A 288,358-nucleotide genomic window follows, 5' to 3' on the forward strand; every position below is an offset into this window, starting at 1 on the left:
TATGCAACAGGTTTCAAAGTACTGTCTGGGATTTTCTGATGCACAGTGGTCCATGTTCCGTGACTTCACATACGCTATGAGGCTGAACCTTGTATCATATGAAGAAATACAAAAACTGAAGATCCAAAAGAGACACTACCGCCAGAACTCAACACTTGAAAGGTCGTACGGACGCTTTAACTCACTGACATCAGTAACTTTGTAAGAATTCAGATACACGTCCTTTCTAACGATGTTCTCACACGTAGACTTCATTATTCCCACTTGCATAAATAAATGTCGTTGAGATTTCGTCGGATTTTGTGCCACCCATTCCTTCATTTGAGCAATGTTTTTTGGTGTTTTAACTTCTTTCCGATAGCTATGGTTTTTTTAGCAACATATTCCGTTTCGCGTTATTTTGCCACGAAGTTTTGTATTACTCAATTTTCTGGGGGTTTTCTCAGAAGACGTCCACTCTTCAGGACACAGGATACTTTTTCGGCTCCATTTTATGAGAAAATCAGCACTTGTTTCCTTGTTTCTCTAATGTACTACGTATTTTGTATAAGTGTCACAGTTCAGTTTGTGGCTTATAGCAATTAATGTGGGTTCAAATGGCTCTGAGCACTGTGGCACTTAACATCTGAGGTCATCAGTCGCCTAGAACTTAGAACTACTTAAACCTAACTAACCTAAGGACGGCACACACATCAATGCCCGAGGCAGGATTCTAACCTGCGACCGTAGCGGTCGCGCGGTTCCAAACTGAAGCGCCTAGAACAGCTCGGTCACAACGGCCGGCTAGTTAACGTGCGACTCTTATAAACAATCTGCAAGTATTTCGAATATGTTGGATGTATTGATGTTATTAAAAAAAATGAAAGAGTGAGGCTCACGATTTTCTATAATGTTTCTTCGAATTCAGGTACAATTGTACCGCAATAACCATGTGAAGGACATCGAATATTAACCATACATGTACGACATGGGGGCAGAGATTCTAGACTGTTTAATTACGCGTATTAAGGATATTAACCAGAAAAAATGCTACTTTAGATTATATTTAAATTCTTTGAATATTCTTCCTAATTAAAAATTTTATTACTCCATAATTTAAGTGATAGTGCAGTAATGTTTACATCAGGTAGGTAAGTATCAACAGTTGAAAATTACGAGAAAAAAGGATTTAAGAACGTAACGAGATATGCGATCACAAATTCCGAGAAATACAAGTTGCAGGTATAGCACGAGCTCTAGGTGTGCTATATTACGCCGATGTTGCTTTGCCTCTCTTTCTGCTTCAGGAAGTTAACAGTATATTTATTTCACCTACGTGTAATTTAAGGAAGTGGAGAATGACGGGTTTATTAAGAACAGTGACATTTAGAGAATCACTAACTGCTCGGTTTATTACCGAAGTTGTTAGCTTACTCTTCTCAAACACCTTTTATAGACACTCGGTTATAGTAATATTCTGCGTTCCACCACACGATATTGATCGTTTCACACTGAACCCTTAAAGTCAATACAACGCAACGCGAATAATTATTCCGAAAGTAAATAAGCAAGTATGTCCGAGCAATACCGGCATGCGTATCGCCTGAACTGCAATACTGACTGTCTATCACTGATGAATACAGCCGCTTTCTTCCAGGGGTGGTGATATTAATTTGACGGGCGGGGGGGGGGGGGGGGGGGGTAGGGGGAGGTGTGGGGGGGGAGGTGGGGAATGTTATAGGCCTCAAAATTTAGTGACACCATGATAAAAAAGTAGGAATAGTACTAATATTTCAGAATCTCCCTTCGTCTCTGATATTTAACTAAATATCTTGCTTAGGCATTGGTCAACAGCATGTTCGAATTATACGAAATACACAACATTGTGCTGTCTGCGACAATGTTATTTATTCTGCTACCGGTTTCGGATTTAAACCTTCATCAACGGCTGGTGTACAACATACAAAACTGGACACTGTGACAATACGAAACGAAATACGATTAAAACAGGAAAAACCGTTAAATCAATCGAAATACAAAAATTATTGCAGACGTATCGCCTGTAGTGTATGCTTTGACTTTGACATGAGTTGCCACCGAAAACAATAACTACCAATAACAAAGAAAAATTGTAGCAAGATTAAAATATAATGGCCCATTGACAAAAGGACTACATGTGATGTAGACCAACACAACTCAAAGGACTTCAAAGTCAAAGACGACAGTCGTGAACAAATCCAAAGAAGGTGCCATTAAATACTACTATGGTAATCAGATTACAAAACTGAATTATTAACAGTTCTACGGTTGACTGTTCGTTGTAGGTATTAAAATACATGGAGAAGAAATAAAAACTTTGAGGTTCGCCGATGACATTGTAATTCTGTCAGAGACACAAAAGGACTTGGAAGAGCAGTTGAACGGAATGGAGAGTCTCTTGAAAGGAGGGTATAAGATGAACATCAACAAAAGCAAAACGAGGATAATGGAATGTAGTCGAATTAAGTCAGGTGATGCTGAGGGAATTAGGTCAGGAAATCAGACACTTAAAGTAGTAAAGAAGTTTTGCTATTTGGGGAGCAAAATAACTGATGTTGGTCGAAGTAGAGGGGATATAAAATGTAGACTGGCAATGGCAAGGAAAGCGTTTCTGAAGAAGAAAAATTTGTTAACATCGAGTATAGATTTAAATGTCAGGAAGTCGTTTCTGAAAGTATTTGTATGGAGTGTAGCCATGTATGGAAGTGAAACGTGGACGATAAATAGCTTAGACAAGAAGAGAATAGAATCTTTCAAAATGTGGTGCTACAGAAGAATGCTGAAGATTAGATGGGTAGATCACATAACTAATGAGGAGGTATTGATTAGATTTGGGGAGAAGAGGAGTTTGTGGCATAACTTGACTAGAAGAAGGGATCGGTTGGTAGGGCATGTTCTGAGACATCGAGGGATCACCAATCTAGTATTGGAGGGCCTCATGGAGGGTAAAAATCGTAGAGGGAGACCAAGAGATGAATACACTAAGCAGATTCAGAAGGATGTAGGCTGCAGTAGGTACTGGGAGATGAAGAAGCTTGCACAGGATAGAGTAGCATGGAAAGCTGCATCAAACTAGTCTCAGGACTGAAGACCACAACAACAACAACATGGTATTCAGTTTTAACATATGTGAAGGACTGTATGACGTATGATACATCGATGATAATTTTTTTGAGTATTCCGATTGATTTAACTGTTTTTCCTGTTTTGATCTTATTTCATTTCGTATTGTCACACTGTCGACTTTTGTATGTTGTACAGCCGTTGATGAAGATTTAAACCAGAAATCAGTATCAGAATAAATAAAATTATCACAGACAGCAAATCATTATTAGTTTTGTAAAATTTTTAATTAAATTATGTACAATTACTAAGGGGGTGTAGTCTATATTAATTAATTATCTTGAAGGATGAAATGATTGGAATCAATAAAACGATATTACTGCTTGCAATAACTTACATTTACAACAAACTAATGTGCCTATGCTTTTTTTAGAACACATGTTTTGATAATATGTTTTGAGAAAGCAACTACCTGCCTGGGGGACATAGGAAAGTGCAGAGAAAGCCTTTGCAACGGAAACGTTGCTTATCCTGTTTGACGTATTCCCAATAAAAGATAGTCTGCATAATTTCTTTTCCAATTTGTCTGTGTTTTTCATTGGGGACGATAGGGACCTGGCTTGCTTCTTCATCTTTTTACCTCGAATTTTGTCAGTGATGTTGGGGTCTAATTCATTATTTGCAGCCACTGAAAAGAAATGGTGCAGATTACCTTTTATAGAGAAAACGTGAAAGAAAGTAAGTAACATTTTTAAGGCAAAGAGTTTCTCCCTGGTTTCCTATGTCCCTCAGACCATAGGTAGTTGCATTTAAATGCTTAAAAGAAATTATATCTGCCTAGCAATAGAGTTTTCCACTTAATTCACTATTATGTGTAAAGTTTCTAGGGGATTCTAACGTAGTTTCATAATCGAAAATCGAAGCAACATCTTTGATAAAGGAAATAGTGAAATGTAAATGGTATGATAGTGTAGCTTTTCTGGAACCAACTAAACAACAAAGTAGTAGAAACAGTTTAGTATCCGCTGCGAACAGTATCACTGTTGGGATAAAAATTTGAATCATCAGTGGGCGAGCCATGTGGGAGTTCTTACCTAAAGAACTGACATACAAATTGCTTTCAATAGTAAGGTCCACCATGTCTGTAAATTGGTAATCTCTAAAATTTCAGATTTTAAATGTCTTGATTTGTGGCGCTGTTAGTATTTATTGCACACTAATGAATATCTACACCCAGAAAAATGTTTATCACATGGGCAACAAACTTTGAATAGGACGTAAACAAACCATTTCAGCAAAGCAGAACAGAATAGCGGCAAAGACGATCACTTATAGATGCTAGAAAGCAGCAGCAGCATATACCCCAATTAGAGTCGCTAGAAACAAGGTTTCTCCTAGTTGAAATTAGGGGGTTATGGCAGCATACACGACCAAACTCCAAAATTTAGTATCTAGGGTTATTTTTCATCCTAAGCCCAGTAAGGTGCACATCAGTGTAATCAGGAAAGATTATAGAATTTAGTAAAGCTATAAAAACATATTTTCCATTATTCAGAAGTACCCTGTGTAGCCAAACTCTTTTTCGTAAACAGTCTCGCACACTCAAAGCGTGCTCCGCATAAGATTCGGCAATGGACAGCCACTGTTAAATCATGAATAATATTTGTGTTGCACTTAGCTGGTCACTAAATACGTCTGCTGCTCCCACTCACTGAAAAGTAATGACATAGCGTGAAGTGCTCAGAAAAGGGTATGCGGGAGAAGTACATGTGAACACATGTGGCAGCAACTGTCTGGTAAATCGAAATCAGACTTTCCTACAGTTTCTGTGACTGACAAACGTCAGTTCTGCTTCAGTCTTAGAAATGTTTTCCGTGCCAACTTTATTATCCCCACCATGAATGCACTTAAAAAATTCTCAAGGTGTGGGTGGAAACACCTCCATATTACACATCTGAGACACATACAGTTCTCATAGCTACTGCGGACTTCTGCTGCGAATATTTTCTTTCATCAATTATAAATTAAACTGCATAGAATTATGGTAGGAACTGGTCAAGGAAGAAACGGACGTTCATGAATTACTGGGCTTCACATGTGAATGCAATAACACACATTTCAAAGTCGAGTTTACTACATTTTCCGAAGCCCAATCGTTAGAGCTCGTGTCGCCTAATTTGGCCAACCACGAATCGACTCCAGCGCAAGTATCAAGATATTTTCCAGAACTATTTACGAAGCACTATATCGGAGACACAAGTCTAATGGCTTTCAGATAAATAACATGCTTCATAAAACGGAAAAGGAAGATGAAAAAATTATATGTTCTGCTAATTAGTTAATTCAACATTTACTTTATTTCCTCCTTAGAAGAATAGTAATTTAGTTTGTTTTACTTGAACCTTCGTTTACATTTTCAAATATCATTAAACCGAGGAAACTAAAAAAGAGAAACGATGATTTAGCGTCTCTTTTGTTATCCCTTCATTCAAATCAAATGAAAAACAGAAACACAGTCATCAAAAGAAGATGTCTTTAGATTCAGTTAAAATAAGAAAGGGATTACTGAAGTTTTTGCATTACAATATCACAAAAGGAAGGTCGCTAATATATATGAGCTGAAAGAGGAAAAAGGAATAGTGAATGCTGAAGCTGGTGGTAAGTGTGATACATATCGATATTTGACATACCGATGTAGTGTAATACGCGGTCACAGTAATGTGATCACCATCTATGTTCGACGCCAGCGTGCAAAAGCCACTAACATACGGAAGATGACCGCACTAGAGCTGAGGGTATATGAAGCGCGTCTCATGGACACCGAAAGCACTGCAGTCGTTGTAATAATGTGGAAATGGAGCTATTTATTTCATATCCAAAAGGGTATGATCATAGGCTTTCGAACCAAGAGTGGAAGCACTTCCGAAAGGGCTAAGTCTGTAAACTGTTCATGTGCCGTCGAGGTTAAATATACCGTACGTGGAAAAGTGACACTATCCAAAACTAGCACTGAGGCAACTGAGTGAACAAGGACTGTGGAGATGTGAAAGGGCGAAAAGTATTGCAAGTGTTGAGCAACTGATCGCCCAGACGGACCAAGGAGCTACCAAAAATGTCTACGTCACCCCTTATCAGAGAACGTTGCTGCGTATGGACCTCCGCAGCAGGCGCCTGTTTCATGCAGCCTGACTCACTGGTGTTCATCGGCGACGAAGGCTGGAATTTGGACTGGAGTACCGCAAATGGACTTCCACTGTGTGGCAACGATGGTCTTTTCATATGAATCATATTTCATGCTCTATCGGACAGATAGCCGTTGGCGTGTACGGCATAAAACGTGTGACAGCAAGTACCCTGAAACAATCCTCGGAGGGGTCCTGGACGGAGGAGGGAGCATAATGGTCTGGGGAATATTTCCATGGCGTTCCCTTAGTGATCTCATCGTTATGGAAGTAGTATTGGGTAGACAGAGGAGCGCATCTATCCTTGGGGACCATGTCCACCCCTACATAAAGTCTGTTTTTCCTCGGCACAATGGCTTCTAACAGTAGGACAATGCAAGCTGTCACACAGTTCCTATTGGACATGCGTGGTTCGAATGGCACCAGGACGAGTTTACTGTACTACCCTGGCCACCACACTAGCTGGATTTAAACCCGCTCGAGAAAGTGTGGGACCACCCAACCGAGAAACCTAGCGCAGCTGGCCATGGGTCTGGAGTCAGCTGGGTCCACATCCGAGTCTGTACCTTCCAGAACCTCACTGACTCTCTTCTTCCACGACTCACATAGGCCCTCGGTGAAAAAGGTGGTTATCCAGGCTTGTGACAGGTGGACACTAATGTGACTGGACAGTGCACCTTGTCGCCAGATGCTGAGGACAAAGGGGCTGCCCTTAAGCCATGTGTGATCATAGTGAGTCTTTCCCGAAAGGTACAGAGGACCGGCAGATACAGTTCAACTGACGTATTTGTTTCATATTGGAAACTGTCCCGTTTAAAGACTGGCTGACAGCAGTAGGACGGCGCTGGGCACCGAGTGCTTGAGGCACTTGAGCGAAGGCATTCCCGTTGCAAACAAATGTAACCGTAAGTACGCAGAGAAACACCTGGAGGACTTTTTAGCGGCTTCCACAACAAATTCCGGTGCGCAAGTCACTAGGCAACCAGCGGCCACGATTGGAGTGTCGAGACGTGGAACCTGCAATGTCACAAGCCAGCTGACCGCCAATGATTTTCGACTCGAAAGATCGGATTTTTTTGGAACCCTGCTCTGTAAGGAGTGGTTACCCAGTGTCGTTTATTTATTGGGTCACAACGCAAATCGAGCCCACCGATAATAATGGAGATATGACGGGGTCTTTAGCTGTGTGAATGACAGAGTTGTGGAAAATGAAGTAAGTAACCCGGGGATCAATCAGTTGAAGAATAAGGAATCAGTTGAACAGCGCTCGAGTTTAGTGAGCAGTCAGGTGAAAAGCAGTGGGGAAATGACGAGTGAGAGAGATATGGCAGTCAGATGAAACAGTTAGTGAGCTGCAGGAGTTGGATGATTCGACCAGTACGAGAATTAGGAGTTTCGCTGTGGGACTCAGAACAGTAGGCTATGAGGAGTTTATTCTTCTGTTACTCGACAGTTACACCAGAGACACTTCCTGGATAATCGTATCCATCATAAGTGATTTGCCTGTTGTTTCTCATAAAGCATTCCGATTTTCCTTCTGGGACCTTGTAGGCCTATTGTCAACACTGTTTGCAGACTTGGTTCTCTTCATTCATTACTGACGGGTCATCACTTTATGTAGTCCCTATTTCCCATTCCATGTCGGATTTGCAGCAGGATTTTGAAACATATACTGCGTCGGAACATTATGAATGACCTCGAAGAAAACGATTTATTGACAAATAGTCGGCACTGATTCATAAAATACCGTTCTTGTGAAATATAACTAGCTCTTTATTTACACGAAACAATGAGTCCTATCGATAAGGAATCTCAAACTAATTCCATATTTATAGATTTCCAGGAGACTTTTTACACAGATACTCACAAGAGACTTCTAAAGAAATAGGGTACCTATGGAGTATCGGCTTAGTTGTGCTACTGGATTCGTGGTTTCCTGTCAGAAAGGTCACAGTTATTGGTAATTTACTGAAAGTAATCGAGTAAAATAGAACTGATATCTGGTGTTCACTGAGGATGTGTTCTAGATCCTTTGCTGTTTCTGATATATATTAAGGATTTTGGAAACAGTCTGGGCAGCACTCTTAAACTGTTTGCGGGTGATGCTGACATTCAAGGTCTTGTGAAGACAAGGAAAAACTAAACCAATAGCGAAATGATTTAGATAGAATATCTGTATGGTGTGAAAAGTGGCAATTGACCCTGCATAATGAAAAGTGACAAATCATCCACTTGAGTGCTAAAAGGAATCCGCTAAATTTCTTTTATACAGTGAGTCACTCATATCAAAACGCTGTCAATTCAATTGAATAGTTACGGATTACAGTTACGAATAACTGAAATTGGAACGATCACACACAAAATATTGGGGAGACAGCTAACCAAAGACTGCGTTGTTTACACTTAGAAGACGCAGCTGGTCTACTAAAGAGACTGCCAACATGAAGCTTCTCCGTAATTTTCTGGAGTATTGCCGCAAGGTATGGGATCGGCTTCATATAGGACTGATGGAGACCGTCGAAAAAGTTTAAAGAGGAGTAGTTCGTTTTTTATTACTGCAACTTGAGTGTCATGGAAATGATAAGCGACTTGAGGTAACAATCAATAAAACAAAGGTGTTACTCGTTGTCGAAATTTCGATGAAAAAGTTTCTCATCCGAAAGTCAAAATATTACATTGCCGCCCAAATGCATAGAGAAAACTGTCGATTTTAATAAAACAACATAAATCAGAGTTCGCATGGAAAGATTTAAGTGTTCACTTTTCCGCCGCGCTATCCGAGAGTGGAACTGTAGAGAAATTGCTTGAAGATGGTTCGATGAAGCCTCTTCGAGGCATTTAATCCTAATTCACAGAGTAATCATGTAGATTAGATACAGATCAAAAGTCTTTCTCATGGTTCGATGATTGACTCATTAAGCAGCCTACCGCATTTCCTCGTCTAACCTCAGCTTCCATGTACCACGTTGACATCGCCTCTGTGGGCTTATCACTGCACACAATTGATGCCGGGAGCCCAGACAATTATATTGCATCAACTAGCGGCATTCGTTCTACCTGGAGAGCGTCTAGGCTGGGAGTGTAGAAGGAAGTAAGGTTTAACTGCGCAGTGTGTAGCCTCTAAACAGCATAACATGGAAATTAAAAGTGCTACACGACACTCCAACACACTCGGCGGGTATCGGCACCTTACGCCGATATCGTACCCGCCATCCATGCTTGTAAGAAACACTGAATCCATCCTGTGGTGAGAAAGTGGTTATTTCTCCCCCTCCTTAACTACATGCTCAATTGCTTATCGTATCTTTGTCCACTTAAATCAGCTCTGATTTTATTTTTGTACTGATAAGTTGTGAAACATTAAAATAAAAATCGTGAACTTTTTCTTTTCCTCTGTGACTTCTGAATTAATCTATTACATTTTGGTGCCCAAAAAGGGGTGACCTCACTTGCATTTCCACCAATTAGTTTCTTTCGTTACGTTGTCGGCAACCTGCGTGAGGCATATCAATCCACCAATGAATTTATTTCACTACTTCTAACGGGGATGATTTGCATTTCAGTTCCTCAGTTTTACTCAGAAAACTTCGGCGCCCAGTGTGTTTGCCATATCATAACCAGTTTCAATTCCTAAATTTATTTCATTACACTACCAATCGATTTATGTATTTTTTGATAATGCACTTTCAAACATCAATCAGGCAAACAGTAAATTACATGGAAGAACTAAATGGATTGGGGTTCAGATCATTCACCATTGTTTATTAAAACATATTTATTTTAGAGAAATAACGAAAATCAGATACAGCCAATTAAGAGGATTACAAGCAACACTCTGAAATTTGCAGATTTAAGAAATTACACACCTTAATCTAGCAACAATTTAAATAAACTGATAGTTAAAGACGACAAGCAATGTCTGAAAGGAGGTCTTAGATCTCAGACTCAAAATTTCTACCTCTATGAACAACTCAGAAAATGTTCAACAAATAAACAAATAATTAATATTTGGTAACAGATGGCTCTTTAAGATAACGTAGAAACATAATTCATCTCAAAAAGTTATAAACTTACAAGTAGCCATACAGGAAGGCAGAGTAACTTACAGCTGCCTCAAGACATCTAGGGAAAAAAATTCTTAAAATACACCTGCAAGGGCATCTAGGTTATCTAATGAAGTAAACAGGTGCACAAATTCATAGAGTTGCCTTCAGGCAGACAGAGCAAGTTTACTTAAATCTCACCCCAATGAGAAGTTAAGTAATTAAAAAGAGAACGAGTGTGGGCAGATTGATATAGATGCCTTCAAACAGACACTTGGAAATTCTCTTAAGAAATACCCCAGAAAACACTTAAGTGACTCAGTTCAAATGTGTTTAAATTCGTAAAGGCCCAAACTGCTTAGGTCATCGGTCTCTGGACTTACACACTACTTAAACGAGCTTAAACTAACCTATATCAAGAACAACACACACACCTATGCCCGAGGAAGGGCTCGAACCTCCGACGGAAGGGGCCGCGCAGTCCGTGATATGACGCCTCAAACCGCGCGGCCACTCCGCGCGCCAGTGACTCAGTAAGTGAACGTGTAAGCATAGCGGCTCAAAAACGCCATTTAAAAAGGAAGAGAACCAATAATTATCACTCGAAACAAACTTGCAGCAAAAGGTAAATAAATAAATAAAACGTGATAAAAGGCTACCCCACGAAAACATTTAAATAACAAATAGTTGAACAATTAGAAATCGAACAGAAGGGTATGAAAAGGTTATGGGTAAATTTGGAGATGGTATGGAGGCCAACAGGAACGGGAAACAAATCTTGGATTTCTGTGCCAGTATGGACTTAATAATCACAAACCCCTTTTTTAAACATAAGAACATTCACCGGTATACTTGGGAAGGCAGAGGAACCAGACCTGTCATTGACTATATAATAACAGATCAGGAATTTAGGGAGGCTGTGAGGGACACACGTGTATTCAGGGGATTCCTTGATAACACTGATCACTATTTAATCTGCAGTGAAATTGGTATTGTGAGGCTGAAAATACAGGAGGTCAGGTCCATATGTAGAAGGATAAGAGTGGAGAAACTTCAGGATAAGGAAATCAGGCACAAGAACGTAACAGTGATCTCGGAAAGGTACCAGTTAGTTGAATGTGGTCAATTACAGTCATTGGAAAAGGAATGGACAAGGTACAGGGACACAGTACTAGAAGTGGCTAAAGAATGTCTTGGAACAGTAGTGTATAAAGGTAGGATGAAGCAAACAGCTTGGTGGAATGACACAGCCAAGGCAGCCTGTAAAAGGGAAAAGAAGGCGTATCAAAATTGGCTACATACTAGAACTCAAGTAGACAGAGAAAGTTATGTTGAAGAAAGAAACAAAGCCAAACAGTTAATTGCAGCATCCAAGAAGAAATCTTGGGAAGACTTTGGAAACAGGTTGGAGACTTTGGGTCAAGCTGCTGGAAAACCATCCTGAAGTGTAATTAGCAGTCTTCGAAAGGGAGGTAAGAAGGAAATGACAAGTATTTTGGACAGGTCAGGAAAACTACTCGTGAATCCTGGTGATGCTTTGGGAAGATGGAGGGAATATTTTGAAGAGTTGCTCAATGTAGGTGAAAATACAATCAGTGAAGTTTCAGATTTCGATGTACAATGGGATAGGAATGACGATGGAAATAGGATCACATTTGAGGAAGTGGAGAAAATGGTCAATAGATTGCAGTGCAATAAAGCGGCTGGGGTGGATGAAATTAAGTCGGACCTCATCAAATACAGTGGAATGTCAGGTCTTAAATGGCTACACAGGATAATTGAAATGGCGTGGGAGTCGAGACAGGTTCCATCAGACTGAACGAAAGCAGTAATCACACCAGTCATTAAACATGGAAACAGAAAACATTGTAACTACTACAGAGGTATCTCTTTAATCAGCGTTGTGGGTAAAATATTCTCGGGTATTGTTGAAAGGAAAGTGCGAGTATTAGTTGAGGACAAATTGGATGAAAATCAGTGTGGGTTTAGGCCTCTTAGAGGTTGTCAGGACCAGATCTTTAGCTTACGGCAAATAATGGAGAAGTGTTACGAGTGGAACAGGGAATTGTATCTATGCTTTATAGATCTAGAAAAGGCATGTGACCGGGTTCCTAGGAGGAAGTTATTGTCTGCTCTACAAGATTATGGAATAGGAGGCAAACTTTTGGAAGCAATTAAAAGTCTTTACATAGATAGTCAGGCAGCAGTTAGAGTTGACGGTAAACTGAGTTCATGGTTCAGAGTAGTTTCAGGGGTAAGACAAGGCTGTAACCTGTCCCCACTGTTGTTCATATTATTTATGGATTATATGTTGCAAACAATAGACTGCCTGGGTGAGATTAAGGTATGTGAACACAGAATAAGCAGGCTTGCATATGCGGATGACTTAGTTGTGATGGCAGATTCGATTCGAAGATTGCAAAGTAATATTTCAGAGCTAGATCAGAAATGTAAGGACTATGGTATGAAGATTAGCATCTCCAAAACGAAAGTAATGCCAGTGGGAAAGAAATATAAACAGATTGAGTGCCAAATAGGAGGAACAAAGTTAGAACAGGTGGACGGTTTCTAGTACTTAGGATGCATATTCTCACAGGATGGCAACATAGTGAAAGAACTGGAAGCGAGGTGTAGCAAAGCTAATGCAGTGAGTGCTCAGCTATGATTTACTGTCTTCTGCAAGAAGGAAGTCAGTACCAAGGCTAAGTTATCTGTGCACCGTTCAATCTTTCAACCAACTTTGTTGTATGGGAACGAAAGCTGGGTGGATTCAGGTTACCTTATCAATAAGGTTGAGGTTACGGATATGTAAGGAGCTAGGATGATTGCAGGGAACAATGGCAGGAGGGTGTCCACAATGAGCAAATCAAAGAAAAACTGGGAATGGACTCTACATATGTAGCAGTCAGGGCGAACAGGCTAGATTCAGCATTAGAGTGTAGGAGGAGTCGGGGTAGACCAAGGAGAAGGTACCCGGATTCGGTTAAGAATGATTTTGAACTAATAGGCTTAACATCAGAAGAGGCACCAATGTTAGCACTGAATAGGGGATCATGGAGGAATTTTATAAGGGGGAATATGCTCCAGACTGAACGCTGAAAGGCACAGTCAGTCTAAAATGATGATGATAGTTGATCAATTAGATCTAGTAAATTGTAACTTGCCCTGAGACAGGGAATAAAGTTTTTTTTTTTTTTTTTTTTTTTTTGGCTCCTCAGCTCATACATGACTAGCGAATGAACAAATAAGTAAGCTTCAGAGGATAGCAACACTTAATAGTTTTATACCCCTTTCCTTTTTATAACCCATGAAACTCAAATGTGCCAGTTAGTTATTATATAATTCAAATGGCTCTGAGCACTATGGGACCTGGGACTTAACTTTTGAGGTCATCAGTCCCCTAGAACTTAGAACTACTTAAACCTAAATAACCTAAGGACATCACACACATCCATGCCCGAGGCAGGATTCGAGCCTGCGACCGTAGCGGTCGCGCGGTTCCAAACTGAAGCGCCTAGAACCGCTCGGCCACACCGGCCGGCAGTTAGTTATTATAAACGGATTACATTTTCGCTAGTCCAGATGACATCTCAACATGACATATGCGATTCACATACAACCGACCAACGTGTGGCCATCCTTACGGGGCTCGACACAATGTCCAACAAGAGCACTTGACTCAGAAAAGCCCCGAGTATCAAAATGTACATAATTTTAATAAAAAATTTCAGACATTAGTTCACATAACTTAAATGAAGGTACCCCAAGGGCAGCTGACGGCGGTGCATTCCATGAAGTCGATATACAGAGGCGACGTTAACCGCAACTATACGACGAACACAGGCTGCGTCCAGGTCCAAGACAGTCAAAGCGTGCCACAGCAGTAGAAAAACAACGGATACTTACGATGATCCTCTTCAAAAACTTGGTCTAAGGCTGTAACTTGGCTGCATTTACAACAATGCACAGCATTAGCAAATCGTCGAATCCACTGCTGAAACCGGGAAATTCAATTTTAATAACAAATGTTTCCGGTTGCTATACGTTACCCTAACTTTTTCAAAGGTAACGTCACAAGGGGTTAAGTTGCGCATCACGACTCAAATCAGGCAAGTTTGTCAAATCCGAAAGCTCCTTACATAACATGACTTCCACCGACAAGAGCCAAAAGCAAATTCAAATAACCAAGACCACACAAATGTTCCATGTTTGTATAACCCCCGTGGCCACAACCATTAAACAGTCAAAACGTTTAAAATGCTACCAATCACTCCATGGCACGTCAAGTTCGGCCGAACGGCACACATTGCCCAAGGGCCCCGCGCGGCTGTCCCTACGGTCCGGCTTCAAAACATCCGCTGCCTGCCCGATCCCCTGCCGGTGCTCGCCGCCCAGCGTGGATGCCACAAACCCTGGCGCCACAAGCTTGGAGCCACCGGGCAGGAATTCAAAGAGGGAGTCCGCCATGGTTCACACTTTGTTGTTCTCATCTGATGTGTGCACAAGAAATGAGTATTAATTGAGCAAATGATAGTCTCGTCAGTATGATGGACTGTGCAGTTAGCGTGAATTTCGTCTGGCGCTTGTGTTCTTGCTATGGCCACAGAAATGCCACAGTACAGTAATCTTAATAACAGCGCCACATTTCTTTTAAATATTTAATCGTATGTTGTGTGTTTAAATTTTAGGTAGATGAGCCAACAGTCAAACGCAAATTAAATTATTATACGGAGGGTGTCGAAAAGCAATGCGAAACTCTATTAGCAATATGAGTTGGTAAGAATTATGAGCAAGTTAATGGAAGACATAAGACAGTGGTTAGCCGTAAACCGCTGGACTACAAATTAAAATGTCTCGTGTTCGGCAAAGTATGTTTGTAACGCCGGAAATGCATATCCTCCTATTTCCATCTACTGTACTATAATTTTTTCCTTGTTTTGTTACCTCAAGATATGACATTTCTGTCTCTTTATATATTGTAATTGTTTTACTGTTTGTATATATATATATATATATATATATATATATATATATATATATATATATATATATTTATGCATTTATGTCGATGTATAATTGGTTGTTTTGTAAATATTATTTGTATTTTTACGCTGGGTCTTGCCTAGGGAAAACTATACTATCGAACGAATACGTCGATAGGTCGTGTGGAGAACCAGAGTGTTTAGGATCTTTGGTAGTGTTAACTCTGCCGCGTGGAGCGCGGGCTGAGCAGAGAGAGAGTCTGGCTGGAGTAGCGAGTGGAGCAGGTGTGTTGTGTGACGCTCCCGCGAGTTGCCGCGCTTTCAGGGTTTGGCAGCGTGTAATTGCGCTCGACTTGCGATGATACACTCCTGGAAATGGAAAAAAGAACACATTGACACCGGTGTGTCAGACCCACCATACTTGCTCCGGACACTGCGAGAGGGCTGTACAAGCAATGATCACACGCACGACACAGCGGACACACCAGGAACCGCGGTGTTGGCCGTCGAATGGCGCTAGCTGCGCAGCATTTGTGCACCGCCGCCGTCAGTGTCAGCCAGTTTGCCGTGGCATACGGAGCTCCATCGCAGTCTTTAACACTGTTAGCATGCCGCGACAGCGTGGACGTGAACCGTATGTGCAGTTGACGGACTTTGAGCGAGGGCGTATAGTGGGCATGCGGGAGGCCGGGTGGACGTACCGCCGAATTGCTCAACACGTTGGGCGTGAGGTCTCCACAGTACATCGATGTTGTCGCCAGTGGTCGGCGGAAGGTGCACGTGCCCGTCGACCTGGGACCGGACCGCAGCGACGCACGGATGCACGCCAAGACCGTAGGATCCTACGCAGTGCCGTAGGGGACCGCACCGCCACTTCCCAGCAAATTAGGGACACTGTTGCTCCTGGGGTATCGGCGAGGACCATTCGCAACCGTCTCCATGAAGCTGGGCTACGGTCCCGCACACCGTTAGGCCGTCTTCCGCTCACGCCCCAACATCGTGCAGCCCGCCTCCAGTGGTGTCGCGACAGGCGTGAATGGAGGGACGAATGGAGACGTGTCGTCTTCAGCGATGAGAGTCGCTTCTGCCTTGGTGCCAATGATGGTCGTATGCGTGTTTGGCGCCGTGCAGGTGAGCGCCACAATCAGGACTGCATACGACCGAGGCACACAGGGCCAACACCCGGCATCATGGTGTGGGGAGCGATCTCCTACACTGGCCGTACACCACTGGTGATCGTCGAGGGGACACTGAATAGTGCACGGTACATCCAAACCGTCAACGAACCCATCGTTCTACCATTCCTAGAGCGGCAAGGGAACTTGTTGTTCCAACAGGACAATGCACGTCCGCATGTATCCCGTGCCACCCAACGTGCTCTAGAAGGTGTAAGTCAACTACCCTGGCCAGCAAGATCTCCGGATCTGTCCCCCATTGAGCATGTTTGGGACTGGATGAAGCGTCGTCTCACGCGGTCTGCACGTCCAGCACGAACGCTGGTCCAACTGAGGCGCCAGGTGGAAATGGCATGGCAAGCCGTTCCACAGGACTACATCCAGCATCTCTACGATCGTCTCCATGGGAGAATAGGAGCCTGCATTGCTGCGAAAGGTGGATATACACTGTACTAGTGCCGACATTGTGCATGCTCTGTTGCCTGTGTCTATGTGCCTGTGGTTCTGTCAGTGTGATCATGTGATGTATCTGACCCCAGGAATGTGTCAATAAAGTTTCCCCTTCCTGGGAGAATGAATTCACGGTGTTCTTATTTCAATTTCCAGGAGTGTAGTTTCTGACATGGTGTCGCGGACGGGAAGCATTAGCTGGCGCATATCAAGAGCCCGTTTCGTCTGGTGACCGTGTCGAGAAGCAGGCGCGCCAACATCCAGCTTCTGCAACAGCGACGGCCGACAATGAGTGACTGTCGCCACCTCCTCGATCGGCGGATTCAAACCTTCAATCAACCAACAAGGAAGACTGGACGCACGTAAAGTTTTAGAAGTGTATGGCAGACCTCAGCTTTTAAAACTGTTCAAATCACAAAATTACAGCAACGTAGCATGAACCTTTGTTGCTCATTGTCCCAGTTGAATTACCAAGCAGGGTCCCTTCCTTTTCCGAAATGAACCCGAGTGTCGTTGAAATTCAAACGCCAGCATTAAAGTAATATAGCTAATTCTATTTCACTGCTTTAATTTCAAAGTTCAGTTAAAGTATTCATAGCTGGCTATAATATTCAGATTACACAAGCACAAATTAAGAGTGCGAGTTTTGTTACCATATTTTAGCTTACCTTTGACTGCAGCTCTGCTTGGTACGTACTAAATTTTACTATTGTTAATTGTTCAGAACCATTTAATTTAAGTTCAAAGTTAAATCTCTTATTTCTAAATTGTGTAGATTCAAGTAGCTTTTGAAATGATTGTTGTGGTAGTCCAAGACTAACCGTATTTTACTGAATTTCGATGTGCTTCAGAAAGAAAGCTCACTATTAACTTCAGTCACTAAACTAACTTTCGATTTTCCGGTTTTATTAATTCTTTTGCTAAATTAAGTCAGAGTGTAGCGAAATTTATTACTTCTGACAAACTTTCAGTTTTCACACTACACGTGTCAACCTTCAGTTGCCACGCTTCTAGTGCTAATTATATGTGTAATAACCTTTCTTTTTCAGTTAATATAGTAATTGTCCTTAGGACTGGCGACCGTAATTTCCCCCAAATCTCAAATATCTAATTACCATTAGTTAATTGTTAACGTAACAGCCGCACATTTACTTTATTTATTAACTTTACCGCTTTTTCAAAATTAATTTCCACCAGTTTCATTTGCATTTTTCCTTTCATTTAGATGTAACCCTTTCCTCCCTCTTTACCGACAAATTAACCTCGGTGACGATTGCTTTTCCCAAATTTCCATTAGGTACACGCGGTTTAATTTTTCACTGTCATTAAGGTCGATAAGTGAGGGGGAGGTTACATGTTAATGTAAGAAATCCGGAGTTTCTCCGTGGCCGGAAGTCTACGTTAAATTGTAAATCCCCTTCTATCAGGCTGGATAAGTCATTTTATAGATGAGAGCAAGACTAGGGTATACCATCTCCTGTAGGGCCACGTCCAAATAAAGCACTGTTGTGCTCATACCGAATCTTGATGGGAGCTTTATCTTTTAAGTCCCAGAGAAGCAAACTTTCTTGAATATGCAAATAGGACTTTTACACAAACGTATTAATTTTTCGAAAAAATATTTCGGTAATTAAGGATTTGTCAGAGGAGTGCAGTGCCATCAAGTTATTTGGAAATCGATTTTTGTTTTCATGTAGGAAAGGGATATACGGGCTGTCTCCCCTAACAAACGTCAGGAACATTTTCACTGATGATGTCTCGACAGGTACATGCTATTTCTTTTTATCAGTGTGTAGCATGAGGTACCCCAAACAAATACTGCTCATCACTTCTCTCATGTGACGCCCAGTGTTCACGGAAAGCGTCAGTTTGTTTCCTGTTACGAAAAAAATTATTTTTAAGCGGAATTTTGGGTGCTCATTCCACAGAACGGCCCAAATTAGTCTAGTGCGATATTGGTTTTGTCAATATGCATTAACAGGGGCAGTAAAACACGAAAAATAACCGGTACTCTAGCAGTGGCGGCAACGCCCTAATCCGCACTGACTGCTGTCGTCATGCAGCAGCCCGCTACTCAGTCGCTGCTGGAATACAGGTTATTCTTTGTGTTTTACCGTCCCCGTCAATTCATATCGACAAAAGCAATATCGCACTGGACTAACTCAGGCCGTTCTATGGCATGGGCACCGAAAATTCAGCTATAAAAGTAATTTGGCTTGTAAATGGAAATAAAATGTGCTTTTGGTCGACACTGAGCTCCGCGTGAAAGATATGATGAGCAGTATTTGTTTGCGTAATTACAGTTACACACATGCAAATATCTGCCGAAACACCAGAGAAAATGCATCTGACAACTCTTCGGAGAGACAACTTGTGCCTGAGTGAGAGGGGTGGTGGGGGGGGGGGGGGGAGAGGAGAGAGGAGGAGGAGAGAGAGAGGGAGAGAGAGATAGAGAAAGAGAAGGTGTGGAGGGGGGAAGGAAGGAGTTGATAATAATAGTAACAACGTTTAAGAAAATTAACACCGATACAGCAGTGATTTCGTCAATCAAAACTCGTTGTCGTTTTTAGATGTCTACATGAGTAAAATTGTGTTCTAAATGCAGTTGTACACGCATCAAAGGGAACTTTTCAGTTAGTGTTCTCATCATCACATCTCGTTCCAACAAAAAATAGATTGCATCTCGGAGACGAGATCGTGGAAAATGTTTCAGTTGTCCCAAAGAAAGATAACATAAAGCTGACTACTGCGTATAAACGCTCCCTTCAGCTATTCTGCCGTGATAATGTATTCAAAATGACGAAGTGGTTGCTAACAGTTAACAACCGTAGGGTGAAAATAGCTCTGGGGTCAGAGCAGTTCACCTTGGCTCTTTAATTCCAGGGAGCTAGCGAGGTGAGGAATCTCTCCCGTTCCGGAACTGCCTGAGACGCTTCGGGTTCCGGCGCTAATTACTCACGAGCAGTTAATTTAAGGCAGCTGATGGTTAGGGAACCGCGACCGTTCTCGCTGCTTCTATAACAAGATGACGGAAGAGGATGGGGGCAGTTACCAGGAATATCGCAGAATACCTCTGGGAGTCTCATGCAGTTATTTACAAATCGGTGGCAAGCAAAGAAATATTTGTAATATGTCAGTTTGTCAATAGAGAAAAGACAGAAAACTTTATTTTTTATTCTATCGACGTACCGCACTACGGAACGTAGAGTAGTTCAGACTTCAAACACATGTTCTTGGACGTCATCGTTCAAAACCCTGAACTGACACGTAGATTTATCCTTTGTCATTTTTGTAAATCACTCACGACAAATGCCAGGATGCGGCTGTAAGTAATAGACGGTCAGTTTCATTCACGTTACTTTGAGCTTGTACTCCGTCCTTAATTACCATGCAACTAATAGGATGTTAAACACACTTTTAGTTCCACATGTATTTACATCCTTAAATGCTTTTTCCTACTTATATTGGGGACATCTATCAGACTGGGAGGAGGAAGACTAGAAAAAAAGCAGAGAAGGAGCACGCTGACAGAGAGAACCAGAAGATAAACAGGAAAAAAAGTAATGAGTGTGGGAGATACCAGGACATGAAAATTTACTAATTTTTTCATATCGCCTAACAGTTTTATTTTAGTGCCACACATTTTAATAATTCGATGCATTGAAAGCATAACATCAGTGTTTCCAACATCTGTGATCGATTACCTCAACTATTCGACAGTCAGTATTTATATTACCGGAATCGTATCCTCAAACAACATATGAACAATATCTCCCTGTCAGTACATTTTAAGATAGTACCGTAATCCGACATAAATTTATTTTTTTCTTTTGCCTTCTTTCACATCTAAGATAGAATTGCAGTCGTTCACTTAGGTTTGCTGTCACGTTCTGGAAGTGCTGTCTTTGGCATTATTATTTTTTATTTTGTGCTGTTGTGTGCTTTCATATATAAGAATGTGTTAATTCTGAGCAAAATATTTCTGTGTGCATAAAAGTGTGTAACTGTGTGGAAATTTTAAAGGATTAGTGACAATATTATGAAATTGATAGATTGCTACTCACCACATAGAGGAGATATTGAACCGCAGACAGGCACAATAGAAAGAACGTATTCTTTTTGTTGTGTCCGTTTGCGAATGAAGATCTCCACCATATGGTGAGGTACAATCTACCGTTTTCATGATACTGTCACTATTGCAGCCTGGATTTTCCACTGTTTAAATTTAAGGGATAGTAATTTAAACAACATTTTGATAGAGCGACGAATTAATATTGATACCTCGCTTGCTGTGTGAAGCAGTGTGGATAGAGAAGCGGACACTTGTTGTCGGGATCAAGCATTCTAACCTCTTTGATCACGAGTGAGCTACTCATAGCGCGTGAATTGTAACCTTGCAAGAGAATGGATTACTGTTTACACGTGAAGAACAGAATGATAGGTTGACAATTAAATTTGTTTAAACTTTTATCGAGGCACCCGCGGTCTTGGGGTTGATGTCCAGAGACCCTCACTCTCTCACGGTGCAGGAGCGATGTAGGTCTGTATCATGCGCCTGACAAAGCGATAGCCCATTTCATTGGTTCTCACATGGCATTATGCCGTCGTTTCCAATGAGCCTTACCTGCCTATTGCTGAAGGCCCTTGAACCACACTCTCTCTTAGTACATATCCTGCTTTCGGATGTCCCGCAGCCCTTCTTTTACTTCCGTAACTTTTTCCTCGAACTGAGTTACGACCGTACTGTGATAATACCAGCGCATTTGACATCCCCGAAGTCGATCTATGGCTTTCTTCAGCAGCACAGGTCACCGAATGTGATTGAGAGGAATCATCCTCACGTCGACTGACAGGTCATTTGGAGATCTGTGTGCACTCCTTACTTCGACACTGACGTCCAGTCCGCATGGTGCCATACTTTCAATGGGAAAAAATATACCGTTCACGCCTTCAAGGGATTCACCTCACTGACACACCGGTCGTTTTGGACATATGTTTTCAACACATCGCCTGGTGTGCAGAACAACAAGAGGTGTCTGGCTATTGGTGCGAAAGATATTGTCCCTAATTACCCGTACGACTCATCATCAGATACCTACTCAACTGCGCGACTGCTACGGTCGCAGGTTCGAATCCTGCCTCGGGCATGGATGTGTGTGATGTCCTTAGGTTAGGTAGGTTTAAGTAGTTCTAAGTTCTAGGGGACTGATGACCGCAGATGTTAAGTGCCATAGTGCTCAGAGCCCTTTTTTTTTTTTTTTTTTTTTTTTTTTTTGCACGTACTCAACTGATCCTCTTTCTGGACGCGGTATACTTCCCGCGAGTGAAGACTAACTCTGTGAAGTGGATTTGTGGACACGCAAGTAACTATTTGTTTGCTGGTAGTGAGAAAAGGATTCTTGATTTCTGGCAGTTCCTTAGTAAACACCACTGTGCAGCTGTCCACAGTCCAAATTGAGACAATTTTTCTCCAATTCCTTTGCAGTGTCTTCCTTAACCCACCCCAGAACTGGGGTGTTCTTGTCATGAAAAGTTGACCCACGCGTCTTCCACACCGCGTTTCTTCCACACTTAGAACCGATATTATCTGTGGTCATTGGAATGTTCTCGGAAAAACTGTATGCCGATAGTCTTAGTGAGTCTGACTAGCTGCGCCCCCCTCCTTGCGACACCTGTTTTCTGCTATTCTCGGTAGTTTTAATATAAAAATGAATAAATAAATAAACCATTGACGTCCATTATTCCTCTACTCCACGTTCCCCGCTTTCCTTGGTTCCTCGAGGGTGGCCAAACCTCGGGTGAGACCCATGCCCAGTTTGATCCCATTCGTCCCTTTGGACGACAGGAAGGCTTCTATATATAAAAGAAAGATGTCACAGTGGTCAACGCATGTGCTTGGTAATTTTAAAAAGGTGGTAGCGTCTGTGATTAGTAATAAAAACGTTGTCGGCCCCTGGTTCGATACCCAACACCGCTTAAATTTTGATTAGTAATCACCACTGGTGGTCGAGGACTTCCAGCGTTCTACCAACGACCTTGTCAAAGAGGGCGGAGGTGCGGACAGAGATTCAGGGCACTCACTCGTACTTGGGGTGGAAAACTGCCCCTAAAGGTGGAAGTATTTGCAACGGTCAACAGGATGAGGATGCAGAAGCAACGGAAACCGCAGCATTAAAGGCATAACGTGTATCCAAAGGACATGTCGCCTGCAACTGAAAAGTGCCATGACGGTCTCACCGTTGGCTAAAGATTCCGGAGTAGTCCCCCAATCAGATCTCCAGGAGGTGACTGCCAAAGGGGAGGTGACCATGAGAAAATGATTGAACAATCAACGGAAGCATAACGTTCTACAAGCCGGTGCGCGACATGTCAGAAGCTTGAACGTAGTAGGGAAGCTAGAAAATCGGAAAAGGGGAATGCCAAGGCTCAGTCTAGATATAGCTGATGGTCAGTGAAGCGAGATGGAAGAAAGACCACGATTTCTGGTCAAATGAGTTCAGGGTAACATCAACAGCAGTAGAAAATGGAATAACGGGAGTAGAATTCGTTATAAATGGGAAGGTACGGCAGAGAATGTATTACTGTGTACGGATCGAAACACTGGTGTCTCATGATGAAATACAAAGCACGATAGATAAAAAAGAAAGGTCTACAACGCCTGGCAACATGATCCAAAGGATCAGTCCACGAAAAAATAAACTTATCTCCTTGTCAAAGCTGATGTTCAAAGGAAAACCAGAGCTCTAAAAAACAATGGTGGCAACGGCCGTGTCGCAGTGGATACAACAGTTCCCGTCAGATCACCGTCGTTAAGCGCTGTCCGGCAGGGCCAGCACTTGCATCGGTGATCATCCAGGACGCCATGCGCTCTTGCCATTTTTCGAGGTGCACTCAGCCTCGTGATGCCGATTGAGGAGCTACTCGACCGAACATTAGCGGCTCCGGTCAAAGGAAACCATCATAACGAGTTGGAGAGCGGTGTGCTGACCACACGCCACTCCTTTCCGCATCCTCAGCTAAGGATGACACAGCGGTCGGCTGGCCCCGTTGGGCCACTTGTGGCCTGAAGACGGAGTGCTTTTAAAAACCAATGGTGGACTATAAAATCAAGCGAAATGGAAAATTTAGCAGCAACCAACAGCTCCAGAGCCTTCTTCATTATTACATAAGCGCTCTATGGCCCCTCCAAAAAACGCCTAAACACCATTCAATCTAAAGATGGTACACTACTTTTTAATGACTCGGTATATATCGGCTCTCGGTGGAAGGAGCACTTAAGAACTTCTGAACAGAGATTCAGAGTTGCACAAGAATGTTTTTACAAAAATACTCCAAACACTCATTCAAGGCCATGTGAGTGATCCGCTTCCCTTCAAGAGGTTGAAGAAGTTACCCACCAATGAGGAATGGCTGGATGAAATCCCGGCTGAACTATTTAAAAATGGCGGCACCGAATTAATCTAAACCTTTCACATCCTTTTTACCAAGATATAGAACCCTGAGATCTACGTGACACTACTATCATCACTATATTCAAAAAAGGCGGTAAGACTCTCAACAGCTGGAAAAATCCTTCTTAGGATTCTCTCCAAACGAATACTTCATCTAGTTGAATAAACCCTACCTGAAATTCAGTGTGGCTTTAGACCTAAGCGACATGCGGTGGATATGATTTTCAGTGTAAGGCAAATCAAGAGAAATCCCAACAACAGAGCCAATCCCTTTACATGGTATTCATAGACATTGTCAGAGTTGATGGTCACGAAGTAGATGAAGGTAAGGAATTCTACTACCTAGGCAGCAAAATAACCAGTGACGGACGGATCAAGGAGGACATCAAAAACAGGCTACCATTGACAAGAAGGACATTCCTGGCCAAAAGAAGTCTACTAGTATCAAAAATAGACTTATATCTGAGGAAGAAATTTCTGAGAATGTACATTTGGAGAAATGACTGTCGGAAAACTGGAACAGAAGAGAAATGAAGCATTCGAGATGTGCTACAGAAGAATGTTGAAATTAGGTGGACCGATAAGGCAAGGAATGAGGAGGTTCTGCGCAGAATCGGAGAGGAAAGGAATATGTGGAAAATACTGAGAAAGAGGAGGACAAGATGATAGGTCATCTGTTAAGACATCGCGGAATGACTTCCATGGTACCAGAGGGAGCTGTAGCAGAGTACAGAGATTGGAATACATCGAGAAAATAATTGATGACGTAGGTTGTAATGTTACTCTGAGACGAAGACGTAGGCACAGGAGAGAAATTCGTGAAAAAAAAGGCATTTATCACATCCTCTTTATGCGGAAGATTACAGCCCCGTAGATCGCTTGAAGGTTTGCACGTATGTTGTACTCGAGTTACTATATAGCAAATTTCCACTGAACTGCTACACGGAATGCCACCTGCAGCCTAGAAGACGTTTCGGTGCAACGAGTCGTGAATGGGATGAAGAGGTAGGCACAGGAGATGAATTCGTGAAAAAAAGGCATTTATCACATCCTCTTTATGCGGAAGCTTAGAGCCCCGTTGATCGAAAAACTTCTTGAAGGTTTGCACGTATGTTGTACTCGAGTTACTATATAGCAAATATCCACTGAACTGCAACGTGGAATGTCACGTGCAGCCTAGAAGACGATTTGGTGCAAAGAGTCGTGAATGCGAGTCTTACAGGTATTCTGCGTATTGGTTTCTGTTAAAAGTCACAGTTGAATTAACGTGACCAGCTCCAGATACAGATTGAACTAAAAGACATTATACGGGTTGATACTTGTAGAGATAGATAACAGCAATCAGTCACTTTTTATAAAGCTGTTTATTTATACAAATAGTGCCGTTGTCGGTTTCGAACCGACAAGCTCATCATAGACGTCTTGTTCACGATAAGATAAATTCTTGGTACTTTACATGAGTTTTCACTTTTTATTGGGGTGGTGATGCCCAACAACCAAAACATTATGTGAGACAATGTCTATTTAACAATAACAGTGGCTAACAAAGATTTTAGACGATGTAAATAAATTATGAAATTGAAAATTTTTTGGTTACGGATGTCGAAAATTCTGCACAGTTACGTTCCAGTGCTGAGTGCTTGTATTCATGCTGTAGCGAAGACTATATGAAGCACTTTTTTATACATATGTACACATTGAAACACGTATGTAACATAGCAGCGATGGTGAGGCACGTTAAAATCTTTGACCAGAGAGCCTATTTTCGTAGTTAGTCTGCGCTTGACCGCGCGAGTGTTGCAAGCAGTTCAGTTGTACTCGTCATGTAGAGCAGTACAGTAGTAGCCGTCGTGCAGTACGCTAGTAGTCGTCATGCAGAGCAGTCGGTTAGTAGTAGCAGCCCAGTGTGGTTGTGTGATGTAGTCTGTCGGCAACACTGGTCAAGATGCTGAATGAGGTATATTATTAATTAAGGTAATCATCAGATAATGTAAAGTTTATTTATTGTAATTAATTTCCAACAAGTGCCCCAATAATAATTTTGATTTCAAAAGCAATTTTACAAAAAAATTTATTTAATTGAATTAACGATTTCATTCCACTTCCCTTAAAGAAAAGTTTCAGTTAAATTTAAAAAAAAAAAAAGGAATATTATTATTTGCAATGCAGTTCCTCCAAGCTGTGCGCAAGAATAAGAGCAGAAATTTGACTAGCAGGTACAATGAGGTAAGAATTTAATTCTGGTTTGCACAGGGCCAAAGACCGATATTTCGGTTTAATTTAATTATCATTATCACTGAGATTTCATTAGCACTGAATTGTTTTTCATTATTTTTGTGGGAGCTTACACCAGAGTCAGATAGCGAATTTCACATTTTTGTTGCCTTTGTCAGTATATTTCATTGCAGGGAGGTTATTCTTGGGTCCCATTTATTATTATATTTTTCTTTTAAAATTTTTCTGGGGAGGTTACACTTGGCGACCCTGCCAGGATCGTATTTCGTTGAGACTCTTTTGAACAACAGTCAGATATCTGCTCTTATTTACTTAGATATAATTAGGATTTGGCGCTACGCTTTTACTAATCTTGTGACTTTCTTTCTACAGGTCAATGGCAATTCGTTGCTCTGTTGTATTTGTGTGTTGTTTTTGCATTTGTGCTTATTTGTTTTGTGAATATTTGTGACTATTGTAAAAATGCCGCGAAAGACTGTGAATAGTGTATCGCGAGGTATTACGAACGAAATTACCGGCTCAAACGACTTTACCGATAGGACATGTGACACGCAGTGTAATGATGACAATCCTGCGTTCACTAACAATCAGTGCATTACAACCACTAATGATGACTTTTATCTAAAATGAGGAACAAACAAACTCAATTGTCTCGTCTGTTAATTTGACGACAGTTGATGACGCGGAGCGGTCTATAGTAATGAGTGCTGCCGAGCTTAACACACCCGATTTAGAAAATCCAAGTAATGTACAGACAAATTTTTCGAATGAAAATGGTCAGTGTAGTGAAAGTACGACGGATCTATTTAATTCCGAAATAGTGTCTGACAGTGTACATCCGACTGATAAACCTTTCTGTAAATTACAGAATGACCAAATGGTCACGCAAAACAAGACAATTTCAGATCCACCATTAAATAGCACGGAGAATAGAAATGCTAATTTTGTGTCGGATCCAATTATGGCATTGCTGCTACAAGTTCTTGAATCAAACAAACAACAGAGTGAGAAAACAGACAACAATTTCAGACAACAGAGTGAAGATTTCAGACAACTTAGGGAAGATAACAAACAAGATAATGAAAATCTCAAACAGCACTTAAATGAAAAACTTGACAATAATGACGAAAATTTCAAACAACTTAGTGAACAAATTAGAGCCGTTGCCGCGCAGTGCCATGACACTAAGGAACAGTTGCGCGTGGAAATTGAGGCTTGTTCACGAAAAAATAGCGAAGAAATTAAGTCTGTTGCGCAAGAATTAAGGAAAATGCAAACAGCCGCAACAGAAACACTCAGAGACGAAATTAGCGGAGTCGCTAAACAATGCTCTGAAAAAGCTACACAATTACGGGACGAGTTTAAAGCAATGACGGTAGAACTTTCGCGCACAATGGATTCAAAGATAGACGCGAAATTCGAACAGCAGAACACTCAGATTAACGAGCGCTTTAATCAGCACATACAGAACAGTGATACGCGTTTCCGTAAATTTATTCATGATCAAAATAAAGTCAAACGTCAAGTCATGGAAACAATCACGGCTCAGAGACAAGAAGACAAACGTAAAATGTTCGCGAAAGCGAAGACATACGTAGACAACAATATTGCCTCAGTGTCCGACGAAATTAATTCCATCAAACAGTCGAACACAGAATTACGTGACGAAATTTCCAATCTTAAATCAAAAACAGATACACACACAGTAGATATTCAGTGACAGACAGATTCGGACAATTAGAACTAACACAGGATTGCGATGTCATCAAAGCTGATGTTAAAAAACTGAGCGAAGCTACACGTAAGTTGCAAAAACAGATTAATGCGTCCGATTCTAAAACCGATGATCAGGCAAAAATACTGACTGAAAAATATGATGAATTAGCCAGTCGTATTGATGCTATTGAAAGTAATAATGATAATAAATCAGACGACACTGCACCGGTTTCATTTAACCAAACACCTGAATTTCAAAATTTGCAGCAGACAATTAATGAGATCGACTCGTCTAACAACACGTTGCGTAGAAAACTGTCAAGTTTACAGCAAGAAGTAACAGAGATGAAAAACATTTCAGTTAATAATAACATACAACAGACGCCACTTTGCGAACATCTGTCAGACTCACGCAGTGCATATAATTTGGGTAATCTACAAAGAGTACGCGATTTAAAATCTGAAAAGCTACGCAACTTGAAATCCGAACTGACACAGAAAAACAGATTCTCGCACAAACCTGAACGTGTTCACAAATTCAGAGACGATAACGTTGATTACGAGCAGTTTTTATCCGTAAGAAAAACTAAGGACTTTAATAATGACAGAGCACAGATACACGATTTGAACTGTATACGACGATTTATTTTTGTACTTTCACCGCTATTACCTGTAACGCAGAAACTAGCTTTGAACTGGATACGACAATTTGCTCTTGAATTTTTACCAACATTTCGTGTAATGCAAAAACTTGAATTAGTATGGATACAGCAATTTATTTCTGAATTTTTACCGCCATTGCGTCTAACGCAAAAGCTAAAATTTATTTGTAACGCGTAATAAACCTCAGGGGATTCATTACGCTTTAATGAATATGTGCCGTAGCGAGCATAGGGCCCCGAGCTGTAGTAGTGCTGTTTCATCTTCAGTTTTCTGCACTGCTGCCTTCTCTTCTACTATCCTTTATATCTATCAAAACCGCTCTTTAACTATTGCTCTATTTAGAATTAAGAATATGTAATGAAAACCCGATGTGACAAATTTTTACCGAAAGTGACAATTTTTATTAGGCACTCCAGAATTACCAGCGTAATTTTGACATCAGGGAAAATTTTAATCATCAGTACGTGTAAAATTATCAGTAACAGTAAACGCGTTTTGTAACAATAGACGTTTTCCACCGTAACAGCATGAAAGTCAGCCGCTTAGCATACCTAACCAACAATGCAGTCTACAAGGTCAACCAGGCTTTAATGTTCCGCCGCGTGCACGTATAGTTCAAGATCCAACAAATAGTAACGCACGGGAGCAAGGAAACAACTATGTACAAAGAAGACAGTATTTCAATTCCCATCGCAATACACCGTATAGGAATGACTATTACGACAGACGTAAAAATAATGAGAACAATTTTCAGCGTACATCTAACAACAGTCGGACATACCAACAGCAAAATTATCCGCAAGAACCTATTCTCATGAATGAACCGGACAGTAGGTATCATCCAGAGCGTAATACGTCTGGAAGAAGTAATAGAACTGTTCAAATAGTCGAAATACCACAACATCCTCCTAATAATAATAACACGTCAGATAGAATCTGACTAGATAATGTACAGATCGCATCTTCCAATAATACAAGCACTACGTTTGACACGCAAAATGTTGTTCACGAAAATGTAATTACTTTTGACGACATCAGAGACACACTCTTGCAGGAAAGACCATTTGTTCAGAAAACTTAGGTATCATCCAGAGCGTAATACGTCTGGAAGAAGTAATAGAACTGTTCAAATAGTCGAAATACCACAACATCCTCCTAATAATAATAACACGTCAGATAGAATCTGACTAGATAATGTACAGATCGCATCTTCCAATAATACAAGCACTACGTTTGACACGCAAAATGTTGTTCACGAAAATGTAATTACTTTTGACGACATCAGAGACACACTCTTGCAGGAAAGACCATTTGTTCAGAAAACTATTTCACATCCTGTCATCGAAATTAAAATTGGTTCATCGAAATTCTCAGCAGTAATTGATTCTGGATCACCTATATCAGTAATAAATGAGGAGACTTTTAACGAGTGCAACAAAGAGAATACTTATCCGACATTACCTTTAGGCAAAACAAAAGTGAAAGGAGCAGTATCGAGTAAAGGAGTAGACGTTAAATTGCAGACACATTTATCATTTTGTATTGGAGGTCATATTTTCCACTCTAATTTTTGGATTGTTCCTTTATTGACAACAGACGTAATTTTAGGTACGAATTTTCTGGTACAACACGATGCAGTCATTGACTTTCAGAATTCTTATTTAATGTTAAAGGATGAAAATGTACAATTGGCTTTAGAATTTCAGCACTCTTTATCTGCGGAAGAACAAACAATTAACCGCACAGAGGTCATTTCCGCAACACGTAACATAGACTGTAATCCCACATTGTTCACGAATACGTACGTACACAACGATAATACTCCAGACGAAGCTGACTACGACGTAATGCAAATGATTTCCGATAAAGTTAGACAAAGCAGTGCAACTACAGACGACGAACGAATGCAACTACACAAAATTCTTTTACAGCAAGCTCCAGTTTTTGACAACATTCCTGGTACTATGTCCGGATTTATGTATGAATTTCAAGTCAAACAGCACGATACATTTAAAGCTAAACATTATCCCATTCCGTATATCCACAGAAAACAAGTTAAGAAAGAATTGCAGGATATGCTTGATCAAGGAATTATAGAACCAGCAGTTAGTCCGTACATAAACCCGCTACATATTGTTAAGAAAAAAGATGGCTCACTTCGCCTCGTACTTGATTCACGTCACATTAATGACATTATTATTAATGAAACAGATCGACCACAGACACTAGAGGAACTTTTACAGAAATTTCATGGTACAGCTATTTATTCTACATTAGATTTGAAATCGGGATTTTGGCAAATTCAACTTCATCCAAATTGCAGAAAATATACAGCTTTTCTCTGTTTCGGCGACTGTTATCAATTTTGTAAATTACCATTCGGCTTAACTATTTCTTCTGCAGCTTTTATTCGCGGTTTGAACACAATACTTCCGACAGAACTTAAGGACAGAATTACGACGTATGTAGACGACATTCTTATTGCAGAAGCTAACTGGTCCGAACACAATCTGATTCTTGAACAACTGTTACAAACTTTCCATGCACAAGGACTCACAGTTAATCTTAGTAAATCGCACTTTGGCAAAACTTCTATAAAATTTCTTGGACACGTAATCTCAGCAGAAGGCATTGCACCTGATCCGGAAAAACTTCAAGCTCTACGTGACATTACGGTTCCTACGACAAAGAAACAATTACGCAGATTTTTGGGCTTAATTAACTTTTTTCGTAAATTTATTCATCACTCCGCTTTAGACACGCCTAGACTATGCCAATTAACAGGTAAAAACAGTATTTGGTCTTGGGATAAGCAAGCACATTCTGAATTTGTGAACCTGAGAGAAGCCTTGTTGAATGCTCCACTTTTATCGCACCCAGACCTTACTAGAAATTTTTCCATTGCCACCGACAGTTCTAACACCGTTTTAGGCGCACACATTTTCCAGGAAATTGAAGAAGATGGTTCAATAGTAATTAAAAACATCGCATTTGCAAGCCGCATTTTGTCACCTGCTGAACGAAATTACTCCGTTACAGAATTGGAAACATTATGTGTTGTATGGGCTTTTACAAGATTTCGGCACTTTCTTTATGGCAGACATACCACCGTGTACACAGACCACAGAGCGATACAATTTTTACTTTCGGCCAAATTCACTCACGACAGATTAAGCAGATGGAAACTTTATTTACAGGAATTTAATTTTACAATAGTTCACATTCCCGGTACGCAAAATGTTATAGCAGACGCACTATCGCGTTCTCTCGGCAACAATCAGCAAGACGTAGCAACCAACTTCTGCAAAACAAATTTCAGTGTCATGTACATTCAGCAAGTAGCATTTGAAAATTTTATTTCATCGTCATTACAGGACATAGCACAAGAACAAAATAAAGACAATGTGTGGAAAGAAATTAAACACCTTTGGCAAGATAGGAAAAATGTTACGATTAGGAACCACTACACTGTACGCAATGACATTCTGTTTCGCCGTTCTCATCCTGACAGCAACAATTGGTTATTATGCATCCCTGACGAACTTGTTAACAAATTAATCTGGTACACTCATTTAAGTTACGCACATTACGGAGCACGAAAATGTTTTCTTATACTGAGACAGAACTGTTATTTTAACAACATGGAGAAACGTATACGACGAGTTTTAGCGTCTTGTAAAATTTGCCTGAAAGCTAAATCAGACACCACTTTACATATTCCTCCTTTATATCCCATTGTACCTGTTAAATTAAGACATATGGCCGCAGTAGATATTTTTGGTCCGATTCCGAGAACTAACAGAGGTTTTTGCTACATCTTTGTCGCTGTTGAGCTCACTTCAAAATTTGTTACTTTCACTCCGTTACGCAAAGCTACTGCTAAAACTGTTTCGAAAGCATTTGTAAAACATTTCTATTTCATGTAGGGCATGTGATGAAAGTAATTTCTGACAATGGATCTCAATTTCGTAGTAGCATATGGATACGCATGTTACGAGCCAGAAACATTTCTCCGATCTATATATCCAAGTACCACGCTTCTTCGAACCCCTGTGAACGGTTAATGAAAGAAATTGGTAAGCTGTGCCGAATATACTGCCACAAAAGACATATTGATTGGGATACACACATACTCTCATTCCAAGATGTAATTAATTCCATTCCAAATGAATCCACTATGCTATCTCCGTCTGTTATACTGAAAAACGTTGAACCACCAAACAAAATTAAAGAATTTGTAAAATTTCCTACATCTCGTCGCTTACGACACCACGAAATAATTGACATTGCGCTGAACAACATCAAACGTGCCGCAGAGCGCCGGAGAAGACAGCAAAAACAGGTTTGTACACGCCGCGACTTTCACGTTGGACAGAAAATATTAGTACGTACACACTATTTATCCAGCAAATTTAAAGGTAAGTGCAGTAAATTTGAACTTCTATACGCAGGTCCATATCGGATTCGCAGCATCCCTCCCCCAATGTTGTACACGTCGAAACTTTGAGAACCAGAAAATCGAAAGGCAATCACCATATCTCAAACATTAAACCGTTTATTGAATGAAATCACTTTATGATGTAACATGCTATGATGCCATTTACTAATGCAATTATATTCACCTGACTAATTACTGATGATTATCGTATTTTTTCTTGGCAAGTGCCCGGCAAGGTAAGGTTAGCAGGTCGCTTTTCTTGTCGTTACACATCAGACCATGCACATTTTCCACTTTTTTATGTACGATTGTATTCCAGTTTTGTCTATATGCACTGTGAAATAGTTAAGATACAACACACACCAGTCGACTTTGACATTTTTTTTTTTGGCCTTATAACATCTCAACATCGTGACTTTTACATTTTTTGCTGCTGCATTGTGATATTCTCTGTACATTTTGGCTTTGAACACTGTCAATGTCTTTGACATATTACGTTGTCTGTAATGTTATGCTGTATGGTTAATTGTGTCACCATAAACCAGTCATTATTTAGTGGGTATATGATTTAAATGCAAGACGTTAATCTCTGTTCATCAATTTCAGAAAGAAATGATGCGTGTAAGAAATAAATTCAACAGAAATGGGTATTTCAACTACGGAATAAACGATAGAAGATGCAATAACTTTATGAGGAAGAGTAAATGGATCAGGATTAACAATCATTAACAAGAATATACTATACTCATCGTAGAATAGCAGTCTTAACTAATTTTTTCTTTCAGAATACAAGGTGATTGATGCAGGCTGTCGGACAGAACTACACATCTTAGTTTTAGTGATGAAATATGCTAGAGATAAGGAATAGTTGTATAATGAGTAATGAAGTGATATTTTTGCAGATGGAAATGGAAATGAGCGTTTGGCGTCATTGGCCGGGAGGCCCCTCGCGGGGCAGGTCCGGCCGCCTTGGCGCAGGTCTTATTACATTCGGCGCCACATTGGGCGACCTGCACGCCGGATGGGGATGAAATGATGATGAACACAACACAACACCCAGTCCCCGAGCGGAGAAAATCTCCGACCCAGCCGGGAATCGAACCCGGGCCCGGAGGACGGCAATCCGTCACGCTGACCACTCAGCTACTGGGGCGGACATTTTTGCAGATGATAATGAATAATGATGAAGAATATGCTATTATGAATAATGAAATTTTTCTTTACAGGTGATGATAATAATGAAGTTATGATAATATGGATAATGAAGTGATTGATAATGAAGTTTTTTCTTTACAGATGAGGATAATGTTGAAGTTATGTATTTATGCTACGTAGTTATTTAAGTATTTGTTGCAGTTTGTTTTGACAGCAGGTGTTATATTGCATAGTAGGATGTTGGAAAGTTTTGGAAAGGACAGCTATGGAACACATGTTTATACACATTTCACTACTTGTTAATTCGAAGTTCACTACTTTTCAGCATAGTGTACGTTTCTTCTTTCAGGTCAATAATCCATTTTGTATTTTTTTTTCCAGCAGAAGCTTTTCAAGATACTTACTAAACCTGTTACTTATTATACCTGTACTAGCACTTACATTTTTTACCCATTTGTGTCTATCATTTATAAATGTGATCACATTACTGCCTTGTTTCACAACCTTGCTACAGCTGACTCATGACGAATGACGTTACACATTTTTCATTTACAGGAACAACCCAGAACCAATTTTTTTTCTTTTTCTCTTCTTGCTTTCCCTTATAATAACTCCACTGTTTATTGTAATGAGACTACTTATAATGTGTATGATTATTAATGCTATGACTGTAATTAGCTGATTTTTAATAATGACTTCGTAATGATCTGAATGTCACTCAATGAATTGTTATTACTTCTTAATGATCTGAATAATACTGAATGAGGAACAATGTTTTATACTATTAGATACTTGATGGCCACTGAGTGCCAATAATTAATGTCACTCAATGAATTATGTTATTAATTATACCATTAATTAGCTCTTGTTTTCAATGTTGATACTTTGTAACTGGAAAAGAATATGATTCTTACTATATTGAAATGACAAATGATTAACTATGCTTTATAATTGGAAAAGAATGCGATTGCTTCATAATGCTTTGTAATTAGGAGAAGGGTAATGATTATTACTATTGGAATGACCAATGATTAATTAACTATGCCATACTTTGTAACTGGAAAAGAATTCGATTATTTAATAATGCTTTGTAACTAGAAAAAGAAGGTTACTGATTCTATGTAAAACAATTAATGAACATTTTTCTGTAATACTACATACTTGGTACAGAAATGTTCAATCACTGGGCTATGAATGCCGCAAACTACTAATGACGACTGTAATTGTCAATATTATGTGACTTAATGTCCTTCACCTCATGAGCTAACTACCCTGAATTACTGCAATATCCATTTGTCCTGTCTATCCTAGTGATCATGGAGCACTATCTTTAGTTTTGCACTAATTCTACGTTGGTGTGCCTTGTAAGAGCGTGGTGTTGACACGACATGCTGTCCACCACCGTGAGCGATGAAGACGTTATTATGGTCCCACTGTTTGGTGTACCTAGTGTACTGCCAAAATGAGAACATGGAACATTAGTACGACAGTTCAGTGTCTTGGCTACACTGGTAAATTCTGATGGGAAAAGAACTTCAAATTGTGTCACTTGGTGTTATACTTCTGTGGAAAGATATGGACTTTCAGAACAGCTGTGTGCAATCTAAAGTGCTACAACCATGATGCAATCCTTCCCTTTCCTATCCTAATTCTTGTCACATAGTGAAAATCATTTTTTTGCTAACATTATTTATGTTCATGGGTTATACATTTTTTTTGATTCGCTGAACTCCAGTGCGAGTACACTTATGTCACTTGTCGATATGATTTTTTGCCATTATGTTTATTTATTGCAAAAATGCCTAAGACATTTTTTCGATTTGTTCTCAAGTACAGTATATGCACTCTTGTCTTTTATATTGTATATACATTTTTTATTTATTATTTTATTTTAATGATATGTTCTGAACTACAGTGCATGTGCACTTATGTTGTGTGTTAAAATGTTTTCTACTGAACTTCAGTGCCTGTGCATTTTCAATATGATTTGTACTCATTCTGTATATTCAATACTTCAGTATGTATGCACTTATGTCATTTGTTACTAATTATATATATATACATTTCGTAAATTGCTAATATGTTATCAATTCCAGTGCGAGTACACTCATGTCACTTATCAACACGATTTTCTGCCATTGTGTTTATTTGTTCTGAAAATGCTAAAGAAATTTTTCAGTGCGTGTGCACTTTGCTATCTGTCAAATAATTTGTATATACAGTTTTCTGATTTACTACTATGTTTTGTACTCACATCCTGTCTTTGTCTGATATATTTTGTACTCGGTGCATGTGCACAACATTTAATTTATGTACTAAATTTGAATATTCTGTAAATTGTAAAAATTTCTTGCGATGGCAAGTCCAAATGACTCACCATCGCTGCCAAATTTTTGCCCCCCCAGTGGAGGGTTATGAAACACGTATGTAACATAGCAGCGATGGTGAGGCACGTTAAAATCTTTGACCAGAGAGCCTATTTTCGTAGTTAGTCTGCGCTTGACCGCGCGAGTGTTGCAAGCAGTTCAGTTGTTGTCGTCATGTAGAGCAGTACAGTAGTAGCCGTCGTGCAGTACGCTAGTAGTCGTCATGCAGAGCAGTCGGTTAGTAGTAGCAGCCCAGTGTGGTTGTGTGATGTAGTCTGTCGGCAACACTGGTCAAGATGCTGAATGAGGTATATTGTTAATTAAGGTAATCATCAGATAATGTAAAGTTTATTCATTGTAATTAATTTCCAACAAGTGCCCCAATAATAATTTTGATTTCAAAAGCAATTTTACAAAAAAAATTATTTAATTGAATTAACGATTTCATTCCACTTCCCTTAAAGAAAAGTTTCAGTTAAATTTCAAAAAAAAAAAAAGGAATATTATTATTTGCAATGCAGTTCCTCCAAGCTGTGCGCAAGAATAAGAGCAGAAATTTGACTAGCAGGTACAATGAGGTAAGAATTTAATTCTGATTTGCACAGGGCCAAAGACCGATATTTCGGTTTAATTTAATTATCATTATCACTGAGATTTCATTAGCACTGAATTGTTTTTCATTATTTTCGTGGGAGCTTACACCAGAGTCAGATAGCGAATTTCACATTTTTGTTGCCTTTGTCAGTATATTTCATTGCAGGGAGGTTATTCTTGGGTCCCATTTATTATTATATTTTTCTTTTAAAATTTTTCTGGGGAGGTTACAACATATAATCTAAACCACCACTCACATACCAAGAAAATTCGCCACATGGGAGTATGTATACGAAGATGGATGATATTACAACCATAACCACTGAAAGGACTTTCTCTCTCAGAGATATTCCAGTATATACATTGATGTAACGGTTGAAATTTACGAACTACAAATGTGTCTTTACTTATTATTTACATGAAAAGAGAATTGGTGAAAATTATGATAAACAAATAAAGCAGCCAGTCTGTTATAAAGTAAAATTATTTAAAAAGTCTTGATCGCAGCTGATGTTAACTTCTGACCGGTTTCGAACTTTTAATTACGGACCATCATCAGAGTTTGTACCATCTGGATGACGGCGATAGAGCCTGACCCTCTGTGGAGGCCTCAGTCATTGTAATTGTTGCTCAGTTACAGTGACTTAGGCCTCCACAGCTGACCTGGCGCCATCGCCGTCATCTAGATGGTGCAAATTCTGACGATGGCCTGTAATTAAAAGGCCAAAACCGGTCAGAAGTTAACATCGGCTGCGATCAAGACTTTTTTTAAATAATTTTATGACAATAAAGATCGCTGTTCTCCAACAAAGTTATATAAAATTGTTACAGCAGTGATACTGTATAAATATTATGGTGCGCATTAGACGCAAAGAGAATGATAAGGGATAAATGTATGTAATTAAATATTGCAACAGTAGACATTATATTCAAACATTTTGATAGCTAGTTGATGGTGTTGTATGAGTAAGGGAGCTGTTACATTTGATGCACTCTTTCATATTGGGCTAGTGTTTGCATGTTGTTATTGTTAGAGGGACGGTTCTAGGCGCTCAGTCCGGAACCGTGCGACAGCTACGGTCGCAGGTTCCAATCCTGCCTCGGGCATGGATGTGTGTGATGTCCTTAGGTTAGTTAGGTTTAAGTAGTTCTAAGTTGTAGGGAACTGATGACCACAGATGTTAAGCCCCGTAGTGCTCAGAGCCATTTTTTTTTTGTTAGAGGGAACAGTGTTTATTTTAACTGGAAGGCCGATGAATGAAGTTATAAAGAAAGGCTGCTTGCGTTCACTGCTGTGGAGTCGCCATTTTCACTTCATGCGACCATGCTGCACTCTGGCGACGATCCTTGGCACTTCTGACGCGGTAATATAAATTCTTTGAGATCCTATATAATGTAGTGTATTTTTCATTGTTGTGTCTACTGTGGTTTTTTTCCTGGGTCTTTGAAATCAGGGAGGTTTGACTGGGACACCCTGTACCATAGTTGCCATGACTTGCGGAATGACTCGTGTAATACTTTTGGATACAGATGTAAATAATACAAATGTATTAAATGCATGACTTGCTTACTATAGGTGCATTGTTTCTCGTTGTAAGAACGAAGTCATATATTGTTTGTTACATGATACTTTAAACCTCTTTCATTAAATTGAAACAAATGTTTGGTCGTGGAAATTAATTGTATATTTATATTCATTCTTATAGTAATGGTTAACGGCGAGAAGTGATTCAGTTTAGATCGCAATACCTTTCTTATCGCATTTTCGTTCTGGAAATTTCTTGCAGTATTCGCATAATATTCAGTTTCTCTACGTCTTTGTCTTTCCCCATGTTTCAATCCCTGTTTTGCATTATATCTTAGGGTTACTGTTCTATTTGTGTCTACATTCATACCTGTCAATCATTTGTTTTTCTGTACGTGAACTCTCAGTACAATACACGCGGCATATTGAGCATATTGAGTGCCCCTTTGGGGGCGTTGGTTTATGCAACTGGGTGCTTGTTGTGTTTACTACAGTAATACTGAATCAGGTTTCTTCGTCATTACGGCAGTTTACTATGCAAGTAAGTCCTCTTTTGCGTTACCTGGACGTCCATTTCAACAAAATTTTTAAGTACTTACGGTCATTTCCCTGTGGAAGTTACGGTAGTTAGTTAACCGTTTCGTCGCATATTCAGTAGATGATAACTATCTTTTTTTGTTCTCAGCGCAATCGTGTGAACTGTTTATGTTCAGAATCTTTAAAATTTTGTTTATTTCCCATCTGAATCTAAAAATACGCCAAGAATTAACTTGCAATCTCTGACTAATGAAGGAGTTAAGGAGTACTTCATGAATATGCGATTTGGTGTTAGCCCAATAAGGATGAAAATAACTTTTTTGTTAGGAGATGAAAACTTAACATTATTTTTGACTTAGCAGCTGTAACAATCCGAAAAATATTAAAAATAGTATTAATGGAAAAATGTACCTGGAAAGATGACGTTGATTTTTCACCCTATGACGGCGTATGCCACCTGGGGGACAATAGATGTACTGATAGTAGTTTAAATATCGACCGCAACACACAGCGTAGTGGTATTGCTACCAGAGTGCCATTTGTTTCTACCTTTTAAAAAGGAATTCTCGCAACCAGAAAGCTCATGATGGTGCAAATGTGTGAAGCCAGCTGGAACGTACCACGGAAACGGACTGGTACTTCCTGCAGCCGAGCGAGTTTGAAAGGGGTTCAAATTGTGGCCATCCGAGTGGCGGGATGGTTCATTTTGGAAAGTTGTCACATAAGCTGGACGTGCTGCGTCACTTATGCAACGATGCTGGTGTCAGTGGTCACGTGGACATTCTCACACCTTTAGAAGAGTTTCTGAATCTCCACGCAGCGCATACGCTCGTCAGGGTGGTCGGATAGTAAGAGCAGCTGTAGCGTATAATACAGATATCACAGTTTGATAAGGGGGCTTGTGAGCCCAAATGTGTCAATACGAACTGATGTGAAACGGTTATAGGCTCTGTGACTAGACTACGTATACCCCTAGCACATCCTCCACTCCTGCCACAGCATCGACGTGCATGGTTCCAGTGGTGCCGTCGGAAGATCACTTGGAAGATGGAATGGCGGACCGTAGTCGTCCGTTACGAAAGCAGATGCACGCCAGGGAGTGTCGTTAGCACGTGTGACGTAGACCTGGTGAACATTGCCTGGCAGAGTGCATTCGTCCGAGACACACTGGCCCTAGGCTTTATGGTGTGCGGCGCGCTAAGCAACAGCTCTCGTTCATCTTTGGTGTTTCTGGAGGGAACACAAAGCAGCGCTCGGTAAGTGCTGAATGTTGTTAGAGCCGTTCCTTTGCCTTTCTTGCAACAGGAAGGTGACATGTTGTTCCAGCAGGATGATGCTTGCCTACACGTTGCCCGTGAAACTCAACGTGCACCGCAAGACAGTGCAGCAACTACACTTGCCAGCGCCATCTCCAGAATTGTGTACGATCGAGCACGTGTGGGATATGATGCAACGAGAAGTGACTCGTGCCAGTTGTAAACCAACGACTCTTACAGAACTACGTGAACAGATCGAGCAGGCGTGGCATAACGTATCCCAGGACAAATGCTCGCCATCTGTATGATCGACTGGTGCCAGAATCAGCGATTGCAGTGGCGCCGGCAGAGGATACACCATGTACTAATGTGGATGTTGTAGCATCGGACGATACTTGGTACCTCAGAACAAGTTCTGCTTCTGATCTGTAAATGTAATCATTTCACGTACTCCGTACGCACTGGTGTAACAATAAATCAGGAGTCAATTGGAAACCTCTAAAGAGACGACTAATCTTTTTCAAGCAGCGTAGTTGACTCTAGTACATGATGTACGGGTGTACATGACGTACGACACATTCGTCCTTTGTAACTTCAAATTTCGAAATTAATCCAAATATTGTTGCCTAGCCTATGACACAAAAAAAAGAAAACGGAAATGTGAATCAGTGGCTCAGCATGAGTCTTTAATTATGCACTTTCATGGCACACAAAGTATCCGAACTGAAACTGATGCCTATAAAACAACGCTTTTTTAGTTTTTATGATCCCTTGTCGACAGTACCGTTGGTAATCACTGATCTTACACGAGTTTTGTGTTTACGGGGGGTGGGGGGGGGGATGTCTAAACCATTTCGCTATTGAAATGTTGCCATTCTCCTTCCATTCGTCTTATACATCAGCCAGACATTATTTATTGCTGCATACAAAAGCAACGTCAGTATTGGTTAGCACTATTTCTTTTCTATCGTAGAATAATGGTCGATATCTTGGTCCATTCCGTCCATCATAATATAGCAGGACTGATACCCTTAACGAGAAAACCTATTACATTTTGGTTCCCAGCACTGAAACGAGCAAAATATGAGAAACACGGACAGTTGGGAAGTGGGAAGTTCCTAAAAGTCAACAAACATGACATAAATGTGACGCCTTTTTTCACACCCGCACAGCAACGTGTAATGACGATACTATATTAAAAGTTATTTCCGAACTGACAACGGCTCGGAGAACAGTGTGCTGACTACATGCCCCTCCAACAATTCGCATCTAGTGACATCTGTGGGCTGTAGATGACACGGCTCTCGGTGGGTAGGTTAACGTTGAGCCTTCTGAGCTAGTTTGGACGCAGTTTGTTTTATCAAAATTATTATAATTAGCTTTATATTTATTCCCATTTAAGGTAACAATTAAACAGTGTAAAAAGTATTAATAACTTGTCAGTAACGATAGTCTATTGAATAGATTACGCATTTTTTAAACATCGCAAAAAATGTAGACACTGCTTTCAAGTAAGATATATGGCGCTGTAGTGAATAAGCACACCTTCCCGTTGTACAAAACAAACGATCTCCGGCGGTGCCTCGCTACGAGTACCGCCCTTCGATTTGTGTTTTCGTGCACTAATCGAAGCGTTAGGGTTGCAGGTGCCAGCCAGCCAGCCAGCCAGCCAGCAGCGGTCCAGCCAGCAGCAACAGCAGCAGCAGCATCAGCAGCAACAGTCCGACCAGCAGCAGCAGCATCAGCAGCAGCAGTCCGGCCAGCTGCAGCAGCGGTCCAGCCAGCCAGCAGCAGCAGCGACCGGCCAGCCAGCAGCGGTCCAGCCAGCAGCAGCGGCAGCAGCGACGGCGACCCCGCCCGCGGCGGCAGCAGCTGCGGTGTTCCTGCCAGCCGTCGCCAGCGCCAGCAGCGTGGGACTTCGGCGTCCGTCTTCTTCCGTCTCGTCCGTCTTCGTCAGTCGCCAGTTTTCCTCTCTCGTTTTCCGTCCTGTACCGTCTTAGTTTCTACCTGTCGTCATGTCAGCCCCCACCACCACTGCCACTACTACCACCACTGCCATAGTTTACACTTCACCCTCCGCCGCCACCACCACCATTACATGGTGTGCTCAGTCCCCCCCCCCTCTCTCCATCCCTCCTCTTCTAACTCTCCCTTCACCCTCGCTCTTTGTCGCCCCCTCCCCAGCTCCTTCCTCCCGCTCCACTACCTCTGATCCCTTCCCCCCACTCCCCCAGCGTGTCACTGCAGCTCCAGCTAGGGTGGTGGCGTCCACGCCAGGACCTGCCGCTTCCCGCCACCTCCCTGTAGCTCCTGTACCTCATATCACCACCCACCCTGCCGCCGCCCTTAAACGCCCTAGTGGCACCCCCACCTCCTCCGCTCCCAAGAAGGCACCTCCCTGTCCTCCTCCCCCCCTCCAGGATGCCATGGATGTCTCCCCACCTGGCCCTGCTCCCTCCGCCTCCTCCTCCTCCTCCCCCCCCTCTTTATACAAATACCTCCTCTCCCATCCCGATCCTTCCCTTCTCGAGGCCCGGGACCTCTCTCTCCGCCAACACTTCCCTGGTGCCCCCATCTCACTCATCACTCCCAGATGGGATTCAGTTCTCATCTCCTCCCCTAGCCCCACCCTCCATACTGTCATCCTCTCCCGCCTCCCCATCACCCGGTTTGGCCCCAACGCCTCCCTCACCCCTGCTCCTTCTCCATCTCCTACCCACCAACCCAAACCCCTGTGTCACCTGCCGAGCCTCACCACCGTGATCACTCGGCTTAGTCTGACGATCATGGAGGAGGAGGTGTTGGCGGAGCTCAAGGTGTATCCCTCGCTGGAGGTGCGGGTGGTCCGCCACATTTTTAACTCCACCAGCCCCACCCACCTTATGCAGGTTTTCTCCTAGGATGCCCCCTCCATTGACCGTCTCCTGAAGGAGGGTGCCCTCCTCTTCAACCAGCGATATAAGGTCGACCCCTCTCGTTCCCCTCCTTAATCCCTTCGCTGCCAGAGGTGTCTGCACGACAACGCACACCCAACAGCTGAGTGCCGCGAGGCCCCCAGCTGCCTGCATTGTAAGCAAGTGCACTTCCTCTGGCAGTGCCCTAACCTTCAGTCCCCTCCCTCCTGTAATACCTGCAATCTCCTCCATCCAACCTACTCCCAAAAATGTAAAGCCCGACTCTCTCTGGCCACTCCTGAACTCACCGTCCCTGTCCGCCCTCTGGACGCCCCCACCCCTCCTTGCAACTCCCTTCGTCCCCTCCCCCCCCCATCCGCTGGGGACATCATCAGGTTCCTCACCATTGTCCTGCAAAACGTCCACCCTTTCCAGCGCCCTCATACCCTCCAGCAGGTCTCCCTCGCCGCCCGTTCTGTCTTCCACCTAAAAATGTATGCCACCTACTCCCACAACCAGGCCCATTTCACCTTCTCCCGTCTCGACACCCTCAACTAAATCCCTGTCATGGGGCGACAGCACCGTATCCTGTTCAACAACATCCATTCCCGCCAACAAGAACCTCTTCATGCACACCCTTGCAACCCACCACGTGGATGCCTTCTTCCTCAATGAAACCTTCCTCCAACACCACCACACCATCCACACTTTGCCCTACCTTCTCCACCACTCCGATAATCCCCTCCTGATTGTGCGTGGCGGAGTTGCCATTGCTCACCACTGCCAGATCCCGGTTCAGCTCCAAGCTCTCCTTCCCGATCCCACCGAACACCTGATCCTTAGTCTCTTCTTCCCCGGCCTTACCGTCACCTGCGCCACGACCTATGTCCTCCCAAACGCCCCTATTCCTTTCCACTTCCTCTCCCTCACTGATCATACCTTCTCCTCCTACATGATCACCACCGACCTCAACATCAGTAGTCGTTCCACCACCCCATTACAGTGGTGGCATTGGTTCCTCTCCACCCTCCTAGGCGATCTCGTCCCCATTCCCCACCACACCCACCCCAAATCCAACTCCACCATCCTCCACACCTATAAATCTCTCATCCGCCCTATCCTGTTACGCCCATCCTGCCTGGATCTCCGCCCCCCTACCTTTTACAAATCCCTTCAGATCCTTTAACGCCATGCTCTCTGCCTCGCCTATCGCATCCGTCTCCCCTCCCCCACGTTGATCCTGTACGACCTCATTCCGTTCCCCCACCTCCTCCTATTTCTTGAAAGCATACGGATCCTCTACACTCCCGTAAACTCGATCCTCCTCACCCGCTTGTCTCCCCCATCCTCTCCCAACCTCACCCTCTGCCGCGCCTGTATTCCCACGTCCCACCTGCTCTCCATCTCTCAACCCTCATTACCCTTTCCCAAGGTGACTTCCGCCAGCTCCCCCTCCCTGATGATGACCTCCTTCCGTCCATCTACCCCTCCTACCAACTTTGATCCTCCCTCCCTCTTTCTGTGTTTGTTCCTTTGGGCACCCTCCCTCCCTTCTCTTCCCCTTCCCACCCTCCTCCATTTCTCCCCACTCCTCCCCCGGGCTTCCACTCCCCTGTCCCTCTACTCCTCCTCCCATCTCCTCTGCCATTGGCATCTTTGTTCTCCCCTTTCCCCCACCCCCTCCTCACCCTTCTTCCCCTCTTGGCAGGTCCCCGGACTACGTGGACATTCGCGCGCCGGAGATCATCGCCATCAGTGTCTGGTGTGTGCCGTCGTGTTTTATGTTCAGTGTTCACCGTCACACTCGATCAGTCACCTGTGCCATCGACATCTTCAGTGTTTGTGCGTCGTGTCAACAGTTTGTAGTGTGGATTATCGTCGAGTGTGAACGGCTCCATGTTTGTATTTATGTGTCTACTGTTTTATTACCCGCCATTATGTAACTTACGTGTATTCTTCTGTTTTTTCTCATCGTCTATTCTATGGCTGAAGAGCAGCGTAGAATGCTGCTGACAGCCTGCCTGTTGTACAGGTTTTAAAATAACAATAAAGAAAAAAAAATTGTACAAAAGAATAAGATTTCCAGTGACAACAGTGTCAATAAGGAGTTCAAGTCCGAATATACTTACGTTGACGGAACATTAATAGTCGGTGTGTCACATTACAAACAGCGTGTAACACTAGAGTGGAACTCATAATGTAAATATGCTACTGGTATTCTGATTGCGTTCTTCTCGCATCCTTAATATTGGATGGGACAAAATATTCCAAATTGGTTTTTGTTTCATACAAAACAGAAGCCGCTTTCGTTGCATGTTGTTCTGCGGACTTACGTGTATCAGTTATTTCTTACGAATCTGAGAGTGAACTGCGCTATATGACTCATTGTAAGTGTATTACCTGTATTCTACGTTATTTTTGCTATCATCCGTTTTCTGTAATTTCTCGCATTGAACGGAGAACACCATTTTAGTAGGTTTTGACAGTATAGGCATTCAAATTCATTATATCTTACCCCAGATCGAGTAAGCGATTCTGTTTTGAATGGTGTTGCTTTTTGCCACTGAGGGCCACTCGTTTCACAGCGTCTTGGAGAGTTTGAATGTAGATGTAGATGAGTAGGCCCTATGCTTTGTGGTCATGGTACCTATCACAGCCGGCCGTGGTGGCCGAGTGGTTCTAGGCGCTACAGTCTGGAACCGCGCGATCGCTATGGTAGAAGGTTCGAATCCTGCCTCGGGCATGGGTGTGTGTGATGTCTTTATGTTAGTTAGGTTTAAGTAGTTCTAAGTCTAGGGGACTGATGACCTCAGATGTTAAGTCCCATAGTGCTCAGAGCCATTTGAACCGTTGAACCTATCACAGTCTTCCTTCCAAATGCGACAGTAGTTACGCAGATGTTTTCACACGTTATTACAAGTGTTACAAACAGTACATTTTAGCGAAGTTAATGAAAATTGCGGTGTCCATTAAAAGCGAGAGTACGAAAAACGGATGGTTAAAAAAAAATAAAAAAAAACAACCTAGAATACGATCAATCTACTCACAGTACGTTTAAATCGAACAGTTCACACACTGATTCGTAAACAGTGAGGCCACAGAATACCACGTAAATAAACCAGTTTATGTTTCTTATGAAACAAAAATCAAATATGGAATCATGTTCCCCAGCCAATATTAATAATGAGAGCATAATATAAGCAACATACTTATGCTGCAGTTCAAAGAGTGCAATACACACAAGAAGGTTGTCGTCAGAAACATAATTTCCACTTGATAACAGACACACGGTCGAAATTACAATATCGGGTCTGGCAAATAAACACATTTTACCAAAACACTACCAGACCTGCCCAGAAAGTATGGATTAAAAATAATGTCGTGTAGTATTTGTATCTCGAAAAGTAATAGTACGAATTTTCGCGCCATTTTCTCGTATTCAGAATTCACTGCCACGCCACTTGGAGCGGTACTGTCGTTCTCTGTTTCCGTGGCATAACACGGGCCTTGCACTTCTGATATGTTGATGTTCTCTGGAGCGTAGTATCAGATTACATTCTTAGCAATTACGGTGTTTATAACGACGTTTCTAATTGTTTATTCGAACAAATGTCATCTCCATCGTTAGACTACTTACAATTCCCATCCATTGTTCAAAAGTTTCGTTACTTTTGGAGATTATCATGAAGCCTTTTTTTAAGTTTTCTGAGTTCATGTATAATGTACAACTTCTTTTAAGTGCCACATTTTGCAGACGTATTTCCATTAACAAGTAAAACCGATACGCTCAAATGTGTCGAAAATAGCACTGCCATTTGAAAAGAGGCAAATAACTCGAAATTGATGAAATAAGGAAAATGGGAGTAAATTGTTGTAGATTTCTTAAGTTTCATGCTGATTTACGCTTCTACACATAAAAGACAAATTAGTCTAAAGCTGAAATTATTTTTACCACAGGAGAAGAGCACAAAGTGCCACATACTTTTCAACAACACCCTGTCCATTTTGGCTCATTGTTGCATGTTGGATCACTGTATTGCAAATTAAAGAAACTTATTTTTCATAGCACTTACTACGACTTATTTTATATTTCTTTATCCTGTGGTAGGTTTCGAGCGTTTGGCTATTTAAAATGGTACAGTAAAGTTAGCGACAACCCGTATGATTACGTTATTTTACCACTGATAGATGCCAAACAGACGAAACTGATCAGAAAACAAGGGAGTGAATCAATAACTCCATAGTACTATCAAGATAATTATTTGCGCAATACATGGCGGCTGTGGAACGTGCCAATTGATTACGTATTTCTATTCAATTGATTCCGTATTTCTAAATTTCGTGAAGGCTTTTCACACTGTACCAGACATGCAGCTTGCAACGAAATTGCACGCTTATTGAAAATCGTCTCAGTTATGTGACTGGATTCATGATATCCTGCCAAAGAGGTCACAGTTCCTAGTAACTTACGGAAAATCATCCAGTAAAACAGAAGTGATTTCTGGCGCTCCCCAAGGTAGTGTTGTAGGCTCTTTGCTGTTCCTTATCTGCGTAAACGATTTAAGAGACAACCTGACCTGCCGTCTTAGGTTGTTCGCAGATGACACTGTCGTTTATCGACTAGTAAAGTCATCAGAAGATAAAAACAAACTGCAAAACGATATAGAAAAGATATCTGTATGGTGCCGAAATTGGAAATTGACCATAAATAATGAAAAGTGTGAGGTCATCCACAAGAGTGTTAAAAGGAATCCGTTAAACTTCGATTACACGATAAATCAGACGAATCTGAAGGCCGTAAATTCAACTACATACCTAGAATTACAATTGCGTAAAACTTAAATTATAAGGAACATATAGAAAATGTTGTGGGGAAGAATGTAACAGATCTACCAAAGAGACTACCTATACCACGCTGTCTCTCCTCTTTTAGAATACTGCTGCACGGTGTGCGATTCCTACTAGATAGGATTGACGGAGTGTATCGAGAAAGTTCAAAGATGGGAAGCACGTTTTGTGTTATCGCGAAATAGGGGAGAGAGCGTCACTGAAATGATACAGGATTTGGGGTGGACATAATTAAAACCATGGCGTTTTCCGTTGCGCGGAATCTTCTCACGAAATTTAAACCACCAGCTTTCTCCTCCGAATGCGAAAATATTCTTTTTGACGCCTACCTACATCGGAACAAACGGTCACCATAATAGAAATAGGTGTTCGCTTTTTCCGTGCGCTCTACGAGATTGGAATAATAGAGAATGATGGCGAAGGTGGTTCTATGAACCCTCTGCCAGGTACTTAAATTTAATTGGCAGAGTATCCATGTGGATGTAGATGTTGACAGGGAAACCATTACAGCATCACAGCAAACGCGTGCCTCCTTATATGGTCAATGAACATACTGACTTCGATTTACGGACAATAAGTGCACGGCATTGTTATTATCGAATTAATGTTTATCATGTCTACCAAGATGGAAGTAAAACTATGATACTGCTGCAAATCGCACAACGGAGATCGTTTACTTATGCCAGCCACCACGACAGTATCAGTCGACAAGTTGTTAAGAGCTTCAATAATCTTTGAATGGAAGACATCCTCCACTGCAGGTCTGGACTAAAGGCAGTTGCATTTACTGCTGCCAAACTCGAGTAGCCGCCGCCTCATCTCGGGAGTGAGGTGCTGCATACCTTGTCGCTGGGTCGTGTTGACCCTTCCGGACGACATTAACACGGAGTCCTTTGTCCGTTAATGCAGTCCCTGTAATAGACTGCTCTACGGCTAAATTGTCTCGGTGGGAACTCAAAGGCGCCATCTATCCAGTAAATGAACCTCCACTGTTTCGAAATTAATCCCACCAGGTAATCAACGGAATATGAGCGACTGCAAGGATCTTCACGACTTAGACCGATGAACCGAGCCACTATTTCAACGATTACTCTGCAACATTTGCGTAAAGAAGATCAGATGTTTGACGAGTTTTTATTCATGGCCCCATTCTGTGGAGTTCATCTTAGAAGACACAAATTTTTTGAAAAATGTTTAGTACATTGATGAGTCGGAATTGACACTTATTGGTTCCTTAAACCATTACAAATAAATAAATATAAATTTTGGGAATAACTGGAAGCTACCACTGCATAGAAGAAGTTTTATTCTCTATATTTATGAATGATGAACAAATGTATTCCGTGACTGTTTAATCGTTTTTTTATTACAAAGTCGTTATACTTTGCTGGATTGGCACAGCTAAACATGCTCGAGAATACAAACGAATTGTTTCTTTGTTTGTCACTGTGAAGCATAGCGCTGTTCAGAAGAAGGAAGGACGACATCGAGGGCATTAGAGACGGGACATACGCTCCGAATGATTCACACATGGGGAAGAAAATCGACCGTACCCTTTCAAAGCAAACATCTCAGCGTTTGCCTGAAGCGATTTAGGGAAATCACGGAAATATTAAATCACTATGGTCGAATACAGGTTTGAATCGACGTCTTCCAGAGTGCTAACAACTGGCTCACCTCACTCGGTCGCACAGTCGAACTCTATCCATTTGAGGTTGGGAAACGAAATCAGGGATGTACCTCGGTCTGTCAAAAATTGTATGGTGTGACAGAAACAGAACTTAGAACTACTTAAACCCAACTATCCTAAGGACATCACACACATCCATGCCCGAGGCAGGATTCGAACCTGCGACCGTAGCGGTCGCGCGGTTCCAGACTGAAGCGCCTAGAACCGGTTGGCCAACAAAGGCCGGCAAGACGACGAGTCTCTGGCGCAGTCGTTAGATAGCTTACTGCTGCTACAATTTAAGTGAGTTTGAACGTGGTGTTACAGTCGGCGCCCAAGCGATGGGACACAGCATCTCCGAGGTAGCGATGAAGTGGAGATTTTCCCGTACGACCATTTCACGAGTGTACCCTGAATATCAGGAATCCGGTAAAATGTCAAGTCTCCGACATCGCTGCGCTGGAGAAAGATCCTGCAAGAACAGGACCAACGACGACTGAAGAGAATCGTTCAAAGTGACAGAAGTGCAACCCTTCCGCAAACTGCTGTAGATTTCAATGCTGGGCCATCAACAACTAGTGTCAGCGTGCGAGCATGTCAACGGAACATCATCGATATGGGCGTTTGGAGCCGAAGGCCAACTCATGTATCCTTGATGACTGCACGACACAAAGCTTTACGCCTCGCCTGGGCCCGTCAACACTTACATTGGCCTGTTGATGGCTGGAAACATGTTAACTGGTCGGACGAGTCTCGTTTTAAGTTGTATCAAACGCATGGACGCGTACGAATATGGAGACAACCTCATGAATCCAGGGATTATCCAAGCTAGTGGAGGCTCTATAATGGTGTTGGGCGGTTGCGTGAGTCGTGCTTCGGTAGCTCAGATGGTAGAGCACTTGCCCGCGAAAGGCAAAGGTCCCGAGTTCGAGTCTTGGTCGGGCACACAGTTTTAATCTGCCAGGAAGTTTCACTTCCGCTAATCACCAAACTGCCCAGACATGAACATTACTGTGCGTTTCTGGGATGCCTTGCAACGTGCTATTCAGAAGAGATCTCCAACCCCTCGTACAGCCCTGCAGGATTCAAGGTCTCAGTTCCCTCCAGCACTACTTCAGACATCAGTCGAGTCTATGCCACGTAATATTGCGGCACTTGTGCGTGCTCGCCGGGGCCCTACACGATATTAGGCAGGTGTACCAGTTTCTTTGGCTCTTCAGTGTAGCTGGAAAATGATTACTACGGTGATTAGTATAATTATGTGAGTGTGCGACTTCGTTCCACCTTAGCCCTGGAATTTTAGCATGGTACCTATACCCTTAGCAATTTTAATGAATTGATGTGATATGACAACACTAGCAATATAACAGTTGAACTTCAAAATAACAGATATCGGAAACGAGTTATAAAATTTCTACTTCACTTCTGTGCTTGCACAATTGGTGTGAACATTGAGTGACGCCAGGGGGATACAAAATGACTAACAAGATTTTTAGTTGGTGTGTTGAATGACAGCTAGCTGTAAATGTAGAAACATGTAAATTAATGCGGATGAGTAGTAAAAACAACACACCATGTTCAAACACAGTGTTAATTGTGTGTTGGTTGACAAAATCACATCGATGAAATATCTAGGCGTTGTTAAAGGCGTTATACTGCAAATGGATATGAAGTGGGACGGCATTGAGGATTGTTAAGGGAAAGCGAATGGTCGACTTCGGTTTATCGGGAGGATTTTAGAAAATACGATTCAACTGTAAAGTTTGGAAGACATGCAGTTATTACGGAGATGCTTGAGAACCTCAAATGGTAATCCCTGAAGGGAAGCCGACGTTCTTTTGGAAGAACACTCTTGAGAAAATTTGTAGAACTGGCATCTGTAGCGGACTGTGAAACAATTCTACTGGCCACCAACGTACATTCCGTGCAGGGAGCACTAAGATAATGTAAGAGAAATACGGGCTGGTACGGAGGCGTATAGAGAGTCGTTTTCCGACACTCTGATAGCGGAACAGAATGGGATATTAGTAGTGGTAGTACAGGGTACCCTCCGCCACGCAACGTATGGTGGCTCGTAATGTATGTATGTAGATGCAGATGTAGAAGAGAAGTGGCGATTCGATTTTATCCATAACGGACAAGGGATCTTCGTTGTTAAAAGCAATGTTAATGTATACACTAAGCCACCTTTCACAATGCAAAAGCATTAAAACTGACGCGTTTAGGAGGAGCTACCTTCTAACATCAGAATTATTCCGCAGGCATCATATAAGATGGTAAAGATGAAAATAAAAATAATAAAAGTTCTTTGTCACTTCCCTTAGTAGCCGCGTCTTCTTCGAATGCCCTTCAACACCACTCGTCCTGTCGATAAAATGGAGTCCACGAGTGTCGGCAGCGGCACAGCAACAGCTATTCGTTTATAACGTCCTTGTAGCTCATCATAAGACACATTCGAAATGCAAACACATTAGCAACCGAGCACTTACTGTGCGCGAACAAGAAATCAAAGAGGCACTATAAAGGCACATTTGCATTCCGTGCGTGAGTTTCCTCGGAAACGCGAAATCTTAATTAAATAATTAATCTCTGCCAAATAAATAAAGCCTATGGCACAGAACTGCAGCGCTATGCCGCTGATAAAACAAAATACAATTACGACACTCTTCTGTTTCATTAAGAAGGAGGAGGTCTTGTAGAATAGCTGAGGCTGGAAGCACGTATATTTTATTAACTGGCACACCGCCATTTTTGATGTTATATAAGAACACTGCGAGTTGCAATCTTACTAGGCACTCGATTCTGTAAAGAATTTATATTTATGAAAGTATGTTGAATTATTTAACTGTAGGCTTATTCGTTGAATATATCTGATTTAACTAAGTGTGTAAACTTTTTTACATTTAGTAGACAGTCACCTCTGTACGACGTATTGACATGGCTGGCAAATTATTCTAATATTGAGATTTAGATTGTAAGTCCGCACCTACCGCAGCAGTCTTTGGAAATGATTTAAATACGAAGTCCGATTATTTGAGTCTTATTTCACGGTCAACTACGAATAACATTGCACTTACGAGAAAGCCATTGTCAAGCGTCTGATACCAAATAATTAAACGTCCACGTTCCAGATAAGCAAATATTAATCACAACCAATCACTATAATACATAATTAATATTTTATTTTATTTATTTATTTTATATTGGCGACTGCGTGTCGGACTTGTTATTTTGTCATTTGTTACATTGTTCTCTTTGTTTCATGTGAAAAATCAACTTTCTGGACCTGGACTTGAATATATGAGAAATAACAAAAATCTGAAGATATTTTCCAATTCCAAAATTTTGCATGAAGACGCAATGAAGCTTCCAACAAAATAAGGTAAGACGCAGCATCTGTGCATTGGTAGGCTTGACCAGACGCTTAATTCAGTGTATTAGCTCTTCAGTAGATTCTGTAGTATTTCTTTCGCGCGTAGCAGTTTTCAGTGATAAATTTCTTTCTCAGTGCTTTTCCTTAAACAATAACTTACAATACCTATACACGAGTGTACAATATGGCCGACTTCTGTACGATACGTTGTAACATGGCCAGCAGCTATTAACAATAATCCCATATTCAGTTTACATTTTTAAATTAACAAACAGCCATTGTTGCTACGAGCGATTCATGTTCAACTGCATTTTATTTTAAAACCAGTGTCAAACTTTATTTTCTCGAAACATATCTTACGTGTGGCATGGTCATAACTGGAAAACAATACGCAAAGATGGAACAGCAAAGACATACTATTCAGATGCAATCAAACTCGGACGAGAGACAAATGTTTGAAAATGACTTTACGACAGCAACCGATAGTGACGATTCTTCAAATATTGACGCAAGTGTTAACGGAAATTTTGACAATAGGCCGTCCACCACAAAAATTTCAAAGTCTCAGTCAGAGCCCATGTTAATACATGACGTCACGTCTAATGACGCGGCGGGGGCAGATACCTTGCAAACAGCAAACATTGCCAACATGTTACAAATGCTAATGAAACAAAACGCAGAAAATATGGCAACCTTAATGACACAAAATGAACAGTTAAAGACACAAAATGACGAAATTAAATCTGATCTCATAGGAATCAAGACAGGTAATGACTGACCAAGCAGATGATTGAACTCAGTACGAAATTTTCCAAGCTTAATACGATACAAGAAAAGACTACAAATGACGTAGCACTTTTACAGACACAAGTAAAAAACCTTAATGTCACGTGTGAAGCTCTTACTGAACAAATTCAAACATATCCTTCAGTACACAACCTTGAAAAACGAATTACTGACGTGCAGAATAAATTTGACGATGTTGAACAACACCTGACTGACATCTTACAATCTGATGCCACAGCTCATTTTCAAAATATTAATAAAGAATTTCATGATTGGGTAGAGAACAAAAATGGCTCTGAGCACTATGGGACTTAACATCTATGGTCATCAGTCCCCTAGAACTTAGAACTACTTAAACCTAACTAACCTAAGGACATCACACACATCCATGCCCGAGGCAGGATTCGAATCTGCGACCGCAGCAGTCGCGCGGCTCCGGACTGAGCGCCTAGAACCGCTAGACCACCGCAGCCGGCAGGGTAGAGGACAAAGACAAACATTTTGATAGATGCATACGAGAAAATTTACCAACAATTGTGCACGACTCCGTAGCGGAATACATCACTAATGACAAACAGCTGATTAGTGACGCAGTACAATTTGTCACTGCACCCATGAGACAATTAATTCACCGATCAACCACAGTCTGAATGTAACGAAAATATCAGTCAAAATATACATACGAGTATGACGCACACATACCGCACACGACAAACACACAAGAGCAAAACACACCACGACAACAACACATACCACGACGTGCAAACACAAACACAAGCTATTATCATGGTAAAACACAGCAACATTATCGTAATTACTCGCCATCTGAACATTACAGCAATTACAGTGGAACAAATCCACATCATAATGCAAAGGAAGAAGAAAGCTTAATAAAACACAGGCAATTTCAGACTTTTATCCCAGAAAAACGAACCATTCATCCGGTGATTTTTCTTAAATCTTTTAGTAACGCATTTCCACGCACTTGGAGTTGCCGGAAAAAGATTTCATATATTGTCGGTTACATCAAAGGCGATGCAGCTGTCTGGGCATACAGTCAAGCTGACGTATGTACCACGTACAGTGAGTTTGAGCGTGCCTTTCTGAACAAATTCTGGTCGCAATCCGTCTAGGAGCGACTCAGAAGACTAATTTTAGAACCTGAAACTTTTAACAGTAAAAATGGTAACATACGCAGATATTTTGAAAAATACTTGAACATGGGACATTTTTTGGACGAACCAGTCGCAACACGTGATATACTCCGTGCGTTGAAGGCCAAATTGCCTTTCAACATTAAAGAAAAACTGTTACATATTCCGGATGACGATCCAGATTATTTTTTAACAGCTTTAGATTTGGTTGACATGTTACTAGAAGATCAGCGCTTCGCGCGGGAAAACAACAACCACAATGTTTATATTAGTGGTATGCAAAACATGCAGGCTTGCCAACTCAATTCTGGCGCGCCGACAGTTGGATACGCGGTACAGCAAAAACAGCAAACTCACATGCCGTCTCAATACGGAAATCAAAATCAACACGCGTATTCCAATACAAACAACAGTTACAACAGTAATAACACTTCATGCGGCAATCCATACAAAAGGCACCGCGGTAATAACAACAACAACAACGGTAACAAAGGATACAAATATAGCAACAAAAACACAAACAGAAATAGAAATAATAATAACTACGAGCCAAGACAGCATCAAGGCTGGACTCGTAGCGCTCAATGCTTTCGTTCAAACACGGCTATACCACAGCAGCCACCAGGACAAAATTGGAGCATACCTTACGACCGACAGGTAAGTCATAATGCGCAACAGCAACAACAACCGCAAAAGTTTGGAGATCACAACAGGCAATATCCGAATGTGAATATAATAGAAGTGACACCTGATACACAACCTCAATCTGTGTCAGTACCTAATACAAATGCTAATCCAACAACTAGAAACAGTCACTTCTATGCCCCGGGTCGTGGCTGAAGAATGCTTGGGGGGCGACTTCAATGTTAATCAGTTATTTGACACCACCATTGAACAACAAAATATTGATATTCCTAATAAGTCTAAACAAAAACCACTTGTTTTATTTATAAGATACAACCACAATGAGAATACATCAGATGAACTTTTGCAAGACAGTACACATGTCGTTCAAACACAAATGACATTGTTTTAGCATCTACTACTGGTGTAGTAGGTAGGATTCCAACTACTATTATCTTAGATACAGGTGCAGCTGTGAGCGTTTTGTCTTTTAATTTCTATAAAAAGATGTGTGAATTGGAGCCTGTGCCTGAGTTTCCCACCCAAAACTGTAAAATAACTACTGCTCTAGGTAATAAGTCTTGTAGGGTTAAGAAGCAAGTTTTTGTAAACATTAAAATAGGTAATGGGACCGTACAATGGCCATTCCTGGTTGTACAAAACCTTGTGACAAATTGCATATTAGGATTAGATATTATGAGCGAGAAGGACTGCATTACAGATTTCTCCAAAGGTAAATGTATTTTAAATGATAAAGGCAGTGTAATTATTATTGATTTGGACAGGAGAACTCTAAAGCATGACAAACACTGTACAGGGTACAAGGTTCAGTTAGTACTTGACAATGACATTCAAGACACGCAAACACACTCATCTGACACAGAGCTAATGGACTTGAAAACATTGCTTGATCATAAGATAAATGAAGCTACAGTTCTCAGTGTACATGAACGTATAAAACTACAGGAAGTGTTATCCAAATATTTACAAGTTTTTACCAAACGATTAGGTGTTATCAACACGTATGTCTACAAGATTGAAGTTAAGCCTCACAAGATCTTCTACCACAAGACATATAACGTACCGTTATCTCAACGACCTGCTGTGTGGCAAGAACTAAAACAAACTACAACATAGATAATAAGTAGTATAGAAATTTTCATTTCAGCTGTACCAGTGACGCAGTTGAAGGCAGAAGAACTTTTCTTTCAACGCTGCGGCACTACCAAGAAGATTGAATATTAAGGTAAAATTCATGATTACGTAGCAGTGAATGACATATTAATTTTTCACGGAACATTTGTGACTGTAGGTACCACTGACTTGGTATGACACCTGACGAACCGACAGACGTCATCTGTGGAGGGACCTTTTACTTCGAGAAATGGATTAGACGCACATCTCTCAGCAAGAAAAGCATCTACCAGTAGCCAAGGCCACACAGACACTATACACACACGCACAAAATGCGAGGAATCTAACAGTTTTCCGTCTCTTATTATTTTGAATATTTATTGAGTAGTGAAAACGCCTGGTCTTGCCTACTGATGTAATGAATGTTGTGTCTAACCTATCTTAATTTCAGATGACATCACAAAAAATATCGATAAAATCCCAGTAAAACCGTTAAAGAGAAGGTAAATATCGGCAATTCATGTAATCAAATGTGACATAATGTAATAATTTATAGCCATGTAATGATGACGTATACATGTTTATGTGTAACTGTATTATGTTTATGCTAAGAAAATATGTGACGTGTATATGTATGATTACTTATGTTTTTTTTTAATGATGTATAATGTAACTGTTACTATGTGAAAATTTGAACGATAACGAGTGCCAAAATGTGAAAAACTTAAAAAAAAAATTGCATAGTGAACCACTGTTCACGGACATTAACGTACATTACTAAGTCTGCAACTACTCAGAAACCTATGTGAAAGAAACTGTTAATGACATTCATCATGCATCGTACCTTTGTAAACGCGATGAACGATTTCTTTAATAAGTAACTACGAACATTTAGGTGAGCTATATTTTAAAAGAAAACCTGAAAATGTGAAGTGCATAATTGTGCATCATTTAGTGACATTACTACAGTACCTAACTTCAAGATGTTAACTGGATTAAATGGTCACAACGTGCCTGTCCAGACAACAACACGACGAGTGGAAGAATTTTGGCGGGAACTTCAGGGAATGGAATGTTCTCGAAATGTGACGGACACACTTACCTGGTCTGTCCAAGGATCGATGCCAGCTATGTGCCGTCCGAGGTTCTGCAACCAAGCTTCCACGGAATATCGAAAACAAACTGCATATGGACCAATTACTCGATGGGTCACGTCCGATCTGTAATAAACAATGATTTTTGTCACGACGAACTGCATCACAACGACTATAATGTAAATAGGAAATGGACATGCTTATGTATCAATTACGTTGTTATACAGCGATGTTACTGAGGAAAAAAAAAACTTTACCACGACGACACTAACCTGTGAAACATTACTGTGCAGCAGATGAATATAAACTGTAATAACGACACGATGTGTATAGGTCAATGCACCTGAAACAAAAAGACATTTTTCTTTGAAGCATTTCAGTGCAATACTATGTCACTAAGAACATTCAACAATCTAAAGTTGTATTGTATTATAACAAATATTGTACTTTTAAAATTTAAGTTACCTGTCATAGAATGTACTCTTCATATGTAATCTTGGTGGAATATTTTCTTTGTTCAACGACTAAGGAACGCGCGCACACGAACAATATGAACTGTAATACTGTGCCGCGTGATGTAAATTTACGATATAACGGCAGTGCCGGAGTCACATAGACGCTTCTGCGCATGCGCGCACTCTATTTTGCCAACATAAGGACTTTTACGGTGCACGCGCGTCATTCAAATTTTGTATATAATATACTGTATAATGTATGTCATGTAAATAGTTGTAGATAACTTAGATTTTCTTGTGCCTTTAGGTGAATTGCTCGCCTGCAGGTGTGTCCTTTCGCCTCGCAATTCACGGGGCAATATAAAGGCACATTTACATGCCGTGCGTGAGTTTCCTCGGAAACGCGAAATCTTAGTTAAATAATTAATCTCTGCCAAATAAATAAAGCCTATGGCACAGAACTGCAGCGCTATGCCGCTGATAAAACAAAATACAATTATGACACTCTTATGTTTCATTAAGAAGGAGGAGGTCTTGTAGAATAGCTGAGGCTGGAAGCACGTATATTTTATTAACTGGCACACCGCCATTTTTGATGTTATATAAGAACACTGCGAGTTGCAATCTTACTAGGCACTCGATTCTGTAAAGAATTTATATTTATGAAAGTATGTTGAATTATTTAACTGTAGGCTTATTCGTTGAATATATCTGATTTAACTAACTGTGTAAACTTTTTTATGTTTAGTAGACAGTCACCTCTGTACGACGTATTGACATGGCTGGCAAATTATTCAAATATTAAGATTTAGATTTTGAGTCCTCACCTACCGCAGCAATCTTTGGAAATGATTTAAATACGAAGTCCGATTATTTGAGTCTTATTTCACGGTCAACTACGAATAACATTGCACTTACGAGAAAGCCATTGTCAAGCGTCTGATACCCAATAATTAAACGTCCACGTTCCAGATAAGCAAATATTAATTACAACCAATCACTATAATACATAATTAATAATTAAGATTTTATTTTATTTTATTTATTTTATAACGCCAATGATCAAAGATAATGCACCGCTAAGGGGATGCACCGGAGCTTGAATTTCGTCCCCCAGAGAATGTCAACAGAATTATGGTAATTAAAGTAGCTAACCAAACGCTGAAATTAAAACTGATCTACAACGTTTCTAAGAAACCTCTTTTCTTCTCCTGTAATCTGTGTAATGTATTTTCATTCTTCCCGATCTCTGTTGTAATCTCAAACTGTTCAAGTAGATCCACTATTATATATTTATCCCGTGTGTGTGAAACTGCGATGTTTTCTCGTTCATAAAAAAATGTACAGTTCCATGGATATGCATAGCTATGGGTGACTTTTCGAAATTAAGCCGGAAACTTTCCTATTCTCCTTGTGTCCGTGCTTGAAAAGCCTACTGGCGTAGCTGATGGAATTTGCATCACAACCGTTACGATGGATTTAGTATGTACCAGATTTATCGTATGTATCAGCTTTATGTTTTGAATTAGTCATTAATTTACATCGTAGTGTGTTGTTGGTTTTAAACAAGGCTTCATCATTTAAACGGTTTAAAACCGTTAGCTACTTTCTGGGATAAATGAGATAAATTACCAAATGTTTCAAATAGTATAGGAAGCCAACACCGGATATTATGCTACATAATAACTCTTTTCATTCAAGCCGCAAAAAGTTTCCGCCCTTCGCTGTTTAGTAGATAGAGTATTTGATGTCCGGATGAAGGATACAATGACGGAACTGAACATTATAAGACAACTAGGAGGATCTAACGAATATAACGAAAAATATAGTGAATAAAGTATCACATAAAAACAGCGCACAGAGGTCAATGGGAATACTTCGCAAAATGTAAAGGCAATCACGGTTCCGTATTTCGGCAATTTATCTCAGAAACTCACCACATCATTTAGTTGTTTAAAGCTAAAGCCGCATTATAAACAAACAACGCATTACGATTTAAATTGAGGTGTAATTTAAAGCAGGAAGTTGAGAAATATGATAAAACTGGTGTTCACAAAATTGAGCGTAAGAGTTGCATTGCTAACTACATGGATCACTCCGGTACATTCTTCAACTTGAGAGACAAGGAACGGAGGGACGCTTTAAGGACTTAATAATATCGAAAAGTCGACCTCAACTATGCGCATAAATTAATTCAGGCACACTTTATTAGAAATGAAGAAGCTCAAAATTTTGTACGTGATAGTAGAAAATTGAATCATTTGGAATACTTTGAGGTTTGTACAGAGCAAGAAAAATGGAAATGTAGTAAATGAACAGATTACAGCAGTGGTAAACAACTTTCTTAAAAGCTATGTAGTTTTATTACAATGTCAGTCTTTAGTTAGCTACCTCAATTATAGTAACACTGTTAACGGTCTGTGCGTTACGAAATTCGAGCTCCCGAGCATCTCCGTAGTGGTGCATTATCTTTGGTAATTGGTGTGTCTCTGATTTCTTGTGTATGGACACGAAGTGTGCGGTCGCACTAGCGCGCTTGTTCTGTGATTGTAGTTTGAGTGCGTCTTTCCTGGTGGTAAACGGACAACGACCAAAAATTGCTTAATCTGTGTCGCTGCTGATTCTCATGGAATACACAAGCCGTTTCATTTAGTCTACTTTATAGATTGGACGAAATGTGTTGAAACACCGTTCAGTAAGACGCGATTAAAAGGTAAGCGACAACGATTGTTTATTACTTTTCAAAATGGTTCAAATGGCTCTAACCACTATGGGACTTAACATCTGAGGTCATCAGTCCCCGAGACTTAGAACTACAGAAACCTAACTAACCTAATGACATCAAACACATCCATTCCCGAGACAGGATTCGAACCTGCGACCGTAGCAGCAGCGCGATTCCGGACTAAGCGCCTAGAACCGCTCGGCCACAGAGGCCGGCTATTACTTTTATTTATATCTTTATCACATTTATAAGATTCTTCTAGAATAATTCTGAGGGTGAACGCTTACTCTTTCCAAACCTGTCAGTTTTAAAGCTTTTGTATTGTGAAAGTGGGTTGAGCCTACATTTTAATATTGATTACCTTGTTCCTGGTCACTTCAAAGCGTTTTGAACATTGTTGTAACTACTAACTAATAATTTCGGGGATGTTGTTTCTTGGTCAGCAACACACATGATATTTTTTTCCATTTCAGTCCTTGGCAAATAGTTCTTTTAATGTGAGATTCTTCCCATTTACGGTCACTTCGTCAACGCTGTCCAAAAGAACGCTTTCAATCCTCCTGTTTGGCTCGGTTTTTATATGAGCAAGTATCATACCACTTGTCCAAAGCCGAGGTTGAGTTTCCATTCAGTTTTACAGCTTCTGAACATTGTTAATTAATGTGAAAAATAACAAGGATAATCACGTTTTCTTGTCTACAGTATACTATAAGTCCTGCAATAGTTGACTGGTTAGCTAAAAATGAGCGGAATATTTAGCTTCTAAATACAAAATCTATGAAGAAATTTACAATTGTCCCTTTTATTTTCCACCTTTCTTTAATGCTGTGCTGTCCGGTGTTCAGCCAAGATGATTCCATTTTGTGCTTATAATTTCGACGATTCATCTATTCATTATTATAAGTAAAAATTGTTTAAAAATATTTAATAACTTTAATTGTCACAGTTGTGTAATAGCAATTAGATAACTGGTTTATGTTAGAAAAATAAACATTTTAAGATCCAATTTGGCGAGAAATTTTCTAGTCCTATGTCAAACGGATAAAACACAGAGTGGGAAGAGCAGAAAGTATTCCCAACAAAAACAGATAAGACGAACATTTGTGTACTGAAGTGGCACATCATTAACGAAATATTTACATTACTCATCTTCGAGCCCAGTCTGGTAAGAAATTTATGTAACGTATGTGCTATGGTTAAAACACGGCATCAGAATACCAAGAAGTATTCCCATCAAAACTGACTTTCTCGTTCAGGAGATTCCATTGTTGTACGCATATGTTCATTTTATATATGTTTGACGAGAATAATATCCGCAATTTAAATGCTGTGTTTTGTACGTTTCACATTTGGGTACTCTAATGTCTCATTAAACTTGGCTTGAAGATGGCTGATTTTTTAAGCCGAAACTAGTTATTTAACTATTGTTATCTAATTGTGATGTAGACAGTTAAGAGTTTTGAAGTAATTAAAAAAAATTATGTATGAAAATATAGATTTTTAGATCGCTTTTCTCCATCCCGACAATGTCAAGTGATTATTCACCTTCTTCTGGAACTGCCAGCTGCCTGAACTCCGACCAAACGGAATAACAGCGCCGCTTGCAGCACCTGAAACAAACAACTAGGCCAGTGGTCCAAATATTATGCACAAAATGGAATCAACGACTCGATAGAATACCGGAAAGCACACCATTAAACAATCGGGCCAAGAAAACCTAACAGATCACTGTATATTTCTTTTTGACATAGCTAACCATCATTATTGTCCATATGGCTTTTGTCACTAGTATTTCTAAGACTCTATTAAATATTAGGCGTATTGTAACACGTGCATCGTAATGAATGTAATTATATACGAAGAATGCTAAGTTATACACAAGAGGAATTCTCAAGGAGAGATCAGCAATAAATACAGTAACGCTGTACTAGTAGAGGTCACTGAAAGCGATTATTATTTGTTCGTTGTGTAGAGCCTACATAAAATCTCTTAGATATCCTGCAAAAAACAACACAAAGAGCAGATTCCATTACAGCTCAATACTTTCCAATAAATCCGGAAAGTTTATAGTATAGGAAGGGAATAACATGTTATCCGAAAGTAGTCGTTAATTTCTGAACTTGTGCCACTGACTATTTAGAGGATCTGATCAAAACTTTCCGGACACCCCTGCGTAGATCGGATCTGACTACTATAAGTCGTGGGAGGAGGACCCGCCGTATAAAAGGAGCCGGGGAGGTTTCTTTTTTTTTCTCCAATAAAGAAGCAGTTACACCAGAAAGGGCCGGTTAGAAGAGCTCAGTGACCTCGAATGTGGACTAGTTATTGAAGTCACATGAGTAATAAATGTATCACCGACATTTCAGCCCTTCTAAAGCCGTCCAGATCTACTGTTGGTGATGTAACCGTGAAGTGAAAACGCGAAGGAACAAACACGGCTAACGTACTAGTGGACAGGGATCGTAGAGCATTGCAAAGGGTGGTCATAAAATATCGAATGATATTATCGCAATCAAATGGTCCAAATGGCTCCAAGTACTATGGGACTTAACATCTGAGGTCATCAGTCCCCTAGACTTAGAACAACTTAAACCTAACTGACCTAAGGACATCACACACACCCATGTGCAAGGCAGGATTCGAACCTGCGACCGTAGCAGCAGCGCGGTTCCGCCTACAACCGCTCCGACTGTGCTTGGTAAAACATTAAACATATAAAAGGATATGAACCCAGTTTACTCCATTGTGCACTACACTTAGTAAAGGAACATTTCGGAGATGATGATTGTTTTGTATCAACATGACGATACATACTGTCTTAAAGCGGCTTCTGTGTGGCAATAAGTTACTACGAAAACATTCCCGAAATCGACTGATCTTCCCAGAGTCCTGACGTGAACCGTAAGCAACTCCTCTGAGGTGAGTTAAAACGTCGACTTAACTCGAACACGGACGTTGAAATGCCGATCATGTGTTAAAACATAGAGAATGATTCACAAAGGGTTTTACTTTGTTTTAACTTTAGTAAATGGAACAAAAATAATAACTACTACACATTTTAATCATTTTGATCGTCTAGACTGGTGACTCTGTGCTGCTGAAGATGTTCAAAATGTCTTCCATCGGCAGCAATACATCGTCAGCAACGCTGCGGAACAGATCGACGCAGGTGTGTTATGATTGTCATTGGAATGGATTCACAGGGAGCCATAATGACCGCTCGTGTTATCCAATATACCCGACTTTGTGGCATAGACGGTTTTTCCCACAGAAAGAAGTCTCACGGAGTTAGATCGGGAGATCTGGGTGTTAACTCAACACTTCCTCATCGGGCTACATAACTCTCAAAAGATGTTTAGCCTTGTATTGCCACACATCACGAAGGTGATATGACTGTGTACCGCCTTGTTGGAAAAAAACATCATCGTCTCGGTACAGTTAGTAAACGGATGGTACAATTCGTTACTGCAACGTGGGGTAAGATACTTAACAACTGTTATTGTTGCTTCAAAAAAGAATGTCCCTACAATTCCTCATACAGACATGCCACACCACACTGATGATCCAGAAAGATAACAGCTCGTTCTTTCGTAACATTGGGATTACTTCTTGCCCAGTATACAGTTATGACAACTGACGGTTTCACTCAATTTATGCGTCATCTCAACAGGCTAGACAATAACATCAGTCAGCTGTTTACTATCGCAAATCCAAACACAAAATTCGAAGTTCCTACCCGGATCGTCGTCATTCATCGTATGAAGCAACATCGGAATGTGAGGTTTCCACCTTGCTTAATTTAAAATGTGATGAATACTTTATCTGCTTACGACTGATTCATGCACATATTGCCGTATGGACTTCTTTGGGGTTCTTGTGAAAGCCTATACAACTGCGTCCGTCACTCTTTTGTCCGCCACTGGTTCCTTCTTCCGTCCGTTCTTCAGAACACGCACAGTTACTTTACTCTCAAATTGTCACTTAAATTCGTCATTGTTACACGTGACCTTGGTACAATATCAAACTCCACCTGCCATTGTTTCAGCAGATCTTTCAGGTTTTCACATTGCAAATAAAACTTTAAAATCCACTTTTTTTGCTGCAAGGATAAGTTTCCAACCATCTTGTTATTTACGTGTATTTACTGGAGGTTGAAAATAAATAAAAGGAAAGCAGGTGAATGGTTACATACACTAGTCATAGGAGCATCATACAACCACAATTAGATCAGATAGTCATTAACACCTTCTCAGTTATTAGAGTCCAAACGGTGTAAACTATTTTGTGCGACACACTGTATTGCTACAAGCAAACTTTTCGATTTATTTTTTAAGTATCAATTCTTTTATGACTCATGTGATTTTGCTGATCATAAATTTCTGTTTTGTGATATTATTTCTTCAGAGATCTGTGACTGTGCATAGTTTTTAGATTCGCTGACTTTCACTGATAGTGCAAAAATGCGGAGTTTTACAGGTAAGGGCGATGGTAGGTGTCAGAACAGACAAATGCTAGTATGTTATAATAATTTTATTTGGTTTTAGTCACTTCGCAGCACGGTACGTTCGATGCTATAGACTTTCCACGTCAGGATCGATAACGGGCAAATCACAAGCATCAATAAATGCATTGCAACACTCGTTGCAGTCCGGAAAATATGGGTTGCGGTGCGATTGTGTCTAGTGAATAGATTTCTAGTGAGAATCTGTAAAGGAAGAATCGAATGTTTTTTATCTGCAGCTGACCCTGTACAAACGCATGTAACAGACAGTGTATTACAAAGGAACACATGTAGTCTGTAAAATTCAGCAGCTTTGTCAATAAGCACTCCATTCCTTACGTAACATGCTGTTAATCGAAGCCGGCCGGAGTGGCCGTGCGGTTCTGGGCGCTACAGTCTGGAACCGAGCGACCGCTGCGGTCGCAGGTTCGAATCCTGCCTCGGGCATAGATGTGTGTGATGTCCTTAGCTTAGTTAGGTTTAATTAGTTCTAAGTTCTAGGCGACTGATGACCTCAGAAGTTAAGTCGCATAGTGCTCAGAGCCATTTGAACCATTTGTTAGTCGAAAGTTAGTGACACAGATAGCCCATCAAAGACGGCTACAGTTACCGACCCTATAAAATCTCTCGAAATTATGTTTATTTATTTATTTTTGGAACCAGCGACGCATATCATGAGAATATCGTCGTAAGTTGACCACTGACCCAACATTTTGGAAATGTTAAGTGATTGGTAAAAAGTAGACGAGAACCAGAGTTCTTGAATTAACCTGTTTTGCAATTAATAACGCTTGTCTATGTGTGATACTGCTTCAGATTTACCAGACACCCAACTACAAGTACTGTGCAGCCCTACAGCATGTGAATTAGACCGAATTGGTGTGAAATACTCTCTGCAACAAACAACAAGTGAGCAGGTATCAGGTACAGCGTTGCTCCTAACCGGCAATAGTTAGTGGAAGAATTACACTTCTGGCTACGACATACATTTTAAAAGTCGAAAGCTATGAGCTCCTGAGGCATGCCCTAAGACTATGACGTTAAAAATGTAATGAAAATATTGGAATGAGAGCTTTTTCATTTCTCTTAACTTTTACTCTTGTAACTTTCTAGGTTATCCACTATATGTTGTTCGCAGATGCAATAGTGAAATCAATAATCGAATATTTTGAACTGATAATTTATCGTAATATTCATTACAGAAAATCCAGTGCTGTGATCATTTTCCTTGCTATACCGCCCTCATTTATATAGAGATTCACAAAAGCTTCAGTATTGTAGGAGACGCTCTTTGTGAGCCAATACGTCGTTATGGCACGCTGTGTGTGTCATACGTTTTCACTTTGCCATTACGTTTAACAATTTTTCGTTGTTTGTTTCTAGTTTGACAGAGACCTTCCCGATAGGACAAAATAAGTTGCAGTGTCTTCTACACGACGAAGTACCATGACCGTCCATTTTGTGTTTGACCTAACAGTCATCACCACTTACCCTTGGAATGCCCTTTGCCCCACCTGGATACGTCACAACCACCTTTCCCAATGGAGCATCTCCATTCCTACTCCACCCAAAAGCTACAACAATCGTCACACGATAAGTTACATAATCCTCAAATGCTCACCTCACAAGTCTCATCAAGTAACACCCCATGTTAATTCTCCAATTATACCCCATCTCCACTTTACTTCTCACATGCCCATTCCATGTCATTGTTTGCCATGAGCTAGTCCTTAAGCCACAGACAGCAACGTCCAGTAGAGCAACAGCAGCTCCAGATCAACGTACTCTGCAGCTTAATGACACCAGTGCCGTAAAAGTGCAGTCATTCACAGTGTTCTTTCTCCCAGCGTATTTTGTAATGAAATGGGAATGAGTTACGAATGTATATCCAAAATATACACTCATCGCTCAGAACATTATGACCACCTACGTAATGACCGGTGTGTTCACTTTTGGCAAGGATGACAGCGGTGACGCCTCTTGGCATGGAAGCAATGAGGCCTTGGTAGGTCGCTAGAGGGAGTTGGCACCACATCTGTACACACTAGTCACCTAATTCTCGTAATTTCCGGGAAGGGGGCGATGAGCTCTGACACCACTTTCAATCACATCACAGTTGTTTCCGATCGAGTTCAGATCTGGCGAACTGGGGGCCGGCACATCAACTGGAACTCGACACTGTGTTCCCCGAACCACTCCATCACTCTCCTGACCTTGTGATGATCTTGTGACGGGGCACATAATCTTGTTGAAAAGTGACACTGTCATCAGGAAACATGATCGTCGTGAAGCGGTGTACGTAGTCTGCAACCAGTATACTTCTTGGCCATCATGGTCGCTCGCCCGAGTTCCACTGGCCCATTGATGCCCATGTGGTGTTCCCAGAGCATAATGCAGCCTCCTCTGGCTTATCTCCGTCCTGCAGTACAGGGTCAAGGAGATGTTCCCCTGGAAGACGACGGATTCGCTCCCTCCCATCGCCATGATGAAGAAGGTACAGGTATTCATTAGGCCACGCAACGTTCTGCCACTGCTCCAACGTCCAGTGCTGATGTGCGCGTGCCCATTTCAATCGTAGTTGCCGATATCGTGGTGTTAACAATTTTCACACGCATGGGTCGTCGACTGCCCAGGCCCATCGTTAAGGGTGTGCTGTGCGCTGAATGTTCAGGCACACTTGTATTCTCACCAGCATTAGAGTCTGATGTTATTTGGGCCACAGTTCGCCGCCTGTCCTCTTTTACCAGTCTGCCCAACCTACGACGTCCGACATCTGTAACGAGGGGTGGCCGCCCAACCCCACGACGTCTGGACGTGGTTTCATCTACATCTACATCTACATCATACTACGCAAGCCACCTAATGGTGTGTGATGGAGGGTACTTTCGGCAACACTATCTGACCCCTCCAACCCTGTTCCACTCGCGAATAGTGCGTCGGAAGAATGATTGTCGGTAAGCCTCTGTATTGGCTCTAATTTCTCGAATTTTCTCCTCGTAGACAATACGCGAGATGTATGTGGGGAGAAGTAACATGTTGTCTGACTCCTCCTGAAAAGTCCTGTCCCGAAATTTCAGTAGTAAATCTCTCCGTGGTGCACAACTTGTAATGTCTGCCAGTGGCGTTTGTTTAGCATCTCCGTAATGCTCTCTCACCAGTCTTCGTTGAGTCTTCTCTATCCTCTCTATCAGTCCTACCTGATAGCGATCCAAGATAGATGAACAATACTCAAGAATCTGGTGAGCAGGCACCTTATAAGCCACTTCTTTCGTGGATGAGTTACATTTCCTTAGGATTCTTCCGATGAATCTGAGCCTTGTGTCTGCTTTCCCACTATCTGCTTTATATGGTCTTCCACTTAAGGTCGCTCTGGATAGTTACGCATAGATATTTTGTGGCAGTTGTTCGTCATCAATAGTGTAGTTGTACAGTAGCGGATTTCTTTTCCTATGTATGTGCAATATGTTACATTTATGTACATTCAGGGTCAACTGCTAAGGTCTGTACCATTCATCAATTCTCTGCAGGTCGTTCTGAAAATTCTTACTAACTTCTGGCGTTGCTACTTTGGTATAAACAACTGCATCATCTGCGAATAGCCTTAAAGATAATCGGACGCTTTCTGCCAGATCATTTACATATATTGTGAACAGCAACAGTCCTATCACACTTCCTTGTGATATTTCGGATATTACCGTTACAGCTGTCGATTTAGTTCGTTTAAGGGAGATGTGTTGAGTTCTATTTGCGAGAAAGTCTTGAATCCAATCACAGGTCTGCTCCGATACTCCGTAAGCTCTTATTTTTTTCAGTAAACGGCAACGCGGGACGGTGTCAAATGTTTTAACTGAAATGAAGGAACGCGGCTTCAGCCTGAGCGCCGTTGTCCACTGTGCTGTGGATCTCGTGGAGGAAGAGAGCGAACTGAGTTTCGCAGGATCTATGTTTGCGAAATCCATTTTGATTTTTATAGAGGAGCTGTTCATTTTCCAAGAACGTCATAATTCTTGAGCATAAAACATGTTCCATAATTCTACAACAGGTTGACGTCAACGACATAGGTCTATAATTGTGTGGATCTGTCTTACGGCCTTTCTTAAAAACGGGAACGACTTGCGCTTTCTGCAGGCGTTAGGTACCTTTCGTTGCTCAAGCGATCTACAATAAATTACTGCTAGAGGGGGAGCAAGTTCTTTCGCATAATCTTTATAGAATCTTATAGATATCTCATCTCATACTGAAGCCATTATACTACTAAGCGATTGTAGCTACTTTTCAGTTCCGCGATCCGTTATCTCAGTATCTGCCATTTCGACGATCGCACGACGATTGAAAGGAGGGACAGCGTTACGATCTTCCGCGGTGAAACAACTTAGGGAGACCGAATTCAGTATTTCTGCCTTCTCTCTGTCATCTTCCGTTTCGGTACCGGTGTGGTCGCTGAGAGAATGAACAGATGATTTTGACCCACTTACTGATTTTACATACAAACCAAGTCTCTTAGGGTTGTTACTGAGGTCGGTTGACAACGTCTTACTTCTCTCATTGCTCTCCTTGCGCTCATTTTCGCTTCGTTCAGCTTTTGTTTGTCCGTTAGTGTTTTACTTCTCTTGAATCTGAGATGAAGTGCTCTTTGTTTACGTAGTGCTTTTCTAACACGGATATTAAACCATGGCGGATCTTTCCCATCCCCTAAAGCCTTACTCGGAACATACTTGTCCAGGGCATATTGAACGATGCATTTGAATTTTTTCTATTTGTTCTCTACATCTTCATCCTCATCATCAAATATTTGATGCTAACAGCTGAGATATTCTTAAATTTGTATCCTGCCGCCCTTGCTAGCAAATATGTCTTCCTACCTTTCTTAACATTCCCTGTAGGGCCCGTCGTCGCCATGGTTTCGCCATTTGTTGAAGACACTCACATCAGCATTACTCGAACACCCGGCAAATCGTGCAGTTTCCGAAATGCTCGTGCTGGGTCTCGGGCCCCATCACAATCCGCCCTCGGTGAAACTCAGATATATCGCACGCCTTCCTCTTTCCACACACGAGCAGCACTCTCACTGATATTAGATGCACCGTGCTTGTGCCTGACTAGCAATCACTCCTTGCCCGGTGACCCTGCTATGGCCTGGACGGGTTTATATCGAAAGTATGTCGGTGGACGTAATGTTTTGGCTGATCAGTGATTAAATAAGATTCTAATGTTTTTCTTTGATATGTCACTCCATGGACATGGATTGTGGACAGTGACTTTTACTTGACGATGGAGGCGCGCTCTGAGAACAGTGTGATCAAACAGCGCAGGTTGGGAGATAATAATGATCGTCAGCAGAAGGCAGGAGCTATATGAAAGATAATTAATATTGGAAGTGGAAGTTCGGAGTTCACGCAGATCACCGATGTACTTAAGGTATTTTCACAAAGAACAAAGACTGGTGATGTTACTTATAATTGTGTGATCTAAGAACAGTACCGCGAAAGACGTCTACTTGATTCAGTGAAAATGATCTGTGATTAAAGTACGATAACACTGACCCTACGTCATCTAGCGACTACTGCGAGAATCCACAGAGCTGAGGAACTCCATAATGGTGTCGCCAAGTTACGTTAATATTGATTTCCTTAGCTATGATGGACAGATCCATTGGTTAACAGCTAGATCTGTTACGATTTTACCACGTTCGTGGCAGAGACTTGATAAAATCCATTTTAATTAATGAAATTTGAACTTTCATCGTCTGTTGTGTTTGTAATTTGGCATTACTATATCTAAAATCTGTATGACTGAAGAGGAGTTATTCTGTCGCTACTGGTCATACTCGACAGCGAAATGAATACCAATAAAAAACAAAACTGTGTTCCTGTACGCTATCTCTCTGCTGTCTGGAACACTTGATGTTGGTTGGTCATTATATACAGTTTGAAACCATCCGATAATTCGATACCTCATCCGTAGTAACAGTAACAGGTACCCTATTTATTTCTAAGGTGCTATAAGATACTCGCATTTACAGTACTCCTACAAACGATAACTACACAGTGACAAGTGTCATGGGATACCTCCTAATATCGTGTCGGACTTCATTTTGCGTGGTGTAATGCAGAAACTCTACCCGGTATGGTCTCAAAAAATCGTTGGAAGTCCCCTGCAGAAACACTACTGTCTTCACAACCGTCCATAACTGTGAAAGTGTTGTCATTGCATGATGTTACGTACGAATTGATCTCTCGATTATGTCTTATGAATTGTCGATAGGATTATTTTTGGGCGATCTGGACGGTCTGATTATTCGCTCAAATTGATCATTAATGCTCTTCAACCGAATCTCGAACAACTGTGGCCCGGTGACATGGAACCGTTGTTTGCGAACATGACGTCCATGAATCGCTACAAATAGTCTCCAAGTAGTCGAACATATCCGTTTCCAGTCAATGATCGGTTCAGTTGGATAAAAGAACCCAGTCCAATCCACGCAAACACCATTATGAAACCACCGCCAGCTTGTACAGTGTCTTGCTGAGAACTTGAGTCCAAGGCTTCGTGAGGTCTGCGCCACATTCGAACCCTACCATCAGCTCTTACCATCTGAAATAGGGACAACTTTTCCAGTTGCGTAGGGCCCAACCGATGTCGTCATGAGGCCAAGAGAGGCGTTGCAGGCGATGTAGTGCTGTTAGCAAAGGTACTCGCGTGGGTCGTCTGCTGCCATACCCCGTTAATGTCAAATTTTTGTGCAGTGTACTAACAGATATGTTCGTCGTACGTCCACATTGACTTCTGCACTTATTTCATGCAGTGTTCCTTGTCTGTTAATACTGACAACACTATGCAAACGCCATTATTATCGGTCGTTAAGTCAAGGCCGACGGCCACTGCGTTGCCCGTGGTGAGACGTAATGTCTAAAATTTGGTGTGCTCAGAACACTCTTAACACTCTGGATCTCGGAATATTGAATACCCTAACGATTTCCCAAATGGAATGTCCCATGCAAGTAGCTCCAACCACCATCCCGTGTTCAAAGTTCCCGCCCTAAGGCCATAATCATGTCGTATACATATGCACATGGATCACCTGAGTGCAAATGACACCTCCTCCAACGCAGTGCCCTTTTATACCTTGTGTACGCCGTAGTACCGCCATCTGCATATGTGCAGATCGCTATCCCATGACTTTTGTCATTGAAGCCTATTATGACTTTTGCAAATTTATCGATGGCTGAACTGCACATATAACGAAAATTAGTAATGTCCCTAGCAAGCGGGACGCTACAACAGCTATTTCGTTACGAATTATGAGTCCTCCTTCACTTTTCTCTTCTGTCAGAAATGCGCGTTTATGAAGTGTAATGACAGTTGTCACTACGCTACACTGTTACACTTAAAACACAGCACGACAACTCTTTACAAATCTAGAATACTCTGTTTGTGTGAATTACCAAATACCTTTACAAATTAACATACAATGCACAAAATATTAGCAATCACTCAAATGAGCAAACTGTTTGTGTCGTAGTGTGATATACGTTTCATTTCAAATGTTATGTGAATTTTTCTGAATTTCTGGATGGTTAAATTTGAAAAATTTATTCAGCTGAGTATAGCTCAATATTACAATACAGTATGTTACCTTCAGCTGACTATCCAAATGCGGTATAGTATATATAAAATGATCATAGTCATGCTTACAGAAATTATAACTGTAATTCGATAGTGAATACCTGTCATTGTGTACTGCTAGAGGTAGAGTGGGCAGTTCAGAGTCTGGCGTATTTTAGAGTCAGGATCTTTTCAGAAAAATATCAGGCTAGATGATAGCGGGGTAGAGTTATTCTGAATTGGTATAAATGGCACAAGATCGCCAGTTTCGGAATTTGTCTTACAACCAAGCGAAACCTCCCCAAAATCTTAGCTGGAGCTGGGGGGGGGGGGGGGGAATTACGATTGTTTTTAATTCATTTCTGGGCCTGACAATCAATTCACTTTCACATAGCATGATTATGTCATTTAACTGCAAAAAGGAGCAAATATGCTTGTAAATGAAAGTGAGTTTGAGGTACAAACGTTTTGACTCTAATGTCTGGTAACATGCTGCTTTACTGTTTCCGCTTATACTGATGTTAGTATTTCATTTTTGTTTTGTAGTCTGTAATTTTTGTCATTCCATTTCATTCTTCTGCCTTACGTATATTTGTTCATGTACTGTGATTTTTAGCTTCGGTTATGTACCGGATAGATATAAATAATGTGCAGCCATTCTCAGAGACGAAGTGCAGGCTGTTGTTATTGTATGACAGCGAATCTTGGTAGATACGCTAAGGCGTTGATACGGAACAGATTTACGATGGAACAAAATAGTTTCAGTTTTGGCCATCAGGTACAATTCTAGCACTGTAAATGCAAAGGAAATGTATAGAAATGTTTGCGTATGTAACGGATTAGGATCGGTGGTGGGCAGAAAAATCCAAACAAGTCACAAAGGCATAATGTTGATTTTATTACTAACAGTTATAGCTTGTCAAATGACAGCGTAGATGGCAGGCCGCGGTGGCCGAGTGGTTCTAGGCGCTTCAGTCCGGAACCGCTCGACTGCTACGGTCGCAGGTTCGAATCCTGCTTCGGGCATGGGTGTGTGTAATGTCCTTAGGTTAGATAGGTTTAAGTAGTTCTACGTTCTAGGGGACTGATGACCTCAGATGTTAAATCCCATAGTGCTCAGAGCTATTTGAACCATTTGAACAGCGTGGATGACATACCGTCATAAGAAAAGTGTACAGCACCAGATGTGCACTTGATGTCAAAAATTGGAACTAATATTTTTCCAGCGTAAATCGTTTCCGCATTAGCTTATCTAACAAGTTTCGCTGCCACACGATAATTACACCCCACAATGGGCCTCTGTCAGCAGATGCACTTTAATTATAATCATCCCGTACCAGCTGCGTACACGTGGCAAAGGCTACAAAGATTTGTTTTACTTTTGACTTGGGCGTAGCTGCTCTAAAGCCTGACTACTGCATTTTAGCAAAGTAATTTTACGACTTAGCAACAGTTCATACCGATGAAGACACCTCTAGTAGGTGTAGAAACCTAGATCAATGTACCTAACGTTTATGTGCAACCTGATTTTGATTTTTCCAGCACGTTTGTAGCAAGGAAATCCAACATCTGGTCTGGCGCCTATTCGTTCTAGCCCATTTAGCTGTATCCTGGGTGCAGATGTAGTATTCCACTACGGACGTTAGCTAGTTTATACATGATATGGCTCGTATGTGGATTAGAAACCTAGATATTGACATTTAGTCAGTTTTTTATGTAGTTCTGTATTTTCGTATTCCTATTATATATAGCATTACTAATGTTATATACATGTAACTTTAAAGTGCTTGTGAGCCATACGAGTAAATAAAATATTATGTGCAACCGGTTGGCTGTTTAATCTAATATTGACATTTCTGCAGTGTAAGTACTTCTCACTTTATATTTGCTTCTTGCGGGTGCGAAATTTTTCTTATTCTCTTCAGTTTTGTCACCAGTGTTGTACAGTTTTTGTTCTCACTTGGCATTATCGAATTTCCATTATTAGATAATGCGACTATTCACGCACATGCAAAGAATAGCCCCGTTAAAGCTCCTTCCACCACTCTTCCACTCTTTGGTCAAATAACATCACAAAAATCGCAAAATTGACAGTACGCTTATGGACATGACATATACTCGTTCATTTGAAACAGATTACGTAACGACTGACACGAAATACAAATATTTCAGTTACACTTGAGATACCACTAGCGTAAAAACTTAACATTGCTCGGTTATTTATTTTTCCAATTTTCTATTAGAAACCAAAGCAAAAAATTAACCGTTTTTGTAGTGAAGTAACAAAAAATATCATATTATGTATTTATAAAAACACATTTGGAGTTATGAAACATCCGTAGATAGAAACATCCACAATTTACAAATTTATACGTACAGTATTCAAATTAAGAAACATTATGCCGAACAGTTCCTGTACTCTTGGCGCAGCTGCTTCGCGTGTCTACCACACGATTTTGTAAACGCCTCTGTGGCTACACCTCCTCACAGTTGTCTGTCATTTACTCCTACAGTCGTTTGCGCTTCGTAGATGAAAGTTTTCAAAAACGCTGTCAGATGTCACTGAAGTACTGAAGTTGACTCGCTGTAGAAATGTCTTTGTAGCAAAGAATGAATATATTAAGACTTCGGGCATGATGCGGAATTTTTTCGCGTATCTCAGTGCTTGTGACATCTATTTTCTGAACTGTGATAGGTCGGTGGTTCTTACCCCCTACAACGATTGTTGCCAGACATTGAAGGACATGTGTACCATGTTAGGTTGAAATCGGTCCAGTGGTTTAAGAGAAGATGTGGAACATAAACACAAACACACACACACACACACACACACATTTTTATAATATATATGAATTTTGTACATACGTTTTGTTTCAGTCTGCACTACCTGATCGAAAATATCCGAACACCCATTAGCGGACCGTAATATGGGGTGTGCGTGCCGGCCGCGGTGGTCTTGCGGTTCTAGGCGCTGCAGTCCGGAACCGCGGGACTGCTACGGTCGCAGGTTCGAATCCTGCCTCGGGCATGGATGTGTGTGATGTCCTTAGGTTTAAGTAGTTCTAAGTTCTAGGGGTCTGATGATCTAAGATGTTAAGTCCCAAAGTGCTCAGAGCCATTTGAACCATTTGAATGTGGGGTGTGCCTAACCTTCACCCTTAAGGCGTCTTGAGAGCTGATGACGGCTTGATCATGCTTATTGGACTCACTGTAGAAAATTCGGAATCATATTGTCTTAAAAGCGTGAGGTACAGTTTCATGTCTCTTACTTCCACTGTCCATGCATCCTAATTCCGTGATTTGTCAAAAACACTTCAGGCAAATGCTGCTACAGTAATACGGCTAATTTCGGCAAATTTGTGACCTTCATTTGACTGCTCTTGTAGCACGAAGCGTATAAGTATTTCGTTGTAGATGTTTAACTATGATGTTAAAGCCCTTTTGACATAAATTCTGTCAAAATTGTTGAGGTGATTCTTTTAGATTGTTACCTAAAGATAGATGTGAAACTAGCGCTATTAAATCACAAGTATTTCTGTATTTATATCTATAATCCTTAAACCACTATGAAAGTGCATGATATGGGGAAAGTCCCATATAGAGCGCGGCAAGAATGATTGCTTAAACGCCCCTGAACATTCTATAATTAAACTAATCGTGCCTTCACGATCCGTACAGCAGACATATGTAGTATATTCCTCGATTGCTCACTAAAAGGAATGTTCATGAAAATTGGTATGTAGGTAATCGTGGGATAATTTATGTCTACCTTTAAGGATCTGCTAGTCCGCCGTCTTACAGCATCTTCGTTGAGCTCAAACAAACAAACCTTTGGCCATTCGTGGTCTATTGCTTTGCGTAATTTCAGCATCCCATATTAGCCCTATTAATTATGGTTGCACTTCAGAAATATTCCAGGATGTACTGCGAGAATTTCTGTTAAGCAATTTCCTTTTTAGGTCTATTTCGTTTTCCTAGTAGCCTACTAATTAGCAAAAAACTGCCACCTCTTTACCTACGACTGATCCTATATGATTATTCCATTATTGATTTATGTCAGTTTAGTAATCCCATTTGTGACTAATTAACATTGTACTAACAGGACACTATGTTTTTCGTTTAATAAAATGCACAGTTTTATACTTCTGAAACATTTAAAGCAAGTTGCTAGTCTTCGCACTACTTTAAAATCTTATCAGTGTGATTGAATATTTATGCAGAGCTTTTTAGGCAATAGTACGCTACAGACAACTACATTATTTGCGAAAAGTCTGTGCCTATTATTTATAGCCTGCAAGTCACATGATCAGTAAGGATTGCAACAAGCTTTTCTGTTATACGCCTGACGTTCCTTCAAAAACCTTTGGATGATCCTGCATCCTTGATAATGTGATGCACACAAGATAGCGTGCTACACTTCCCTTACGTGTTCAGCTGTCTGGCGAATTACGAAAAGAGAAAGCGCTTGGATCAACAGTGGCGTAACTTGGTAACACTTCTCTTTCCCTTATGGCCCTTAAGAAAAAAAATGTGCCTCATATTTTAAAGCTAACTGCCAGCGCTCCTCCACATAAAGTGGTTCCACGAAATTCTCGAGTAGCAGTCGCCAGGCGTCGCTGCCGAGTGGCAACCTCTCACGCCACGCAGTGTCGCTACTCTCCGTGTTTGCAGAGTCTTCTTCGGCGAGCCCATTAGCCCCGGTGTCTGATAACGAAACTTCCATCGCGGAGACGGCGTATAATGCCGTCCGTACGAAGCCAGACCCGCAACTGCTGGCCCACTTCGCTTGCAGACAACTACAGACAAGATGTTAATCTCCCGCTTTACTGTGCCTCACTGAGAGTGGTACGGAGTGTATGATTGGCTGCACAGAGATTTTTTTATACTGTACTAAAATCTCTGAACCAATGTTGACGACGGTTCTAAGTATTATTTCCGTCCACGATTAGTAGATGGTCATGATTTAGTATGTATTTTTACTTGTATTTCTGTATCATTTCCCACTAGACCTGCTTCAGTACTAGTCAGATGTGGAAAGGAGGGTAGAAGCACGGCGATGTTAGTCTCTTCTCGTGTACCCGCACTTCGTACCTCACAGTTTCGAAGGACTATATTTAGACTAGTGTGGAAACCCACCTAAAAGCATACACTCAAGATGATCAGTATTACGAGATCTACGAAGCTGACGTGGATTACATTTATGTTATGCTTCATAATGTAATAAATTAGTGTTGTCTCCAAAGTGGAAGACTGATTTTTTATGTGTGTGTGTGGGAGGGGGGGGGGGGTCATTAGGCGAAATCAATCAATTTTCCACACAGTTATTTAGCCAACCTTATTGTTACTAACTGCATGATCTCAAATACACTCTATCACGTGGTTCAATGAAACTTCATAACATAAAACTACAAGTGAAATAGTCATTTTGACTACGTCTATATCTACATCTACATTTATACTCCGCAAGCCATCCAACGGTGTGTGGCGGAGGGCACTTTATGTGCCACTGTCATTACCTCCCATTCCTGTTCCAGTCGCGTATGGTTCGCGGGAAGATCGACTGCCGGAAAGCCTCCGTGCGCGCTCGAATCTCTCTAATTTTACATTCGTGCTCTCCTCGTAAGGTATAAGTAGGGGGAAGCAATATACTCGATACCTCATCGAGAAACGCACAATCTCGAAACTTGGACAGCAAGCTACACCGCGATGCAGAGCGCCTCTCTTGCAGAGTCTGCCACTTGAGTTTGCTAAACATCTCTGCAACACTATCACGCTTGCCAAATAACCCTGTGACGAAACGCGCCGCTCTTCTTGGGATCTTCTCTATCTCCTCCGTCAACCCGACCAGGTACGGATCTCACACTGATGGGGAATACACAAGCATAGGTCGAACGAGTGTTTTGTAAGCCAACTCCTTTGTTGATGGACTACATTTTCTAAGGACTCTCCCAATGAATGTCAACCTAGTACCCACCTTACCAACATTTAATTTTATATCATCATTCCACGTCGAACTGTTCTGCACGCATACTCCCAGATATTTTACAGAAGTAACTGCTACCAGTGTTTGCGCCGCTATCATATAATCATACAATAAATAATCCTTATTTCTGCATATTCGCAATACATTACATTTGTCTATGTTAAGGATCAGTTGCCACTCCCAGCACCAAGTGCCTATCCGCTGCAGATCTTCCTGCATTTCGCTGCAATTTTGTAATACTGCAACTTCTCTGTATATTACAGCATCATCCGCGAAAATCCGCATCGAACATCCGGCACTATCTACCTACTATCTGCCTACTGTAAATAGATGATTCTATTCGGTTGCAAGAGACAGTATAGAGCAGTTGCATAGTAATGGCTATGGAAAGAAAAGATATGAAGCTGTTGACGAGGAAATGTAACGATTTTCTGAGAGTAAATAAATATAAATGTGTGACTATCGCCTCCCGTCGGGTAGACCGTTCGCCAGCTGCCAGTCTTTCGATTTGATGCCACTTCGGTTACTTGCACGTCGATAGGGATGAAATGATGATGATTAGGACAACATAATACCCAGTCCGTGAGTGGAGAAAGTCTCCGACCCAGGCCCTCAGGATTGACATTCTGTGCGCTGACCTCTCAGCTACCGGGGACGGACTTCCAGGTAGAAAAAAATATGTAACTTCTAAAACAACTGATAGAACGAGTCCTAATTTACACTAAGCGACTTCGTGATAAGTAATTTACATGTAGAGGCAGTAGTAATGAAAATAAGTTAATGGACGTAAGAGAAAGTGATTCAAAGCTAAAATGGACTAATAAAGGGGAATATGGCGTGAAACAGAGCGACATTGAAACTATGTGGGAGACTAACTGATTTTGATTACAGAGTATGGCCCACCATCGAAATGTATGTATGTAGTAACAAGAGTTGCTGCTTATTATAGTGCGAATTAATTTGAATAGCTAACGATATGCTCGAAGATCTTTAGTCTCTACTTCACATATAGCTGCATCTGCAAGATATATGAAAGGCATCGTATGTGAGATGAATCGAGAAAGGTGTCACTTGTGGAAATCATCAGCACTCCGGTGAAAGGAAACGGATGGGCTACGGTCGACGCGAGCGCGGTGTCAGCCCCCTCCACTTCACCACAATTCAGGCAGCGACCTCTCCAAATACGGAAGGTCTCTTTGCCGGACGTTGTATAATAACTATCGGATGTTCTATGGCTGAATCAGAGCGAACGGTGTGGATTATATATCACGAACGCTTTTACCACAGTGCCTGACGTGGGATGTTTCACAGTAGGAAAATATTTTGATAGTGTTGGGTATATCGGCACCTAATTAGCTCCTCCAGACTTTTAATAACGCACCATCCATGTTGGTAAACGCTTTGAATTTTGACTTTTATACATGGGGCTGAACGGCCGACAGTTGTGTATGCGTGGTTCGTGGCTACTCCCTGTGAGATTGTGTTCACTGACGACCATGACGCGCGTAAGGCTATTGGTGCAGTGGTACGCCCACGATCACGGCCAGACTTCTTGCGACTGGTCGAATATAGCCATATTTATATGGAAAGCGACCGAGCAACGCGCTCGCAGCCGAATGCAAACAGCCGCCTAGGCGGGCCAGTACAGTTTTTTGTCACGCCACCAGCCTCAGGCCAGTGAGCTGCTGCCGCCACAAACCTTCTGTACGCGGTTGCGTGGGAGGAGATAACTTTGATGTTCGGTGGCAGCGAATGTACAAACTCACAGCAACAAATCGCACTGTATAGTTCTTTTTACGTTAATTCATATTTCTTTATTAACACATCGTGTCATATAATTCAGCTAATTTAATCAGTCTGCCGTTCCCATTGAAGATCTCATTCATCTACAAAAGAATTGGTAAATACGTTTCTGTCGTATGAATTTGATCTCGAGTGAGTATTTTTAATGAAACATCCTCATGAACTTATGGATATTCATACAATGTGTAACACCTATGTCAAATATAGAGTGTATCAGTGACGACTCAGGGGCCTAAACTCTGGGGAGGCAAGCAAACATATTAGAAAATCACCTTTTCATCTCTTTTAATATAAGCATTAATAATGACAACCACCACCAGCACGAATAGACCAACAACAACAACAACAACTACTACTACTACTATTGCTACTTCTACTGCGTGTACGATGATGACGACAACCACTACTGCTAATAATAACAACAGTTGCACTCTTATTTATAAGCGAACTGGTAGATTGAACGTTTCAACGTTTTTACTTGTAAAACACGTAAATGTGGCGATCCCTCTGCTTCCCGCCATCGTTCGATGACGTCGTACCATGTGCCTCTGCTTTCAAATATTTGCAGTACAGCTCTTCTAGTTGAGATACAAACAAGAGCAGATACGCGATCGAGGGCCATACTGTTCCTCAAATACGTTTTTACACATTTAAGACAACAGAAAGTCCTGTAAACGGAAGCTGCTGCTGCAGAAATAGTAGTAATTAGATAAAATAGTGTGATATCTTCTAGACGAGTTTGGTCCGTTTCATTCCGTCATTATTTTGATTACTGCCCCAAACTGACACAGTGAAATAGTTTATTTTATTTGTTAATTTATTATTTTTATAAATCTTTCATTCAACCTCTGAGGGAAATGATGGGCTGTAAGAGAGCATAGCCCTTTTCGGACAGTAGTTATACTTCGTTCTGTCGTGACACTATTTATTTAGTGTAGTTGGGGCTTACTTAATTTTGTAGGACTTTTGATTGCATATAAACAGATAACTGAGAGGAATGTATTGTTATATAAGATTTCTTATTTCCAACTCTCGGCACGGCTGAGGGAAAAAACCTCTGTTGTTCTGGCTCATATACCTTCATATCTCACTCGTCATGAAACTGACATTCTGATCTTGGAATTTTATATGTGTAGAGAATTTATGTCTAACGCTGTAGAAGATGGAAAACTAGAAAATGAATCGAGGTAAAGATTTTTGTTCTCCTTCTGTAGGAACTAACTGAAGCACTATTGCTAAATAAGTTGTTCTTTCTAAATCACACTGCTGTAACATCCCAAATCCTTGCAGTGGTTCTTGGTCTGTTGGAAAACTCATTGATTTCTTCGTTTTCCAGAGTACTCTGTTGGGATGAATTTGATACTGCTTCAAGAACAAAATAAAGAGGAAATGACTATTAGAATTTCGGAAAATTGGACGTTGTTCGATCGTGTTGCAAGAGTGATTTTGTAAGTACGTCGTAACATAGTCTGTTGATTCCGAATCTAGTGATCTGTTCTTTGATTCTGTCTAGCATATTTTTGGCTTTAAGTGTTTCGTAAAGAGACTTTGTTGGGAAGCTATAGCGTAGACCTTCAGCTGTTAGAAGCATTCTCACGTCAGCAGACAGAATTTTTTTTCGTTTGGTTTGATGACTTAATCCATGCTTGAGATCTATAATCGAGAATGGATGGTTCAAATGGCTCTGAGCACTATGGGACTTCACATCTGAGGTCATAAGTCCCGTAGGACTTAGAACTACTTAAACCTAACCAACCTAAGGACATCACACACATCCACGCCCGAGGCAGGATTCGAACCTGAGATCGTAGCAGTCGCGCAGTTCCGGACTGAAGCGCGTAGAACCACTCGGCCACCGCGGCCGGCCTGAAAATGGAGAGGACAAATATTTTGTATGTAAGAAGGGCAACTAGTTGTTGCAACTACGTGTTCGATATTTCATGAGACGTCTTCAGTGAAGTCGGCTTTCAACTTGTTTAATCTTTTGAGATGTATTTTTCTGAGAATTTATGAGTTCATCAAGAGAGATTCCAAGGTATTTAACGTCATGCTGTGCATCAATTTCTTGTCTCCAAAGTAGAATGCTGAGTTTCTTGGGATCTATTGCTGACAGTTAGAAAGACTTCTATGTCTATAAATTAAGTTGAGTTTTAGTTGGATTCGGTCTAATCCTCCATTTATTTAGCCAGGCTTCAAGTTTGCCGATGTACGGTTAGCCTGTTCATTTACAGTCTAATCACTACTCCACCTAGCTCTTGGTATGTAATCAATATATATCGTGTGTAACAAGGGGAAGACCACGGCATCCTGAGGGACTGCTGCTTTGGGTGTGAAGTAAGATGACTCTTGATCACGAAGTCGTACTTTTCCATTTCCAATGTGGCTTGTTGTTAATTCTACTAGGTGAGTTGGGAAGTCCCAAATATCACACCTCATCAAAGACGCGTTCTACTCCATAAAAGAGGGCACCAGTCACATCAGCTAAGTTGCAGGCATCTGCCACTTTGCTAGTTAGTGTTAATAATGATGAGTGGAGCTGTCATTGTTTATGAAAACAACGTGCTGATCTGTTATAAGCTCGTTGTCTTCTGCAACTGTTGCAATCTCTTTTTAATTATTGCTTCAAATATTTAGCAAATTATTGGTAGTACACTACTGGCCATTAAAATTGCTACACCAAGAAGGAATGCAGATGATAAACGGATATTCAGTGGACAAATATATTATACTAGAACTGACATGTAATTACATTTTCACACAAGATCCTGAGAAATCAGTACCAAGAACAACCAACTCTGCCGGCCGAAGTGGCCGTGCGGTTAAAGGCGCTGCAGTCTGGAACCGCAAGACCGCTACGGTCGCAGGTTCGAATCCTGCCTCGGGCATGGATGTTTGTGATGTCCTTAGGTTAGTTAGGTTTAACTAGTTCTAAGTTCTAGGGGACTAATGACCTCAGCAGTTGAGTCCCATAGTGCTCAGAGCCATTTGAACCAACCAACTCTGGCCGTAATAACGGCCTTGATACGCCTGAGCATTGAGTGAAACAGAGCTTGGATATCGTGTACATGTACAGCTGCCCATGCAGCTTCAACACGATACCACAGTTCATCAAGAGTAGTGACTCGCGGATTGTGACGAACCAGTTGCTAGGCCTCCATTGACCAGAGGTTTTCAGTTGGTGAGAGATCTGGAGAATGTGCTGGCCAGGGCAGCAGTCGAACATGTTCTGTATCCAGAAAGGCCCGGACAGGATCTGCAACATGAGGTCGTGCATTATCCTGCTCAAATATAGGGTTTCGCAGGGATCTAATGAAGTGTAGAGCCACGGGTCGTAACACATCTGAAATGTAACGCCCACTGTTCAAAGTGCCGTCAATGCGAACAAGAGGTGACCGAGACGTGTAACCAATGGCACCCCATACCATCACGCCGGGTGATACGCCAGTATGGTGATGACGAATACACGCCTCAAATGTGCGTTCACCGCGATGTCCTCAAACACGGATGCGGCCATCATGATGCTGTAGACAGAACCTGGATTCATCCGATAATATGACGTTTTGCCGTTCGTGCACACCATCGCAAGCACTCCTGTCTGTGATGCAGCGTCAAGGGTAACCCAGCCATGGTCTCCGAGCTGATAGCTCATACTGCTGCAAACGTCTTCGAACTGTTCGTGCAGATGGTTGTTGTCTTGCAAACGGCCTCATATGTTGACTCAGGGACAGAGACGTGGCTGCACGATCCTTTATTGCCATTCAGATAAGATGCCTGTCATCTCGACTGCTAGTGATACGAGGACGTTGGGATCCAGCTCGGCGTTCCGTATTAGCCTCCTGAACCCACCGATTCCATATTCTGCTAACAGTCATTGGATCTCGACCAACGCGAGCAGCAATGTCGCGATACGATAAACCGCAATCGCGATAGGCTACAACCCGACCTTTATCAAAGTCGGAAACGTGATGGTACGCATTTCTCCTCCTTACACGAGGCATCACAACAACGTTTCACCAGGCAACGCAGGTCAACTGATGTTTGTGTATGAGAAATCGGTTGGAAACTTTCCTCATGTCAGCACGTTGTAGGCGTCGCTACCGGCGCCAACCTTGTGTGAATGCTCTGAAAAGCTAATCATTTGCATATCACAAAATCTTCTTCCTGTCGGTTAAATTTCACGTCTGTAGCACGTCATCATCGTGGTGTAATAATTTTAATGGCCAGTAGTGTAATATGATAAGCCTGCATGAGTTAGGGTCGTTTGGATTTTTCCGGTTTCAGTGTCATTATAATATGTGTATGTTGCCATTGTTATGGTACGTTAGGGTGTATGATAATTATGTATAATAATTAGGTGTTATTTAGGGGTGTTCAAAGGCGAAAAATATCTAAAGACTTATTATAGGTTAAGTGAACATATTAAAGACTATGACACGTTAAGCCAGAATATTCGGAAGCGGCAGCAGTCGAACAAGGAGAGTTGGCACGTGTGTCGACATTGACCATGTTTCTGCCCAACGTGAGAAGGCCGATGAACAGCAGAGTTTGCGCAGCAGCAGTGAGCACCTCGACAGATCAACGACCGTGCAGGCGGACAATGCTTCCAAGGATAACAACGACCAGCGCATTTCGCACATCAGCGGTCAGTGCTCCAGGAACTGCCAGCATACAGAGCTCGCGTGCGTGACGTATCTGGCGATGCGGAGGAAGACGACACGGGAATGCCTGACCACGCCAGCATAGAGGCAAAATAATGGAAAGCCGGAACGTGTGTCGACATTGGTCCCGTTTCTGCCCCACGTGAGAAGCATCGATCAACAACCGAGGAGTCCGTCGCCGGCCTACAAACTTCGAGACATTGGCGAAAACACCGAATAAATACCTCCGACTAATGGACATGAAGGGGTCCTTCGAAGGGAGAAAGAGGGCACGAAGAAACGTCGCCTGGACGGACGCAACGATGGTTAGTCAGCGGACGTCATATTTCACTACAATAACTTAGCCGCTACGCTGCTCGACAGACGCGCAAATAGTGAAACGCAAAAGATTCCACCCCAGATATTACCAAAATGAAGTTCGTGTGGTACTTATCTAGGTGTCTGGTGAGGACGAAGGGACTGCGGCTTCACCAAATGGGTCACCTGTGAACCTAGAGGTTGTTGTACTCCGCCAGAAGACGCCGAACCTGAGGGTCGATGGTTCGATTCCGGGACGGAGCACTCCACGCCATACCGTAGCGGCTTGTTAATAACGCAACAAGAGAATTCACAAGGATAACACCGCGCCGCGGTCAGAGTAAGGCACGGTACGATACTGAATGGAAGAATACGCCGCCGGTGCGCCGCTGTAACACGAGCCGGCGCCGTATCAGCTGTCACTGGAATCTGCACGCTACGATCCCGCCTCTCCGCAGCCCCGAGGAATTGAGCGAGTTGAAACATATTGTATTACTCTGTTTGTTTAAAGGGGTTTATGCCTCAATAAATGACTGTTAATGGAACCACCAATGTTTCACTCACACCTCACCCATTGAGCCAAGGAAAGTGCTCACTCCACCGCCCACAAAGTGTCGCTTTCCCTCCCGCGATCCCTGACAAAATAATGAACTTTGCTCCCCTCTGTCATTGATTCTCAATGTCTAGTGTCACCAAACCCCGACCCCCACCCTGTGACAGAAGTAGTTTGACATGAAGTCGTCCAATGCAGTCATTTCCAGGAGCTGTATATCCCATATTCTGTTATTTCTTTCAGTAGCGGATGGTCGGCTAGTGTGGTATTTTTATTTAGTAGTGGCTGAAATTCAGAAGTAATAATTTCCTCGTGATTGTCGTCAAATTTGGAGTCCTCTGGGCGACAGTGGATTTCCTTTTTTTTTTTTTTTTCGAGTAAATCGCCGAATATTTCAACTTTTTCCTTTTCATCTGACTGATGTGGTCATCGATTTGTAAATCCATTCTTCGGTGATTCATTTGCCCACGATTATCTTGAATCTATTCCAAATGAGAGGGTTTACGTGGCTGAAGTATTTGTGACTAACGTTCCCGTCTATAGTGACGGAAAAAAAACCGAAACACCAAAAACTAATTAATATAGAGTAACGAGATTCCGGGAATCCATTCGACTAGATAACATATTTAAGTGGTTAACACTGCAATACAGGATAATGTAAGTGCGAGACAAGCTATTGCAAATTTGAAATGCTGGTACATTAATAATCAGTGTAACCGCCAGAATGTAGCACGCAAGCTAGCAAACGTGCATGCATTCTGTTGTACAAGTACTGGATATCAGTTTGTAGGTCGGTTAATACAGGTACGGTTACTGCTGGTTGTCGATGACGCTGGAGTTGTCGTCCGATGATGTCCCACTTGAGCTCGACAGGAGACAGTACTGCTGATCGAGCAGGCCAAGGCAACATGTCGACATCCTGTGGAGCATGATGGGTGACAACAGCGGTATATGGGCGAGCGTTGCAAAACAGCCCTTGGAATGGTGCTCATCAGTGGGGGGCACTACAGGTCGAACCATCAGACTGACGAACAAGTTTGCAGTCAGCATGTGTCGTGTTAGGAATCTTCCCGATAAACATTACAATCATATATCGGGCCGCTTTGTACTGACTAAAGATGGGTAGACTAGAACAGGTCAGCATAATGACTGGTTCACCGCTGAACAATAAGCGGGACCTCAGAAAATGGAAAATCGACATATGGCAAGAGGAATGGGGCACAAGTGATAAGGGACGGAGAGTGTACACATTTTTTCCGAACATAACGGAAAGGTTAAGAATGAAACATACCGATCCTAGCCGCGGCATGGTGCATTTCTTGACTGGCCACGGACCTTATCCCGCGCACTTGAATCGCGTGAGTCTGAGAGACACGTCAACATGCACATGCGGAGGTACTGGAACCCCCGAACACACGATCCTATTCTGCGGGAAATACAGACAGCACAGGAACACACCTGGGATACAACATCTAGAGACAGAGAAACATGTATACGACGCAATTAGAACACCAGTACTGTGGGACGAATTAAATGTACTCACAGACAAAATTTCTGATGAATGCCATAAAGAATACAGAAGCGAAAGACCTTACAGACGACAAACCCATATGCAGCACCTAGACAGACGCCATAGTGTGGAGGATGTAAACTAAGTATTAATACAAGATGACAGATATGTACTAGACTCACATAAGTAGTGCTTCTGCAATGGACAGTACTGATTAGACTACTATACGAAAATAGATATAAATAGTGTCGGCGCACCGTCGCAGTTACCACCGGCTACCACGGCACTTTAAACCTGTACATAGCATAACTTCTTAGTAACATATCGAGAAATTACCTGTTAAAGATAGATTAGCATATAAATTCCTAGGTTAAGGTCCGGAGACTGAGGATCAGTGGCTTGAAGACCAATCCCAAGGCGCTCATCCTCAGTACCCCAATGTGGTGGGACTATCAACTCTTCCTTTCCTATCTTCTTTCCTCCTCTTCAGTCTAATCTGTTGCTTGTATTTTCTTCTTCCAACCTCAAATTTAATTTTGTAAAATTTTTGTTAAAATGGTTTGGGAAAGCTGCCAGAGAAAAGAAAGAAATGAGCAAAAATGACCCGCCTCCACGTGGAGGGACACGGGCGAAGGTGCGACCGGATGCGGGAACCGATGGGAGTTTCAGCTACATCAGCGCCCGTACATCGGTCGCAGCGGCCAAATGGTCAAGAAAGACCCACCTTAAGTAATTAGGTGGTGGGTCGTAAAATCATGGCGACAAGTGATTAATGGGCGGCAGGATTAATGGGATAACCACGAGAGTATTCCTGCTGTCATACGATCTCGCATTCAAGACCATAAATCCGGGTGTAGGTCCAACATAACTAGTATGCAAACAAGTTGTTTACGGTCGCTTACCTCGCCTCCTTCTAACCGACACAGGGTCATCACTGGCAATGAGGCAGAACCAGCTTAAATCACAACAGCTATCCAGCCCTCCAAAGAGCTCTCGTTTGACACCACTAAAGTCGCAAATGGCGATGGTTTGGGTTGGTGGATTGCTCCCTACAGAGCGTTTGGTTCAGAGCTGCCCTCAAAGTAACCTACTTGCAACAGTTTGGTGTGTCCTTGTGGCGCAAACTGCAGGTCAGACTGCTGCTGAAAATGTAGTACGATGCGCCAGAGGCATACGCCGAATACGCGGTCTTCTCTCTCGGTAGCAGCGCGTGACCGTCCGGAGCCCGGTCTTCTCGCGGCCGTACATTCTCGTGACCACAACTGCCAGCAATCATGTATAATGGCTACATTCGTGGAGAAGGAACGTCCGGCTTCTCGTAGGCCTATTACACGACCTCGTTCAAAATCAGTGAGGTGTTGCTAATGGCGTCGTTGTTACCTTGACGGTATTCTTGACTATCATCAACTCCCTACATTCAGTCTCGAAGGTAACTAACGGTCACGACCGTTGCAGCGTGTGTTTAAAGCAAACCTGATTTGCATCCTCATAGTGGCCCCACTAGCGCCACTGTTATGAAGCGGGAGCGAAATCTCAACAAACATCATCATTCAGATGTGTAAAAATCACTACAACTTTTGTTTATGTCGCACAACTCCTTCTTGGTATTGTGACTATTTTTCTCTCAGTGTATTTGCTCTGAATTGACGAATCTCAGATCTAACTTGATTGTTAAGAAGGTACCATTCCGTTTAGCCCTTTCATTAGGTTGTCGTTTGATTTGTCTATATAAATTTCTTTTTTATTTGATTAGGTGTAGGATATGCGTAGGAAGTCTATTTTGATGTTCTATAATGGTGTTTTTAGGAGCATTGTTAATGACAGCAGACTATAGCGTTTGCGCAATTAGCTAATTGTAGTTCTTGAAGTTTTCTTAACGACCATTGTAATGGGCTTTTCATCACAAATTATGTTTGTTTATATAAATGTTTTTGGAATCAATGAAAGTTTTTCTGTTGTAATTGTCGTCTTTAACCTGGATAATAGCCGTTGTTTCTTTATGATAGGGAGGTGATCTCTTGAGGTGCTATCACCTATTTCCACTTCGCCACAGCGCCTAGCAGTTTGGGGTGTGCAAATAGTGTCATCAGCTGTGGAGGTTCCAGTGTGATTGATGAAAGTAGGTGAGTTATTTTCTAAGTGGATCAGATTGTTGTTTAGAGCTGCAATAGGAAAATCGCCGTTTTTGTTGTTGTTGTTGTTGGTTTTATCACCAAAACCCTTGGATCTAGCATTAAAGTTCTTGAGTATTGCTCATCAGTATGGGACCCTTACCAGGTTGGATTAATAGAAGAGATAGACATGATCCAGCGAAAAGCAGCGCGATTCGTCATGGGGACATTTAGTCAGCGCGAGAGCGTTACGGAGAAGCTGAACAAGCTCCAGTGGCGGACACTTCAAGAAAGGCGTTACGCAATACGGAGAGGTTTCTTATCGAAATTACGAGAGAGCACATTCCGGGAAGAGATGGGCAACATATTACTACCGCCCACATATATCTCGCGTAATGATCACAACGAAAAGATCCGAGAAATTAGAGCAAATACGGAGACTTACAAGCAGTCGTTCTTCCCACGCACAATTCGTGAATGGAACAGGGAAGGGGGGATCAGATAGTGGTACAATAAGTACCCTCCGCCACACACCGTAAGGTGGCTCGCGGAGTATAGATGTAGATGTAGATGAAGAAGATTGGTTTCCTATACCTTCCCATTATGTTTAGGATAATAGCTTGTGGGTGTGAGGTATCTCTGATAAATCGAGTCTTATAGCGGCTAGTTGTTTCGTATGAAAGGTGGCGACTCTTCCATGTCAACATCTTTCTCCTCCTGGTTTGGGTTTGTCTAGTCTGTGGCATACATAATCGAGAACACTTATGGCTTCTCCGAACTAACAGATTTCGACATTCCAATAAACGTAATGTTTTGTTCTCTAACCAATTTTTCTTGGTGCTCTGCTTTAGCATGGAAGCCATTCGTGATGTAAAAGCATATAGTTGCAATGATTTGTCTGGACTCGAATGTGAAAAAATTACCAAATCTGTAGAATACAGCAATAGTTTAGACTTGAGCTGATGAATCTGGTGTCTTGCTGATTTAAATATGTGTGTTGTTCCAGGTGTGCGTAATATCCATATGCCACCGGAGGAACTTTCTGGAAACTGTTTTTATCGTTTCAGTAATGAGGGATCTACGTTCCAGAAGAATTTGGATTAGTTCAGTGGTTAATGCACGCAGAAAGTTTTCAGTTTGTGAGTATTCCTGCACCTGGTGTTCTGGTTCATCTACACATTTTATTTTCTTTGTTCTGTCGGCGTAGATAGGTTACTTTGGCCTTCCTGTGGAATTTGGATCGGTAGTGAGGTGAGTACCATTGCAGTTGCTGTATTTAGGTTATTCCTTCTTTGAATCACGTTTGAAGATGAAGAATAGGTGAGGTGCGCTATATTTCCCACCTCTGCGTTCGTTGCGACAGCTTCCGGAGGTGTGTTGAAAACTGTTTCATTTCTAGCATTGCGTGGGTTGCAGGCATAGTGTGTTGGATGGTTGAACTTTGTGTAGTATGCAATGCGTCCTGAAGTGACATGCAAGAAGTCTGTCTATGGTTTCCCTGTGATTGGAGATTACACTTATTTATTGATGGGTCGTTTTGTGAGTCGCAAGTAGATGCACGATGCACGTTGCTGTTTTGAAATGTTATCACTGTAGTTTTAGTTCCTCTTGGACTTCCTGATTGGTGAAATCGTGGTCAGTAGTAAGGAAAACCCAGCACATACGCGCGTTGTTAGTGCGGGTTCCCTACATCAAGGGCAGGATGCACTCAGGGGCAAACCTATTGTTCCCCTTTGATTGACAGGTCATTAACCTATTGTTTTTCTTTGATTGACAGGTCCTTAATCTATTGTTTCGGTAAAAGGATCCTTGATTTTGATTGACAGGTCCTTCACCTATTATCCTCCAACCTGTACCACTCCCCGCCTCAGAACACCTCCAACCCACCCACCCCCTCCTCCCTCACTGCTACAGGTACACTTTCAGGTCTGAGTTATTGGAATAGCCATTCTCACTCTTCTGAGTTTGATTCACTACTTAATTAAATTAATCAATTAATTAACCCCTCCCCCTCTGGTAATCCCTCATCTCTCCCCTCTCCCCCACCCTCTTCCTCTTCCCTCCCCTACCTGGAAACTGGCTGCTTTGTGGTGGAGAGGAAGGATCTCATGACAGGAAATTCAAGGGCATATTGTTTATTTATAAAAATTCAATTTTCAAGGGTTGGATTTCTCTTGCTCATCATTCTCTGCTATTTGGGATGATGCAGGTCTTGTAAGAAGTAATTACATCGATCGTTTTCTTTTTTGTTTCGATTACGCAAGGAATACCATCATGAAACACACACCACAAGTAATTACACACTTACAAAACTTTCGATAGTGAAGCATGCACCACCCGCTGTTCCCTCTCTACTGGACCACATAGAACGCCACCACACACACTCTCAAGAGTTCAGCTGCTGAACCACGCACAGGTGTCAGTTCAGGTCCCGCAAGGATGACGTGGCATCATCCCTTTCGTACATGGCACCTGAGAAATACCTGTCGAAATACATGTCTACCTAGACACCATGGCTGGTGCGATGACGCATAGCCTTTGTCCCTGCGATCCTGCGAGATGTTTCCATAGCATATGACCCTCAGTGAGATGTTTGCAAAGTGTTCATCCTTGCAGGCACTGCTAAAAGTTATCAGTGTTATACTGACGTCACATGTCTGTAAATAACAGCCAAACCTCTCTCCAGATGCGCTATACAAACTTCTGCAATGCTCCCCAGAATAATACAGGGTGCATTATTCCTAGTGATCCTACTGGGACAGCCCATCCATTACATATCAGTTCATTCCCAGAAATCGTAAAGTGTTGCAGAAACAGTTAACAGTTCAAACGGCTCTGAGCACTATGGGACTTAACTACTGAGGTCATAAGTCCCGTAGAACTTAGAACTACTTAAACCTAACTAACCTAAAGACATCACACACATCCATGCCCGAGGCAGGATTCGAACCTGCGACCGTAGCGGTCACGCGGTTCCAAACTGACGCGCCTAGAACCTCACGGCCACACCGACCGGCAGTTAACAGTTACTTTTTTCTTGGAGTAGGAGCTTTCGTGATGTCTCAACTTGTCTGGATGGAAATTATTGTCGTAACAGGACCCGTTTACGAAAATAGCCCAGAATAACGCCGAATGAATTGATCCTGATGATCCTAACGAGACATCATGTATTCCCTTTCTGGAAATAGTGACGTCCTGCTTTCAACATACGACTCCGGAATGGTAAACGTTCTCATCGCTAAAAACCTTCATCATGTCTGTGCACACTCGTGAAAACACTGTTTATCAATAAGCATTCTTGTTGTTTGGAAAGAGAGCATTGTCTAAGCACAGCAGGAAAATCAGATTTCGAAGCACTGTTCTGCAGAAGAGAAAAATGCCTGGACTATTCGGTGTCCTACAGCTACTGGTCCTCAGATGTCCTAATGCCACAGTAGCGGATGAGTGATGGGATCTCTGCCAGAGATGGATGGTCTGCTTCAACTTGTCTTTGAATACTTGCTTTCTCAGAACTTTTCTGTAGATATCTTGTATCCATCTTGTTCGAATCAGTTTGTAGAGGCTCCTGTGTCCCAGCACAAAAGATGTCTTTCGAATGAATGAAGCATTCTGATTGGCTCTTAATGAATTTAGCCACCAAATTACTGATGCTGCTGGTGTGGAAGCACTGTCTGTCTTTTTCTTTCCGCAGAAGAGGCTTTCAGCGGTAAAACTATTTTGTACAGATCGCAATATTGCACTCCCAGTTAAACTCTGCAAAAGTGGTCAAAGTGGTCTACAGATCTTGAAATACATCCCACATACTCCCTGTGCTGCTGTGCAGTGCCAACGGAGGAAACTGCCGCCGTAAACGCAGCCCTTGACTGCTGCTGCGAAAGCGCATGACAGCCAGAGATAGACCAGCTGGCCGGGGACAACCCCCACACCCTAGGAGGACTTGAGTGGTAGGAGTTTGAACGCTAACAATACTCCCAGTGCAAAAACTCAGCATACTGAATCATCTCAAATTTCCACAGATTATACACGCGACACACTCGGTCTGAAAGGCAACTGGGTATTAGTTCACTATTCGCAACCCAGGGGGGAACGGCGAGCCAAATCGTCATAAGCCGGAAGACTCTTTGAACCGGTGTAGAAAGGGTGTTCAAGACCCAGCTCAGAACAAAGGTGTCCGCTGAGATGCTGTTTCCCGCCCCGACCTCCTTGCTTGCTGCTGTGCTTCCTACTTCCATCTCCAGACTCACAATAACATTGGGTACCAGGCACATATTTATCAGTGTAACTACAATTAAATATTAAGATTGCTGCCACAGACTGACACCGAGCAATGGATATGTGTCCTCTTTACGGTCGTGGTCCTGCAATGAATCTCAGAATCTATAGTGCACATAATTTTCCACGTAAAAAAAAGACTTTCATTCCCCTTACAGCTATTGACGTGCTCAATCAGTACCTCCGTCATGATAGGACATGCAGTATACTTCTCGATAACAACTTATTTTAAGCTAAAAACAGAAGTAGCTATTATCCTCGGTAAATAAATTTATTAAAATAATCACTTAATAATAATAAAATAAACTTATAATATTTAAATTTAATTAAATGTAATATATTAATATAAGTTATTATATATATAAATATAATTTATATAAGTTATTTTATATATATATATATATATATATATATATATATATATATATATATATATATATATATATATATAATAACTTATATTAATATATTACATTTAATTAAATTTATATATATATATATATACTAAACAAATAACCAAATTGGAACAAATTAATTCAAAATAATCAAAACAATACATGACCTAATTTCCAAAAAAAATTTAATTTATATATTAAATAAATGAAGTGCCTCATTAAAGGGTTACCTTGATAGGGTAAATTAAGTAAATAAAAATTACCTTCATTAAACAAATTACATAAGATAGAATTAAACTACCTCCTTTAGTATCAAAAACTAATGTGCAACATACACCTTAATGTAAAAAGGTAAGCTAATCAAGCTAATGGGTTCATACCCCATTTATAGAGGTATCAGTCCTCTCCTTTTTAATGACCAACAACTCTACAAAACTTTAGTTCCTATCAACATCAATGATAGGAACGATCCAGACACTTGTACATATACTGCGAAGAATGTTGTACAAAGACTGGGTTGGTTCCACTCGGCACAAAGGCATCACTGTTTCTGGCCCCGACCTATTTGCTTCCTTGTCTTCTACACCCATCTCCAGTGTCTGGGATTACAAGAACACATGTATTTTCAATGGTTTGCCAGAATATTTTACCATTTATGCGATACTTCTAGATATCAACCACATAGCAGTATGATACCGATCGCTCCCACAATATAACTCTGAATGCATAGACTGGAAATTACTTCTCTAGAAGCCCGAAACTTTAGCAAGGTGCAGGATGCTGTAATTCACCGAGTAACTGGAAACGTATCCTGTCTGTGAAAACCTTTACATTAAAACTCGCAAAAAAATAGAGGATACTGATGTTTCCACTCGTGAATATTCACGTCGGCGACGTAACAGATTCCAAATCACCCCTGTAATTTACAAAGACAACTAAGGTGTTTTTCGTGTCTAGAGAACCGGCAAACGCGTCTTCCAATCGTCAGATGCACACACCACATTCGACGTTCTCTCAACTAAGTAAGGGCGTGAAATTTGCAGAAGCAGTCACCCAGACAATTTACATGCGACGGAATATTGGTCCAGCACAAACAAACATCCATATTGAATCTCCTCAAATTTCCACGCGATCACGAAAACTACCCAACATATACTAAGTATTAGTTCGCTAATCGGCCATTTAGAGGACGACACGGTTAAGTCAGCTACATTCCTGCATTCCAACAGACCTTTCCATTTGGACAGCTCCTACCGTTAGCCGGAAACGTGAATCACTCCTGCTACAGGCCATCGGTGCTGCATGCCATGCATCCCCGAACAGAATCAGCTTAGGAATCGAGCCACATATGGATTTTATCACTGTACTTACAGTTAAATATTACGATCGCACTCTCAAGTGGACGATATTCAACAATGAGCGAAGTATTGGAAATACACCCTGCTGATGGCTGTGTCTCTGGAAATAAAAATTTCTGTACTATTCTTAGGACTCGACATACTTTCCCCTTTGCTATCACAGTATTCCACATCAATCCATACCTTCCTTACTACTGGACATCGTCATTTCCTTTACACATGTCTCAACACACTCACATACTTTTTAAGTCTGATTCTCAAGGCGAAAGTATCACGCATCCCCTACTATTAAGTATAAAACTTCGCCAATAACTGATTGCTCACGATACGAAACAATACTGACCGAAAATCAACGATGAGTGGACATGTGTGATACGTTTTTCCTGCTTGTGGTACCACTGTGTCTTAGAAAGAGAAATGTAATCCTCTTACAAACCAACACATGTTAAAAAACACGACTGCAACAACTATTGTATGTTACTGGCACAAGTGGTCTTGGTTCTACAGGGGCTCACAAGTATTCGTGTTAAAAGCTATACTGGCTTTATAAATGGAGGTATTGCATTATCTGCGAATGAAGTGGGTTTTCCAGACAAATATCGCAACACTTAATATAGACAGTGATCGCCAGAGTGTATATTATCAAACCAACAGTGTGGTTACATGTCACCGATGATGAAACCTCGTGATAAAATCACCAAATTTAGAAAGTGACTCGGCTATGAAACATGGTATGAAACCAGTATTTGCAACTCCCTCATGCCACCAACAGATCTTTCTCCAGTACTTGTAACACATTCTGTATCGATGCCATAGGTAGTCCCTATGCATCTTGCAACTGCCCTTCAGATTCTCTGCTACCATCCCTGAAACTTTGCGCATGTGGTCGTTTCAACGTAAGTCGGAACTGAGTGGAAGTCGGAGAAAGCTATATCTATCACCTTATGCCACCTGTGTAAAAACAGGCTCAGCTGAGTTACTGCAACAGAACGGTGTTTTGACCATTCGATGGAAACAAAGCCTGCTCCTGCAACACGAGGTAGTATAAAAGGCAGTATGGGAACCAGAGGGAGGAAGATGATTTTGATACTGCATTGTGGCATGGCTCCAAACTACATACAAGTACTGCTGTCTGAAGCAGATCCATGTCTTTCAGGGCACATTCACGTCCATCGCCCCCACATGCTGTCTTCGTTATTCTGTACCATCCAATAGAGAAAAGTTAAGAACTATAAATGTTCCACTAACTTCATCCAATAGAGGACCCAACAAGACATTTCTGCATCTCTCTCCTCCCATATATATGGAAAACAAATAACGTCTGCATGCCGGCATCGGGCACATTTGACGATCCTATTAAATATACCGCTACTGATCCACTGCACGGACCAGTGTAAAGTTGCATCACCTGTACTGACGGAGGATGACTGTATCCCACAAACTATACTATAAGTTGAACAGACCCTCCCTGCGACCCTGTGTCACTGTTTGAAACATTGTTTTTTTCTGCTATAACAGATTTGTACGCTGGCCGGAGTGGCCGTGCGGTTCTAGGCGCTACAGTCTGCAATCGAGCGGCCACTACGGTCGCAGGTTCGAATCCTGCCTCAGGCATGGATGTGTGTGATGCCCTTCGGTTAGTTAGGTTTAATTAGTTCTAAGTTCTAGGAGACTGATGACTTCAGAAGTTAAGTCGCATAGTGCTCAGAGCCATTTTTTGAACAGGTTTGTACACTGCCATACATTTTGTTTCCCTGCCATGACTTCAAGGTCTGTGTCAGGTTCTAAACTGACATTAACACATTCTGATCCAATGCCTCTCACAGAAAACTAGGCATTGCATGATATAAGTAATGTTGATACTGCTGCTACCATAACATACCACGCACACTGGATGGTTTTAAATAAAAGACCGTTACAACATAAGGAAACTGTAAGGGTTTGGCTGCATTGTGGAGTTTCTCCAAAGTGCTGTCCAAGCGTGATTGATGACCTCTACATTTAAACTCATCTGTGACAGTGACAGAATAGCTGATGGCTATTCATCCTGTTTTGACTTATTCCTCATACTGCAGTCATGTATGCTATCATTGTTTCAGTGCTAGCCATCCCCAGAAGCTATTTCACTCAATCATTATGTGGTAGCCAACAGCATACCAGTGGATGGATGGGAAGGAAAAGGCACTGTCGATGTACTGTAATACTAAGCATCGCAGTGAATAGTGCGATCAATTTTAGCAGTTTTACAGTAATTGCAACACTGACCAATGATGTGACACCATGTTTCCCAATTTGCATATCATAGCTAAACCGCGCCATCACTACCTTGTGAGTATCATTCTGAATGTAGAGAGATGACTGTGCAGTATGTGCATTCATTGTTAATTCTTGAACACATATGACATCAAAGTATACTAGACAGTGCTTGTTTATTTCTAGCACCTCGAGCATAGTGCTTAATATATGATTTATATCTAAGCGGATTGGTTTCACAGAGCATTCTTGCAGTCTTAGGATAAAATTAGAGACTGAAAGACCCCCTCGCACTGTCTTTGACCAGCCCGCCCTTCAGCACCATTACCGATTTAATCTGCAGTTGACCAGGAGTAGACTGCTACATTCAACGTCTCGTGAATGAATGGAGCTAGCCGAACCTTTGCCCATCCAAGTGCACAAGATTTCTTCAGATACGCCCATGTCGAAGAGGTTAGCACCCCTTATCGGTGTATAGTAACTGATTTGAAAGTGTTGTGATGTAACAGCAGACGGTTAAGAAGAACAAGAAATGGCTAGTTTTTGTGCATGTTGTAGCTCCAGGCAGATGGAGTTCGAAGCATTTTTACACAAATCAAACACGCTGTCAACTCTAAAGTATTCTTCTATAGTCTGTGATCAGAATCTGAAAGATACTGCTTAGAGAGAACCTAAACGAACGCACTACTAAGGCTACAAGGTTGCGCACTTAAAATAGGCTATAATGTTATATCGCTCCAGTTTCTGACCTATCAGTCATGTGGAATGAAACGCAATTAGTATTTCAGTATAAGAAATATATTTCCAGCGCATGACATACATCCTTCTTGCTGGCTTTGGTTCAAATGGCTCTGAGCACTATGGGACTCAACTGCTGTGGTCATCAGTCCCCTAGAACTTAGAACTACTTAAAACTAACGAACCTAAGGACATCACACACACCCATGCCCGAGGCAGGATTCGAACCTGCGACCGTAGCAGCAGCGCGGCTCCGACTTCTTGCTGGTTTCTCTATAATAAACAGTAAAATGAAAAAACTACTTCCTTAAAATATTGATTCTGTGTGATACGTGCACAACATAGCTTTCCAGAGATGTATAGCGTCTACTGTTCACATGCAATCATGGTTCAGAAATTATACTATGCCTGCATCAGTCCTATATAAAATGATCGTTAGTAACGGAGAATACCTCTTAGAAGGATACAGATAAACACATAGCAGCAACGAAACTTCCTGGCGGATTAAAACGGTGTGCCGGACCGAGACTCGGACTCGGGACCTTTGCCTTTCGCGGGCAAGTGCTCTACCAACTGAGCGAACCAAAGCACGACTCACGCCCAGTTCTCACAGCTTTAATTCCGCCAGTACCTCGTCTTCTACCTTCCAGACTTCACAGAAGCTCTCCTGCGAACCAGGACGGGGCGTGAGTCGTGCTTGGGTCGCTCAGTTGGTAGAGCACTTGACCACGAAAGGCAAAGGTCCCGAGTTCGAGTCTCGGTCCGGCACACCGTTTTAATCTGCCAGGAAGTTTCATATCAGCGCACACTCCGCTGTAGAGTGAACATTTCATTCTAGAGACATAGCAGCAACGTTTGACATGTGAAATTGCACGTCATGGCGCCACTAACTCTGTAAACAGAACATCTGTCCGCCAAATGTATACACGGGGATTGCAGTGCCTCATAAACACCTATTGCTAACTTGGAATCATCTTAGTTATGAAACTGAAGTCTTGATTTTATACCCAAGACGGAAAACGGGAATGATCGTATGGCCTTATGGTAGGGGAATGGAGTAGATTGCATGAATCTTCGTTCGTTTAGAGGAATGTGTCACGTTTCATCACACATGAGATGGAAGTCCTCTGATGACCGAGAGGCTTACTGTTAACGATCGCAAGAAGACACTGCTCTAAGGCCTACACAGGCTGTGTCACATGACCGTTTCATACAGACAGAACAGCGGAAAAATTGACCTACAGAAACTTCTCCCTCTCTAGAATGCATCATCCGTTTACCATTAAATCGTAACTCGTTACAGCTCCATCTCAACCTACCACACCATCCACTCTATCTCATCCTTTAACGCAGATGCAAGTAATTTTAGAGGCAGACGGCTCTCTGTTTTCCCAGGAAAGCATCAGAGACAACAGTCAACTCATGTGTATCAATATTACTTCAATAGACATATAGAAGAATGCTGGCTCGACGAAAAATAAAGTGACTGTTTCCCAATGCTTCCTTGTCGATGTTTTCTCGTATTCCTCTTGCTGTCACATATTCGTTCCCCGGTATAAGAATTCTTCTGCGCCAACCAGAAGATATGCAAGTGGTTCCTCAATTTCCCCACATTTCGGTGTATTTTCTATCAATTTAAACGTACTTTCCATTATTTTTCACAGTTCTATCTATTTTTTTGTCACTTATACCCATGTCATCATGACATCACCTTTCATTTAGTTTTCTAAAATTTCTTATAAATGCAGTACACCTGCAAAACATAGCGCAAATGCACTGATCGTCTGCATATGTGCATGTGTCGCTTTTTTGCAGTGCGAAAACGACACCCAGCTGGTGCAAGTAATTTTTTTATACACTTATAACTGAGAGTCAGAAATGTTATGCTGCTGCTTGAACATTAAGCTACCATGGCTTACATTCCGACGTATGTTTGTGGGAAGTAATCAAACAAAAAAATTACATATGTCTAGTCATAATGGAAGGATAGATTGGACACGGTGAAGTGCGATTTCAACGCACTGAGGAGTATATGCGAATGTAAGTAGTGATAGATTCATTTTGTAAACAGCTGCGCAATATAGCAATGCAAGTGGTCAACTGGACCTGCTAGAGTGTACAAACAGGATGGGCAATACGGCTGTAACAATACATCCCATCATCAGCACTCTAAGCATACCCTCGCATTTTCCTTGTTGTTCTACCGATAGTGATGTTGAGTACAGTACACCAACCCTTGTCAGTGATGTCTTTCCAAGCATTACGTAAACAGATGCTGTATTCATTATCACACAGTGCCGAATGCCTATCTTTCATAACCCTTGTTTGAGAGAAAAAAATGGTTCAAATGGCTCTGAGCACTATGGGACTTAACATCTATGGTCATCAGTCCCCTAGAACTTAGAACTACTTAAACCTAACTAACCTAAGGACATCACACAACACCCAGTCATCAAGAGGCAGAGAAAATCCCTGACCCCGCCGGGAATCGAGCCCGGGAACCTGGGCGCGGGAAGCGAGAACGCTACCGCACGACCACGAGCTGCGGACAAGTTTGAGAGAATCTTGGCACGGTGCAGCACATTCCAGAAGTGGTGATTCGAAGACTTTGTCAGATAATTTCCTAGGATTCACGAGAATTGAGACATGTAGCTTGTGTGAATGTAGGCACACCATATTTTTTTGGGTGCTGTACAGATATAAAAGATTACTGCACTGTTCGTGTGAAATGTTTATATATTGCAGTGTAATGTGGTTTATGCTGTGGCATAACCAGAGAAAGTAGTGATAGATTCATTTTGTAAACATCTGCGTAATATAGCAATGCAAGTGGTCAACTGGACCTGCTAGAGTGTACAAACAGGATGGGCAATACGGCTGTAACAATACATCCCATCATCAGCACTCTAAGCATACCCTCGCATTTTCCTTGTTGTTCTACCGATAGTGATGTTGATTACAGTACACCAACCCTTGTCAGTGATGTCTTTCCAAGCATGTCCTATCGCGAGGGATGTCTAGGTTCATTGCATCAATAACTGAAAGGGTATGAGAGACATTTTTATGTGGAAAATTATGTGCACTATAGATGCTGAGATTCATTCCACAACTACAGCCGTCAAGAGGAGATATTATCTGTACATTGATCAGTGTCAGACTGCAGCAGCAATCATAATATTTAATTGTAGTTACACTGGTAAATATGTTCCTGGTTCTCAATATTCTTGTGACCCTTGTATGTACACTCCTGGAAATGGAAAAAAGAACACATTGACACCGGTGTGTCAGACCCACCATACTTGCTCCGGACACTGCGAGAGGGCTGTACAAGCAATGATCACACGCACGACACAGCGGACACACCAGGAATCGCGGTGTTGGCCGTCGAATGGCGCTAGCTGCGCAGCATTTGTGCACCGCCGCCGTCAGTGTCAGCCAGTTTGCCGTGGCATACGGAGCTCCATCGCAGTCTTTAACTCGGTAGCATGCCGCGACAGCGTGGACGTGAACCGTATGTGCAGTTGACGGACTTTGAGCGAGGGCGTATAGTGGGCATGCGGGAGGCCGGGTGGACGTACCGCCGAATTGCTCAACACGTGGGGCGTGAGGTCTCCACAGTACATCGATGTTGTCGCCAGTGGTCGGCGGAAGGTGCACGTGCCCGTCGACCTGGGACCGGACCGCAGCGACGCACGGATGCACGCCAAGACCGTAGGATCCTACGCAGTGCCGTAGGGGACCCCACCGCCACTTCCCAGCAAATTAGGGACACTGTTGCTCCTGGGGTATCGGCGAGGACCATTCGCAACCGTCTCCATGAAGCTGGGCTACGGTCCCGCACACCGTTAGGCCGTCTTCCGCTCACGCCCCAACATCGTGCAGCCCGCCTCCAGTGGTGTCGCGACAGGCGTGAATGGAGGGACGAATGGAGACGTGTCGTCTTCAGCGATGAGAGTCGCTTCTGCCTTGGTGCCAATGATGGTCGTATGCGTGTTTGGCGCCGTGCAGGTGATCGCCACAATCAGGACTGCATACGACCGAGGCACACAGGGCCAACACCCGGCATCATGGTGTGGGGAGCGATCTCCTACACTGGCCGTACACCACTGGTGATCGTCGAGGGGACACTGAATAGTGCACGGTACATCCAAACCGTCATCGAACCCATCGTTCTACCATTCCTAGACCGGCAAGGGAACTTGCTGTTCCAACAGGACAATGCACGTCCGCATGTATCCCGTGCCACCCAACGTGCTCTAGAAGGTGTAAGTCAACTACCCTGGCCAGCAAGATCTCCGGATCTGTCCCCCATTGAGCATGTTTGGGACTGGATGAAGCGTCGTCTCACGCGGTCTGCACGTCCAGCACGAACGCTGGTCCAACTGAGGCGCCAGGTGGAAATGGCTTGGCAAGCCGTTCCACAGGACTACATCCAGCATCTCTACGATCGTCTCCATGGGAGAATAGCAGCTTGCATTGCTGCTAAAGGTGGATATACACTGTACTAGTGCCGACATTGTGCATGCTCTGTTGCCTGTGTCTATGTGCCTGTGGTTCTGTCAGTGTGATCATGTGATGTATCTGACCCCAGGAATGTGTCAATAAAGTTTCCCCTTCCTGGGACAATGAATTCACGGTGTTCTTATTTCAATTTCCAGGAGTGTATTTGAAGATCTGTAGACAACTTTTGCCGGGTTTATCTACGGAAAGTTCCAAGTGTAAGGTAATATATTCCTTATTCATGTGTTCAAAGATTAGTTGAAGCAGACCAACCATCTCTGGCGTGATGCTGTCCCTCATCTGACATTGTGGTATTAGGACATCTCCAGACCAGTAGCTGTAGGACACCGATAATACCAGCCACATTATGCATCTTGTGGTGATGCATTAGCTCCGCTGGGCAGGTAAACACATGCACACTGCTGACGCATCTCCCGTGTCCCATTAGGATCGCTAGGAACAATGCACCCTGAGCTATTCTGGAAAGCATAGGAACAGATTTCTATACTGCTGGACCCATACCTCTGTGTCATCACGTCAGCAACGACGTGTAGGTGATCAGGTGTTTCAACAGGTATTTCTTGGGTGTCATGTATGAAAGAGATAGCGCCGTCTCATCCTTGTAGGACCCAAACTGACACCTAAGTGTGGTTTGGCAGCTGACGGCTACATCATCACTTCATGGGGACCGCCGGTGCATCCTGACTCCTGGGGGCATGTGCGAAATCGGTGGCGTCAGCATTGGGCATCGAATGGCGTGATGTGTTTTTTGTTAGTGATCCTTTGTTTAAACTATGTTCCACTGATTTCACAGACAAATAGGACACTGCATAAATTTTTTGTACCAACGTGGTGTTAGCGGTACAATAGTTAAGGGGAGGGTGTGCGTGAGTTGGTGACATGGTGCAAAACAGCAGTTTACATACCGAACACCAGGTTAATTTGCATAATTTTTATGTAAAACGCAGTACAATAGTTTAAGGGGGTGGGTGATGAAGAAGAATGGGCCAGAAATGGCGTTCAAAAGCATGTGAAGTTCGAAAAGTGTACTAGAAAATGGTCAGAGGACATAACTAATTACTTAATTAGGTTTCAAAAATGGTACAATAGTTTAAGAAAATGGGGCTGGCATGGAAAACCACTTCACAGAACCATAGATTAAGTGCCGGCAAAGGGCCAAACATTAGGTTGACACCCAGAGTACAGTGCTGACTATTAGGTTATGCAACATGTTTGCCCCTTGTAATTACTTTTTACAAGACCTACATGTTTCCAAACAACAGAGAGTGTTGAGCAAGAGAAATCTAACACCTACAAACTGAATTTTTTATAAATAAAGAATGTACCCTTGAGTTTCCTGTTATGAGATCCTTCCTCTCTACCAAAGAGCTACCAATTTCCATATATTCCATACACTGCCGTGAATCCCATAAATTGTTTAAATAAGTAATATTCCACACATTGTCTAAATTGTTTAAACAGTATTCCATACACAGCAATCGATTTCCGGACTAATTCTTAAACTAAATATACAGGGTGTTACAAAAAGGTACGGCCAAACTTTCAGGAAACATTACTCACACACAAAGAAAGAAAATATGTTATGTGGACATGTGTCCGGAAACGCTTACTTTCCATATTAGAGCTCATTTTATTACTTCTCTTCAAATCACATTAATCATGGAATGGAAACACACAGCAACAGAACGTACCAGCGTGACTTCAAACACTTTGTTACAGGAAATGTTCAAAATCCTCCGTTAGCGAGGATACATTCATCCACCTTCCATGGCATGGAATCCTTGATGCGCTGATGCAGCCCTGGAGAATGGCGTATTGTATCACAGCCATCCACAATACGAGCACGAAGAGACTCTACATTTGGTACTGGGGTTGCGTAGACAAGAGCTTTCAAATGCCCCCATAAATGAAAGTCAAGAGGGTTGAGGTCAGGAGAGCGTGGAGGCCATGGAATTGGTCCGCCTCTACCAATCCATCGGTCACCGAATCTGTTGTTGAGAAGCGTACGAACACTTTGACTGAAATGTGCAGGAGCTCCATTGTGCATGAACCACATGTTGTGTCGTACTTGTAAAGGCACATGTTCTAGCAGCAAAGGTAGAGTATCCTGTATGAAATCATGATAACGTGCTCCATTGAGCGTAGGTGGAAGAACATGGGGCCCAATCAAGATATCACAAACAATGCCTGCCCAAACGTTCACAGAAAATCTATGTTGAGGACGTGATTGCAAAATTGCGTGCGTATTCTCGTCAGCCCCCACATGTTGATTGTGAAAAATTACAATTTGATCACGCTGGAAGAAGCCTCATCCGTGAAGAGAACATTTGCGCTGAAATGAGCATTGGCACATTGTTGGATAAACCATTCGCAGAAGTGTACCCATGGAGGCCAATCAGGTGCTGATGCCGGCCAGAAAGGCCATGCGGTTCTAGGCGCTATAGTCTGGAACCGCAAGACTGCTACAGTCACAGGTTAGAATCCTGCCTCGGGCATGGATGTGTGTGTTGTCCTTAGGTTAATTAGGTTTAAGTAGTTCTAAGTTCTAGGTGACTGATAACCTCAGAAATTGAGTTGCATAGTGCTCAGAGCCAGCCATCAGCTGCTGATAGTGCTTGCACATGCTGTACATGGTACAGAAACAATTGGTACTCCTGTAGCACTCTCCATACCTTGTACAGCAGCAACTTCTCTGATGCTGACATTAGGTTTATCATCACCTGAACGAAGAATTGCGTCGTCCATTGCAGGTGTCCTCGTCGTTCTAGGTCTTCCCCAGTCACGAGTCATAGGCTGGAATGTTCCGTGCTCCCTAAGACGCCGATAAATTGCTTCGAATGTCTTCCTGTCAGGACACCTTCGTTCTGGAAATCTGTCTCGATACAAACGTACCGTGCCACGGCTATTGCCCCGTGCTAATCCATACTTCAAATGGGCATCTGCCAACTCCGCATTTGTAAACATTGCACTGATTGAAAAACCACATTCGTGATGAACACTAACCTGTTAATGCTACGTACTGATGTGCTTGATGCTAGTACTGTAGAGCAATGAGTTGCATGACAACACAAGCACCAAAGTCAACATTACCTTCCTTCAATTGGGCCAACTGGCGGTGAATTGAGGAAGTACAGTACATACTGACGAAACTAAAATGAGCTCTAACATGGAAATTAAGCGATTCCGGACATATGTCCACATAACATCTTTTCTTTATTTGTGTGTGAGGAATGTTTCCTGAAAGTTTGGCTGTACCTTTGTGTAACACCCTGTATAAAGTATATTCCATACACTGTCATAAATCCTTAAATAATCTTCTATACATTGTCTAAAGTGTTTAAACAATATTCCCTCCAAATGACCGATCAACTGAGTCTTCTTGCTGCCAATTTCCAGGAGGGGAGTGGGTCTACCAGAAGGGGAGTGATTAATTAATTGATCCATTTAATTAAATAGTCAATCAAATTGATGAGTGAGAGGGGCTATCCAATAACTCAGATCTGAAAGTGAACCTATAGCAGTGAAGGGTGAGGTTTCCTGAGGGGGGAGGGGAGTGGGAGCGTGCAGGGGAGCAATTTAGATTAAGTGCCGGTCAATCAAAAGGAGGGATCCTTTTAGCAGAACAATAGGTTAAGTACCTGTGAATCAAACGAGAACAACAGGTTAAGTACCTGTCAGTCAAAGGAGAACAATAGGTTTTCCCCTGCATGCATACTTGCCTCTGATGTAGGCAACCTGCACTAACAAATGGACCAGCTCTCTCTTTAGTCCACTACTCATGTGGTGGCAGCGGTGTTGATTTATGTTTTCCTTCTCTCTACACCTCTGCAAGGTCCATAACTGTCTCTAATAATGCGCCTAAATTGCTTGTTTCGCTGTCTGGCTCGCTGACGCCGTCTGGAGGTTGACAAGCAGTGGGAGAGACACACCTGTCTTCCCTGCCCTCCTCAACATACACTTACACATTGAAATCCCGTTTTTGTGGTGGTTCCTCCACGATCTATTTGCGTTTCCTTGTCTACTCTTGGAAGGGTAATGATTTACTGCTGCAGTGTCTCCAGTTGCTTCTACAATTCTCTTTTATTTTTTACAAACGCGTCCTCCATCTCTAAATCGGTCTGTATGCTTAACTCCTAGTTGTCGCTGAAATTGTCTGGGCTGACCGCATAACTGTTCATTCTGACTGGACAGTTTCTTGTTTTCTTCTAGCGATTTAGTTATTCTCTCTTGATGCTTTGCTCACAGTGTCTCTATTTGCCTTTGGAACGCTTCAGCTGGGCTTAACAGTGGGTTCTTAGACAAGTTTTGCACTCCAGCTCTTGTTCTCATTTTGGGAGGAATGGTTACAATAGTAGTGCAAAGATCTCTGTAGACGAACAACGTTACGAAGAGGGGTCTCAAAAGTAACCTAAACTACATTAAGCAACAACGAGTTCCCACAGTGGAAGTTCGCAATTCAGGCGGTGAAGAAAAGTAAGGACACACTGGAGTGATACTTACGTTAACTCCCCACATCGACGGAGGCAGCGACGAGAAAGCGGTGTCGATGAACCAGCGGTACGGCGGCGCCGGGCTTCGAGTTGACGAGGGTGGGGCGGCAGCATCTGCGTGCAGTGGCGGTGCACGGTAAGTCGCTGCTGCGAGGGCACCAGACTGCGCCCGCATCGACGCGAAGATTGCAGCAGCGTGTTGCGATCAGTCACACAGCAAGCGATTGTCTGCAGCCTAACGCGTTGACGGTACGCTCGGCACACTTGGACACGCGGCGGTGCACAATATGCGCTTCCAAGCGCAAACAGGACGTCAATGTTTTCTATCACGGTCCAGGTTACATGGTAACTACCAGCCTAACAGGCATTGCCAGCTCGCGTCGGCCAAATTAAAGCGGCAAAAATCCGCAAAGGAAGCGTATCAGCCGGACCTAACAGTGAGCTAACCCCACTTCAGTCGACACCAATTTGTACGTGCTAGAATTGGTGAGGAGGCGGAGATGAGCAACAAGAGGGCGTTCGGTGGTGTTAGGAGAAAACCTTCGAGAGAAGAGACATTCTGTCACAAATGGAGGTTTTGTTTCTCCAAGAGCTTACACCTAAAGGGTGAACAAAACTCAAACTTGCTACGGCAACAGACGGCTGCCGCATTCAAAGTGAGAGGCATTGCACCCCAAAGGGAGGAGCTAGTGAACACGTCCGGTCGTGGACTGAGCTGGAAGGGCAAGAGAGCTTTCTCAATACAGGCGCATTCTCACCAACCCGCATGACGCGCCCCTCGTGGCCGCCCCCCAGTCCTCCTATTGGTGGGCACTCAGTGGGTGTCTCCGTCAGTGGTACTCAACAAATCGTCCTTAGTCAGCAATGCTACCGTGGACTGGCGTGGGTGTTACACGAAAAAACTGTTGCTATGCCACTGTCTTACCAAAACGGCATTACCGTATGTCGTTTGAAAGTCAATTGAAACGGAAATTCGAAAAAAATTGAAAAACCGTCTTTCCTCTCAATAGAACTGCTCTCCACATACGGCCAGTCACATGGGACGACTAGCCGCGTGGTTTGAGGCACCACTCCCGCCGGAGGTTCGAGTCCTCCCTCGGGCATGGGTGTGTGTGTTGTTCTTAACGTAAGTTAATTTAAGTAAAGTATAAGTCTAGGGACCGATGACACACACACACACACACAAACACGGGACGACTAATGAGGCGACACCAGAGCAACTGGTCCCCCCAAAGCACGGAGGCTCACTGGAACACGGTTAAGACAGCATATACCTCCTATTCTGTTTTTAGAAGTGACGTAATGGTTACCATAGCAACCGAGCATGTACAGGCGGTCTGGCATATTTGTGGCATCCACGCCACGTAGAGTAACCTTCCCGCCTCCATCTGATTTAGGTTGAGATTTAGCTTTTGCACTTTGATTTCATTTCTGTTGCTGGCGGTTTAGAGATAATGTCATTAGCATTCGCTGACAAAAGTGCGTAAAGATTTATTGTGAAAATAATAACTACTGTTATTAGCATCTCCACCACAGAAGAGCAAGGAGGCCCAGCGTACATTTCCAAGCCGCCACTGGAGAGTACACTATCTGTATTTCTCAACTTCTTTGACTTGTGTGTACGTAGATATCTTTTTCCTCACTGCGTGACTTCATGTGATTTGAAATATTATTTAAGTGTTTTTCTTTAAAAGTTGTATTATGTACTATTAAACATCTACTAAATTGGTTCATGATGAGGGAACACAGTATTGTGCGAAGTAGAAAAGGTGTAGTGAAGTTCCTTCATAATGGAAAGATTTAGGCGAGACCGTAAAACGTGGATTGGCATGAGTTAGCGAGCCAAATCTCTGTGCGGAAAGGGGTCCGTGGCTAGCCTTCGAAAATTAAACACCCCAAGGCAACGATTCCTGGAAAATTTGATTAAATATGCCATGAAATGTTTTCGAAAATTGCGAATACGGCACCTCTATAGCAATATAATTTACTGGAAACAAATGAAAATTTGAGCTTCGTCAAGACTCGAAAGCAGATTTCCCTCTCTACGCTCTAGCAGTTGCCGTAATAGCATCAGCTAGCCGAACGTACTTCACAGACGGACACAAATTTTCGTAATTCTCCCGCAGAGGGGTGGGGGGGGGGGAATTTATTTAGTTAGGTTGTCAGGTGGTCTTATATTTAGCACGAAGTACATTAGTGGGGTTTCTGTATTTTACAGTATCTCTTAAAATTCATGCGGTATTCCTTCAGATAAACACGCATTTCTGAAGGAACATTGCATCGAACTTTACACACACTGCCAAATAAGGACCTCGGATATGAACTGGTATTAGCCTCTGTATCTTACCATTTTGAATTGCTCTGAATTTGCATTTCCGAAGTGAAGAATGAATATTCACAGTTGATTACGTCAAGAGCCATGATACGGCATTGTTCCTTCACAGTAGAAGATCACCTCTACAGCCAACTTCAGGCAAAATAATGTTTAATTTTGTGTATTCTTGGATGGATCAATGGCTGGCTAAAGTTTTACTACTGTAAGTGCTTAGTCTCGAATTTGAGTCACGAACCTAGATTTATCCGAAGTCACTCACCTTGAGAGGAACCTATTCTTGTTACAAGAATATTCCGAGTCTTAAAACAGAGGGAAATCATCAAACTGAATGACTGCACAAATTGAAAGGAGCAGTAGTTTTTGGAGTTGCAAGTAGCCCTTTCTGTAAACTGCTCCACGTGATAGTTAAGGTACAGAAGTCAAAGCGTAGTGAAAGAAAATTTAATTGAAATTTCTTTGAAGGTTGATAACTTCCAAGAATTAATAATATCATTTCTCATAATATGAAATTTCCTACAAAAAATGTGATCACAAACTAGAAACTAGGGTGCAACAGATTAAAGGCCTACAGCATTTTAACTTATATAACAGATTAATTATAGAGCATTCGTGTATTTATGTTTATGTGTTTTTGTTGCTAATGTTTTATGTGGAAAGTGTTAGCAAGAAAGATTGTTGTGAGACAGAACAGTTTTTGGCTCCCCTGTGTAGGAGTCAGCCTGTCACGTATTCTACAGTGAAAGTTTGTGTGAACCTCAGTTAACTGCGTTTAAAATATTTGTGCTATGGAAATTATGAGTTCCAGTATCTAACGTAACATACAACAGATTTAGGGCCCCTATATATACAGGGTGGGGCAGCTAAGTCATAACACCCCTTGTATCTCCCCAACCGTAATAGATACAAAGATGCCGTTTGGACAGCGACTTCCAGAGATAGAGGCTACTTGAATACATCACATTTCATGTTTGTGCTATTTTTTACTACAGAGATATGAGGCCATCTTTGGTTTCTCTAAATGTAACCCTATGTTAAATTTTATCGTAACATATTGGGCTTAAAAAGGCGGTTTCAAATATGTGTATATCAGAATATTTAAGAGAATAATTTTTGTGACGCAGATATGTTCGCGTATCGTATTCGTCCTTCGAAGCGCCGTTGTCCAATGCGACCTTTTCTGTTGTGTAGAGTACATGGTAAACGTCACGATTCTGTCCTTATACAAACACGCCCATTTACCCGAGAAAAGTAATACATACTACGATATTTTGTGCAAAAATTAACTGATGATGTCACGCAAATATTATTCAGTTATTTGACAACTGTGATGCCAAAATAGTAGACGACATACAGTATTAAAATACTACAAGATGTTAATACATTTTTAATAACAGAAACACAAATGTAAATGAGGAGGCCATTATTAGTCACAATTACTTCGAACATATTTGTTTTTTATTTGAAAATATTTACTAGTGATGACAATACGAAGCAAATACACACAAAGATGCAATATACATACTGTATATGATACAAAACTTTACTGAAGCATGTGCTCAAAATGCTCCCCTCCGCTGCAGTGCACATTTGTAGTCGCCATTCTAATGATTTGTGAACGGCTGCGAGGGTGTCACGTGAGATATCAGCGTACGCCTCGATGATATGTTGCTTCATATCGTCTGGTGTGCTTGGTATTTGAGCATACAACAGTTTATGTTTGATTGCTCCCCACAGGAAAAAAATCAAGAGGTGTCAAATCAGGAGACCGGGCTCGCCACTTCAGTACGTCGTCCTATCCAACAATCCGGGAACTTTTCATTTAGCAACTCCGTAGCCACATGGGAAGAGTGAGCAGGACAGCCGTCATGTTGGAACCACATGCACTGACTCGTAGTTAGTGGTACCTCTTCCGGCAATATGGGCAGAAAGTTTCTCAGGATCTGTGCACAGTTATTGCTATTTAGTATACCCGGAATGACGTACGGCCTCACAATGACATGTCCGACGATGCCGCACCACAAATTAACACTACACGGTTGCTGATGCTCTACCTGTCGAAGCCAATGAGGGTTCTCTATTGACCAGTAATGCATATAATGCAAATTCACGTTACCGTGGTTGGTGAAAGTCGATTCATCAATAAAAAGCACCCGTTGAAAAAACGTTGGATCATCTTGTAGGCGCTGCAGTGCAAACCGGCAAAATTCTTGCCGCCGTTCGAAATCCACACCGGAGAGTGCTTGATGTAATGAGAGGTGAAACGGGTGCCGGTGCAATGTGCGTAGAACATGTCTCTGACTTATACCACACTCCGTGGCTATAGGTCGCGACGAAACAGTAGGGTCGTTATGAGCCAACGCTAGAACGCCCTCTTCATGTACCTCGCCAGTTGCAGTTTTCTGCCTTTTCCTCTGTGTGCCGTTCCATGAACCCGATTCAATTAGTTTCTTCGTATACGTGCAACTCTCCATATCGCGTTATTGCTCTAACAGCATTTCTTTTGCTTTCACCATACACTAGAAGCATATCAAACTTCTCTTCGTTGGTGTACATGTCTGATCCAAGACGGAACTACAGCAGTACATTTATACCCTTCTCTCCAGATACCTCGTGCGTCACCTTGCGAAGTTATCGAAAAGCAGGAAAACAGCGCCTTCCTGTTACGTTCCTCAGTGGTCAACAGGAAAGGTCGCATTGGACAACGCCGCTTCGAAGGACGAATACGATACGCGGACATATCTGCGTCACAAAAACTATTCTCCTAAATATTCTGATATACACATATTTGAAACCGCCTTTTTAAGCCCAATATGTTACGATGAAATTTAACGTAGGGCTACATTTAAAGAAACCAAAGATGGCCTCATATCTCTGTAATAAAAATAGCACAAACATGAAATGTGATGTGTTCAAGTAGCCTCTATCCCTGGAAGTCGCTGTCCAAACGGCATCTTTGTATCTATTACGGTTGGGGAGATACAAGGGGTGTTATGACTTACGTGCCTCACCCTGCAAATATAGGGGCCCTAAATCTGTTGTATGTTACGTTAGCTACTGGAACTCATAATTTTCATAGCACAAATATCTTAAACACAGTTAACTGAGGTTCACACAAACTTTCACTGTAGAATACGTGACAGGCTGACTCCTACACAGGGGAGCCAAAAACTGTTCTGTCTCACAACAATCTTTCTTGCTAACACTTTCCACATAAAACATTAGCAACAAAAATACATAAATATAAATACACGATGTGAAAATAATTTAAGTGTATTACAATTCCATCCAAAGATAGAATATAACTCTCAGGCAAGTAGCTCTCTTGTCCTACGGTAGCTGATGATTGGTAATTTAATAAATTATGTTTAGTTTTGCTCACTTCAGGTAAGAGGGAGAGAGAGAGAGAGAGAGAGAGAGAGAGAGAGAGAGAGAGAGAGATAGAGAGAGGAGAGAGGAGAGAAACATAGGAAGTTTTGAGAAGCAGACCGGTCAAAGGGATTGGTGGTACTTACGAAGTTATTTGCTTTTGATTATCAGGTTGAAGTTAAATGCTGAGTGTGTATTATTTCATTTTTTTTTAAATGGGTGTATCGCTTGCTTTATAAGTGTGCTGCCTTATTGTAAAACTGCTGTGTTTAGAGCGTAGTTGCCCGGTGTGATTTGTAAAAACCTAGTTGATAGCTAATGGCATTTGAAGTTTTTATGTTTTGAAGTTGTAAATTTTATTAACTGATGTTCTACATAAAACTGAAAAAAGAATGTATGGTGTAGACAATACTTTCGAGAATTAATCTTTTTCCTAACATGTAAGTAATACAACAGAATGAAATACAACTGTACAGCGAATTTGGATTCTTGTTTAGGCTCCTGGTATGAAAAGAATGTTTTTAAAGTTTCTCTTGACATTCAGTAAACACTCAGTAAATTCCGCTTCTCTAAATCCGTGTCTTGTCACTGTTCAAGAGTTTCATAAGGAGTTTATAAAGCCGACTTACACAATGTCAGCACGGTATTTGTTTATACTTCAGAAAGGTGAAAATACCACTTATAAGCCATTATGCTTCTCTTTTTAATGAAATGTAATACCGATACGTCGAACTTAGTGAAAGAAATGAGAGAATTACGTATTTTCTCTCTCTCTCTCTCTCTCTCTCTCTCTCTCTCTGTGTGTGTGTGTGTGTGTGTGTGTGTGTGTGTGTTGTGTCGAAGAATAAAATGTGTTTTAGGTTACTGGGTCGCTACAGAAAATGCGCAGATATACCCTCTCGCCGTCTGCCGTCCCAGATATAGGGCTCTCTTTCTCTTTTTCACTTTCACATGGCGGCTACACCCACCCACGCAAGTAAAGAACGGCAGCGACGATCGCGTTTTTCTTGTTCCGCACACAGCTGCGCGGCCAGAAACAAAGGGAGCATCGGACGCGTGCTCGGCGGATGCATACAGCAGCGGCAGCGGCGCCTGGCTGCTCCTCCCGTCCGCTTCCTCTCAGCCGCAGAACCCGCGGCCGGGCTCAGCAGGCCTGGGTGGCTCTGATTGCGCCGTCTAATGCCGCACACCGCGCACTGCTGCAGCCCACGCTCTCAATCCCGCTGTTGAGCTGATTCTGTTTCTCACTCTAGTTCATTTTTAGAACGCGGTCAGGGATTAGTCTGGGTTAAATTAGCACGCTACTGTCTATTCCATTTGATGTCTCCTTTTGAAGACCTACGAATGTACTGGATTCTCTTAAACCACGGCTTCTTGTAACCTGTCATATAAGCTGATATGATCCTTGAAAATTCCTTCATGTTACAAGGTCTTCGGCAGTATTACCAGGGTTTATCTTCACCAATACTGATAGGTATATGATATTATTAACTAATCAAAAATGCAAATATTAAGACGTTGGTATTTTACCATTATATCATCCATCTTTGGGGAAAGGTGTACGTTGTTATTGTCGGATAAAATATGAAGACATTACTGTTACATACTAGAATTTTTGGGTGAGAGGTCCTCCAGTTATGCAAAACACCGTTTTTCTCAATACCCAAATATGTTTCGGCAACACTGTGCTATCATCAGTGGGCTTTCGTTTTTATTTTATTCTGCAATGTGGACATTTTTGTTAAATGATTGTACAATTACGTGCATTTTTAGTTGAAACAACAGATCTATTTCTTGTAAATACCTTTACGTTTGGTGTGCATGAATTTTCTGGATCACTTTTGTGTTAATTACTACAGGTAGCTTGTCATCTGCAACCAAACGATGTTGATGAGAAATTTTTTTGCTGGGAATTAACCTATCTCCTAGAATGTAATTTAGTGGTTCGCGATGTTTTCGCGCCTATTTTCGTATTTATTTCCGGTTTCGTGTGACAAGCACTCCCATTCTCCACATAATGCTGAGATCTTGTGATGCATACGTAACTATAACAAGTATTTTCCACAAATAACGTAGTAAAACACTTTTTCGCTACACCAGAACACAGTGTGATTGGGGTTTGTTATGTGTCACAGTGTTTTAATACTTTATTTGTGGAAAATACTTGTTATAGTTACGTATGCATCACAACATCTCAGCATGATGTGGAGAATGGGAGCGCTTGCTACACGAAACCGCAAGTAAATACGAAAATAGGCGCGAAAACATCGCGAACCACTAAATTACGTTCTAGAAGATAGGTTACTTCCCAGCAAAAAAATTCCTCATCAACATCGTTTGGTTGCAGATGACAAGCTACCTGTAGTAATTAACACAAAAGTGATCCAGAAAATTCATGCACACCAAACGTAAAGGTATTTACAAAAAATAGATCTGTTGTTTCAACTAAAAATGCACGTAAAACAAAAATGTTCACATTGCAGAATAAAATAAAAACGAAAGCCCACTGATGATAGGACAGTGGTGCCGAAACATGTTTGCGTACTGAGAAAAACGGTGTTTTGCATGACTGGCGGACGTCACATCCAAAAATTTTCAGCTGCAAACACGGTCAATACAAGGAGCTACAAATTCAAAAACATGGATGTTACATGCTACCTTAAATATCACTCAGACTCGGAATGGTGACATTTTCATAGCTATTAGGGAAGCAAATACACTGTCCGATTACATTATTGTGACTACCTGTCACAAGCCTGAATTACCACCGTTTGGTGTGCGAACGCGCAAGAACAGAGTCAGTGATGTTCTTGAAGGTACCGATAGGTATGTGGAGCCATGCCGTCGTCAGCACCGAGGCCAGTTGCGCTAGGATTCTCGTTTGGGAATCCACGGCGCGAACAGCCTAATTGAGGTGGTCCTACGGATTCTCGATTCACTTTAAATGTGGAGAGTTTAGTGGCCAGAGGAGTACAGCAAACTCATTCTAATGCTCTTCGAACTACGTACGTATACTGCGAGCTGTGTAGCACCTTGTATTGTCCTGCTGGTAGAAGTGTAAGTAGGCTGTTTATGTTTTCTTATTGGCAACGTTACGTAGCGCTCTGTGTGAAAATCACTGGCTGTGCTGTGTACAGTCTGTGGCTAGTTAGCATTGTTGTCTGCCATTGTAGTGTTGGGCAGCGGCAGCTGGATGTGAACAGCGCGTAGCGTTGCGCAGTTGGAGGTGAGCCGCCAGCAGTGGTCGATGTGGGCAGAGAGATGGCGGAGTTTTGAAATTTGTAATACTGGATATTATGAACTGCTATGTATATTATGATTTTTCAACACTATTAAGGTAAATACATTGTTTGTTCTCTATCAAAATCTTTCATTTGCTAACTATGCCTATCAGTAGTTACTGCCTTCCGTAGTTTGAATCTTTTATTTAGCTGGCAGTAGTGGCGCTCGCTGTATTGCAGTAGGTCAAGTAACCAAGATTTTTGTGAGGTAAGCGATTTGTGAAACGCATAGGTTATGTTAGTCAGGGCCATTCTTTTGTAGGGATTTCTGAAAGTCAGATCGCGTTGCGCTAAAAATATTGTGTGTCAGTTTAAGCACAGTCACGTATAATTTTTCAAAGGGGACGTTTCAGAAGCCATCGTCCCGAGGAAAAAATTGAACTGCATGTTTGGGAGAACATGGTCCCCAAGGATACACGCATTCTTGTGTTGATACATTGCACCTTACAGAATGATGGGATCATCCAAGAAATATCACGAAAGTATTACCTAGATCATAACGCTTCTTCCTCTGGCCTAGACCCTTACGACGATTGTTGCAGGACCACGTACGCCAACGGTCATCTGTTCGATAACGTCATTCACCTGAAAAGGCTGCCTGTCGCTTGTCAGTGAACGTCCACTTATGGTACTGACGTGCACATTCTAGTCATCGTCGCTGATGAACACATAGTCATCATAGGAGCATGGAGAATAAATTTCTTTATTTCGCGTCTATGATGATACATTTGTTAGGTACTCAGACTACGTTTTCCTTCAGCAATGACCATCTTCAGATTTGCAGCAAAACACAGGAAACACACATATACAAGTAGTGGATTGCCCAATAAAATAGGCCATAATGGAAAGTATTACTGACATACATGTCAAAATTATGAGCTCTAAAATGACAAGTCATACCTGTTTTAAAAGCATGTCCTAATCTAATGGAGCCATAGTGGAGTCGTCAAATGATAAATACCAATTCTGCGCCAGCATCGTCACACATGTTGTTAACAGCGCTACTGTTTAAAAGAAACTGCTGTACAGTAGCCACAAAATGTTTGTATCGCATTCTTGCCAGATATAGTTACTGTGGGAGTACACATATTCTACTGTGACTCAATTGTACGATATGAAATAAAAAAAAAGAATGCAATTGGTAAAGTCTGTAATGGGCTTACCACATATACATGTCATTTCAGTAATAAAATGATATAAATTAAAACACGATCAAAGTTAGATTGTTAAAAAAGAAATAGGAGATAAATCGCAATAATTCTGAGACACTCTCGTGGTGAATTTTAGATGAAAATGTAATAACATAAATTGGAGGAAGCTTCCAGGATACACAGAATAATATAAAAGTGATAAAATAAATAGGTAAAGAAGCCAAATGAATGACAACAGTGTGAAATAAATAATCAGCGCCCTCTGTTGGCCTTTTTTCTCGCTGTATTTTAAAATACTTCGTAAGTAATAGAACCTAGTACGTTGTCCTCGATGGTGAGTGTTCATGGGAGGTGAGGGTATCATCGGGAGCGCCCCAGGGAAGTGTCGTAGGTACGCTGTTGGTTTCTATCTACATAAATGATCTTTTGGATGGGGTGGATAGCAATGTGCGGCTGTTTGCTGATGATGCTGTGGTGTACGGGAAGGTGTCGTCGTTGAGTGACTGTAGGAGGATACAAGACGATTTGGACAGGATTTGTGATTGGTGTAAAGAATGGCAGCTAACTCTAAATATAGATAAATGTAAATTAATGCAGAAGAATAGGAAAAAGAATCCTGTAATGTTTGAATACTCCATTAGTAGTTTAGCGCTTGACACAGTCACGTCGATTAAATATTTGGGCGTAACGCTGCAGAGCGATATGAAGTGGGACAAGCATGTAATGGTAGTTGTTGGGAAAGCGGATAGTCGTCTTCAGTTCATTGGTAGAATTTTGGGAACATGTGTTTCATCTGTAAAGGAGACCGCTTATAAAACACTAATACGACTTATTCTTGAGTACTGCTCGAGCGTTTTGGATCCCTATCAGGTCGGATTGAGGGAGGACATAGAAGCAGTTCAGAGGCCGGCTGCTAGATTTGTTACTGGTAGGTTTGATCATCACGCGAGTGTTACGGAAATGCTTCAGGAGCTCGGGTGGGAGTCTCTAGAGGAAAGGAGGCGTTCTTTTCGTGAATCGCTACTGAGGAAATTTAGAGAACCGGCATTTGAGGCTGAATGCAGTACAATTTTACTGCCGCCAACTTACATTTCGCGGAAAGACCACAAAGATAAGAGAAGAGAGATTAGGGCTCGTACAGAGGCATATAGGTATTCATTTTTCCCTCGTTCTGTCTGGGGGTGGAACAGGGAGAGAAGATGCTAATTGCGGTACGATGTACCCTCCACCACGCACCGTAAGGTGGATTGCGGAGTATGTATGTAGATGTATATGTAGATGTAACTGGTAGTGGTACAGGGCACCCTCTGCCACGCGCTGTACTGTGGCTTGCGAAGTATCTTTGTAGATGTACAACGAAGCCCTGAAGAAACTGGTATAGGCATGAATATTCAAATACAGAGATATGTAAACAGGCAGAATACGGCGCTGCGGTCGGCAACTTCTATATAAGATAACCAGTGTCTGGCGCATTTATTATATTGGTTACTGCTGCTACAGTGGCAGGATATCAAGATTTAAATGAGTTTGAACGTAGTGTTATAGTCGGCACATCAGCGATGGAGCACAGCATCTCCGAGGTAGCGATGAAGTAGTGATTTTCCCGTACGACCATTTCACGAGTGTGCTGTGAAAATCAGGAATCCGGTAAAACATCAAATTTCGGACAGCTGCGGCAGGAACAAGATCCTGCAACAAAGAGACTAACGACGACTGAAGAGAATAACTGAACGTGACAGAAGTGCAACCCTTCCCCAAATTGCTGCTGATTTCAATTATGGCAACTTCAACAAGTGTCAGCGTGTGAACCAGTCATAAAAACATCATCGATATGGGGCTTCAGAGACAAAGGCCTACTCGTTTACCTTTGAAGACCGCACAACACAAAGCTTTATTCCCATCCTGGGCCCATCAACACCGACATTGGACAATTGCCTGGAAACATGTCTCGTTTCAAGTTGTGTCGAGCGGGTGGACGTGTACTGGTATGGTGACAACCTCATGAATCCATGGCTCCTGCATGTTGGCAGGGGACTGTCCAAGCTGGTGGAGGCTCTGTAATGGTGTAAGGCGTGTGTAGTTGGAGTGATATGGGATCCCTGATAGTCAACGTACGACTCTGACAGGTGACACATACGTAAACATCCATTCATGTCCATTGTGCATTCCGACAGACTTGGGCAATTCCAGCAGGAGAATGCGACACTCCCCACACGTCCAGAATTGCTGCAGAGTGGCTCCAGGAACACTGTTCTGTGTTAAAACACTTGCGCTGGCCCTCACACTCCCCAGACATGAGAATTACTGAGCATATCTGGGATTCCTTGAACGTGCTGTATAAGAGAGATCTCCACCCCCTCGTACTCTTACGGATTTATGGAAAACCGTACAGGATTCATGGTGTCAATTCCCTCCAGCAGTACTTCAGATATTAGTCGAGCCATGCCACGTCGCGTTCTGGCACTTCTCGTGCTCGCGGGGGCCTACACGATATTAGGCAGGTGTACCAGTTTCCGTGGCTGTTCAGTGTACAAGAGATGTATAATATGACTTGGTATGTATCACGCGTTTTTTGTTCTTTTTTTAAATTTTATTTGACGCCACCTCAGCTAGCCACCGATACACACACACACACACACACACACACACACACACACACACACACACACACACGTACACCTACGATTCGCATACAATATTTACACTGACTGTAAATATATAAGGCAATTTCATTATTGAACATATCACATTCATGCCACCAGACAACTTTCCTGTCATACACTGTTTACATCGCATATGATATATGTCAGTGATAATATTCAGTTGCTTAACGTTGTTCTGTGATATTTATTCCTAAATCTATGCAGTGGCCTGCAAACAAAATACGCTACTCCACCCAAATTGTCTTGCCATAGATACCTGACGCTACCAGTATGAAGCCGTGCCGGAACGCTAATTCTCTATATACATAAACGATCTGACGGATTGGGTGAGCCGCAAGCTGCAGTTGTTTGCAGATGTCGCTGTAGTATACGAACAAATGTCGTCACTGAGTGTCCATAAAAAGATACAGGCAGGCTTAAACAGAATTTCTATTTGGTACTATGACTACAGCTTGCTCTGAGTGTAACAAAATGTTAGTAAACGCAGGTGAGTAGGAAGAACAATTAAGTTGTGATCAAGCATAGTATCAGCGCTGTGGTGTAGGGGTAGCGTCTGTACTCGGTTTCGTGTTCGAATCCCGCCAGTGCTTAAATTTGGATTAATAACAGCCTCGGTGGCCGAAGACGTCCGACATAGGAAGTCACCCTCATTCTGCCAACGGCCTTGTCAAAGAGGGCAGATGAGCAAAAAGAGGTTCAGGGCTCCCTCTTGTCCTAGGGGTGGAAAACTGCACCTAAAGGCTGAAGAATCAGCAATGATCAACGGTATGAGGACGCAGAACGCAATGTAAACCACTGCACTAAAGACACGTAACGTGTACCCACAGGACATGTTGCCTGTAATTGGAAAAGTGTCATGATGATCTCTCCATAGGCAAAATATTCCGAATTAGTCCCTCATTCGGATCTCGAAGGTGGGAGGGGGGAGGCGACTGGCAAGGGGGAGGGGGGAGGTGACCATTACAAAAAGATTGAATAATCAACGAAAGGATAACGTTCTACGAGTAGGGGCGTGGAATGTCAGAAGCTTGAACGTAGCATGGCAACTAGAAAATCTGAAAAGGGAAATGCAAAGGCTCAAACTAGATATAGTAGGGGCGAGTGAAGTGAAATGGAAAGAAGCAAGGATTTCTGGTCAGATGAGTATAGAGCAATATCAACAGCAGCAGACAATGCTATAACGGGAGTAGGATTCATTATGAGTAGGATGGTTGGGCAGAGAGTTTGTTGCTGATGATGATGAAGATGTTGGTTTCTGAGGCGCTCAACATCGTGTCATCAGCAGCCGTACAAGTTCCAGTCTTTCCATTTCCAGTCTCGTCACAACCCGAACGATGTTGAGATGATGATGAGATAATGAGGATAACACACAGTCCCTGGGCAGGGAAAATCACCGGCCCGGCCTGGAATCGAACCCGGGACCCCGTGACTCAGCGGTAGCAACGCTATCCACTAGACCACGAGCTGCGAACGAGTTTGTTACTGTGAACAGTTCAGTGATAGAGTTGTTCTTGTCAGAATCCGCAGCAAACCAACACCGACAACAATAGTTCAGGTATACATATCGACGTCGCAACCTGAAGATCAAGAGATAGAGAAAGTATATACAGGTAGTGAAAAGGTAATACAGTACGTAAAGGGAGATGAAAATCTAATAGTCATGGGGAAACTGGAATGCAGTTGTATGGTAAGGAGTAGAAGAAAAGGTTACAGGAGAATGTGGGTTTGGAACAAAGAATGAGAGAGGGGAAAGACTGAGTTCCTTAATAAATTTTGGAGTAAGAATTGAAATCCATGGAAAAGAAATAAAAACTTTGAGGTTTGCAAACGAGAATGTAATTTTGTCACAGACAGCAAAGGAACTGGAAGAGCAGCTGAACGGAATGGACAGTGTTCTGAAAGAAAGATATAAGGTGAACATTAACAAACGCAAAACAAAAGTAATGGAATATAGTCGAATTAAATTTAGTGATGTTGAGGGAATTAGAGTAGGAAATGAGACACTTAAAGGAGTAAAAGAGTTTTGATATTTGGGAAGCAAAATAATTGGTTCAAATGGTTCCAATGGCTCTGAGCACTATGGGACTTAACATCTCTGGTCATCAGTCCCCTAGAACTTAGAACTACTTAAACCTAACTAACCTAAGGACATCACACACAGCCATGCCCGAGGCAGGATTCGAACCTGCGACCGTAGCGGTCACGCGGTTCCAGACTGAAGCGCCTAGAACCACACGGCCACACCGGCCGGCAAAATAATTGGTGATTGTCGTAGTAGGGAGGATATAAAAAATAGAATGGCTACGGCAACGAAAGCTATTCTGAAGAAGAGAAATTTGTTAACAGCCAGTATAGATTTAAGTCTTTTCTGAAAGAATTTGTATGGAGTGTAGCCACGTACGGAAGTGGAATATGGCCGCTAACTAGTTTAGACAAGAAGAGACTAGAAGTTTTCGAGATGTGATGCTACAGAAGAATGCTTAGATTGGTAGATCATGTAACTAATGAGGAGGTATTGAACGTAATTGGGGAGAAGGGGAATTTCTGGCATAACTTGACTAGAAGAAGGGACTGGTTAGTAGGACACGTTCTGAAGCATCAAGGGATCATCAATTTACTATTAGATTGAAGTGTGGAGGGTAAAAATCATAGATGGTGACCAGGAGATGAATACAATAAGAAGATTCAGAAGGAGGTAGATTGCAGTAGTTATTCGGAGATGACCGAGAGGATCGAGTAGCATGGAGAGCTGCATCAAACCAGTCTGTGGACTAAAGACCACAACAGCAACAATAAATTCAGCTAGTAATATAGAACACTCTGTTCAAGTATCACAAGAGGCGGAGGTATACTTGTAAAAGGCCGGGTTATACCGGGAGATTTGAGTTATATTACATCATGGTCAGAGCCGGCCGCGGTGGTCTCGCGGTTCTAGGCGCGCAGTCCGGAACCGCGCGACTGCTACGGTCTCAGGTTCGAATCCTGCCTCAGGCATGGATGTGTGTGATGTCCTTAGGTTAGTTAGGTTTAAGTAGTCCTAAGTTCTAGGGGACTGATGACCTTAGAAGTTAAGTCCCATAGTGCTCAGAGCCATTTGAACCATCATGGTCAGACAGAGATTCCGAAATCAGATACTCGATTGTAAGGCGTACCCAGGATCAGATATAGACGCAGATAAGAATATAGAAGTGATGAACAATAGGCTGAAGTTTAAGACAGTAGTCAGGAAGATTCAAGAAGTGGGATACAGAAGTACCAAGGGACGATGAGATGTGCTTGGAGTTGTCTAAGGCTGTAGATACAGCAATAGGGAATAGCTTAGTAGGCAGTACAGTTAAAGAGGAATAGATATCTCTAAAATGGCTCAACACAGAAGTAGGACAGAAAGCGTAGGCACATAGAAGATAACTGCGTAGAAACCAGGGATAACAGAAGAAAAACTTCAGTTGTTTTATGAAAGGTGGAAGTACGAAAATGTTCCACGAAACTCTGGAATACAGAAATAAAGGTCGCTAAGGTATGAAACAAACGGGATGTACAGCAAGCTAGAATGAAATGGAGGGCTTAAAATTGTGAAGCAATCGAAAAAGAAATGATTGTCAGAAGGACAGACTCAGCTTACAAGAAAGTCAAAACAATCTTCAGTGACATTAAAAGCAAGAGTGGTGAGATTAAGAGTGCAATGGGAATCCACTTGTAAGACGTCGTGGTCTCCTGACCTTCATTACTTACATATTCCGCCCTCACAATCATATCCGCACATCAAGACGCTTCATTCGACCCAAACTCGATAACATAAAGTCATTGTTGCATGAATTCATTTAAACGATATGCAAATAACTAATAAATCGCAAGTGCTCACCGTGGTTGAAATCCTCGAGGCTGGCGTACACACATACACTCCAGACACGACGGTCACAGGAGCTTTTAGTTCAAAAGAGGCAATCACACGCCAGGAGGCCAGTCCTAAACCATCTACGTCGGCCGGTGACCGCCCGTAGAGCAGATAGCGATTGCCCGAGTGAAAGGACGACCCCGTGTTTGGCTGAAAAGCAAATTCCGCTACACTGTGTGGGAGCGCCCACCCTACGCATTCTTTACACATAGCACACAGTTTCAGAGAGTTTCACAGGGAGACAGCAAACGCGAAACGCCGATACTACAGATTTCCGAATTGGTCACCTTAAACGAAACGTCATTCTTCCGTTTTAGAAGAGCAATGCTGATTGCCAGACGATATTTCTTACGCCTTGAGCTTAAGGAGTAATGGAAGACACTGAAAGATATACCCCTTCACATTTGGCGTGGAGAGGGGCCATTCCGTTGTCGCTCTTGGAGCGAGAACACGTAACGAGAGCGAGTGCGGTCGTACATGTACTCAAAGAGCGAGGAACAAGTCTCTCCTTAGTACTTCACTGGGAGAGCACCTCTGTCGAGAGCAAATCGAAGTGTAACTCTATACTGAGTCCTTGCGATTAAGCATTATTCACTGTGTTGGCCCCCACACGTATTGTGTGGTGTGAACGGACAGAGTTATAGTTAAATGCCTGCCAGCCAAATTTTGACTGGCACTGCAGTGGACTGGTTATGTGACCGGTGTACCATGCCAATAGTTAGACTAGGGGCGAATAGGAGTCCTTGACTTCATCAAGGTGTAGGGAGAGTTTGATTGTGAAGGTCAATCCAGACAGAACGAGAGTTATCTTATTTGTCAGCAGCAAGCAGCACAGACAGCAGTCATTGCAGCTTACGGTATTGTGCGCTACAGCTCTTGCGAGCCCCATATTTATTCCACAACAGTATACTACACTGCATTTCACACATGACAGCCTCGACCGTACCTAGCAACAACAAAATTGTTCAAATGGCTCTGAGCACTATGGGACTTAACATCTAAGGTTATTAGTCCCCTAGAACATAGAACTACTTAAACCTAACTAACCTTAGGACATCACACACATCCATGCCTGGGGCAGGATTCGAACCTGCTACCGTAGCGGTCGCGCAGTGCCAGACTGAAGCGCCTAGAACCACTTGGCCACTCTGGCCGGCACCTAGCAACATTCCAACGGATAATTATTCAAGTTGAGTTGGCGCGGCTCTTAGCCATTCTGCCAAGTCAATAACAATCTGAAACTTTGTGTAGAAATTTCATTAGCGTATCCTATCCTTAGGAGGTAACTTCACATCCTGAAAAGAACCCGGAAATAACGTGTTCAGTTCATAATTAAAAGTGCCATTGTGATTTCTCAGAATTTTTGAAAAATAACTAATAATTTTCTTTAGTTTCATGTTTTTCTTACGGTAACTAGCACTGCTCCAGTACCCAAGTATCCCACTAGTTACATAAGAAATTTTGTGATTTTGTGTGTCATTTCCTTACAGCGGACGACTCCAGAAGATATTTATTGCTGAAAGTTTTTCACGCGTTTCTCTTTAGAACGTTAGGAGCGTCTGTCTGATTTCTGCAGTAGTGTGGGGGTGGAAATTGCATCTTGCGGGAGTCAAAGGGTAAAGGGCACATCTCAGATTAATCTGTTGCTCAGGATGAGAGGAATAGCAACCCCACACGCTCACAGAAAGTGGCGACCCCGCCAGGATAGGTAAAATATTCAAGCTACCAGGATTGGAAAGTGTCAGGATAGTTATATACGACAGGTCGTAGCAGTAGCACTTTGAAGAACTTTCTTTCATGAATTAAGTAGCTATTTTCGAAGATTGGGATTATTGAAGAAAGGAGAGTTATAGGGAAAAGGGCATGTGTTACTGTGTTGGAAAATTTTGCATTCTGTTACGAATTTTGTGTAGCTGTTAGGGCATAGGATTTTCAGGTGGTAGGCACAGACGCAGTGGGACCCAGAGACGCTGTGTGACGCAGCATCATATAAGTTAGAATTTAAAAAATAACATTTTTCTCCCTTTTGCAAGTGCACAGGTGGAGATTGGAGACTGTAGCAGAGCAGACAGAACATTAGCCGAGAAGTCACGACGTTGTTGTTGTTGTTGGTTCAACCAACTGGTAAGTGGTAGTACAGTTAGGTAGATAGGGTTGGGATGTGTTGAAAGAATTTCCATGTTAACGAGAGCTCAAGCCAAAAGGTTACGTGAGAGACAGCAAGTAGACAAGATGGGGGTGAATCAAACAGATAGACAGCAAGTAAACGAGCTTATTGAGAATAGGACAAAAGGTGAACCTGAGAATAGGACAGACGGTGAATCAGAGAATAGGACAGTCGGGGAGCAGCAGAATCAGCAGGCTCAATTAGACAGGGATGAAATTGAAACATATCAGACAGATGGGAATCGAAGGGAGGAGAATATCGAATTTCCAGAATATGAAATTCCAGGTACGGCACATTCTGAGCCAGAAATATACAGCCCACGTTAGAAATGGCAAAGAAAAGAAGCGAAACGAGCACAGGAAACACGTTTTTTTGCCGCATATTCAGGGACAGAATACGCGTGAACACAGCCTATGAACCGGCGGTTAGCTAGCGTTCAAAGAGAAGTAGATAGTGAGGAAGAGGGGGAACATTTAGAATACGTCGAACCTATCGTACACATTCTAAATATGCCCCAACATCAGACACAGAATTTTGCGGAGTTACAAGCGCCACGAAAAGGTTCCGTAACAGACGCTACTGTACCTGCAAACACAAGACATAAACAACAGAGAGGGCAGAATGCGGACTTGTTTGCGCCACGTAATGTTTCAATGACAAGCGCAAGTAGTCCTGAACACAGACAGCACGGGTTATTGCAGTTATTAAACATAGAAACGCCACAGCATAGCCCAGTAAACGACGTAACTGACCGAGAAGAAAACAACAGATCGAGAATACATAGTTCAGCAGAAGGTAGTGTTACAGGACAGGACGCGATCATGGAGATGTTACAAAAAATGAACGCTAGTATGACGAAACAGAATACACAGATAACAAAACAGTATCAGGAATTGAAACAGGATAATCAGGAATTAAAACAGGATAATCAGAACTTGAGACAAGAGGTTAAGACACAGATCCAACAAGTTAAAATCCAGATGGAAGAAGGGATCGCCAGAATTGATAGTCAGACCACTCAGATAAACAATGACGTGAAAGAACCTAGAGAAAGAATTCAGGTACTAACACAAGGTCAGCAGCAATTACGCACTGACGTAGACAAGTTCCAATTGGACATCGTAAACGTTGACAAAAAGGTGGAACGTTTTACGATAAAAGCCACTCGAACAGCAATACAAATTTCGGAAGAACAAGCAATTCAAAGCACGGTCGCAAAGGTTGCACTGAAAAAAATATGATCAGCGGATCAACAAAATAGAACTTAAAAACAAAGATAAATTTGAGAAGCGTCGAACAGAGTTGATACAAACTATCGAAGAAAAGATCGAAACCGATTACACCTGTAGCGAAACAACTGATACGTCATGCATTAATGCAGTACACGGACACGCGCCGTCTAAGAAAGTTCAAGTTGAGCTAAGGCTAGACGTAACACTCGCGCAGAAATCGAAACAGAAAACCCCTATTAAAGTAATACATGACATGCCACAGGACCAGGCACAGTAGCTAGAAAAACGGAACACATACATTCAACCGATACCAATCGAGACAGGCAACTGAACTAGTAAATCCAGTGACGCAACATAATAACAGCACAGGTACTATACCGCGAACGACGAGAGTAGAAACACACGACCAACACTTTTGTTCACCATTGATACGATATGACGCGGATATGAGTCAGGAAATTGAGAATAGGCAGACAGGCAGTAGAATACCAGAGAATAAACACGACGACACAAGCAGTGACAGATTATTTGAGTCCATGAATAAGCCACAAACCGGATTTATGGGTAGATATGATACAGACCACTTCCTTACAGTTAGAAAACTTCAACATTTCAAGGAAGAAGGCGGTAGCTCACATGCACGCACATTCATCGATCAGTTTCACGTAGGCTTACCAAACCACTGGAGCGTAGCTCACAAACTTGACTTCATTTGTGCACACATGTCAGGGACAGTAGCAGAGGTGATGCAAAAGATCGCGGCTACGTGTACGTCTTACCTAGAGTTCAGAACAGCACTTCTCGAAAGATATTGGTCTAAGGAGGCGCAAAACAAAATTAAATACGAGTTACTTCAGATGACACCATATGAAAACTCAGGAGAGAAAACCGTGGTAAAATTCTTTGATACAATGGACAAATTGACAATCGCGGCTACGTGATCATACAGTAACGGAGAACTAATACGTCTGTGTAGAATGAAATTACCGGTAAAGTATCAACAGGCGACAATAGGAAAAAATGAAAATACTGAAGATTTCAAACAGGATTTAGGGAACTTGAAATTATGTTTAAAGAAGACGAGGTGAAAGAAAAAAGAAAGGAAAGGGAACAGCAAAAGGAGAGGACTAGGAACGAATATTCCAATAATAATAATCGTAATCCTAACACCAATAATTTGAGGCAATTCAACAGACAAGGACAGTTGCACAGTGGAGACAATTGGCATAGAAACGATAACCAGAATATTTGGTACCGAAATAGGAACGGTAATGGACGCTCATACAGTGGCGGATATGGGTTTAGGAATCAAAATGCCAACGGTCAAGGGTACTTTGAAAGAGGTCACGATGTGAGAAACAGCAACTGGCGAGACTAGGGCGCGAATAATTACACAGGAAATTATGGTCCACAGAGACAAGAACAACACAGCAAAGAGAAACCAGATGTAGAAGTTAGGCCACCAAATACTGCAAAACGTAAAGATTCAATTGAAAAATGCGGAAGAGGTTAGGCAAACTAACGTCCACCCTATCTTATACTAACCACTAAATAAAAGTTAAATTAATAGATCAACAAAATAAAACATTAATTAAAGGAGAAAGAGACACAATACACACTAACAGTCTCTTGTAGTATGAAGTACACTACAACATGCACACAAACAATAAATGGTTCACAACAATTAAAAGAATGAAGAAGTGGTAGGACATAATTAGAATTAAGAAAAGAAATCATATATATACAGTAATTTTTTCCTCTTTCAGAAAATTTTTGCATTATATAAAATCAGAGTTTTTTTGTAAATAACAAATATATTTAAAACAAAAATTGTAAATATTTCTATGCGTCAGAGGGACATCGAAACCAACACCAATCCCCAGCTCCCTTAACACCAGATGCTTCGAGATAGCGACTGAGAGGGTACAGACATGTTGAGAAAGCAATTAGGGCAATAACAACAACATGAATACCAACGCCACACTGGAAATGCAGGTTGCAACCAGGTTGGACTTCAGGAGGACAATGCACAGCACAGACATTTCATATGTCACGACACTGCTACACAACGGAAGATCGTGGGGAGAATCATAATACAACGAGACGACAATGAAGGTACAAAAATTACTAAGATCTTCAAACTCATCAAGTAACATTTGGATCCTACAATTCCTATATCACTCGTACACTAAAATTCACATATTCCTAGCCCAAGAAGAACAGAAGAATGCAGGAAAGATGAGAAGAACAGACGATGCAAGATGAAGAAGGGCAGAAGACAGCAAGATATCTTTCTGTCATCCTACAAAGCAAATAGCTACAAACGTCTTTCCATAAACTTTGAGGCATGGCAACTACTAAAACCATCTCTCCAAAAATAAACCTTGAATCGTCAAACAAATACAAGCGAACGGCAAACGGAATATTAAGTAGTACCACCCAACATTATCTAGAAATAGATTCAACAAAATGAACAGTATTCACCCTGCCACATCATCAAATTGCCATACCGAACCAGGTGTGAAGTACCAAGACGTCACAGCACAATATTGGGTGACGCTCGTCGGTAGTCAACTACAATCATTAAACTGCCATACCGTCCCAGGTGTGACAGCAAAGGAGCACCAAGACATCACTGCTTTTGCAGCAAACCACAGTCATCGTCATCAGTTAAAAGTACCACTCCATGAGGACAATGTCAATAAGTAATACCTGGCATTGCAAGCCATAGTGCTTCTCACATGATTTGTGACACCCATACAAATGAGTCGACGCCTTCCAATATTTCAGTGGGGATCGCCGAGCACAGAAACTGATGCAGCACAAAACAAAACAAAAAAACTAATAAAATACAAATGTAGAGTTAAGTTAATGGTATATTTGTAAAAGTATTTTTCTTCCTTTTTTGTAAAAGTAATTATTTTATCATATATGTAAAGCCCATAATGTGATAGAGACTAAAATATTTTGTAAATAAAATTAATTAGTATAGTTATATTATCTCACAAACTCATAGAAAGTCTATTTATTTCTTTTACATGTAAAATTAGAAAAGGATTGATGCAGGATTTTTCTTCTTTAAGTAACATACAAAAACACCTTTTTGGGGTAATAATATTAATACTGAGGATAGAATTAAGAGAAAACACTTCTTCATTCTTACACAAAAAAAAAACAAAAAACAGTGACACATAAATAAAAAAGATAGTGCCTAAATAAATAAAACAAAGTAACACAACAGAGCTTTTGCGAACATTTATGCAAATCCTAACTGATGAAAAGAAATAACCACACCAAGACATAATACGCTGTACACTTACGAGATCAGAAAAATTAATATTGTAAAAACTATTTTTGGAAATGAAAAAGAAAAACGAAGCCACGTACTGGCAATGACAAAGAATAACAACCTTTGTAAAGTCTATATTTGCCTAACAATAAAACATAAACTATAGAATTAAAAAATATAACACAATAACTAGAAAGAAATCATTAGAAAAATTGTTAAGAATGGCTGAGAAAAGTTTATTGGAAAATCTAAAAGAACAATTTTGCGCGACTTTTTCAATGTTTTCCTTGGCATTGACAAACCCCAGACAAAAATTTTGTCAGAAGGAGGGTGGTATGTAAGACGTCGTGGTCTCCTGACCTTCAAAGTCATATTCCACACATCAAGACGCTTCATTCGAACCCAAACTCAATAAAATAAAGTCAATGTTGCATGAATTCATGTACACGATATGCAAATAACTAATAAATCGCAAATGCTCACAGTGGTTGAAATTCTCGAGGCTGGCGTACACGCATACATTCCAGACACGACGGTCACAGGAGCTTTTAGTTCAAAAGAGGCAACCACATGCCAGGAGGCCAGTCCCAAACCATCTACGTCGGCCGGTGACCGCCCGTAGAGCAGACAGCGTTTGCCCGAGTGAAAGGACGACCTGTGTTCGGCTTAAAAGCAAATTCCGCTACACTGTGTGGGAGCGCCCAGCCTACGCATTCTTTACACATAGCACGCAGTTTTAGAGATTTTCACAGGGAGACAGCAAACACCAAACGCCGATACTACAGATTTCGGGATTGGTCGCCTTAAACGAAACGTCATTCTCCCGTTTTAGAAGAGCAATGCTGATTGCCAGACGATATTTCTGACGCCTTGAGCTGAAGGAGTAATGGAAGAGACCGAAAGATATACCCCTTCACATCTGGCGTGGAGGGGGGCCGTTCCGTTGTCGCTCTTGGAGCGAGAACACGCAACGAGAGCGTGCGCGCTCGTACGTGTACTCATAGAGTGAGGAACAAGTCTCTCCTCAGTACTTCTCTGGGAGAGCACCTCTGTCGAGAGCGAATCGAAGTGTGACTCTATACTGAGTCCTTGCAATGAAGCGTTGTTTACTGTGTTGGCTGCCACACGTATTGTGTGGTGTGAACGGACAGAGTTATAGTTAAACGCGTGCGAGCGAATTTTTGACTGGCATCGAGGTGGACTGGTAATGTGACTGGTGTACCACATCAATAGTTAGACTAGGGGCGAATAGGAGTCCTTGACTTCATCAAGGCATAGGGTGAGTTTGATTGGCGAAGGAAAATCCTGAGAGAACGAGAGTTATCTTATTTGTCAGCAGCGAGCGGCGGAGACAGCAGTCACCACAGCTTACGGTATTGTGCGCTACTGCTATTGCAAGCCCTGTATTTCCTCGACAACAGTACATCTTACTGCATTTCACATGTGACAGCCTCGACCGTACCTAGCAACATTCTTACGGATAATTATTCAAGTTGAGTAGGTGCGGCTCTCAACCATTCTTCCAAGTTAATAACAATCTTAAACTTTGCATAGAAATTTCATTAGCGAATCCTATCCTTAAGAGGTAACTTCACATTCCGGAAAGAACCCGGAAATAACGTGTTGAGTTCATAACTAAAAGTGCCATTGTGATTTCTCAGAATTTTTGCAAAATAAATAATAATTTTCGTTAGTTTCATGTTTTTCTTACACTAGCTAGCACTACTCCAGTAGCCAAGTATCCCACTAGTTACATAAGAAGTTTTGTGAATTTATGTGTCATTTCCTTACAGTGGACGACTCCAGAAGATATTTATTGCTGAAAGTTTTTCAGGCGTTTCTCTTTAGAACGTTAGGAGCGTCTGTCTGACTTCTGTAGTAGCGTGGGAGTGGAAATTGCATCTGCAGGAGCCACAGGGTAAAGGGTACATCTCAGATTAATCCGTTGTGCAGAATGACTGAATACGCAGATGAGAGAACAGATAGGTGAAACGCCTTTATGAGGGGGAAGATTGGTCTGATGTGATAGAAGAAGAAACAGGAGTCGATTTAGGAGAGATAGGGGATCCAGTATTAGAATCAGAGTTTTGGAGAACTTAAGGTCAAATAAGGCAGAAGGGATAGATAACATCCTATCAGAATTTCTAAAATCATTGTTTTGCAGAATGTGTGAGTCTGGCGATATACCATCTGACTTTCATAAAATCATTATCCATACAATTTCGAAGACTGCAAGAGTTGACAAGTACGAGGATTATTTCACAATCGTTTTAACAGCTTATGCATCCAAGTTTCTGACAAAAGTAATATACAGAAGAATGAAAAAGAAAATTGATGATGTGCTAGATGACAATCAGTATGGGTTTAGGAAAGGTAAAGGCACGAGAGAGGCAATTCTGGCGTTGCGGTTGATAATGGAAGCAAGACTAAAGAAAAATCAAGACACATTCATGGGATTTTCGACCTGAAAAGCGTTCGACAATGTAGAATGTTGCAAGATGTTCGAAATTCTGAGAAAAATAGGTGTGTCCTATAGGGAGAGATGGGTAATATACAATATGCACAAGAGCCAAGAGAGAATAATAAGAATGGAAGACCAAGAACGAAGCTCTCTGATTAAAAAGGGTGTATGACAGGGATGTAGTCTTTCACCTCTACTGTTCAGTTTGTACATCGAAGAAGCAGAGATGGAAATAAAAGAAATGCTCAGGAGCAAAATTAAAATTCAAGGTGAAATAATATCGGTGATAAGATTCGCTGATGACATTGCTATCCTGAGTGAAAGTAAGGAAGAATTACATAATATGCTGAATGAAATGAACAATCTAATGAGTACAGAACATCGACTGAGAGTAAACTGAAGAAAAACGAAAGTAATGAGAGGTAGCAGAAATGAGAACAGCGAGAAGTCATCATTGATGGTCACGAAGTAGATGAAATTAAAGAATTATGTTACTTGGGCAGCAAAATAACGATTGACGGATGGAGCAAGGAGGACATCAAAAGCGGACAAGCAATGGCAAAAAGGGTATTCCAGACCAAGAGAAGTCTGCTAGTATTAAACATACGCCTTAATTTGAGTAAGAACCTTCTGAGAACGTACGTCTGAGTACAGCATTGTATGGTAATGAAACACGGACTGTGGGAAGCGCGTAACAGAAGAGAATCGAAGCACTTGAGATGTGGTGCTACAGACGAATGTTGAAAATTAGGTGGGCTGATAAAGTAAGAAATGGGGAGGTTCTGTGCAGAATCGGAGAGAAAAGGAAAATGTGTAAATCACTAGTAAAGAGAAGGTACAGGACGTGAGGGAATGACTTCCATGGTACGAGATGGAACCGTAGATGGCAGAAACTGCGGAGGTTAGACAGATATTGGAATACATGCAGCAAATTATTGAGGACTTACGTCGGAAGTGCTACTCTGAGATGAAGAGTTGGCACAGAAGAGGAATTCGTGGCGGGCCGCCACAAACCAGTCAGAAGACTGATGACCCCTCACGGAAAGAAAGAAAAAAAATGCTGGTTGACACAGTGCCAATGACATCGTTGAAATACCTAGGCGTAACGTTTCGAAGTGGTATGAGATGGAACGAACACCAAAAATCGGTTACTGCGAAGGCGAGTGTAGAGTTTGCTTTACAGGCAGAAGCCAAGGAAAAGATTGTCACTACCTTACATTTCAGCCTTTCAGTTCGTAGACTCCATGACAGCAGTTTTCAATGCCATGAAATATTCTACATTGTTTGAAACGTTTCCTGTAAGTAAAAAAAAAAAGGAATCTGATTTTGTTTTAGTTTTCATACTCAACAAGTAACGTTCTCATAGCAAAACGCAATAATTAGCCTGGGCCTAACGTAAGTTAAACTAAACTTAAACTGACACCACTATCCTTACCTCATACCTCTTCTAGCTTCTCGCTATCTGTACATGTGAATAGAATAGAACTTTTCGAAATGTGGTGCTACAGAAGAGTGCTCAAGATTAGATGGGTAGATAACGTAACTAATGAGGAGGTACTGAATAGAATTGGGGAGAAGAGTAAGTTCTGGCACAACTTGCCAAGAAGAAGGGATCGGTTGGTAGGATACGTCCTGAGGCGTGAAGGGGTCACAAATTTAGTACTGGAGAGAAACGCGGAGAGTAAAAATCGTAGAGGGAGACCAAAAGATGAATACACTAAGCAGATTCAGAAGAAGGTAAGTTGCAGTAGTTATTCGCATATGAAGAGGTTTGCACAGGATGTAGTAGCATGGAGAGCTGCGTTAAAGCAATCTCTGGACTGAAGGCCACAAAACCAACACAACAATTCGTGCAATGTAAACATGTTTTGCACTCCGTGTCCCATAAATGTTAATAAATTAAAAACATTTTTGCTTGTGTAGTAACAAAATATCGCACTCTACATCGCATTGCAAAATTAATTTTCATGGCTAGCTGAAAATTTTGTTTAGAAATAAAAATGGCCATCACTGCTGAAGGCATTTTATTCTCTCTCTACTTGAAATCAAGTGAAAACGATCGTAGTTTATTCGAGAGGATAGTTCTCAGGAGAAAGAAAACTGGCGTTCTACGGATCGGAGCGTGGAATGTCAGATCCCTTAATCGGGCAGGTAGGTTAGAAAATTTAAAAAGGGAGATGGATAGGTTAAAGTTAGATATAGTGGGAATTAGTGAAGTTCGGTGGCAGGAGGAACAAGACTTTTGGTCAGGTGATTACAGGGTTATAAATACAAAATCAAATAGGGGTAATGCAGGAGTAGGTTTAATAATGAATAAAAAAATAGGAGTGCGGGTAAGCTACTACAAACAGCATAGTGAACGCATTATTGTTGCCAAGATAGACACAAAGCCCATGCCTACTACAGTAGTACAAGTTTATATGCCAACTAGCTCTGCAGATGATGAAGAAATAGATGAAATGTATGACGAGATAAAAGAAATTATTCAGGTAGTGAAGGGAGACGAAAATTTAATAGTGATGGGTGACTGGAATTCGTCAGTAGGAAAAGGGAGAGAAGGAAACATAGTAGGTGAATATGGATTGGGGGGAAGGAATGAAAGAGGAAGCCGCCTTGTAGAATTTTGCACAGAGCATAACTTGATCATAGCTAACACTTGGTTCAAGAATCATGAAAGGAGGCTGTATACATGGAAGAAGCCTGGAGATACTGACAGGTTTCAGATAGATTATATAATGGTAAGACAGAGATTTAGGAACCAGGTTTTAAATTGTAAGACATTTCCTGGGGCAGATGTAGATTCTGACCACAATCTATTGGTTATGAACTGCAGATTGAAACTGAAGAAACTGCAAAAAGGTGGGAATTTAAGGAGATGGGACCTGGATAAACTGAAGGAACCAGAGGTTGTAGAGAGTTTCAGGGAGAGCATTAGGGAACAATTGACAGGAATGGGGGAAAGAAATACAGTAGAAGAAGAATGGGTAACTCTGAGGGATGAAGTAGTGAAGGCAGCAGAGGATCAAGTAGGTAAAAAGACGCGGGCTAATAGAAATCCTTGGGTAACAGAAGAAATATTGAATTTAATTGATGAAAGGAGAAAATATAAAAATGCAGTAAATGAAGCAGGCGAAAAGGAATACAAACGTCTCAAAAATGAAATCGACAGGAAGTGCAAAATGGCTAAGCAGGGATGGCTAGAGGACAAATGTAAGGATGTAGAGGCTTGTCTCACTAGGGGTAAGATAGATACTGCCTACAGGAAAATTAAAGAGACCTTTGGAGAGAAGAGAACCACTTGTATGAATATCAAGAGCTCAGATGGCAACCCAGTTCTAAGCAAAGAAGGGAAAGCAGAAAGGTGGAAGGAGTATATAGAGGGTTTATACAAGGGCGATGTACTTGAGGACAATATTATGGAAATGGAAGAGGATGTAGATGAAGATGAAATGGGAGATAAGATACTGCGTGAAGAGTTTGACAGAGCACTGAAAGACCTGAGTCAAAACAAGGCCCCGGGAGTAGACAACATTCCATTAGAACTACTGATGGCCTCGGGAGAGCCAGTCATGACAAAACTCTACCATCTGGTGAGCACGATGTATGAGACAGGCGAAATACCCTCAGACTTCAAGAAGAATATAATAATTCCAATCCCAAAGAAAGCAGGTGTTGACAGATGTGAAAATTACCGAACAATCAGTTTAATAAGTCACAGCTGCAAAATACTAACGCGAATTCTTTACAGACGAATGGAAAAACTGGTAGAAGCCGACCTCGGGGAAGATCAGTTTGGATTCCGTAGAAATGTTGGAACACGTGAGGCAATACTGACCTTACGACTTATCTTGGAAGAAAGATTAAGAAAAGGCAAACCTACGTTTCTAGCATTTGTAGACTTAGAGAAAGCTTTTGACAATGTTGACTGGAATACTCTCTTTCAAATTCTGAAGGTGGCAGGGGTAAAATACAGGGAGCGAAAGGCTATTTACAATTTGTACAGAAACCAGATGGCAGTTATAAGAGTCGAGGGGCATGAAAGGGAAGCAGTGGTTGGGAAAGGAGTGAGACAGGGTTGTAGCCTCTCCCCGATGTTATTCAATCTGTATATTGAGCAAGCAGTAAAGGAAACAAAAGAAAAATTCGGAGTAGGTATTAAAATTCATGGAGAAGAAGTAAAAACTTTGAGGTTTGCCGATGACATTGTAATTCTATCAGAGACAGCAAAGGACTTGGAAGAGCAGTTGAACGGAATGGACAGTGTCTTGAAAGGAGGGTATAAGATGAACATCAACAAAAGCAAAACGAGGATAATGGAATGTAGTCAAATTAAGTCAGGTGATGCTGAGGGAATTAGATTAGGAAATGAGAGACTTAAAGTAGTAAAGGAGTTTTGCTATTTAGGGAGTAAAATAACCGATGATGGTCGAAGTAGAGAGGATATAAAATGTAGACTGGCAATGGCAAGGAAAGCGTTTCTCAAGAAGAGAAATTTGTTAACATCGAATATAGATTTAGGTGTCAGGAAGTCGTTTCTGAAAGTATTTGTATGGAGTGTAGCCATGTATGGAAGTGAGACATGGACGATAACTAGTTTGGACAAGAAGAGAATAGAAGCTTTCGAAATGTGGTGCTACAGAAGAATGCTGAAGATAAGGTGGGTAGATCACGTAACTAATGAGGAGGTATTGAATAGGATTGGGGAGAAGAGAAGTTTGTGGCACAACTTGACTAGAAGAAGGGATCGGTTGGTAGGACATGTTCTGAGGCATCGAGGGATCACAATTTTAGCATTGGAGGGCAGCGTGGAGGGTAAAAATCGTAGAGGGAGACCAAGAGATCAATACACTAAGCAGATTCAGAAGGATGTAGGTTGCAGTAGGTACTGGGAGATGAAGAAGCTTGCACAGGATAGAGTAGCATGGAGAGCTGCATCAAACCAGTCTCAGGACTGAAGACCACAACAACAACAACAGTTCTTAAGTGAACACATGTAAAGATTTGAATAAGGATCAGAGAGGAGAAAAATGAGTTTCTAAAAACCCAAAATTGTAAGAACACTGAAAATGATTAAAATACTGAAAAGAAATTTTAAAAATTCATGTTACAGATACAAGCGCCCTTCAACGGGCCATGAGTCTTTAAATACATGATGTTGTGGTCTTCAGTCCAGAGACTGTTTTGATGCAGCTCTCCATGCCACTCTATCCTGTGCAAGCTTCTTCATCTCCCAGTACTTACTGCAACCTATATCCTTCTGAATCTGTTTAGTGTATTCATCTCGTAGTCTCACTCTACAATTTTTACCCTCCACGCTGCCCTCCAATACTAAATTGGCGATCCCTTCATACCTCAGAATATGCCCTGCCAACCGATCCTTTCTTCTAGTCAAGATGCGCCACAAATTTCTCTTCTCTGCGATTCTGTTCAATACCTCCTCATTAGTTATGTGATCTACCCATCTAATCTTCAGCATTTTTATGTAGCACAACATTTCGAAAGCTTCTATTCTCTTCTTGTCCAAGCTATTTATCATCAACGTTTCACTTCCATACATGGCTACACTCCATACAAATACTTTCAGAAACGACTACCTGGCAGTTAAATCTATACTCTATGTTAACAAATTTCTCTTATTCAGAAACTCTTACCCTGCCATAGCCAGTCTACATTGTATATCCTCTCTACTTCGACCATCATCAGTTATTTTGCTCCCCAAATAGCAAAACTCATTTACTACTTTACGTGTCTCATTTCCTAATCTAATTCCCGCAGCATCACCCGATTTAATTCGACTGTAGTCCAATATCTTCGTTTTGCTTTTGTTGATGTTCATCTTATATCCTCCTTTCAAGACACTGTCCATTCCGTTCAGCTGCTCTTCCAGGTCCTTTGCTGTCTCTGACAGAATTACAATGCCATCGGCGAACCTCAAAGTTTTTATTTCTTCTCCATGGGTTTTAATTCCTACTCCTAATTGTTCTTTTGTTTACTTTACTGCTTGCTCAATATACAGATTGAATAATATTGGGGATAGGCTACAACCCTGTCTCACTCCATTCCCAACCACTGCTTCCCTTTCATGCCCCTCGACGCTTATAACTGCCATCTGGTTTCTCTACAAATTGTAAATAGCCTTTCGCTCCCTGTGTTTTACTCCTGCCACCTTCACAATTTGAAAGAGAGTATTCCAGTCAACATTGTTAAAAACTTTCTCTAAGTCTACAAATGCGAGAAACGTAGGTTTGCCTTTCCCTAATCTATTTTGTAAGGTAAGTCATAGGGTCAGTATTACCTCACGTGTTCCAACATTTCTACGGAATCCAAACTGATCTTCCCCGAGGTCCGCTTCTACCAGTTTTTCTATTTGTCTGTAAAGAATTCGTGTTGGTATTTTGCATCCGTGGCTGATTAAACTGATAGTTCGGTAATTTTCACATCTGTCAGCACATGCTTTCTTTGGGATTGGAATTTTTATATTCTTGTTGAAGTCTGAGGGTATTTCGCCTGTCTCATACATCTTGTTCACCTGATGGGAGAGTTTTATTAGGCCTGACTCTCCCAAGGCTGTCAGTAGTTCTAATGGATTGTTGTCTACTCCCGTGGCCTTGTTTCGACTTAGGTCTTTCAGTGCTTTCTCAAACTCTTCACGCATTATCATATGTCCTATTTCATCTTCATCTACATTCTCTTCCATTTCTATAATATTGTCCTCAAGAACGTCTCTCTTGTATAGACCCTTGATATACTCCATCCACCTTTCTGCTTTCCCTTCTTTGCCTAGATCTGGGTTTACATCTGAGCTCTTGTTATTCGTGCAAGTGGTTCTCTTTTCTCCAAAGGTCTCTTTCATTTTCCTGTAGGCAGTATCTATCTTACCCCTACTGATATGCGCCTCTACATCCTTACATTTGTCCTCTATCCATCCCTGATTAGCCATTTTGCACTTCCTGTCGATCTCATTTTTGAGACGTTTGTATTTCTTTTTGCCCGCTCCATTTACTGCATTTTTATATTTTCTCCTTTCATCAATTGAATTCAATATATCTTCTGTTACCCAAGGATTTCTATTAGCCCTCGTCATTTTACATACTTGATCCTCTGCTACCTTCACTATTTCATCTCTCACAGCTACCCATTCTTCTTCTACTGTATTTCTTTCTCCCGTTGTTGCCAATTGTTCGCTAATGCTCGCCCCGAAGCTCTCTACAACCTCTGATTCTTTCAGTTTATCCTGGTGCCATCTCCTCAAATTCCTATCTTTATTCCTAACTGTTCAAATGGTTCAAATGGCTCTGAGCACTATGGGGCTTAACATCGGAGGTCATCAGTCTCCTAGAACTTAGAATAACTTAAACCTAGCTAACCTAAGGGCATCACACACATCCATGCCTGAGGCAGGATTCGAACCTGCGACCATAGTGGTTGCGCGGTTCCAGACTGAAGCGCCTAGAACCGCTCGGCCATTCTGGCCGGCTCCTACCTCTTCAATTGTGGGTGGGAAATCTTATGGGACTTAACTGCTATGGTCATCAGTCCCTAAGCTTACACACTACTTAACCTAAATTATCCTAAGGACAAACACACACACACCCATGCCCGAGGGAGGACTCGAACCTCCGCCACGACCAGCCGCACAGTCCATGACTGCAGCGCCCTAGACCGCTAGGCTAATCCCGCGGGGCTGCGTGGTATATAATATGTTTTCTGACCTCATGGAAGACTGCATATATTGACGAACGGCGGTATGGTCCGTTAGTTCTATGATTGGACATTAAAAATCACCATTCCTTACAGCAGTTCAGTGTTTCTTTCGAAGCAAGTGTAACGAACATTATCGTATTAAGAACAGACATACGTGTGATTGATGCAGATAAAAAAGACTGTATTTTAACGATAGTGCTTTATTTTCCTCAGTGCGTGTTAACACTGTATAAAAATATGTAATAAAATAGTAGTATTTCCTACATAATCCCTGTTTTCGTCAAAAATGCTTTTACTGCAGCAGGACGAGGTCTCTGATACACACCACACAATGAAAGGGGATTTGTACATTTAACGCAAACAGCAGTATGTATGCAAGGAAGGAATAGCACTCCCATGACCTCCCAGAAACAGTTTTACATAGGTGAGAATTGTCGAAGGTTTCCATGCTCACATGGCGTTCTGATAGTGATTTCAGGACAACAAGTTTGTCGGCTTTCAGTAGGTTTTATGAGGGTTTAACATTAACAGCATCCTTTGAAATGGTTATACCATCTCTGTTCGCACGAATATTACTCACAAGATCACAGGTCTTTACAAGAAACACAAACGAAGAGCTGGAAAGTCACAAAGCATACGCAGCCCATGGATTATGCTTTTCTTCACTACATTTCTGTGCTCTACGACAACTCAGACACACAGTTTGATCACTGTTACTGGTATAAAAGAATTTAGCCTCGCTTAGTTTGACGGGACACCGCTTAATAGTAGTTAACGACCAATCATCAAGGGATGCCAGCCTCGTCTTACATGTTCTACTTTATACTGAGGGTGAGGCAATATCTCATACATCACTCATTAAATTGCACAATGATGCTGATGCAGATTTCGGAAGTGAATGCAGACGTATATTCATTATGTGGAGGCCGCCTGCTTAGCCGAACGGTAAAGTGCTTACGTCCCATGCGACGGACCCTTCGATTCCCGGCCGGGTTGGAGATTTTCTCCGCTTGTGGACTGGCTGTTGTGTTGTCCTCATCCTCACCACCGGCACGTGAGTCACCCACTGTGGCGTCGACTGAAATAAGACTCGCTCTCGGCGGCCGAACTCCACCGATGGGGCCTCCCGGCCAGCAATACAATACGATCATTTCATTTTTTTCATTCTGTGCGGGTTGCCGGTTTGCAAGTAATGTAAAAAAAATTGCCCAAATATCCTATCATCCTCTGCAACCCCAGGAATCTCCATTTTTTGGAGTCATCAGTCTTCTGACTGGTTTGATCCAATTCGCCACGAATTCCTCGCGGTGCTAACCTCTTCGCCTCGGAGTAGTACTTGCAACCCACCTCCTCAGTTCTTTGCTTAGTTTATTCTAGTCCATGTTTCACTATCATACGATGCTGTGCTCCAAACGTACATTTTCAGAACTTTCTTCCCCGAATGAAGGCCTATGTTTGATATTAATAGACTTCTCTTAGCCATAAATGCCCTATTTGCTAGTGGCAATCTACTTTTCACGTCCTCCTTGCTCAGTCTGTCAGGGATTATTTTGCTGCCTAGGTAACAGAATTCCTTCATCTACATCGTGACCATCAGTCCTGATGTTAAGTTTCTCGCTCTTGTCGTTTCTGCTTCTTCTCATTACTTTAGTCTTTTTTCGGTTTACTCTCAATCCGTATTCTGTACTCATCAGACTGTTCATTATGTTCAGCAGATCCTGTAATTTTTCTTCACTTTTACAGACGATAGCATTGTACATGTTGTATATTAATTCTATTTTCTCAAGAATTTCGATCATCTTGCAGCATTTTACATTGTTTAACGCTTTTTCCAAATCGATGAATCCTAGGAACAGGTCTTCATTTTTCTTTATCCCTCCTACCATTATGAACCGTATTGTCAGATCTGCCTCTTTGGTGCTCTATCTTTTCCTAACGACAAACTGATCGTCATCTAACACACTTTCAATTTGCTTTTCCATTCTTCTGTATATAACTCTTGTCAAGAACTTGGTTGTGTGATAATTCTCGCACTTGTCAATTCTTGCAGTCTTCGGATGATATTTTTCCGAAAGTAAGACAGTATATTACCGGACTCATACATTCTACACACCAGCGTGAATGGTCGTTTTGTGGCCACTTCCCCCAGAGATTTTAGAAATTCCGATTGTGTCCGTACTGCCTTATTTGACATTAAATCTTCCAAAGCTCTTTTAAATTCTGAATCTAATACTCAGTCCCTTATCTCCTCTACATCGACGCCATTTTCTTCTTGTGTTACGTCATCAGACAAGTCCTCCCCTTCATAGAGGTCTTCAATGTATTCGTTCCACTTATCCGTTCTCTCCTCTGTATTTAGCAGTGAATTTCCCACTGCTCTCTTGGTATTACCACCTGTGCTTTTAATGTCACCGAAGGTTGTTTTGATTCTCTTTTATATGTTGAGTCAGTCGTTCCAACATTAATTTCTTCACAGTTATCTTGCAGCCGTTTAGCCTTAGCGTCCCTGCAATTACTGTTTATTTAATTTCTAATCGACTTGTATTAATGTATTCCTAAATTTTCCTGAATATTTTTTTTACTTTATCGACCAGCTGAAGTATTTATTCTGTTACCGAAGGTTTACCGTATGAGATGGCGCAGTGGTCAGCACACTGGACTCCCATTCTGGAGGACGAAGGTTAAACCCTCGTACCGCCTCCTGATTTAGGTTTTCCGTGATTTCCGTAAACCGCTAAAGGCAAATACCGGGATGGATCCTCCCTCAAAATCAACCAACTAACCAACCCAAGGTTTCTTCGCAGTTACCTTCTTTGTACCTATGTCTTTCTTTCTAACGTCTGTGATTGCCCTTTTTAGAGATTTCCTTTTATCTCCAGGTAACTGCCTACTGAGCTATTCCTTATAGCAGAATCTGAAGCCTTAGAGAACTTCAAATATATCTCTCCATTCTTTAGTACTTTCGAATTCCATTTCTATGTGTACTGGCTCTTCCTGCCTAATCTCTTAAACTTCAGTCTACTCTTCATTGCTTCTAAACTGTGACCATAGAATCCAGTATCTGATTTCGGTTTCTCTTCCGGACCGTAATATAATCTAACTGAAATCTTTCCGTATCTCCCAGCCTTTTCCAAGTATACCTCCCTCTGTTGTGATTCTTGAACAGAGTATTCCCTATAAGTAGCTGAAATTTATTGTAGAACTCAATTAGTTTTTCACTTCTATCATTTCTAGTACAAAGCCCATATTCTCCCGTAACACGTTCTTCTACTCATTCCCCCACATTGGCACTCCATTCCCTCATGACCGTTAGACTTTCATCACCTTTACGTACTGTATTACCCTTTCAATAGCCTCATATACTTTCTCCACCTCTTCATCTTCAGTTTGCTATGTCGGCATGCATACCTGACCTATCGTTGTCGGTGTCGCTCTGCTGTCGATGCTGAAGAGAACAACCCTATCAGTCAACTGTTCACAGTAACACACTCTCTGCCCTACCTTCCTATTAATAACTAATCCTAATCCCGTTATGCCATTTTATGCTGCTGCTGAAATTACCCTGTACTCATGTGACAAGAGATCATTGTCTTCTTTCCATTTCACACCACTGGCGTACTCTAGATGCAGAGTGAGTCTCTGCATTTCCCTTTTTATATCTTCTACTACTTTCAGACTTCTGACATTCCACGCCCCGACTGGTAGAACGTTATCCTTTCGTTGGTTATTCAATCTTTTTCTCAAGTTCACCTTCCCATTGGCAGTCCCCTCTCGGATATCCGAGTGGGGGACTGCTGCAGAGTCTTTTAGAAATGGCGAGATCATCATGACACATTTTCAGTTTCAGGCCATATGTTCGTGGATACACATTACGTGTCTATAAAGCGTTGGCTTCCATTGCCTTCTGTTTCCTCATGCCGTTGATCATTGCTGATTCTGCGTCCTTCAGGGGCAGTTTCCTACACCCAGGGGAAGAGCGTGCCCTGAACCTCTATCCGCACCTCCGCCCTCTTTGACAAGGCCGTTGGCAGAATGAAGTTGACTTCTTACGTAGGACGTCTTCGGCTGTCATGGCTGATGATTTGTATTGATAATTTAAGCGAAGGGGCTGAGGACGTATAGTTTACTAACCTAAGACGCTACCCATAGAGCACACGTGTCTTACCAAGCTTTTTATAACTACTCTACAGATCGAAAATGGAAGCACTTCTAGTTGCATGATCATGACATCACTCTGGTAAAGTACTCTATATTTTGTTGTAGATTCAAGCCAATTGTAAACACCTAGCCACAATGTGTTACTCTAGGTAAGTCTTCATGTTGGTTTACCGTGGAGGGATCCTCAGACTCTACCCCAAACCAACTGCTGGTGGATCGACCATCAAATCGACACCCCACCCTCGAACCTACTGCTTGTGGATCCACCTCTGAACACTACTTCGCACATTCCATTGATAGATCCGCCTCTGAACACGGTTCAGTAAGTATCGCTTGCGGATAAGCTTTCAAACCCTATCCCGAACGTTGTGTGTGGTGGAGCCATATCTAAGCCCTATCCTAGATTTAACGCCTCGATGTAGTTCCTTTTGTAAAAAGTCATTAATTTTCCTGATTGTAAATATCATAAAGTTTGAAACGAAAGGATCCACTCCAAAAACATTAAAAAGGGAGGAGTGACTAATTTCATTTATAGTTAATGTTACAAATACTGAGTGTTTTTTAAATGAAATTGTATTCGTTGACTTTGATTGAATAAATGTGAGCTTCAGGCCAAGAAGTCATTGTTGGTTAATGCTGAACTTGGTGAAAAATGGCCGTGTATGTAACTAAGTTTCATACAAAAGAAATTACTATGTAAAATGTTAATCGAACTTCAAATTAAGGTGCGTGTTCGATTTGCTATTAATATTATAACAAACAATAGAGAGCTCACAAAGCTTGATCGTTGCATCACCAAGCAAGTCGTTCCAACTCATTTTAAATGTTCAGAAATCAACTGCATTATATAATTAAACAGAATTATTGAGAGGTGTGTCGTTTTACAAAATGAAAACAAGTTTTAAAATTAATGATCCAATGATTATTGGCAAAATGACACATAGAGTACACGTACAACCTTATTATGCCAGTGCCAGAATAGAAGAAGGGTCAGACTAGTGTCGTATTTTGTTACGGGTCTGTCCGTAAGCGTGAATATTACTTGACGTTATTATTATCACGTCCCTTTATGAAAAGATTTGTTGTAATGTGGTGGAGATACCTTCGAACACTATCCCGGAACTACTCTAGATCGTGGGGGTCCCCTGTGACAAAAACCACTCAAACATACAAAAAGTTCCACTGGGCTAGGTGTTTACAGCTGGATTGCAACTACAAGCAAATATAAAAATATGTGACTAGAAGTGACGTCATCTTCACGCGATTGGAAGTGCCAGCATCTTGGATCTTTAGAGCATAGACAGGGTGGTCCATTGATCGTGACCGGGCCAAATATCTCAAGAAAAAAGCGTCAAACGAAAAAACTACAAAGAACGAAACTTGTCAAGCTTGAAGGGGGAGACCAGATGGCGCTATGGTTGGCCCACTAGATGGCACTGCCATAGGTCAGACGGATATCAACTGCGTTTTTTAAAATAGGAACCCACATTTTTATTACATATTTGTGTAGTACGTAAAGAAATATGAATGTTTTAGTTAGACCACTTTTTTCGCTTTGTGATAGATGGCACTGTAATAGTTACAAACATATGACTCACAATTTTAGACGAACAGTTCGTAACAAACAGATAGGTTTTTTAAATTAAAATACAGAACGTAGGTGCGTTTGAACATTTTATTTCGGTTGTTCCAATGTGATACATGTGCCTTTGCGAACTTGTCATTTCTGAGAACGCATGCTCTTACAGCGTGATTACTTGTAAATACCACATTAAAGCAATAAAAGCTCAAAATGATGTCCGTCAACCTCAATGCATTTGGAAATACATGTAACGACATTCCTCTCAACAGCGAGTAGTTCGCCTTCCGTAATGTTCGCACATGCATTGACAATGCATTGACTCATGTTGTCAGATGTTGTCGGTGGATCACGATATCAAATATCCTTCAACTTTCCCCACAGAAAGAAATCTGGGGACGTCAGATCCGGTGAACATGTGGGCCATGGTATGGTGCTTCGACGACCAATCCACCTGTCATCAAATATGCTATTCAGTACCGCTTCAACCGCACGCGAGCTATGTGCCGAACATCCATCATGTTAGAAGTACATCGCCATTGTGTCATGTAGTGAAACATCGTGTAGTAACGTCGGTAGAAAATTACGCAGGAAATCAGGTACATTGCACCATTTAGATTGCCATCGATAAAATGGGGGCCATTATCCTTCCTCCCATAATGCCGCACCATACATTAACCCGCCAAGGTCACTGATGTTCCACTTGTCGCAGCCATCGTGGATTTTCCGTCGCCCAGCAGTGAATATTATGCCGGTTTACGTTACCGCTGTTGGTGAATGACGTTTCGTCGCTAAATGTGTGCAAAAAATCTGTCATAGTCCCGTCATTTCTCTTGTGCCCAGTGGCAGAACTGTACACGACGTTCCAAAGTCGTCGCCATGCAATTCCTGGTTCATAGAAATATGGTATGGGTGCAATCGATGTTGATGTAGCATTCTCAACACCGACGTTTTTGAGATTCCCGATTATCGTGCAATTTGTCTGCTAATGATGTGTGGATTAGCCACGAAAGCAGCTAAAACACATACTTGGGCATCATCATTTGTTGCAGGTCGTGTTTGACGTTTCATATGTAGCTGAACACTTCCTGTTTCCTTAACTAAGGTAACTATCCGGCGAACGGTCCTGAACTTGAATGATGATGTCCAGGATACCGAGTAGCATACATAGCACACTCCCGTTGGGCATTTTGATCACAATTGCCATACATCAACACGATATCGACCATTTCCGCAATTGGCAAACGGTCCATTTTAACACGGTTAATGTATCCCGAAGAAAATACCGTCCGCACTGGCGGAATGTTACGTGATACCACGTACTTATACGTTTGAGTATTACAGCGCCATCTATCACAAAGCGAAAAAAGTGGTGCAACTAAAACATTCATATTTGTTTACGTACTACACGAATATGTAATAAAAAATGGGGGTTCCTATTTAATAACAAACCGCAGTTGATATCCATTTGACCTATGGCAGCGCCGGCTAGTGGGCCAACCATAGCGCCATCTGGTTTCCCCCTTGAAGCTAGACGAGCTTCGTTCTTTGTAGTTTTTTCGTTGGACGCTTATTTCGTGAGGTATTTGGTCCGGCACTATTAATGGACCACCCTGTATAGGTTTCTCTTTAACATAGTTGATGTCTGGGGTGTTGTGGAAGTATATGTGTGAAAGTGTATCTTTGATAGGTCGAATGTTATGCTTCGAAATGCTTGTTGTGTGATACTTGTAACCAGAACAGAATGGAGATATGTCTGCACTCGTCTTCTGTATCAGTTTGTTCGGTTTAGTGTGTGATGTGTGAGACACTGCTTTAGCTAGTCCTCAATGTAGAACAGATGATGAGAGCCTCGCCTCCTTCAATGGTTGCTCGTTAGCTGTTAAGCATCATCCCGACAATCTAAGTGAAACTGGATTCTGTTATACTGCTACCCGAGATGAAACCACGCGTTCCCATTCTGATGGAACATTGAAATTTTGTGAAGTCATGCACAATCCATGAACTGAAAATAGTGTGTGGTATTCCATGTGTTTGTTTGCGTTTCTTGCGAAGGGTAAAGATCTTGTTGATAATATTTCGCGGAACAGAGATGCAATAATTATTGCAAGGGATGCAGCTAATATTAATCCTTTCATCAAATCTTCTGAAAGCTGACAAAGGTGTTATCATGGAAACGCCACCAGAACGCAATTTCACTGTAAGAGTGTCTGATATTGCCTGCCTCTATAATATCCGCTTTTGAGAAGAAATGGAAGTGCTGTTCCTCCCTCGCAGACCAATTGCTGCTTGCGTTAAATGTGGACTTTTTCAGCTACTTTAACAGAATTCTTTTGTGAAACAACTATTCTATAGGCAACAGTATTATTTTATTAATTATCTTATGCATTGTTAATGCATTTGCACAGTCCTGTGGAAGGTAAAGCAATACGTTAAAATACGAGTACATCCTTTCTTTCCACATCAAACTTAGGTCTACTCTTAGCACGATAACTATGATCACACCATGATCTTAACATTCCTTTCGAACAAAACAATGACCTGCATTAAATAATCGTGAATTTTTGTGTCGAGACGTTGAAATTACAGGCAAAACCGTCACTTACCATGGTATGCAGTTTTATCCCCAACAGCGTACTACTATTATGACCTGTGCCGCGCAGTTCCATATCATCCGGTAGGAATGGCTTTGCGGATGTGGGAGCGGTGGGGATGGGGGGAGTACCACTCCAGAGGTGAAATGTACAATCCACTTAGCTAGTAGAGACTCGAATTTGTACTGGGTAGTATTGCATGGAGAACCTATCTGATTCTGTCACCGCACAGAAGATCCACATTATATCAATACGAAAGAGCTGCCTAAAGCCGTATTTGATTATACTTTCGTACAAAGCGTTACACGGTGGAGGGAATCGGAATTTGCAATAGAAGGTGCTGGGTTTTAAACTAACCACCAAATGGAGGAGATATGTCTGTACTTTAGTAGTGGGAACACTAGGCATTCTAGGTACATAGTGCCATTCAGAAACAACCATTTCCCATACACAGGGAGAATACTGCGGTATCAAGAGGCATGTTAGGAGAAACTGATGTGGAGCCAGTGTAAATATAAGAAATCTATGTAAAGCAGACTGGGCTGATGTTAAAATGGGCGTGTGTGGCTGCTTTACATTTAACCACAGCGTCTATATGTGCAAGAAGAAGATGTTATTGTAGATGAGGATAAGGTATTTTATTGCGGGCTAGCTCCAATATTGTAAAAATATATAACAAATATTATATCTGAAACCATAGGCTGGATATGAACAAAGTTATCAGTAGCCATTTTGTAATGTGCCCTGATACGTGTCTAGTAGAAGCTTTTAATATTCATCCACCAAAGAACAAGGTTGTAACTGTGGAATGGACTGTTCGAGTTTGACCTTGCTGAGCGCTCTCTAAGTGTATTAATTGCTAGTGATACGGAAGTGCTATACTATGGCAGGAGAATTATTTTCCAGATGTGTAACACTGAATACTTAACTTGATTGCGCTGTAGCAGTAGACAAAAAAAAATAATGTGGCACTTCTGAGATAGCGAATGACAATGGCAGACATAGCGTATGTAGCCTCTTCTTTCCACGTTTCATATCTCTTATTCTAAGTGTTCCGTTGGTACTGCGACATATGACAAAACTGTCTAGGTTACATGATACTTCAGACATGTGGGGGAGATTTAAGATTACGTAGACATCTTATAAGAGAAAAACTACTGTGACACACATCTTCCTCACTGGAAGAGCAACTCTCCCTCTAACACTAACAATGCAAAATCCATTAATTAATACGCCGACCCACTGCCAGCTGCTCCAGTTGCGACATCAAGTGAGAAATTAACTCGATATCCACGAAAGCGTATAGGCCTAGCGCCGAGCCAGGCGGGTTGCATCAGCAGCCGGCTAGGCGCCCAGCGGGCAGTGCGCCACTATGCTTAGTAAATTTTTTTCATACTGTTGCGTACATCTAGCGGTTCTGACGCAACCCGCCTGGCTCCGCGCTAGTCCGGTGCACCAGCAGACATGCGCTGTCAATGAGACTACAGCGTTCGTACGGGATTGCACTCTCGCTGATGCGCGCAGAGTCTAAGTCCGTTATCTGCGCCTTATGTAACCGAGGTCACCCGTTCTCTATATAAGCGGGCAGTGCACGCCAGCGGAATGATTCCGCTTTGAGCTCTATCGGCAACAGCATTGAAGCACTATGCTTCGTCGACGTGTGTACCGTCACCGCCGCCACCGCATGCCCGTCTACAAACACATAATCAGCCTCGAAAATAAACTTGGCACAAATGGCACTGCACAATCCGTTACTCTGAATGGACCTATATGCTTTCGTGGTTGTCGAGTTAATTTCTCACTTGTTGTCGCAACTGGAGCAACTGGCAGTGGGTGGTTTACACTCGCTATTGTCCGCTGAGAAAACGCTTCGCTACCTGGACTAGAATCTTTCGCTGACCGAGATGTCATCGCTTACAAGACATGGCATTGTGGAACCGATCCGAAGACCCCTAAGTAGACCTAGTTTTGTGTATAGTATTATGCCCTTTACTCTGTATACCCGCTTTTGTAGAAAAGTTAGCAATGATGAGAAAATACATGTATGGATTAAAGGACTTGGTGTACAGGATAAAGGCAAAAGCAAAAGAAGAAGGAAGACATATCGTTCTCACTGAAGAATATGGTATTAAGTGCTATTCACATGAAATAGTAGTAATAATATGTATGACTTATTTATTCACTTTTTTGCGTTAGATGCCCAGACTACAGAAAATAAATTTTATACTAAACAAAAAACATCAGGGCACACAAATATAAGTCATTAAAAATATAAACATGGAAATTTGTATTCGATCTCTGGCGTTAGAAAACCATACACATCACAGCTTAAAATGTGGTCTGTGGACTGTTCCATTCCACAGTCGCACTTGGGATCTTCGACAAGTCCTCACTTCATCATTAATTGATGCATGACTGACTTAAACACATACTGTAATACATGTAAAAATATGAATTTATTATTTTTCTTTTAGTTTCATCTGATTTGTTATGTACACACAACGCTCTGACAGAGCGACAACACTGCCCACTTATTAGTACGGTCAGCTCTTCCTACAACAGCTGTGATTGCATCTTGATCTTAACAATTCCTTAGAATATACCGACCATCATTAAAGAACCATGATTTTACTGTCAGAAATGTAGAATTGTTTGAAAGGAGTATGTACAATACCACCGTTTCTCGATTCAGACTATCTTCCATATGATTAATGGAACAATATTTTCCTGGTCAGCATAACTGGTGAACTGGACTCAGTGATGCTTATTAAACATAACAGTTGTGTGGTAATAATGCCTCAAGTGCCTTATTATTCTGTATGGATCTTCACCTACGGTGTACGGAGCACACATGGTGGTGGATGAATAGCAGCTACATCCTTCTCATTGCCCAATCGGTCTAGAAACGTTATAATCAGCAATTTTTTTCCGCCATCATTTTTTTATTTCTGCCATTTTTCTGTTGCGATAACATTTATTAGTCACATTAAGTGGACAATCCCGTTATTTTAAACTTAGAACAAATTGTAAAAGAGAGTTTTAATGCATATAAATGTATAAAAATGTCATCTGCGTGTATGTAGGATGTGAGCAGGCAAAAAATATGATAACATATATATATATATAAAATCCCTTCATATCAGCTGGAAAAAATTGAGTGTCTTTCTCCATTATCTAAGGGTCGTCATATGATGCAACAGGACTGCCTTAAATACAAAAGGAAATGGGACTTTTCGAGCTACATACAGGTGTTGGACAAAAATATAGAAACACTACGATAAATGCACTACGAGAAATGTGTGCTTGAACATAAGCAAAGCCTGTAGATTTTACTGTTGTATTTGTCCATGAACGCCACCTGTGCAGTATCCTCAATACGCTACAAGTGCCAGTCATGGTCGGAACAATGTTCTGTCTAGTTGAGAGTGCATTATATGGAAGCTAGTTGAATCGGAACAATTGCTTAAGCTCGTGTGTTGGGTGCTTCCGTAACCAAGGTAGCCGAAGTGTTTGATGTTTCAAGAGGCAACATATTGTAGTTTTGTACCACATACAGGGAAGGCGGAGAAACATAATCTGCTAAGTCACAACATGGACAAAAATGTTTGTTGAGTGATTGTGACGGATCATCATTAAAGAGTATTCTGACCAAAAGAAATAAGAGGTCAATAACTGCAAAAGTCTCTGCAGAACTGAATGCCGCGCTCACAAACCCTGTCAGCACCTAAACGACACGAAAGGAGCTCAAGAAACAAGGAACTGGAGAGTGGACATGGAATTCCAAAACCATACATCGGTGATTCAAATGCCCGTAGCAGAAAAATGTGCTGCTGAAGCTATAACCTACACTATGGAGTAATGGGAGAAAAATAATTCGGTCGGTTGGGTCTCGTTTCAGACTGTTTACAAATTCTGTCTGAGTTTACATCCAAAGAGTGAAACATGGTGCGGGTTCCGCGATAATTTGGGCAGTCATACCGTTGTATTTCATGAACCTCACGGTTACTCTTCAAGGTCGTACTAATTCCAAGGATTATGTAACCATGTTGACTGATCACGTTCGTTCCACGGTACAATGTTTGTTTTCCGTTGGTGATGCTGTCTTCCAAAGCGACAGGGCCCTTGTTCTCCCAGGTCGTATCGTGCAGGACTGGTTTTGTGAACATGAAGCCACCATAGTCAGCAGTTTCAATATTATTGAGCCTTCGGCGTCTATCAAAATTCGGAAACTCTAACGCCACAGCTGTTATCCAAATATACAAACCGTACAAAAGTATCTTGGAGAATTTCATCTCACGCACATTTTTTTACTGAAAAGGACCATCAAAAGGAGGTAATGTGGCTTCACTGCCTTCATATATGTGGTACTTATAAAAACTGGGGTATTTATTATTTCTGACAGTAAGATGTACATGTTCGATTTAGAAGAGGAGTGGTGGTGTTCGTATTAAGTCCTGGTCTCTCACATAAATTATATTAATACTGTTACGTTAGTGGAGAGTGATGTGCCATGGAAAAGTTCGCTGTTTCAGATATTTTGCGGAGAAAGCTGATGTTATTTATTACACCAACGTCGCTAAGCCCTAAGCCGCAGAAAAGTAAGTCATTGAACAAGAAAGCTGTTCATCGTTGTATATGCAGGTTGCCATTAAAAGGGGATGGGGCAGTTTGGGGGGGGGGGGGGGGGCTGGCAAGCAAACATCTGGCTCAGTTTCATTGGAGAAATGTTCAGTGAAGGGGGGGGGGGGAGTGTATAACTCCACATAATTATTGGTGTTTCACGTCTTCGATCTCCTTACGTGTCCATGGCTGTAAAATTCGTCTGCATTATGTCGCAAATGTGTGATGTGTGCTCATTGGCGGGCCGCTGTGGCCAAGCGGTTCTAGGCGCTTCAGTCTGGAAGCGCGCTGTCGCTACGGTCGCACGTTCGAATCCTGCCTCGGGTATGGATGTATGTGATGCCCTTAGGTTACTTAGGTTTAAGTAGTTCTAAGTCTAGGGAACTGATGACTAAGTCCTATAGTGCTCAGAGCCATTTACCGAGCGAGGTGGCGCAGTGGTTAGACACTGGACTCGCATTCGGGAGGACGACGGTTGAATCCCGCGTCCGGCCATCCTGATTTTGGTTTTCCGTGATTTCCCTAAATCGTTCCAGGCAAATGCCGGGATGGTTCCTTTCAAAGGGCACGGCCGACTTCCTTCCCCGTCCTTCCCTAATCCGATGAGACCGATGACCTCGCTGTCTGGTCTCCTTCCCCAAAACAACCAACCAACAAATCAGAGCCATTTGAACGATTTTTTGTGTTCCATATACATGGTCAATAATTCCTCACAAAAAGAAAGTCTTCAGCTCTTTGGATGTCATGTGAATGCTAAAGTTGGGTGTAATGAGATACTGCAACGCTCAGAATGATGCCAACAGAATCATGTGTGTAATTTTCCATGCGACTCTGATAAACCACTGTGCTGTAATCAGAGAGCTGTTGGGGTAGTTAGAGTCCAGCTGCATGCGATATTTCAGCATGCCTCTGAGCCCAGCCTGCCACACGTGGTGGTTGCAGAACTGTGGACCTCTGTCGGTACGGGTAATGGAGACAGGCAAAGAAAACTTCTCAGAAAAATCGTTAAAGTGTAAGACTGTGTTATAAACTGATTATCATTAATATCTTTATGTAGCATGACTACTCCACATCGCAATTAGAAATTTTATTGTGTTCTTGAGAAGCAGAGATCGGTCATGTGAGATCACACCAGTCATGATTTATTCAAGAGAAAGAGCTTGACAAATAGAGCAAGTCAGTAACACATTGGTCCCCCTCTGGCGCTCATGGAAGGAGGAATCTGGCTTGGCTTTGGTTCATAGAGTTATTGGATGTTCTCCTCTGGGATATCGTGCCAAATTCTTTGGTCATCAGGTCTCAGTTCGAAGCGAGAATCATCACTGAAGATATTCTACTCCAGTCAAAGATATTCCATGTCTAAGACCTATGTGGAGACACCCCAGACAACAGTGCAATGCCAATCTGGCCCCGATGCAAGGAGGAATCCGGTTTGGCTTTGGTTGATAGAATTGTTGGATGTCCTCCTCTGAGATATCGTGCCAAATTCTTTGGTCATTGGGTCTCACTTCGAAGTGAGACTCATCACTGAAGACAGTTCTTCTCCAGTCAACGATATTCAGGGTCGAATACGTGTCTCGAGACACCCCAGACAGTAGTGCAACGCCAACCTTGCCCTCTTGCAAGGAGGAATCCGATTTGGCGTGGGTTGATAGAATTGTTGGATGTCCTCCTCTGGGATATCGTGCCGAATTCTTCAGGTCACAGTTCGAATGGAGACTCTTCACTGAAGTCTGTTCTACTCCAGTCAACGATATTTCAGGTCGAACACGTGTCTGGAGACGCCCCAGACAGCAGTGCAACACCAACCTGGGCCTCATGTAAGGAGAAATCCGGTTTGGCTTTGGTTGGTAGAATTGTTGGGTGTCTTCCTCTGGGATAACATGCCAAATTCTTTGGTCATCGGTTCTCATTTCAAAGCGAGACTTATCACTGAAGACAGTTCTACTCCAGTCAACGGTATTCCAGGTCGAATACGTGTCTGGAGGCGCCACAGACAGCAGTGCAATACCAACCTGACTGTCGCTAGCTATTCAGCCCACAACCTGCTCTGGAGTGTCATTCCTTTTCTTAGTACGTCCCCTCTGGTTGTCATCCGCGGCAACAATACATCCCAGTGGTGCTTGAATGATATTCTACACCCAGTTTTGTAGCCCTTTATGGCAAGTGATCCTGAACTTACATTTCTGGTAGATAATGCCCTTGTGCACACGGCGTCTGTTTTTATTGCTTATTTATGTGCTTGCCGAACTCTACCTTGGCCAGCAAGGTCTCCAATTGAGAACTTGTAGCCGGCCGGAGTGGCCGAGCGGTTCTAGGCGCTACAGTCTGGAACCGCGTGACCACTACGGTCGCAGGTTCGAATCCTGCCTCGGGAATGGATGTGTGTGATGTCCTTACGTTAGTTAGGTGTAAGTAGTTCTAAGTTCTAGGGGACTGATGACCTCAGAGTGCCATAGTGCTCAGACCCATTTGAACCACTGAGAACTTGTGAAGCATTATGGGCAGGGCAATTGAAACGTGCCAATTGGACAGAATACAGAACGAAATCCCTCAGAAGGGCACCTTACTATGAATCAATTCCAAGACGAATGGCTGCTTACATAAGGGCTAGAGGTTGACTAATACGTTACTGACTTGCTCAATTTCTGAAACGCTTTCTTTTGAAAAATTCATATTTTTTTCTGCAATTGTAATCATTTGTTTGTCTGCACATGTACAACATATCTACCGATTTCCGTCCATCATTCGTTATATGTAACGCACACACACACATATATATATATATATATATATATATATATATATATATATATATATATAGTATCTTCATGCTCATGACGTTCACAGCTCATTGTTAAACACTCGTTGTGTGAGAAACACCCTCATTACATCACACTTTTCCAGTTCTGTCAGTGTATTTGCGAATAATTGCAAACCAAGGTATGGTGGCGTAAGCCTTTAGTGATAGCGGGCACCAGCCGCAGCCTTCCCGCCTCCACTGTGCGGCTCCGCCACCGCCGCCGCCGCCGCCGCCGCCGCCTCCGCCGGCCAGCAGCGCGCTCAGGCGGTGGTTCGGCGCTTCTCGCGCGCCGCGCCGCCGCACTCGGCGGGCCGGAGCGCGCTTCGGAGCGTCGGTAGTTGCGCGCGCGCCTCCCGCGGCTGCGGTTGACAGTGTCCGCTCCTGGCGAGGCCCGGCACGGCGCTAGCAGATCGCCGCCCGTGATGGGAGCCGCCGTCGCGTACTGCCCGTGGCTGCTCTGCTACCTGCTGCTGATCGTCTTCTGCGGGGGCGTGACTGTACCCCAGCTGTACCAGGGAGAGCTTGGTGAGTGGTTATTCCTCCCTTCCACGCCCCCTGCTCCGGCAAAAAATGAACTCAGAGCATTAATGGAAAAGTAAACAACTTCTGGATTAAATAGGTAAATTAAAGTCTCGAGTTTTCATTTTCACATACGTGTACTATTAGGGTTAAAAAGCAACTTAATTACATAACTGAGCATGACTAAACGTGAAAAATAATTCTCTTCACCGTAACCGGATGATACCATCATTGTGCACACGAATAGGCCCATGAAACCTTTTAGCGACTCTCACATATCGTCACAAGCAACTGAAACAATGTAAGGAGATTATAGTTTACCAATAAAGTTGTTCCTACGATGTCACGGAACCGGTAGCTGCTTCCACACAGATTAGTGAACCACTGGCACTCCTTTTCCTTACTTCAGAAAGTTGAACTCCAAATTAATATCATGTGGCAAAAACTTTCCCTGGTTAAATATGTGGTGTTCTAGATGTTTTTCGACTTCGACGTTGGTATGTAAAAATTTATATGTAACGCACATCTGGCCGAAACACCGGCCTGCCACGTCTACATCTAATATTTATTGTATAGTATTTGAATATCTACCGAGTCTACGAGGGCCTCTGTAATGACTTGACAAAGCAAATTTATACATCCTGGAGGGTCTGGGTTCAAAACCCCTTATAGTTACACAGCCTTAGTTGCTCGGTTCATTCTCCTGGCCGCTTCAGGCAGAGGCCGATTTGGTTGCTTTGAAGACGAGAGAGGCATTTTCCATCACGACCCTTCTTCAATCAGACGACCCTATGATCTACACTACGTAACACTGCTATTCTTTCTTCTTTCCCCAGTGCATTTGCCTTCTTGTAATTTTCTCGAATGACTTACCTATGTGCCGAGACAACAGTAGCAATTAAACAACGGCCGTACTAATTTCGCACCTGTTTCTAGTTCTTGGTAACATAACATCTTTTATGGTGGGAGGACGGTATTATTCGTTTGGCAGCATTTTTCTATGTCGTTTACAGCTGCCAGGAATTTTACGGGAAGTGCGAGTTAATTAGAGTTATTGCACACGCATGACGCCTCCTATTTATTACGCTAGCCATTAAAACATTTTTGCCACGCTTTTTTTACTTTCAAGAGAATTCTTCACATTATTATGGAACTAACAATTACCCAGGACGTTGTGGTGCGTGTAGATATTGAGTGTCCTGTCATAACAACATTTCTGCATGACACAGTTAAATCTCGGTAGAATATTTATTCTGTTTTTGTACAAAGTATGATGGTAGTGAGGTACAGAGATCAGTGAAGAGTAATGCGTCGGCCAGTGAAACTTTATTAAATCAGAGACTCCGATCGCTTAGAAAAATAGTTTTCTATTCGTGAGCGTCTTGATCACATTTTCTGGATTTATGGCAGATGGTCGGTTTCGGCTCTAATGACTCATCATGGGAACCAATAGCTTGTAACACTTCAAATAATCTAATAGTCACCTTGATCATTTAAAATTAACTGAAGTGACACCGATATGCACTACAGATGGCATAACGTGCGACTTTCGTAAGAAGAAGATGACAGAGTCTAAACCGGTCATCTGTTCAAAATTCAGCAATAGCGATCAAGATAGTTAAGGGCAAACAGCAAATGTTAATCTCTTAATGTGGATCACACAGAACTGAAATTTATCATCTCTGAATAAGGGCCGGGTGAGACTATTGTTCATTTTCATGAAGGAATCATCCAAACCTAACTCACATTGTTTTTGCATTAATATTAATCACACTATGTTTTTGAAGCGGATGTTGTGGCCTTCATTTATGTTTAGCTGTACGTCACTGCCTATTTACAGCCGAGATGATGTGTTTATACTTGTGTTCTTATCTGCGCTGGTGCTGTTTGGCACGTATAACTGAGCAGCGGATAGAGGTAAGAGAATATAGAAGAAAAAAGGGAGAGGACGTACATCAGACCGAATACGGGTCCCGCTGACAATACGCCATAAGGATTTATGTATCAATAACATACACTCTGCACTGCTTCTCGATATTGACTCTGTCACATCCGCAACATTATTTATATGTGGCAAGTCCACGTTTGAACTTCTGAATTTCCTTAAAACTCGTTCGTTCCTTAAATACTGTACCCGTCGATTGAAGATGTAGTTGAATATGAGACTTGGCGCCATAACCTATGAACTGTGTCTATGACGTACAGAGAGCCTGAGGTGTTTAAGAGAAAACAATTACTACATTTATTGAAGATAAAGACTTATGCAGAATGGTGATGCATTAGAACTGAACGATCTCTTAGCACAAATATTTCTACGACATTGGGTTAGTGCGATCAATGAAACACTAACTGGCTATGGTGCAGAGAAAGCAGTAATGCTCTGGAATTGGATGTTACTAGTGACACGTATATTTAAGAAACGGGACAGATGGAATTCTTTCCAAGGTAGGAGTCCAACTTCTAATTATGCTGACTCGTTTCCATTAGCTGTACTTACTGTGAACGTATTAGTAATTTCATTTATATAGTGATGAATTTTTGTTTTTGTTTTTTGACTTTAAGTAGTTAAAGCAAAATGGCTCACGACTGATACAGAGTTCTTTACATTATTTTCCATTTGTATGGAGCGGATTAGTCATTCAACCTTACGTATAATTACCCTTAAAATATATGAAAATAAACTTTTGTTGACTTGTTTCTAGTCATTAGCAAACAACATATCACCTTATTCAATGGGAACATTTTAAAACTTCTTCTCGCGAGCCCTTCGGCAACTAACACACTATTTCGTGAAAGATAGGTATGTGGGTTCACGTATCACTATGACAAAGCGGTTCAATTTGCCACAAGCGTCAAGCGTACACTAAAAATTCTACATGTTACAGATTGCTAACACATCCTGACTCGTTGTGTCATAAAAGGCTGCCATCAACAAGGAAGATGAGATTTATATTTATTCAAACAAAACGAAGACGCAATTTCTGCATAAAAATCTAATATGACGTGTTGTATTTCAAAACTTTTCTGTCACTTACATGGGTCTTTCATACATTTTCCAGGTAAACGCTGTAGTATATACCTCATAAAGATGAATAATATTTCCTTATGAAATCCGATTTATGATTAAAAAATGGTTCAAATGGCTCTGAGCACTATGGGATTAAACATCTGTGGTCATCACTCCCCTAGAACTTATAACTACTTAAACCTAACTAACCTAAGGACATCACACATATCCATGCCCGAGGTAGGATTCGAACCTGCGATCGTAGCAGTCGCGCGGTTCCGGACTGAGCGCCTAGAACCGCTAGACCACCGCGGCCGGCTATGATTAAAACATCCCCTTGTAAGCCTCCACGAATTATTATAAACCAGGAACCACTATTTCTTTTCTCCTGATTCTGCTTCAACTTTTGTCCGTATCATAATTGGTGAGCAGTGAAAGAGTGTTCTATCCTCCATTCACAGCATAATTCCCGCTGTACTTCTAACTCTATCCACATAGTGCAGTTTACAGTTTACCCTTTTACTCCATTTAAGCACTGGGCCGAAGACTGCTTTAAGAAATCTAAATTTGTTGTTTCCGACATTTTGTGTTTATTCCAAATTACCAATTTAATTCGCTGTTTTTAGAACTGCATATTTGAAGTGTTCGTTACAGTAGAGATGCTATTGTTTTATATAGTGGAAACATATGCGTTGGCGTTTTGATGTAGTCGCCACAGCTTGTGACACTATCTTGTACGTATAAACTGACAGTTTTTCGTATGATTCTGCAGAAGTGAAATAATATTTACTGACGTACGTGATTTAGTAGGTCATCAGTTCGAGCCCCATGAGATGTTCACACATTTCGATTTAATTTTATGAAGGTGATTATTCTTAAAGTTACTTCGTTAATTTTGGGACTACAGTTATCGCAGATGAAAGGAAATTTTAGTCTATGGTTATTGATTTATTGGCCAAACGGTATCCCTCGTAGTCTTTCTATTGAGGTAAGAAGAAGAGTTACAGATCGATAGTAATACAGCGTAAGGAACCTCATTTTTATCACCATCATCTTAGCCGAATTCTGTAATCGTACGTACATAATTCCACGACCAGTCTAGGATATTCGCTCCATTTTCAACTGGCTGGTACACTATATGGTTTCAAATGAACATATCATCCAAGTGTTCTTCGCGCTGTCACATTAAAGTCTTTGTTTTAGAGGTGTGACTTTTGTGTGTACTGCTTAATGGTATCATTTTGAACTTCGGGCCATGCACTTCGCATTACATGTGTATTTCAACTGTATGAAGGCGATATGGGTTACCCGTTTCACTGAAACCAATTGTTGCATCATCCATCAGATTAGAGGATCAGAATTCATAACGAGTTAATGAAACGATATAGAGTAATATAGTATTAACGATACTGCAATCTCCTTGTAATTAGAACAGCCGCGGCAATCAAGCTATAAACCGAACAAAATACTTAGACAGTTAGCATTCTCTGCGAAGATAATTACTGTAGAACTACAAAAAGTGTGTGCCTGTTAGAAAGGAAAGGTAACAAATAATATTCACGAATGGCTGTGTTTCAGTTACAGGAAATTTTGTTAATGCCATCGGCCTGATGAAACACCGCATTTCCATCACCTGTTCATTGTGAATATCTCTTGCTGTAAGAACCATTTATCTCTTCTTATTGCCTTGTCAGACTGTCTTGCAGACATAATTTATTTCGACATGCTGAATTTGCAATCACATTATGACAGATCTATTTTTATCAGGTGAATTAATTTATTAATGATGCCAAGGAGTAATACATTAAAGTGTCTGGTGTTAATTGTTGGTTCACATTTCTACGTTTTTATCGAGCTTTTTCCGTTCTTTAATGTTTGTTAATGGAGAACATAGCACAAAATGCGAGGAATACAGTTATTCGTAAGTGTTTGGACACATAGTGGAAGTCGTACTTAATAAAAGTATTACTCTTGGAGGAATGAAGTGTACCCACATGTATATTGGAACCAGATGTAAAAGTTACAGCTAGTTTCTGTGTGGTTCACGCTCAGTTGTGGCCTGAACTGGTATGGGTGCCAAGCTCTTGATCAACTTAACGTACGGATAGTAAAGTATGGTACAATTTCGCTGTGTCCGACACAGCTGCCATGATATATTGCTGCAAAAGTCTGAAAACCAGCAATATATCGTTAATTTATATGTGAATTTTTAAGACAGCTATGGAATTAATCTCCAGTAATATTAATTATTACATCATATTGTACTCATATTCACAAGTAGGCTAACATATGTTTCGCTACTGCCAGATTCACTACTTTGTGTGGTAGCAGCGATTTGCACCTATGCTGTATGTAGTAATCAGTGTGAATCAGATGGAAAATGCAATTACACGTTTTTGAATTAATATCGCTCCATTTACGGGAAATGCATATGAATGGTAAGAAGATGATAGCGGTTGGAATTTATTTGAGAATATTTTCAGGAAGCGAGATTAGGGTTTAATGTCCCGCTGATGGCGAGATCATTAGAGAGGGAGCACAAGCTCGTATTGGAGAGGTAAGGGGAAAGAAGTCGGTCGTGCCATTTAAACGGAATCATGTGTCTTACATAATTTAGAGAGATCACGGAAAACCCAAGTCTGAATGACCGGATGGAAATTCGATTCAGCATCCTTCAGAATACGAGTCCAATGTATTAGAATGCCCGCCAGATTGCTCGATAGTCTCGAGTACCCAGAAACTTCCTTATACAGCAACATTTTTCTTATGCCGTGTTCTGCCAAATACCAGCAGTTAATATTTCCATAAATCTATACTAAGCTCACTAAAGGGGAAGGAGACGAGGGAGGAAGAGAACAAGAGGGGATACTGATAGGTCTGTCTTTATTAATCGTACTGTATGCTTTGTAGTTGCATTGCATAAACATCTTTGTGTGTCTGCACTGTCAAATTAATTAAGGAATCATCCACTAAATCGCAAGTTTTATAAAGACTTTTTTAATATACACTTGTATTACACTTATCGTTATATCCTTATGGACAACGTGCTCTGTATTTACTTTGTACACCAGTTGTGACATGAATCAGTTGGGATACATATGAATTCCTTGAGAACTTTTTGTAGCTGTTGGAAAAGAGCAGTCTGCATATCAGTACGGATGTTAGAGGTTCTGGCCCATCTACACTGCGTACTTCAGCTGAGTTCCGTTATGTATTCTATAGATTTAAGGCTGGGGACACACCTGTACGGTACTCAGGTTATAACTTAAACCTGTAGCATGTCCTCCAACATTCAATCTCTTTGGTGACGAACGTTGTGATTCATGGAATAGTAACCAACCACACTAGAATACAGAAGAAGGGGTAAGTATGTGATCCTTTCGAATCTGGTGTTCCGTACTACCACCATAAAGAATTCTGCCCGACACTTCGATATTTTCGTCTAACTTAAAATGTTGTGATCTACCACTAGGCAAAAGGCGATCGTTGTCATGCTTTAGACTATATTTCTGAGCGTCAGAAATGTAATCAAATAAAATACGTTGGAAGTAGCTGAGTTGTTGAACGTACTGCCTTTACACTGTTTTTGTAGGATTCTGCGAGTAACATCACCTCCTTCCAGAGATAATCCTGTGAGTTCAGTAAGTACCTTTATCACCCTTTCGCTCACGTGTTAGTCGAATCTATTACGTTCGTATCAGTGTGTCTCTGAAATCCGCCAATGCTTGCTCTCTTACTTGATTAGGACACGAAACACAGAAACTATTGTATAATATGAAGTAGTAACGTCTTGTATACAGGTACCGTAACGAGTGCAAGAATACCCCGAATAAACGCAATATTTCTGTTCACCTGCCTTACTACTGATTTCATTTGTTCGTTCCATTGCATATCGCTTCATAATATCACCCTCAATATACTTGAAAAATACGGCACACTTAAGATATTTTACACATATATTACAGTCGGACAGTACCGGATGCTTTTAACTATAGCACTTTCAAACATATACAACGTTCAATAGGCCTTTTGAAAATACTTGACAATTTCTTCCGGTTTGCATCAACAGTCTGACGGTCTTCCAGTTGTTAATCAGCGCCGCGTTAGGGATGCAATTAGTGAGGAAATCTAATTTTTCCCTTTTCTTTCTCAATATCTTACGGATTTCTGGTCTTACATGGAATGGTCAAAATCTGTAACACATTTGTTCTACCTTGGAACATCTTACAGGGAGTTCTATTAGCATGTGCAAATGAGTATAGGCTAATCCTAGCAGGTCACAGTATGGCAAGCGGCAGGCTTTCATTTGATTATGAACTGCGCTCTGGGATGTGATTAAACGCATATTTTATAAATTATTCTAGACTTATCCGAATATTTAAAATTTCTCATTTTCCGATGGTTGTAGGTTGCGGGATGTTTTCAAGTAGCGCTTTCTGTTGGTGTACAGGTGTTTACCCTTTATTAGTGGTGTTTGGTATGTAAATAACGTCGAGTAAACTGTTACAAAGAATAATAATAGGAAACGGAATTAAAGGGAATAAAAACCGACAAGATACACAGAGAGCTAGAGAGAGGGAGAAGAGAGAGAGAGAGAGAGAGAGAGAGAGAGAGAGAGAGTTGGGGAGAAGGACAAAGAGTCGTACAATCCTTTCTGTTAGAAATGTGTTAATGATGGTGGCAAATGTCAGTCGAGAAAATGGAAATAGATCGGCTACTTTAAAAGGGGAAAGAGAGAAGGGCGATTTCGTCGAGCATTGTTGAATATTTATAAAAGCCTCGTTTAACAGGGACCTTAGTTCGAAATCTTCCAGTAACATGTATATAATGTTGTACCCTTATTAACAGTGTATAAAAGCGATAAAAGTGGCAATTTTACCTCTGAAGGTAGCTGGAAACCTGAGAATATTTTAGAGCCAAAACGAACTATTTACTACTTTGGTTATAGTAACATTATAACATTTGTACCGTACAAAGTAATAAGGAAAGAAGCTTAAGGTTTAACGTCCTTTCGACAAAGAATTCATTAGAGACGGTTTACTGTCCAGAAAACTGCCACGGTACTCAGAAGTAACATTCAAAACAAATAAGAAAACTTACGATGTTAGTACACAGAAGTTCTCAGAAAACTCCGCTAATCTCCGTTAAACGTTTTGCTTGCTTCCTACGAGGAAAGTGTTGATGTTCTTCTATGTTCGGAATCACTTAAAGGGAATACTTGTGATGTTCTATACGCAGTCAGAACTCAGTGTTTCGAGCTGTACCGTATCAGAACACTCTTAAATTTACAGGCACAATGGGACTGGCTGAAATCTACTATCTTGCAAAATGTATAGCAATTTCATGAATAAATCTCCTTTGTTATTTTGTTATCTGTTAGTGTAAGTGATACAATCATGTCCGACTTAAGATCTCATGTTTTTTCCAAATCGTCTGAGTAAAAATGTCACTCTGATATGCTTCAATGTGGGGTACGACAGGACATTATGGGTTCGCTTTCTGTCAACAGCATACAGTTTTCATTCACTACCATTCATTTTAAATTGTCTAGTGAAATAACGGAATCTAATGCTGGATGGCACCTTGCCATCGAGCGACTTTCAGATGTCTGTTCTTTCCGATTACCTGTACGCCACATCACTTGGTAAACTGCCTCGAGAAAGGCTGCTATCTGTGTAGCAATCACAGTCTTCCATACCTTTTCCACTGGACTCGCATTCTGGAGGACGACGGTTCAAATCCGCGTCCGGCCATCCTGATTTAGGTTTTCCGTGATTTCCCTAAATCGCTTCAGGCAAATGCTGATTTGGTTCCCTTGAAAGGGGACGGCTGATTTCCTCCCCCACCCTTCCCCAATCCGAGCTTGTGCCCCGTCTCTAATGACCACGTTGTCGACGGGACGTTGAAACGTCCCCTTAGAAAAATTAATGAATTACTCTGCTGATAAACGTCTTACATTATTTGATTTTCAAACAGCTGAGCAGAACTGAACGTACTCAGACATTTCGCTCTTTACCTATTCTGATCATCACTAAACTGACACATAATATTTTTAGCGCAACGCAGTCTGACTTTCAATAATCTCTTCAAAAGAATGGCCCTGACTAACATTAACCTATACGTTTCACAAATCACTAACCTCACAAAAATCTTAGTTACTCTAACTACTGCAATACAGCGAGTGCCACTACTGCCAGCTAAATAAAAGATTCAAACTACTGAAGACACGAACTACTGATAGGGATAGTTAGCAAATGAAAGATTTTGATAGAGAACAAACAATGTATTTACCTTAATATTGTTCAAAAGTCATAATACATATATCAGTTCATGGCATCCAGTCTTACAAATGTACTGTCTCTGTCCAAAACTCCGCCATCTCACTCCCCACATCCACCACTGCTGGCGGCTCACCTCCAACTGCGCAACGCTACGCGCTGTTAACAGCCAACTGCCCAAGACTACAGTAGCCAACAACAATGCAAACCAGCCACAGACTGCACATCGCACAGCCAGTGATTTTCATACAGAGCGCTACGTGGCGTTACCAATATAAAAACCTAAACAGCCTACTTACAACGTTAAACAACAACCTCATCCTCCTCCTGTAATTTTCTGGTAAACATGTTTGTAAAGCAACTCCTTGCCACGCCGCGAATGCCTAGTTTGGTCTCCTGACCATATTAACCTCTGCCTCACGGCTTCATGCGGATGCGGTCAGAAATTCGCTCTCCCAGCCATAATACACACTTTCCAGACCGCGGAACCGCTACTGCTCGGTCAAATAGCCCCTCAGTTGGTATCACGAGGCAGAGTGCACCCCGTACCAGACCTTCAACAGATTCTTTGCCAGTACTGGGAGTCGAACCCAGTTCCCCGCGTTGCGAACATATAGGCTAACCATTCAGTTATGGAGGTGGATACATGTCGTTGGAGTGTAACGGTAAGTGGTCCTACGGTCCTTTCTTTGTGCGTGTCACCATGGTAAAAAGGTAAGTCCCGCTTATGACGCTGGCGGGCTGATGGTGTCCGTCGACCGCAGTGTCATCCCCAGTCGATGGCGTTATGCGGACGCGGTATGGAGGTGTATGTGATCAGCACGCACGTCTCCCGCCCGTTGTCGTGTTTCTTGACTCTGGAGCCGCTATTAATCGGTTGAGCAGCTTCTCAGTTAACCTCACGAGGCCGAGAACATCCCTCAACAGTCTTCCTCCGAAGAAAAAATCTTTGTAGTACTGGGAACTGAACCCGGGTCCTCCTCATGGCAATCAGCCGCACTGATCTCTCGGCTACAGAAGCGCAGATTGCTAAGCTAACGCTACTACAAATATTTCACTTGTTCAGTATGCATTCATTCTCTGTCAGTAATTTCCAAGTTTTACGTTAATAACTAACATGCAGAGGCTTCATTGAGAGAATAAATAATCATTTTTCGCAGTAATGATAAAATATAAACTACTTATACTGCACGTCTATCTCAACTGTGGGTATTCAATTTGGGTTTCGTTATCGCAGAACCACAATAGTTTACCGTGCAAAAATTTTTGCACTTAACCTCCTCCGTGCACTAGCTCAAATGGTTCAAATAGCTCTGAGCACTATGGGACTCAACATCTTAGGTCATAAGTCCCCTAGAACTTAGAACTACTTAAACCTAACTAACCTAAGGACATCACACACACCCATGCCCGAGGCAGGATTCGAACCTGCGACCGTAGCAGTCCCGCGGTTCCGGACTGCAGCGCCAGAACCGCTAGATCACCGCGGCCGGCCCGTGCACTAGCTTCTACATCTACATTTATACTCCGCAAACCACCCAACGGTGTGTGGCGGAGGGCACTTTACGTGCCACTGTCATTACCTCCCTTTCCTGTTCCAGTCGCGTATGGTTCGCGGGAAGAACGACTGTCTGAAAGCCTCTGTGCGCGCTCTAATCTCTCTAATTTTACATTCGTGATCTCCTCGGGAGGTATAAGTAGGGGGAAGCAATATATTCGATACCTCATCCAGAAACGCGCCCTCTCGAAACCTGGCGAGCAAGCTACACCGCGATGCAGAGCGCCTCTCTTGCAGAGTCTGCCACTTGAGTTTGTTAAACATCTCCGTAACGCTATCGCGGTTACCAAATAACCCTGTGACGAAACGCGCCGCTCTTCTTTGGATCTTCTCTATCTCCTCCGTCAACCCGATCTGGTGCGGATCCCACACTGATGAGCAATACTCAAGTATAGGTCGAACGAGTGTTTTATAAGCCACCTCCTTTGTTGATGGACTACATTTTCTAAGGACTCTCCCAATGAATCTCAACCTGGTACCCGCCTTACCAACAATTAATTTTATATGATCATTCCACTTCAAATCGTTCCGCACGCATACTCCCAGATATTTTACAGAAGTAACTGCTACCAGTGTTTGTTCCGCTATCATATAATCATACAATAAAGGATCCTTCTTTCTATGTATTCTCAATACATTACATTTGTCTATGTTAAGGGTCAGTTGCCACTCCCTGTACCAAGTGCCTATTCGCTGCAGACCTTCCTGCATTTCGCTACAATTTTCTAATGCTACAACTTCTCTGTATACTACAGCATCATGCGCGAAAAGCCGCATGGAACTTCCGATACTATCTACTAGGTCATTTATATATATTGTGAAAAGCAATGGTCCCATAACACTCCCCTGTGGCACGCCAGAGGTTACTTTAACGTCTGTAGACGTCTCTCCGTTGATAACAACATGCTGTGTTCTGTTTGCTAAAAACTCTTCAATCCAGCCACACAGCTGGTCTGATATTCCGTAGGCTCTTACTTTGTTTATCAGGCGACAGTGCGGAACTGTATCGAACGCCTTCCGGAAGTCAAGAAAAATAGCATCTACCTGGGAGCCTGTATCTAATATTTTCTGGGTCTCATGAACAAATAGAGCGAGTTGGGTCTCACACGATCGCTGTTTCCGGAATCCATGTTGATTCCTACATAGTAGATTCTGAGTTTCCAAAAACGACATGATACTCGAGCAAAAAACATGTTCTAAAATTCTACAACAGATCGACGTCAGAGATATAGGTCTATAGTTTTGCGCATATGCTCGACGACCCTTCTTGAAGACTGGGACTACCTGTGCTCTTTTCCAATCATTTGGAACCTTCCGTTCCTCTAGAGACTTGCGGTACACGGCTGTTAGAAGGGGGGCAAGTTCTTTCGCGTACTCTGTGTAGAATCGAATTGGTATCCCGTCAGGTCCAGTGGACTTTCCTCTGTTGAGTGATTCCAGTTGCTTTTCTATTCCTTGGACACTTATTTCGATGTCAGCCATTTTTTCGTTTGTGCGAGGATTTAGAGAAGGAACTGCAGTGCGATCTTCCTCTGTGAAACAGCTTTGGAAAAAGGTGTTTAGTATTTCAGCTTTACGCTTGTCATCCTCTGTTTCAATGCCATCATCATCCCGAAGTGTCTGGACATGCTGTTTCGAGCCACTTACTGATTTAACGTAAGACCAGAACTTCCTAGGATTTTCTGTCAAGTCGGTACCTAGTATTTTACTTTCGAATTCACTAAACGCTTCACGCATAGCCCTCCTTACGCTAACTTTGACATCGTTTAGCTTCTGTTTGTCTGAGAGGTTTTGGCTGCGTTTAAATTTGGAGTGAAGCTCTCTTTGCTTTCGCAGTAATTTCCTAACTTTGTTGTTGTACCACGGTGGGTTTTTCCCGTCCCTCACAGTTTTACTCGGCACGTACCTGTCTAAAACGCATTTTACGATTGCCTTGAACTTTTTCCATAAACACTCAACATTGTCAGTGTCGGAACAGAAATTTTCGTTTTGATCTGTTAGGTAGCCTGAAATCTGCCTTCTATTACTCTTGCTAAACAGATAAACCTTCCTTTTTTTATATTCCTATTAACTTCCATATTCAGGGATGCTGCAACGGCCAAATATTCAGAATAGTGTATCAGTCCGTGGTGAAGCAATACCAGATAGCTTTTTCTTTTTCTTCATTGGTATTTGGCCATCTTTATACAGCCATCCGTCACAGCAAACATCTGGAACCATCTTTGCGTGAGAATTAGTTGAGGTGCAAACATGCTGCTAAATTACAAAGAATCTTGTATTCGATCTAACTGGAAAAATCTGTAGTTATACATGTGACAGTTAACTGTAACAGAATGAAAACTGTTCCTATAGCAGCACAAAATGGTGAGTATGTCTTGGGAGAGACATGAACGTAAAAGAAGGGAACTAGCTTTTTGACGTATCTGGCGATTACAAAAACATAAAAACATATTGGCATATTCGCAGTTTTTTGCTTGTTAGTATTAGTACGCATGTCATGTAATATTATGCATCGTGTCAATGAAAGTAACAACACGTGATGTCAGGTCGTATAACATGACATGCAAACAACTCATCCATCATGGCATGTGTCATGTCGTGCACTATGACACAACGTGTCGTTTAAGTTTAGCATGCATGCATCCACACTCTGGGATACCTTCTATTGTAGACGCATCAACACTCTCGTATAATTTCTTTTGCAGATACATCCCACTCTCTAGAATCACCTAGGTTTGTGTCTCTCTGTTCTTTCACACCTCACCATACATGTAACAGGCGTGTGACTAAGACACGTCACTGCGTTGTAAAAGTAGAGATAACCCGTAAAAAATGGTAAATACGGTAAGACGTTTGTTTTAAATGTGTCTGAAGCTGTTCCCTGCTTTCGTAACTCCGACTCTATCCAGGACATATTCGCCTTTTTTGTGCTATGGAACGAGCCTTTTTCATTCTGATTTCCAACTCTTACTCTGTAATAATTTTGACACTGGATCTCCGTACCTTGGCAACCGATGTAGATTTTTTGTTGACTCAGGCGACGACTGATCCGGTAAAGGTTTTTTTATTATCTTTCGAATCTTGTTGCCTTTATCGTGGAATGGGATAAAGTTTCCGCAAAATAACAGTATGACCATTAATTTCATGTATTTGTCTAACTTAATAGAAAATTGGAACCGATTCGCGCAAGTCTGAAACTTGGTAGTGGCGAATAATCACAGTAAAAAAGGGTATTTTTTTGCACGTGAGCTACGAATGAAGCAAAGTTTTTGAAAGCGAGTTTCCAATTGTATCGTAATAATGGATTTTTTTTAAATTTATTTGATTCCCTTTAAACTATTTTAGAGCATTCAGAGTTCATGTAAGTACGAAATTTAGTTGCTACATTTAGCTCGACGTTAAACCATCGTATCTCGACAACGGGTCAAGACTAATGGGTAAAGAGATTTAGATTTGACTTTATCCATTACGTTCGCTCAAAATTTGAACAGATTCGTACAAGTATAGGAGTGACGCGCTTCAGAAGCCTCACAGAAAAAGTATTTTTTGCATGTAAAATGCAAACGAAGCAATTTTTTTTTCAAACGGTTAAATCATATTAAGTCTAATACACCGATGGACCAAATTTGGACCATCAGTCTAGCTCCAGGCTGGAGTTATTTAAGGGGGATATTTTACACGTAAAACCCTTAGGGTGCACATTGAAACCGTGCCATTAACTGAGTTATGAATTTCAGCCCAATTAAAATCTTTTCCAAAAGATATTAATGGATTTACACAATTTGCCTTGTCGCCAGCTCTTTGCTTAAAATACTGTAACATGTAACGTAGTTATATACTGTAACATAATATGCTATAACATAGCCACACTAGGACAGATGTCCCGCGCCCGGGTTCCCGGGTTCGATTCCCGGCGGGGTCAGGGATTTTATCTGCCTCGTGATGACTGGGTGTTGTGTGGTGTCCTTAGGTTAGTTAGGTTTAAGTAGTTCTAAGTTCTAGGGGACTGATGATTATAGATGTTAAGTCCCATAGTGCTCAGAGCCATTTGAACCATTTTTAAGACAGATCTTCGATTGCCTATACAAGTGGCCGCTGATCCGGGCTAAACCAACAGCTTTTCACCCCATATTCCTAACTCAACTAGGAACCGAGCATCAAACCACGGACCCACCTCCCCCCACTACCCCCTCAACCGCGATTATGTGCTCAGTCTTTTCAGACATTCATGCCAGCGCTTCCGCGCAGTAACAATTACTAAACCATGACATGTTCGCCTCCATAACTGAACGGTTATTTGTAGAAGGCCCGGGTTCAGTTCCCGATACTGCCAGGGATTTTTCCGTAGTGGGAGGTCTGGGACGGGTTGCACTCAGCCTCGTGATGCCAATATGATGCCAGTGGCTGGGGATGACACGGCGGTCGGTCATTAGGTGGTGATAGCTCTTTTTGTTTGGGTCAGAGTGGAAGAGCTAAACAATGACATTGACTGTTAGTTATGAGTTCTCTTGGTAGTTTCATACTTGGCTCTTATATGCAGTTGCACACTTTTGAGGCCACTACAATAGCGTACGTTCTTAGAATTCCTTCGGTCTGAGAAGCATTAACTGGAAATGAAGGAAAAAAATTCTCTCAGTGACGCACGTTAACTTTTTACCATTTAAAAAAGTCATCTCAGTACAATATCACTTTCATGAGAGTACCACACATTTCTCGGATAAGCCACGTCTATATGTTACGATAAATTCCTCTCGAGCCTCCAGGCGTGTCAGTTGGTTAGAAACAGTACTAGTCGACTTTTGTCAATTGGTATCTTTGTCAATGGCTCGAGAGAATGTTTTCAGTACATATCACCTTAAACCATACATTCGTAGTTATATATATTATGTACGCAGGTAACTCGTTCCTTTATTGTACCATTATGTTGTGTTCTGCTAGCCCACATTCAGACTCAGGCTGAATCTTACGGTAATGCTGCCAGAAGTAAATACAGTGTAGCACCACGTACATGGAGTAAGAAACTCCCAGCGGTTCAGGGACGAGGAAGAAATTCAGCTTTGCTGCATAAAATACACAAGAATATCATAATCCACAGAGTTGCAAGCTATGGGATTTTACCATGCATATCGAAAACATTTCCAAGCACTAGTAGTCAGTATAGCGTAACTCGACATCGATAAAAACACATAGCATCATCAGAGTATTAAAAATCTACTGCAACCTCCGTTTCTAACGGTTTCGATGCCGAGGGTGCGTCACAACCTGATTTTGCTAATTTTTCGCTGAACAGCTAGGACCACGACAGATACCCTTATTTTTCAATAGAGGCGCTACTGTAGCGAAAGCCACGGAATATTCTCGGGATGTCAAATATTCTTTCACACTTCGATGTGAAATCTCTCTTGACTTGAGAAAGTTTGCTTACTTTCGACAATGATGTTAGGCAACCAAGAAATTAGTTGTTCCCTCGTTTAATGAATAATGATACTTTGAACTGACCAACAATTGCGTTTCGTTCCGAGACAATCCTACCTGGTCAATCCACGACCCAGATTTACAAACTAACATCAGTGCCTCTGAAGAGAAGCGCCTTTTTCCACCAGGCAGAAGTAATAATACGACTGGCGCCTGCGAGGAAACACGGTGAGGCATCACCGCCAAAGCATCTGACTCTGCCCGAGGGAACCAGACCCAACCTACTGCAGAGCTAAGGTTACCATCGCTGTCTCACGGATGTTAGCCTGTGTTGAGTAGAACCAGGGAACATAATGACGAACTTACATTCGCCATCTTTCTATTCCCAGCCGGCCAGTGTGGCCGTGCGGTTCTAGGTGCTTCTGTCTGGAACCGCGTGACCGCTCTGGTCGCAGGTTCGAATCCTGCCTCGGGCATAGATGTGTGTGATGCCCTTACGTTGGTTAGGTTTAAGTAGTTCTAAGTTCTAGGGGACTGATGACCACAGATATTAAGTCCCATAGTGCTCAGAGCCATTTGAACCATTTTTCTATTCCGAGATGCCTCCCATTACAGGAGGACTTTAGTAGTGGGGGATAGCATGAGCCTTCATTTTCAAATTCTGCTCCCTCGACCCTATCGCTTCAACCACAAGCAGGGAAACGTATCATCGACCCTACGCAGGGAGACCCAGTATCGCTTTCAGTAGTTCAAAACTAGTGAGACTTCCGATTCTTACGGTCCAATGCAGCTTATTCGGGCGTCACCTTCCTCCTCTATGCGGAGGCTCTCCCAATCAACCACCTGGGGAACTGCCCGATAATAGGTAGGTAAGGCTGCTTCCGTGGCCCTGGCTGCGTGGACTTTCTTTGTGAAACACACGCCAAGGTTCTTGACAGGGACCATCTGGCTATTTATAGGGGCTTGGATGGCAAGGCTAACGTCCGGGGCGCAGGAGTAAAGATTTGTCTGTTTAGGGAACTAAAAGTGCAGCACCTCGTAAGCTAGATAGCAGCTGAACAACAATTATAATCAGCGACATGCAGTTTCTCAGAGCTGTATCAAACGGTTGTGGTCTAGTGTCCGATTTTTATCCCGCGGACTATGAGACATTGATTTACTAGTAATTGATAAGTTATGGTCGTTCGTCAGTAAACTTGAACTACATACTATTAGGAGTTATAAGACTTCAAAAATGGTTGAACATGTGAGTGATGCTACAGCAACTGCCAGGCTAAGGTATTTTTCAAGTCAGTGTAAATAGTCTATATTACTACTAAATGGTTAACCCGGTTCATAGCACCCCTACCCACCTTCAAATTGACTAATTAACGGCTTCCAGTAGCAAAAGAAATTTGTGTTTCATAATGTGATATAATTATTTACAGAGTTTAAAAATTTAAAATGCTGTTATAATCGACTCATCAAGAGCTTCAAGGTTTAACACAGTAAAACTTTATTACAGTGTTAAATACTGTGTACATGTCTTGAGGCTGAGTAATTCATCACGCGCAATTACAATCCATCCAGTATTTGAAAATGAGGGCACTTGATGACTTGCAACAAACCTTACACATTATTTCAGACATTTATGAAACTTTTTCTCGCTGATACCTCCCACAAAATGAGGAAAGGAAAACTGTTAATCGCTTACTACATTTTCGCTGTTCATGCAGTAAAAATGCCTCATCAGACTCAACGTTTTTAATTTATTACTGTATTCGCAATACATTTTGTAGAGAGTATTCACATAACCCCACTGAACCTAGCTGTTTAGTTACATGATTGTAAGACACATACGTGAGGAGATCTGACGCGATAGACATTGAGATTTGTGGAAAAACTATTGTAGAAAAACCATCTTTTGCTTAAAACTGAGCGCAAATTCCCTGCACTATACTTACCCAGCGTTTGATAATCTGTGCACTTAGCGATTTCTAACACGCTTCAAATCCAATTTCAAACCTTTTCAATTTTTTTTTTCTCGGTTACAGGCTTCACTTTAGATATTTAACATATTAAATAATATGTGATGAGTAATTGGAAGCAGTTTGAAATATCGGAGTTTGAGCCTTTAAGGATTGGTAGTTACTGGTGTTGTTAGAAACAGCATCAAGTGTACTGTACAAACTCGATAAGAGATTAAAATGTAAGCTCTTGTATAACGACACAGCTTAATAATGTCTCCTAATAAAGCCTTCCAGGGTTGTTCAGTACGTAGAACGTGACAAAAGACGTGAAATACACTGCTGACCATTAAAACTGCACCACCGTGAAGACGGCGTCCAACAAACGTAAAACTGGTAGGAAGCACTACATGCTTTCATACGCAAATTACTACCCTTTCAACGCAAAGGAATGGTGTCGGGTGAAGTAACGCCATCTACTTTCTGTATATAAGGAAGAGGGTTTCTCATTCAGAAATCGCATTCGGACATTTTTTTGTGTGTGAGAAGAATGTGTTATGCCTCACCTAAAATGAAGAAAGTATAAAACTACACGTCGGAAATCGATACCCGCAGTCTAGTCTATTGAGACCAACTTGACGTTCCTCAGTATTGCTACATCCGCTGTTCGTGTTCCCACGAATTTGGAATCTATAGGTTCTGGATGGCCGTACTCATCGGCCAGCAGGGTCTCAGCGGCTCCACAGTATTAGAGCTCGAGAAGGCAAACATGTTCTTCTCTTGGCTGTGCAGCAGCTTAAAGCGTATTTCTTTGAGTCAGGAGATAAGCTTTTTTGCAGCTAGATAAGTATTCACAGGGACAGTGCGACCACAATTAGATCGCTATTGGCTGTCAGTACTGCGACCTCTGTTATTGCTTGCCTTGATGTGATAGCAGAGAGAGGCGGCCGGCACTGGTGCGCCCGGTGACAATTGCATACAGTAATCGTACAACAGCGTCTCTTCAGACGAGTTCCTCTTCTTTGTGCAGCATTGCGACGAACATACCCATATGTAAAGGTTCCGAGAAGAAGGAAAATCGTCGTACTGCATTTGACAGTCATACGGGCGCAGCGCCCGGAGTGCGGTGAGATGGGATGCACAGCACGATCACTTTAGGTTCACATCGTAGGCGTCTTGTACAGCAGGCGTTGCATACTTGACGTCTCCAGGCCGTCGGCTGTATCTTCGAGTTCTACGTGATGTGATCTTTCAGCAAGATAACGCGAGATGGCATGCTGCCCGTAGCTCCCTCGGCACAAAGGATGCTCAAGTTTTTCCCTGGTTAGCATTTTGTCTAGGTCTCTAATATATTGATAGCGTCTGGACAGGGATTATCGAGAGGCTAGAACGCCAGCACACGCTGGCCTCTACGACTGATAAACTTTGCCTCAAGGAAGAATCAGGATGGAATTACGTACACTGGTCGAGTTCGACTGGATGTCCAGCACGAGCAGAGCCATTCTTGCTGCCGTAAGTGGCAGCTCTGAGTACTAAATTGATCATATTCTACCAAATCACGTAGAAACCATATGCAGTGATACGTGGTAGTTACTGGAATTAAGGAAAACGTGGAAGGGAGGACCCACCAATGTAACTTACTTTTCACACAACCTATTTAACGATATATAAGCTGTGTTTTACAGATAGTCGAAGCGTTTAACCATAATATTTTCTTTAACAAAATGAAAAAAATTTGCAAAATTCTTTTGACCTTAAACCTTATGTTGAATAAGTTTTTAATCTTTGCAAAAGAAATCAGAAGTGCTGTATTGTAAAACAGCAAACAATGTAACCATGATTAAAAGATGGGCGGACCTGCAGCCCACCCGTTATCGGGTGAAACAGCGGTGTTTACTACCGCGCTGGACACAGTCTGTATTATTAACTGCCCTCCTGCAACTCATGAAAACTATACAAGCATCATTGATGGCAACACTGATTCAATTATTGAAAACAAATGACGTAGCTTTTAATTCGGGGTTAAGATGCGCACCTGTGCTTGAACGTTAGACTGATTAGCAGACAATATGACAATGATAATGCTTACTTCAAAGCAACCAATCTCTTAATTTCAATCAGCAACCAAGCTGCGACTGGACCCAACCTGTCCCTTCTAACAATTTACTAAAGCCCTGGTGACAGTTGGCTGTTAATATTTTCAAAGTTAAACTGATTGTCGTTATTAAGACCACTCTGAAGGAACGTCTTAAAAGATTACCTGTGAACGTTTACTACAAGAGAACTCACTGAGCGGTGCCAGTGAACGCCAGGTAGAAGAGGGCAGCCAGGCCATGAGCGGTCATCCGACACGAATGCTGCCAACCAACCGACGGGATGTCGGCCTGCTGCTTGTAGTCGACACTGACCCCGGTGAAGTACTCCCGTATCTTCGCTATGCGCAGGGCCTCCTTGTGCAGCTCGTGGCTTCGGCCACTCGGCTCTTGTGACTCCCTCTTCTAGCGACGCTACCGCCAATCTCCAAACTTCGTTCCTTCCTCTTGGGCCAGCGAACGCCGTATATATATCGACAAGCGAAGACTTTCTAAGGGAACAGCCTACAGATACCAACTCTTGCTCATAGATATTGGCAATGGGGCCGCAAGGGGGATAGTCGATACTACACTTGAGCCAGTGGCGCCAGGCAGAACAGTCTACTAACTGAATGGCGCCACAGCTCAACCTTCCCCTCTCAAATCTGAACAAGCCTCCCCCGGGGCTAAGAACCCTTCACTCCGCTGGAATGTTTAATCTGGCTGAGATGAACCCTTATGAGCTTCACCTTTCCCAGGTTCCGGACCAAAGGATTCGCTGGGCTTAAAATTTTGACAGTTGAATATGGACTAAGGAAACGCTGGGTGAGCTTTCCTAAGCGTTTATACAGGGAAGTCCGAAGAACCTCCGGAGTGGTGGATGGATGTAAAAAAAAATCATTTATCTCCCATAAATTGGAGAGCGGGGAATTCATGGGACATACGAGTATTTGGCTAGCTGGGGTGGCCTGGGATGCTTCATTCCGTGCGGAGTTCAACGCTAAGTTTAACCAGGGCAAGGTGGTATCCCACTTCTTGGGCGATTTTTGGTGGTAAATAATCAACGCTCACTTCAAGTTGCGGTTAATTCTTTCGGGTAAGGAAGCCTCAGATTAATATGTTTAATCCCATTACCAAAACAGATTTGTCTAAACGACCTTGCCAGAAAGCCAGGTGCTTTATCAGTAGCCAATGCCCGTCGTGGCCTGAACCACCTAAACATATTAGTAAGATGAGTGATGGTGATACGAGCGGTCACGCCCCGGCTAGATATAAACCAACCGAACCTAGAATAGGCGTCCACCACTACGAGAATATACAAATTTTTGACCGGAGAAGTGGACCCACATAATCAACAAACCATTTGTCCAATAGATGCTCTTACCATTCCGACTGAAGCAGTCACCTTGCCAGGGAGTTACTTGGTTTTCCCTTCTTACAATCTTGGTATTCTTTGACTAAACCTCTAATGTCTTTATCAAGTGTCGGCCAGGTCAGCTGCTCCTTGACCTTCTCTAAAGTTTTATAAAAACCTAAATGCTGGAGAGTCATAGAAGTACTAGAAGACCGGAATACCTAAGGTTTGGGAGACAAATTGTAGCTTCCACAGACCTACCCCTGCGGTTACACAGAATGACGTTCTGCAGAAAATAGTCACTGGATTCCTGTCCATCTAGTATTTGCTTCCTTCGCGCTCCCCCCCGGTCTTGTTTTTGTTCAGTTTTCAAATTATTAATCAGTTGGGGTACATCGGTAATGATCGTACATACTACGTGACTGGTGTTTCCTCAACAAGCTCATGCTGTTGGAACATCCTGCTAAGGGTGTGAGCAACCTGATTATCAGATCCCTTAACGTGCCGAACCTTATAATGGAAAGCCGAAATGCGGATCGTCCATCTCGCGTTACGCCCTGCCTTCCTAGGACGATCTAGGAACCAACTAAGGGCCTGATTATCCGTCTCTAGGTCAAGTTCACGATGTTCGAGATGGAACCGAAATTTTTCCAGGGCAAATAACACAGCTAAAGCTTCGCACTCATACACTGCTCAGGCCCCTCCAGACGTCGGGAAGCAAATGCTAACGGGAGCCTGATACATTGATCTTCCTGTAAAAGAATTGCTGCCACACCAGGATTGCAAGCTTCAGTCTGGACCACAAATCTTTTCTTTAAGTCAGGTACGGCTAAAACCGGTGGGTTGGCAATTGCAGTTTTAATTCCTTCAAAGGCTGCCTGCTGACTTTCAGCCCAAGCGAATTTCTCAATATTTCTGCGTAAAAAATTTAACGGAGCTGCAATTGCGCAAAGTTTGGGACAAATCTGTAGAAATAATTAGCCATTCCCACAAATTACGTGACCTCCTCTTGTTTCGTGGCCTGCTGCTTATAGTCGACACTGATCCCCGTGAAGTACACCTCTATCTTCGCTCTGCGCAAACCCTACTTGCGCAGCTTCGGCCGCTCGGATCTCGTGACCACCTCTTGTCGCGACGCTACCGCCAATCCCCACACTTCGTACCTCCCTCTCGGACCAGCGAACATGGTACAGTACGTATTGGACCGCAGTCTCTGTGAAAAAGTATGATTGAGTCAATGGTCTCTAGCATGGAAACCATGCATTTCCGGACATAAGTTCATTAGACAGTTTTTGTTCCGTATTCTCTCATCGATCAACTCTGGAGTTTGTACACGGTGGAAAAATCACCCTGTATACTTCCTAATATACTGCATTGTGTTGTACGGAACTGGGGATCTAAAAACGATGGAGAGGCTTTGTCCCCGCCGTAGCCCGCAGTGGTACACAAACCCACAACAGGCTACAGCAGTCCACTCACCCCACCGCCTCCCCACACCGAACCCAGGGTTATTGTGCGGCTCGGTCCCCCGTGGACGTCTGACACCAGACTAGTGGAACCCGAATGTTCGCGTGGTAGAGTGATTATGGCGTACGCGTACGTGGAGAAAGTGTTTGCGCAGCAATCGCCGACATAGTGTAAGTGAGGCGAAATACGAGGAACCAGCCCGCATTCGCGGGCCAGATGGAAAACCGCCTTCAAAACCATCCACAGACTGGCCGGCACAACGGACCTCGACATTTATACCCAGGGCAGATTCGTACCGGGGACCGGCACGCCTTCCCGCATGGAAACTATACTGCATACACAGATCTTTCTATCTGATCTCTTTCCTGGTGTTGGAATTTTAATGGGCAGTAGTGTAACTTGTAAACTGATGTTAATTTAGCTATCGAAAATTTAAGCACCCACTATCTGTTCCCCAAGGACTAAATGCTAATAACTCGTCTTTCATTCGCTATCTGAGAGTAATGCATGAACAGTGTGTGACAGAGTAATTCCCATTTCCAATTGTTTCTGTAAGCTGACGTGATTTACTTTGGCAACATTTAAAAACTGATAGCAAGAATTTTTGAAGAAAAATGTCTAAACCAACTGAATTTAACGCAGCATTTATCATTGTCATGACTATAGGAGTACATTGAGCATCTGCACAGGCATTACAAAGCTACTGCATAGCACAAAACTGTCGGCACCAGGTAGTCTACGGGCCGACAGTGGCTCGGCAACAAACCGGGAAACAGAATACCGCAGGAGGAAATGAAAAGTCACCGTGCGAGTCAATCTACGGGGAAACAGAATGTCGGAAACCGCGTACAGATGCGCACCGGTATGAACAGAACACACGGCAGATGCGGGCGGCTGACGGCTGAGCACATTGGAATGGCACACGGTAGGAGAGACAAGGCCAGGCTTTCAGTCAGCCGCAACTAAAAACTTCTGTCAGCATGTCTGCCGCTATACAGTGCTTCGCGAGCCGCCGCCCTCCCCCCCCCTCCCCCTCCCTTCAATGGCAGTTGGCCGCACTAGATTGCTGCGCTTCCCACATCAGATGGTATGCCTCCATCGCAACATCTGCTGACGGGGCTGCTAAAATACTTGATACGTGATGAGCCTCTTCTATCAAGATGTAACGGATGGTTTGATACCAAGCTCGGCAGTTAGAAAGCACACAGCTAAGCTGTATGATTAAAGTCATGACAGTCTGGTAGTACCTACACAGTTAGCAAACGAAATGGAAGTGACTCAGAGACCTAAGTCATAGCACCGAACGTGTTTATGGCTTTGGTGGCGCAGTGGTTAGCACACTGGACTCGCATTCGGGAGGACGACGGTTCAATTCCCTCTCCGGCCATCCTGATTTAGGTTTTCCGTGATTTCCCTAAATCGCTTCAGGCAAATGCCGGGATGGTTCCTTTGAAAGGGCACGGCCGATTTCCTTCCCCATCCTTCCCTCACCTGAGCTTGCGCTCCGTCTCTAATGACCTCGTTGTCGACGGGACGTTAAACACTAATACCCCCCCCCCCCCCAGAAATATTCATCTCAGTAAAAATCCGAGAAATTTCTCAGCCAGGGAAGAATTTCGAATGTTTTCTACTACTTTCGTGCTTTTTAGGCATATAGCAAGGAACCTTATCTATCTGAAAAATCCAGTACCTTCTACGTGGAAACGCAATAGTCGAGGATGTGATTCGTAGCTAAGTGAGTTTATCCTTCACACTGATCAATGGTGCTGAAAATTGTAAAGCAAAGCTGAAGATTCTCTGACGGTCTGTTTCTGAGACCTCTGCAGTGGAAACTTTGTTTCTATCGAATGCTGTCGGACGCAGCAACGTGTGAAGCAGCAAATATGACATGAGAAGAGCTTCTGATTAGTAACGGTCTAGTTTCGATCTTATGGCGTAAACTCCTGTCTTGTGTGTTAACTACAGATAATGCGGGTGGAGACACATCCGTGTACCTCGGTGCAGGAGGATACGCTTCACCTTTATAAACGTTACGAGTTTGGTTTCCGCATTATCCAATAAAGTCCAGAGTTCCTGCGCTGCATTTTTCTCCTCGGATATCAATCATACGCAGCTTACATGATAATGATCCTTAAACTAAACTAAACTTCGTCCGAGCGGGCCTTGGAAGGTCCAACGGTACCGACCGGCCGCCGTCTCATCCTCAGCCCACAGCCGTCACTGGATGCAGATAAGGAGGGATATGTGGTCAGCACACCGCTCTCCCGGCCGTATGTCAGTTTACGAGACCGGAGACGCTACTTCTCAATCAAGCAGCTCCTCAGTTTGCCTTACAAGGGCTGAGTGCACCCCGCATGCCAACAGCGCTCGGAAGACCGAATGGTTACCCATCCAAGTGCTAGCCCAGCCCGACAGCGCTTAACTTCGGTGGTATGACGGGAACCGGTGTTACCACTGCGGCAAGACCTTTGGCCTGATAGTGATACACATTATTTTAAAAAAAGACTCCTATTAAAAAATTTCGCTACAGACACCAACAATTCAGACATCAGCTTATCAAATGCATGGATTCTTTCAGGACAATGGTCGACCATCTTCCGTTTTCTTAACTCGAAGCAATGACACTGTTCTCATGACATCAATGAGAAAAATGAGCATAGACCGTCTGACAGCTACATTCTGTACATAGTGTCTACCTGTAGTCTAGGTGGTGCTAATGAACTCGACGGTGTAGTCGCCGAGTTTTCATACATTCGTTCGGAGATGAACGTGCTTAACTCTAGAAATAGATAACAAGCCGCCATCAATGCCTTCTATTTCTGCCGCATGTGCCGAGTTGCTGGATCATGATAAATGCCTCTAAATCGTAATGATATGCGGAGCTCCATAACAAAATCATCATTGGCTAAGAAGACGAATATAATTGAAGATTAGGGTTTAACGTCCTTTCGGAAATGAGATTCAAAAATGGCTCTGAGCACTATGGGACTTAACTGCTACGGTCATCAGTCCCCTAGAACTTAGAACTACTTAAACCTAACTAACCTAAGGACAGCACACAACACCCAGCCATCACGAGGCAGAGAAAATCCCTGACCCCGCCGGGAATCGAACCCGGGAACCCGGGCGTGGGAAGCGAGAACGCTACTGCACGACCACGAGATGCGGGCTCGGAAATGAGATTATTAGAGACCAAGTGCAAACTATGATTATCGAAGGAAATGGGCCATATCCTTTCAAAAGAATTATCCTGGCATTCACCTGAAGCAACTTAGGAAAATCACAAAAAACAAAAATCTGTAAGGCCGAAAGCGGGTTTGTTACTCTGTCCTCCTCAATAGGAGTCCCACGCCCTACAAACGCACCAGCTCTCTCGGTGAGACTTTGCACAAGTAATTGCTTGTACATCCGTCTCCTGCAATTAATACGCCAATCACAATTGACGTTTTTAGGAGGCTAATATCAGATAATGTTTATAAAAGACCGTCCTAGATCATCAGGAAAATTCAGATGAATAAAACTGTTTTGGTAGGTGTTGTAGTAAGCACGATGCTCTTATGAAAGAAAACAAACTCATCGCAAGTAAACGCGTTGGGCATCCGCCATATAAGACACACAGATGTGGAGGATTGTGACAATTCAGCGCAGATTAGTGGCAAAGTTGTCGGGAGGCATTTTCTAAAAAGACAAGCATCACAAAGAAAGAATTTCCAAACGATACTTCCGCTGTATTGCCACATAAAAGTGCAAATGCTTAGACTCAGTTCGCATATGAAGTTTCCCGCTATGGTTAATATTTCCACACTCCCTGTAACCTCCCCCTCACTTACCGACCTTAATGACAGTGAAAGATGAAACCGCGTGTACCTAATGGGAGTTTTGGAAAAGCAATCGTCACCGAAGTTAAGCTGTCGGTAAAGAGGGAGGAAAGGGTTACATCTAAATGAACGGAAATGTGCTAATGAAACTGGTGGAAATTAATTTTGAAAAGGGGTAAAGTTAATAAAGAAAGTAAATGTGCAGCCGTTACGTTAACAATTAACTAGCGGTAATTAGGTATTTGAGATTTGGGGAAAATCACGGTCGCCAGTCCTAAGGACAATTACTATAGTAACTGAAAAAGAAAGGTTATTACACATATAATTAGCACTAGAAGCGTGGCAACTGAAGGTTGACACGTGTAGTGTGAAAACTGAAAGTTTTTCAGAAGTAATAAATTTAGCTACACCCTGACTTAATTTAGCAAAAGAATTAATAAAACCGAAAAATCGAAAGTTAATTTAGTGACTGAAGTTAATAGTGAGCTTTCTTTCTGAAGCACATCGAAATTAAGTAAAATACGGTTAGTCTTGGACTACCTCAACAATCATTTCTAAAGCTACTTGAATCTACGCAATTTAGAAATAAGAGATTTAACTTTGAACTTGAATTAAATGATTCTGAACAATTAGCAATAGTAAAATTTAGTGCGTACCAAGCTGAACTGCAGTCACAGGTACGCTAAAATATGCTAACAAAACTCGCACTCTTAATTTGTGCTTATGTAATCTGAATATTGTAGCCAGCTATGAATACTTTGAAATTAAAGCAGTGAAATCGAATGGTATAATTTTAATGCTGGCGTTTAAATTTCAACGACACTCGGGTTCATTTCGGAAAAGGAAGGGACCCTGCTTGGTAATGCAATTGGGACAATGAGCAACAAAGGTTCATGCTAAGTTGCTGTTATTATAGTTACGAAAATGGTACAGTTTGAAAAGCTGAGGTCTGCCATACAGTTCTAAAACTTTACTTGCTTCCAGTCTTCCTTGATGGTTGATTGAAGGTTTGAAGCCGTCGATCGAGGAGGTGGCGACAGTCACTCATTGTCGGCCGTCGCTGTTGCAGAAGCTGGATGTTGGCGCGCCTTCTTCTCGACACGGTCACCAGACGAAACGGGCTCTTGATGTGCGCTAGTTAATGTTTCCCGTCCGCGACACCATGTCAGAAACTATCATCGCAAGTCGAGCGCAATTACATGCTGCCAAACCCCGAAAGCGCGGCAACTCGCGGGAGCGTCACACAACACACCTGCTCCACTCGCTACTCCCGCCAGACTCCTTCTGCTCAGCGCGCTCCACGCGGCAGAGTTAACACCACCAAAGATCCTACACACTTTGATTCTTCACACGACCTATCGATGTAATCGTTCGACAGCAGTTTTCCCTAGGCAAGACCCAGCGTAAAAGTACAAATAATATTTACGTTACAAACCAACATAAATGCATAAATATATATATACAAACAGTAAAACAATTACAATATATAAAGAGACAGAAATGTCATATCTTGAGGTAACAAAACAAGGAAAAAATTACAGTACAATAGATGGAAATAGGAGGATATGCATTTCCGGCGTTACACGTGCCCCCCATTGTCTGAGGATGTTCGTGTAACGTAAACAGACTCAGAAAATGTCCCAAAAAAGAAACAGCGGAAATGCATATGCTCAAAACATCAAAAAAATTCAGCATTCGTCTAATTAACCATAAACCAATTTTTAGACAATAATAATTGAGTGGAGACACTCCTAATCTTATTCCACTCTGTCATCTTGCACAAAATAAAACAGGTTGACAACATATCAAAATTCATAGAAAACATAGAAAATGGTTTAGCTATTCCAAAATCATTAAAATTCGTAACACTATAAGAAATGGAATACTATTTGCAAAATTGATCAGAGTACATGGTCATAAAAAACAGGTATATCAAAATACGCAAACTAATAATTAATTACATAGAATACACATTTTTATGTAACCTTTCCATAATTAATTTTCTCGTCATGTCCAATTAACGCTAAACAAGAAAATAATATACAGCAGATCGAAAAAAAACATAAATATTGACAGTAGAATTCTTTCAGCTGTCCAGGAAGAAAAACAGTTCCGCCTTCCGTACCCGCAAGTACAAAGAATGCCGACAGCGGCACAAGAGCCGTCAGCGGCACAAGAGCCGACAGCGGCTTCGCCTCGCAAGTATTGTTGCGCCCGCCTGTGCGGCACGCTTGATCTCACTCGCCCTTGTAACGGCGTTTCCAGAACGTCCGTTTCACTAGATTCTTTAGGAAAAACTCACTCCCGAGTAATCTCAAGGAGTCCCTTAATACTATCACAGCGGATAACTCAACACTGTCCATCATCACATGCATGTACTAGCCTGAAACTTAAAACAGCGTCTAAGTACATCGGCAATGACTAATGAAAACACACATTCATGAAATATTACAGAAAGTTACAAAATCATATTTACATTGCTTAATCTACTGTGACTCAGCTGAAAACTTAAACTAGCAGCTTGGATTTTTCAGATGATTACTAATCAGTTACTCTTAAACCATTTAGTCAAAATTAATTACTTATTAATTACAACTTCTTTAATGACCTCTAGGTCAGGCAAAAGCATCGTAACATGGCACATCCTTAAATCTTACACTCTATATTTACATACTGTACAAATTACCCATTGTGTGGTATTAATCGATCCTAGGTTGGTACAATTTCAAGTCTACAATATTCCGTATAACTAATCGTTTTCCAAAGCTTGGATACTCTAAGCAATAAGCATTTGTGTGAGGTATACCAATGACTTTATATGGTCCATTATAAACAAACTTAAATTTAGAGATTTCATTGTCTATCTCGCTCGATTTCTCATGAGCTTTTACAAGTACTAAGTCTCCGATTGCAAACTTAGCAAAACGCGCTTTAGCGTCATGACGACGTATGCGAGCATCGGCTTTTAGCTTCATTACTTCTCGCAAACGATCTTTTTTCACACCAATACTAATGTCAATCCGTGGAGAGAATTTGATTATCTCTTCCACTAAACTTTTACTTCTGTCAGTGCCGAGATTCCTCACATTACAGTAGTTCAAATTCATTCCTACGTCAATGTCATCCGGCCAGTTAACAATGTGTATAGGCTGGTATTGCTTATGCACACCGTCACCTGCCTCGTCAAAACTAACTACTATTGTTTTATCTTGTGACGTACATGTCAAAGTTTTGCTTTCGCAGTTAATCACTGCACGGTACTTTAATAGCCAATCTAACCCAATAATTACTCCCGTAGTTAAGTCTGGCACGACGACAAACTCTTGTTCAAATCGTGCCCCACATATCTCGAAGTTGACAAAAATCTGTTTTGTGACCGGTTTACTGGCCTTCCCAGTAGCACCGATAATTTTCACTCCTGTTACTGGCATAACTACGATGCCAGGTCTGTCTTTCAGTAACTCAAATATTTTCCCAGATACAGCACTCAATTCTGCACCGGTGTCAATCAACACGTTTAGTTGTAGGTCATGCATATTAACAGACACTACTATCTGTCTACACTTGTCCTCGGCTGTTTCTTTATTTTCCCACAGTTAATCCTCGTCTATATCCAGGTCATTCCAGAAAAAACCATCCGGCTTTGACCCTAAATCCGGCTTATCTGGCGGCTTTTTCAGCCTCTGTTCACATACAGTTTTAATTTCAACACGTTTGTCCTGAGGCTTAGCCTGTAGCTTCGCCTCCAATACCGAAACCTTTTCCTGTAACTCGTCAACTAGTGAGTGTTGCTTTGCTATCAATTCATTAATCGTCACCTTCGTTGATTCCACTTTGGTCAGATTAATCTCATCCGCCAATCCACCTGGAGGAATGTGTCCAGTAGTTTCTGCAATTACTTCCGCTAGATCTGCGCAGCCCACACTGCTATCGTCTGACCGTATAATGTCAGCTCTAACCTCATACACGTTGTAATCTATGTGCTTTTCTACCAATCGTGTCCGGCTATCACTAAAATTTTCGCAATCTTTCTCCTTAATACTCTCGCAATGTTTAAACTGGAGGTTTGCGTCGGATGGGTCGGTTACTTCTACCACTGAAACTTTCGGTAAGGTCTGCCGGTTAGGGCCAGAACTTTCCGTTACTACTTCAACATCTAACACCTGCGGGACGAAACACGACGAATCTTGCTCGTGCTCCCCCTTAACATCAACTATTTCTAGTAAAGTCTGCCGATTAGGGCCAGAACTTTCTATCATTTCACAAACACTATCTTCCTGCGGGACTAGACGCGGAAAATCCTGCACGCGCTCCCCATAAACACTTCTCCCATACAGACCCCTATAATCTCTTAGTTCGTCGTATAAGCGACCGAACTGCCTTAACCAGACCTCATCCCTCTCTGCATCCCCTCGCTCGATGACGGACGTGTTATCCGACATCTGATCTTCTCTCAACAATTGCGAATCATTCTTAAACTCAATCTCCAGTTCCGCTGTGGGTATTACAGCTGCCACTTTATGATCGATTTCCGGAACACTACTTAAATTGTTCTCACTGACAGCGAATGTATTTTCTACTGCCGTGTATACAGCTGATCTACTACTTGTGGGCGCACTATTTTCTCTTAACACTGGCACACTCTCCCGCCGTTGATTATTCCACACGGAATTTTCATAATGACGATACCTGGGTTTTCTCCTGTTATTGGGCCGCCAAAATTTCTCCACGCCCGCTCGGCCCCTCACCGGCGCGGCTAATGGTTTCCCTGTCTCGTCCCAGCAGACACGCTCCTCGGATGCTGCTGAGGCGGCTGATCACACCCTTTGGCGTTATTACTATTCTGTGAAGCCCGTATCACGTTAGTGTGATACTGGTTTCCGTCATTCCTGTCATTATTTGCATTGTACCGATTGTCATTACGGCCCCAACCACTATTGTTATTACTGCCAAGATTGCGGTATGCATTATTCCCATAGTTATCATTGTTGTGGTTGCTGTGGTACCCGTTGTTACCACGGCCTCTACCACTGTCGCGATAATTGCGCCAATTGTCCTCGTCCTCAACTCTTTCCAGGAAATCATTCACTGTCCTATAATTGCTTCCTACGTAGCGTTTTGTATCATCTGGAAGCTTCTTGTAGAGTTCCCAGACTATTTCGGATTCCGTGCGGCGATCACGCAAATATTCCAACTTGCGGATCCAGCCCTCACAAAACTCCTTCATCGAGCCGCGCGAATTCGCATCGAAAGGCCTCGATACGACAAATTCGCGCCAAACACTTTGCTGTTTTTGCTCTGACCAGTATTCAGCCAGAAACAAATTTTTAAACTCGTCAAAAGTCAGGTTCGTAATGTTGAGGTTTAAGCCCCAACGCTTGGCGTCACCAGCCAGCACATCAATAACCGCATTAATTTTTCTCTCATTAGTCCATGATCTGGGTAAAACTCTTTCACAATTTTTAATGAAATCCGTCGCGTGTATACCGCCTTTTTTCAAGGGGTCGAACCGCTCCCCTTTCGTCAACAATTCCGAACTATGTGCACAGATTGGCACATAGCTCTGTTTTTCGTCAAGTTTCTTTTCTAATTCCGACACTCTCGTAATTACTTGGCAAGTGATTGTCGCAAGCGTTTCCACTTCCCTCTTTTTCTCTTCGCAGGTATTAGCCTGCTCCCTCACTTTAGTGTCTACTTCGGACACTAAAGCCTTTAAAGTTTCCACCTTCTGTTGATCCTCTTTTTTCACTAATTGAATTTGTTCCGTCACCTTATTCTCGATGATCGGAGCAACTGCTTCTCCTACACTTTTCTCGATTATGCTAATTTCGGAATCAAAACGAGTATTTATGCTCGCAATTTCCGCCTGAACGCCTATCATTTCCTGTTTAAGATTACCGATTTCGGTATTAATTACAACAATATCTTCTTTGATTTTATCAACTTTTGTATTATCAACTCCAACATTGTTGTTAACAACGTTAATAGCTTTGTTCTGATTGTGTAGCTTGGCCGATTGACTCTTGATTTCGTTAATCAAAACATTCAATAAATCAGTTAAATTCCCGGAAACTACCGGTTCCACTTCCGTAGCGGCTTCCTCTTTAATTGTCCCCCCGTATTCGTCATAAAGGGATTCAGGTTTGATTTTCACTTCCGATTCCGAAACATTTTCTAAAGTTTGGAATTCCATTTCTGCTCTTTGTTGCGTTTCGGTGGTCGCGTCTTTCATGCTAGCCGCTTGCCCCTGAACAATGGGTACCGCGGTGCGCGTTTCCCACTGTTCGACCGATTGTTCCGTATCCAAGTCTACCAAATTTTGGCAATTGTTGCCTTCACTCATTTTAATTATTTTCAATATAAATGCCAAATCTGAAATATAATTAGGATTACTCCCACTACTTATTGTCGCTGACGTAACGGCCTGTACGTAACCAATACTTTGTTACGAGATTTGCACAATGCAAAATTCGTGTCCAGAACAACCTCAAATCTGAAGATTGTCCTGTCACCAGGTCGCCACGTGTAACCTCCCCCTCACTTACCGACCTTAATGACAGTGAAAGATGAAACCGCGTGTACCTAATGGGAGTTTTGGAAAAGCAATCGTCACCGAAGTTAAGCTGTCGGTAAAGAGGGAGGAAAGGGTTACATCTAAATGAACGGAAATGTGCTAATGAAACTGGTGGAAATTAATTTTGAAAGGGGGTAAAGTTAATAAAGAAAGTAAATGTGCAGCCGTTACGTTAACAATTAACTAGCGGTAATTAGGTATTTGAGATTTGGGGGAAATCACGGTCGCCAGTCCTAAGGACAATTACTATAGTAACTGAAAAAGAAACACCCAGCCATCACGAGGCAGAGAAAATCCCTGACCCCGCCGGGAATCGAACCCGGGAACCCGGGCGTGGGAAGCGAGAACGCTACCGCACGACCACGAGATGCGGGCTCGGAAATGAGATTATTAGAGACCAAGTGCAAACTATGATTATCGAAGGAAATGGGCCATATCCTTTCAAAAGAATTATCCTGGCATTCACCTGAAACAACTTAGGAAAATCACAAAAAACAAAAATCTGTAAGGCCGAAAGAGGGTTTGTTACTCTGTCCTCCTCAATAGGAGTCCCACGCCCTACAAACGCACCAGCTCTCTCGGTGAGACTTTGCACAAGTAATTGCTTGTACATCCGTCTCCTGCAATTAATACGCCAATCACAATTGACGTTTTAAGGAGGCTAATATCAGATAATGTTTATAAAAGACCGTCCTAGATCATCAGGAAAATTCAGATGAATAAAACTGTTTTGGTAGGTGTTGTAGTAAGCACGATGCTCTTATGAAAGAAAACAAACTCATCGCAAGTAAACGCGTTGGGCATCCGCCATATAAGACACACAGATGTGGAGGATTGTGACAATTCAGCGCAGATTAGTGGCAAAGTTGTCGGGAGGCATTTTCTAAAAAGACAAGCATCACAAAGAAAGAATTTCCAAACGATACTTCCGCTGTATTGCCACATAAAAGTGCAAATGCTTAGACTCAGTTCGCATATGAAGTTTCCCGCTATGGTTAATATTTCCACACTCCCTGTAACCTCCCCCTCACTTACCGACCTTAATGACAGTGAAAGATGAAACCGCGTGTACCTAATGGGAGTTTTGGAAAAGCAATCGTCACCGAAGTTAAGCTGTCGGTAAAGAGGGAGGAAAGGGTTACATCTAAATGAACGGAAATGTGCTAATGAAACTGGTGGAAATTAATTTTGAAAAGGGGTAAAGTTAATAAAGAAAGTAAATGTGCAGCCGTTACGTTAACAATTAACTAGCGGTAATTAGATATTTGGGATTTGGGGGAAATCACGGTCGCCAGTCCTAAGGACAATTACTATAGTAACTGAAAAAGAAAGGTTATTACACATATAATTAGCACTAGAAGCGTGGCAACTGAAGGTTGACACGTGTAGTGTGAAAACTGAAAGTTTTTCAGAAGTAATAAATTTAGCTACACCCTGACTTAATTTAGCAAAAGAATTAATAAAACCGAAAAATCGAAAGTTAATTTAGTGACTGAAGTTAATAGTGAGCTTTCTTTCTGAAGCACATCGAAATTAAGTAAAATACGGTTAGTCTTGGACTACCTCAACAATCATTTCTAAAGCTACTTGAATCTACGCAATTTAGAAATAAGAGATTTAACTTTGAACTTGAATTAAATGATTCTGAACAATTAGCAATAGTAAAATTTAGTGCGTACCAAGCTGAGCTGCAGTCACAGGTACGCTAAAATATGCTAACAAAACTCGCACTCTTAATTTGTGCTTATGTAATCTGAATATTGTAGCCAGCTATGAATACTTTGAAATTAAAGCAGTGAAATCGAATGGTATAATTTTAATGCTGGCGTTTAAATTTCAACGACACTCGGGTTCATTTCGGAAAAGGAAGGGACCCTGCTTGGTAATGCAATTGGGACAATGAGCAACAAAGGTTCATGCTAAGTTGCTGTTATTATAGTTACGAAAATGGTACAGTTTGAAAAGCTGAGGTCTGCCATACAGTTCTAAAACTTTACTTGCTTCCAGTCTTCCTTGATGGTTGATTGAAGGTTTGAAGCCGTCGATCGAGGAGGTGGCGACAGTCACTCATTGTCGGCCGTCGCTGTTGCAGAAGCTGGATGTTGGCGCGCCTTCTTCTCGACACGGTCACCAGACGAAACGGGCTCTTGATGTGCGCTAGTTAATGTTTCCCGTCCGCGACACCATGTCAGAAACTATCATCGCAAGTCGAGCGCAATTACATGCTGCCAAACCCCGAAAGCGCGGCAACTCGCGGGAGCGTCACACAACACACCTGCTCCACTCGCTACTCCCGCCAGACTCCTTCTGCTCAGCGCGCTCCACGCGGCAGAGTTAACACCACCAAAGATCCTACACACTTTGATGCTTCACACGACCTATCGATGTAATCGTTCGACAGCAGTTTTCCCTAGGCAAGACCCAGCGTAAAAGTACAAATAATATTTACGTTACAAACCAACATAAATGCATAAATATATATATACAAACAGTAAAACAATTACAATATATAAAGAGACAGAAATGTCATATCTTGAGGTAACAAAACAAGGAAAAAATTACAGTACAATAGATGGAAATAGGAGGATATGCATTTCCGGCGTTACATCCCGTAGCCAGTGTTCTTGGCCGTTCTTCTAACATGCTGACATGAGACCACTTGCAATGTCACTTACAGAGACATTATAGAATACGAGATGTCGAAATGCAGTTATGGTAAATACAGAGGCCCATACCATGTCATGAAAATGTTGTACCTTTATGACAGCCCAGATGCCTTCCTTATACAACTTAGAAGGGGCCTAATGAGGTGTTATTGGCACTAGTATGTGTACCAACTGCCTCGCAAACAGTTCCACTTACTGTCACTAAGTGACACCACATTCGTGGCACTGAAATCACTTTCCATGCGAAATTAAAAACAGTTCAAGATGTCGGAGGGAAGTAAATTGAAAGAATTGGCAGGAAATTCAAAAATGGCTCTGAGCACTATGGGACTAAACATCTGAGGTCATCAGACCCCTAGAACATAGGACTACTTAAACCCAACTAACCTAAGGACATCAAACACATCCATGCCCGAGGCAGGTGTGGTGGTTAATCCACCCTAATCAGCCAATTGCTGATGAGCCGGAGGGCCGGGCCACATAAGCAACATTCACAGTTTATAACAACAACACTTATTAACTTTTCTTTGGCCAAATAAAATTTTATCTTTAAAATTCAAAATCCTTACAAGCACGGTCAGCCGCCTTATTCAAACAACAACAACATTAATCTTTAACCAAGCATTAAGTAACTTGCAAGTTAATTAAATTCTATACATAGTAAAGCTCCCAAAAGGAGACTACAATAATGAGATAAAGTTTAACCAATAATGGATATCACAAATTTATTTTTTTAGCACAAAAGGAAATACCAACAGATACATCGCTTCGTGACATTTTGAAAACAGGTGACGTCACATAGGCACGGGCAAATTCAAGTAGCAGAAGGGGGGCCCACTGGACCCAGACCAGAGACGGCTAGACCCAGAACCCACAGCAAGCGGCGAGCTGGACAGGGTGCCGCACACAGTACACCATAACACACTGCAAAGAAATCTCTTAGAGCACGTGCTACTATACAGTTTGAAAGAAAGGGGGGTGGGAGGGGGAGAAAACGGCAAACATTAATTCCTCAAACGTAAAATAACTACGATGTATAAAATAACAGCCTATTTCACGAACTATGAAATAAAATAGTCAAGGGTGAATCGGTAACTAATGCCCTTGACGTAACCTTAAAGGACGATGGAGAATAGCATAATACCAAGTCAGCTTAGAAATTTAAACTACACTAGTAGGTTAACATATGCTCACTGAAACTGGGGAGCTCATTTAAATTAGCCCTTAACAGGATACTGATAAACAGTCAAGTAAGGCTACCATTTCACAGTTTACCAGTGGACAAGTAATGCAATTAGACAACACAGAACGTACAGATTCAATGTTAAGCCTGTGCTTTGAACCAACTATAACAACGTCCACACGGCTCACTGTACCAGGAAAAATATTACAGTTTCACCATACTGGCCTATGTCGTCCGTGACTACGAACAGCAATAGTATCAATTAATACGCCTTGCTTACTCGGACTGTATCACACCACATACTCCAGATAAACCTTTAGCCAAACACAATAACACGTGTTTACTTAAACAGCACTAAATAGAGGGGACCTTTTGGTTGGCAAGACAACAGTTTCCAGTCATGTGCCGATACTTGGGAAGCAAGGATCAGTATTATATGCACACCAAAAACATGACAAGCAATTATCACCAAATCTTTTATAAAATCCCTTACAGATCCAAATCAGGGCCGCACAAGTCGATTAGGGTAATGTGGCCGAGTCCAGTTCCCACACTACAAGCCAGGCTCGGTGTTGCAAACGTGTCAAACACACCACAACCTCTGCGTCATGCCCCGGCCTGCTCAACCACTCTCGCCTCTGATTCTCACGCGCACCGCGGCTCTCCAGCTGTCCCCTTTCTAGCCTCCACGCTCCGTCGCAGCCAAAAGTCACGTCAAACGGCCGAGCCCAAAGATCACACCATGCAGACCCGATCGATCAATCGATACGATCCGACACGGTGAGCAGGATTCGAACCGGCGACCGTAGCGGTCGCGCGGTTCCAGACTGTAGCGCCTAGAACCGCTCCGCCACTCCGGCTGGCGGGAAATTCAAAACAAGCCAGTAGTCCTGCCCTTTAAATGGCAATAAATTTAAAATAACTGGTGAGAAATTTCAAAATCAAAGAGGGAAGGTGACGCGAAATTAACAAAAAGAGATGGGAAATTCAGGATAACTAAAGATGACATTGGTGGTAGAAAAAAAGAAAATAAACAAAACCCTCAATCGTACTTTGTGCCCAAAGTCCCCATCCATATCCAACCAGTCATAACGAAGTACTAAAGGAAGGAATACAATCAAAATAAAGTAAATTAAAGAAAAAACGAACCAGCAAAGATGTATTTTACGCCATTCCCATATCACCTCCCCTTATCCGAAGCCAATCACTGTGCAGTATGAATAAATCCAAACTGATGCAACTAATTCGGTTATATTAGTGGGAAATTAAAAAATACCTCTCCCCCTTTCCACCCCATCCCATAAATATCTGTATCATTGTAAAGTTGTAAAGCCCTTTTTGACTCAGCCAGTATATTTCGTTTTACATAATTTGTATGACTGCTTATATTTTCCACACACCGATTTTAATCTATGTGTTTTACGCAGTTTTGCATGCATATAGGCATCTTATGCCTAGGTTTTGGCGCCCTCTGGTTATTATTTGCCACACTAGCCCAGTGTGTACTTTCTAACCTGTCGTAGCCATATTTGTGTGAGCGCTAAATAGATCTGTTTTGCTGTGCTCAGCTGATACCATGCATATACTTTTGTGTGATCATACGCTGTGCTTGTATAACATAAGGTGAAGCAATGTTTTTAAAATTTCTTTGAAATTTTCTCATGTCCCTCGCACTTAGAGTGGCTTGTTGTCGCAATTTCTTTCTTTTCAATACACCCACTTTTCGTACTTTATGACTCTACTATGGATGGGTTTTATACCCACTTAATTTTGGTCCGCAGCTCGTGGTCTCATGGTAGCGTTCTCGCTTTCCGAGCACGGGGTCCCGTGTTCGATTCCCGACGGGTCAGGGATTTTCACCTGCCTTGAGATGACTGGGTGTTGTTGTGTCGTCTTCATCATCATCATTCATCCCCATTACGGTTGGAGGAAGGCAAGGACCTTGTTTAGTACAGCGGTGCGGGTCTCCCTACGCTCTGTCAAGGAATATGGGACTTTGAACTAAACTGAAAACTTTTGTATGAGTTTTAATCTATGATTTATTTTATTCCCATAGCTGTACAAGATTTGTTCTTAATGGATTGTTTTCTTGTTTTTAAGACAATCTGATGATGTTCCAAAATTGCAAAACTCCTTATTCAAATTAAATAGCATTGCAACCCAGAGTGTTTTTCAACTTCAAATAACTAAAAATGGTTACAGTGCGTGGGGGTCAAATTTGAAATTTTAATGAACTAACTGACTTCAACAAGTTAATTGTGTATCTTAAAAAAAGAACATAACGCTGAGGGTCAGTAACTATCTTCATGTAAGTTTGTGGTGAAACACGTATGAAATCAAAAAGACTTCTTATATAACTAAAGAACACAACAAATAAGGTTATTGTGAATAGTACTGCCACAATATAGTAGGAAATTTCTCATTGTGAACTAGGTGTGCAAGGATTCCAAACTAGCTTGGTCAGGTAGAAACAGACACTTGATTAAGCATCAGACAGCATGAGCCACAGTCAATGTTCAGAAGATAAGGTGTAAGTGCAAGTCCAGCGTGTCGTCAGTGGTTGGCAAGAGAAAATATTATGGACCCTGATGGCCGGTGACAGTGATGGTGTCCACATATACCCCTGGGGAGACCATGTTGGAAACTCTGGGTTGTGTAAATTGAGACGGACTGTGGTGACGGTTCAGCGCTGGCTTCGAGTGAGTTACTTCCTGATAGATGTAATGCGCCATGATGAGAGATGATCTTGCTTCAGTCACATGGGCAAAATAAGAAAGAGGTACTTGGAGCCAGCGAGATCTGTCGGCGCTTAGACCGCCATCTGTCGAATATGAACGGCGGCAATAAGTGTGGAAGACATGGAAAAATATGGAGATTGGAGTGGAGAGGAGGGTATGTCTCTGCTGGGAATGTGCAATCTGTAGATCCAAGGAGCAAAGAGGGATAAGGGAAGCCATGGGAGGGAAAATATCTGTGCCACAGATAAGGTGATACAGAAAGGCTAGGTAGAAATTTCACGACGTTTTTAGGCACAGAGAAAAGAGTCATATCGGGACATATAAATCAGGATTCTCACATGACATCCTGAAAGCCGTGGGTAAAGGACTCCAGTAAATTCCTTGACTTACGTAAAGCATTAGACTCTGTGCTGTACAGTGCTGTTTATTAAAAAAAGAGCAGGTATATGAGACAATGAAAAATTTGTGGCTGGGTTGACAATTTCTTCGTAACAGGCCACATACTGTCGTGTGGGATGGATAGCAATCGACAGAAGTAGAAGTGACTTCAAGTATATACCAGAGAAATGTTTAAGGGTCGTTTGTGTCCATATTCCGTGTTAACGACTTGGCAAACAATATTAATAGCAGTCGGAGGCCTCTCGCAGATGATGCTGTTACGTAAAATGAAATAATGCCTGAAAAACCTGGAGAGATATTCAGTAAATTCTTGAAAATATTTCGTATTGGAGCTAAAATTGGCGATTTGCTTTAAACGTGCAGATATGTAACATTATGCACTTCAAAAAACGATATATATGTATTACAGTGTGACTGCAATACCGGTAATTAACTACTAGAATCATTCAACTTATACAAATACTTGGATTCAACAGTCTCTAGAAGTATGGAATGGAATGATCACATAGACAAGAGATCACATAGACAGGTGGTAGATACGATTCATTGGCAGGTCACTGCGAAAACGCTGACAGCCACAATATGAGCAGACCCTTGACGATATATGCAAATTTTTCTGCATGCGCAGACGTATTGAAAGATTCACTCTTTTCGCTCTCCATATCCCGTCGGAAAAGGAAGATACTTTAACGTGTGGTACCGTGGTAAATACCCGGTGCTGTGCACAACGTAGAGGTTTACAGAGTATTTATGTGAAGTGCATTTACTGATGAGCGCTCCACCCGCCGGAAGAGCTACACCGCACTGTTCTCTGCAGCGTTAATAATGGGGGTGCGTGCACTACGGCGCGCCGCACGAGCCAACCAGCGAGAAATGCGGCCCTTGTTGTCGAGGGACAACGTATTCGACTCCTGCGGCTGATACGAGTAACGTCACAGTCAAATTCTGCGTAGCGAATGACAGAACATCAGAATGAGCAATGAATGACGGAACACTCATCGCCCTAGTGGAAGATTACAAAGTAAGGTTCTTCAGTCACACAAGAGAAAATATCGCGAGGAAACAACATTTGAGCGAATATTAAGCGTTTGATAACACTACTAGCAGCTGTGAATCCGAAAAGAACTATCATCTTCGTCTCGTTTCTTGCAAGACAATTGCGCAAATCATTCAACCACACGGTCGCCTTTTACCTTCGCATAAGATTATTTCGAATACTGCAGGAAGAAACTAATACTCTGTCCAATGATGACGAGTATAATAATAATGTCCAAACAATAAGTTATAATTCTCTAGGAAGTACAAAAGCCTGTGGCACGATTTTGTGCCGCCTTCAAGTCTTGTAATTGGACGCGGGCGAGCTGCATGTCACCAACCCACCCCGGTTATACAACCGGGGAAAGGATACATATAATTTAACCTGGAATCCGAACCACATGTCGTACCGGGCGAGTCCGTTGTGGGATGAAGGTTAGATGAAAATTTTCGCGGTCCGGTCGGGATTCGATCCCTCGATCTCCAGGTTACAGTCCATTGCGACACCATACAGCAGGGGCGGGCAGGAATCCTGCACATGTGCGGTGCACTTGCACGCGTGCACACAGGGGCAAGCTGGCCACCCGCTTATCTCCCATCCCCACCAAACCTTCTGTCCGCTCCTTCCTCTGTAATGCGTTTTGTTTCCTAGCTTGCTTTATTGAGTGAATGAATAAGGTTAGTAGGAGTGCTTGAAAGAAATCATGGTTTGAAAGAGTACCTATTACCTACGATACGTTTTATTTAATTATCACAGGTGGAGTTTACAATACGTTTAATATCTGGAACAAAATTTCTACATACAGACAAATACAAACAGTTACGTAAATTGTCATCACTGATGTTTGCTCTTAACCGAGACTTATTAATTCAGCAAATGGTTTTCCAGCTCTCGCTATATTAAGCGCAGTCTTATAACCTGCACATACCGTTGGGCTAATATTGTTGTCGTCCTGAAAACTTGAAAATAGTGCTCCATAAAATGTTAGATCAGTTAGATGAGAGACATGACGAGAGAAAGACACAGATCTCTCGTGACAACAGCAACTACGACAAATTCAAATGGCTCTGAGCACAATGGGACTTAACTGCTGTCGTCATTAGTCCGCTAGAACTACTTAAACCTAACCTAACCTAAGGACATCACACACATCCATGCCGGAGGCAGGATTCGAACCTGCGACCATAGCGGTCGCGCGGTTCCAGACTGTAGTGTCTAGAACCGCTCGGCCACTCGGGCCGGCCAACTACGACAGATTCATCTGGTATCGTCAGATCGCTCTTCTTAAGCTCAGTCAATTCCCCATCCGCTCAGAATCCGACAATAAATTGTACTCGTCCTTGTGAAAATTATTGTAATGGCCTTCAATACTAAACTTCCGTTGACCAGCGAGAATACTGCCACATATTAAACATTTCGAATTTTCACGTTTTTGCTCAAAGAAAAAATGATTCTCCCATTACTTTTTAAAATATAGCAAATCTCCACTTCTCCGTTTCTTGAAATACAACGTTCACTACATAGTGCTCGCTTCGCATCAACGTCCGCAGCTTAGCCTGGCACTACACTGCCGCAACCTGCCGGCTGTCGCCACAGTCCCGGTCGACGCCTGCGCGCGAGCAGCACACGTGCAGCGCTGTGCGCTCATGAGCCGCGTGCAACGTTTGCCCGCCCCTGCCATACAGGAATAAAAAAATAAGGCACTTGACATGCTAACTGCAACAGAAATGCGGATCGGGAATTCAACACTCCTTTTAGTGGATGTAACAGCTGAGAAAACAGGAGACTTAAAAAAAAAAGACAGCAGTTTCTATAGCCGTATCCCTGTCTTTAATCATTTAAGGTAAAAACTAGTTGCAGTGTCGTATACGTTGAAAGGGACTTCATTTAAACTTGCAATATGCTTTACAAATTGAAGTTGAGTTGAACTGTTGATGTGTTACAGAAATAGGGCAGTTTGCATTAGAACGGCGAACTGATATTGTGGAGAATTACATTAAGACAGGCTCTATGAAGCAACGTAAAGAAATGTTCCAAGTGAAGTTTCCTGGTATAAAACACCCCACGACCTTCACTATTCAAGATCTGCACAAGAAAAGGAGGTATATAGGATCCGTTCGTAATATGCAGGGGAATAGGTAACCGACAGTGAGGAACCCAGAAACTGTAGGTCCGTCCAAGTCGGTAAGGAGGTTATCGCATCAGGCAGGTGTGTCTCGTACGTCGTCTCATGGTGTACTAAAGGATATGAAATTAAAAACCTATCGTGTGTGTGGTGCAAGATTGAAAATTTGAGGATCAAGAAAAATGAATTATTATTGTAATTGGCTGTTAATATCATTTGCTAAGTTTACTACGACCCCTTGCTTTATTTCATGTCAGAGGAAGTCTGGTTTCATTTGTCACGCAATGTAAACTCCCAGAACTGCAGATACTGGTCGCAGGATAACCCACATATTCTGCATGAAGAACATCTCCTCTCAGGAAAATAGGTCTTTCTTTGGTGAGCATTGTCCGACATACGCATTGTTGGCCCCACATTTTTCAATTACGCCTTAAACAGTGCTATATATCTAGAGAGTTTTGACTCTTTCTACGCACATTAACAGGTGCAGAGAAACTATATGCGGTATTCCAACATGATGGAACAAAAGCTCACACTCCCAACCAAAGTACTGCCCACGTCACCAACGTATACCGTGAAGACAGTCTTTTCAGCAGATGACTCTGGCCCGCAGGGTCCCCGGAATCTACGTCGTGTGACTTTTAGTCATGATGAACACTAAAAAGCAAAGTGTACGCTGGAAATCCTCGCCCAATAGACGATGTTAAACGGAACATTTCTAGAGAAATTAGCATCACGCCTGCAGAATTACAGCGTGCTGCTGGTAACGTCGTCGCACAAAGTCAGAGATGCCTGTTTGCCCATGGGTACTACTTCCAGCATCTGTTTTTGAACGTTAATATTATCTATTCTTCTTTAGTTAGTTCGTTGTTACTTGAATCCAAGGCGTACTGGTTTTATGTATGATACCCTGTATCATTGTTTAGTTAAATGAGCGCACCTGAAATTATACATTCGTTCAACAGCCCCTTTAAGTGAGGTATTTGTCCAGTAAGTTCACGCAGTCGGGAATAGATGAAAATATTTCTTCAGTTATTATATGATACCGTCATCAAATATAGAAACGTTACCTTCTAGAAGGTCCGAAGATACGGTATGTAACTCTTCATGATAATACCTTTTGACGTAGTTGTTCTGCAGCCAAAATCTTTGACTTCATCTTTTCTTCTACTTTTTCTCTCCACCAAGGAACATGCAAGCATCGATAATTTCCTCTGTGGCAGAAGATCGGCTGTCATGGTCAGCTTTACATTGTCCACTGGAAAGGTCACAACTTTCCCCCACGCTTGCGTGCAGCGCTGTTGATGCTGGTCAGTGAACGCCCACCCCTCTTCCCTCTCAGATAATGCGGGTCTAGCGGTGGGTGCAGAATGCTTAACAACCATGTAAACACAGCTGTACTAAAAGCTGGAAAGTATATTCTGGCAGATTCATAGAATCACCGACGCATCATTGCCAAGGAAACTGAAGTAATGAATATACATAAAGAATCATCAGCAACGAAATCAGTATCATTTACCACGTAGCAACCCCTTTCGCCCTGACGGTGGCGAAGAATTGTGGCGTGCCCTCCGCCGACAGCATTTTGGAGCTATACTGGTGAAAGAAATTTCAGCAGTTTTCCACAAATCATAAATATAGGACGAGTTTAGTCCAAGGCGAACACATAACCCTGAAAGACATCGTAGAGAAGCAGAATAGAAATTATGCGAGACGATCAGAAAGATATAAGTGAGAGAGCGGTGGCAGGCAGAAGCACCCTCATGTCGGTAAAGTTTTCCTGAAATCATTCGGACTAAGATTGGGAGCGACGTCTCTTGCTGAAGGTGCGTATCGCCTACAGCTTACAGTAGGTGTGTCAACGGACGCAGACGTTCGGACAACGAGTTCATGTATTGTTCGACACGATAGCATAGGTGTAGGGGTTGACGGAAATGAGGAAACATCATGACAAATGCAGCTTGAACATAAATGCAGGTGCTAGCCAAGGCTGCACGTTGTGCTGTTGTATCGGACCATGAGCGGCACTTGTCCAATGTCCTCAATACGTTTCAAGTGTTACTCGTGGTCGGAACTGTGTTCTGTATAGTTGTTAGTGCATTATGTAAGAGCTAAAGTAAATTCAAACATGGGCAAATTATTGGTACTGGCACCGTGAGTGCTTCCGTAAACGTGGGCGACAAAGCGCTTCATGTCCCAAGAGGCACTGTATTGAAGATTTATAACTCATACAGGGAAAGCTGAAAGCATCCGCTAAGTCACGACGCGGACAAAAGTGTGAGTTGAATGATAGTGATAGACGGTCGTTGAAGATGATTGAGACGAAACATAAGAGGACGATAGCTACAAAAGTCACTGCAGAACCGAATATCGCATTCATGAACTCTGTCCGCACCAAAACAACACGAGGCAGCTCTATAAGCAGGGAATTGAAGAGCGGTCTTGAATTCCAAAACACTCATCAGTGTTGCAAATCCCCTTAACAGGAAAACGTGATACCAAAGCCATAAAATCTAGACTGTGGGCTACAGATGAAATCCATTTGGGCTTATGAGTCTTGTTTCACACTGTTTCCAACTTCTGGCTGCATTTACGTCTGGCACTCCATGGGCCCCATGATTATTCTGAAAGATCGCGTTACTGTCAAGGATTATGGGACCATTTTGGCTGATCTTGTCCATCCCAAGGTACAATGTTTGTTCCCGAATGTTGATGCTGTGTTTCAAGACGAAAAGGCTCCGATCTGATGGAATTAAACTTTTCTGGAGACGTATGAACCACCACTTCATCTTCGATAAGCACAGATCCTGAAGCAATGAATTAAATTTTATGCCTCAGTCGGGTCTTGTACCCAGGTCTCTTGCTTAGAAGGCAGATTACCCTAGTCCAATGACCTCCCTAACACAAGCTTCAATTCACGGCTTAAGCCCATTTTCCTCTTGTTAAATCGTCAGTATTGCCGAGTTTTTCCGATCTTGGGTGCTATTCCGCCGGCCGGAGTGGCCGAGCGGTTCTAGGCGCTACAGTCTGGAACCGCGCTACCGCTACGGTCACAGGTTCGAATCCTGCCTCGTGCATGGATGTGTATGATGTACTCAGGTTAGTTAGGTTTAAATAGTTCTAAGTTCTAGGGGACTGATGACCTCAGAAGTTAAGTGTCATAGTTCTCAGAGCCATTCGAACCATTTTGCAAGCGGGTGTAGTGTTTCGTACATCTCCCTTGTAAGCAAGAGAGACGGGTTCAAGTCCCAGCTGCGGCAGAAATTTTGATTCGTCACTTCAGATTCTATCCTTCGAAGAAGAGGCGCTACTTCACACAGCTTGCATCGTCCAGTACTGGATTTGTGAACACGAAGATGAATTGTCGCACTTTCCTTGCCCACCACACTTACCGTATCTCAGTACTATCAACTCTTTGTGGTCTACTTTCGGGAGAGAGGTGTGTGATCTCCATCCGCCTCTATCACGTTACCTGAACGTGCTTCCATTTTGTTGGCAGAATGACATAAAACTCACCTGAGAACCATTACCCACTGGTATTAGTCCATTCCGAGATGACTGGAAGCTGTTTTCAGTACCAGCTTGTTTTCTGCACCGTATTAGACCTGGTAATGTGTTGCGTATTTCCTGTTTCCATATTTATGTCCAACTACCGTATTATCTTCAAGCCTCCACTTGAGAATACGGCCGTCATCCAATAGAATTGTGCTGTCTGCAAGCCGGACGCGGTTTTGTGCTGGCGCAGTAAGTAAAATTGTTTTCTGCCTCTCACAATTACAGGTGACGAGTTTACTCCTTGGAGCGTTCCTGCGCCCATAATTATCACTGTGCTACGGGTCGTGCAACTGAGCGAAGTGACGTAATGGTAACAAAGTGGACTGTAACCGGTAGGACGGCGGTTCACATCCTCGTGCGACTATCAACATTCTCGTTTTCCTTGTTTCCCTAAATACCGGGATGATTTAACTGAAAGGGCATGGACATTCTCTTTATCATCCTTCCCGGATAGGAGTTTATGCTCCGTCAACGTCGTTGTCAGAGTCGTACAGTGGGCAGAATTACATTGTGGGACGGTATTTTCTATTGTGCGCGAAGAGGTCGTGGCTGCGAAAAGAGTGGCTTCTAATGCTTTCTGTTAGTCAGCGTCGTGCGGGCGAGTTATATGCTCCATGGTTGCCCGTATATCCAATGATAACAGTCGACACCGAGTCTAGTGAGCGACACGCTCTTGATTCTGTCAGAGGTGCCCCAGAATCGACGTAGCTACGCTACAACCTCGGAACGGTCTAACATGCACTTATCTCAAAGAATTATTGTCCCTATAATTTGGCATCCATTACCTAACCACGATAAAATGCACAGTTATCTGGAGCGTTACTCTACATGCCCGGGAGAGCCGGGGAAAGGGCGATGGCGGACCAAGCGGCTGTTGGGGTTCCGAGAGCTGTGAGATGCCGACGTCAGAAATGCCTCAACTCATTCTCCCTGGAGAGCCGCGTCACCCCGTGAAGCCTAACCTGTCTGCTGTGCCACTCCTCGAAGTTATAAAATTTTTTGTGGATGTTATTTATCCTAATGTAAGGTTAGTGGTTATTTTCTGTATTTCAGTGATAATGTAATCTATGTGTTTCTAATGAAATTGTGTTGAAAGCGTCGTGTCCTACCTCCCTAATCCTACTTTATGTATTGTAGGTTCGGTCATGCTATTACGGTGTATACAACTTTTGTCTAATGGCGTCAATGCGGCTAAGTCGCCATCTCGACGGTGGCTTCTGGCCACATCGTGTAGGGGGAAAACGTAAAAGCAGCGGCCGAAAGATGATCTTCGTAGCGATACTTACATGAAGTCCTAAGAGTAACCTAGAATCACCAAATAAAGAAGAGAAGAAAAAGGAACTAAAAATAAGGAGAAACGAAAGGCGGCAGAAGAGAACAAAGGCTTTTTGCGAAGAGCAGGAAACCCAACCCTGGAAGAGCTCCTGACGACAACGATGAAGACACAGAAGGCATGTAATGCGAAGAAGAATTTTCCATTTCAAGTCCAGATGATCAGCGAATTAAGTACCAATTGTGCTTCACCTGGGTTCATGAATTCTGTACAACATTTGAGAAACACCATTTGACTTTTATTTCGGTAAAACATAGTTCGAATCATATTTCACACTAAAATTTGTCTAGTTCTCTGATAAAATAGTTTTTCATCCCTTGTTTTTGAGTTTAGAGCTAAGTGGCCACTTTGCCCGCTCATATCGGGCAAAGTGGCCTTTGTACCACTTTGTGAAAATTGAGCAGTTTGAAGTATTTAATTTGATTGTAATATGATTAACTGTTGCATATTGTGTTTAAAGAGTTGTAAATTATGAACACTTATTTCTATGCATTTCCCTCCATTGCTACTCAGCTCAAAAAATAGGAATACCTTAACATGGTCACTTCGCTCAGCTCTCCCCTAGTGGATTCCGTGAGCTAATCGTAAAAGATCTGAATCCGAACAAGGAAAAAAGTGGTAAGTCGTCTTGGAGACACTGATTGACTTGTGTTCTTTTATTTCTTCGACACATTTACGTAATTATTTCACAATGCCGTCATTGAAGAAGACCACATTCTGTTCTAAACTTGTTACAGCATTGTGAAATGCACATGTGAGTGTGTCAGAAAAAATCCAACAAAGTTGTCCATTAACTGTGAGAATGTAAGCGCTCATGCTCCCTCCCTCTTTTTCTCTCTCTCTCTCTGTAAGAAGTTGGCTAACTAAACTGCCCATGAGTGTACGTGCACCGAGCGTTAGCTTCTAGGTTACGCAAGCAATAGTGAGCAAAGAAACAATTACCGCCCAGTGCGGAGTTGGAAAATGTGGAGGGGAAACAGGGATACGTTGAAACTTTTCGTAGCTCCGTGAAGCACGCACGCATACGGCGACAGGTAGTGCAGTGCCACATGAGGAAGGGATCTCGAGACCCGGCGTAGCACTCAGATGTAATTACTTACATTCATTTGCTAAGAACGTTCAGTATTTTGCACACACATTATTTTGAATGTATTTAGCTCATTTTGACTTGGTATTTCCGTTCGCGTAGTTTAGGAGGCGGGGAGTAATGATCTAGGCCGTTTCGTAAAGGTGACCTTTTTCATTAAGTAGTAATATTCGCTATTTCCGTTGATAGCTCGCTGGCACGACGGCGATTAAAGGCGATAAGACATGGTGGCCTTTATCAGGAGGTTTACGGTTCATTGCTGGTTTGGCTCACTGCTCCCGCTGTATGCGCCACATGACTCTTCAAAATAAGGGCGTGGAGCCAAGATCGGATCCTTCCCTCCGCACCTACAATCTTTGGTGGGAGATCGTCTAAAGTATTAACTTCCTTTCCTACAAAATGGATGCCTATTAACTGACATAAGCTTTATTGCATGCTCACTCCCATAAAATACAAAATACTTTATTGTTAGATGTGCCAATTGTCCGAATCCGATGGACTCCAAAAAACAAGAAGGAGGTTGCCCAATTTGTAGGTTCAAAAATGGTTCAAAGGGCTCTGAGCACTATGCGACTTAACATCGGAGGTCATCAGTCCCCTAGAAGGTAGAACTACTTAAACCTAACTAACCTAAGGACATCACACACATCCATGCCCGAGGCAGGATTCGAACCTGCGATTGTAGCGCCTAGAACAGCTCGGCAACTCCGGCCGGCGATGGACTCCATCACCATTGTCTGACTTCATCTTCGCTACAAGCTTGAACTACTTTGCTTAGCGCTTCGTAAGTGAATTTATACTATACAAAGCCGGCGATGAGCTATCCAAAAGATGTGATAGACGTTCGTGCAGAAGCTCTCACTATTGTTGCGGGTTGACAGGATTGCTGCTGTAGTGTAATACCTACAAGATCTAAGCCTTCGGTGTAGCGACAGCTTTTAGTCCGGATTACATACAATCGTACATTCTATCCGAAAACACGCTCCAGAAATGCATGTACTCTAATCACTGTCCCAGAGCTGTAGAATGTCCCTGAGGAAACGTAAAATGACTGTTTGGAAAATGGCGCTTGCGAAGTGTTATGTGTTGTCGGTGAATACGTACTGCTGTAGAATTTGAGAGAAGTAATCTTCCTCGTTTCTCATCTTCATAGTTCAACCCTTACAGCAGAGGTAAGGGCACTGTTTAATTGGCCGCTATAGACTGCCATAACTATTACTTTTCTCTCGTACGAAACTTCGAACATGGCTGCACTGGAAATAAGCTTTTTAAATTGTGTTCTATGAAAGCGGTGACTAATCGTGGATTTCAAAGGGTTTCAATAATTGTCATTAACGTCTTTAGGAGCGCGCCAGGTAGCTATAAAATTATCTTAAATTCACCTAGTCAGGGTTAAATATGGGGATAGCAATTCTAAGCTACACGTTTAAAATAACAGCTGCAATTCATAGTACAGTTTTTAATTAAGGAAAATAGAGAGGGAGCGAAGTCGTAGATCACGTTTGCTAGTAAACTATTAACTTGGTTAATAGATGCGATTACACACTGACAGTTAATTCTCTGAACTTTCGTATCAGATGAAATATGACACTTCTTCAACCATGCTGCTTTGTTAATGATAAAAAGGAGCAGCCAACTGAGCCGAAGAATTCATGTTATCCAGAGGAACTTGCAGTATTATGGATACGGCACATAGAAGTTTTACACTTGTTGAAATATGACTGCACTCAAAAGCATAGCGAATACCAATTAATTGAAACCTTGGTTTATGTACCGCTTTGCTCTTTAGGGCAACTACCTCTGATGGACAGTCACGTGTGGTGGAATGTACACTGATGAGACAAAACATTAGGACCACCTGCTTAATAGCTCATTTGTCTGTCTTTGTAACGAAATACATCACTGATTCTGCGCATCAGGGATCCGACAGTTTATTGATAGGTTTGTGGAGATGTGTGGCATTAGATGTCTACGCACAAGTCATGTAATGCGCGTAAATAATGGCCCGCTGATTTGCGTACGCGGTGATGGCGCCCGATAGCGACCCAGGTCGGTGCGACAGGATTTACATCAGGCGAATTTGGTCGCAGAGGCAGCAACGTGAGATCACTATAAAGTTCCTCAAACCACTGTAACACGGTTCTGGCTCCGAGATACGGATAATTACGCTGCTGAAAGATAACATCGCGGTCGGTGATGATATCAAGATATAAAGGATATAAAGGGATACAGATGGTTCGTAGCTGTCAGCGTGTCTTCGATTACTACCACAGCTTCCATTGAAGGACAGGAGAATGTCTCCTGTAGCGCAATACTGGTCCCATCAGCCTGCGTCCGTGGTCCGCTGCACGTTTCGAGCCGACGTTCATCTCGATGCCGGCATTTGTAGAGACGACCATCACCCTAGTGTATCAAAAATGTGATTCATTTGAAGAGGCGACACGTTTCCACTGATCGACTGTCGGAACCCGCTGGTCCTGTGCCCACTGTAGTGGTAATTGGTGATGTCGTTGGGGCAACTTCTGAACATGTAAGGGTGGTCTGCTGCGGAGCTCCATGTTCAACAATGTACGATGAGCGGTGTGCTCAGAAAATATTTATGCGTGCACCACTATTGTGTTCTTTCGGCAGAGATGCCATAACTCGCCATCTGTCGTACTCGACAGAGCGGACAAACCTCCGAACCCCACGTTGCGTGAAGGGTCACGGTCGACCAATTATTTAGCGCCTTGTGGTACTTTCACTGTCCTTCTACCGTAGAGCCCACGACAGTAGCACGTGAACATTTGACAAGTTTCGCCGTTTTCGAGATACTCGTTCACAGGCTCTGCGTATTAGTAATCTGCCCCTTGTCAAGGTCGCTTACCTCAGTGGATTTTTTCAATTTGCAGACCATATCTTTGCTAGGGTGATACCCCGTCCGTGTTAACTCCGCTTATGTACTTTCGTTTTTCCGTCTCACTTGCCTGCAACGCCAACAGGCGGCATTCAACGTCGCGGTGGGCGTTGGTCATAATGATTTGTCTTGTCAGTGTAAGTTATTGACTTGGAACCGACAGACAGCTTCCCACTTCCTATGTGAACAGAAATGTTTTGGAATGTTAGGCCCACGTTAACTGCCAGAAAACAATGAGGTGGAATTGGCTATATACGATATGAATTATTTACTCAGCCTTTCGACTTTGTACAGAAAATGAGGAAATATATCTTCTATTGTTTTTGTACTAGAAATGTGAATGTATGTTCTCAAGACTAGAAAAAATGTGGTAAATCCATTTAGAAATATATTTAGATTTTGTCTACTGGAAGAGGAGAAAGAAGGTAGGAGCTGGACGTTCCGGCCGGAGTGACCATGCGGTTCTACGCGCTACAGTCTGCAGCCGAGCGACCGCTACGGTCGTATGTTCGAATCCTGCCTCGGGCATGGATTTGTGTAATGTCCTTAGGTTCGTTAGGTATATGTAGTTCTAATTTCTAGGGGACTGATGACCTCAGATGTTAAGTCCCATAGTGCTCAGAGCCATTTGAACCACTTTAACCTACAGTTGTCTCATTGTGATGTCTTTTTCCCATGGACTAGTAATGATAGAGTGCGCAGAAAGTTGAAAAGAGCACAATATCGTCTTTTACACAATTCATGATGTAACTAAATAAAACTACTTTTTTCGAGGGCTAGGAAGGAAAGTGAGGACTATCAACCGCTCCCTCCACTTTGACCACCAAAGAGTGAGGGTGAAATTTCGCATTTGGTTTCTGTTTCTCAAACACAGCCCGATATTCATTTCCTTACTATGTAACAGATGTTATGATATAGATCTGAACTGGTGTGACTGATTGTGTGTGAAAACATGTAAATGTAAGTTTCAGAGAGTATTATTGGTGCCGGAAGGGCGAACTCCCATAAAAATCAGTGGATAACTATGTTTGAAAGATTTTTAAAACAACCAAAACTATGTATGGAGTCAATGGAGTTAAATTAAAATGCGCAGCATGACAACGTTTTCCAAATCCTATGGAAAGATTAAAAAGCATACGAGACTAACAGTACAAGCGAAAGCAACAGAAACCTACCTAATTCCATTGGGTATTTTACTGGGTGGAGGAATTGAAGGACTGGAAGGAAGACCGCTGCTGTAATCAGTAGGCTAGCGTCAGGGTCTGATAATAGTGTATTGTGGTAAATGAATCCCTGCAGTGGTGTTACATCTCCTGAGTGACCGCCACAAAAGGTACGTAAAGTGACTACCCATTTGGGAACATAGGAAAATGTACGAGTTGAGGGTTGTGTCACCGAGGCCACATTCGGTGAATTTATTCTTACTTTAATAACGTTGAGATCGTTACTGTTGCTGGGGTCCTCTTCAACGTACTGTAAATACCCATGCGTGAGAGACCAATAGTGTTCAAATTACAGTGAACTGTAGTATGCTTGATGTCGTGAGGTTGCTGATAGTAGCAAATGACTCATTATTGTAGGGAGGCGTTAATTTACAGCCTGTAAATATTTTTGAAAAATCACGAGTCTCAGAACGGCGGCTATTGGGCAAATGGTGATGTGAAAATCATGATTTTCGACAACATTAAATAAGAAAAGAAACTGTCCATAACTAACCACATTGGAGGCCACAAGGAGAGAACATGTTACTAAATATACCAAGTCAAGAAGACCTACTATAACGACGCTCCAAACATAGCTGTCACTACAGCCCTACATCATCGTTGTGTTATTTTCTTGGAAGCTTCTCGAATTTTTATTTACTCTTGCTGCACGCACCTTGTTCTAGCGTTCTCAGCTGACGATACTTAGGGAGTCTGAGTGTTCCGTGTATTGACTGTAACTGCCTTGTGTAGGTCACATTGAATGCTTTATACAGTATAATGGTGTTGTGTTAACGCAGTTTACGATGAAAGGAAAGCGTACTATGCGATGCTGCCTTTCCTTTTTTAAATCATCGGGTTGCTGACTGATCTGTTGCAGCCCACCACGAATTCCTCTCCTGTACCAATCTCTTCATCTACGCACCTCCTCAATTATTTACTGGATGTATTCTAACCTCTGTCTTTCTATACAGTTTTTACCCTCCATCTCCATCTAGAAACGAGGAAGTTATTGCGTGATGTCTTAACAGATGTGCTACGATCTTACTCTTCTTCTTGTCAGTGTTTCCCGTACATACCTTTCCTAACCAATTTTCCACAGGACCTTCTCATTCCTTACCTTATCAGGCCATCTAATTTTCAATATTCATCTGTAGCACAACTCCTCACATACTTCTTTCTTTTCCGAATTTCCCACAGTCCATATTTTACTACCATACAGTGCTGTGTTCTAAACGTATTTTCTCAGAAATTTCTTCACAAATTAAGTCCTATGTTTGATATTAGCAGAGTTTTGTGGGCTAACAATGCCATTCCTGCCAGTGCTAGTTTGCCTTTTACGTCCTCCTTGCTCCGTCCGTCATGGGTTATTTTGTTGCCTAGGTAGGAGAGTTCCTTGACTTTTCCGCTACTTCTCATTACTTTCGTCTTTTTTTTCGATTTACTCTTAGTTCTACTCTGTATTCATAAGACTGTTCATTCCAGTCAGCAGATCTTGCAATCCTTCTTCACTTTCACTGACGATCTTATCATTGACAACCTTTGACTTTTAATTTCAATTACACTCGTGAACTTTTCTTTTATTTCTGTCATTGCTTCTTCGAACTGAACAACAGGGACGAAAAACTACGTCCCTGTCTTACACAGTTTTCGTCAGAGCACGTCATTCTTAGTCTTGTACATATTGTCTATTACCCAATTTTCCCTACGGCTTACCACAATTTTCCTCAGAATTTCGAAAATCTAGCATCATTCCAGGTCGACAGTCCTATGAACGTGTCTTGGTTTTTCTTCAGTCTTGTTTCCGTTGTCAACTGAGTGTCAGAACTGCCTTTACCTTTCCGAAAGCCAAACTGATCATCATCTAACAGATCTTGTTTTCTTTTCCAAATGGCTCTGAGCACTATGGGACTTAACTGTTGTGGTCATCAGCCTCCTAGAACTTAGAACTACTGAAACCTAACTAACCTAAGGAAATCACACACATTCATGCCCGTGGCAGGATTCGAACCTGCGACCGTAGCGGTCTCGCGGTTCCAGACTGTAGCGCCTAGGACCGCTCGGCCACTTCGGCCGACTTTCTTTTCCATTCTTCCATGTAGCCTACATGTATTTTACAGCACTAAAGGACCACCAAATTTAACATGCATTTCCAACTGGCGGGTAAAAATCAATAGTGACACACACCCTCGAGATACTGTGAAGAGGTTTATTTGAAATTCAACTCGTCATCTCTTCCTCCCCCAATCCCCCTCCCCACACTGGCAGCATTATCATCATCTGCATTTGAATGGAATTCTACCAAATAGAGTGTGTTATTATCCTCGGCAATGGAGACTTGTATTTTTCATATAACTGTGGTTCCATTCTGTACTCTCAGTACATTTTTTCCTTTACCTAATGTCTGGTTTCCCAGTGATTCGAACTTTGAAACGATTCGACTATGAAGACTTGCGTAGGAATTTTATCATACACCTTCACAACGTACTCAGTCTCTAGTGACTTCTCATCGTTCGGAAAAAAGTGGAGAGACTGGACTGTGTGAAGAATGGGAAATTGTACGGGCGTTGATAACCACACAGTTTGGCGCCCCAGAAACCAAATTTCATCGGCATCGTCATTATCTAATGACCTCGTCGGCGCAGGGGGCCTTTCTACCGCATTATGGAGAATCCCATTACACATTATACATATCGAAGCTCTCTCACTCGTGACTAACAAGAAATCCTTTAAGTATTTGCCAATCTCAATCCGCGCAGTTGATGTTGGAAGCTTCGGACAACGCTTTTGCATGTCAACCTCATCCTAAGGGTTGTAGGGATTTCAACCTAAAGTGAAGTTGATCGCATTAAAATGCCCGCAACAGATGTCAATAAATAAAAATAAAATAAAGCTGAATGTCATAGTACTTTCTACAGTTTAACGATGTTGTTCTCTCTTAATATAAAAAAGGACAAGCAACACTGCTCGTATGCTGGCTGCAGTGTTTACCAATGTCGAACTGTCCCGAACAAACAGAAGTTGTGACGGAGCTGGACTCGAATACGGATTTCTTGCTTATTGGAAGCGGTGACCTTAACAACTTCAGCTATCTGAGCACACTTCGAGGAACTGCCCTTACCTCCATTTGTCATGGAGTCTAATGGGCCATGTATTCTCACTATATTATCGTGAAATATTCTACGCCGGCCGGAGTGGCCGAGCGGTTAAAGGCGATACAGTCTGGAACCGCACGACCGCTACGGTCGCAGGTTCGAATCCCGCCTTGGGCATGGATGTGTGTGATGTCCTTAGGTTAGTTAGGTTTAAGTAGTTCTAAGTTCTAGAGTACTTATGACCACAGCAGTTGAGCCCCATAGTACTCAGAGCCATTTGAACCATTTTTTGAAATATTCTACAGCTGTAGCGATATCATAATCGCAGTTTACGAGTTCATTCTTAATTGAATGCCACTGTAGGTCGTCAATCCGTGTCTTAGACACAGCACTGAAGTGTTCTGAGTTAGCAGTCAGTAGGCATTTGCCGATAATTATACTCAGCGCGACTAGTCACACCTATAAATGTACAAGATATATCTTAACAGAACATTCCCTTGTGATTGGGTACAAAAGTCACGATTCAATTGTAATTTAACATATTTCGTAAAAGCATATTAAAGACAATGTTTCGTCGGACCAACAGTACATGTACAGCCTTAACTGCAGACGATGTAACGGTGTGTAAGAAATAGAAAGCTGGAATTCTTTTGGAGGACAAATCAAATATTTCAATGTCCTAAACATTATTTAGCATCAAGTTTTCAGCAGCTTGATTTTAGATGTATTAGGTTGAAACACAACGTAAGGCATATACATTAAGAGAAGCAATGATCTTGCCCCAGGGATTTTGTAGCACGACCAGAGGTTCACTCTTGATTCAGTAACAGGGGTTGCAGTATTGGGTAGCCTTCCAGTGTTTCGGTAGGTGAACCTTATGACACTGGGTGGTCTTGATAACCTTCGTAGGCAGCGCGCCAGCGCTATTGATTACGTCATCTCCGCATGTCGTTTATATAGATGGCCGGCTGATGCGCTGTGGTTGGCCTGCATGCAGACAGTTTTCCAGAGGCAACCGTCTCCGTTGGATATCATGCTATACCCAGTAAGTACTGTTTTGGTGGAGTATCAGTTGGATGTGATGAGCTTGTCAGTGTCCTATTCACAGTAATCTGTGAAGGTTAACGTAGTATTCATTCTCGCATGGCCCGAGAATTGCGTCTAGAACTGGTCTGCTAAAGAAATCGTCTGTCTGCAGAGACCACATAGGCAAGTGGCGTTAGAACAGTCGCAAAAATACGTGCTTCAGGACGGAAACGCACTAGATTGCGAAGAGTGTATGGAGGAAGCTGATAACTAGAGCATCTGTGTATATTAAAATGTGTGGCACATGGTGCAATATTACGGGTGAACTGTTTCATAGCTGTATTAAGATGTACAATGAACCATTCAGCTGCCAGGTTACATATGGTATATTGTAGGCCACAATTATCTCATACACATCTAGTGGAGGCAGCAATAGATGGCCTAGTCCGGGACTGGGAGGAGAGCTCTTAGACACTTTAGGATTAACTAAACAGACCTAGGCAGACGACGATGCCCAATTAAATCAATCATACAGTGAAGTTGTGGCTACTCATAAGGTGAACATGACAGATCACGTTAAGAAAAACACATACAAATGGACTGCTCGCCAGACCACAGCGGCTCACCATCATAATGTGATTTATAAGCACTCAGCCTTCGTCCATCATGGCTCAGCACTGCTATTATGGCATTGGTAGGATTATCAGGCTACCTTTCGAAATGGTCGAGATTATCGAAACGCGGCGTGCCGGTCGCAAAGAGAGAACATCTGATTCCGTGAACAGAGTACATTGAGCTACATTTGCGTCTGCCCCTTGGCACATAAAATTCGGCCAAAGAGATAAACAGATAATAAAGTAGTTACTACAAATGCAGTGATTTCTGCTGCTTTTTATACAGTAACAATAAATGTAAGAACTTTAGATACGACAATAAGTTAGTGGAGTTGGCGGTACAGCGAAATAAAATGAAATGGGTCACAACAGAACGCTAGCTTAATCAGAGAAAAAAATATTCTGTGAACATGGTTGTAATCTGTGCACCAATTAGATCATATTGTTGAATAATTTAAAAAAAACTAAAAAGCTAACATTTGTGAGTAGATTAACTGCTCCTTAATCCTATCCAGTAAACGGGATCGGGAAACATCAAGAGACACAACAACAGACTTAAATTACATAACAATCAGTACTGCAGAATTCAAAGGTAAGTCATTGCTACATCCAAATGTGGGTATATCTAAGAAAAAATAAGCTTAGCTTCTATCAAGTTAAGAGATATTATGAACATAGTAAAATATAAGACCGGAATACCTCATAGGAAAATGAAAATAACACATTAAAGGTAAGTGATTAAATAATTAGAGATTGTCTACGAAATTAGTAGACTCCTTTAATTACCATTTTCTCTTAAAAGTACAAACTTAAGCATTGAAGAATTTAGATTTGGATTACCTATAATTTTTAAGAACAAGACAGCAAAGGAATTTCGTAAAAATTTGCTACATACTGCGTTTCCATTTGAGTGCAAGAACTCAACCGATATTCAGTCAGCATATGATGCAGATTAGCACGCAACATATTATCATATTTTACGATTGATCTACGGGGACGCGCGGCCTTATTCTGTTACTACGATTGTTCCCAACTTAGATTACTTCTTTTAACCTTCACGGTTCTGTAGCCTTCTGTATTATCGATAAGAGTTAACGTGATCAGTAGCGCACCGAACAAAGTAAACTCCAAGACAAAAGAAAAAAATAACTTCCCAACGCGAAATACTTATCGGAAAGTCATGGAAATCGGCAGATAGATATTACATGTAAAGACAAACGAATTATTAGGATTTAAGAAAAAAATTTGGTGATATATTGAAGAGAAACAGCATCACAAATTGAGCAAGTGAAAAACGAGTTGATCATCTTCCGGCCCGTATACAACCAATTAATCGGCGTGGTACTGACTGATACTATTTTTGGAAGTCATCCTGAGGGATATAGTGCCCAATTTTGTCAAATTTCGGGACTTTTCTAGGGCTCAGCCCAAAATACTCCAAACGTTCTCAATTTGGGAGAGACCTGGCCACCTTGCGGGCCTAGATAGTGTTTGGCGAGCACGAATACAAACAGTAGAAACTCTGTGTGCGGGCAGGCGTTGTCTTTCTGAAATGTGAGCCCACGATGGCCTGTCATGAAGGGCAACAAGTCTGGGCATAGAATATCGTCTACATACTGCTGTGCTGTAAGAATACCGCGAATGACAACCAAAGGGGTCCTGTTATGAAAAGGCACGGCACCCTCGACCATCACCCCCCGTTGTCGGGCCTTACGTCAGGTAACATTCAGACTGGTATTCCACTGCTGACCAGGACGTCTCCAGAAACGTCTTCGGCCAGTAATCTCTCTCACTGGAGTAGATTTGTTTTCAGTGATCATTACCACTTCTAAATGAGCCCCGACGACCAGCGGAGAAGTATCTGATACGCCCCAGTTGGATACCAACCTAACCGTCGCCCGCCATGCGGCCCGATAACCTAGAGTAGAGGACCGGGTGCGATTTCTTTTCATAATGGGACCCATCTGGTTGTCATACGCAGCACCGTTACAGCTCAGCGACAATATTCTACACCACATTTTGTTGCTTTTCATGGCAAGACATCCAGGATTTACATTTCAGTAAGATAATATCCGTACGCACACTGCGTGTGTCTCTAGTGCTAGTCTTCGAGCTTGTCAAACCCTACCTTGGTCACTGAGGTCGGCAGATCTCTTCCCAATAGAGAAGGTCTGGAGCTTTATGAGCAGAGTCCTCCAGCCATCTCGAAATTTTGACGATCTAACGCGCCAGTTGGGCAGAATCGGCACATCCAACAACTCTGTCAATCAGTGGCAAGGACCAGAGATGAAGCAACTTGTATTTAACTTGCTCAGTCCGTGAAACTTTTTCTCTTGAATAAAACATCCATATTTTGAGAAGTTACAATCATTTGTTTATCTGTACATGTAAGTTATGTTTACCGATTTCTGTCCTTTGTAGTGCGTCGTTTGCTTTTGTGTTAGTGTGTAATCGTGAAATTCTGAAGATAACACACTGATCGCTTAATGTCGCTGTAGATTTCGAACAGCTGGTATCAGGCGGCTATGAGACCCACCACCGCTGACATAAGGTATTGTGGCTGCGGCAGTCTTCGTGAAATTATGTGTTACATTGTGTTGTTTGGATCTGTGTAGTGAGATAGATCGACATGGAGGAAGGACCTGACGTATTTAGATGTGCTCATGAGTACACTGTGGAAGAACCTGCCGGACTGCTTGGTGTATCAACGTGTCTACGAGGGATGGTGCACCACTCACAGCTGTGTAACACGGCATAAGATCACTGGTCGTATAAAGATGCTAACAGGAGAGACCGATAACTACTGTCACGCGAATGTCCAAAGAGGAATTTCTGCTTTACGAGATTGCGGTCCATATCAACCAGCTTCCCAGCGAATATTGCGAAGGAAACTACATGCGGTGGAAATTTGAAGCAGGGTACCCTGTAACAGTTTACTGATTACAGGGGTACATAGAACTGATATGGCTGGCCATCCGAGTACCTCAAAATCAGGCACAGTGTTCTTGGGCACCCAATCCATGCGAGGACGAGTGTCGTCTTATTGAAATTCAGTTGGACAATAGCTCCCTGCAAGCATATAGTGTTGTCCCACGAGACAAAGTTTTGCCTCCTTGCCAATGATTCAAGACGTCGAGTGCACCGATAGTCCAGTGAGGCATCTAACCCGTAGTTTGTCGACGGTGTATTTCAGGTCTGATGTGCTTCTGCGATGTTATGGAGATGTTTCTCCTACCATGATCTGGATCCATACGTTCAAGCTACTATGAAAATGAAACAGTCAAAAGAAACTATATAGTTCCAGAGACTTTTTAAGATCTCAGACTTATGTGATATGTCTGAGACCTTAAAAAGTCTATGTATATGCAGACTGAAGTGACAAATGAAAATTTGTACCATGGCAGGCATTCGAACCCGGATCCTCTGCCAACTAGGCAGATGCGCTAACCACAAACCTAGCATGTCTCCCTCCTTAGTTCAAATTCCCATTCATGAATCAGCCCGCTTTGTATTACACTTAATGCATGAGGCATGAAAAGGTCTCTGAAATCATACGGTTCAGTGTGATCAATGCGCCTATGCCTGGATTTCAGGCAGGATCCCCCGATTCGTTCGATACTGAGGTGCTATTCCAATAAAGTTGGAGAGCCTCTGCAACGCTGTTCGAATTTGTAACGCCGGAAATGCATAGCCTCCTATTTCCATCTATTGTACTATTATTTTTTTCCTTACTTTGTTACCTCAAGATATGACATTTCTGTCTCTTTGTATATTGTAATTGTTTTACTGTTTGTATATATAGATTTATACATTTATGTCGATGTATAATTGGTTTGTTTCGTAAATATTATTTGTATTTTTACGCTGGGTCTTGCCTAGGGAAAACTGCTATCGAACGATTACATCGATAGGTCGTGTGAAGAATCAAAGTGTGTAGGATCTTTGGTAGTGTTAACTCTGCCGCTTGGAGCGCGGGCTGAGAGAGAGGGAGTGTGGCTGGAGTAGCGAGTGGAGCAGGTGTGTTGTGTGACGCTCCCGCGAGTTGCCGCGCTTTCGGGGTTTGGCAGCATGTAATTGCGATCGACTTGCGATGATAGTTTCTGACATGGTGTCGCGGTCGGGAAACATTAACTAGCGCACATCAAGAGCCCGTTTCGTCTGGTGAGCGTGTCGAGAAGAAGGCGCGCCAACATCCAGCTTCTGCAACAGCGACGGCCGACAATGAGTGACTGTCGCCACCTCCTCGACCGACGGCTTCAAACCTTCAATCAACCGACAAGGAAGACTGGACGCACGTAAAGTTTTAGAACTGTATGGCAGACCTCAGCTTTTCAAACTGTTCCATTTTCGTCACTATAATTACAGCAACTTAGCATGAACGTTTGTTGCTCATTGTCCCAATTGCATTACCAAGCAGAGTCCCTTCCTTTTCCGAAATGAACCCGAGTGTCGTTGAAATTCAAACGCCAGCATTAAAGTAATATAGCTAACTCGTTTTCACTGCTTTAATTTCAAAATTCGGTTAAAGTATTTATAGCTGGCTACACTATTTAGATTATACAAGCACAAATTAAGAGTGCGAGTTTTGTTACCATATTTTAGCTTACCTGTGACTGCAGCTCAGCTTGGTACGTACTAAATTTTACTATTGTTAATTGTTCGGAATCATTTAATTCAAGTTCAAAGTTAAATCTCTTATTTCTAAATTGCGTAGATTCAAGTAGTTTTTGAAATGATTGTTGAGGTAGTCCAAGACTAACCGTATTTTACTGAATTTCGATGTGCTTCAGAAAGAAAGCTCACTATTAACTTCAGTCACTAAATTAACTTTCGATTTTCCGGTTTTATTAATTCTTTTGCTAAATTAAGTCAGGGTGTAGCGAAATTTATTACTTCTGACAAACTTTCAGTTTTCACACTACACGTGTCAACCTTCAGTTGCCACACTTCTAGTGCTAATTATATGTGTAATAACCTTTCTTTTTCAGTTACTATAGTAATTGTCCTTAGGACTGGCGACCGTGATTTCCCCCGAATCTCAAATACCTAATTACCGCTAGTTAATTGTTAACGTAACGGCTGCACATTTACTTTCTTTATTAACTTTACCCCTTTTCAAAATTAATTTCCACCAGTTTCATTAGCACATTTCATTTCATTTAGATGTAACCCTTTCCTCCCTCTTTACCGACAGGTTAACTTCGGTGACGATTGCTTTTCCAAAACTCCAATTAGGTACACGCGGTTTCATTTTTCACTGTCATTAAGGTCGGTAAGTGAGGGGGAGGTTACAAATTAGTGGGAGTACCAAGTGCGATGGGGCCTGAAAGGAAAATTGTACTGAGGAGAGAGTCGCGCTAGGGTAATCCGTGCAGTTGTGCAAAAGCCACTATGCCATGGTGGCGTATTGGTTATCGCATTGCGTAATGAGTAGGAGATATGGACTCGAATCCCAGTTTTGCTATAAATTTTCATTCGTCGCTTGGGTCTGCATATTAAAAATAAAGCAGGTTGTTTGTTTCAAAATTCTTGGTCAATGTCAATGATTTCGAAATGGCTGATGGCTTACGTTCCTAGTTTGAAGAACATGCAAGTATTCCATCGCACCTAACCAGCCAAGATCATCGTGCCATTTTAATGCCATAGAAAATGTCTAGGACTATTTAGAACAGCCTGTGACACACAGCGAACTACATCCAAGCCATGTGGTATCTCTACATATCAGAAGAAACTTGTATACTCTCTTCCTCACCGAACTGAGGCCTTCATCAAGGCTAGAGAAGGAGTTACTCTGTGTTAGCCTGATTTCTTTTGCAGTTCACCATTTTTTTGTCCTGTATGCGTATAATTTTAACAGAATACTGATATACGCTAGTAAAGACAGAAGTATTGTAAGGCTAGTGAAATCTGCATGCATCTCCCTGTTCTAGAAGAATAGTTAACTTGGTACATCGTCTCCAAGTCAACGAAGAGGCAGAATAAAACAAAAAATCTGTATGCCTGGTGGCTAATGTCGACATACACTACTTGCACTTACACAAAAATTTTATCAGCACCATAGATGTGGTAGTTTCTCAAATGCAACTGTACAAGCATTCGCCTGAGATATTTTAGGAAGCGACGAGGAACCTAAATGTGGTTAACCGGGGTTCTGAATCCAACTTCTGACAGAAATCCTCACAAATGAAAAAAGTTCCAAATTAAAGTTCTGCAGGAACTGTTCAATAATCTTGAGATTAAATTCTTAATGTAACGTCAACATAACCACTCCATCGTAGTAATAGCAGTGAAATATTCCGCAGTTCTGATTTATAATGTTACCAGACGGGAGATATATGTCGCCTCACGAAAGAAGTGATGCACTCAGAAAAGGAAAAGAAATAAATCTTCACGGGTTGGGAGGGTGTCCGATGTTACTGCAGTGATTACAAAATCGACTCAGTATTACAAAGAACTTCGAAGAGAATGTACCGATTTATCAGCATTATGTTTCACTTCTTCTGGCCCTGATGCATCATCTGATTTGGTTGGGAAGGGTTTCATAAAGCAGTTGAATCCTCTCCTAAGGCAAACTGGCCCACAAATGTTGTAGCTATACATGAAACGCAGTCGCAGTTGTGAATACGGACAACCAGGAGCTCTATGACAGAGTAACAGAGTAACGAACCCGGATTTCCCACTTATCACGAGCGATCGCCTAACCCTTAGGCTATCCGAGCACACTCTACTGCCACACCCAAACTTCCATATGTCCTCAACCACTGCCGTCTTTCAGTTATACAGCTGATGGTTCAAGGAACATTGCTTCGTAATTATGAACAACACAGGCACTGCAGTATTGTGTCGTATTGTTGTAGTCGATGTCCGAGCTGGTCCCACAAATGTTCTATTGGGGGATCTGGGTGTCCACAGGAGTACGTCAGCATCACGCAGATGGTTTATGGGCGCAAAATCCTTGCGTTGAAGAGCATCGTACTGTTGAAAAATTGCATCATGATACTGTTAAATGAGGGGTAACACACGAGGACGCACGATGTCTGTGACTTAGTTTTGCGCCATCCCAGTCTCTTCAATACCCACCAGCCGTGACTTAATTTCTTACGCGATGACGCCCCACGCGATGACGCAAGGAGTAGGCTCGCTGTGCCTTTCCAAAACTTTGTAAGAATGTGATATTTGCCCAGGTCGCCGCCATACTCGACGACAGGGATCATCTGTGGTAAGTCAGAAGCGCCATTTATCGCTGAACTCAATGCGACGCCGTTCATTAACAATTCATGGTTCCCGGCAACAGGCCCACACCAGACAACAATTGGTGTTTGGGTGTTAACGATAGTTTAGACATGAGATGATAATTCATATGTCCGGCTGTTGCTAATCGATAAACAATCCTACGGGATGATACAATATTACAGGCACTCCATCACTTGCTCTTAGCAGGCACATATTTGAAGGGGTTTCAATATGTGTGCTGCACAATACGACGATTGTCCATTGGTCATAAGTGTGTGGTGAACCGGAATCCTGAGAACGAGTGATCCTGCCCTCACGGTCAAGTATAGTCTTACATCGGCCCATTTTCACATCCAAACGCTCTACAAATTTGGATATTGCACAATTCGAACAGCCAGCCAATTAGTGGTCCAGAATGAGGCCTCTTTCAAGCACTGTCTCACACGAGTGCGCGGCTTCTCCACGTCCTTCAGAGTGATCACAAAACATCTGACTGTTCGTACACCCTACCAGGACTGGAAGCAACGCTAAACAAGAACCATACTAATCCACTCTGGTGATCGTTCTACTTGCGACAGGCTCTTGCTACTCTCCTTACTTACACACCCACCCATGCTGTCTACGTGTACAAAGTTACATTGACATCCGACAATATCTTGTGTTCTCTTCACAATTTTTGTCAGGGAGTGTATTTAAACACAGTTCGAATCCCATATTTCACGTATCTCTTGATTATACAAGGTGAGCCAAGTAACTGGCTCATAGATAAATTCACAGAGAAGAGAGTTAATATGATCTAAAGAGTTACTGAAGCAACTAGATTCATCTTTCAGTAGAATTGTGTACTGCTTTTAACGACGTTTGAGAGATTTTTAAAAGAGGAAGACAGTAAGTAATGACTTACCACGTTTACGGTGCAAATATAACAACAAATTGTTTTAAATATGATATCTGTGGTATTTGTCTTACAGTCACTAAAATGTTCGTTATTCATTTAGTATCTCAGTAGCTTATAAAGTTTAATGTCATAACCATATGGCAAACTACCAGATCTTCTGAATTTCTTTGGTTACAGATAAATGCGTTTCCACAGCATTTAGCATACGATGAAACTTAGATGCTTCCATGTTACTGTGATATCCCAAATATCCAGAAAAACCGTCATAAACGCCTAAATGGTAGGCCCATTGCACTATCACATTACCTTTAAAATAAAAGTTGCTATACTTTCTCAAATAATTTAATATTAATTTATCCATTTTCTGAATGCTGAGCTGGATTACATTGTTTTAAGAAATACAGCAACCAGCCACTTTGTTGAGCTATGCCAACAGGCGTAGCGAAGTTTCGTCCATCTGCAGTTGGTCCAAAAGATATTTAACATTCAGCCAAAACATCGTTCAAAACTTTTGGTGCGAATTGGATGCTGCAGCTGCCTTTCTATTCTGCTTGTTTTGTTCCATTTTTCACAATTGCGATCGTAGCACAAACGTATTTTGTTTTTGTGCAATATATAAATGAAAAAATGTTTGTGCGAACTGAAGATCAAATATGTTGTACCCTATCTGAAGAAGATCGAACGGCTGAAACGCGTATTTGCATAAATAAAAATAATTTTAAGTAGTGGCTGGGCGCTGTATTTCTTAAAATTAAAAAATAACTCAAAGAATTTATTATAGTATCCGTTTATCGAAAAAAGTTCAATTACTAAAAGTGGTAAAAAATCTTGTTAAGTTTTATATTTTACATCAAATTAAATTCCTGCTCCGGTTTGTTGACAAGTATTTTAATGCGCATGTTTCTTCTTCTGAATCAAGCAGTTTGTTGACACAGTTGCTGCATCGTTTACTTTGCACCTTAGCGATGATTAAATGAAATCTCTGTATATCAAATTCCATTGCGTAGAATCACAAAAACAGCGAGTTTAATATTTCCGATTTAATTTTGTTATTTACAGAACGCAGGGTATTGACTCGCTACCTGTATTGGATTGAACGGTGATCAACGGCTGCGAACAACAGAATCGGAAAATTAAACGAAATTTTCTACACGCCATTGTTATGAGTTCATGAATTCCGCAGAAAGCGGTTATTTGATAAAAAAAAATCATCGCACTTCAGGGACCGAGGTGTCCCTGTCCCATAATCACAGTGCTACGGAGCTGTTACTGGGATTTCTCCTGTGCCACGTGTAACAAGCCATATGGAAAATACTAACGCAGTCGCGTTCGTGAGACTGCTCTTTCGCTGTAGCTACACATTTTATATATCCCTCACAAGCTTTCCGGTTAAAAGCATGCCGTTCTGAAAGGACATTTTGTCCAGAAAGTTCATTGCCGCCTGGGGACGTGCGGATTTTCCCTGGCGGGGCTGTAGGGTCAGAGAGAGAAACGGCTCGTTAAACATAGGCGGCCACAGCACTGCAGCGGATTCACGGATTACAGCAAACGAGTGCTGTGGGCATCGGTCCCTGGTGACCGGCAGATTTCGGAGATCGTTACCGCGTCCTTTCTGAATACCAGAGAGGAGGCGAGCATTGCAATGAGGTACGTAATCATGGAAATGAGAGAGACTGCTTACCGGAAAATCGTTGAGGTGCCCGTCAAGCAACTGCGGAGCAGTACTCATCTGAATTAATGCCGGTGAGTGCGAGGATTTCTTGCATTCCACAATATACACTAGTGAGTTATTTTTTCGGTGCTCTTTCTTACACTGAACACAACTTTCCGCATAATAAAGGAGAGAATTCTATGCACTCTAAAATACCAAAATATGCATACATTCATGCATTACAAAACTAAAACACATGTGAAAAATAGATTAAAATATACATTATCGATTTTCATGAGCTACCTTCCATTCCCAAAGTGGATCCACTCAGCGACTATTACGTGGCTTATAAATTGTAGAGTGCAGCAATCAGTCGTCCTTTTTCAGATTTTAGTGTGCTAATCAAGATTTCGGCTAGTGGCTAGCCATTATCAATGCAGTGTTTTCTGTTCTCGATGCATGGAAGTCCCTGTTGTTCGGGCGTCAGTCACATTTCTTTGAATTCAAAAAAACGTGACTGACGCCCGAACAACAGGGACTTATATGCAGCGAGAATAAACAATTGTGCATTGATAATGGCTAGCCACTAGCCGAAATCTGGATTGGGGCACTAAAATCTAAGAAAAGGATGACTGATTGCTGCACTCTATATTTACAAGTTATATTATCGATTTTGTTCCTAATTTATTAATTCACTTCCCTTGTTGCACATCTAGCAACATCTCAAATTTTTTTGTGTGTGTTTGCTGCGCTAGTCAGTCAAAATATTTTTCTAGACGGAAAATAACCTCTTATATCACAGAAAGTTATAGGCACAAATCTGAACGAACGTGTAACTGACAGTGTCAGATGAAATTCTTCATTCATGCTTTCACAAAATACTCTTTTTCACTGAACAAAAGATTCCTGTTTATGACACTGACCAGTTTGTTCTTTACATCTACTCAAAAGTTCCCTTTGACATCACTGAGGAATCTCTGGAACTACTCAACAATTGACTTTGAGTCTATCAGTGGCGGACATATGACTTTCAACTTTTTTATTGTAGGTGGCCAATTAGAGAAGTTTGTCTTAGTGTCAATTAAACCCTACTGAACATTTTTCACTCAAATGCTGCTTGTGCATATCTGGTAAATACAGTATCATCTGGTGAGAATCTGTTTACTACTTAATGAAAGTCGCATTTCCTTTAGAATTCAATACTAAAGTACTAATTTTATTGCAATTATCTCTGTTTCACTTTTATTTGATACTGATTTAATGACATCAAAATTGTTAGGGATGCACCTTCCACCCAAGTACCCAACCTAGTAGGAATGGCCTGGTAGACTCTGCTTCTAAGCTGCTGCATCTGCAGAGGCTTTGAAAATATCGTTTTAAAATTAATTTATTTTTACACCTTTGGGACCACTAAAACTGATATCCCTGAATGTTACACGTACCTTTTCAGTTGAAGGTATCAAATTATTGACATTGTCATAATTTGGGAGTATTGTTCCTGCAACACTTTGGAGTACATGACCAAGACATGTAATGTGTGTTGCATTTGGGAACAATATTTGATGTGCCGCTGTGGCCTGCGGCATGTTTACAGCTGCACCTCTTAACGGAAAATGATATGTGTATTTATGTAAATTATTTGGCCTTAGAAAATCTAAAACACAGGAAGCATTTTCTCAGTGAAACTAGCAATTTCTGGAGTTCCTTTCTTGTTCCAATACTCCACAGTACATTAGATGAGATTTACCAGGCCCACACACAGTTAATTTTCCTACTATTAGGTTAGCAACTAGGCTCATTTGTTTCATGTCCATATGTTTGAAGTTCCCATTTCCTCACGAATTTTGTCCAATACCTTCGTAGCATAAGTATCTTTACGTGTGTAAAAATAGTTTTCATTTACTTTTACACAAAATTAAATTTATTTTGACAAATTCACTACCATGGCCTCCTGTTTATAGGATTATGGATCAGAGACATCTTTTGATGTATAACTTTCATGTGTTATATCTGCTCCTACAAAAGGACCCCACACAACCAAGTAAAAGTTGACGAAATAAATCTCGGGTGAACAGCCTGGTGTGAGTGTACAATGGACACAATTTTCGGCAGTCGACCTTGTTGCCATCGTCATGTGATTATGGCAACAAGGTCGATAGCCGAAATATTGTGTCCTTTGTATACTCACACCAGGTTGTTCACCCGAGATTTATTCCGTCATGAAATACTCATGGAGAAATTGAAGAATCACAAGTAAAAATTGTTTTGCGATGCCTTAGGTGCTGGAGCAGTAACAAAAGACTGGATTTGGTGTGCTGCAGATTCTTTTGTTTCTCGAATTCTTGCAATATGCAATGCAGATGCGACGTATTGTTCGACTTGAAGTTTTTTAGTACATTTTATCTGAAATAATAAAAGATCTTCCAGTTGTATGGGTATGACTTTTTGACGGCATTCATATTTAAACAATTATTTAAAATAAATTTTGTAAAGTTTTACAAAGAACAAAGGCCACAGAAAATTTCTGGAAGGAGAATAGACTACTTCTTCATTAAAAGAATCTGAGAATACATCTTCATCTGATCTATCCTTTGCCTTAATCTTCTGTGTAAGAAGTACACTCCTAGAACACACGTGATAGAATAACACAGATATTTACCACTGACAAAGTTTACACACTCACAATACAAAGACAGTTTAACAAATTGTATCAGTAATGGAATAATCGAAATTGATAGTGACGTTTGTTCAGTTAGTTGCTGTCGTGGAGTGACGTAAAGAGTTAGATCTTTGCTATTGATGGATTATGACTGAAGCTCATATGATGATCCATGGCGTATGTTACTGTTGATAGAATGTCTGTGTTCCCTTAGGACGACGAATATGGTAAACAAATAGTGGCCTGTTAGCAGAGTACTGTGTACTTTGGTACAGACTGGCTAATCCAAACCTCTCACAAGGAGCGAAAGTATAAAGATTTTTGATACATTATTGGCTACCTCTATGTATGAATAGCTGTAGAGAAAACGTACATATCTTACATTGCTTCTCGTAACCTTTACAAGTGGCCTTCTTATTCTGAGCAAAAAAAGGTTCACAACTAAACATCCACGCCTGTTGCGTCCTGTGTTATAGAACTGACGTGTATTAATGGGGAGCTACCCCTCCATCCACTGTCTCCACTGGCTCCAGTCCCGGGGGTGATCTGCCAGGTGAACCTGTCTCACGCTGTTTCTCCTCCCTCCAGGCGTGCGCCAGCGAAAGTGAGTGGCCGTTCCAGCCGGTTCCCATCTGGTCCTCAACCACTCGCCGCGTCGCTATGGAGACAGGGTCTGATCCGTATCTGCTCACCCACCGACCAGGTCACCGTCACGACCCCGTTCAATGATTATGATTCTGCAGATTACTCATGCAAATCCATAAAATTCTATACTAATGCTACGAGAATCGAAACAAACCTAACCTCTCTACCTAGTAATCAAAAAACTGAGAAGTTAAAGCATGAATGTGATCTCCCTTGCATAATTCTCATATTTCTCTTAATTTACAAACACATCGAACTTATGCATATGTATGAACATTTTCAATTATTAAAAACAGTATTTACAATTATCATGTAGGAGCACTTTCTTAGGATTCACCTTTATGGTATGTCAAACTTATTGTCTTTACATTTGCTGACTGCTAAAAGCATACATTAAAGATTATTTCTTGGCTAGTCTTTTATTGTTAGTAGATAAGTAATAAACTATTCCCTTCTAATCACACTTTCTTACAGGATTAACGAAAAGTAAATTATTTGCATGCAATTCACGTTCTACTAATTATTCTTATCAGACTACAATTAAAAATGATTAAGTAAAAATAAAAGGACTGTCATCAGTTATTTTGGTTCCTGTTCTGATGCCCATTTTTGATAATTATTTGCTTTCCCCCTGGTTTGTGTATCCCTCGTTTGACATGACTTTCTTTTATTTGTTTATCCTCTTAGTTTTCCTTCTTAGTGGTTTTCAAGTCATTGTCAGCTCCAGTGAATAATAACTTCACGATGCGCAACATAGTTACGATACTAAAATTTACTTATTGGGCATTTGAAATTGTAGTCGAAGTTAATCTGTAGTGCTCATGATCTTCAGGTAATCCATGGTAGTTATATATCTTTCACTTAGTGTACTTAACTATTTCTTTATGATCTTCCTCATATTCATATCAACCTTACGTGTGGCAATTTCTCATTGAGATTAGATAGTATCTCACAACCCTACTTCTCTCGTACGTCTCCAAGCTGCTGAATTCTAAACGAAAATAAGCAAAACAATATCATCCCCAATTCACCTTATTACATTTACCATTATGTTGCCGTCCGTCAGATTGCTGTCAGTGGTTGTCTGCCTGTATTTACTTTATTCACTAGGGTTATTTTGATGTCATGTTACACTTCAAATTCCTCATAGGACAAGTGAGCTTGCTTATCGCACAATAACGTGCACGTTGGTGCTCTTAAAAAATAAAAAAAGTACCCAACGAAATATTATTAAGTTCAACGCTATTACTATGTTCTACCTTACTCTTGAAGTTGAATTTCTCAACAAACTCACTTCTTAATAAATCTCGTCCAACCGCAACTTTGGTGAGGATCACAATACAACATTTATATCCAGTCGTTTTTCACGGACGAAAATACACATGATCTGCTATAGAAACTTCCTATGAACGAAAGAACAAAAGAAGAACTCATGAAATCGCAGTACTACCTAGCATGTGTCTGTGTGCCATCATTCCATGCAACAGTCAAATTAAAACGAAGTGCATTCATACTTATTTATTTACCCATCAAGTTCCGTAGGACCAAATTGAGGAGCAAATCTCCAAAGTCATGGAATGTGTTAGTACATGAAATTACAACGTAAAGGTGATGACAAATGAAAATACAATGTTTATGAACCCAAAATAAGTCAAGCCATAAATTTAAATAAACGTAAACAACAATACAACACAAGAATCCGCTTAATTTGTCAAAAGACTCCTCGGCAGAGTCGGAGGGACCCATGAGGAAACTCTTCAGTTTCACTTTGAAAGCGCATGGATTACTGCTAAGATTTTTGAATTTTCTTGGTAGCTTATTGAAGATGGATACAGCAGTATACTGCACACCAAATGCACATGAGTTAAGGAAGTCAGATCCTAATGCAGGTTTGATTTCTGCCGAGCATTAACTAAGTGAAAGCTGCTTATTCTTGGGAATAAGCTGATATTGTTAACAAGAAATGACAGTAAAGAATACATATATTTGGAGGCAAATATCAAAATACCCAGACTAATGAACAGGGTTCGACAAGAGGTTCGCGAACTTATTGCCCGAACCGCTCTTTTCTGAGCCGAAAATATCCTTTTAGAATGGGAAAATTTACCCCACAATATAATACCATACGACATAAGCGAATGAAAATAAGCAAAGTATACTAATTTTCGTGTCGAACACCTGACTGGTGTTATGCGCCCCGCCACGAATTCCTCTGCTGTGCCAACCTTTTCCTCTCTGAATAGACCTATGTCATGAATTATATGCTGTACACATTCCAATCTATGTTCCCTCTTAAGTTTTTATCGTCCGCAGTTCCCTCTAGTATCACTAAAGTTAATCCCAGATGTATTCACATATGCCCTTACATGCTGTCCTTTTTTTATCATTCTTTTCCACATATTTCTTTCGTCGCTCAGTCTCTGGAGAACCTCCTCACTCGTTACCTTATCAGTCCTCTTAATTTTCAACATTCGTCTGTAGCACCACATCTCAAATGCTAAGATTCTTGTCTTTTCCGGTTTTTCATATTCCATGATTCACTGCCACATAGTGTTGTGATACAAACGTACATTCTCAGAAATATGTTTTTCAAATTAAGGCATACGTTTGATACTATTATACTTCTCTTGGCTTGGAACGGCCTTTTTATCAGTGCTAGTCTGCTCATTACTTTCTCTTCATTCTACTTACTCTCGATCCATATTCTGTATTCATTGCAAAGTTATTCGATTCAGCACATCCTGGAATTCTTCTTCGCTTTCACTGACGATAGCAACGTCATCAGTGTATCGTATCCTTGATATCCTTTCACCCTGAATTGTTATCCTACTTATGATCCTTGTTTTTATTTACGCCATTGTTTCTTCGATGTATAGATTAAATAGTAGGGGCGGAAGGCTACTTTCCTGTTTTACGTCCTTCTGAATACGAGAACTTCGTTCTTGGTCTCCCAGTCTTACTGTTCCCTCATGGTCCTTGTACATACTATACATTACTCGCCTTTCCCTACAGCTTACCCACATTTTTCTCAAAATTTCGAACATTTTGCACCATTTTATACTGTCGAACGCTTTTTGCAGTTCGACAAATGTTTATCTTAATTTTTATTGTGTTGCTTCCATTATTGCCCGCATCTCGTGGTCGTGCGGTAGCGTTCTCGCTTCCCACGCCCGGGTTCCCGGGTTCGATTCCCGGCGGGGTCAGGGATTTTCTCTGCCTCATGATGGCTGGGTGTTGTGTGCTGTCCTTAGGTTAGTTAGGTTTAAGTAGTTCTAAGTTCTAGGGGACTTATGACCACAGCAGTTGAGTCCCATAGTGCTCAGAGCCATTTGAACCATTTTTTTTCTTCCATTATCAACCGCAACTTCAGAATTGCCTCTATGGTGCCTTTACCTTTCCTAAAGACGAACCGATCGGCATCTAACTGATCGTCAGCTTTCTTTACCATTCTTCTGTATATCATGCTTGTCAGAAACTTGGATGAATGAGCAGCGAAGCTATATGTGCGGTAATTCGCACACTTATCGACTCTTGCTATCTTCGGAATTGTGTGGATGATGTCTTTTCCAAAGGTTTAATGGTGTATCGCCAGTCTCATACATTCTAGACACCAACGTGAATAATCAAATGGTACAAATGGCTCTGAGGACTATAGGCTTAACATCTAAGCTCATCAGTCCCCTAGAACTTAGAACTACTTATACCTAAATAACCTAAGGACATCACACACATCCATGCCCGAGGCGGGGTTCGAACCCGCGTCCGTAGCAGCCGCGCGGTTCCGGACTGAAGCTCCTAGAATCGCTTGGCCACCGCGGCCGGCCGTGAATAATCGTTTTGTTGTCACATCCACCAATAATTTTAGAATTTGCAATAAAATGTTATCCATCCCTACTGCCTTATTTGATCTTAAGTCTTCAAAAGCTCTTTTCAGTTCCGATTGTGGTACTGTCTCTTCCCTGTCGATACCTGTTTCTTCTTCTGCCACGTCATCAGACAAGTCTTCCCCCTCACAGAATCTTTCCACCTATCGCCTCTCTGCTCTGCACTTAACAGTGGAAAACCCTTTGCACTCTTGATGTTACCATTCTGGCTTTTAATTTCACACTGAGACAGACCTTCAGACAACCATTCCTCTTTCGATTTCGTTACATTTTTCAAGCAGCCATTTCGGCTTAGCTTCCTATTTATGTCATTCCTAAGTGACTTACATTTGTACATTTCTCAATTTCCCTAGACATTTCTGTACTTCCTCTCCTCGTCCATTTCTTCTGTTTGCCATGGTTTCTTGTACACAAATTAATTTCTTCGGCTTAATAGTTCCTAGCTCAAATGCACTAGCTTGAGCAGTTCTCTTTATCAACAGTGTACCACTATGCACCGAACAGAATTTATGACAAAGCATCTTTTGCGTAAATTTCTTGTACTCTTTTATTTCAAATTCGTATTGTAAAAGTTTTTATTGTTCATTATTTTGTTGAAAAACTTGTCACTGACGAGTAAGATATTTCACATTTTCTCCTTTGCTTCCAAATTAACATTTTCCAGTTCTTCAATCCACTCGTTGATTTTCTGATGGATTTCCCTTGCGAGAACTTCCTTCTTATCCTCCCATGTATCTCTGTATACTTTCAGTAATTGTAGCGTACTTTCAGACTGTTGTACGGTATCTGCACTTGAATCACCTGCTCCTCAAAACAGTTGTTCATTTTCTTCCCTTTTTCTAGAATGATTGCTCCTCTGACAAGATTCAGTATCCTTTAGTTACTGTTCAAGAAGTTTATTCTGATAATTAGATTGATGGCCAATTTAGGTAACATCAAGAAAAATCTCCTGGTAATGTGATTCCTAGCCTGTTGATTGACTTATTTACTTTTGGGAATTTACGCACCACTGCGGTTTTTAATTTTTTTAATTTTTTAATTTTTTTTAATTACGGTACCAGCCAATGAAATCCCTTGATACATTTCTGATATGTTGTATCGCCTATTGCCGATTTTTGGCTTACACTATCACATGTTCCCTTGACCTGTACATGTCCTACAGAGATGTTAATTACTGGGTACAGCTCATGATCGTATCATAACAACATTCTGACTTATATTGTGGGTTTCTTGGCAGCTTCCCCTGCTATTAAATGTAGTCGGTGCTTTGATAAGCTATTACCCCATTCCTCATTTCTTGGATTCAGTGGCCTGATTTTTATGATTTCTTGTCCTTCTCTCCCTTATAGAGAGGAGGATCCATTCCATATCAAATACTGTTCATTGTTATATCTCTGGTATTTTTTCCAGCCACCTCTTTGTTGTGGGTGATTCCAAAAATGATTTTCTCCTGCTGACAGACCGTTGGAATTATGTCCACCTCAGGATCCTCCATTTCAGTTTTTTTCTCTAATTATCGTTGCAGTATGGTGGTCAGTTGAAGTTAACTTCATGCTCTCTCTGTTGTTCCCTAGCATTGTCATTGGCAAAAGAGACTTCAAGTTCATGCAGTGTACATGTTAATTCTTCATTATTGTCATTGCATCGACTTGTTAGGACTGGTTGACAATTTGTCAGCTGTTCGATATTATAGTGTCGAATGATTTCACTTAGGCTACCAGGAATGCCCAAGAACTGATTTTTTCTAGCCATAGCTTCGAGAAAATTCACTAAACTCTTGCATCCTGATGCCATAAAATCACTGCACATTAACATCTCCTGCTTAGAACATTATTGCATTCCTCACAATCTGTAATTCGTGGGGAAAGCATCTCTAAAGTCACGATATGTGGGCCAAGCTGTCACTGCTCCACTCATTCTTCCACTGTTTTTCCTCAACGTGTGTTCAGACAAACTCTAATTTATGCGACAAAGGCCAAGAACGTGATAATGACAGTCAAATCATGCAATCCAAGTTTTATGCTAATGCTTATTGACTGATATAAAGTATTTGAAGTTGAAGGACGTTTCCTGTCTCACACACGACCTAACAGCTATTTCTGATGTTCTTCTTATCTCTTCTCGATGGGACTCTACATGAAAATTTTTGGTGTTGGTGCGTCTAGCATTACATTCGTTTCTGCCAAGTGCACGACTTTTGTTCAGTGGGATGCTGTTATGGGTTTCAATAGTGATTGTTTTTACTCCTACCTTTAACAAACCCATCCTTTCAAATCTGATGTGAGCTATTTTTCTCGCATCTTCTCTGCAGTCTTTCGTTTATATTTCCCTGCATTTTCTGGAATGCAAGAAGAGTCTGTATCTACATCTATATGGTTACTCTGCAATTCACACATAAGTGTCTGACAGAGGGTTCATCGAACCATTTTCGTACTACTACTCTACAATTCCACTCTTGAATGGCGCGTAGGAAAAAGAACACATAAATCTTTCCGTTCGAACTCTGATTTCTCTTATTTTAGTATGATGATCATTCCTCCATACGTAGGTGGGTGTCAACTCATTCAACTCATTCAGAAAAGAATCTCGCCGCGAAGAAAACCGCCTTTGTTTCAGTGAGTGCCACCCCAATCCGCGTATCATATCAGTGACACTCTCACCCCTATTGCGCTATAATACGAAACGAGATGCCCTTCCCTGCATTTCTTCAATGTCCTCCGTCAATCCTACCTGGTAAGAATCCCATATCGTGCAGCAATGTTCCAGCAGAGGATGGATAAGTGTAATGTAGGCTGTCTCTTGAGTGGGATTGTCGCATTTTCTAAATGTTCTGCCAACAAAGCGTAGTCTTCGTTTCGCCTTCCCCATGTGGTCTTTCCAATTTAAGTTCCTCGTAATTGTGTTTCCTAGGTATTTAGTCGAATTGACAGCCCTTAGATTTGTGCGATTTATCGTATATCCAAAATTCATAAGATTTCTTTTAGTACCCATGTTGATGACCTCACACTTTTCTTTGTTTAGTGCCAATTTCCACTTTTCGCCCCATAGAGAAATTCTCTTTAGATCATTTTGTAATTGGAATTGATCGCCTGATGATTTTACTAGACGGTAAATTACAGCGTCATCTGCAAACAATTTAAGGAGGCTGCTCAGATTATCACGTAGATCATTTATGTAAATCAGGAACAGCAGAGGGCCTATGACACTACCTTATGAAATGCTAGATGTCACTTCTGCTCTACTCGATGATTTACCGTCTATCACTTCGAACTATGGCCTCTCTGAGAGGAAATGACGAACCCAGTCACACAACTGAGATGATACTCCATATGCACGCAATTTGGTTAATAGTCTCTTGTGAGGAACGGTATCAAAAGCCTTCTGGAAATCTAGAAGTATGGAATCGATCTGAGATCCCTTGTCGACAACACTCATTACTTTATGGGAATAAAAAGCTGGCTGTGTTGTACAAGAACGATATTTTCTGAATCCATGTTGGTTATGTATCAATAAGTCATTTTCTTCAAGGTAATTCATAATGTTAGAGTACAGTATATGCCCCAAGATCCTACTGCAAATTGAGGTCAGTGATATGGGTCTCTAATTCAAAGAGTTACTCCTATTTCCTTTCTTGAATATTGGTGTGACCTGTGCTACTTTCCAGTCTTTATGAGCAGACCTTTCGACATGTGAGCGGTTGTATATGATTGCTAGTAAAGGTGCTATTGTGTCTGCATACTCTGAAAGGAACCTAATTGGTATACCATATGGACCGGAATATTTGCCTTTCTTAAGTGATTTGAGTTGTTTCGCAACACCTAAGATATCTACTTTTATGTTACTCATGCTAACGGCTGTTCTGGTTTCGATTTCTGGAATATTTATTTGGTCTTCTTTCGTGAAGGAATTACGGAAAACTGTATTTAGTAACTCGGCTTTAGTTGCACCACCATCGGTAACATTTCCATCGCTATCTCGCAGTGACGGTAATGACTGTTTTTTGCCACAGGTGTACTTTACATACGACCAGAATCTCTTTGGTTTTTCTACCATATTTTGAGACACTATTTCATTGTGGAAACTATAAAAAGCATCTCGCATTGACGTCTGCACTAAATTTCGAGCTTCCGTGAAACTTAGACAGTCTTCGAGATTTTGCGTTCTTCTGAATGTTGCATGAATTTTTCGTTGTTTCTGCAACAGTGTTCTGACATGTTTTGCGTACCATGGTGGATCTTACTAACTTATGCAGTATGAATCTATCTATTGCTATCGATAATATCTTTGAATTTCAGCCATATCTGATCTACACTTACATAATTAGCTTGGACGGAATGGACACTCTCTCTTAGGAAGACATCAAGCGAATTTTTATCTGCTGTTTTAAATAGATGTATTTTGCATTTATTTTTAGTGGTGTTGGTTGATATGGCTTTGAGCCTCGCTACAATGTCCTTGTGTTCTCTAATCCACGTATCCGCCATGACGCTCTCTGTTAGATCAGGCTTATTTGTGGCTAAGAGGTCAAGTGTGTTTTCGCAACCATTTACAATTCGTGTGGGATCATGAACTAATTGTTCAAACTAATTCTCAGAGAAAGCATTTAGTACAATTTCGGAAGATGTTTTATGCGTACCACCGGCTTTGAACATGTATTTTCGCCAACAAATCGGAGGTAGATTGAAGTGTGTGAGTTGGGTACTTATGTGCAATGAGATTCAAGTTTTCTTTGAAGCGTGCAGCTGTTACATCATCCGAGTCGGGGCGTCGGTAGAAAGAGGCAATTATTATTTTGGTACGTCTGTTGAGTATAACCTCTACCCATACTATTTCGCCAAAACTTTCTATTATAATTTCACTACAAGATAAACTACTCCCAACAGACACAAACACGCCACCACCTACTTTATCTAAACCATCCTTTCTGAACACGATTTGCGCCTCTGTAAAAATTTCGGCAGAATTTATCTCCGGTTTTAGCCAGCTTTCTATTCCCATAACGAATTCAGTTTCAGTGCTTTCTATCAGCGCTTGAAGCTCTGGTACTTTTCCAACACAGCTACGACAATTTACAACTACAATACTGATTGTTGCTTTGTCGAGTCTCGTCGTTTCTTGTCGTTTCTTTGTCCTGTACCCTTTGAGACTGGAGCCCTTTTTGATCTTTCCCGAGATTGTCTAACTTAACTGTACTTCCTGACTGTCTCATACAATTACTGGAATGGTAATATATGAGCCTACACCCAATTTTCCAATTTCATCTCCGATTATCTCATTGTTTTGAACTTGTAGCTGACTTGTGGCTTCGTCTATCTGTTTTAAAAACTGTGCTGTTACCCTTTCAACTTGCTTTTCTGCTTTTTTAAATACATCTCTACTTTTTCTTACCAGTCGTGCAACTTTATTTGATCTTGTTGCAGACCTGTAAACTGATTTTGTACGTGCTCTACATTCTCAGTTCTATTGGTCAGTTTCATCACATTTTCCTGTCATTGGTTCGACTGTTTTCATGTTTTGGTGATCGACTGTTGTGCTGTTTTCTTGGATCCTTGTACCTCTTTCAATGTGTGGCTTACCAATCACCTCTTTTTTTCTTCTTCTTCATCTCTCTACTTCTTTCTGTATTTTATCCATTCTTCTCCATATATCATCTGTATATCTCCACACTTTTTTATGCCTGCTGTATTTCATCTGTCCATTTCTGAATTTCTTTTATGTATTTCCTAATTTCGACTATCCTCTACTATGCATCCCCATTAATTTTATTTAAAAATTCCGAAATTATCTTCAATGTTTACCGTCTGCCTGTTTGGAGAAAAAGTTTGTGAACTCATTTGAGCACTTTGTCTAACTGAAATTTCCAGCCTATCACTCTCTTCTACCTTGTAATTTCATATAATCACTATAATGTTGAAGTGTGTTGAAGTAACTTCATCTTCCCCCTGTTTATCCTTACAATGAGCGTTATTAACTCCAACACCTGACTGCCTGTGATCTAAATAAAAATTACATCAACTCTTCACCTCTGCTGTTTGTACTTGACTGTACTGTAGAAAAGATCAGCTGTCCCTCTCCTAAATCACCACCTGCCCTACCTTGACTGTGCTCAATAATACTAGTAGTTTCATCCTTGACTTGTTCATATTCTGTTTGCAAACTTATTCTGTGTTGCCATTCAAATTGTGTACCATACTCTGTTGTTAACATAAAGAGAATTAAACCTCATTAAAGATAATCTCTCAACCAGCTTCATAATAAATTATTTATCAATATAAATCTCATCCAAAATGTAACGACACTGGTATTATAATGCAGATAACCACTCAGACATTGAAAAGAATCCAAAAAGAATAGGTAGAAAGCTGAAATAAATACTTGTATAATTTTTTCACACCATCAAAAAGTTGTATAGACAGCTATGATTTTAAATGTTCCATGTTAATGAATCATTAAAACAAAATATGTTTCCTATCTGATTGCTTCCTACTATATGCTGTTTTGTACTGATCCTGATATGGTCGCCAGTTTATGCAAAACGCATTTTGTGTGAGAACGTGGAATCTAACTCAATCTGACATTAATCAAGAATTGAGCACACCATTGAGATCCAGTGCTGAATTTAGTGTGTGCAATGGAATTACCAATGTTTGTTTATTGGACCTAGCAATGAAGCTTCAGTTGGAGAGTTGACATAAATATCTATCATTTAAAGAAATTGGTTGTGATAATAAACTCAAGGTTTAAGTACCACTGTTGTTTTTTATATAATACACATGAATAGTAATGGAACAAAACCTTATTACATATACAAGAACTATAAAAAAGTACCTTACTCTGCAAACTGCAAACCAAAATTCTGAGTTGCCAAAGTTACTTAAATACATGGAGTTCCATGAAATCTCGGATATTATTCTGTGCAATAAATTCAGTAATCTATGTCAATCACACCGTTTGCTTAGGACCAATACCCAAGAACCCTAAAGATCTGAGGAACCACTGACGAATATGATCCACTGATAGCTATCACGCAGTTGAACTACAATGCTCTCGCCTCCCCTAATATGCCAGAGTTGTATGTCATGCTTACCATAAGCACCAGTCGACTTTGAGCAGAGTGGAGACAGAATGCCTCAGCAACTTGAGAGTCTAATGACAACTTAGCCTACGTCAGCAGTCCATTAATTTTACTGTGGTCCTCTCCTTCTTCTATGTCTCTTCACCCTCTAAGAATGACTATATACTGCTCTCTATTTTTCCAGTCTTCTGCCAGCAGCTATCTAGTGTCTTCTGCCCAACAAAATGTGATCACCAAACCCCTTAAAAGTTGCTACAGCCCACCAAAGGCATAGTTGTTTCTTTGACAATATTGCTCACTCAAACATTGCGAAAAATCTACAGGCCAATGACATGAATATCTTTCCTTCTTTTCTCAAAAGCTTCCCGCCAAGTACTGAGTCCTCATGGTGTCACTATCAAACCTTCAATCGGTGCTCATTCTGCAAAGATCTACAGGTCCTGTGAAATGATAAAAAGCTAGCTAGAGGGCTAGTGGTCGATCAAGATTTCAGAAAAGTCACGTATATCACTCAACAAGCTCCTAGCACTAGCCACCCATGCACAGAGTTCCATTTTATGGAACGAAAGTTTCCTTATCTTAGCCACCCACACACCATCCTATAAACGTACAATGGTTTGACCACCCGTTCCCTGCTCAGCAAAGCAACTTCCATCCCTTGACAAGGAGGTGGGTGTCCTACCAGCTATTTCTTCTCCCTCTATTTCTGCAAAGGTTGGCTTGCCTATGGCCACCCTGGGCTCATTCTGCTGGGCCTCGCAACTTTTCATCTGTCTTATATTCACAGCACTCCTCACTTCCACAGTTAGCCCATAAATCAAGTTAATGTACCCTGTTATACTACAGGAGGTCAGGAAGAGGAAGTGAAATCGGCTCATAAATCACTGTGATCCCATGACTCACATAAAAGTACTGTAATTAAAGGTGACCAGAAATGAAAATAGGCTAGCCAAAGGACTTGTCACATTTCAACCTGAGAATTAAATCTATGATATAATGAGGCCATCAACCATGGAAGTTTTGAAGAAATAGTCTTGATATTGACCTGAAACATTTACGTATATAATTGGGTAAATAAAATTAGGGCAATTTGGTTGTAATTTTAATTCCATTCTCTGATCTTCACCATTACCAAACCCTTGGTGTGTGGTATTGTGTCCCCAAGCAGAGAACTGTCATATTTTTATTACTGTTAATAATAATTACAACTAAAGACACAAAAATAATGTTAGACACAATTACAAAAAGTTATTCATTACCAGGATGTGTCTTATGTTCCTTTCAAATGTATGACTCACCTGTAAGACATTAATTTCGTGATCCAACAACTACACTCCTGGAAATGGAAAAAAGAACACATTGACACCGGTGTGTCAGACCCACCATACTTGCTCCGGACACTGCGAGAGGGCTGTACAAGCAATGATCACACGCACGGCACAGCGGACACACCAGGAACCGCGGTGTTGGCCGTCGAATGGCGCTAGCTGCGCAGCATTTGTGCACCGCCGCCGTCAGTGTCAGCCAGTTTGCCGTGGCATACGGAGCTCCATCGCAGTCTTTAACACTGGTAGCATGCCGCGTCAGCGTGGACGTGAACCGTATGTGCAGTTGACGGACTTTGAGCGAGGGCGTATAGTGGGCATGCGGGAGGCCGGGTGGACGTACCGCCGAATTGCTCAACACGTGGGGCGTGAGGTCTCCACAGTACATCGATGTTGTCGCCAGTGGTCGGCGGAAGGTGCACGTGCCCGTCGACCTGGGACAGGACCGCAGCGACACACGGATGCACGCCAAGACCGTAGGATCCTACGCAGTGCCGTAGGGGACCGCACCGCCACTTCCCAGCAAATTAGGGACACTGTTGCTCCTGGGGTATCGGCGAGGACCATTCGCAACCGTCTCCATGAAGCTGGGCTACGGTCCCGCACACCGTTAGGCCGTCTTCCGCTCACGCCCCAACATCGTGCAGCCCGCCTCCAGTGGTGTCGCGACAGGTGTGAATGGAGGGACGAATGGAGACGTGTCGTCTTCAGCGATGAGAGTCGCTTCTGCCTTGGTGCCAATGATGGTCGTATACGTGTTTGGCGCCGTGCAGGTGAGCGCCACAATCAGGACTGCATACGACCGAGGCACACAGGGCCAACACCCGGCATCATGGTGTGGGGAGCGATCTCCTACACTGGCCGTACACCACTGGTGATCGTCGAGGGGACACTGAATAGTGCACGGTACATCCAAACCGTCATCGAACCCATCGTTCTACCATTCCTAGACCGGCAAGGGAACTTGCTGTTCCAACAGGACAATGCACGTCCGCATGTATCCCGTGCCACCCAACGTGCTCTAGAAGGTGTAAGTCAACTACCCTGGCCAGCAAGATCTCCGGATCTGTCCCCCATTAAGCATGTTTGGGACTGGATGAAGCGTCGTCTCACGCGGTCTGCACGTCGTGCACGAACGCTGGTCCAACTGAGGCGCCAGGTGGAAATGGCATGGCAAGCCGTTCCACAGGACTACATCCAGCATCTCTACGATCGTCTCCATGGGAGAATAGCAGCCTGCATTGCTGCGAAAGGTGGATATACACTGTACTAGTGCCGACATTGTGCATGCTCTGTTGCCTGTGTCTATGTGCCTGTGGTTCTGTCAGTGTGATCATGTGATGTATCTGACCCCAGGAATGTGTCAATAAAGTTTCCCCTTCCTGGGACAATGAATTCACGGTGTTCTTATTTCAATTTCCAGGAGTGTATTTCCTCAAACACAGTACCAACGACATAAGTTAACTGGATGTAGTTATTATATAATAAAGCGTACTTGCACCTTTCTTAACACGTTACCTCATGTTCTTCAAATGAGTAAATTAACACTGTCTCCACTCTTGAGTTCAATAGAAAAACACAGTATATGAAACAGAAGGTAAATAGGGAACAAATATAGGGAATATAATGACAGTAGTGTGGCTCTTATTTTTCAACCCAGTGCTTTTTCCTTTGTGATGCACCCTAGTTTTGTTCCCTATGTAATGAGTTGTATAACTTTGGCTCCATGGGAAAATGGGAAGCAGCGTCAATAGGCTCCTATATTTTGAAAAAAATGGAACGAAAAATCACATACAAACACATTTACTATTTATCACGAGAATATTACATTGAAGTACATGATTAACCAATTACTTCCGAAATTAGTTATTCAGTGAGTTGTATTAACTTTAATAATTCAATTTATATCATCAATTTACACAATGACTATGATGCAAATCAAAGGAGAAAATCAAATTTTCTCTTATAAATCCCAATCCTCTGATAAAGACTGTCGCTTTGGTCTTGGAAACTTGGATACTCTGTTAGAATCCGAAGGACATATTGGCTCTGTTAGTAGTTTTTGATAAATAATTTGTTGTAGACGTCCATGAACATGGCGCCTCTATCTAATAGGAGGAGGAGGATCTTAGTGTTTAACGTCCCGTCGACAACGAGGTCATTAGAGACGAGCCCCTATCTAATAAACTATTTGCTACTTCCAGTTTATTCGCTACTTTTTAGCGTCGATGAAACCATTATTTTCATGCCACTATGAAGGATCTCTCTTAAGAACCTTTCACTCAGGCCCAAATTAGTTAGGATTGCTGTACTTCGCAGATTTCGTAGACAGTACGCGATTAAATGCTAGAAGAAAAATGTCCTTGACGAAGAGACAAAAGTCTCGAAAGTAATGAATGTCTAAATCTTTTTATTTACTTCAGTTTTACCGCCGACCATCCTTCAGATACTTCAGTACTCTTTGCGAGTGAAGTTTGGAGATGGGGCACCACGACTGATGAAATCGGCCGGATTAGTAATAATTACTTGGCTCTCTGATCAAGACCATCGACATATCCCGATCACGCTCTAACAGTGACAGCGGAAGCAGTCCAATAATTTTTAAATTTTCGGTTCCTGTATTTCTGTTGCCTGTCTCGTGTTTGTGTGTCTTGAGAAGCGAACATGAGGCTTTTTGTAAAGTGGTTGGGTAGGTAAGTACAATACATACAGCACAAACCGAAGTTTATCTTCATATCCATTTAAATTAATAAGTGAAACTTCTGTACAAGAGCTATATTTTATTATCAGCAAAGAATTCATCGTTGAGGTTAACCGCTAAGAAAACTGTTTCGGCCCTGTGCTGGTTGTACTTTGCTGTTCTTGCAAACTATTACGTTTCGTTCGGACTACTTTTCGCTACACTATTAAATAATTGAGCATATTTAAATCGAACGAAGATTAAGCTGCTGTTGTATTGATAATGTATCTAATCAATGTGCTGCTTAATAACCTAAAATAGGGCATAAAGTTTTTAATTAGCATGCTTAAGATTTAATACCAACTAATCCTGAATAATTTCATTATAGTTCTTGTATTTAAATCGCAATAGGAAGGAAACGGCCTCTGAACAATCAAAGAAGAAACGCACGTGAGCTGTAAATTCTGCTCCAACTTCCAAACAGGTGACCACTTTTCTGTGGGTTTTTAATCGAACAGAATCGAAAAATGGTGCTATAGAAGTAGCCACATTTGTGTTTCATACACCATTCCCACTATTCTTCCTCTTGCACATGACTCAAAGTTGGCGATCCAGTTTTGGAGTTGAAAACACTAAAACTAACAATATTATACTGCTGCTCATAAAAGATGATTGAGTCGTGCGTAGGGGTGTTGGTCTCGCAATCGATTTCGCCTGCCTTTACTTCGGACAGGGGCTACTATAGGCAGTGCGAACGATTATTGATAATTTCTGGTAACTGATCGATTTTTTCTTAGCCACAACAGGAATATCATAATCAACAACCTGATATCTATTAAGCTTTGGAAGAATGCAGAAATCTACATGCGGCGCTTTGGCGGAAGAAGGGCGGAGAAACACTCTTCGACATACATGCTGGCAAGGGAAATAGAAATATCATGAGTTGCATTTTCTTCTTGCGGTGATAATTCAATTTTAATACGAGGAACCAATATTTTCAAGCAACTGGTGACTTTCACTGTTCACATTCGTGATAGATAGGCTCTCTAATACGGAGACTTTGTAATCATTGCTGTTTGACATCCTCTTCTATTTTTTTTTTTTTTTTACTTGTGGCGACAGAATTTTTAAGATGCTGTTATCACTTGATGTTCCTGCAGCTCCTTCGAAACGAAGTAACTCTGATTCAAGACTACTAGAACTTGACATCATCTGTTCAGCAAGTCGGTTTGAGAAAAAATAAGGAAAATATAAAAAACAGCGACCGAAATATGAGAAAAATGAAAAGCCTTGAGTCAGAGATTGTTTTTTTGCCCTTACTTCTCAAATGCATTTGTGTCATAAATTCAGAAAGAAATGGTTCACCTGATAGCAGAGTTTAATTGCTGGCACCACTTTCCAGATGCCTTTGCTCTCTCAGTTGCTACACTCTATTTTTTAGGCAGCTTATCATTGCTTCCATGCATGAATTCTGGCCGTCCTTTTAACAGTTCGTTGATGAAAACTATTATTCCGTGATAATGATAGGTAGTAGGTACTTAGGTAGTTACTTACATGTTCCGTGGATCATTTTGCACGATACATCGTAATGATGTCTAATGAGTCATTTTACATTCACATCGGAAATTAATTTGTACATACTGTTACATTATGAACATTTCTAGGGGTTTCTTTCTTTTTTTGCAAAACGGGGAAAAGATGCACAGATGGGAATTAGTAATTCCTAGCCACCACCTTTTACGCATTACAATAATAGAAATTCTTGTACAGAATAGATGTCAAGGAGAAACTTTCTCTGTTTGCTATCAAATTTTTGTGCTAAAGCCAACCTTAATGTCGAGTAATGAACACCATTTTATATTGTGTTATTATAATTATGTACCTCATTGTTCCTTTTGAAGTGTAGTGGATTATTTACAAGAAACCTCATGATGGAATAAATATACTGTGAAGCAGTAGTCAAAGCGCCTACTTCTTCAATAGATGTCTACATAATGATTGTGAGTGAACATCACATATTTGTCTTACAGCACGTTTTTGTGCAATGAAGACTTCCTTTCTTGAAGATGTCTTATATGCAAAATGTCGGTTTACTGATTTGTCTCTTTCCAAGATTTTCAATTATCCTAAGCGCAGATGTTACTGAACTAAGATGTTTTAGGAGTTCTGAAACGTATTTTCAATATTGACCTTAAGAAGTTTGAAGTTTCCACATTATTTATTATTTCCTCACCATATGTTACGCTTATCATTGATGTAGAACCTCTAGATGTGCCGATCTGAATATGCTGAGTCTTTTTAAAACTGACGGTGAGACCATTCGCAGAAAAAGAGTTAATTATACCTTTAAGAACTTTTTGTGCCATTTCTTCTGTTTCTGTATGTATGCTTGGATTGATCACAATACTAGTGTCATCTACAAAAAGAACTAATTCCCATAGTTGTATACTAGACAGAAGATGGTTTACATATATGAGGAGCAGGAAAGAACATCAGATTGACCCTTGGGGTACCACATGAATGATTTTTCCCCAGTTACAATTATGCGCCTGGACTATATTGTTTGAATTACTAAATACAACTTACTTAATTTTTTTTCTTGCTTATATATGAGATTCAATGGTTGACTATGCTGTTAATCCCATAAAAAGTTAAGTTATCCAAGGGATTACTGTGATTACAGTCAAATACCTTAGAGAGATTACAGAGAAACCAGCCAGCGTGGCGGTCTGATTGGCCGAGCGGTTCTAAGCATTACAGTCTGGAACCGCACGACTGCTGCGGTCGCAGGTTCGAATCCTGCCTCGGGTATGGATGTGTGTGATCTCCTTAGATTAGTTAGGTTTAAGTAGTTCTAAGTTCTAGGGGACTGATGACCCCAGAAGTTAAGTCCCATAGTGCTCAGAGCCATTTGAACCAACCAGCCAGCGCTATTTTATTATTTAATGCTTGTAAAACCAGTCTAGTGAACGTGTAAATGCCATTCTCAGTATAGAAACCCTTTTGAAACCCAAATCGTGATTTTCTAAGGAAACTGCTAATGCTAAGGTGAGATACTATTCTACAATACACCACCTTCTCAAAAATTTTGGAGAATGATGTCAGCAGTCAAACAGGTCAGTAGTTATTGACATCTTTCTTATCACCATTCTTAAGAAGGCAAACCACATTAGGAGGTTCAAAGTATCCGATTTTTTTAATTGCATAAATCACTACCTAAACCACCCAAGAATACGCTGTCAAAATTTCGAAACGAAATTCGCATCCGTGTAGCTATTGTGAGCATAGAACCGAGTCACATCGGTACAGGTTCGAGCGCAGATAGGGCGACATACTATCATATGATTTCCACGGATGAAACTCTTGGACACGAGTATTGCCTAGAGGGAGAAGACAGCTGGTGCGAATGGCAGAAACGAACAACCCTTGGAATGGAACATGATCCGCACCCTACTCCATTGCACCCCGACGTACAGAAGGAAATTCTTCCAATATATGAAGATTTATCAAGGGATGAATTACTGGAGAGATGTTTAAGTCACCACACACAAAATTCGAATGAGAGTTTTAATTCCACTATTTGGCGAATAGCTCCTAAACACTTGCACTCCGGACTAAAAGTCGTTGAATTGCATCGTATTTAACAGCAGGCTTATTCAATGAAGGAAATTCATCCCTTCTGATGGTCATGAACGAGGCAGAAATTGTAGCAGGCAAACAGATCATCAGCTATGCAGAACAAATGGATAACCAGCGCCTGAGCCGGTAGAAGCGACGTTGTTTATTGGAATCGAAGGAAGGTCGGAAAGCTCGGAAAGCACTGCTGCAAGCGCAAAACGAAGGCTATGAGAAAGAAAGAGGATTACTTTATGATTCTGGAATCGCAGATTAATCGATAAGCATTTTACATTATTGTTAACTTCCTCGAATATCCAGTTTCCGAGAATTTATTTTTAAAACGCGTTTAGAGAATTTATTTTTCAATCACGTTTATCTCGAAATTACTTTTTTCACATTTTCGTGCAGTGTAACTGCATAAAACGGTATAGAACCGATCATTACGAAAATTGATAGTAAGATTCTTTACAAAATTACGAATTATATGAATCAACTTATGAGATATATCATGATTGTAAGGATATTTTTCTTGGCATAATTAGAAATAAAAAACGTGAAAAACGAAGTAAATTCTTCCAACGCCTGCAAAATTTTTAATTTTCATTATTTTCACCTGCACTGAGGTTCACATTCTTACAAAATAAGTTATTAATGAAAAATCGAAACCTTTTTTTATTTCAGATGAAAATCGGAATGGGTACACTGTACGCAATTTAGGAACTATACACTCACAAAACTTCAGCGGACATCACAGCGTAGCTTTATTATTTTTGGCTGAAATTATTCAAAAAAATTCATAAAAACTGGTAGAAATATGAATGAAATGACGTAAAAATTTGATTAAATTCTAAGTGACTATTTCTACCCAAAAATTCCCAAACTACCAGTGTCAAACAGCTTTCCGAGCTTTCCGACCTTCCTTAGATTCCAATAAACAACGTCGATTCTACCGGCTCAAGCGCTGGTTATCCATTTGTTCTGCATAGCTGATGATCTGTTTGCCTGCTACAATTTCTGCCTCGTTCATGACCATCAGAAGGGATAAATTTCTTTCATTGAATAAGCCTGCTGTTAAATACGATGCCTTGTGCAGATCATTTTTGTTCCTGGTATTGTGTGTATGAACTGAGCTGTTTGTTGAAGAAATATATATATTATTTACGACATAACTGTCATTCGTCAGCGCCATTTACCGTGGCAACTCTGCATTTCCGAAAATATGCTCACAGGACATCTTTTTCCTCCGTTTACAGTCAGGAATCCGTGCCTAAAGTTTGTCGGTTAATGTTGATCCTGTTTATTTATTTTTTTAACCTGTCACTGCGGTATTATATTTATTGATGCGTTCTAGTTCAGAAAGTCTATCGTGAATTTGGTGTGCGGAACATGGAACTAAATAGATAATGGAACTGCCTATCTCATATGTATTTATACAATACATAATTATACATCTGATATACTATAGACATACTCTGACTTGCACATCTATAACGTCAGGATACTGCAGCCTCAGTGAACAGTCTACTTCTAAGAGATCGGTATGCTTTACATGAACGGATGACATATGCAACTATGTCAAAAACCTTTTAATTAACCTTTCGAAACTGAGTATGTAATACATTAATCTACTTTGAAATGCATAACGGCGACTACGACAGCACTATGTAACCCAGAGTTAAAATGAGTAATTTCGTTACATGTTTCCGATGTAATTTTGGCAAACTGAGTGTCACTTTCTTCTGACTGTATTCCACGGGTATCGTAAAAATGTAATTATATGAAATATCGATTCCATTTTGTGTGAATAGTGTTTCATGTTATACCTCAATGAGAAAATTCAATAAACTGCGGGAAAGGAAACTGAGTCAGACGAAAAAGTGTCTTTACTGGAGCAGTAAGCGAAAGAAGCAATATTGAGCAAGAATGTGCCGCGTGTTACTTGGGAGGTCATAAACCAGCTGATCGGGCGAACTTGCACAATAACTTCTGCAAGTTAGAAGCGTAACTCACAGAGAGAATGGCTCAACGGCACATTTCTCGTATAAAGTTTTCAACAACTTGGCACAATAAACGTTTTGAGAAGGCACTCTTAAGACTAAAGGAAACGTATTTCCTTGGCTGTAGCATGAGAGTGTCTGCAGATTCCTTGCATAAAAAGGCATTAATCGCACTAATTGCGTTTGTTTCATCGTTAATAGATTTGTTGTCCACAGTAGCGCAGCTGGAATGTGTGTGGTGTAGGAACTGCGAAGGTGCAAACGGATCAGCACCTTCCCAATTCTTTCATCATTATGTCAAAGAGATTGTAACTACAAATGGAAGAAATTTTAGAGTCTGTGAAGAAAGTATTTTTCTTCAGTTTCCTGTATGTCTCATGGGGGTTAATGTATTTGGGAAAGATCGTCCTTAAAATATGTGAGAATACTACGGATAATTTGTCAAGGCTTCAAAAGTGTACGCAACTAAATTTTAGAGCCACTCTTGGTAACGAGATTTTAGTCGAGACAAATTTTTATAATCTGTCATTTACTATGAAAGTGAGTGAAACCCAGCAGAATTAGTCTTTCGCCTCAAGTACTTCTTTTCTTTAGTTCTAAACTTATCACCCACATCCATCGTCGAAAATCGGGCCCTTGAGTTCTCCTTTCAGTTGCTCTTTTCAGTGCAGAGGAAACTACTCTGGCTTGTTTTAAGACATTCCCTGCTAGTGTGTACCGTTATTTTCTAACATTTCTCCACAGATCATATTCACCACTTATTCACTGTAGTATATGTAGCTTTAATAACGTATCTGTCTACTTTGCTTTGATTCTGTCCGGCAAGGAACATTGTACACAAGTGTCTTCAGACGTGCCGTATACAGCATTTAGTGGTAGAGGTGTGTGCGTTCTTGCACAGCCTGCTTTGTTGCCACGTTTCTCTCCCTCTCTCCACACTTTGTGATGGGAAATTTCCGTATGCATAAAATGGTGAGAAATTAAAAACTTTGCTTGAAATTATAAATTTGACCAGAAATTAAAAACCTACCACTTGTGCTACAAGGTTCTCCCCCATGCCTTTGATATTGCTGTGGATGTAGGTCTGTTGTCCTAAGTATAAATTGGCAGGAAATTACAAAAGAAAAAAAAGTGGTGTATTGTTCTCTTGGTGTAAAATTCAAGGATTTGCAAGATGGCGTATGGTGCAGGTTCCGGGAAGAATGGCAGCGTCTCCGAAAGGTCAACCACACGCCTCTACATGGTTCTGGGCAAAGGACACCGTCACCCCTGAGACAAAAGATGTTATTCTCATTTCATCTATAAGTATGCTGGCTATTTCCGAGAACCTGCATAATATATGAAAACATATTTTTCACCCTACCCACCTTACAGTTTGTGACCAGACTGAGCATGCCTGCTATTTATAGCTGACCTATTTCAACAACATGAAAAACTACTTAGTAAACGTAAACACGAATAAAAGTTTGCTCTGATACGAAACTTCCTGCACATTAAGACTATATGCCAGAGCCAGACTCAAATGTTGTTAACAACAATGTTGGAGTTGTTAACACAAAAGTTGATAAAAACAAAGATGTTGTTGTAATTAATACCGAAATCGGTAATCTTAAACAGGAAATGATAGGCGTTCAGGCGGAAATTGCAAGCATAAATATTCGTTTTGATTCCGAAATTAGCAGAATCGAGAAAAGTGTAAGAGAAGCAGTTGCTCCGATCATCGGGAATAAGGTGGCGGAACAAATTCAATTAGTGAAAAAAGGGGATCAACAGAAGGTGGAAACTTTAAAGGTTTAGTGTCCGAAGTAGATACTAAAGTGAGGAAGCAGGCTAATACCTGCGAAGAGAAAAAGTGGGAAGTGGAAACGCTTGCGACAACCACTTGCCAAGTAATTACGAGTGTGTCGGAATTAGAAAAGAAACTTGATGAAAAACAGAGCTATGTGCCAATCTGTGCACATAGTTCGGAATTGTTGACGAAAGAGGAGCGGTTCGACCCCTTGAAAAAAGGCGGTATACACGCGACGGATTTCATTAAAAATTGTGAAAGAGTTTTACCCGGATCATGGACTAATGACAGAAAAATTAATGCGGTTATTGACGTGTTGGCTGGTGATGCCAAGCGTTGAGGCTTAAACCTCAACATCACGAACCTGACTTTCGACGAGTTTAAAAATTTGTTTCTGGCTGAATACTGGTCAGAGCAAAAACAACAAAGTGTCTGGCGCGAATATGTCGTATAGAGGCCTTTCGATGAGAATTCGTGTGGCTCGATGAAGGAGTTTTGTGAGGGCTGGATCCCCAAATTGGAATATTTGCGTGATCGCCGCACGGAATCCGAAATAGTCTGGGAACTCTACAAGAAGCTTTCAGATGATACAAAACGGTACGTAGGAAGCAATGACAAGACAATCAATGATATCCTGTAAAGAGTTGAGGACGAGGACAATTGGTGCAATAATCGCGACAGTGGTAGAGGCCGTGGTAACAACAACGATAACCATGGGAATAATGCACACCGCAACAATGGCAGCAATAACAGTAATCGTTCAGACCGTAATAACAATTGGTACAATGCAAATAATAACAGGAATAACGGAAACAATTATCATACTAACGTGACACGGGCTTCACAGAATAGTAATAACGCCAGAGGGTGTGATAAGCCACCTCAGCAGCATCCAGGGAGCAGATCTGCTGGGACGAGACAGGGAAACCATTAGCCGCGCCGGTGAGGGGCCGACCGGGCGTGGAGAAATTTTGGCGGCCCAATAACAGGAGAAACTACTTAAACCTAACTGTCCTAAGGACATCACACACATACATGCACGACGCAGGATTCGAACCTGCGACCGTAGCGGTCGCGCGGTTTCAGAGTGAAGCGACTAGAACCGCTCGACCACACCGGCCGGCTCTTCGTTATGAAAATTCCGTATGGAATAATCAACGGCGGGAGAGTGTGCCAGTGTTAAGAGAAAGGAGTGCGCCCACAAGTAGTAGATCAGCTGTAGACACGGCAGTAGAAAATATATTCACTGTCAGTGAGAAGAATTTAAGTAGTGTTCCGGAAATCGATTATAAAGTGACAGCTGTAACACCCACAGCGGAACTGGAGATTGAGTTTAAGAATGATTCGCAATTGTTGAGAGAAGATCGGATGTCGGATAACACGTCTGTCATCGAGCGAGGGGATGCAGAGAGGGATGAGGTCTGGTTAAGGCAGTTCGGTCGCTTATACGACGAACTAAGAGATTATAGGGGCCTGTACGGGAGAAGTGTTTATGGGGAGTGCGGGCAGGATTTGCCGCGTCTCTTCCCGCAGGAAGATAGTGTTTTTGAAGTGATAGAAAGTTCTGGCCCTAACCGGCAGACCTTACCGAAAGTTATAATGGTAGATGTGGCCGACCCATCCGACGCAAAACTCCAGTTTAAACATTGCGAGAGTATTAAGGAGAAAGATTACGAAAATTTTAGTGATAGCCGGACACGATTGGTAGAAAAGCACGTAGATTACAGCGTGTATGAGGTTAGAGCCGACGTTATACGGTCAGACGGTAGCAGTGTGGGTTGCGGAGATCCAGAGGAAGTAATTGCAGATACTACTGGGCACATTCCTCCAGGTAGATTGGCAGATGAGATCAATCTGGCCAAAGAGGACTCAACGAAGGTGACGATTAGTGAAGTGAAGTGATAGCAAAGCAACGCTTACTAGTTGACGAGTTACAGGAAGAGGTTTCGGTATTGGAGGCGAAGCTACAGACTAAGCCTCAGGACAAACGTCTTGAAATTAATACTGTGTGTGAACAGAGGCAGAAAAAGCCGCCAGATAAGCCGGATTTAGGATCAAAGCCGGATGGTTTTGTCTGGAATGACCTGGATATAGACGAGGATTTACTGTGGGAAAATAAAGAAACAGTCGAGGACAAGTGTAGACAGATAGTAGTGTCTGTTAATATGCACGACCTACAACTAAACGTGTTGATTGACACCGGTGCAAAATTGAGTGCTGTATCTGGGAAAATATTTGAGTTACTGAAAGACAGACCTGGTATCGTAGTTACGCCAGCAACAGGAATGAAAATTATCGGTGCTACTGGGAAGGCCAGTAAACCGGTCACAAAACAGATTTTTGTCAACTTCCAGATATGGCGGCACGATTTGAACAAGAGTTTGTCGTCGTGCAAGACTTAACTACGGAAGTAATTATCGGGTTAGATTGGCTATTAAAGTACCGTGCGATGATTAATTGCGAAAGCAAAACTTTGACATGTACGTCACAAGATAAAACTATAGTAGTTAGTTTTGACGAGGCAGGAGACGGTGTGCATAGACAATACCAGCCTATACACATTGTTAAGTGGCCGGATGCCATTGACGTAGGTATGAATTTGAAGTACTGTAACGTGAGGAATCTCGGCATTGACAATAGTGTAGAAAGTGAATTGGAAAGTATTGTAGACGGTGTGTCAAACGTTAACACCCGAACAAAGATGAAGCCGACTTTTCCGTACCTATTGCCATCACAAACCATAGGACATGGGGCAAATATGTAGGTAGCAGAATTTGAGAGAATTATGAACACCTTGAGACATGAGTCTACAGGATTGTCTCCAGAGGAAATACTGTTAGATGACAGAAGTAAAAGTTTAGTGGAAGAGATAATCAAATTCCCTCCACGGGTTGACATTAGTATTGGTGTGAAAAAAGACCGTTTGCGAGAAATAATGAATCTAAAAGCCGATGCTCGCATACGTCGTCATGACGCTAAAGCGCGTTTTGCTAAGTTTGCAATCGGAGACTTAGTACTTGTAAAAGCTCATGAGAAATCGAGCGAGATAGACAATGAAATCTCTAAATTTAAATTTGTTTATAATGGAACATATAAAGTTATTGGTATACCTCACACAAATGCTTATTGCTTAGGGTATCCAAGCTTTGGAAAACTATTAGGTATACGGAACATTGTAGACTTGAAATTGTACCAACCAAGGATTAATTAATACCACAGAATGGGTAATTTGTGCAGTATGTAAATATAGTGTGTAAGATTTAGGGATTTGCCATGTTGCCATGCTTTTGCCTGACCAAGAGGACATTAAAGAAGTTGTAATTAATAAGTAATTAATTTTCACTAAATGATTTAAGCGTAACTGATTATTAATCAATTAAAAGATCCATGCTGCTAGTTTAAGTTTTCAGCTGAGTCACTGTAGATTAAGGAATGTAAATATGATTTTGTAGCTAGCTGTAAGATTTCATAAATATGTGATTCACTAGTCATTGACGATGTACTTAGACGCTGTTTTAAGTTTCAGGCTAGTACATGCGTGTGATGATGGACAGTGTTGAGTTATCCACTGTGATGGTGTTAACGGACTCCTTGAGATTACTCGGGAGTGAGTTTTTCCGAAAGAATCCAGTGAAACGGACGTTCTGGAAATGTCGTTACACAGACGAGTGAGATCAAGCGTGCCGCACAGGCGGGCGCAACAATACTTTCGAGGCGGAGCCGCTGTCGGCTCTTGTGCCGCTCTCGGTATTGTTTGTACTTGCTGATACGGGAGGCGGATTTGTTTTTCTTCCTGGACAGCTGATTTGAAAGAATTCTGCTGTCAGTATTTTTTTTCGATCTGCTGTATATTATTTTCTTGTTTAGCGTTAAGTGGACTCTCATGACGAGAATATTAATTGTGAAAAGATTATATAAAAATGTGTATTCTATGAAATTATTTATTAATTTGCGTATTTTGATATACCTGTTTTTTATGACCATGTACTCTGGTTAATTTTGTAAATAGTATCCATTTCTTGATACTGTTAGGAATTTTGCCGATTTAGAATAGTTGAACCATTTTCTATGTTTTCTATGAATTTTAATATGTTGTCAACCTGTGTCCTTTTGTGTAAGATGACAGAATGGAATAAGGTTAGGAGTGTCTCCACTCAATTATTATGGTCTAAAATTTGGTTTATGGTTAATTAGCCTAATGCTAAATTTTCTTGATATTTTGAGCATATGCCTTTCCGCTGCTTTTTTATCTTTTTGGGACATTTTCTGAGTCTGTTTAGGTTACACGAACATCCTCAAAGAATGTAGGGCACGTGTAACGCCGGAAATGCATATCCTCCTATTCCCATCTATTGTACTATACATTCTTTTCCATTATTTGTTACATGAAGATACGACATTTCTGTGTGTTTATATATATATATCGATGTATAATTGGTTTGTTTTGTAAATATTATTTCTATTTTTACGCTGGGTCTGGCCAGGGAAAACTATGCTATCGAACGACTACATCGATAGGTCGTGTGGAGAACCAAAGTGTTTAGGATCTTTGGTAGTGTTAACTCTGCCGCATGGAGCACGGGCAGAGGGGGTCTGGCTGGAGTACGGCGGTGGAGCAGGTTTGTTGTGTGACGCTCCCGCGAGTTGCCGCGCTTTTGGGGTTTGACAGCATGTAATTGCGCTCGACTTGCTATGATAGTTTCTGTCACGGTGTCGCGGACGGGAAGCATTAGCTGGCGCACATCAAGAGCCCGTTGCGCCTGGTGACCGTGTCGAGAAGAAGGCGCGCCAACATCCAGCTTCTACAACAGCGACGGCCGACAATGAGTGACTGTCGCCACCTCCTCGATCGACGATTTCAAACCTTCAATCAACCAACAAGGAAAACTAAAAGCACGTAAAGTTTTAGAACTGTATGGCAAACCTTAGCTTTTCAAACTGTTGCATCAAAAAATACAGCAACTTAGCACAAACCTTTGTTGCACATTGTCCCAATTGCATTACCAAGCAGGGTCCCTTCCTTTTCTGGAATGAACCCGAGTGTCGTTGAAATTCATACGCCAGTGTTAAAGTAATATCATTCCATTTCACTGCTTTAATTTCAAATTTCAGTTAAAGTATTCATAGCTTGCTACAATATTTAGATTACACAAGCAGAAATTAAGAGTGCGAGTTTTGTTACCATATTTTAGCTTACGTGTGACTGCAGCTCTGCTTGGTACGTACTAAATTTTACTATTGTTCATTGTTCAGAATCATTTAATACAAGTTCAAAGTTAAATATCCTATTTCTAAATTGCGTAGGTTCAAGTAGCTTTTGAAATGATTGTTGAGGTAGCCCAAGACTAACCTTATTTTATTGAATTTCGTAGTGCTTCAGAAACAAAGTTCACTATTAATTTCAGTCACTAAATTAACTTTTAATTTTCTGGTTTTATTAATTTTTTTGATAAATTAAGTCAGAGTGTAGCGAAATTTGTTACTTCTAACAAACATTCAGTTTTCACACAACACGTGTCAACCTTCAGTTGCCACGCTCTTAGTGCTAATTATATGTGCAATAACCTTTCTTTTTCAGTCATTATAGTAGTTGTCCAAAGGACTGGCGACCGTAATTTTCCCTAATCTCAAATATCTAATTGTTGTTGTTGTTGTGGTCTTCAGTCCTGAGACTGGTTTGATGCAGCTCTCCATGCTACTCTATCCTGTGCAAGCTTCTTCATCTCCCAGTACCTACTGCAACCTACATCCTTCTGAATCTGCTTAGTGTATTCATCTCTTGGTCTCCCCCTACGATTTTTACCCTCCACACTGCCCTCCAATACTAAATTGGTGATACCTTGATGCCTCAGAACATGTCGTACCAGCCGATCCCTTCTTCTGGTCAAGTTGTGCCACAAAGTTCTCTTCTCCCCAATCCTATTCAATACTTCCTCATTAGTTATGTGATCTACCCATCTAATCTTCAGCATTCTTCTGTAGCACCACATTTCGAAAGCTTCTATTCTCTTCTTGTCCATACTAGTTATCGTCCATGTTTCACTTCCATACATGGCTACACTCCATACAAATACTTTCAGAAATGACTTCCTGACACTTAAATCTATACTCGATGTTAACAAATTTCTCTTCTTCAGAAACGCTTTCCTTGCCATTGCCAGTCTACATTTTATATCCTCTCTACTTCGACCATCATCAGTTATTTTGCTCCCCAAATAGCAAAACTCCTTTACTACTTTAAGTGTCTCACTACCTAATCTAATTCCCTCAGCATCACCCGACTTAATTCGACTACATTCCATTATCCTCGTTTTGCTTTTGTTGGTGTTCATCTTATATCCTCCTTTCAAGACACTATCCATTCCATTCAACTGCTCTTCCAAGTCCTTTGCTGTCTCTGACAGAATTACAATGTCATCGGCGAATCTCAAAGTTTTTATTTCTTCTCCATGGATTTTAATACCTACTCCGAATTTTTCTTTTGTTTCCTTTACTGCTTGCTCAATATACAGATTGAATAACATCGGGGAGAGGCTACAACCCTGTCTTACTCCCTTCCCAACAACTGCTTCCCTTTCATGTCCCTCGACTCTTATAACTGCCATCTGGTTTCTGTACAAATTGTAAATAGCCTTTCGCTCCCTGTATTTTACCCCTGCCACCCTTAGAATTTGAAAGAGAGTATTCCAGTCAACATTGTCAAAAGCTTTCTCTAAGTCTTCAAATGCTAGAAACGTAGGTTTGCCTTTCCTTAATCTTTCTTCTAAGATAAGTCGTAAGGTCAGTATTGCCTCACGTGTTCCAGTATTTCTACGGAATCCAAACTGATCTTCCCCGAGGTCGGCTTCTACTAGTTTTTCCATTCGTCTGTAAAGAATACGTGTTAGGATTTTGCAGCTGTGGCTTATTAAACTGATTGTTCGGTAATTTTCACATCTATCAACACCTGTTTTCTTTGGGATTGGAATTATTATATTCTTCTTGAAGTCTGAGGGTATTTCGTCTGTTTCATACATCTTGCTCACCAGATGGTAGAGTTTTGTCAGGACTGGCTCTCCCAAGGCCGTCAGTAGTTCCAATGGAATGTTGTCTACTCCGGGGGCCTTGTTTCGGCTCAGGTCTCTCAGCGCTCTGTCAAACTCTTCACGCAGTATCGTATCTCCCATTTCATCTTCATCCACATCCTCTTCCATTTCCATAACATTGTACTCAAGTACATCGCCCTTGTATAGACCCTCTATATACTCCTTCCACCTTTCTGCTTTCCCTTCTTTGCTTAGAACTGGCTTTCCATCTGAGCTCTTGATATTCATACAAGTGGTTCTCTTATCTCCAAAGGTCTCTTTAATTTTCCTGTAGGCAGTATCTATCTTACCCCTAGTGAGATAAGCCTCTACATCCTTACATTTGTCCTCTAGCCATCCCTGCTTAGCCATTTTGCACTTCCTGTCGATCTCATTTTTGAGACATTTGTATTCCTTTTTGCCTGCTTCATTTACTGCATTTTTATATTTTCTCCTTTGATCCATTAAATTCAATATTTCTTCTGTTACCCAAGGATTTCTACTAGCCCTCGTCTTTTTACCTACTTGATCCTCTGCTGCCTTCACTACTTCATCCCTCAAAGCTACCCATTCTTCTTCTACTGTGTTTCTTTCCCCCATTCCTGTCAATTGTTCCCTTATGCTCTCCCTGAAACTCTGTACAACCTCTGGTTCTTTCAGTTTATCCAGGTCCCATCTCGTTAAATTCCCACCTTTTTGCAGTTTCTTCAGTTTTAATCTACAGGTCATAACCAATAGATTGTGGTCAGAGTCCACATCTGCCCCTGGAAATGTCTTACAATTTAAAACCTGGTTCCTAAATCTCTGTCTTACCATTATATAATCTATCTGATACCTTTTACTATCTCCAGGGTTCTTCCATGTGTACAACCTCCTATCATGATTCTTAAACCAAGTGTTAGCTATGATTAAGTTGTTCTCTGTGCAAAATTCTACCAGGCGGCTTCCTCTTTCATTTCTTAGCCCCAATCCATATTCACCTACTATGTTTCCTTCTCTCCCTTTTCCTACACTCGAATTCCAGTCACCCATGACTATTAAATTTTCGTCTCCCTTCACTATCTGAATTATTTCTTTTATTTCATCATACATTTCTTCAATTTCTTCGTCATCTGCAGAGCTAGTTGGCATATAAACTTGTACTACTGTAGTAGGTGTGGGCTTCGTATCTATCTTGGCCACAATAATGCGTTCACTATGCTGTTTGCAGTAGCTTACCCGCATTCCTATTTTCCTATTCATTATTAAACCTACTCCTGCATTACCCCTATTTGACTTTGTGTTTATAACCCTGTAGTCACCTGACCAGAAGTTGTGTTCCTCCTGCCACCGAACTTCACTAATTCCCACTATATCTAACTTTAACCTATCCATTTCCCTTTTTAAATTTTCTAACCTACCTGCCCGGTTAAGGGATCTGACATTCCACGCTCCAATCCGTAGAACGCCAGTTTTCTTTCTCCTGATAACGACATCCTCTTGAGTAGTCCCCGCCCGGAGATCCGAATGGGGGACTATTTCACCTCCGGAATATTTTACCCAAGAGGACGCCATCATCATTTAATCATACAGTAAAGCTGCATGCCCTCGGGAAAAATTACGGCCGTAGTTTCCCCTTGCTTTCAGCCGTTCGCAGTACCAGCACAGCAAGGCCGTTTTGGTTATTGTTACAAGGCCAGATCAGTCAATCATCCAGACTGTTGCCCTTGCAACTACTGAAAAGGCTGCTGCCCCTCTTCAGGAACCACACGTTTGTCTGGCCTCTCAACAGATACCCCTCCGTTGTGGTTGTACCTACAGTACGGCTATCTGTATCGCTGAGGCACGCAAGCCTCCCCACCAACGGCAAGGTCTATGGTTCATGGTTCATATCTAATTAACGCCAGTTAATTGTTAACGTAACGACCGCACATTTACTTTCATTATTAATTTTACCCTTTTCTCTAAATCAATTTTCACCAATTTCATTTGCATTTTTCTTTTCATTTAGATGTAACCCTTTCCTCCCTCTTTACCGACAAATTAACTTCGGTGAGGATTGCTTTTCCCAGATTTCCATTAGGTGCACGCGGTTTAATTTTCACTGTCATTAAGGTCGATAAGTGAGGGGGAGGTTACAGCTAGACAAGTTTCGTTCTTTGTAGTTTTTTCGTTTGACGCTTACTTCATGAGATATTTGGCCCAGTCACTATCAATGGACCACCCTGTAGACACAGAGCAACTGTATCAAGCTGTAGATGAATTGGATATCCCACGAAGACTGTTAGGTATAGTAAGAATAACAATGAGAGGAACACAAGGTAGCATAAAAACTGGAGGTATGTTATCCAGTGCTTTGGTAATTAAAAATAGAGTACGCCAAAGTGATGCCCTGGCACGCCTGCTATTCAACGCCGCTTTGGTGAAGGTTATGAGAGAGGGAAATATCCTGAACACAGAACCGATTTTTCGTAAATCTGTACAGATAATGACCTCTGCAGACGTCATCGACATAGTAGCAGGAACTTTGACAGCAACGGAAGACACATTCACCGCACTTGAACAGACCGGTGTGAATATAGGAATGAATATCAGCGAGCAGAAAACAAGATACCTAGCTGGTAAAGCCATGGGGAGAACATGCTATTCGAAAGAACAATGGGTAGTTAGTTACACTTTTGAAAGATTCGATCATTTCAAGTACCTGCCAGTCTAATTGATATCTCCTATGGAACTAAGCAGAGATTGATTTTAGCCAATGAAGTTTATTTCACCTTATCAAAGCAAAAGCTTCAATCTCCAAGGCTCCTGAGTAGAACCACAAAACCGACAGTCTATAAAACAGTGATCAGACCTGTGCTTACAAACGCCTCTGAAACCTGGGTTCTGACAGCAAAGGATGCCGAATCGCTAGATGAATTCGAGAGAAAGATATCGAGTGACCACTGCGGAGGACTCAGAGATGCCGCGTAGTCGCATGAGACAGCATTATCAGAATCTGGCAGAGTTTGAGAGGGGCCTCATTGTGGGTCTCCATTGGCCGGCTGGTCGACTAGCACAATATCCAGATTTATGGGGCATTCAGAAGTGTAATGGCCGATGTTTGACTGCACGGGAATGTCAGGGCTGGAATACTCGCCTTTAAGGTGCCAGTTGACCAAGGCTGACCACCGCGAGGGAGGATTGCCGTACTGTGTACCAAGGGCATTCTAACCCGTTCATATTTCCACCTGCCATACTAGAACAAGTAATGGACTCTCTCCAATATTCGGTGTCATCCTGCACCACTGGTCAGAGACTAGCAAGACCCAGACTAGGGAATTCAAAAAAAATGGTTCAAATGGCTCTGAGCACTATGGGACTCAACATCTTAGGTCGTAAGTCCCCTAGAACTTAGAACTACTTAAACCTAACTAACCTAAGGACATCACACACACCCATGCCGGAGGCAGGATTCGAACCTGCGACCGTAGCAGTCCCGCGGTTCCGGACTGCGGCGCCAGAACCGCACGGCCACCGCGGCCGGCAGACTAGGGAATTATCGTCCCATGAACTGTCGGCCTCTATCACAACACAAACGGTCGCGTTTGCGGTGGTGCCTTGACCAGGAATCACGGACCGTAATGAATGGTGTCACATAGCGTTCATCGATAGTTCATGAGTCTGTGCTACTCCAGATGCCTACCGTCGATGAATATGGCGGCGACCGGGGAAGAGGTCCCATTTTTCAAACGTTTTGGAGAGGCACAGCGATATTGCTCCCGGCATCATGATGTGTGCAGCCACCGGCTATGACTACAGACCACTGCTCGATGTGAATGTGGGACCTCTGACGGCACAATGTCACGTCAAGGATATCCTGCATCCTCATGTGTTACCTCTCACCCGAGACTGTTGTGATGCCATCTTTGAACAGGGCAATGCTCATCCACACATTGCTCGTGCCTTTGTGAACCGTTAGAGCGTTACTGGGGTACTCGCGCGGCCAGCAGCGTCCCCACATCTGTCCCTGATAGATTGTGCTGGACTAGCTCAGCCGTCAACAGCGTGCCAGTGCTGTACCCAAGATATCAAGGACCAGTTACAGCACTGGAGTCATTTTCCTCAGTAGTGGACAAAGCGGCTTTGTCACACGCTTCCCAACAGACTCAGCGTGTGTATCCTGGCCACAGGCGGTGCAGTGTCGTACTGACAAGTGAGAAAATATTGGCAAGTTCTTTATAAATTTGACTCGATTTTGTGATCATTGAAGTAACATAACATACTCTCTCAACTTGTGGAGTTTCATTTCGTTTCCTCCTTCCCTTTCGGGTGCTTTAATTTTAACACCATTGGAATTTTGTATGTTGTCACCTGAAAACTAGCAAGGACAAGTAATTGTAACGACTATCGTAGAATCAGTTTGGTATCTCATATTTCACAGTTGGTGAGTGGTATGGAAATGAAAACTAAGAATATGTTAGATGATCGAGGTAAAGGTACCAGTAAGGCACTTATCAGGTTGCGGTTGATAGTGGAGATAATAATTAAGAAAATCTTTAATGTTGTTTTGCTTTGATGAGAAATGAACAAATCTGGACACGAACAAGTGTGTTTCATATATTGTTTAGTTGTTTCGTACCTTGCTTAGCTGGAAACAAATCAATGAATTGTAGCTATTGAAGTTTAGCTATCACTTCCACTAGTAAATGTGCCTAATACAATCAACGGAGACAGCACATTAGAAGATACATTCTGTCTCAAATTTTTGTATTAAAGAAAATTAGAGTACTTGCATGAGTGAGATATTGACGGGGAGAAACGAGAATGAGAGAGATACTGAATTGCTATAAGACCACCATACAAGTAAAATCCTTGAAATTAACAGAATTAAGACATGAAACGTTAGTAGCTTCTGTGTGTCTCAGCAGAGACTAATGTTTTAATCCAATTTTTCAATTACGTGACAAATGATTACTGTGTTATTACACGTTCCATGTTGTTGTTGTTGTGATCTTCAGTCCTGAGACTGGTTTGATGCAGCTCTCCATGCTACTCTATCCTGTGCAAGCTTCTTCATCTCCCAGTACTTGCTGCAACCCGCATCCTTATGAATATGCTTAGTGTATTCATCTCTTGGTCTCCATCTACGATTTTTACCCGCCACGCTGCCCTCCAATGCTAAATTTGTGATCCCTTGATGCCTCAGAACATGTCCTACTAACCGGTCCCTTCTTTTTGTCAAGTTGTGCCACCTACTCCTCTTCTCCCCAATTCTATTCAATACTTCATCATTAGTTATGTGATCTACCCATCTAATCTTCATCATTCTTCTGTAGCATACCTTTTGAAAGCTTCTATTCTCTTCTTGTCCATACTATTTTCGTCCATGTTTCACTTCCATACATGGGTACACTCCATACAAATACTTTCAGAAACGACTTCCTGACACTTAAATATATACTCGATGTTAACAAATTTGTGTTCTTCAGAAACGCTTTCCTTGCCATTGCCAGTCTACATTTTATATCCTCTCTACTTCGACGATCATCAGTTATTTTGCTCCCCAAATAGCAAAACTCCTTTACTACTTTAAGTGTCTAATATCCTAATTTATTTCCCTCAGTATCACCCGACTTAATTCGACTACATTCCATTATCCTTGTTTTGCTTTTGTTAATGTTCATCTCATACCCTCCATTCAAGACACTGTCCATTCTGTTCAACTGCCCTTCCAAGTCCTTTGCTGTCTCTGTCAGAATTACAGTGATCGGCGAACCTCAAAGTTTTATTTCTTCTCTACGGATTTACATTCCAACCCCGATTTTTTTTTTGTTTTCTTTACTGCTTGCTCAATATACAGATCGAATAACATCGGACATATGCTACAACCCTGTGGTACTCCCTTCCCAACCACTGCTTCCCTTTCGTGACCCTCGACTCTTATAACTGCCATCTCCTTTCTGTACAAATTGTAAATAGCCTTTCGCTCCCTATATTTTACCCCTGCCACCTTTAGAATTTGAAAGAGAGTATTCCCGTCAACATTGTCAAAAGCTTTTTCTAAGTCTACAAATGCTAGAAACGTAGGTTTGCCTTTCCTTATTTTATTTTCTAAGATGAGTCGTAGGGACAGTATTGCCACACGTGTTCCAACATTTCTAGGGAATCCATACTGATCTTCCCCGAGGTCGGCTTCTATCAGTTTTTCTATTCGTCTGTAAAGAATTAGTGTTAGTATTTTACAGCCATGGCTTATTAAACTGATAGTTCGGTAATTTTCACATCTGTCAACACCTGCTTTCTTTGGAATTGGAATTATTATATTCTTCTTGAAGTCTGAGGGTATATACAAGTGCCGGCCAGTGTGGCCACGCGGTTAAAGGCGCTTCAGTATGGAACCGCGCGACCGCTACGGTCGCAGGTTCGAATCCTGCCTCGGGCATGGATGTGTGTGATGTCCTTAGGTTAGTTAGGTTTAAGTAGTTCTAAGTTCTAGGCGACTGATGACCTCAGATGTTAAGTCCCATAGTGGGCAGAGCCATTTGAACCATTTTATATACAAGTGATGTTCATGCAAGTGGTTCTCTTTCCTCCAAAGGTTTCTTTAATTTTCCTGTAGGCAGTATCTGTCTTACCCCTAGTGATACGTGCCTCTACATCTTTACATTTGTCCTCTAGCCATCCTTGCATAGCCATTTTGCACTTCCTGTCGATCTCATTATTGAGACGTTTATATTCCATTTTGCCTGCTTCATTTCCTGCGTTTTTGTATTTTCTCCTTTCATCAATTTAATTCAGTATCTCTTCTGTTACCCAAGGTTTTCTATTAGCCCTCGTCTTTTTACCTACTTTATCCTCTGCTACCTTCACTATTTCGTCTCTCAAAGTGACCCATTCTTGTTTCTTTCCCCCATTCTTGTCAATCGTTCCCTAATGATCTCCATGAAACTCTGTACAACCTCTGGTACTCTCAATTTATCCAGGTCCCATGTCCTTAAATTCCCACCTTTTTGCAGATTCTTCAGTTTTAACCTACAGTTCATAACCAATAGGTTGTGGTTAGTGTCCACATCTGCCCCTGGAAATGTCTTACAATTTAAAACCTGGTTCCTAAATCTCTGTCTTACCATTATATAATCCATCTGAAACTTCCTAGTAACTCCAGGGTTGTTCCATGTATACAACCTTCTTTCACGATTCTTGAACCAAGTGTTAGCTATGATTATATTATGCTCTGTGCATTATTCTACCAGGCTTCTTCCTCTTTCATTTCTTAACCCCAATCCATATTCACCTACTAAGTTTCCTTCGATACCTTTTCCTACTATCAAATTCCAGTCACCCATGACTATTAAATTTTCGTCTCGCTTTGCTACCTGAATAATTTCTTTTGTCTCATCATACATTTCATCAATATCTTCGTCATCTGCGGAGCTAGTTGGCATATAAACTTGTACTACTGTGATAGGCGTTGGCTTCGTATCTATCTTGGCCACAATAATGCGTTCACTATGCTGTTTGTAGTAGCTTACCCGCATTCCTATTGCTTTATTGATTATTAAACCTACTCCTGCATTATCCCTCTTTGATTTTGTATTTATAACCCTGTATTCAACTGACCAAAAGTCTTGTTCCTCCTGCCACCGAACTTCAACAATTCCCACTATATCTAACTTTAACCTATCCATTTCCCTTTTTAAATTTTCTAACCTATCTATCCGATTAAGGGATCTGACATTCCACGCTCCGATCCGTAGAACGCCAGTTTTCTTTCTCCTGATAAAGACGTCCTCTTGAGTAGTCCCTACCCGAAGATCCGAATGGGGGACTATTTTACCTCCGGAATATTTTACCCAAGAGGACGCCATCATCATTTAACCATACAGTAAAGCTGCATGCCCTCGGGAAAAGTTACGGCTGTAGTTTTCCTTTGCTTTCAGCCGTTCGCAGTACCAGCACAGCAAGGTTGTTTTGGTTATTGTTACAAGGCCAGATCAGTCAATCATCCAGACTGTTGCCCCTGCAACTACTGAAAAGGCCGCTGCGCCTCTTCAGGAACCACACGTTTGTTTGGCCTCTCAACAGATACCCATCCGTTGGGTTGCACCTACGGTACGGCCATCTGTATCGCTGAGGCACGCAAGCCTCCCCACCAACGGCGAGGTCCATGGTTCATGGGGGGGGGGGGGGGGGGGAGGGGGGACGTGTTCCATATAGATTAAAAATTCAATGCTTTGTGTATCAGTATTGATGACAAATGAAATGCTTTAAGTGATTTTCGTACCAGATGATGGAATACGAGATGATGGAATACGGCCGAAATCGGTTGTAGTAATAAAATGAAGTTAATACAGTTCAGTATCATGAGTTTTTTTAACTTTTCTTTTTCGATCTCTTCACATTTTTTTATGTAGCCATTCCGTCTTAGCTTCCCTGCACTTGCTATATATTTCATTCCTCAGCGACTTGAATTTCTATATTCCTAAATTTCCCTCAACAAATTTGAACTTCCTTCTTTCATCGATGAGCTGAAGTATTTCCTCTGTCATCCATTATTTCTTCGCAGTTTCCTTTTCTTGTACCTATGTTTTTCTTTCCAGCTTCAATAGTTGCCCTTTGTAGATATGTCCATTCCTCTTCAGTTGTGATGGCTCCTGATGTATTACTTATTGCAGGATCTACAGCATTATAGAACTTCAACTGTATCCCTTCATTTCTTAGTACTTCTGTATCCCACTTCTTTGCGTATTTATTTTTCCTGACTAATCTCTTATCTTACATTGTGGTCTGAGTCTATATCTGCTGCAGAGCTCGCTTTACGTTTCTGTATCTGATTCCAGAATTTCTGTTTCATCACGATGTAATCTAACTGAAATTTTCCCGTATCTTCCGACATACATTTTCCAAGTGTATCTCGTCCTCTTGTAATTCTTGAACAGATTATTCGATATTACTAGCTGAAATTTATTACAGAACTCAATTCATCTTTCTCCTCTCTCGTTCCTGGTAACAAGGGAATATTTTCCAGTAAACTTTTCTTCCACTGCTTCCCTTACAACCGGATCCAGTCCCCCGTGACTATTAGATTTTTATCTCCCTTTATATACTGAATTACCTGTTCAATATCATCATATATTTTCTCTGTCTCTTCATCTTCGGCTTGCGACTTCGGAAGTATACCTGATTTATTGTTGTCTGTATCGGTGTGCTGTCGATTCTGATCGCTGAATTGTTCACAGTAACTCATTCTCTGCCCTACCTTCCTATTCATAAGGAGTCATCCTCCCGATGTAACATGTTCTGCTGCTGTTGATGTTACCCTGTACTCATTTGACCAGAAATCCTTGTCTTCTTTCCATTTCGCTTCACTGATCCCAAACTATACCCATATTGAGCCTTGGCATTCCCCTTTTCAGATTTTCTAGCTTCCATATCATGTTCAAAATTCTGACATTCCACGCCCCGGCCAACGAAAGGGTAGAATGTTACCCTTTCGTTGGTCATTAAATCTCTTTCTCATGGTCACCTCCCCATTGGCAGTCTCCTCCCGGAGATCCGAATACGGGACGTTTCCGGTATCTTTCGCCATTGGAGAGATCGTCATGACACTTTTTCAAATACAGGCCACATGTCCTGTGGATGTACATTATGTGTCTAACGCACTGTTTTCCATTTCCTTCTGCATCCTCATGCCACTGATCACTGCTGATTCTTCCGACTTTAGTGGTAGTCTCCCACTCCAAGGGCAAGAGAGTGCCCTGAGCTTCCGTCCTCCCCGCCACCCTTTATGACAAGGCCGTTGGCAGAATCAGAGTGACTCCTTACGCGGAAAGTCTTCGGCCGCCAATGCCGATTATTAATCAGATGTTAAGAGGTGGTGGAGTACGAACCTGGCACCGAAGACGTTTTTATTATCAGTGAAATACGCTGCCCCTAAAACAGGGGTCATTTAAAATCCAGTTTATCAAACTCATGATATTACTGAACATGATTCAAAAGATAAATTGTCTAGCTGACCACCTACGTTTTCACTGATATATACAAATAACATGCAGCCCGCCGTCTCCTCCAGTACTACTGTTCCTAAGAACGAATTATGCTACCGTACTTGATGAAATGAATCTTGGTTTGACCCTTAGTGTCTTGGCCTGTATGATACTCGCAGCCCTACAGTAGCCATGCTAATAAAAATGGGGCAACTGTTCTTAACAGGTGTAGCACTGTCTGATGAAGCATTGGATAACAATGTCTCATCAGCAAGGAGCAGCAATTTTTTTTTCACGAGAAAGCTAGAGCTTAGAGGCGATTACCACGAATTGATGACGTAATCGTCCATGTAATTAAGATTAATGGACAACGGGTAAAGATGAATGGGTACCCATTACAGCCAAAGAGCTCATAAACGGAATTACTATTCACACAAATCGTCTATCAACTGTTTATAAATCGTTGCTTTTTTCACATGTAACCTTAGTCGAGCCAAACCCGTATAGCTAAGACGTTAGAACGTTTGCGCTAGACTTGTACCAACAGATCACTGCCGTTAGAAACGGAAAGACGCATATTTACTACCTAAACCAAGAAAGAAAAGCAGTAGACTTTAGAAGTTGCAGATACTGCGCCTTTATGCAAATATAATGGCGTTTCCAAGACTTAAGAAAATGGCAAACCGCTGTTGGCTTCTGTCTCGGGTTCTTCGGCCGACGTTTGTTTGATGACTATCCTGACGTTTCGCCAGCTCGAGTGGCTAGCATCGTGAAAGCTTCAAGCTTCATTGCTACAGTCCGCCGCTCGCAATGGAGGAAGAAGCTTTCACAATTGGGCGAAACGTCATAGAAGTCGTCTAACAAACTTCGGCCGAAAGAACCTAAGACAGAAGCCAACAGCAGTTTGTCAACAAGTCGCCACGAAAGCCTTAACAGTTTTGTGCTATGAAAGTACTGACGCTTCAAGAATGGAGACTAAGTAAGTAGTGAAGTCCATAATATCATATTAATCATTAATTTTTACTCGTGGTAATGCTTACAGTTCCACATATCAGCATATCCTTACGTTTATTACTTGTTATTATCAAACAATAAAAAATAACAAAAGGATAGTACTTTTACATTTGCTGAAGAAATTGGTACATCAGAGTCTCGTCTAACAATATAAGTGGTTCTCTTGATCCGCTTTCACTTTAAAAATATGGTTGCCTAGTCGTAGAATCGTGCTGTTAGATTAAAAAATGGCTCTGCTGTTTCTTCCATGCTATTTATATACCCTTCGATTATCACACTTACTGTTGGGGACTTACTATAAAAAAAATAATGTTAGGAACCAAGTTATTTTGCTTGTATTCTGTATAAACTGAAAAGAGACGAGATATTTACGAGAGCTACACGCATTCTATACAGCGCACTGCAAGCCTTAATGAGAAGCACCCTCAAATTTACAGTATAGCACCAACTGGAGCTTTAAATATCTGCCCGTAAAAGCCGCTTAATATCCTCCAGCCTGTAACTCAATTCTTATGGGCTGAGCACTGGCATAACAGATCTTATTACTGTGATAAATAATAAATGCTCGGCACTGACCTTCATATATAGAAAACGGTACAAAATGAATACGAAGCTTGAGAATGAGGACGTGTATTCCGTAGATTACTTTCGGGCCGAAATATAAATGAAAAAATTAAATATTATTCAAAGTTTTACTTCACGCAGTGGTGTACATGCCTCTTCGGGACATTTGTATGAAATTAAACTGCAGGCCAGTCCGAGTATATACAATATTCCGAGGCACCAACGTCATTAAAATGTAAGGTTTACTTTACGCAGTACAGAGAACTGTGCGTCAACCTCTAAAGGCGTGTGAAATTGTTCATTAACACTGCAGGATGTCTCATAACCTTATCACAGAGGGAGTGATCTAATAATCTGAAGCCCTCATCAAATTCTTACTTAAGTCTAGTGTCTAAACTATGCTGCCAGCTCTTAAAATGAGCTTGCTTGGATATGGACCAATTTTTTCTACAAATATTTCTTTAAAGTATCGGAAAATAACACAGGTCCCTATGAAACATTTCACTTGCCAACAACTTTTCCTTGTCTCAGCATTTACATTGTCCAGTAGTTCAAAAATACTTAGAAGATTTGTTGGAAACAGTTATCGCCCAGTAAATTCAAGTATGTTTAAATCATTTACTGTTTCTTATCGTAACAGATTTAGAACAATTCAGTCTTCATCAGATGAATAATTAGATTCAATTAATAGTCTGCATCCATCTGAAAATGAACGTTTTCTTTCAAAAAGAAAGTGGCTAGGAACAAATTATGTAAACATACCATCGATTTAATGTCTGTTAGCTGTATTACAACCTATACTATCTGATAAAAAAGCGTGCAGATAGCTGCTACTGACCATGAATTTGAGGTGTTTCCACATGTTTGCCTTTATGACGGGTTGAACTTCGCTGGGCATGCTTTAAATATAGTACAAGTTTTTAAACGTGGCTGAAACAGCAACTGTTGACATTCTTCATGTTAAATGATGAAATGATGACAGCCAAAATAGTTGCAGGATAAAGATTTATTAAAATTTTTGACCAAGGTTTCGGTATATATATATATATATATATATATATATATATATATATATATATATATATAGAGTCATCAGAAGTAAAATACCTAAAATTACATCCTGCAATGGAGATTAATAAAACAATTATGCCAAAGGCGTCGTCAGTAGTTAAAACATCATCTCCATTTAACTACTGACGACCCCTTTGGCACAATTGGTTTATTAATCTCCATTGCAGGATGTAATTTTAGGTATTTTACTTCTGATGAAGGTATATTTAGACATGCTGAAACCGTGGTCAAGAATTTTAATAAATCTTTATCCTGCAACTGTTTTAGCTGTCATCAAATGGCTCTGAGCGCTATGGGACTTAACATCTGAGGTCATTAGTCCTCTAGACCTTAGAACTACTTAAACCTAAATAACCTAAGGACAGCACACACATCCATGCCCCAGGCAGGATTCGAACCTGCGACCGTAGCGGTCACGTGGTTCCAGACTGAAGCGCCTAGAACCGCACGGCCACAGGGGCCGGCTTTTGGCTGTCATCATTTACCGTGTTAAATATAGTATCTGAATGTCTGTGGGGGAATGGCAATTTAATAACCCTCCAGAGCCGAAATCAGAGAAGGTAATGATGTTGGAATTTAGGTTTTGGAGTGAAGTCGACATTCTAATTGATCGCAAACGTGACCCATTGGGTTCAGGTCGGAACGCTGGACAGGCCACTCCGCTTTAGAAACGTTATTCTCCTCAAATCATTGCCTCATACGTGCTACTTTTCGACGGAGTGCGTTGCCATGCTGATAAAAAAATATCATCGTCGTCGAAGTGTTCCTCTGCTACGTGATTATATCCTACCGCATTTAGTGTTTCTTAAGCGCTAACCACAAAAAACATCCCCATACCAACAACATTTTATTCAGTCATTCGCAAATCCAAACATTTGCATCGAAATGACACTGGGTTGAAGCAAGTTTGCAAATGTCTCGCCGGAGTGCACTATAAAACGATGACTTTAGTATCACCACCTAGCGTGAGTTTCACGAATGATTAAAGGAAAAAGAGTGCGAAATATACCCCGTGAGTGAAATATGTTCTGTTATTCGAGTTTCCTTGCTTGCTGACTGCGGTGAACGCGGGTTACTAACTAGTTTCGATTTGTTAGTGCATTATGCATAGGTTTAGTGAGTTTTACGTTCTTGCGAATAACAGCAGCATACCACAAGTGCGAAAACAACAAAATATGAATTTATCAAGTAAAATTTTGGAACATGCGATCAGGATGATAGTAAAGGAACTTGTTGCTCCAGACCCGAGGTAAACATCTGTTGTTGTTGTGGTCTTCAGTCCAGAGACTGGTTTGACACACCTCTCCATGCTACTCTATCCTGTGCAAGGTTCTTCATCTCCCACTACCTACTGCAACCTACATCCTTCTAAATCTGTTTAGTGTATTCCTCTCTTGGTCTTCTTCTACGATTTTTTACTATCCACGCTGCCCTCCAATACTAAACTGGTGATCCCTTGATGCCTCAAAATATACCCTACCAACCGGTCCCTTCTTCCTGTCAAGTTGTACCACAAACTCCTCTTTTCCCCTGTTCTATTCGATACCTCCAGATTAGTTACGTGATCTACTCATCTAATCTTCAGCATTCTCCTGTAGCACCACATTTCGAAGGCTTCTATTCTATTGTTGTCTAAACTATTTATCGTCCACGTTTCACTTCCATACATGGCTACACTCCATACAAATACTTGCAGAAAAGACTTCCTGACACTTAAATCTATACTCGATGTTAACAAATTTCTTTTCTTCAGAAACGCTTCCTTGTCATTGCCAGTCTACATTTTATATCCTCTCTACTTCGACCATCATCAGTTACTTTTCTCCACAAATAGCAGAACTCCTTTACTACTGTAAGCGTCTCATTTCCTAATCTAATTCCCGCAGCATCAACCGATTTAATTAGAATACATTCCATTATCCTCGTTTTGCTTTTGGTGATGTTCATCTTATATCCTCCTTTAAAGACACGGTCCATTCCGTTCAGCTGCTCTTCCAGGTCCTTTGCTGTCTCTGACAGACTTACAATGTGATCGGGAACCTCAAAGTTTTTATTTCTTCTCTACGGATTTTCATTCCAACTCCGAATTTTTTTTTTCTTTGCTGCTTGCTCAATATACAGATTGAATAACATCGGACATCTGCTACAACCCTGTCTCACTCCCTTCCCAACCACTGCTTCCCTTTCGTGACCCTCTACTCTTATAACTGCCATCTCCTTTCTGTACAAATTGTAAATAGCCTTTCGCTCCCTATATTTTACCCCTGCCACCTTTAGAATTTGAAAGAGAGAATTCCAGTCAACATTGTCATAAGCTTTCTCTAAGTCTACAAATGCTAGAAACTTAGGTTTGCCTTTCCTTAATCTATTTTCTAAGATGAGTCGTAGGGACAGTATTGCCACACGTGTTCCAACATTTCTATGGAATCCATACTGATCGTCCCCGAGGTCGGCGTCTATCAGTTTTGCTATTCGTCTGTAAAGAATTCGTGTTAGGATTTTACAGCCATGGCTTATAAAACTGATAGTTCGGTAATTTTCACATCTGTCAACACCGGCTTTCTTTGGGACTGGAATTATTATATTCTTCTTCAGGTCTAAGGGTATTTCACCTGTCTCATATATCTTGCTCACCAGATGGTAGAGTTTTGTTAGGCCTGGCTCTCCCAAGGCTGTCAGTAGTTCTAATGAAATGTTTTCTACTCCTATGGCCTTGTTTCAACTTAGGTCTTTCAGTGCTCTGTGAACTCTTCACGCAGTATCAGGTCTCCTATTTCATCTTCATCTACATTGTCTTCCATTTCTATAATATTGTCCTCAAGAACATCGCCCTTGTATAGACAGTCTATATACTCCTTCCACCTCTCTGCTTTCCCTTCTTTGCTTAGAACTGGGTTTCCATCTGAGCTCTTGATATTCATTCAAGTGGTTCTCTTTCCTCCAAAGGTCTCTTTAATTTTCCTGTAGGCAGTATCTGTCTTACCCCTAGTCATATGTGCCTCTACATCTTTACATTTGTCCTGTAGACATCCCTGCATAGCCATTTTGCACTTCCTGTCGATCTCATTATCGAGACGTTTGTATTCCATTTTGCCTGCTTCATTTCCTGCATTTTTATATTTTCTCCATTCATCAATTTAATTCAGTATCTCTTCTGTTGCCCAAGGATTTCTATTAGCCCTCGTCTTTTTACCTACTTTATCCTCTGCTACCTTCACTATTTCGTCTCTCAAAGGTACCCATTCTTCTTCTACTGTGTTTCTTTCCCCCATTCTTGTCAATCGTTCCCTAATGCTCTCCCTGAAACTCTGTACAACCTCTGGTACTCTCAGTTTATCCAGATCCCATGTCCTTAAATTCCCACCTTTTTGCAGTTTCTTGAGATTTAATCTACAGTTCATAACCAATAGATTGTGGTTAGAGTCCACATCTGCCCCTGAAAATGTCTTACAATTTAAAACCTGGTTCCTAAATCTCTGTCTTACCATTATATAATCCATCTGAAACTTTGTAGTAACTCCAGGGTTGTTCCATGTATACAACCTTCTTTCATGATTCTTGAACCAAGTGTTAGCTATGATTAAGTTATGCTCTGTGCAAAATTCTACCAGACAGCTTCCTCTTTCATTTCTTAGCCCCAATCCATATTCACCTACTAAGTTTCTTCTCTCCCTTTTCCTACTATCGAGTTCCAGTCACCCATGACTATTAAATTTTCGTCTCGCTTTACTACCTGAATAATTTCTTTTATCTCATCATACATTTCATCAATATCTTCGTCATCTGCGGAGCTAGTTGGCATATAAACTTGTACTACTGTGATAGCCGTTGGCTTCGTATCTATCTTGGCCACAATAATGCGTACAGTATGCTGTTTGTAGTAGCTTAACCGCATTCCTATTTTCCTATTCATTTTTAAAGCTATTCCTGCATTATCCCTATTTGATTTTGTATTTATAACCAAGTATTCACCTGACCAGAAGTCTTGTTCCTCCTGCCACCGAACTTCACTAATACCCACTATATCTGACTTTAACCTATCCATTTGTCTTTTTAAATTATCTATCCTACCTATCTGGTTAAGGGATCTGACATTCCACGCTCCGATCTGTAGAACGCCAGTTTTTCTTTCTCCTGATAACAACGTCCTCATGAGTAGTCCCCGCACGGAGATCCGAATGGGGGACTATTTTACGTCCGGAATATTTTACCCAAGAGGACGCAATCATCATTTAACCATACAGTAAATCTGCATGCCCTCGGGAAACATTACGGCTGTGGTTTCCCCTTGCTTTCAGCCGTTCGCAGTACCGGCACAGCAAGGCTGTATTGGTTAATGTTAGAAGGCCAGATCAGTCAATCATCCAGACTGTTGCCCCTACAACTACTGAAAAGGCTGCTGCCCCTCTTCAGGAGCCACACGTATGTTTGGCCTCTCAACAGATACACCTCCGTTGGGTTGCACCTACGGTACGGCTATCTGTATCGTTGAGGCACTCAAGCCTCCCCACCAACAGCAAGGTCCATGGTTCATGGATATCTATCAACAGCAAAAACTGTGTAAACCCAGGGAAGGGTACACACGTAATTTTAACAGAGCAATGTTCAAATCCAGATGAAAGGCTGTGTGCGCTTCGTAACCTAAAATGCATATTTTTATGGTTCACTAGTGTAAAATGACAAACATTACGTGAAAATTACTACGACGGTTGTTCGGGTTGCTCATATGAGCCAGTCACAGCACAACATCCGTGAAATCATGGAAAAATCGCTGTTTCTTCGTGCGAATTCTTGAACGCTGCATTTTTCCCAATGTGGAAACCACGTGCTGCGCTTGGATCAGATTCTGTTCTTTTTCATACAGCCACGGTAATCCTCAAGTTAAAGTGAGTCATGAGGTCGTCTCGGAGGTATCCGACCGTTATGTAAGCTTTAATCTTTATCCACTACTGAATAGGTCGCTAAAATAACCAGTCACTTCGCTGTTCGGAAGTGATTATTGACACCTTTCGGTTTCTGCCCGTCGCCAGAAATATAAAATATAAGAACATATTAATACAGAGTAACATGTCATGTGTATCATTCATCAATATCGGAAGTTAACTAAGCATGAAGACTTTATTCTTATTTTTGATATTGTTGGTAATGGGTAGAAAATGAAAAACGTTAATAATCACTTCTGAACAGCAAAGTGAACAATTATTTTAGCGATCTATTCGGCGGTGGTTAAAGACTGAGGTTCACAATAATCGTAGCATGTCACTAGTTGACATAGTAGTTTCAAACCTTGAAGTATGAAGTTCGCTCTTGAAATCAACTTCACTAAAGTTCGGGTTACAAATATTTACTATCTGCGGCCGTGCTCTGAAATTACTCTCACAAAGTGGTTTCAAAGTTTACTTGGTTTCCTAGCACTGTTTACTGTGATCTTGGTGTTGCGGTAGTGAATAGGACTGTAGGCAATTCACTTGAGGAGGAATCGACATCCATGAAAAGGGCAATCAAAGAAGTTGCGAAGACAAATATTGATACGAGGAAGGTAGCTGCAAAGAAATGTCAGTTAACAAAAGAGCTATGTCATCTTGCTGCCGAGAGAGGGAACAGAAAAATATTTGTAAGCAGAAAATGAAATGAATAGTAACTGCATGGAAGCTAAAGTAAAATGGTTGCATATAAAATATGAAGGAGACCTTAACAAATGATCGTCGGAAGGACATATTTAGTATACAGAAAATTGACAAAAATATTCGGTGTAATTAAAAGCAAAATCATTCGTATTAAGAATGCAAAACAAATTCCAAAAGTAGAAGAGAGAGCGGGTAAGTGGAGGGAGTACATTGCAGTCCTCTATAGCGTTGAGGATTTTTCTGCTAACGTGATAGAAGAAGACATGAGGATTTATACGGAAAAAATATGAGATACAATATTAGAGTTTGACAGACTTTTGGGAGACAATATTCCTTCGTAATTACTACTCTGGTTTAGGGAATAGGGAGCTAAGCAAATCAGTGACACTGGAGTCTTATTCTCGGAACAGAAGCCAGGTAAAAAAATACACCACTTAAAGAGAAGGTAGATACACTGAAGCAGATAGAAATCGAACTTTCGAATCATTATCGTCTACAAAATCCCGAAGATAGCTAGGGCAGGATACTGCAAGATCTACTGCACGATAAAATTAACGCCTCACACACCCTAGTTGGTGATAAGATAATATACAAATAAGGGGAAAAGGAAGTTAAAGAGCTCTTAAATGTCAGTAAGTTTGGCTTGAGAAAAGAAAAGTTGTCAGAGACGTAGTTTTGACGTGCCGCTTAATAAATGTGGTCAAATATTTGTCGAGATAGAAAAAGTCTTAAATTTAAGTGTTGTAATATGTTTAAAGTTCTCAGAAAAATACTTGTAATCTGGGGGAAGAGCAGTTATATACAAAATGTAAAATAAGTAGAGGAAATAATAAAAATAGGAAAAAGAGAGAAATGCTTAGGTTGAAAAGTGCCTAAGGCAGGGACACAATCTTTGTTTCCTGTTGTTCACCCTGTGAATTGAAGAAACAGTAAAGGAGTTAAAAATAGGTGAAGATGTGTGATTAAAATTCAGGGAGAAAGGATGTCAGTAATAAGATCCACTGATAAGATTCACTGAGAAGATTTATAAAAGAGATTCTGCTACTCCTCTATACTTTCGTCTTTTTTGTTTACATGCATGTTAGACTATTGATTTAATTGAACAGGTCACTTTTGCTATTGTTCTTCGGTTGAAGTGAAATAACGTATGACTGACGGAGCAAGGAGGATATAAGACGCAGACAAGCATAGGCAAATAACACATTTTTTAAACAAAGAAGCATGTTCTATCAGCATTTCCATGAAGCATAAAATACATAAAGATGACAAAAATATGAGAAATGCTCGACACCGATAATTCGCTAGTTCCGTTCCGTTCCGTTTTCGTTTCGGCAATTATTCGTTTCTTTTTTTTTTTTTTTTTTAATTTACAGTTCATCAAGTGTATGCAAATTAACACATATTGAAGTATTTTTCAAGGAAATTGGAATTGAGGTGAGAGGTAACGCGATATAAATGTAGAACTTGTGTGGCGTGCTCGATAACATGAAAATAATTTTTTTCAAATTTACTTATTTTTATATTTAACTTATCACTCTGGCTTCTATGACACTATAGCAGTGGTATAAAACAAAGGACACTGTGCAAATAAATCATATTTAATGTTTCACTTTTGCCTAAAAAATTTAATTTGTAGTGCCTTTCAATTTAATCCATCTCCATTAACAGTCTTATTCCGAAAGTGGTTAACCAAGAATTTATCTTTGCAATGAAAACTGAAATTGCTTTTGCATTATGTAATTACAAACAAGAAGATATGCGTTTTCAATAAAATGGTAGTTACCTACATATTAATTAGCTTTTACATTAGTGCAATACTGATTGTAAATCTCGTCCTTACTTCACAACCATCCTTATGGCTCACCATTAGTAACATTCCTGCACAGGACTTCACAAAGGTAACGATCAAACTGTGACCGCAAGTCAACCCCCCCCCCCCCCCCCCCAGCAGTGTCCTTAATTTGGGATTCTTAGTAGACGGAGATGACAACAATCATGGGATCTTCCTAATATCGCATTGGACTTGCTTATGCCTGGAGTAGTAAATCATCTCGAAGTGGCATGCTCTCAAAAGCTTGCTGGAAGTCCCTTGCAGAAATAAGGAGTCTTTCTGCCTTCATAGCAGTCCATAATTCAGAAAGTGTCACCCATGCAGGATTGTGTGCGCAAATTGACCTCTCTATTTTGTGTCATAGATCTTCGATGGGATTCATGATGGGTGATTTGGATGGCAAAATCATTCGCCCTAGCATTCCAGAATGTTCTTCAAATGAACTGTGAACAGTTGTGGCTTGCTGACATTGAGAGAGGACCAGTTACTCTCTCAGCTATTTTTCGTATACGGAAAACTATTAAAGATTTTGTTACAACCTGACACACCTTGAGCGAGACACTAGAAAGTTAATGGTCTGAGCAAACGTTGATGGAGCCTGGTAGGGCGCTAAAAGCATCATGTATTTTTATGATGAAACTTCCTGACAGATTAAAACTGTGTGCCCGACCGAGACTCGAACTCGGGACCTTTGCCTTTCGCGGGCAAGTGCTCTACCATCTGAACTACCGAAGTACGACTCACGCCCGGTCCTCACAGCTGTACTTCTGCCAGTATCTCTCGTCTCCTACCTTCAAAACTTTACAGAAGCTCTCCTGCGAACCTTGCAGAACAGCACTCCTGAAAGAAAAGATACTGCGGAGACATGGCTTAGCCACAGCCTGGGGGATGTTTCCAGAATGAGATTTTCACTCTGCAGCGGAGTGTGCGCTGATATGAAACTTCCTGGCAGATTAAAACTGTGTGCCCGACCGAGACTCGAACTCGGGACCTTTGCCTTTCGCGGGCAAGTGCTCTACCATCTGAGCTACCGAAGCACGACTGACGCCCGGTGCAAGGTTCGCAGGAGAGCTTCTGTAAAATTTGGAAGGTAGGAGACGAGATACTGGCAGAAGTAAAGCTGTGAGGACCGGGCATGAGTCGTGCTTCGGTAGCTCAGATGGTAGAGCACTTGCCCGCGAAAGGCAAAGATCCCGAGTTCGAGTCTCGGTCGGGCACACAGTTTTAATCTGCCAGGAAGTTTCATATCAGCGCACACTCCACTGCAGAGTGAAAATCTCATTCTATTTTTATGGTTCTTACCTTATAGAAACAGCATATTTGGAGTTGAAAACAAATGGTGGCGAGCCCATCCCTCAGTAAATTTTGTCGGAAAGGCCCACAGCCCTATAGGGCAGACAGGGCATCCCCTCCCTGAGACAGGTCTCCAGCAGAACAATGCCAAGCTACCTGCAGTGGCGCGAGCGGAAGGCTTGGCTGGGGACGACAATCTGAAGGAACGTATCTACAAAGTGGACTCCTAAACCAGGAATTGTGTGCAGAGCCATACATAATAAAAATTCACAAGTCTTCATGTTTGCCACTACTGCAAATAGGCCTGTGAGCCACTTCCATTGGCCGCCTCAGTTGTTTAAGGAAGTCCGGAATCTGAGAAACGTTTGGAGATAGAATCTTCATTACACCTCATAGCTAGGATTAAATAGCTCCAAGGCACAGGCGATTTAGATCAAGATCTTTAAAATTGTATCTGTCTGCTTGTTGACATGTGAGGTGACACAACTTCAGAAAAAATCATCTTCCTCCTCTGTAAAAACTTAAAACAGCCAGTAATTGGCGGTTTCTTTTTTTTCAGAGATGCCAGTTTCTTAACTCTTGCCATGGTTCAAAATGAGTTTGTGCTGTCATGTGGGAGAGGAGATTTAGCGCCTCTAGAGCCCTGTGATTGGTTCAAGATGGCGTGAAGGTGGTGTCGTACGTGCACTTTGCGGGAAAACGGATTTTTTTTTCGGGACAGGTGCAAATCACTCGGATGCTAGACTTTGGTCTGGTAAGAGCACTTCTGGTCGAAGCTCTGGCATGTGTAGTTGGTACTTGGCACCTTCCTAAGACTGACTTCACTTGCGAGTAGTTATACAGGGGATCCTGTGGTGAAGTTCTTACTATACCGACAATGTGACTTCAAACGTCTCGGACTACTCGTTTGCTGAAGACATAATTATTCGTTTTTGGTTTACCAGTCTTGACTTTTGGTATCCTTGTGGACTCTGTCGTATAAGTGACAAAAATTGGTACTTGGTATGACCAGCAAATGGGTGTGTCACACACTGAAATCTACCTTGATTTCAGGGCTCTGGTAGAGAGTAAATTGCGATCTGTCTGCCTGATTGCTAGATCGTGAGATTTTTGCATTTCATTCGCGGCCGCGATCAATTCACATATGCCACCTCACGTCTCGCCTCCGCCTCACACATCTCGCCAGGTGCAGGTTACATCGCCGCACGAACCAAACAGGGTAACGTACTGCCGCTCGGGCATTGTGAGGGCGTACAGATCTCAATCACCACTTGCTCTCAGCTGCACCTATGTGGAGAAACTTCTGTATATTTGAACAATCAAAGTCTTCTCAGCATCAGATCAATTCAGATTGCATTATCCACATTTTTAGGGCCAGAGTACTTGACTCACTTCTGTCACCGAGGATCCTTGTCCATTGTGGTTTTAAACCACCTGTTACTTGTTTACGGTATTCAATCAGTAACTTGTTTTGCATAGTTTTTCCTTAAAAAACAATAAGCTGGCGGTTAGAGGTTCAGGGCATTCTCTTGTCCTAGGGGTGGGAAATTGCCCCTAAAGGCGGAAGTATCAGCAATGATCAACGACATGAGGATGCAGAAGGCAATGGAAACCACTGCATTAAAGACACGTAACGTGTATCCACAGGACATGTGGCCTGTAATTGAAGAAGTGTCATGATGATCTCTCCATTGGCAAAAGATTCCGGAATAGGCCCAGGCTGCAGAAGAATGTAGAAAGACTCGGTCCACTGGTGCACCACGTCGGATGCTTCATGCAGACTCCTGATATCACCAGGAAGCCGTCTGCTATGGAACGTTTTTCATATTCTACCCATCACCAACAATATAAAACATAAGAACAAAGTCTTCATGCTTCGTTAACTTCCGATATTGATTAATGATACACATGATATGTTACTCTGTATGAATATGTTCTTATATTTTATATTTCTGGCGACGGGCAGAAACCGAAAGGTGTCAATAATCACTTCCGAACAGCGAAGTGACTGGTTATTTTAGCGACCTATTCAGTAGTGGATAAAGATTAAAGCTTACATAACGGTCGGATACCTCCGAGACGACCTCATGTCTCACTTTAACTTGAGGATTACCGTTACGCCAAATTTAGCCCCTCTGTCCTAACGAATAGTCCCCCATTCGGATCTCCGGGAGGGGACTGCCAAGGGGGAGGTTGAATAATCAACGAAAGGATAACGTTCTACGAGTCGGGGCGTGGAATGTCAGAAGCTTGAACGTGGTAGGGAAACTAGAAAATCTGAAAAGGGAAATGCAAAGGCTCAATCTAGATATAGTAGGGGTCAGTGAAGTGAAGTGGAAGGAAGACAAGGATTTCTGTTTCAAATGGTTCAAATGGCTCTGAGCACTATGGGACTCAACTGCTGAGGTCATCAGTCCCCTAGAACTTAGAACTACTTAAACCTAACTAACCTAAGACATCACACACATCCATGCCCGAGGCAGGATTCGAACCTGCGACCGTAGCGGTCTCGCGGTTCCAGACTGTAGCGCTTAGAACCGCACGGCCACTCCGGCCGGCAAGGATTTCTGGTCAGATGAGTATCGCGTAATATCAACAGCAGCAGAAAATGGTATAACAGGTGTAGGATTCGTTATGAATAGGAACGTAGGGCAGCGGGTGTGTTACTGTCAACAGTTCAGTGACCGGGTTGTTCTAATCACAATCGACAGCAGACCTACACCGACAACGATAGTTCAGGTATACATGCCGACGTCGGCAAGGTCCATGGTTCATGGATATCTATCAACAGCAAAAACTGTGTAAATCCAGGGAAGGGTACATACGTAATTTTAACAGAGCAATGTTCAAATCCAGATGAAAGGCTGTGTGCGCTTCGTAACTTAAAATGCATATTTTTATGGTTCACCAGTGTAAAATGACAAATATTCGTCCCACATTGATATCTCCGGTTAGCTCACGCAGTGTTGCTTGTCTATTAGTACTCAAAAATCTACACAAACGTCGCTGCACTCGGTCGTTTCGTCTAGTAAAGGTCGTCGACCACTGCGTTGCCGATGGTGAGTCGTAATGCCTCAGACTGAGTATTCTCGGCGCACTCTTGACACTGTGGGTCTCGGAATATTGAAATGTTTAACGATTTCCGAAACAGAATGTCCCATGAGTCTATCTCCATCTGCCATTCCCCGTTCAAAGTATGTTACTTCCCGTCATGCCGTTGCAATTACTTCGGAAAGCGTTTCAGATAAATAATCTGTGTTCAAATGACAGCTATGCCAACGTACTGCCCTTTCGTGCTTTGTGTACGCTATACCACCGCTGTTTTGATCTGTTCCATGAGTTTTGTCACCTCAGTGTATAAGATTCCTCTTTTCCTAACGTCTCCTCAACCCACAAAAAAGTTAATAAATTCATAAATGGTGTGGAAGAACCCGGTAGTGGTATGAATAATTATTCTCTTCAGTCTTATTTTATTCCGATGTCAGACTATGAAACCACAGAAAATAACAATAGTCTATTTGATTTAAAAAACACAAATCAAAATTTGCGGAAACAGATGGTATCGACGGTTGTCAGAGTTGTTAAATGGGAAAGCGGTGGTCATTTTAGCACAACACCTCCCACAACATAATCGTATCGTAAACGCTATCAACTGTTATACCTTGAACAGACACTGGGTGTGAACCACTAGTAGGTGGTTTAGTACGAAATTTATCAGCTGAAACACAAGTACTGCAGATCGGATGGATTCGCTGCAGTGAAGACTAAACTCCTCACGGGGAAACTCCTGAACGCAATGGCTGCAGATACGCTCACCATCGTACTGCTCAACGTGTGATGTGGAGTCTCCTCGTAGGTGGGTAACTGGTAAAAATCGCAGCCAGTGCACCATTGCATCAGATTGTGTGGAGAAATCCCGGCTTTCGCCCGTCAACTACTAAGACAGCACTATCTGGCCGATCTGCGCCAAATGCCCGAAAAATCCGCCACTGATTCCTTTCTCAACACCATCGCTCCACGAAAAGTGTCGCAAGAATATTATCGGCTCCAACGGCCGAGAAGTGCTCGCAAGTCGCGCCAATGGCATAACCACTCCTTGGCAGAGCTACATAAAACGTTCTTTCAATGGGGAAGTTTTCCGTCAAAAAGCTATGTACGCGCACACAACGTGTTCTGACGTCAACAGCAGTCCTCCTACTGTGCCGCAATATTTTCCCACGCTCTCGGAGATCGTCCCGCGCCACAAACGTTCTGGCGTGGCTTACGCCTCCACACTCCTCTTGCGCCATTGAGTCGCGCAAAAATTCTCCCCGCAGCAGATAGTGTTCTTCTCCCCAGAGCATTAGTTTGAGCTGGTGTAGAGTGTCGCAACTGACATCCTGAACTCGTAAATGGCCAGCGCCGACTGAGCCAGACGATATGTCCCGTAGCTTAACGCAACGCTCAGGACGATGCCCTGTGGCCTACCGGTCGCTCACCTGGCCTCCCCAGGGATAAGCCTGTCGAACATGAAAGGCGCCGGACGCGTCGATCTACAGTGGATCTCTCCGGGAGAGCCGGACGTACCTCCCGAGAAATTGCTAATAGCGTGCCCCCTCGGCTTTCAACTCGGCCGTGTGTCTCTTCACACAGTGCTATAGAAGCATACCCGGGTATACTCGCCGATGCGAGAAAAGATTGATAACTCTGATTATGAGCTGCCCCACTTATCAATCCTAGCAGCAAACAAACTCTCCCATTCACTGTTATACAGTCATTTCATTGCCATGATGGGTCACTAAATAACTCAGTTGGTGATAATGTCTCTGAACTGATTACTTAATTAACGAAGATTAAAGGAAACGAGCTTAAGAGCTACCTTCCAACATTTGAAGAATTTCTTATTTAAATGATGAAGGTATTGTGACGGGTTAATTTTACCCAGGCTTTGTGTTTGCCTGTATGTCATTTCTGTATAGCTTTTCTTTAGATTAAGTGTTTTTTGTGTTGTGATAATTTTGTGTTGTATATATCGCTGCATTTTACATGTACCTGTAATTTCATTGTGATTCTAGACCTCGGTCCGATAGGGGAATTAATATCAGTGCATAATGTTAACAGCCCAGAGAGAAAGAGAGGCAGTTAATAGACTGTGTAGGGAGTTCAGCGAAGATCTAAGGCCAAATTATAATACGAGAAAAGGATGCCGGTTTTATTGAGAAGAGAACTGTTTATCGGTAAGAGAAGAAGAAAGAGCTTTTATCAATGTGATTTGTTGAAGATGTAAGATGAGGACAGTTTACAGAGAGTTAAAATGACACTTGTATTCTCGACACATTTGTTCTGTGCCTTGTAATAACTAAAACTTCGTAGGGGAAGGTGAATTCGCAAGAGAAGAAGAGCGTAAGACGAGAAAAAAAGAGAAGAGAGATGATTTGGGAGAGAGAAGAGGTTGCGGAAGATTCATCGTATAAGACGACATAATATACTTTGAACATACTAGAGCCTCAGAACTTGGGAAATTGAGCCACAAATCGCCCCGGATGGTACACAACCAGATATACGAACGCAATTTACTTTCGAAAACAAGAAAAATGGTTCAAATGGCTCTGAGCACTATGGGACTTAACTTCTTAGGTCATCAATCCCCTAGAACTTAGAACTACTCAAACCTAACTAACCTAAGGACATCACGAACATCCATGCCCGAGGCAGGATTCGAACCTGCGACCGTAGCGGTCGCGTGGTTCCATACTGTAGCGCCTACAACCGCTTGGCCACCCCGGCCGGCTCGAAAACAAGACTCTGAGCTGTGTTATCCTAAACAAATAAAGTATACTATTGTCGTTGGTGCAGTAAACTGTATTGCAATAATAAATGCACTCATAATGGGTACCGTGACCACGGGCTAAACGCCAAATACTGTTTTACATTGAAAATTTGAGAATAAATGGGCGAGCTGTATAATAAAGGATATATTACTCAGCTGCTCAAGGCTAATATAGAGTGGTGTTTTCTGCGATCAGCGGTCGGTTACGTCTTCTCACGTTTTACGGTGGAGCAGTGGTGTTTTTATACTTTTTATTTTTAGTGTGTTTTGACAGCGTTACCCTTGGGACGAGACGAGACGACGCAGTATTATTACGTTCTGGTATCGCTCCATATGGTTTACGTAATTTAGCATTAGCATCCACACGAGCGATCAACGAGACAACGAAGCGACGGCACCAAAGATATTGCAGCAGTTATCCCAGGTAGGAAACAGCTAAAACTACATCTATGCAGTCCCACTGGAATTTGACGACACAAAATTCTCGACTGTAAAATGTTCAGATGTGTGTGAAATCGTATCGGACTTAACTGATAAGGTCATCAGTCCCTAAACTTACACACTACTTAACTTTAATTATCCTAAGGACAAACACACACACCCATGCCCGAGGGAGGACTCGAACCTCCGCCGGGACCAGCCGCACAGTCCATGACTGCAGCGCGTGAGAACGCTCGGCTAATACCGCGCGGCTGTCGAGTGCAAATATTTAAAATGTGTCATATGAGTTCATGTCTGCTTCCGAATTACCTCTTTTATAATTCTGTCACAATAGATCAGCTGATTAAAAAACTGTATATGTGCTGTAGCTTACCAATTTAATGCAAGGACTTTAAACAGTTTTTCGCGTAACGAAGTCTGTTGACATATTGATTTAAGTGGAACACATTTGTTTTGCTACTTTATTCCCCTGTAGACATTACAAAACTTACGTATAAAGGACGGTTTTTACAAAATTGTTGGTGGTAGACGGCTTCCTCGCTTTATTGATACTTCTGAACACTTCTTTCCTTTCCGTAGGATATTTATTAATGCATCAACGCTTACTCTCAAATATTAGTATGTAATTTATCTACTTGTGTGAATAACTTACAGTTATTCATTTTGTGTGTAGTGATTGTTTTGTGTGTCCGCAACCTCGCAAAAAAGTTGACGATGTGTGCAGAAATGAGATGTTCGCTTGCTTGTAGGCTCCTGCAGAATAGGACACATGGCTGGGATACAGCAATATTAACTTTTCATACAGCGATCTTAACCGAATGCTAACAGAAATTGGCACCAGTTAAAGAAGTTAGAAGCAGTTCCAAGTTATAGTATTCGAAGTGAACGAAAAAAATAATAATAAAATTGAACCGAAGCTAGATTCAAACCAGCTATCCAGCAGCCTTTAACGCTACCGTTTTCTTTTCTTTTTCGTCTTTCTGCATTTTACACTTCACACAACTACTAACAGAATATGCTCCTTTCCGTAAATATAAGCATTGGCGGGGAACTGAGCCCAGGCCACGCACATGGTTAGCGAGGATACTACGACAGACTTACACAGCCGATGGAAAAAACTGTCATAACTTTACTGGGTGATTCAGCTGTGGTCTAGGGGCAATTGGCCTTTGGGTGTGGAGCAGTGCGATACGTCCTGGCCACTCTGTGTCACATTTCCGTGTCTGTTGTTTACGGCGCCACCACGCTAGTTTTGAGTGTTAAAGTTACGTTCCTGACATCCGATGGCTCTTTCGTATCGGAAAGCTGCGATCAAGCTTTAGTTTGACA

Source organism: Schistocerca cancellata, chromosome 1 (genome assembly GCF_023864275.1).
Source record: "Schistocerca cancellata isolate TAMUIC-IGC-003103 chromosome 1, iqSchCanc2.1, whole genome shotgun sequence".
In the NCBI taxonomy this organism is placed as follows: domain Eukaryota; kingdom Metazoa; phylum Arthropoda; class Insecta; order Orthoptera; family Acrididae; genus Schistocerca; species Schistocerca cancellata.